The sequence below is a fragment of the Pongo pygmaeus genome, chromosome 7, assembly GCF_028885625.2.
Source record: "Pongo pygmaeus isolate AG05252 chromosome 7, NHGRI_mPonPyg2-v2.0_pri, whole genome shotgun sequence".
Taxonomy (NCBI): Eukaryota; Metazoa; Chordata; class Mammalia; order Primates; family Hominidae; genus Pongo; species Pongo pygmaeus.
The window spans coordinates 81,545,072-81,784,508 of NC_072380.2; the positions used below are offsets into that span (position 1 = coordinate 81,545,072).

A 239,437-nucleotide genomic window follows, 5' to 3' on the forward strand; every position below is an offset into this window, starting at 1 on the left:
AATTTCTATTTGAGTAATATGAAGGCTTATGTTCTCAACTGGAGCCAAAGAAACACCTATTACCATTGAGGTTTAGATAATTTTTTTTCAATTTTTTATAGGACCTACACAGAGTCCTTATCTGCAAAAAAATAAGATGTGAATTTTATAAAATGCATTTGCCACACAAATAAGGATTCATTTTAAAACACTAATCCATTTAAAGTGACACTACTTTTCCTTTCCTACATTAAATTTATTCTGAAAGTGTTAAATTAATAATAATTAAAAGTGTTTTAGTTAGAAATAACAACCATTTATGAGAAATGACAATAAAATAATACAAAGGATGTTGAAAGTATTCTACATATCCACAGAAATGAAGTCTCACTGAGGTAATCTTATTAGGAAACTATACACATCTTCAAATGATATATTGTGACATAGTTTTGTAACTATTGCTTTATGTGTATTCATTGTTCATTATGTGCTAAATGCTGAAACATGAATGATGAACAAATGAATGGATTGCCTCAGAGACCATGTGATATTTTTAATATCAAAAATGGTGATAAATATGTATTCTTCAAGAGTAATTTCAGAAATGACAAGACCATTAAAAGCAAACTCTAATGAATAATTAAGCTAATCAGGATTTGGTGAATGGTAGAGAAAAAAATGATTATTTGTTTAGCATCTACTATGTGCTTGCCACATAGTAAAACTGCTGGCTTCCAAGCCTCTTTTTCTGCCTAAAACCCCAAATTTAGTTTTTTTCCCCTTTCCCCTGCTAACTAAAACAAAGCAAAGTCAACCCCATTCCCAGATCCCAGGCTAGATCCTCATGAATCTAAGCCAATCAGTACACATGGAATTACCCTAGGAGCTCTTATTGGGTGAGAAGTGGGCATTTCATTTTGGCCCAATTAGATTGACAAAAAAGATTTCTATTCCCTGATCAGGAGATTTTTCTCTTCCTCTCTCTGAACACGAAAAAAGAGGCCTGTTTTTGCCCCTGTTTCTAGCAGTCTTTGACAGGCGGGTTTTCCTGAAGTCATGAGGGAAATCAGCCTGAGGTTAAAAGAATAAACACAGCTAATGGCAGGGTCCAGAGAATATCAGAGAAGCAGAGCTGGAGTCCTCATATACCATGGCTGGTGCCCACCAAATCTCTGAACTTCTTGATGTGAAGAATAATGCTTTTCCTATTTTTAAGCTAGTTTGAGTAGAGTTTTTCTTTCCCTTGAAAAAAGCATCTTAACTGAAAGAATAAGAACAATAACACTAATCATTTATTGAGAAATTACCGTTTGCCAGATACTGCAGCAAAAATTAAAATTCCTAACTCTCAATACAGCTCTGCTCTAATTTTCATTTAATTGATGAGGAAAATGCGTTTAAAGAAACTAAGTGTTTTACCTCAAAAATATATGTATATATATTTTACCAATTTTAAAGTAATTTAAAAAATATTTTAATACATATCTTTTTTAAAAAAATACTGAGGTATCTTATTCACAATATCTTGTTATCAGTGAGTGAATTATGATTAGAATCTGGGATCCTCTAGCTTTAAAACTTTTGCAAAGTACTTTACGCATCTTCATATTTGATGTTCACCACAGCCCTACAATGTGCTATCATCAACACCTTAGAAATAAAGCATCTGTGCAAGTTAGTAGTTAATTTGGCTGTTAATAATGGGAAACCAACTAGAGTGGTTTAACCATACAAATGTTTATTCTTACATATAAAGGAATTTTGTGCTACACAATTTTGTGCTAGTGAGGTGGCTTCACAAAATTATAACGAACCAAGCTCCTTCTATCATACTATTCCATCATCCTAATCCAAGGGCTACTACACACAAAGTCTCCTCATGGTTCATAATTGCTGCTGAAGTTCCAGTCATCAAGACCATACTCCAGTTAGTAAAGCAAAAGATACTTCTTCTAGATGAATTCACTTTCTTAGTCACATTGCCTCAGTTAGCTACAAGGGAGGCTGGAAAATTTGTTATTTTATTGTTGTCTTGCTGTTTCCAATAAAATTATGATTCTGTAACTAAGAATGAAAAATAAAATGAATATTGGTAAGATAGAAATCTTTGCCTTAGCATAAGAACCTTAAGGAAGTAACAAGACTTGCATAAGGTTATACAGCTAGGAAGGGTAGTGACTCAATATGTGAACTACAGCTGTAGAATTCCAAAACTCAAGTTCCTAATTTTTATGCTGCATTTCCTCCCTAAGTAGATGCATGAATTATAGAGCATAAAGAAACGGCACCAAATGATAAAACAAAAATTAAAAATGATGTTAGATATTCATCCGTGAGTTAAAAATTAAACTCATTACTTTAGAGTTATACTTTTAGTATGTGTAAAATTTACTGACATAAAATAAATGGTATATAGAAAAGTTAATCTATTATAATTGAAAGACAGCATTATCATTGATATGCTGGCTTCTGTAGATAAACAGGTATGCCCTGTAAGCACTACATTTACAAGCTTATCATCATTTTTTAAATTGTCAATTAATTTAGCCCTCTGTAGAATTATGCTATTCACCCTATATTCCTAACTCACAGAGCAGCATGAGTTAGATTCTTTATTCAAATGATGTATAAGCATTATTAAAATGTATTTCTGTTGTGATGAAGGAAAGGAAAATGCATGTGAGGACAGAATTAAAAGAGCGGAATACCTAGATTCCAGTCCCGACTTCACCCCCGGCTCACTCTGTGATCCTAAATGGAGGCAATTTGGGCCTCCATTTCTGCGTGTTTTTTTTTTTTTTTTTTGAAAGACAGCTGAGTTTCTTTTATTATAAAATTCCCAAGTCCTCATGTTCAATGAATATAAGATCTATACCTTAGCTTGTGGATAGGAAGAAGCAGGCAAAGACCTGAAGAGGAAAAAAAATAAAATTAAAAAATAAAATCCTAGGCTTTCTCTGCTCAAATTATGTTTTAACAGAACCTGTGGAAATAGACTGAAATAGACCATTCGGGCTCCCTGTGTGTTCTGGCATACATCTTTAACCTGGCATTTCTCTGCATGCAGAAGAGAAAATGGCCCTCTTTGCAAAACTATGTTTCGGAGTTCTGAATTTGATAGTCTTATTGATTGCAAGTAGAATTTATACAAGTTCTACTTATTATCTCATCTATGCCTAAAATTGAAGGAACCAATTCCAACTGGTAATCATATACTGGGAATTCATAAAAAACAAATTAGATAGCTCTACATTACAACTAATATTGAAAGAAGTCCAATACATATTGTTAAGTAAAATAAAATTAAGGTGCAGAACAGAGGGTATAGTCTAAAGACATTGCTATAAAAAAGTGTGTTTTTAAAAGTATATGTTAACTATAGTATATATTAAAAGTAAGTATATATTGTCTGGGCGGGGTGGCTCATGCCTGTAATCCCAGCACTTTGGGATGCCGAGGCGGGTGGATCACGAGGTCAGGATATCGAGACCATCCTAGCCAACGTGGTGAAACCCCATCTCTACTAAAACTACAAAAATTAGCTGGGCGTGGTGGCACGTGCCTGTGCTTCCAGCTACTCAGGAGGCTGAGGCAGGAGAATCACTTGAACTAAGGAGTCTCAGGTTGCAGTGAGCCAAGATCGCACCACAGCACTCAGACCTGGCCACAGAGCAAGACTCCGTCTCAAAAAGAAAAAAAAAAAAGGTAAGTTTATAAGAAAAAATAAAAGTGTGTGGCCGGGCGCGGTGGCTCACGCCTGTAATCCCAGCACTTTGGGAGGCCGAGGGGGGTGGATCACGAGGTCAGGAGATCGAGACCATCCTGGCTAACACGGTGAAACCCTGTCTCTATTAAAAAATACAAAAAATTAGCCGGGCATGGTGGCGGGCACCTGTAGTCCCATCTACTCGGGAAGCTGAGACAGGAGAATGGCATGAACCTGGGAGGCGGAGCTTGTAGTGAGCGGAGATCGTACCACTGTGCTCCAGCCTGAGAGACAGACAGACTCCGTCTCAAAAAAAAATAATAATAATAAAATAATTTTTAAAAAGCATGTGTATGTAAATACACACACACACTTTGCAATGTGTGCACATATTGTGTGTGTATATATGTTTCTGTTTCTTTTTCAGTTTCTAAATCTGCCAAATTTCCAATCTTGTTTAGCTTCTTGAACATAAACATAGATATTTTAAATTTAATTTCTGGTATCTACATGATCTAGATCCCCTCTACATTTGTTTCTATTATCTGTTCCTTTCCCCGGGCTTCTACTCACATGATCATATCTCCTTGTATGCCTCCCTTTTTTTGAATGCTGAAGATTATTTATAAAAAATTACGGTGCTAATATTAGGCTCTAGAGATTATAATCTTTGTCCCGAAATAATTATTTGCTTCAGGCAGACAGGTATGCTAGAGTCACTAGCAACCACAAATAACCTCAATCCAATCAAGAATTAGGATAATTTAAAGCTGGGTCTTCTCCCTGGCAGTGCTGATTGATTCTAAATTGATTGTCATTCCTAGAATGTAGTCATTTTGAATCCCACTCCAAAGCTTCAGGGAGTTACCATGTTTTCTTTTCCAACATGAAAAAGAAACACAAATAGATACATGGTCCAGAGGGACACAAACTGGAGTGCAATTTGGACTAAAATTTGTGTTCCTCTGGCCTATGTATCTATTGAAGCACACTTTCAGAATTGATGGCACCTCTAGGGATTGAAGTGTCTCCAGATGCCAAGTTCAATTCTATGGCATTTTTCTTCTCCAGGGTCTTGGCTGCACAATCTCTCACCATCTTGGCAGCTTTCCAATGCCTTAAGAGAATTTTCAAAATTTGTCCAGCTTCTATAGTTGTTTGGAGTGGGAGGGTTTGTCCAAGCCACCTAGCTTGCAATTTCCAGAAACAGAAATCTTATATATTTTTTTTAAAATACATATAAATCTCTGGGAGGATATATGAGAAAGTATATAAATGTGCTTACCTCTTGGGAGAAAGATAGAAATTTGGGTAAGGAAACTTTTCACTTTCAGCATACAACCTTTCATATACAGTTAGAATTTCTTTTTCTTGTAAGTATGCATTGCTTTTATTTTAAAAATCTAGTTTATAAAATTATTAAATAAAAGTTTAAAAAGAAAAATAATAAATAACAATAACTTGGTGACAATTATTTAATATTCACTACATGGAAGTATTATCGGAAGGCCTGCATAAACTACAGGTTGGAAGATAATGTCTGTCTGTTAATCTGATGTGCAATCTATATCACATAGCTAAAAAATACACTTCTGTGAAGGAAAAGAACACATGGAAAAAAATAAGTTAAAGAAGGCAAAAAGGAATCAGCAATATTAGCCATTGTATTTGAGATCTTAAAGTTTATTATTTATGTGTCCTGTTATTCACAATTAATAAACATAATGATCATCAATTGTTAGGCACTTAATATATGTAATAATATATATAGTGGTTTCTAATCACTAAGTTAACATTTTTAAACGAGAATATCTGTTTTCAGGGCAAAATATAAAGCATAGAGACTTTCCAAAATTAGTATGTGACTTAAAAGACATGCAAAAGTGCTCCCTATAAATATTAACTTGCTTATGCCACAAATATGTACTCAACACTATTTGACAGTCCTAATAGACCCAAGCATTCAGTCATTTGGCAAAACCAACAAAGACTGTGGCTTAAATGGGTCTGAATGATAGCGAGAACCATTGTTCTGCAGTTTCCCTCAGTTGTGATACCAGACCCTTGTGCAATAAGTACCACAGAAGGAAAATATTGACAAAAGAAAAAAATAGCAACATAAATTTTAAACTCAAGCTAATGGCATTTTCATTGTGAGCTGCAGGTTACATCCTAATTCAATGAAGCTATAACTTTGCAAATATTCGTTGTCTATTAACAAGTTTGAGCTAGAAATTGATTTCAAAATGGAAAAACATAGGGGCATGTGGAAGATGTCTAGTTTACAGTGATACACAGAACATTTACAAAAGATACGTGAACTACTCATATTTTGCTTCTCTGAACTGAACACTTCATTTATCCTTTTCAGCTCTATGAGTGAACAATTTGTTCCTTAGGGAAAAAAAAAAGTAAAGCTGAACGTTTTTGAAAAACCTTTCAAATCTCTACTCATATCCAGTTTATATTTCAGTTATACAATCCCATCTCAATACCCTGTAAGCCATAATTATCAAGTAAATCACATCACAGGCGCCTCCTATAAAAGAGAAAGGAAAGGGAAGAAAGGAAATGCATACATGTATGTGTCTATGTGTGTATATCTATGTACACCAAACCAAAGAAGAAAATGTAATAGTCATAATAACGTAGCTGATACTTTATAATTTTATAAATCCCCTTCTCCACTTGCTCCATGTTCCTTTATTGTAAATTATATTCCTTGTTCAGAATCAATCTTAATTGAGATTACCAGGACAGTGCACGATGTCAGAAGTTTGGCAAGCAGGGAAGGCAAGTGCGTATCTTAAACAAGTGTTTATTCCCGTGAATATAAGTCCTTCAGACAGAAGATATCTAATATTATTCACCTTCTGCTAGAGTATGCTGCCCTACTAAGGACCAGCTTTGATATTTGCTATTGATAGATTGTGCATTAATAAAAAGCAGTAGCTTGATCAACTGCAGTGATGAGAAAATTAGGTGTTAAGCCCCCATCCTTGCCACCATGGCTGCGTTGTTCATAAGCACATTAAGCAAGCTTTGAGGTAGCTATGACCTAGGCTGACAAACACCTGCAGAGCAGGCCATTTTGTGCACCAGACTGTTGAGAACCTCTTCTGTAAGATTTTATGTTGAATATTAATTTGGAACACAAATATTTGCCCATTTTAAGAAGACTATCACATTCCTCTTCCCCAAACTTTCTTTTCATCATTTCTGACTGTGTTATCTTCGAAGTCCCTAGCCATCTGACCAAACCACTGATCATTATCTAAGAATCAGTGGAGCTTCAGTACAAAAGTGAATTCTCTTTCCAGGCAAATGGATAAGCAGATACAACTCTCATTGCCCTTTACTTGGAAGATTTTGCTTTCTCAATAAACTTCAGCAGCAGGAAGGGGACTATAAGGCCACAGTTAGTCTATTTCCAGCGAGTGTTGGCAGATCATGGATGACTACTCAACTGCCCTTAGGAAACATCCCATGAGGAATGAGTATAGATTGAAAGAAGGCAGTGAAGGAGTAGGTGCGCTGGGCATTGTGAACCACCTGCTCTTTGAATAAATTTGTGCTTTCAGGGTCTGCTCTAGTCACGTGATGATGGAGTCCTGCCATCAAGCTCAGGTAACAGGGGGTTCACAATGGCTTTTGCATCTAAATCAAAAAATCTTTGCATTGATAGAATCATGCACTCTTCTATATCTTTCAATAACACTGTTTATACAAATATCTAAAAATGATAAGTGGTTGAATTTTGCACAGCTCACATAGCTTTGTCTATCATACAATCAGAACTTAGTATTCCACTAAAAATCATAGTTCTTTACCCATTAGTCTATAGCTTAGTGTATTAGTCTTATCTGCTTTTATTCAGCTGTAACATTCACTATCCAATATATTATTAGATTTTTAAAACAGTTCTCAGATGTAGGTTGATTTTATTTTCTCATTATTTATCTACACAGTTTATTTTCTATAGGTCATATACTTCACTGTTTATTATAAATTTATTTATTCTTATTCCAGTATTGATTCTCCTCCTTATCATGTTTTTTGTTGTTGTTGTTCTGTGAGATATTCTCAGCATATGCCAGTGTTGTTTTGGTGTTAAATACCCACAACGATTTTGATTCTATTTTTAGCAATTTGGCTACTTAAACAACACTTCCAGATTATGTAAAGCAACATTTTATCTTTCGCAACATACTTTGTGGATCTGACCTTAGTTCGTACTAACACTAAATCTAGGAGGTAAGGTGGGCAGAGAAGGTTTTCTTTCTTTCTTTCTTTCTCTTTCTTCTGTCTTTCTTTCTTTCTCTTTATTTTTACATTTTTTATATTAATAGGCTATTTTTAAAAACAGTTTTAGGTTTATAGAAACACTGAGCAGATAGTATAGACTTCCCATATTCCACTCTCCCTTACACAGTCTCCTATTATTAACACGTTGCATTAATGTGGTATGTTTGCTACAAATGATGAACCAATGTAGGCATGTTATTCTGACCTAAAGTCCATAATTTACATTTTTTTACTATTTGTACTCTTTAAGTTCCATGGCTTTTGACAAATGTATAATGTCATGTATCCACCCTACAGAATAATGCTGCCAACCTGAACCTCCCCTGGGCTTCACCTATTCATCCCTCTCCCTCCCCATTAACTCTGGCAGTCACTGATCTTTTTACTGGCTCTGTAGATTTTCCTTTTTCATAATGTCATATAGTTGGAATCATTCAGTATGCAGTCTTTCCATAATGACTTCTTTCACTGGCAATAGGCATTTAAGATTTCACTACATCTTTTCATGGTTTGGTAGCCAACTGATTTTTATAGCTAAATAATATTCCCTTGTATAGGTGTACCACAGTTTATCTACACATTGACCTACTGAGAGACATTTTGGTTGCTTCCAGTTTAGGGCAACTATTAATAAAGCTGCTATAAACATCTGTGTGCAGGTTTTTATGTGGATGTAAGTTTTCAACTCATTTGGGGAAATACCTAAAAGTGTGATTGGTAGATCATGTGGTAAGACAAAGTTAAACTTAGTAAAAAATAAATAAAAATAAAGGGTCCGGGAGCAGTGGCTCACACCTGTAATCCCAGCACTTTGGAAGGCCGAGGTGAGCGGATCACGAGGTCAAGAGATCGAGACCATCCTTGCCAACATGGTGAAACCCTGTCTCTACGAAATACACAAAAATTAGCTGGGCATAGTGGCCCACACCTGTAGTCCCAGCTGCTCGGGAGGCTGAGGCAGGAGAATTGCTTGAACCCGAGAGATGGAGGTTGCAGTGAGCCGAGATAGTGCCATCGCACTCCAGCCTAGTGACAGAGCGAGACTGTCTCACAAAAATAAATAAAATAAAATAAAATAAAATAATTTTTAAAACTGGCAAACTGTCTTCCAAATGGTTGAACAAGCAATGAATGAGAGTTTCTGTTGTTCCATAGCCTAAATAGCCTTTGTTGCTGTCAATGCTTTGGATTTTAGCCATTCTAATAGGTATGTATAGTGGTATCTCATTCTTGTCTTAACTTGCATTTCCCTGATGATTTGATCTTCAGCATCTTTTTTATGTTTAGTTGCCATATCCTCTTTTGTAAGGTGCCAGTTCAAATTTTATGCCAATTTCTTAATTGACTTTTTTATTTTCTTATTGATGAGTTTTAATAGTTCTTTGTATATTTTGAATACAATTTCTTTTTTATTTGTTTGTTTGTTTGTTTGTTACTTGAGACAGTCTTACTGTCACCCAGGCTGGAGTGCAGTGGCACAATCTTGGCTCACTGCGACCTCTGCCTCCCAGGTTCAAGCAATTCTCCTGCCTCAGCCTCCCAAGTAGCTGGGACTACAGGCACACGCCACCACACCGGCTAATTTTTTTTTTTTTTTTTCAGTATAGACGGGGTTTCGCTATGTTGGCCAGGCTGGTCTCAAACTCCTGACTTCATGATACTCCCGCTTCAGCCTCCCAAAGTGCTGAGATTACAGGCGTGAGCCACCGCGCCTGCATGAATACAAGTTCTTTATCAGATATGGGTTGCCAATATTTTCCCTCAATTTGTGACTGGTCTTTCCATTCTCTTAAATGTGCTTGATTTTTTTTTTTTTTTTTTTTTTTTTTTTTTTTAGATGGAGTTTTGCTCTTGTTGCCCAGGCTGAAGTGCAGTGGCACAATCTCGGCTCACTGCAACCTTCACCTCCCAGGTTCAAGTGATTCTATTGCCTCAGCCTCCTGAGTAGCTGGGATTACAGGTGCAAGCCCAGCTAATTTTTTGTATTTTTAGTAGAGGCAGGGTTTCATCATATTGGCCAGGCTGGTCTCAAAATCCTGACTTCAGGTAATCCACCCTCCTCGGCTTCCCAAAGTGCTAGGATTACAGGCGCAAGCCACTGCACCTGGCCATGCCCATTTAATTTTGTTTCTGTCACTTGCAAATGAAAGAATTCTGGCTAATAGATCTTTGTAGACTTTCATTAATATATAAAATCGATTTTAAAATTGTATCGGAACTTGACCATTGAAGATCATCTGTCAATCCAAGGATATGTATGTTGCTACCATTTAAGAGATTGTCATTAATTAGTGAGTCCTGTAGATAAGACCCACAAGGGATTAGCCTGAGTAAGCTATCCCTAACCTTCTGAACCTTTCATTCAGGCAGATTTAGCAATAAAAAAAAAAAAAAGAAAGAAAAAAACTTTATAGGAAATATATACTTTACAACACCTGAAGAAGTGTCTCCATTTTCTTTTCACAGTTCTGTTTCATTCTGGCAACTTATGACGAAGAACCTCTAAGTCTAAAAATTATAAAGAAAAAAATGGGGTAATGAAAATAATTAGATATAAATATTAATATTACTTATAGAATATTTTAAAACTCCAACAAACTAACGGCTCTCAATTTTCCATTTGCTTTTATGTTTATCAAAATGCAAAGGGACAAAGTTGTTGATATGTCATGTTGCATAATTGATTTATATATAGAAGTAATTCATGATAGTCAAAATTAAAATATTATGCCTTGATATAGCAGTGCTCATTACAGTAAAATCACTCTAGGTTATGGAAACATCTTTTCAATTTACAGTGTAAGGTTATTCCAACAACATAAAAATAGAATTTAATTGAGTTTGGGTAGAATTATTTCCAACATATGTGTGAGATGAATTCAAGATTGGGAGCAGGGGGTGTAAAACAATGTTTCTTCAAGGATGTTTTCCTTCTGGTCTAAATGGTAACAACATTAAACCTGCCCTCTGCAAATTGTGCCATCTGGTCCTCACCAGAAGAGTCCGTGACTATGTGGCTTTCATCGGTCCAAGGCAGGGCTGGTCTTCTCCCCTTCACGCTGATTTTCTGGTTTGAGGACCCGTGCTCTGAGGCGTATAAACTGCTTTACTTCCCCTATTAAGACGTTGACATGAATCCAAAGTGGTATTCCTGCAGTAGTGAAGAAAGGCTTCAAAACTGAAATGAACCACCCTTGCAGTTTAATGCTCTTGTCATGTAGAGTTTCTTCCTTTCTTTCCTTTCTTCTGTCCTGTTTTCCTTTCTTAATTTTTTTTTTAAATAAAGACTACAAACAGCAGGGGATATACAGACCTTGCAACCACTAGAAAATGAAATGTTTCCACAGCACTGAGATGCATTTAGTGCTAAGACGGAAATTTAGTTCCTTCTGTTCTTTTGTAAGGAGAAAGTCTTTTTTGAAACAAAAATGAAATAGAAATAATTTCAGGGTGATGGGATATCCCCAGCCTTCAGGTCATGCTGCTCTCTCATCATTTTTTAGGCTGCTTGGTGATAAAAGAAAACGAAAAAAAGAGAAAATTTCCTAATCAGAGTTTCATCAGCTGAGTGATCAACAAGAGAAAATGGCCACTTTTATATTCATTAAAGTAACTTTTCAAAGAGGAGAGATTTCAGAATTAGTGACACTGAGTGCATATTGCTAAATTTATTGTTGACCGTTACTTGAAACTTTTTGTTTGATCTTTCTTTGTTTTCTTCTGTGGTGTAGCTTCATTATATATATGTGGTTGCATCTTTCTTTTAAGTTCAGTCTGACAATTTAGTTTCCTTATGTTTCATTGTTCTGGGAATCACATTCAAAAGAAATTAAGAGGTTTTTTAAATTCAAAAAAAGCAATAAATCTTTCAACAAATAACATAAATTTTTAATTAAAAAATAGAAACAGCTACATGTATTATATGTATATAAAACATTTCTTTATTTGATCTTTCTCCAATGATAACAGTATTATAAGATGGTTACAATTAAAATAGTGTAATATAAAAAGGTAGAGGTGCAGAAATAATTTTGTGTATACTCCCCACCTCACCCCATCCATCTACCACCATCTCAGCCCGCTGAGTTAACCGATGTTGGCCCCCTTTGATATATCCTTTTATGCTGCTATGGTTACATATTCTTTATGCCATACATAGAGATTTGGAGGTAATACTTTAAGTGAAAAATAATCATATCATATGGGTTTTTTGCAAATTGTGTTATTTATTTTGAAAATATGTCATAGAAGATTTGTATGATGAATTTTTTTAACTTTTTATTACAGAAAATTTCAAATATATACAAAAGTAGGAAGACTTGTATAATTAACCCCCATGTACCCATCAACCAGCTTAAACAATGATCAACTAAAAGACAATATTTTTTGCGTCTTACCCTCCGTACTCAATTATTGTGACACAAATTTAGACATCATGCTACATCAATCATAAATATTTAAGGTGTACCTATTAATAGAAATGATGAATATTTTAGTACAACCATGATACTTTTTAACAATCTAAAAATTAATAGCCAGCCAGTATTCAAACGTCCAGTTTTCTCATAAATGAAGTCTTATGGTGCTACAGAATTTCTCACAATATGGATCTTTTTGGTCAGGAATAACTCACAGGTGGATTTGCATATATCTCCAGAATGCACATGTCTGCTGGTCTCTTTTTTTGTGATATTAGCAGCCATTGATAATCATTGCCTACTTCTATTAATTTATTAGTGGTTGCAAAATTGTAATGGTCTAATGATACAACTTTTTCTTGATTCATTACCTGGAATACTTCTATAAAAAGAAAAGGCCTTTAATCAACAAGTTTCTTACTCTGAGGAGGAGTTCATATAGGAAAGAGAGAACAAATGCTTAAATATTTCCCTTTGCTTGCCTCTTTTCAAAATAATGAATAAGATTTCTTATATCCTCCAAAAATATCCAATGATTTCTAAGTATAAATATAAATTTATGGATGGAAACATATTTGGTATGTCTCAATCCAGTGTGTTTATTATCTTTTATGATGTTTAAATGGTCATATCTTTTGCCACAGACTTTTGAGCCCATTTTTATAGCCTCTGATGGCTATTTTACCTTCTTAAAATAAGTTATGCCAGCTTTAGCATTTGACAAAATGCAACATCCTTACATGATTAAGAAGAAAAAAACTGAACAAATTAGGTATAAAAAGAATGCACTTCAACATAATGAAGAACATATATGCTGAACCCATAGCTAATATTACACTTAATGGTGAAAAGCAGAATGTTTTTTCTCTAAGAATAGGAACAAAATAAAGATTCCCACACTCACTGCTTCTATTGAATATAGTATTGGAAGTCCTAGCCAGAGCAATTAGGCAAAGAAAGAAGAAAGAGAGAGCATAACAATTAGAAAGAAGTAAAATTTTCTCTGCTTGCAGTTGATATGGTCTTATATCTAGAAAATCCTAAAGACTTCACCAAAAAAAAAACCTAAAACTGTCAAAACTAATAAACAAATTTAATAAAGTTGTAGGATGAGCTTTATTTGTATTGGTCAACAAAATCAATATACAAATCAGTTACATTTCTATACACTAACAACAAACTATCTGAAAAAGTAAATGAAGAAAACAAACAGAAAACCAAACGCCACATGTTCTCACTCATAAGTGGGAGTTGAACAATGAGAAGACAAGGACACAGGGAGGGGAACATCACACACCGGGGCCTGTCAGGTGGTGGGGGGTAAGGGGAGAGAGAGCATTAGAACAAATACCTAATGCATGCAGGGCTTAAAACCTAGATGACGGGTTGATAGGTGCAGCAAACCACCATGGCACATGTACATCTACGTAACAAACCTGCACGTTCAGCACATGTATCCCAGAACTTAAAATTAAAAAAAAAAAAAAAAAAAAAAGTTGATACGGGTAAAACTCAGAGAAAAAAAGAAGGGGAGAATCATGAGACCCATCCCAGCAGGGTGGGAATCATCAGATTATTATTAGGAAATGGAATGAGGTAAATGGAAATTTATTATGTAAAATAAAGGCCTTAATACAGTCTTAAAGGTTGAGTGGACCAAAGAGAGCCCCTGCTGGTCCCCCAGTATTAGAGTGACCCAAGCCAATTTTCTATATTTACCCCAGATTGGAGAAATTTTTTTTAAAAAAATCAGAAAGCAAAGTTACAATAAGGAAAAAAAAAAAAGGACAGGCCAGGCGCGGTGGCTCATGCCTGTAATCCCAGAACTTTGGGAGGCCGAGGTGGGCGGATCATGCGGTCAGGAGCTAGAGACCAGCCTGGCCAACATAGCAAAACACCATGTCTACTAAAAATACAAAACTTAGCTGGGCATAGTGGTGCATGCCTATAGTCCCAGCTACTTGGGAGGCTGAGGCAGGAGAATCGCTTGAACCTGGAAGGCAAATGTTGTGGTGAGCAGGGATTGCACCACTGCACTCCAACCTGAACAACACAGTGAGACTTCAGCAAAAAGAAAGAAAAGAAAAGAAAGGAAAAGAAAAGAAAAAGGATAAAATCCTTAGTAATAAATTAATCAAGGAAGTGAGGAGTCTGTACACTGAAAACCACAAAACATGAAGAAAAGAAATTTTAAAAGACCCAGAAAAATGAAAAGATATGCCATGTTCATGAATTGAAAGAATCAGTATTGTTAAAATAGCCATACTCCCTAAAGATATCTACACATTCAATGCAATCTCTATCAGAATTCCAATGTTATTTTTTGCAGAAACAGAGAAAAAACTCCTAAAATTCATGTGGAACCACAAAAGACCCCAAATAGCCAAAGCAGTCTTGAACAAAATGAACAAAGCTGAAGACGTTATTTATACTTAATGATTTCAAATTATAGTAGAAAGCTATAGTAATAAAAACAGCATGGTATTGGCATAAAAACAGACACATAGACCAATGGTACAGAATTGAGAGCCTGAAAATAAACCCACACATATACAGTCAACTAATGTTTGACAAGGGTGCCCAGAATACAAAATGAAGAAAAGACAACCTCTTCAATAAATAGTATTGGGAAAACTAGATATCCACATGCAAAATAATAAAACCAGGCCATTATGTTATGCCATACACAAAAAATCAACTCAAAATGGATTAAAGGCTTCAATGTAAGGTGTGACAAAAATAAAACTTCTAGAAGAAGACATAGGGGAAAAGTTCTTTGATTCATCTTAGCAATGGATTTTTAGATAAGACACCAAAAGCACAAGCTACAAATGCAGGAATAAACAAGTGGGATTATATCAAACCAGACAGCTTCTGAATAGCAAAGGAAACAACCAACAAAATGAAAAGACTCCAGCCTGGGCAACATGGCAACACCCTGTCTCTACTAAAAATACACAAAATTAGCCAGGCGTGGTGCATGCCTGTTGTCAGGTGCATGCCTGTAGTCTCAGCTACTGGGGAGGCTGAGGTGGGAGAATCACCTGAGCCTAGTGTGTTAGTCCATTTTCACACTGCTATAAAGTAATACCAAAGACTGGGTAATTTTTATGAAGAGATTTAATTGACTCACAGTTCCATATGCTAGGAGGCCTCAGAAAACTTACAATCATGGCAGAAGATGAAGGGAAAGCAAGCACTTTCTTCACAAGGCAACAAGAAAGAGAGAAAGAGTGCATGAAAGGGGAAGACCCCTACACTTATCAAACAAACAGATATCGTGAGAATTCACTCACTATCATGTGTACAGCATAGGAGAAACTGTCCCCATGATCTGATCACCTCCCACCAGTTTCCTCCCTTGACATGTTGGGATAATGGGGATTACAATTTGAGATGAGATTTGGGTGGGGACACAGAGCCAAACCTTATCATCTGGGAAGTCAAGAGTGCGGTGAGCTGTGATCACTCCACTTTACTCCAGCCTAGACAACAGGAGTGAGACCCTGTCTTTTAAAAAAAGAAAAAGAAAAAAAAAGAAAATACAACAGGATGGAAGAAAATATTTGCAAACTATACATCTGATAAGGGGTTAATATTCAAAATATATAAAGACCTCAAACAATTTCACAGTAAGAAAACAGATAACCTGATTAAAAAATGGGGAAAGGACTTAAAAAGACATTTCTCAAAAGAACACATGTGAATGAGCAACAGATATATGAACAGGTACTCAGTATCACTAACCATCAGGAAAATGCAAACCAAACAATAAGGATATATCATCTCACACGTGTTAGGATGACTAATATTAACAAAACAAAAGATAATAAGCTTTAATGAGGATATGAGAGAAAGGAAACCCTGATACACTGCTAGTGGGAATGTAAATTGGTACAGCCTTTAGGAAACAAAAACAGTAAGGAAGTTTCTCAAAATATTAAAAATGGAACTACCACCACTTCTGGGTATTTACTCAGAGGAACTTAAATCAGGATCTTGAAGAGATACCTGCATGCCCGTGTGTTTTGCAGCATGGACAGGATATGCAAACAACCTAAATTTCCACTGATGGACAAATGGATAAAGAAAATGTGGTATACACATAAAATGGAATATTATTATTCAGCCTTTAAAAAGAAGGAAATTGGCCAGGTGTGGTGGCTCACACTCGTAATCCTAGCACTTTGGGAGGCCGAGGCGGGTGGATCACCTGAGGTCAGGAGTTCAAGACCAGCCTGGCCAACATGGCGAAACCCCATTTCTACTAAAAAATACAAAAAAAAAATTAGCTAGACATGGTGGTGCATGCCTGTAATCCCAGCTACTCGGGAGGCTGAGGCAGGATAATCGCTTGAACCTGGAAGGTGGAGGTTGCAGTGAGCCGAGATCACACCATTGCACTCCAGCCTGGACAGCAAGAGGGAAAGTCTGTCTCAAGCTAAAAGAAAAAAAAGAGAGAGAGAGAGAGAAGGAAATCTTGCCATTTGCAACAGCATGGATGGACCTGGAGGACATTAAGCTAATTGAAATAAGCCAGGCACAGAAAGACAGATACTATATGTATGATCTCATTTATATGTGGAGTCCAAAATAGTCAAATTCATAGAAGCAGAGAGTAGAATGGTGGTTACCAGGGACTGAGATGAGGGAAAACTGGGGAGGTGATGGTCAAAGGGCACAAATTTTTATTTATGCAAGGTAAGTTCTTGCATATTGCTTATAGCTAACAATACTGAATTGTACACTTAAAATTTGCTGAGAGTATACCTTATGTTAAGTGTTCTCAACAAAGAAGAAAGCAATAACAAGAATAACAAAGGTGGCAAGAGGAAACTTTGGGAGTCAATTAATATATTTATGGCAGAATGGGCACGGTGGCTCACACCTGTGATCTTAGCACTTTGGGAGGCCGAGGCACGTGGATCACCTCAAGTCAGGTGCTCAAGACCAGCCTGGCCAATGTGAAACCCCATCTCTACTAAAAATACAAAAATTAGCTGGGCGTGGTGGCGGGCATCTGTAATCCCAGCTACTCAGGAGGCTGAGGCAGGAGAATTGCTTGAGACCAGGAGGTGGAGGTTGCAGTGAGCTGAATCATACCACTTCACTCCAGCCTGGGCAAAACAGCAAAACTCCATCTCAAAAAACAAACACAATATGTTAATAGCCTTGATGGTGATGATGGTTTCATGGGTGCATACTTATCCTCAAACTCATCTAGTTGTATACATTAAATGTGTACAGTTTTTCACATAATAAGCATTAAGTAAATGTAAACTAGTATTATTAATTTCAATGTGCTCTTCACACATTCCTACTATTGTGCTTTTTCTTTCAACATTAGAATTCTTAACTTTGCAAGTTTATATTTTTATTATATCCACCTCAATCCTTTCTCAGTCAAACTTAAATCTATACATATTTGTGCAAAGACTTTTGTCATAGAATTGTATTAAGTGCCTTATGGAATATACAATAATTATATCATGAAAAAGATGGTGGGTTGAACATCTCAATCTACTTTGATCCCTCCTGAAACTTCACTAAAATAAGAATAAAAAGATTTTCTTTAATGAACAAACCAACGAAACTGTAAAGAACAGGAAAGGAAGCAAGAAAAACAAGATTTCAGAAGCTGGAAAGCAGACAGACAAGTGAGTAGCAAATCAAAGGATTTATCAGAGAGAGATGTAATTTACACCAGAAAATATCCAGAGCTTCTGTCACCCCACCCTTCCATACGAAAAAGCAAGGAGGATCATCAGACATCTGAGGAAAAGCCGCTAACCTGACAGATAAAGACAAAACCAAACTAACAAGAGAATAACTCCATGGAAGCAGACAACAATGTAGGGAAAGAAACATTATTAAAAAGCAAAAACTATCAATGATATCCTCCAATAAATGAGAGAAAACATTGTAGCCGTGTAATGAGAATGGAACGCTCTTTAAAAAAGGATTCTGAAAACAAAAAGCATAGGTCTTAAGCTCTTGAAAATTAAAACTCTGTTTGCAGAAATTACATGTATTCTATAGAAGAGAAGAAAGATAGGCCTCACAGAAAGAAAACAAAAATGAAGGACATGGAAAATAAGAGTAAAAATACAAGAAAAAGAGAGAGGACGAGTCCAAGAGGCCCTAAAAGGGAGAGCCAACAAACGGAGAAGGATATCATCCACAAACATATTCAAGGGAATTTCAGAAAATTGAAGCATATGACTTCAAAGTACAGAATCCACTAAATGCCCCTCACAGCAGATAAAATAGATGCTACGAAATTTCAGATGACTGAGAAAAAAGAAAATCCTCAGATTTCTGCTGATCACTGAGAGATAAGAGCTTTTTGAGAGAAAAACAGATCACATGAAATGAACCATAAACCTGAATGGCTTCAGGCTTCCTAACAGCTACACTTAAAGCAGGATTACAGTGAAGCAATTCCTTTAAACTTCTGAAGGGAACATGTTTCATACCTAGAATTCCACCCCCCATCCAACTACAGATCAAGTCAGAAGGCCAAGGCAGACATTTCCAGACAAATAACATCTCCGAAATTTTACCTTGTTTTCAACCTATCTATGAAAACTACTGGAGGATACGTACCACAGAAATGAGAGAGTAACACAGGAAAAAGGAAGAATAAAATATAGTAAACAGGAGATGGCACACTGAAGAGACGAGGGAGGAATAATGAAGAAGAGAGACCAAGGATGGCAGCTGTGACCCGGCACACAAGCCAAGCAGGCCAGATGGGCCCAGCTCCAAGGGCTGTGATGGATATTTTTTCAAGAAGATGCAAACAGGAGAAGACCTGATCCATCAGAAGGTCTTCAGACTGTGATTCATGCCTCTTGCTGTCCCTTGTGCCACTGACTCCTCTAGATGTTCAGGTTATTAATTTCCCCATACCATGAAATTTAGACTGGCCTTGAAGTTGAATTATTGATAAAAGCAGAAACAAGGCAATTATTTTCTTCAGAGAAAACAAAACATACAGATTGGGAAAAGGAAGACTTACTTAATACAATGGCTCAGCTTTGAATAGCATATACAATTGTCATGTTATGGTAATATAAACACTGAATTCTGATGTAATCAAAACTATAGGACAATGTTGCAAGGATGAAGACATGGAAAGAGTGCACAGGTATGGTGACAATAGGAGGAAATAGAATTCAGTCTCTCACATCTGTAGAGGCAGATGGAATAACTCAGCTCAAAGTCAGAAACAGCAAGAAAATCATGGAATTTAGAGATATGGAGGTAAATTCTAAAATCACCTAAAGTAAATGAAAGTGTTTCCTGCCAAGAAGGGAAATCAGGGCGGGGCAGGGCAGAGAGGACTGGTATATTTCATAACATAACTTGTAAAACTATCTAGCTCTTTAAACTATATGTACATGTAATTGCAGTAAAAGTAAAGGAAAATTGAAATCACTTTTATGAAAATAGGATAACTAACCTGCGTTTTACAATTCTCTTTCCCAAATGAGATAAAGGGTACTTCTTCAAAGCTTATTTCCATAATTTATTTCTTTATCAACTTCTTTTATCATTGATGGAGCCTATCCTGTCTTCATTAAAGCAAAATTAGCATTAGTACAGTTCATTCATTTATTTATTCAATCAATAAATAGATATCAAGGCATCCTTGCCTTAAAGGAGCTCACCATACCTCAGGGGGAACATTAAATTACAAATCCCCAGCTGCCTGAGGAGAAGAATATCAAATGTCTCATGAGAGGACAGGACAGGGATAGATTTGCCTGGAAGTATCTCAGAAAGTTCCACAAAGGGATTTTAAAGACCTGAAAGAGGAGACTAGGTAGATTTTTATTTTACTTTGTACATTCTCAAGGTAATTCAGTAAAATGAATGTTAAAGAGTATATCTCTGTGCGGATCACTCTACTAAAGGCTATAGGAAACACGAAGATGAACGAGGATAAGGTCTTTACTGCTGGCCCAAAATATAAGAGAGTAAAGTAAGCACTAACATAAAAGTTCAGAGAGCTTCGGGAGAGTGGACACAGAGAGTTGTTCCAGAGAAGGGATCTGGAGTTTTGGGAAAGTGCAGTTTGAGAGGTGAGACCTGATTAAGTGTCTGTCTGTTCATTGGCTTCCAGAAGCAGCATACTTTATTTATCTGTTCACTCATAATACTTTCCTTCATTCAACTGCCATATATTAAGTGCCTACTCTGTACCAGACACTGGACTGGGTCTGAGTATACAAGGTGTACTTGAGCACAGGCAAAGGAAGACATCACAGAGCAAGTCCAAAGAAAGGAGACAAGCTGGCTGGGTTGGCGTACAGGAGGGAGTGGAAGTGAGGACACGAAGGGAGGAGAGGAGAGAGGTGGCAAGGAAAGATGAGTCATAAAAATCAAAGAAGGCAGGGATGACTACCCTTTATGTTTAATTTTTCCCAACTTTCTCTAACTCCTAAATTATTGCCTGCTTTTAGGAAATTTTAAAGCCCTTGCGGAAAAAATTCTTAAAATAAACCTGTGTAGAAGTTAGTTGGCTCCTCTGGGTTCCTTGGGTGGAATATAACCTGACAGCCTGAATGGTGCTGTCCCTTGGGGCCCTTGCCGGGTCCCAAGCCTGTGGGCCCTTATGTGATATCCCACCACTACCCAGCCTATGCCTTCACTCTCTAAGAGCAGAAATGGAGCAGCTCAGTGTTTTGGTGGTTCATTTGTGTGGTAGCATGTGTCGGTACTTCATTCTTTTAGTTTCTTCTTAAGCTGCTTTGTTGAGATATTAACTCATGTACCATATGATTCAACCATTTAAAGTGAAAAGCTTTTAAGTATACTCACAAAGTTGTACAGCCATGACCGCAATCAATTGTAGAACACTTTCCTTGCCCCAAAAAGAAACCTCATACCCATTGGCAGTAGTACTGTATTCCTTTTGTGGCCGAGTGCTATTCCCTTGCACGGATAGATCATATTTGGTCTATCCATCCATTTATTGATGAACATGTGGGTTGCTTCAACCTTTTGGCTATTGAGAATAGTGCTTCTGTGGACATTTGTTTGCAAGTTTCCCTGGAGACAGGAAGCAGACTGGCAGTTGCCAGGGACTTGAGAAATGGGTAGGGGGAGTGACTGACTTATTAAGTTCAGGGCTTCCTTTTGAGGTGATGACAAATGTTCTGAAATATAACTTTGGGATTGCACAGCATCGTGAACCTACTTAATGCCACTGAATCGTGTACTTTAAAATGGTTAAAATAGTAAATGTCATGTTTTGTGTATTTGCCATAATAATGCTCCCTTTTTCTTCTGTCAGAAGTCTCATTTCCTTTGCTCCCACTATCTCTCGCTTGCCCAGGCAGCTTCCTCTTCTCCGCCTTTAGTAAGGTCTTTAGTAAAGGCTGTACTCTCAGCAGCACTTGGGTGTCACTTAAAACTGTAGGGAGAAAGTGCCCAAAACAACTTGTTCTAACAGGAGAGTTTACCTGGTTGACATATTCTGCAGAAAATCCCCGTGGACAATTCAGCCATTCCCATCTCCATGTCTGAACTTCTTTCTTCACTTTGACTGCTGAAATCTTTACAGCTTCTATTAAAATTGCTTCTTAAATATAAATAGCTGCAATCTCATTCCAATTCATTCCATGATTTCAGGCTCCTAACATACACGCGCGCGCGCACACACACACACACACACACACACACATGGTGCTTAGAGCCTCACCTACTCTCCTTTCTCTTACTTGGGGAATATTATCTACAGGGCTCTGTGTGCTTCAAGGCCCACATATCTCTTCCTTGGGATGAACAAAGAGGCAGAGGCCCGACTGGCAAGATTCCTAAGGATGAGAGATTTCTCACATGTAGCCAGCAGAGGTTGAAGGAAGAGGTCCAAGTTACTTTGGTCATCAGGAGCTGACAGTGCCTCAGAGCTGGCACTGGGCTTGGGACTCCTCCCCACCCCACCACTATCTCCAGTTTTCTTGAGAAGAGTGACAGTAAAGGTAATCTGTTATCTCCCTATGTCTCAGTGTTTGCCTTTATCTGCTGACTGGGCGAGACTTCTTTAGTTTCTGAAGAAGTTTTGTGGTTGTTTTTCTTAGCCACAGCAGGCAAGGACTATGCCTAATAATTAGAACAAGCTAGTGATAAGAATTGCAGAAGAGTCTTTAGGAACTTAACATTAATGAGTAGATAGATGATTCTTAACTGTCTGCTACACTCATACAGGTAAAATCATGTGAAAGTGATTTTCATATCTATGGTAGTATTCCAAACAAAAGTAAATTCTGGCCAGGCACGGTGGCTCAAGCCTGTAAGCTCAACACTTTGGGAGGCCAAGGTAGGAGGATTCCCTAAGTCCAGGAGTTTAAGACCAGCCTGGGCAACATAGAGAGATCCCATCTCTACAAAAAAAAAAAAAAAAAAAATTAGCCAGATATGGTGGCACACGCCTGTAGTCCTAGCTACTCAGAGGGCTCAGGTGGGAGGATCACTTGAGCTTGGGGGGTCAAGGCTGCAGTGAGCCACGATTGTGCCACTGCACTCTAGCTTAGGCAACAAAGCAAAACCTTGCCTCAAAAAAAAAAGAAAAAAAAAAATCGGCCGGGCAAGGTGGCTCATGCCTGTAATCCCAGGACTTTGGGAGGCCGAGGCGGGCGGATCAGGAGGTCAGGAGACGGAGCTCATCCTGGCTAACACAGTGAAACCCCGTCTCTACTAAAAATACAAAAAATAAGCTGGACGTGGTGGCGGGCGCCTGTAGTCCCAGCTACTCAGGAGGCTGAGGCAGGAGAATGGCGTGAACCCGGGTGGCGGAGCTTGCAGTGAGCCGAGATCGCGCCACTGCACTACAGCCTGGGCAACGGAGCGAGACTCCATCTCAAAAAAAAAAAAAAAAAAAAAAAATCTAAAACAGAAATCTGAGGTGCTAGCATTTGATGTTTGTGTGTCTGCAAGAGAGAGAAAAGGTGACTACTGCTTATAAATTTACAGATTACTTGGGTTGTTTTTATTAGTAGAAAATTTTATCTTTAGAAATAGACAATAAAGTATTTTGACATTTTAAATTTAGTGAGGGCAGAGAGCGGTGTTCATGCCTGTAATCCTGGCACTTTGGGAGGCTGAGGAGAGCGGATCGCTTGAGGTCAGGAGTTTGAGACCAGCCTGGTCAACATGGTGAAACTCCATCTCTATTAAAAATACAAAAATTAGCCAAACGTGGTGGTGCGTGCCTGTAATCCCAGCTACTCGGGAGGCTGAGGTGAGAGGATAGCTTGAGCCTGAGAGACGGAGGTTGCAGTGAGCCGAGATTATGCAACTGCAATCCAGTCTGGTGACAGAGCAAGATAACTAACTAACTAACTAACTAAATAAATAAATAAATAAATACATTTAGTGAGGAGCAAATGTAAGCACTCAGAATCCTCAAAGCTGATTTATTTTTATTTATCTCTAGGGAAAACCTAAGAACGTATGACATGAATTTGCTTGGCTATTCACCTTAATTTTTGCAGTGAAAGTTTCGATTTGCCTCCTATCCTATTACAAAATTCAGATATTCTCTTTGTTTTGTCTTTATTTCCTAAGAAATTATTTCTTTTGTTCTTAATGGAAGATTCCAAAGATATATCTCCTGACTCAGTGTTGGCTTACAGACCCTTTTAGACAAGCTTGTTTTGTATCCAGGAAGTTCTTTAGATTCTCAACTAGAAGCCAAATGAGTCACCATTTTGTCTTCTGCATCTTTCAAATAGAATTTGTTTTTGAAATAATAGCTTTATTGAGATATAATCCACATATTGTATAATTCATCTTTTTAAAATGTACAGTTTAAAGGTATTTAGTATATTCACACAGTTGTGCAATTGTCATCACAATCAATTTTGGAATTTTGGAATATTTCATCACCCTCAAAAGAAACCTCATACCCATTAACAGTAACTCCTCACCTCCCCCTCCCCCAGTTCCTGGCAACTACTAATCTAGTTTCTGTCTCCATGGATTTGTCTATTCTAGATATTTTTCATAAATAGAATCACAATATTTGTTCTTTTGTGTCTTCTTTCACTTTTCACAATATTTTCAAGGTTCATCCATGTTGTAGCATATATCATCACTTCATTCCCTTCTATGGCCAATGAATACGGCATTGTATGGATATACCACATTTTATTTATCCATTCATTAGTTGATGGACATTTGGGTCATTTCTATCATTCAGTTATTATGCAAAGTGCTACTATGAACATATGTGTACGAGTTCTTGTGTGGATGTATGTTTTCATTTCTCTTGTGTTCACATAAACATTTTAACTTAATACAGACTAGACTTGAGCCTGAATGACTTGGGTAGGTGTGTCCATGCCTGGAAAGGAAGAGGAGAGAGAATCAAAGGAGAGCGATATCAGTAAGGAGACAGAACTAACTTCACTAATTCCCCAATTTGCAAACCCCTCTAAAATAACACCATCTGATATCATAACATTATAGAACCACAATTTTACATATGAGCAACTGAGAACCCAGAAAAGGTAAATAACTTGCTCAACAATTTGTTGAAAACCAACTGGACCAAGGGCCAATGGTTCCTATTTCTTAGTAAACTTCCTTTTGCACCACCTGCATTGCATTAGTACACACTGATATCCAGGTGGTGTCTAATTAGAAAAATTTAAGTTGCCAAGGATCCTATTTAAAAAAAAAAAAAAAAGTTGAGAATTGGCTAGGATTTTCTTCATTTCACCAGGAATAGAAATATCTCTGTTAATCAAAGCTAACTCTTATGGAGGTCTTAGTATGCACTATGTACTAAGCAGTGTTTTGCTTAAGCTGCCATATTTAATTTTGAAAAGCACCCCATTTTACAAATGAAGGAACCAGATTAAAAAAAAAAAAAGAAGAAGTCACACAGCTTTAATACATGATGAAGAAGCAAGTTGAAGCCAGAAGCATCAGATGCTATGAGATTTGGTTATGAAGTATTTTGCTGTGCTGATAGATACAGATAAACATACTTTGTCCTCTGTCTCCTTTCTTTGTCCTCCCACTCCCATTGTTGTTTTCATAGGTTATGACGGTTTTGTTTTTTTTTTTCTTGAGAAGGATTCTCACTCTGTCGCCTAGGCTGGAGAGCAGTGGCATGATCTCAGCTCACTGCAACCTCCGCTTCCTGGGTTCAAGTGATTCTCCTGCCTTGGCCTCCTGAGTAGCTGGGATTACAGGTGCCCACCACTATGCCCAGCTAATTTTTTGTGTTTTTAGTAGAGATGGGATTTCACCATGTTGGCCAGGCTGGTCTCAAACTCCTGGCCTCATGATTCACCCACCTTGGCCTCCCAAAGTGCTGGGATTACAAGAGTGAGCCACCACGCCCAGCCCACAGATTATGAGTTTTAGACAACCTACAAATCAGACATTTGTAAACTGGGAATGTTTATAAATTTATAATTGTCCTAAGCAAAAATATGAAATCATTCCATGTCTAAATAAAATCACATGTATCCTCCAAAATTGTCGACAAAAATGATATGTTCTTCATCTCAGGCCAGGATAACAAATGCTTTTTGAACTTAAATGCAAACTCCAGTCAGTTGTTAGTGGCTCCTAGAGTACTGTGTTGAAAATGATTCTAAAGCCTTGATCTAAATGATTCTAAAGCCTGAATGTTTTTAAAAATTATCACATCAAGGCCACACACTGCCCCACTGTCTGGTCCCACTGACTCACAAGCCACCACCCCACAGATTGGCTCGGCTCTGGCCTGTGTCATATCTGGTTCCCCCAGCCTTGCTGCTATAAAGAAAGTGCTTCAACAGCTCTGGCAGGAGGCTGGGCTCAACTGTATCAAAGTATCCCAGGGATCTTCAAACTTGAAACAATTCTGTCTGCAGAATGTTCCACATGACTTCCTGCTGACTGGGGTATCTTCGAGTACAAATCTCTCCAGACTCCAGAACATCTATTCCCTTTTGTGGTCAAATGGACCTTTCAAAGGTTTCCCAAACCACTTCTCATGAACCAGTGAATATTCAAAAGAGAGCTAGAAATTTGAAGCCTGTACAAAAACTTATCCCTATAACATATGTGCCATAATATACAAACTTCTACCTTTTCAGTCCTTCACATCTACCTCTTTGAATTTTCATGAATTTCTATTACACAAGGGTAATTATTTTATGTACACTGGCAGCAGCATACAAGCAAATATGTAGTATAAAAACAATTCTCACAATAAAGTGAGGGCAGCAGAATTTGGTTATGTGTACGTTCCTTTTTAATGACTTTTTTTTCATAGATATGTCCACTTGCTTTTTCACTTTAAAAAATAAGATTCTGAGACCAGGCATGGTGTAGCTCACCCCTGTAATCCCAGCATTTTAGGAGACTGAGGTAGGGAGATCGCTTGAGCTTAGGAGTTCAAGACCAGCCCGGGCAATTAGCAAAACCCCATCTCTACTAAAACAAATAAAAATGAATAAAATTTTTTTAAAAGTTGGGTGTGGTGGTGCATGCCTATAGTCCCTGTAGTCCTGACTACTTGGGAGACTAAGGCAGGAGAATCCCTTAAGCCTGAGAGATTGGGGCTGCAGTGAGCTATGATCGTGCCACTGCACAATAATATTAAAAAATAAGATCCTGGGCTGGGCATGGCAACCTGTAACACCTGGAGTAGTAGCCACTCTGGAGGCTGAGGCAGGGATATTACTTGAGCCCAGCCTGGGCAACATAGTGAGACAGCATCTCTAAAAAAAAACAAATAATAATAATAAGATTTTATTGATGCCTCATTTGGATCATATTATAGTTAAATAAGGAGAGGCAACAGAAAATCAAGGGTTGTAAATGCCCTCACTTTAATGTGAGAATTGTTATATTAGATAAGAATTACTTAAATAGTTGAGTAACTTCAATCTTGATAAGAGTGACTAATGTAAAGGAAAAATTTTTGGGCATAGCTTGGTAACCAAAGGAGTTCATGAGCTAGTATAGTAATCATATTTTCCAAATTTCAAATTGGAACATATGACCTTATAATAATTTTTAAAATGTATCAATTTATTGGTAGAAAGATACTTGGCAAAGATATTAAAATTAAATAGCATTCGAGGATGTTTTAAATAAATCACCTTTATAGATAAAATATAGAATTACAGTATATTTGCTGATAATTCTGGAAAATACAGTGTTGTTGATTTACATAACAATAAAAAAAAGAATTTGGAGTTGCTGGTCTCCGATTTCTCCAAAGAAAAGCTTTTACAGCTTGCCAGACCCAACGTCCTCCCTGAAATTCACTCACCTCCTTCTGCTTCTGTCTGAAATCTATATAAAAGAAGAACTTTTCTAGCCAGCTCGAAACACACATTTCTCTCCAGATTGAGCTAATGTTCTTAAGAGCAGACTGTCAGTCAGGTTCTGAGAGTTCAATTTCTAGAGGTACAAGGAAGCCACTTCCTATATTAGCTGTAATTTTAGGGTCATTCACATGGAGATTCTGGGCTCTCACCCGTTTGCTTGCCTGAAATCTACCCTTCTAATCATTTGCTTACTCTCCAGGGGCGGCTTAGTTTCATCTTGAGTATTCTCTGGTGAGTAGGCAATCTGCTATTTTCATGAGGGGTCTGGAAATTCTTCACTGGAGTATGAATTCCTCCAAATTCCAGGTTCATTGTCCTTGCTTGTGACCTTTAGCCCCAGTTGAAGACATTTCCCGCAGTCTTCTGCATTTAGCTTTAGGACCCTCTGCCAAGCCCAGTGCTACAAAGTCTTTTTGACTTGGGCATCCCTAGTCAGCTCTATCCCTGGATTAGTGTTTTTCTCTTTTTCCTATAATAAACATAGAAATGGGAGCCAGTATATTAGCTCAGTGAAATCTCAAGGTAAACCTACTATGCTTCCTTTATTGCCCATCAATAATCCTTTCATTTTGTCATGTTTTCTTGCCTTTTCGTACCCTGATAGTTATCTGTACTTAAAGGTTAAATCGAGCTTTTCCACTCCTTATTTTTTCCCCTTCTATTCTTTGATCCTACGTTGAAATCATAATGCTGGACTTGTGACGTCACTCTCAATTGTTTCCAGATGGTTTATCAGACTGATCAAAAAAGAAAGTGAAGCCAATATTTTAGTTAAAAAGTAGATCTTCAAACAGGGAGATGATTCAGAAAAAAAAATTGTGTAATAATAATGTTGAGAACACAAAACAACTATAGGTAAAGTAAATTGCCTTTTCTCTCTGTCCTAAAATAAAGTCTTTGATCAATTGTTCCAATGTATGAAAATTTGAACTCTAAAGAGACCAGGCAGCTTTCTAAACCCAAACATCAAAAGCTTTGCTTCCATTAGAAAAATTTAAACCCATGATACTTTGAATGGATTTGAAATTCTCTAAAATGAGCTCTAATAATAACCTTCACAAACAGAAAGAAAAAGAACAGTAGGTTATATGGCTTCGTGCTACCATTTTCTCTGGAACATTAGTTTTCCAAAGATGCCATTTTGGCTCGTACCAAATAAAAGGGCAAAGGTTACCAAATGCAAGCCTGGGGAAGCCAGGAGACAGAACAGCTATTGCAATGGAGGGGGAAATCCAAGCTGTCAGCTCTGAATGGATAGAAATTGCATGTGTGAAATTGACAACCAGCAGCAGCATGGTACCGTAAGAGGGGCCAGGAAATGAGCTCGACCGGGATTTCTGTTTACTGTATTAGAGCTGCGGTTTTGTAGAGTTTTATTTAAGATTCACAGATACAAATCTTCAGGTTTTTGACAACTTTAGTAATGTTCAGTGGCTGTTTGGAAAATAATCTAAACAAATAAAATATCAGAATGAGAATGGTAGAACTGGTACAGGGAAAAACATAAATAAAGGAAAAAAAATCAACCATCGTGCAACCTCCCAAGAGTCTCTGTTAACAAACTGTTGCATTTGCTTCTTCATACACACATTGTTATACAACATTGAAACCAATTTGTATATATAACTTTGATTTCTGTTTATTTAGTATTATGTCACAAATATTTTTCCATGTTATGAAAATGTTTTCATAACGATTGTGTTTATAGAGCATTCTGTCACATGAATATACAGACTTTAATTTACTTAACCATAATCAATTCAACTACTAACTCTTTCCCCCAATTTTTTGTCCCATTCCAGTATTTTTTCCACTGAGCAACTAGAGTGACCTTTCAAAAACTTGATCTTGTCACTCTCCTTTTTAAAACCATTCAACAACTTCCCTTTCTCTTAGAAAATATTACTGTCCTTAGCAGGCTCTTTGGAGCTTTATGTCCTTGCTACTTCAATGTGGTTATGTCCTTGGTATCACCTGGGAATTGGTTAGAAATATAGAATCTCTACCCCTCTCTGACCTACTGAATCAGAGTCTGCATTTTTACAAGATCACGGGTGATTTCTACCCAAGGCAAGGACTGAGAAGGTCTGCTCTTCACTCTTCATGCTCCTGTGTTGCCCCCACCAGCCTCACCAGCCTTCTTAATGCTTTTTAGGATCCAGCAGAGACCTAGCTTCAGTGCCTCACTCACCACGCCCCTTTCCTCCACAAAGCCTTGCCAAGTGTATGGACTAAATGTGTCTGTTCCTCCAAATTCACATGTTGAAACCCTATCCCTCAATGGAATGGTATTTGGAAATGGAGCACTTGGGAGCTAACTAGGCTTAGATTAGGTCAAGAGGCCAGGGTCCTCATGATGGAATTAGTGCCCTGTGAGAAGAGACACCAAAGGGTTCTCTCTCTCTCTTTCCCTTCCATATGAGGACATATTGATAAGGTGGCTGTCTACAAGCCAGGAAGAGAGTACTCTCACCAGAACCCAATTATGCTGGTCCCCTGATCTTCCAGCCTCTAGAACTGTTAGAAAATAAAGTTCTGTTGTGTAAGCCACCCATGCTACCAGATTTTGTTATGGCAGCCCAAGATGACAAATACAGCAGGTACGTATTATGCTCTCTGCCTGGAAAGGTCTTCTCAGGACTAGTCACCAAGTTAACTTCCAATTATCTTTCACAGTCCAGTTCAAAAAGGGAAGCGAGACTTCTCCCACTTCAGGTCTTCGATAAATACATATTCACCCAAAACCTTGTACGCAAATGTGTAAAGTGGGATGTCTCCCACTTCCCTTTTTGAGCTGGGCTCTGAAGGATAAGCCCAGTGGGAATATCCAGAATATATAAAGAACTTTTACAATTCAGCAAGCAACCCAATTTAAAAATGGGCAAGGACATGAATAGACATGTCTCCAAAGATAAATAAATGTTCTGGAACTAGATAGTAAAGCACATGAAAAGATGCTCAATGCCATTAGCTATCAAGGAAATGCAAATCAAAGCCACAGTGACATACCCTCTGGACCCCACAAGATGCCTACAATTTAAAAATAATAACTTTGGGAGGCCAAGGCAGGCAGATCACGAGGTCAGGAGATCGAGACCATCCTGGCTAACATGGTGAAACCCCGTCTCTACTAAAAATACAAAATTTAGCTGGGCATGGTGGTGGGCACCTGTAGTCCCAGCTACTTGGGAAGCTGAGGCAGGAGAATGGCGTGAACCCGGGGGCGGAGCTTGCAGTGAGCCAAGATCGCACCACTGCACTCCAGCCTGGGTGACAGAGCAAGACTCCACCTCAAAAAAAAAAATAATAATAATAATAATAATAAGCATTCATGAGGATATGGAGAAACTGGAACCCTGATACATTGCTTGTGGGAATATAAAATGATACAGCCATGGTGGAAAACAGTCTGATGGTTCTTCAACAAGTTAAAGATAAAACTGTTATATGATCCAACAATTCCTCTCCTGGGTAAGTGCCCAAGGGTAATATATGCCCCCACAAAACCTGTACACAAATGTATAGAACAATATTATTTATTATAGTCAGAAGGTAGAAAAAAATCCAATGCCCATCAACAGACAGATGGATAAACAAACTGTGGCATATCCACAGGATGGAATATTATTCAGTCATAAACAGAAATGAAATACTAATACATGCTACAGTGTGGATGAACCTTGAAACATTATCCTAAATGAAGTAAGCCAGACACAAATGACCACATATTCCATTCCATTTACATGAAATGTCCAGAATAGGTAAATTCATAGACACAGAAAGCAGATTAGTGCTTGCCAGGGGCTGTGGGGAGGGGAGAATGGGAAGTAAAATAGCTTTATAGGTTTGGGGTTATCTTTTGGGGTAATAAAAATGTTCTGGAACTAGATAGTGAAGATGGTTATACAACATAATGAATGTACTAAATGTCAATGAATTATACAATTTTAAATGGCTAAAATGATAAATTTTTTTATGCGTATGTGTATACTACAATTAAAAAAAGAAGAGAAGGAGAAGCAGAAGTAAAAGGAAAGAGAAACACACAGAAACAAAGAGATAAAGACAAAGAAACCAAGATAAAAGGGGACTCTCAGGCGGGCACAGTGGCTCATGCCTGTAATCCCAGCTATTTGGGAGGCTGAGGCAGGAGAATCGCTGGAACCTGGGAGGCAGAGGTTGCAGTGAACCGAGATCGTGCCACTGCACTCCAGCCTGGGCAACAAGAGCAAAACTTCACCCAGGAAAGAAAAGAGAAGAGAAGAGAAGAGAAGAAGAGAAGAGAAGAGAAGAGAAGAGAAGAGAAGAGAAGAGAAGAGAAGAGAAGAGAGAGAAGAGAGAGAAGAGAAAAGTGAAGCTTATTTATTGTGAGAACAAGCTACCCAGATTTTTTTTTTTTTTTTTTTTTTGGACAACTGTTAATACTTGATTATACAGGCAATCAGGTCTTCTAAAACTTTCCCGGACTCTTCCATGCCAAAAAGAAGTGCTTCTTCCAAACTAGTCCCTGGGCACGGACCTACTGTTTATATTCTTCCTCCCCAAGAAGCTTCCACTTTCCACACGCAATTTGTATGTTTAGTTCACACTTCGCTGCTGAGCTTGGAGATGGGAATTCTAATTCTTCTTGGATAATTCTACTGGAATAGCTCACCATCAATTCTTACTTAACATATTCACAATTCCTCCCCAAAAACAATCCCCATCTACCACTTTACTATTGTACCTGTTTCACCAGTTATCTTAATTTACAGAATCTGAAACCCAAGGAGTGTGAGTGAGTTTTTAAAGCCACATAGCCAGCTTAGTGCAGTCCCAACTCTGAAAGGTTGTAGTCATCTTTCACTCACTTCCTTCATCCAGGATCTCCCGTTAGTCACTAAATTGTGTTGATTTTTCCTTCAAATGGTCTTTGTATCCATCTGCACCCTTCCATCCCCACTGCCAACCCCCCAATTCAGGTTTTCAACACCTCATGCCTCAGTGCCTGTGGCAGCCTCCTGGCAGGCCTCTAAATCCATCCTGCACACAGGCCTCGGTAGCTTGCCTGAAACCACAGCATGTTTGCACAGAAAGGATTTGGGAGATCATCAAATCTGTTGCACTGAACAGAGAAAATGCCAGAGCCAACACAAACCTCTACGTGCTGCCTGGGTCCATGCTGATTCCCCAACTACTAAGATAGGGGAAAAGAAGCAATAAAGGATACATTTCAAGATAGTCATGACTCCTCACAGACTATCAGCAGGGCCAGCCTCATGCTTAAAGGACCAGCAAGGAGTACAGTTCTATAGAATCACACAACAGGGTGCCCAAAGACAACTCAAGAGTTGTGGTTTTAAGAGCTCTGCAAGGGGCTGGGTGCGGTGGCTCACACCTGTAATCTCAACATTTTTAGAGGCCGAGATGGGAGGATTACCTGAGCCCAGGAGTTCAAGACCAGCCTGGGCAACATGGTGAAACCCTGACTCTATCAAAAAAAAAAAATATATATATATATATATATATACAGGAGTGCACTACAGGTGGTGCACTCCTGTAGTCCCAGCTACTTGGGACCCTGAGGTGGGAGGATGAGCTAAGATCGTGCCACTGTACTCCAGCTTGGGTGACAGAACAAGACCCTGCCTCAAAAGAAAAAAAAGAAAAAGAGCTCTGCAATCTGGGTGCCATCTGCACTTCTCCCATCACATTGGGTCTGCAACATCAGAATGAAGTAAATATAGGAATTGCCTGAAAGTGAAGGCTCCCAGGATTACTTCTGGGGAATCTGGAAGCCACACTTCAATAGTATGTGGCTGCCTAGCGGAGGGTCCTTAAGTGTAGCAGAAGACGTTAAACTGGACCTCGAAGTGTTCTAACATCTTCATTTTACAGATGGGAAAACCAAGGCCCAGATATATAAAGTAACTCACCCAGGCTCACTCAAACAACTGGTAGCAGGCCTGAAATAGAACTAAGATTACCTGCTTCCCAAATTAGTGCACGTTTACCTTTCTATTATGCTCTATATCAGTCTCTCATAATTAAGGCAGTAGTCCCAATAGAGTAACAATTGAAAAATATCAAAGCAGCTCTATTATCCACAATGTTCTGTCTTCCACAAACTCCGCTCCTGCCAACCCCAGGGGTGAGATAACTGTCATAGGCTGCCACCTTTTTGATTTTATGACCCTCAGAAAGCCCCTTTGCAGGTGGGTATTCATTGCCATACACACTGAGGAGCCCAAAAGTGTAAGAGCTGCTCTGGCCCTCGAAGAGTTCACTGTCTTGAGGAGACAACGGTGTGTACAGATTCTGCCTCATTAAATACAATAATGGGGGTATGAATAAAATAAGCAGAAAAAAGAAAGGCACACTTGTTTGTGAGGGTGGAGAATATTCTCAGAAGTGGTATCTGAGCAGGATTTTCCAGGATAAATAGGAGTTCTACAGATAGGCAACAGGAAAGTGTGTATGTTCTGGAAACACGCCAGCATGTTAAACACTGGCCCTCACTCCCAGCTCCTGGAATCAGCCTAACTGGGGAACAGCGCTTGCTGCTCTCATCTTGAGCTCCTGCCCAGGAATGCCACTTCATTCAGTCTGTACTAAAATTCTGGTCCTTTTAGTCTTTACCCACCATTTCCAGGAAAGTGCTTAAAATCAAGTCAGCGAGAAGAAAGCTGCTGGCTTGACAGCCGTCATATACTAGTTAAGCAAATGCACACAGCTCTTCCAGATTCTGCAATGGTTTTCTGTTCTCTTGGCATGAAGTTGTTTTTTCTCTCCAGTCATCATGAACCCCCAAGTCCAATCCAAGCTTGTTACCAAGGCTCCATTTCCTCTCACCTAGCTGAGCTCTCTAGAGCATCATGACTCCTGGCCTCTTGCCAATCCACTTGAATTCTGAACTTTCTCTAATTAGTGGACCTCAAACTCTAATCTTTCTCTCCCTCTCTCTACCCTCGTCTCTCTCTCTGTCTCCCCTTTCCCTGCTTACCTCCCCATCTTGACATTTTTCATATGTCCTTTTCCTTGCTGCACATGGCCTTGTTCTGCAACAGGCCCAAGCTTTACAACCACAAATAGACCCAAATTTAGCTATTTGTAGTATCTACAAATTTTATTACATTCACTGACCTAGAGATACTCTGAAAGATTCAGAAAAAGATATTTGTTATTGAACTTAAACATCTGTCCTATTTCTAGCCCATGCTCCCTGTTGTGCACTAGAAATTATTATTTCTAATAAATCTTATAATCACAGTGTGAGTGGTGCAATTATATTGCATTACATATTTGTTGGTTACAAGCATAAATTTTCAAATGTAAACACATAATATATTCCACAAGGAAGTATTAGGTTATGGCAGTCTCTTTTTTTATTTTTTGAGTTTTGAGACAGAGTCTTGCTCTGTTGCCCAGACTGGATTACTGTGGCATAAATATAGCCCATTGCAGCCTCGAACTCCTGGACTCAAGTGATCCTCTCACCTCAGCCTCCTGAGTAACCGGCATCTTGATGACTTAGAGAGCTCAGCTAGGTGGGAGGAGATGTAGTCTTAGTTACAGGCTTGATTTGGACTTGGCAGTTCATGATGACTGGAGAGAAAAAATAATTTCATGCCAGGAGAACAGAAAACCATTGTAATTACAAGAGCAAGCCAGCATGACCTGCTAACTTTTTTAACTTTTTGCAAAGACTAGGTCTCACTGTGTTGCTGAGGCTGGTCTCAAACCCCTGGCCTCAAGCAATCCTCCTGTCTCAGTTTTCCAAAACTCTAGGATTACAGGTGAGCCACGGTACCTGGCTTTTTTTTTTTTTTTAATGTGCCAGAAACTTTTCCCCAACCTATCTTCCTCCCTCATCACCAGCAGGAGTCTGCAAAATCTGGTCCCCAGACACTACCACAGAGGTGAGAATTAAAGAAGAAAGCTAAGAGAGATGAGAAAGCACATTAATTTTCAGGTTATATACAAAGAGTTTGGAAACCGCCTGAATATTTATAAATTGAAAGTGCATTAATTTTCAAGGGTATACAGCAAGACTTTGGGAACTGACTGAATATTTATAAAGTATATTGCTAACATGAACTTTAGGCTAATTTATATTTTTAAATCTTGCATGAATAATATAGAAAACACAGAGTGTCCTAGTTACTTTGGATTCCTGGTGTCTAGAAACTATGAAAACCCTTTCCCAATGGCAGGATGTTATAAATGCGGTTATCTTTGAGACAAGTGTCAGAAGCCTGATTGATGTGTCCTGTAACTAAATTATGCAATACTAAATATGTCACAAGAAGCCTCAGAGTTTGTTCCCTTGCTTAGTGATAAGATCGATTCTAATTGGGGATAGGTAAAGATTTTATCTTCAGTCTTTCCACTCCCCTTCCTGCCTCGCCCACCATCCTTACCCTCTACCCTCCTTGCAGTGCCTCTTCCATGCTAGCTCCAATACCTTCATCATGAGTGAGGAATTTCTTCTCTGAGGAATAACGGGCAAGTATTTCTCATCTTTAAAACTACACCTATTAAACCAGCTAAATCTTCATCAGAAAAATCTCAGATAATAGACAGAAGTCAACCATGCTAAGCATTTGCTGTTAAGATCAGTTTTCTGTTAAGAACAGGCCTCCAAATTTCCACTTTATAACTCTCAGATCATATAGAATTCCAAGGTTGTTTTTTGTTTGTTTGTTTTTTGAAATGGAGTCTCACTCTGCCGCCCAGGCTGGAGTGCAGTGGTGCAATGTCAGCTCACTGCAACCTCTGCCTCCTGGGTTCAAGTGATTCTCATGCCTCAGCCTCCCAAGTAGCTGGGATTACAGGAATGCACTACCATGCTTGGCTAATTTTGTATTTTTAGTACAGACGGCGTTTCACTATGTTGGCCAGGCAGGTCTCGAACTCCTGACCTCAAGTGATCTACCCACCTAGGCCTCCCAGATTGCTGAGATTACAGGCATGAGCCACCGTACCCAGCCAGAATTCCAAGGTTTTCACAGCGATTCTCAGGGCTTCAAATTCAGAGACTTAAGAGTGTGGATGAGAAGAAGCACCAGAACAATTTCAAACACCAAATGTCACTTCATTAAAGACTGTCTAAGCAGTCTTTTTCTCTCTCCCCTAGAAGATTGGGCTTCTATTTTGAGTTTGATATTATATTGAATTCATTTTAATGAGGTTCAAACAGCCTTCATTAATATAGAGCCTGGTGTGTTTTTCTACTTAATTCTATATTTCTCTCCTGATTGATTTCCTGCCTTGCAGCCATGGCTACCTATGACAAAGGGACTCTGACTCTTTGAGCTAAGTATCTGATAATTGTGATTACATAATACACTAAAGAGTAGCTAACCGTAACATTTAAGCCAATAATAAAATACACTAAGTTGTCCTTCTAAAGATTTTGCTTTCCAAGGTTGCAAAATATAAATACTTGATTAATGTTTCTGTTGTAAAAGATGATCAGAAATAGGGATTTGGAAGCTTCTTCCTTTGTGAGCTCTCCACATGTGGGACATTTGGAACTTTATACCAGCAGATGCCCTGAGAGGGCTTTTCTCTAAAAATAAATGTCTCTTGAATTCAAGTCTACTGATTTATTTGATTTTAACTTACCTTCTCCAAAAAAAAGACCCTACATTTATTCACATGGCTCTTTCTAGAAAATATTTCATTCGGCTGGCACAGTGGCTCACACCTGCAATCCTAGCACTTTGGGAGGCTGAGGTGGGCGGATCACTTGAGGTCAGAAGTTAGAGACCAGCCTGGCCAATATAGCAAAACCCCTTCTCTACTAAAAATACAAAATTTAGCCTGGCATCTTAGCGCATGCCTGTAATCCCAGCTACTTGGGAGGCTGAGGCAGGAGAATCGCTTGAACCCTGGAGGCAGAGGTTGCAGTCAGCCGAAAGCGCCACTGCACTCCAGCCTGGGCTTGAGCAACTTTGTCTCTAAACAAACAACAAAAATTATGATTGACTTCATGCTTAAATGCTAAAGTATACTTTCCTAAGTCCATCGAGATATTTTAAAAATTGTGTCTCAGATATATTTTCTTTTGGAAAAGCAATTTTTAAAAAATTTGGTCAATAAAGGAGACTATGAAAAATGAAGTATTTACCCTAGGAAAATAAGCAACTTAAATTCATATCCTAGGTGATATTGGCAGGGTAATAAAAGTGGTAGGTAGAGTACCATATCTAAATTTTTTAACTTATTTCGACAAATCATTTACTTAAGGGGTCTCCTCTGTCGCCCAGGCTGGAGTGCAGTGGCGCCATCTAGTCGCACTTGCAACCTCCACCTCCCGGGTTCAAGTGATTCTCCTGCCTCAGCCTCCCGAGAGCTGGGATTACAGGCATGCGCCATCACGCCAGACTAAATTTTTTTTGTATTTTTAGTAGAGACGGGGTTTCACTGTGTTGGCCAGCGTGGTCCCCATCTTCTGACCTTGTGATCCACCCATCTCGGCCTCCCTAAGTGCCAGGATTAAAGGCGTGAGCCACCGCGCCCAGCAACAAATCATTTAAAAAATATTTCTGAGAAAAAAAAATTAAAGCTGTAGATAGTGTTTTTTTAAAATGATGTAACCGTTTATATTTACCCTTTGGCTACCGTTATTTTGTTTGTTTGTTTTGTTTTGTTTTTTCAGACGCAGTCTCGATCTGTTGCCCAGAGCCTCCCAGGTTCACGCCATTCTCCTGCCTCAGCCTCCCGAGTATCTGGGACTACAGGCGCCCGCCACCACGCCCGGCTAATTTTTTGTATTTTTAGTAGAGAATGGGTTTCACCGTGTTAGCCAGGATGGTCTCCATCTCCTGACCTCGTGATCCGCCCGCCTGGGCCTCCCAAAGTGCTGGGATTACAGGCGTGAAGCACCACGCCCGACCCTTTTTGACTACTTTTAAATCTAATTTCTAATCCCATAATTGAGTTCACAGTGGTTTAAACAGATATCGAACATATTTTGGGTATTAGAACTCATGATATTGTCCTGAGAAAGTAATGGAGGCCAACTTAAATTCCCTTGGGATTAATTAAAGGCGTTAGAAATGATTAAGACTGCCATGGGGATATTTGCCGTATTTTTAAAAATCAAATACATGTAACTAGTAGGCCCTGCAAAACATGCAGAGGCTTAGAGAAATGAAAGGCAACCAAGGCCCCAGTGTAGGGATCTCAAGGGTGAATAGGTGGACTTTCCTGTCTCAATGCTATGTAATATCACCTAAGCACCTGCTGGGTCTAAGCGTTCCAGTTTCACTGGGCTGGTGTGGTGCAGAAAAGAGACCCCTCCCATTGAATGCAAGACACAGATAGTTATAGGAAAATTCTTCTTTAGCGTTCACTTGTGTCTCTCATTTCAGAGTACAAACGGAGAGTTATTTCTACAGTTTGCAGAAATCTCTCCCTTTTACTGTATAATCATGCAAATAACATGAGGACAGTTAGGCTGTAGTAAAGTAATAGAGACTTTTGATGATGGTTTCACCACCTTAAAATTTTTATAAACAGGAATTAGAGGATTTAATAAAGGACACATTCATTAGTGAGATAAACTCTGAAGGTAGGAGTTCAATTTCGGGCTCGGCTTCTTGCCAGATGTTTGACCTTAAGTGAAGCATTTTATATTTCTAAACCTCAGTTCTCTTGTCTGTAAAATACAGATCCTATTAAGACCTTCCTTATTGGAGTATTGTGAATGTTAATGAAATTAACTTGGGTAAATACATTAAAAAGTCTCATTCATAGTGAGAGTTCCAAAATTATTAGCTATTATTATTTTTATTACGGTAAAAATTTGGAAGAAGAAACAGTTATTTTGGGGGGATATGCTGGGGAATAAATGGTCAAGAACAACAAACAATATCTTTATAATCCATTAAAAGCTATGCCAATGTTTGCAAGGTTTCCTTCAGGAGGAGAAAATTAATACACTTAAAAAATAAAATCCAAAAAGTTCTTTTAGAGAATAGATGTTTTAGATTAATTCTGTTTGTTTTCAAAATAGATAAGAACCATGGTAATGAACCTCAAAGGTGTATTGTCTTAGAGTTTCTGGCTTTAATATTGTAACTGATGACATTAAAGGCAATTAAACCATTAGTTAAAAATCTGCATTTATGCAAAGGAGAGGGGAAATAAACTACTTCAACTTTAGCTTCTGACATATTTACACTTGAAATCAAAGCTTTTGTTAAGTTAAACTAGAAAGAGCTGTTTAACATAAGAAAGAGTTAACACTCGCTTAGGGGTGCCCTTTTTTTTAAGTTTGTTGGAAAATACTTGACAAATCTGTCGGTAAAAGCAACTGCAAAAATATTGTCATTGCCCTTTTGACAGTCTGAAAAAATCATGTTTTTCAAAATAATAAGCAAACTACATTTTATAACTATCAAGAGAAAAATATCAGTTTTCTACTTTATAAAGTTGTTTTTTAGCGTATCCTAGTGTGTGATGACTGACTACCGTACCGACATTATTAATGTCAATACGTAGGATATCTTCCTAAAAGAATCTAACACAATCCAAGCTTCCATTTAGCTTGCAGAAATACATCGGCCTACTGAATAAGCAACCAGACATTGAGGCTGAAGTAAAGAACATCTTTATATCCATGGAAATGAACATTTTTTAAACATCTGTAAGCCCTGGTTTCTTGGTAAAGACAGTAATAGTAGTAAGTTTGAGTGGCCAGCTGTTTTCCATATGTTACTCAGAAACTTTTACACAAGTACTTACTTCCTGGTAGTGTTGAGTGAGTACTAGACCTACATTACCTTCCTTAAAATGAGAAAGGAAAGTATGTCAAGGGACTGTATTCTGCTTCTGAAGAGCTATGTACTTAGCAAGTAGTTTACTCAGAAATAAGAGCCTACAGCAAACTGATTTCAGAAGTTACTTAATCTTTTTAGACAGGCTGAACATGTCGTTCCAGAAGCAGCACGTGTAAATTCTCCCAAGACAAGCAACCCACTAACACTGGAAACTTTTGTTGAAGACCTATCATGTAAATGCGTTGTGCTAAATTCTAGAGAGAAAGGATGCAAAGATCATAAGACACAGTTTCTGCTCCCAAAAAGTTTTAAGGTTTTAAAATAAATTGGCTTTGATGCCTAAAAGAAAGAAACTTTTCCCTCTCCTCCTTTTCTTGCACTAACAGTTTTTTGTTTGTGTTTTTTAATAGTATTTCTTTTGCCCTTTGTATCCATCTTTCTATTATCTTCTGCTGTTAGTTCAACGATTATGATTTTGCTGCTAAAGTTTTTATTTCTTCAACCCCTCTGAGACTTAGCTTTACATTAAAAAATTTCAAATAAATGTCAGAAAAGCAGTGTTACTTTTTAAAACTCGACCCTGGTTGAGGAGCAATATGCCATTGTTAATTTCCCAAACATTAGGTAAATAAGTAGGGCGTGTTCCTGCCCTATATTCTAATTGTCTAGCAAGAAAAATTTTCAGTTCAGGATGAGATGTTTGTCTCTTCCAAAATCTATATAGCATTAATCTCATTGAGATACCCCAAAATCTCAAATCTGAAATATTGAAAAAAATACATAAAAATAAGAAAGGGAAGTGATGTGTCCCCTGGGATCTACTCTACTTTTTACAATAAAATGTGGCTATAAGAAAAAAAAAATCACATTATCTAATAATTATTAAGTAAAGCTCTGTTGTGTTTATTATTACATCTGCCTAACAATTCTCATGCCTTTTAAGTACTCTGATGGCTTAAAGAAGAATTACTACATAAAGACATAAAAAAGAAACACTGCATATCTAAAGGTATTTTGTGCATCTAAATTCACACTGACTTCTCAAATTATATAGCGCCAAGAAAACATAACTACTCCAGTTTAAGAGAGTCTTTGCCATTCTGAATATTGTTTCTAATAAAAGTACTTGCTATTATTGAGAGAAAGCTATAAGAGCTAATGGATTAAATCTTGGGGTATATTCCCAATTCCACCAATGACTGAGATGTCACCCTTATGCCTTCCTGGGCCTCACTTTGCTCCTCTCTAAAATAAAGAAATTTAATTTTGTCTATTATTCTTTCCAAAAGCAAAATTCTACTGCATTTCTGAGACATGTGTGATACTTATGGCTGCATTCAGTTTTCCACTTTCATTCATACTACTCACCTTAATCAGGGAATGTATTTATTACAAATTAAAGATAATTATTTGACTCATTAGGTTTAGGGTATATACATGTCAAATACCCTCAACCCTCCCTCCAGGTATATCAAACAAAACCTCGAGCTCCTACTGCTGAAATTCACATTTTCCTCTTACTTGATATCAATATGTTCTATTTTTATGTCTCATAAATTTAATTATCTGCTAAAATGAATGCTGAAGCCCAATGCCCCAAACACTAATTTCCACAAATACGGATTCAGAATAGGTTTCTAAAAATTTCACTATCCTATTTGTCACAATTCTATTGAATCTGTTATCTTTCATTAAATTATTCCGTGTGTGGGTCACTGTTTTGTCCTAAGTGATTTACCACCCAACCTTGCCCTCCTAAAATTATTTACAGTGCAACTGCACAACCCTTTTCAGCATGCTTTGGGCTTGTACTTCCTGGAGGGAAATTCACTTCAGTGACAAAACTATTCATCTGCGATGAACACTACCACTAGCTCCAGTGCCACCTCCCATGTAGCTATGCAGTCACTGCAAACATGAGCAAGCCTAATGCTTGCTGCACCGCATGTGAATTCATTTAACAAGCAGTAATTTCCCTCTTCTCTCTGAGAATGACTTGGTTCAATGTAAATAAAGGCCCTAAAGTTTAGCTGGAAGAGAATAAGAGAATATCGGAAGTTGTGTAGCCTGGAGTAATTTAGATGTGTAGGATGTTCCAAGTTACAAGATTTATTGTGTATCTACAGACACTTTATGATACAAATGGCAATGAGCTAATAGTTATACGTGCTTCTGGTGTCATGGAACTTTAGATGTCATCTGTCATTTATTTAAAGGACAAAACTGAAGGAAGTTAGGTTAGGTTTAGGAATCATCAAAAAAAGAGAAAGTGTCAGTATAAGGAGCATCACAGGTTCCTATATCCTATCAGTTATAATATACATTGGTGATCAGAATTTTTTCTTTTCTATTTCTAATATTTAGATTACAGATGAGCTCAGAAGCTAACCTCAGAAACTGTTTTAAGAATAAAACATTCCATCATTGCAATTGAGGGAATCTTATTTGCAATCATTATTTGCATGTTGGAAAAATGGTGGTAGCAGAGGTGATACAAAAAGGAGAAATCTAATGCTACCATTTTGACTTACTTTTACCAAGATTAAACATGGCCATCACAAAAGATTGGCTTCCTAAACTGTGGACATCTTCCCAGTTCTTATAAGCAAGGGATGGTTTACCTCAAAATAACACTGAATTAAAAGTGACTTGTGTCCAAAGAGCTAAAGGCAGCACAAATTATAACAGCCCATGGCTTGCTGAGTTCTCACAATTTCAAGCATTTGCCTAAGGCCTGCCCCACTCACTTCTTCCGTACTCACACTAACTGACTTCGGGGAATCCAGTATTGCCGGCCCCCACTGGCACGGTGGCACAGAGCAGCCTGCAACCACGAAGATGCCGGCAGATGCCCGTCACCTCCCTCCCCACCAAGTGTGTGGAGGGGCCAGCTCTCTCCGCCTCCCTGATCATTTGTTTACTGTGCTCAAGTTGGGATTCTTGGCCAATAGGCAGCTCAAGGGGGAAAGAACCACGATGTCTTAAGTGCATTAAATCTTCATATTAGCCCCCTGGCTTGGTAAACCTTTATGTTGGCTTTGTTCTCTTTTTTTCAAGCATGACAAACAAGTGGTTTTTCTTTTTCACTTTAATGATTCTTTAAACAAAAAGGGGTAGTTTAGGGCTTTCTCCGAGGCTGATAGGTGTTTCTGTTTAATGAGGTTTTTATTATACTGTATTGGCTTCCCTGAAAGGAAATTACGAGCAGCAAACAGCTGATAATAGAACAAGACGGGAAGAAACAATAACCAAGAGGGGGAAAAAATTAGTGTGGCAGCAGATGCACGCGTTGTATCTGGGGGATTAAATGCCACTTCCATTCTCCGTTGCCCACCATTGTGCAAGTAATAAAGTGAGCGTGGACACTTATGTGCCAGTTACGTTTGTGCAAAAGATATGGATATAGATATAGACTCAGCTAAACTGCCCTCTGTGGAGGAAGAAGGCTGGTGAGCTCAGTCTAGACAAAGATGAGTGAAGCTGAGAGTGCGGGGTTTACAAGGGCTGGTCGGTTACCATGGAAACTAATTGGAGCTAATAAGTAAAGGGACATTTTAACTGTGGGAACAGAATAGGAGGGGCTATTTTTCAATATCACCGTTACCTACAATTAATCTTTCATTTTAGGAGTGTCTTTACTTAATTCTTATGATGAAGCGCTTCACTCTGTGCACAATCTCGCCCTGCTCAATGTACTTGAAAATTCGGCATATCATCTTTTAGAATGTGCTGTATTTTAGGTTTAGATCTTTCAAGAGAGAATCAATTTCACTTTTTTTTTCTTAAAAAATAAACTGTTTGCAGATGGCAAGGAGAAAGGAAGGGAGGTAATGGAAAATTCTTAACTTCTAAACTGACACTCCGCTGAGCACTAAAGCAGGCTACAGAGAGAAGGGGAGCTGGGACCTTATCCTGCAGCACCAGCTTCAGGTTTTTGTTTGAGTTGATTTTCCCTAACAAAAGCATTTCAGAACAACAATGAAAAATGTGTCTTTGTGGACTCACTCTTACAATACTTTCCAAAGGTAGCATTTACAGCTACTGCAGAAGCAAGTATTAAGATCATAGCAAACAACCACATCTATTGCACCCTTGTATTTTTTATTTTAAAGCAACTATTAAATCGTGTAAATAGTTGAAGTTATCAATAAAAGAGAAGCAGGACTGAGTTTTAATGAAAAGATCTACACTTAATAATAGAATAAAATGTCAGTGTTAAAAAGCACTTTAAACAATAATGTAGGTCAGAACCAGGCCCATTTGGGAATGCCTAATAGATGGTGTGTTACAAGCACAGGGTTGATAAAGCTTCTTGATTCCACATCTGTACAGTTTCTTAGGTTTTACTTTTGTAACTCAATTTACAGTTTAAGAGAATGTGAACTACCTTAATAATGTCTCTGGGGTCTTCAAAATCTATGCAGTTGAGGTAATCCAGATTTCCAGACATGGGTCTGGTTGGATTAACCCCCCTCCCGCCAAAACAGGAAAAAAAAATACCTTACAATAATTGGCACTATTAAAAATTTTATGATGCCCAAGGGAAGTTAGAGCCCTGTTGTGCCACTTGCCATTGTTGAAAATGTTTGTGTTGATTATGTATCTGGACTTAGCTGATTAGGAGTAGTTTAGTGAATACACAATATATTGTGAAACAGACACCTCATAATCACTTCTGAGAAGCAATTGAGCAAATGAATCAGGACTCTAACTTCTGATTCTTTTTCTTCTCTCCTTCTTCTTTATAACCCAATTATAAGAAAAAAATGCACTGCAGAAAAATTAGTTTTCTAATTTTGTACTTCAGAAAATTGCACCAGGAATAATTTTTAAGTATCTTAATATAATACCACACACAAAAATTCTGGAAAAACACAAGCTAGTCAAATCAATGTTGCTAGAAACTGAAATAATTCTCCTTGTGATACGAGCATGCCACATATTAGATAACTATTTATAGTCTAAATTTTAAGGCATTAGGCAAGTTTAAGAGTTTTTTTGTTTTTTTTTTAAAACAATCCCCCTCCCAGTTCAAAGAAATACAAAAGGTGCAGTACTTAAACTGTTGGCTTCCCACAGACACTGTCAGGAAGTTGGTAGTACTTAAAATTCCTATTTTCTCTTTCAGTTTATCAAAATTCCTTAGATATCTGATGGAATTTTTGAAATTGTGAGATTTGTGGCAATTAATTGATTTCCAGATATCTTCTTAAAGTACTGTAACAAGTATAGCCATTTGCTGGTTCAGACTGCTGTCAAAGTACTTAGTTCTACTAAACAGTTCAGAAAACCAAAAAAAAAAAAAAAAAAAAAATGCACCTAAGAAGAAGATATTGAAATGACCAAAAATTGAAAACATTTCAAAGCAAAATTGTTAATGAGCTGTTTGAGCTATATGGACATTATAAGTGCAATTAACTAGAAGCCAATAAAAATAATCAATGACAGAGTGCAGCCCTCTGGTACCAAAGTGCTTTTACAAAGAGATGTCTGTGAAAGCAGCAAGTGATTAAAAAAGCCACCTTTATCTATGGGAGCGCGTGCTATTTTACATGAGTAGAAACGAAAATGATTTTCATTGACTATTTCTGAAGTTCGGCCTGTGGCAAACAGTGAAGAGCTGTGTGTGGGAATAGAGAAGTTTCTGCTCTTAGCTGTGCGCCCACCCCCTCCTTGCCAGGAATGTTGGAGGCAGCCACGATCTAATCAAAGGAAGGTAGGAGTTTAGATTTCAAAATGTAGATGTCACATTTCAGTGCCAACTACTCCTACATTAACCCTTTATCAGCAAGTCAAGATGAATCTTTTATCTCCTATGGAAGGGAAAACGTCTTGCTGAGAAGGTGGCCCTTCCATAGACGGGCAGTAAAAATTTTTAAGGTTTCTGTGCATCCCACTGAGGGTCCCCATCATCCCAGGGGGAGCACGAGGAGTTGTGAAAAGTAACACACAACTGGTCATCAGAATAATTCATTCCCTCCACCTTCTCTGTAGCACCTCCCACTTCTCCTCTTTTTATAGCAGTCCTTTCTCTCTGAAAATCTCAGGTTACTTGACTGGGAGTTCTCAGACCTCCAGTTTCAGCCCTGCCCTCAGCCTCCAATCCGTAAGAGACACCCAGCCCCAGCAATTGGATTGGGCAGCCCGTCTTGACACACCACTGTGCTGAGTGCTTGAGGACGTGTTTCAACAGATGGTTGGGGTTAGTGTGTGTCATCACATTCAAGTGGGGATTAAGAGAAGGAAGGCTGCCTTGCTGGAGCTGTGTGGTCTTCCCCAAGTGAGAGTCGCAGGCAATAGAACTACTTTGCTTTTGGAGGAAAAGGAGGAATTCATTTTCAGCAGACACAAGAAAAGCAGGTTTTTTTTCAGGTAAAGTAAAAGACATTGAATGCTTCTCTCCCCCTCTCTCTTTTAGCATAGTTTTGAATGGAATGCTAGCACGGCACACTTGTCAAAGCCAGTTGTTGCTGTCCTATCAATGCTGCTATTGTACAGCTGACAGATGACAGTGAGCATAGCTTGATGCTTGGCTGTCTTTGTAGAACTAACACTCCTCATGCCTTGCTTTTGAAGGTGTAGCTAAGAAAATATCTTTGGGAACCGCGTTTGTACCTTTTCATATCCCCGTTGTGTACTCAGAACAGGGGCTATAACTTGCTTGTAGAGGATAGATAAGGCTGAGAAAGGATTTATTTTAGCTTTCAAAATTAAAATTCACTTTCAAACTGTTGCATTTTACTGCTCAATTTATAAAGATTCTTTGAAGGGTCTATTACTGAGTTGCTGGCAGACGTGGAAATGCTTTCTTCACCGATTTGTGCAAGGTAGATTATATCTGATTTATGACAGAGCAAAGGGTGTTTTAAAATATTTTTGGAGATTGACTCTAAAGTTTGGAAACTCCTTCAGAGAAGGGGCTACCCTCTGAACAGCCGCTAGGTCGGCTTTAAAACAAAAATGCTTAGAGCTGGAAGAAAAGCAGAGAAGGAAGAAGGAGGAAAATGCTCTTTAACATAGCCCTCTTGCAGCTGCAGGGAAAGCAGATGGAGGTAATTGATTTGCAGATCTGTTTGTGAAAGTTTTACAAGTCGTGGAAAACTAAAGTAGCATCTCTGTAATGGATCATTAAGAGTCACTACATTTATAGGTTTTAGACTGGCTAAGTGAAGTGTTAATTAAACGTAAATAGATTTTCAGGTTTGGTTATAAACAGACACACAAAAAGGATTTAATTATAAACTAGTCATTGGAAATTAATAGTCATCTGGTGCCTGAGCAACATAAAATGAGTTGTCATCATATATGCGAGTAGCCGTAACGGCTCTACCAAAAGCACCCATCAAAATTGAATTGAACTATTTATAAATATAACAAGGGGGTTTATATGCTATGTTTAATTTGTAGTATAAAAAAAGGCCTTTCAATTCAGGCTCTATTTTCACAGGGATCAAAACATAAAATTTTTTATTTTCCAAATTTTCTAGCAAGATAGGTGAGCCAGTGAGACTTCTGCTACCCTAATATACTTGCCCTCCGATAGCAACATTCATATACCTGTGGTATGCAGAGATTCTGGCTCCTACTGGACTTTCACATTTGGCAGAGAAACCCAGCATTATCCTCACCCTTTGCAGGTGAGAGATTCTATGAATAATATTGTATATAAGCTGCTCTGAAATAAGAGCTGTTTGGTAGGTTGAATAACAGGATTTATGGCTAGTGCTTTGTGATTTTAGTATTCAATTGCATAAAGATGTCTGTAAAATTATGTTTCAAGTTGCATTATACATATTTTTGCAACCATGTGGTTAATTTTTTTAAATCCTTTTTTTAAAAAAGTTAAGATTAAAACAATATTTTAATATGGTCTTTAATTTGTATTCAGAATGTTCTCCAGTTATACTCTCAAACTTCTCCTTCAATGAGAAATTATCGTCATAAATACCCAGGCAGTTATTCTGACTGAGTATTATCTGATTCCCAATATTACATAACCAAAATAGATCCAAGTTCATAAGCTGAAGTCTTTTGGAATTCCAGTCATTCCATTTTGGCTTTACAATGGAAATGAGGTTTTAAAAAATAAAGACAGAAAGGCAAACTAATATCTCGTGTTGTATCAGGATTAGAACTACATGGACGGCATATAGCATGCATGGTGCTAACTACCAATGCCATTTTTCACTACCGCAGAAATATTTCACAAGAAAGTCAAGTGCCTCCTCAAAGATCGGATTTTCCTCCCTGATACGTGGCATGATGGCATCTAACAGAGGCAAGGTGCTATTTAGCAACGGGTGCCCCACCAGCATACATCCCTAATGTTGCAGATAGATCACAGGGCTGCCTGGACAGGACTTTGACAATATAGGACAATTCCCCTGAAAAAACAATTGTACACAGGATTAGGCAGGATGGAAACAAGAAAGGAAGCATGGAGAGATAATAAATTCACACCTTGAAACGGCAGCCGTATTTCTGTCCCCTTAGCAGGGTAATGTGAAGTTACTTCATGAACTGAAAGGGCTGGCTTAAAACACAGTGCCCACAGGGCAATCCCAGCTTCTTGTCAAAACCAAAATCCACTGTCCCAGATGGTAAACATGCAGAGACATATTTATGGTGACTTCTACATACCTCAGTTTGACATTTGGTTTCTTCCTGACAGCACTTGTGCTGGTAATACACATGAAGTTCCCATCAGCATTCCACCAGCTGTGAAAGTGTTTGAGCACACGGGATATCCCTTCCAGAGAAGCGAAAAATAACGGAGGTTGAGGAGATCCGAAATGTGCACTCGGTATGCATTAAGGTGACAGATCTTAGAGGTGAAAAGTGATCTGAAAGCTTGATTTGTGAAAGTGACAAAATTCATTTTTATGGTGGTGTGCAATACCAAAATACATTAGTCCAGGTATTGACTGAATTCATGGTAGATTATGAGTGGGAACCTCCATCAGGAAACTAGAACGGTTCTACTCTGTTTTCCTTCTAAGAAAATGTAAGTGACTCCATGCAGATTGTTGTAGCCATTTCCATCATAATAGTAGAGACAAGTGGCAACTGGGACATTTCCTATTTCCTTCCCTACTTATGTATCCATATTGGAAGGGTTAGAGGTTTGTTTCTTCTGTGTTTTATATTGAAAATGGGTTTATTCTTTAAAAATCCTAGGACCGGGCACAGTGGCTCACGCCTGTAATCCCAACATTTCGGGAGGCCGAGGCGGGTGGATCACCTGAGATCAGGAGTTCAAGTCCAGCCTGGTCAACACGGTGAAACCCCATCTCTACTAAAAATACAAAAATTAGCCAGGCATGGTGGTGGGCACCTGTAATCCCAGCTACTTAGGAGTCTGAGGCAGGAGAATTGCTTGAACCCGAAAGGCGGAGGTTGCAGTGAGCCGAGATCGCATCATTGCACTCCAGCCTGGGCGACAAGAGTGAAACTCCGTCTAAAAAACAAACAAAAAAAAAGCATGATTTATGATACTGAGCTATATATAGCATTGAGATTTCCCCAACCATCGCCACATAGATGAGGCCAACCAAAAGGTCAGCTCAGGACATCTGGTATTTTTTCCCCTGTGCAATATTTTTGTGTGGAGAGCATGAAGTAAATTTAAGGAGATTAAAATTTTTAAAACCAGACTCTAAATAGATGGTTACTTTTATCATTATTGACTTTGGGGAGAAGGAGGCTCATGTGTGAAATTAAGTCTATGATCATGTGGTAAATTCACCTTTTATTTAGGTTAGAACCATGAAAATTTTTGAAAGGAGATATCTTCTTGAAAAAATTTGTCCTGAAATATGTTTCCTATTTAAATTATTTTTAATCTATCTTAATATCCTGAGGAGGTGGGGAATTCGCCTGTTAGCCTTTTTTTCCTCTCTCATATTTCCCTCTCCCCTATAGCCAATCTGTCATCAAATTCTGTGAGTCCTTCCTTTAAAATATCTCCCACATGTGGCCCATAGCTACCATCCCAGTGCAATGATCATCTCACATGTGGGCCATTGCAACAGCCTCCTAAATGGTCCACTTGCCTCCATTTCCCGCTTTTGTCTACTACTGCAGACTCAGCTTCCTAAAATGTCACTTTCATCAAAGCACTTCTAGTCTGAAAATTACCACATGGACCCTTACTACCCACAAAATGAATTTCAGTCCTATTCTAATGTGCTGGCCTTCTGTTATTTGACCCGAACTTTTCAACCATTTCTCCCCGCCAAATCCCCACAACCTCAGAAGTCTACCCTTCCTTCCAGCTAAAGTGGGCAGCACAGCATCTCCACTTGCTAGACTTTTCTTTCAGCCCTAACCACTCTAGTTTTCTATCTTGTCTTTAAAATGAGTTTGTCATCATGTGCACGGTTCCTTCTAAGTCTACATTCACAAGCCTGTGTGTAAAATGCACCACTCAGTTCATCCTTATCACCTCTATATATTCATCTTTCAAAGTTTCAGCTTAAGTTCCACCTCCTTGGAGAAGCCTCCCTGACCGCTACCTCTTCCAGCAATGCTTTTCTTCCCTTCATGTTGACCACTGGTTATCTATGGATTGCACTTAAAACAATTGCTTTATTTTTTATTCTGCTCTATAGTTTGCTTGTTTATTCCTTGACTTCTCAGGTAGAGTGACAGAGACTGGCCTGGTCCACTTTAATGACCCACAGAAGACCCTAATAAGTGTGCTTACTAAACTCACCAGGACATTCGAACACTCAAGGCACTTTCCTCTCTAGAGTTACCCCACTTTAGAGCCATTCACTGGCTCCAGTAGCTTCCTCCCCACCCAGGACAGGAAACAAAAAAAAAAAAATGAAACTCAGTGGATTTTATTTGGGGGAAACTTAAGAAAAATGCCCCTAAGGCAGAAAGTGAAATAAATGCCCCAGATTAAGCTTGAGTATTATACGAAAAATCCCTATCAAGTTCAGCTTTAACTGTAGTAGAAATTACATGTATTGGCTGCCACTCTATCATAAAATCCCAAATATGGCTTTGGAGCAGGAGAGTACAGGCTCTGGGTTCAAACAGACCTGTGTTCTAATCCAGGGACCACCTCTCTAGCTGTGTGGCCTTGGACAGCGAACTGACCCATTCTGAGATTCAGCTCCTTCCTCTGTAAAATACAGATAGGAGTACTTATCTTGGGAACATTGTAAAGAAAACACATAAATCACCTAGCTCAGTGCATATCCAGTACTGTATGTTCAATAAATGGAAGTGAGAGAGGGTTGATTGGTGCATACATAGATCCAGACCTAGGATGCAGGAATGACAATCGTTCAGCTATGTCAGTCATTAATCCTATGTATTTACAATGTGCCTTCCTTTAGCATTTTCTTCTGCCACCAAAGGCAGGGGAATAAGGAAAGGAGGGAGAGAGCAAGGGAGAGAAATTGAGAGAGAGAGAGAGAGAGAAGGAGGGAGGTGCTCTTGGCATTTAGGGATTTGGAGCAACTGAGCTAATGGCTCTGTAGGGACAGTAGTGACAGTTAAATACACATTGAGGGAGGAATGAAGCGTGAAGCCCTGGGTCCCGCACCAAGGATAATAAAGAGCAGGCCCTGGGCCACCGTGCTGTGCTGTTGGGGAACAAAGGACCCTATCCCTGTACCCTAGCAGGGATTTGGATTCACTAAGGGTCATGTGCTTCTCTTCTTTCCTCCTGGCTCACCATCTAGAAAGAAATATTAATCAAAACTGGCAAAACATTGTAGAGAGTCAGATCGAGCTTCCAGAAGTAATTGATAAAGCAAGATACCATTTAGACTTCACCTTCAAACCAAATTTAACAAAAAAGCTGAAAGCAATCAGCTTGAGCCCCTTACCATTCTCAAACTCTGCACGCGTCATCAAACATTGAACCTTCTATTTGTGCCTTTTCCCTGGAAGGGCAGCTGACTGTGAAATTCTCTAACAAGACACTGAATGGCACTTAGCAAATATGTCCTTAGACATTGGATATTCAGTTCTAGCTTTCTGATCATCTGGTCTGCACCTGCCCTCAGCCAGGGAGAGGAAAGAAACTGGAACTGCCTGGGATGATGGGCAAGGCAGTATTTCTGGAGGTCCCTCCCTCTCCCTAGCAAACATCTATCACATTTTCAAAGAGAGGCATTAACAATTACATTCGACACCATCATCACCTGTAGCCGCTAAGCTAGTCTTCGTTGCCCTCTAAATATGTGGTCCAGGTACTCTTGCACAGTAGTGTATTAAACTTTTTAAATTTTAATTTAATTTAATTTTTTGAGACAATGTCTCACTCTCCCATCCGGGCTGGAGGGCAAATGCAAGATCATAGCTCACAGCAGCCTCCATCTTCTGGGCTCAAGCGATCCTCCTGCCTCAGCCTCATGAGTAGCTAGGACTGCCAGCATGCACCACCATACCCAGCTATTTTTTATTCTTAATTTTTTAGAGACTGGGTCTCACTATGGTGCCCAGGCTGATCTCAAACTCCCAGCCTCAAGTGGTCCTCCCACTTCAGCCTCCCAAAGTGCTGGTACTATACAGGTGTGAGCAACCACATCAGCCCTAAGCCACTTTTAATTAGAAAAAAAAATTCCTTCAAAGGTAAAATTTTTCTTGCGCTATTTTATTTTTGTTTTTGTTTACTACACAGGTACAAACCTGTAGGAAACTATGTCTACATTTTCTAAAATATGAATCTATGGGACTTGAACATGCTACTGCTTAACTGTTGTGGTGAGATTAATACTAAACCTCTGTGCTGAATAAATGAACAGACACATTGTGTTTCTCAATCAAAAGTTTTAATTGTAAAAGGTAGACTCTCTCAAAATAAATCTATAAATTTTGGGTCATACTAATCAAATTCTAAAATAAAGTTAGAAGGCTGGTGATGGGAGTGGTGTTTGGGAACTGGCAAGAGTCCACATGGCTCTTGTTGAATATAAACTAAAAAACATTCTAAAGCTGGATGGACAATCAATTCATGAGCAAGCCTAGACATTTTCATAAAACAGTATCCTTGTAAGATGGGGATTTTTCTTATTACATATCCAATCACATTATACCATAACAATTGAATTGTCTGTTCTTAAGCAACGGACTCTGATGTAGATTTCATCTACTGTCATGTAGTTTTCCTCTCGCTCTTCTTTGTTTTGCTCTATTCTTTTGTTGGCATTGACCAAATCTTCAGCTGAGCAACAAACTGCTGTAGCCAGATGCTAGTTCTGTTGCTAGAATTAACAGAAATTCTGAACTAATTTTTTATTTTGTCCTATGGTCTTTCCAATCAGTAAATAGGGTTACTAATACATGCAACTTTTTCCACTTCATAGTACGCAAAGAATTTCTGAGACAGGTTTGTTTCAAGAACTCAGGAAAATCTCCTTGTATTCCTTTGATGACAGAGACTCAAAGATTATTCAGTCTAAGTGTCCTCCCATTTTCCTGAACAACACTGGCACATTTAGCGCATTCTTAAAAACCAAAATGGAAATCTGAAATACAAAGAGTTCTGTTTATTGTCCAGTTTTTTTTGGTATGATGTTACAGGCATAATCTGCTATATTAATTTAAAGTAAAACTAAAGGTTACACAATTAAAAGATATTAGCTATACCAGAATTATGGTGGGAAAAGACTAGTTGCATTCCAATGTACATTATTGATCAGTTACTTTAGAAGTGTGCACCTCTAGATATTATCTTCAAACTCCTATCACAAATATGCCTTTGCTTCCCAATCACCTTTCTGTCATATAACATGTGTTCTGAATAGACTTCCTGCCAATTTAAAGTTTCACCCTTAACCTTCACCTGCCAATAATCAATCTTTTCCTGAATAGAATGTCCCTGTAAACGGATGTGCTTTACCGTGCATCCAGAAATTCTTGAAACCAGCTTTTAACTTTCATCTTATAAAAAGTGCATCCCAGAAAAGACAGGCCCCCTACAAATCATGTTCTCTTTTTTTCTTCTGAGAACTTTATGCTGGTAAAAGAAAAGAAAGTTTTCCGAATATAACAGATAAATAAAAGCATAGGACATGTAATATTTTTCACTTGGGATGCCTAGAGGCTTTACATGTGTTATCACATTCTTTTTCATATGTGATGTTTAGATTTAGTAAATGAGATTTATGATATGGACCCGATATCAAACAGATTAAATCTTTTTATTTTACTTTGTCTCAGTTTCCTTCTCTGTAAAATGGAGTTATGTTTATCACAAAAGGTTGTTATAAAGATTAAATGAGATAACTAAATAAGATGCTTAACACAGAATATAGAACAGAGAAACTGCACAAACACAAAACACAAAAGCTACATTTTTGTTCCAAGACAGCAAAAGAAATGGCTTGAGCTGAGGCTTGGTGATAAAGTGAGTATGTCCTTTTCAAATAAAAATAGCCCTTTTTAATCTAATGATCTGTATGACACAATTTGGAAATATAATGAAGATGGCCACTTGGCAAAGAAGAGAAAGAGGAAGAGGGAGGAAAAGAGGATAGAGGCAAAGAAGAAAAAAAAAGGAACGGAAGAGGAGGGGAAACACTGTGATCCTCTCTTGCCCCTGCTCTGTGCCTTGCTGTAATAAGCATTTCATGTCATAGTTAAGTCAGGCCAGATTCTAGAGTGTCCTAACACATCAGGTAGAGAGGTTGGACTTGATAGCTAAACAGATGCCTTAGGAAGTTCAAGCAGTAGGTTTTTAAGAATGAGGAGAGATTAAGGAAAAACGAGAGTGACAGTGAGTGAGCAGAGACAGAGAGAGAAAGAGAGAGGGGGATAACAAGACAATTGATCCCCAGAGTTCAAATAAATTTTTAAAAAAATGTTGTCTATTCCCATCGATGCAGTGGGAATAAGGAAAGGATGGGTGTAAGAAACATGGTGAAGAAATAAATAACAATAATACAACTTGGTGATTAGTCAAATAGAGGACAAAAGAGAGAAAAATACTGAGGTATCAAGCCCAGGACACAGGGAAATGGTGGCTCAATCTAAAGCTACTGAAAATGGAATTTCATTCGGCAACACAATACATTCCCAAAGTGACAATGGTCATTACGGAACAAATGTTTATCTGTTATCTGTGAACAGACTACACTCAATAGAACTTTATAATGCAAACATAGGTAAATATATGTGTATATCAATGTTTAATAATATATGTGCTGCCGAAGCAAGCACTCAATGTTTAATAATATAATTTAAATAGATACAATCTAATTTTCTGATCATTGGTGGGCATTAGACAGAATACACAACTGTGATTTTCATAAGGCATATGCCGCCCTAGATTAAAAAAAAAAAAAAAATCCCAGATTAAGAAAATGGTTGGCCAAGTAACAATCTAGCATTTCTGTAACTTTGGGGAAGTTATGGATATTCGAGTCAAAATACTCAACTACATCTGCATAACACCTATAATTCTCTTCTTTTGACTAAGACTGTTAGTGGAGAGGAACATAAAATTTAAAAAGTCTAGAGGCAAGAAGAGATGAAATATTTAAGTTGCCTATGCTCACAAACCTTCATATTCTACCTTGGGGGAGGCTGATTTACATCCTTTCACAGAATGTACCAATGACTTATTTACAAATGAAATACACATTCCCTTCTTCATCATCCTTAATTTTATGATTTGGGAAAGGTTTCCCCATTCCCCTGCTTTTCTTTCTATCCCCTCTTGTTTTGTCCTTTTTTGTTTTATTTGTTTCAACCATTTCCTCTTCAAAATAAGAGGGCCGTTCTCTAGTCAAGTCTTCCTACTAAATCAATGGGCAGTTTTCAGGACTAAGTATAGATTTCTTAGAAGTAGAAGATTGTGTTTGCCATTTCAAACTCTTGCATTATATGTTGGAGGCAGCATGACTGAAAGAATACAGAGCTTGAGTCAGCAAAATCTGGAACTGAAATGTAGCCCTGTTACTGAAAATTTGTGGGAATAGCATTGACTATGGAGACTTGACAGCATTTTCGTTCTTCAAAAGAGACTTGGGTCCCATTCAAGTTTTTAATGAAGACTTTGGCCTGTTCTATTTTACCCAGATGGGTTTTCTGAACCATATTCCCTAGTTCCCCTGCAAGAAACACCAGCCTAAGTATCAGCACCTGTAATCTATTTCTCACTCAGGGTTGCCAGACATGAGGGATTAATTGACATGAGCCAGTTTATATTTGGAAGCCATTAATGGCTAGCAACTGAATTGTTGAGACATCCAGTGCAATGAACCAGACAGAAAAGAATAATACACAAATGCCATAGTTAGATCAATAAACATCATCTTCAGCAAGCACAAACGTTGGGTTTAGCTGCCAAACTTAAAACTAGGTCTCTTCATCTAGTACCCACTTAGGTCAATGGGCCAGGGTCCTGGTATAGAGATTGGGGACTGAAACATGAGTTGATATTTCCAAACTTCTTAATTTTGGATTGTCTAAGTTCAGATTTCAAGATTCTACTCCTACATGTTACGCTTTTAGATCTGTCTTGGAGGTACAAAGACTTCTGGAATTGGAGAAGTTTGGTCCTTCTAAGAAGAGAAAAATGAATAAGTAGAGAAGTCAGAAAAAAGAATACAATGCAGTCAAAACATGTTCTGTCATACAGAGTCACTTTACCTTTTTGATGTAAAAATCAGGACAGAAAACAGAGGGAAAAATAAGCTATATGAAAAACTTTATGTATAGCAATTGTTATTCTCATTAGCCATTCTTCTACAAAAATAGCTGTCTATTCATCTAACATTCTGGTGAACTACTACAGTAGTCTCAGAAGTGAAATTAGAAGTGTTCCTACAATTGCTTCTACCATTGTCATAACCCCTTTGGAAGCTTAGAATACTCCACTTAACTTCCTCATCTGCTTCAGGCAAATCATATTTCGTGTTGGGCAAATAAAATTAAAATGTATATTTTATTATTTCCCTGGTAATTTTTCAAGTCTGAAAAAACAATTAAGCACACTATTAGCAATGAAATAAAATTTGCTGAATAATGACAGAAGTGTTGGAGCTAGGAAAAAGAGGCAGGGTGGTACAGTGGAAAGACATTAGAAATCTGGATTCTAGAACTTGGCTACTATTAATAGTGTGATTTTGAGCAAATTAGTTAACCTTTCAGGAGCATGCCATCATCTCTTTGCCTGCATTCTGCCATTCCCTTCACCTAGATGGCATTATTCTCCTTCTTTACTGGCAAACTCTGCTTTTCCTTTAAGACAAGCTTAAATAAATAAAGCATTCCCCTTTGTTTGTTTTTTTGAGAAAGTGTCTCTCTCTGTCACTCAGGCAAGGTGCAGTGGTATGATCATGGCTCATTGCAGTGTTGACCTCCTGGGCTTAATTGATCCTCCTACCTCAGCCTCCCAAGTAGCTGGGACCTCAATCACATACCAGCCTGGCTAAATTTTTCCTATTTTCTATAGACATGGGGTCTCCCTATGTTGCCCAACTGGTCTCCCAAATGTTGCTCAAACCCCTGGGCTAAAGCAGTCCCCTGCCACAGCATTCCAAAGTGCTGGGATTACAGGTGCAAGCCACTGTACCCAGCCTAAGCATTCTCCTTGAAACTAAAAAGAATGGTTGGAGGAAAGAGGAAGAACTTCAGTCCGGTTCTGCATCACCTCGTGCATCTGAAATAAGCTCTGTACCTTATCTCTTTGTTATCTCCACTCGTCTTACCTACTGCCATTAAACTCATCTTATTTCTACACTGTTTCATCATATCACTCTACTACTCTAAAACACCTGTCTCCCAATTTTCTGCAGCATCCAGTCTAAATAAAGGACCAGCAATTAAGAACCTCCATGATCTTTTCCACTATAACCATCCCACTCCCCCTATACAGTTTCTGCTCTTTCCTAAAGTGGTTCAACATGTCCTGAATTTACATCTTTACTTCTGCTACAAGGCACGTGCTCACACTGTTTTCTGGGCTAGGGCTGCCTCCCATCATGGTTCTGCATGTCCAAATTCCACCCATCCTTGAAAAGAAAGACTCAAGCCTCATTACCTCCATGGAACTTTCTTTTCCTAACTCTTCCAACCATCAATAATCTCTCTCTCATCTGTGCTCTTTTTCCACTTAAAATCTTGTCATATAATTTTAGCTCTTAATTATGTACAATTTTGCATTTATTCTTATTCTCATCATTTTTTTAAATTGCCTTCTCTCTCTTATATTTTGAGAAACAGTAAGACAAGTTGAGTTTTGAGCCTCTGCATCTATCAAGCATAGCTTCAAGGTGGTAGAGCCAGTACATCCTAAAGGCCTTCATTACGCATTCACAGTTAGAATGATCAAGGACTACTGGGATAGAACATTATATTTTAGTCATTGAGAATTTTAGGAAACTAATCAGCAGCACATTCACAACTAACCCGGGCATTCTTTTGACAATGTGGAAGGCACTATCTCATGCACTGATTCTCTGGCTCAGATTTTTTGTTTCCATCTTCTGCCCACATCACTCTCCAGGGCTGCATTTGCGCCAGCTGGATTCCATCCAGAAACAGATTCAAATAGACAATAGGCCAACTAGAATTCCCATCTTCCTTGATTAGATGTGAAATTGTATAGCTGGGTGTCACTCACATGCCAGCCACTCAGGATTCTATGTTATCAATTAATTTCTCTTGAGAGCTGAACTGAGGAGATTGTGACAATTCTGTTTTCAAGGACCTGTAAAATAACAGCTAGACCAGATTTTTATGGATAGTGCTAGATATATAGGCCTGTCCACTATCTGCCACATAGTATAAATTAAAACACCCTGTTAATTTCATAGTAAATCGTATTGGGTTTTTTTTTTTCTGCAGTGTGAATGGATTGTAAAAATTTTGTCTGGGAATGGCATCCTCATTTGTTGGACAATTAGCAACTGAGGTAAAAGGTTTTAAATTACTTAGAAGAAAGAAGAAATTTTTGCACACTGTCAAAACTACTGAATCTTATTTGTTGTTGTTGCTTCAATAACCTAGAATTTGCAGTGGATTTTCCAGGAAAGGATATCATAGAAACACAGAATGTTGGAGGCATACCTCCAACAATCTAAGCTAAATCTAAGCAGAATGTTGGAGGCATACCTTAGAGATCATCTAAGCAGAATCTCTCATTTTGCATCTGAGGAAACTGAGGACTGGGTTTGTTGGGAGACCTGCCTAAAATCACAAAGCTCATTCTTACAAGGCAGAGTTCTAAACTCAGGCTTTATCTTTTTAAAAAGTACGAGTCAGTAAATTCTACCAGGATGAAAATGAGTTCATGTGTCCACTTTACATCAGGACCCAACAAGGAAAAGAGATGAGTCCAGCTCCCTTTTCGACCATGAACTTTCTTGCTGAGGGCTACCGTGAGTAATCAGGCAGTGTAAGTGATGATTGGGGCTGGAACAAATACAAGAAAAAGCTTTTTTTTTCAGATGTACTCCTTATGGAAAATCTGTTCTAATTGAGATCACCAAGCACTGTTGCTATGGATGATCTGTGCAAATATGCAGCTTTATCATAGAGAAACTTCTTTGTAAAAGCATTTTTTAACATATGCTTAAAGAATACACTATCCACTGTTGACCATTTGCCTAAGTTTAAACACCTGAGTGAGGTAATTAGTGCTAGAACTCATGTCTTCTGGATCCCACTTCACTGCCCAATACTTCAAATGATTTCAAATATACCATATTTTGTCAATATTAGGGCTACCTATTGCATTAGAACAGTTGAATTGTCCCCTTAGTAATGTCACCTTACTGGGAAATAAACATTTGAATACTTCCTCAGGTACTGGAACTTTCCCAAGAGAAGTATATAAGCAATATTCTTCATAGCTTAATAAATTACATGACTGTATATGCAATTATGCATCTATATAATTTGCATTTGAAACTGATTTATTTGTAAAAGAAGTAGCAGTATTCATTAATAGATTATAAATGTATTTCCTAGTCATAACTTCCATTTTTTATTTTGTACTATAAGGAATAACAATTTAATAACTCAAAATAAAAAGATTAATTTAGAATATCCTAAGTATGATTTTGACTTTTTAAAAAAGTTTTGTTTTTAAGACATGTTCTAGATTTCCTTTTTGATGTTGTAAGTATCTCAAGAAAGCCATTATGATTTCCAGAGCAATGAAAGAAATATGTCATAGGAAAAAGAGCATTTTCGTTCATATTTTTAGGTTATTGGTCATACTTCAATCCACTGGAAAATGTAATTGCAAATCTGGTTAGAATTATAAAAATATCAGGCTTACCAGTATTACAACTTCTTATGAAAGTGTGAATTCTGTTGAGAATGTGAAGATAAAGTGGCAGAATAATTATCTTTTTTTATAGCTAAACTTTATAATAGTGAATGCTGTTGAAAAAGGGATTCTATGAAAGTTATTTTTTGATCCATAAGAATACTTTGTTCATACTATTTTCCTTTTCTTAAATTTCCAATTTTTATTTTAAGTTTAGGGATACATGAGCAGGTTGTGCAGGTTTGTTCCATAGGTAAATGTGTGCCATGGTGGTTTGCTGCACAGATCACCCCATCACCCAGGTATTAAGCCAAGCTTCCATTAGCTATTCTTCCTGATGCTTTTCCTCCTCCCAACCACTCACCGTATGACAGGCCCCAGTGTGTGTTGCTCCCTGCCATTGTGTCCATGTGTTCTCATCATTCAGCTCCCACTTATAAGTGAGAACATGCGGTATTTGGTTTTCTCTTCCTGAGTTAGTTTGCTAAGGATAATGGCCTCCAGCTCCATCCATGTCCCTGCAAAGGACATGATCTCTTTCTTTTTTATATTTATACTATTTTCAGCTAAGCCTATACATTAGACACTTCTATAAAACAATGCTTCCCTATTTCCTATTTGTATCTCAGTTGTTGTTTATAATGAAAATAAGGTATGCCATTTTCACTACTCAAAGAAAAGACCAGAAGAAATAAAGCTGAGCTCTTAACTAAACTCTTAACAGCTGTATTCTTGATCTTCCATCAAGTAGCAACTGCTCTTTAGTTTCTATCACCTTGCCTCAAACATGCTTATAACTTCCACCAAAAAGACCACATAAAATGGCAAACTGTTGAAATGAGAAAGAGCACCAACAAAAGATGTAAGTCCTTGCAGGAGGAATGCAACTCAAAAAGGATGACACAGAGGGTGAGGGCATCAGTCTCTTTTGCTCTCACCGCTGAGAAAAATTTGGCACTAAAGCTGGCTAGATAATGGGCTCTCTTCGTTTGCACTCTACTAACATTTGTAAATCCTCTGAAGTTTTAAGTAATTTGATTTTCCCCATAGTTTATGAAATATACAACCTTTAATTTTATATAACAATTTATACTTTTCAACATGCCTTTAAACATTTCATTTAGTTTTGACAACCTTATGGATCATGCTACATAACTAAGTACTTGTGCCCATTTTAAAGAAATAGAAACAGAGGCACATCTTAGGTGACACATACTGAAATATTAATGTATAGTGGTATAAGATCATGATGTGTGCAGTTTACTGTCAATAGTTCAAGAGAGGAATATATATATATACATAATTTTATAAAATCTCTGTTTGTATATATATAAAGAGAGGGGCGGGGGGGGGAATGAAATTGATAAGGCAAGACATTGGGGCAAGTGGTTAACCATAAATGAATATGGGTAACTGGTATGTAAGTGTCCTTTCTACTATTTTTCCAACTTTTCTGTAAGTTTGAAATTATTTTCAAATACAAATTTTTAAAAATTAATTAAGGAAAATTAAGTAATTTGTATAAATAAACAGCTGATTAGAGGCAAAGTGAACAACTAGGATCCAGGTCTCCTAACTATAATCTATTTCTGTAAACTGAAAGTAATTTCCACTTAAATTATAGTCAGCTCTTCATATCCACAGTTCCACATCAGTGGATTAAACCAACCTTGGATAGAAAAACTATTCAGGGGAAAAAATACAACAATAAAAAATTACAAATTTTAGAATACAGTATATTATATTTACATAGCACTTACCTTACATTGGGTATTATAAGTAATCTAGAGAGGATTTAAAGTATATCGGAAGATGTGTGTAGATTATATGCAAATATTATGTCATTATATATCAGGGACTTGAGCATCCCTGATTTTGGTATCTTGCAGTGGGGCTCTGGAATCAATTCTCCAAGGAGACCAAGGGAGCGAGGGAGACTGTATTTATAATCACAACCATATGTTTTGCCAGTCAGTCATCAATAATCAGTACCATAGCTCAGGAGAAACTCATAATGATTTATTAATAACCTTTATTTATACATCATACTACTTATTGCAAACTGTTTTCACTGACCTTATTTTATTTGGTCTTCATAATGCTTCCAATGAAGTGGATTGGACAGGCATTGTGGGACCCATTTTACAGACTAAGAAACAAGCTGTGAAGGTTACTTACACCATTAATGTTCACAGCTACTAAACGGCAGAGTTTAGAAGGATGCCAAGAGAGAATACTGGAAAGAGCACTGGTTCTGGAATTTAGGATTTAAATTCCAATATGCCTTCTTAGCATTCTAATGCCTTTTTATACTCCTACTGACCATACCTAAAACTTCTAGGGCTCATATTATATTTCGCAATAGAAAAGCAACGTTCTTGCCGGCACAGTGGCTCACGCCTCACCTGTAGTCCCAGCTAATCGAGAGGCTGAGGCAGGAGGATCACGTGAACCTTAGAGTTCCAGGCTGCAATGAGCTATGATTGTGTCCACTGCAACCCAGCCTGGGCAACAGAGCAAGACCCTGTCCCTAACAAAGCAAAAAACAAAAACATTCTCTTAAAGAACAAAACAAAATGACTGAGAAAGATGTCTGTTTTACTTACTAACATTATATATAACAGTAACAGCTAAGATTTATTAAATACATACTTACCATGTACAAGTAAGTGCTGTACATACATTATCTAATTTAATTTATGCAACATCTCCATGACGTAGAATTCTCCTGGTCCCAGTCTTACAAGCAAGGAAATAGGCTCTGAGAGTTTGACTGACTTGGCCAAGTTTACAGGCTTGCAGGGGCCAAGGTTGGATATGGACCCAGAAATCTGACTCCATACCCACTACCATTAACTAGTCCTTATTCCACATTTTCCTTTTTTTCCTTTAAGCTCAGTTGACTTTTTGACGAATGTCTTTTCCTCATATTTAGTAATTTTTAAATTCTGAAATTAAGATAACCCTTTCTAGAAACATAGTTTATATGGAAAAATATTTGCATGAAAAAATAGACCCTCCTTCTTATTTGCACCCTCTTGAAAGCAGGCACCACATCTTATATGCACCAACAGCAGCTCTGACACACATGGAACATTCAATAAATGTTTGTTAAATGAATGAATAATGTTCAGAGTTCTCTATTAAAAAGTTTTTACATGATCTAAATACTTAAAGACAAGACCTAAAAATTAAGTTGGCTCAATTCACCAAATCTCAACTTTATAGTAAAGCACACAGTTTTGGTCCCAGAAAAACAAATAAATGAAAGCAGAAAACAAATTTCACTTTTAAGAAATTTTTAATTCTGCCCTTGGAAAGTTGAACTGCTCTGTGGATGTTTGAACAAATGTGGCCTTTAACTATCTGGATAACCTTTTTTAGATTATAATCTATAGTCTGCATGACAAAAAGTGATGCCCAGGCTCACTAATGTCTGCATTTCATGATTTTCCTTTTGCTATAACCAGATAGAATTAAAAAAGGGGAAACAGTCAAGCAAGGACCATGGTCTCAGGAAAGGAGGAGAACCACCTCCAGGATATACAGCTTGCCTTCTTCCTCTTCTTCTTCTTCTTCTTCTTCCTCTTCTTCTTCTTCTTGTTCTTCTTCTTCTTGTTCTTCTTCTTCTTGTTTTCTTCCTCCATGGTCTCAGGAAAGGAGAAGAACCACCTCCAGGATATACAGCTTGCTTTCTTCTTCTTCTTCTTCTTCTTCTTCTTCTTCTCCTTCTCCTTCTCCTTCTCCTTCTTCTTCTTCCTCCTCCTCTTCTTCTTCTTCTTCTTCTTCCTCCTCTTCTTCTCCTTCTCCTTCTCCTTCTTCTTCTTCTCCTTCTTCTTCTTCTCCCTCTTCCTCTTCCTCTTCCTCTTCTTATTCTTCTTGTTCTTCTTCTTCTTCTTCTTTTCTTCCTCCTCCTCCTCCTCTTCGAGAGAGGGGTCACACCATGTTGCTCAGTCTGATCTGGAACTCCTGAGCTCAAGCTATTGTCCTGCCTCAGCCTCCTGAGTATCTGGGACTACAGGTGCATGTCACAGCACCCGGCTACAGCCAGCTTTCCAAGGTGCCTGTCACAGCTGCCCTCTGAGCAAGGACTCAGGAAGGGACCAGTTGGAGGGAAGATGGGAGCTCAGGAAAAGTGTCAGGATACACCTTGCAACCTCCTTCTTCTAACCCTTGCTTTCAGCCCTTCCTTTTGTGGTTTCTTCCCACTCCAAAATTTCCCATAATATTTATTTGCATAAATTTTCCCCAAAATAAGAATGACTAGGCATATTGAGAGGGCCACATTTACCTACCACCCTTCCCACTTTAGTAATAGCATCATTGTTCTACCCTGTGCATTCCAGTATAGCACACAGACATCTTAAGTGCAGAACTTAACTTTATTGCAACATAAGGAAATTTCGGGGTAAAAACTGCGTTCGCGAAATCAATCACACATGGGGCTCAGGTTACTCAGCCTGGCATGGTTCAAAGCCTTATAGCAATTCCTCGTAGGCACCGCCTGTTATCACTCCCTTGGCTGTCTGTCACCCTTGCCTCAGGCTCCAGCCTTAGCCTCAGCTTCTTCTTCCTAATGCACCTGCCAGCCCCAGACATGGGTACTTTCCAGATTCTGCAGAATGAGGCTTTTTCCTGTCTAAGTCTCAGCACATCCTTATCAGCATCTCACACAGACTGCAACCTCTGCAGTCGGCTTGTGTCCAGGGTCCTAGTCCCCACCACTGCTTCCTCTTTATACTCTCCGCCCAATGCCTGCTCCTGTGCGTTCCCACACTCCTGCCCTCTGGCATGTGCAGTTTCACATTTGTAATCTATGCCTCTACGTACTTACAAGAAGAGGAGGTGAAAAACTGGATTTGGCACATATTGAATTTCTTGGACCGTGTTCAATTTTTTCTGTGTCTGGAATCCACTGTTTTCTTGCAAAAACTTTCTTAAGATGTCAAACACCAACCCTAACACTCTGAGTTTACCTGCTTGAATGACTGCCTGTCCCTGGGGCTGAAGTCACAACACTCAGGTTATTTTATTATTAATGATTGTCAATCACCATCTTTTTGGGTCCCTGTTGTTTTGCCTTCATATAATTTAATATTTCTATTTAAACACAGAAACTTGGGCAACTGTCAGAGTCACTCCTCAGCTAATGCTCCCTGGAAAGGGCATATGCTTTTTGCTCACTCAAGGCAGATAATACTGAACAAGTGCTTAAGAACGTTCATGCCATAAAAGACTCTCAGAAAAGGAAGGAGAAACTGAATGATACTGAGTCCTTACACATGCAGGACACGGCTATTTCCTTTCAGATTTTGTAATTCCTATACTGGTCATTCTAGTTCTAAGTAAAGAAACGAGGCTTTAAAAAAAAAAAAAAAAATCACAAACCTGTAGAGCTAGGATTTGGACCCAAGTTAGTTTGTCTCCAAAAATTCATGTGTTCTCTCAAAAGAAAGTTCTATATAAATGCTAAACAGAAAAACCCAGTCATTAATTACATGGAGGCAGTTTACATTTTCCTGCAATTTACACCTTTTTTTTTCCAGACTAATTAAATTTCCTACGCTGGTAAACTGCTTCTTCCCACAGTTTACTAGAGTTTTTGGTAAAGAGCTAAAAGAAGGTTTGCTGTGAAGCTGGCGAGGAAGAGAAGACTGAGATTCCAATAAAAACTTGTTAACTGGCGTGCAACACCGTGCCTATTAAGAGTAGAACAACTCTCCTACAGAATACACAGCCGAAGTCTATACATTGCTTGTTAAGTACTGGCCCAAGTGCTCATGTCTCAGACTTGTCCCTTGGAGCCATGCCCAAGCCAGCCCTGAGAGGGTTGGAACAACTCCCCCGCCCCTGCAGAAAACACTACCGGTTATTTAGAATCTAGGGCATCACAATGAACATGCCTCAGTATTTTCATAAGGTATTACTACTGTTGTTCTGAAAAAGCAAGGCATGTGCGCACTTACTTAATATGTTCTTTGTTGATTTACACGTCCTTGATTTTTAAATAACTTCCAGAAATTCTTAGTGAATGGGAAAAGAATTTCTCAAATAAATATGTTATCTTTTCCTCCAACAGAATGCCAGATCACTTCTTGAAAGATCGTTTCCAGATTCTTCAGTTCAAACTGATTTTCACAAACTTGAATCTGCATGCCATAATTAGGAAGCTACTGTAGGCCAATTTATTCGGTTAATTTGCATCAGTCTAAATAATTTTTCCTGACAGATTACTTCCGTTCTAAGTACCAAGTACTTTTCAATCCTAGTCAGCTTATTGCTAAGGATAAATGATTTCACATTTCTCATAAAGATGCCTGTCATTAAGAATATTAACACAAATTCCTTCCCCTTGAATAGAAATGAGCTGTCATTTTAGCAATGTTGCTGTGTCAGCCTTTCTATTGTCAAACACAACAAATGATGGGAAAATCAATTTACTCTTTAGAATTAGTCAAGTGAGGAATCCTTTGAAGTGGAGGTGCAGAGTTTCGCCTGAATTCTATAATCACGTCACAGCGAGTACTGTATGTATGTTGGTAAAATGTTGTGAAATTTAATGAGGACTATTTGTTGCCATAAGACCTTCCAGACAGAATCTATCTCTGAAAAAGAATTCCCCACTCCTAAAATAGAGGTCTGATGAGCAACAGATGTGGTTTAAATGAACCCTTGTTCAACTGAACCAAGAATATATTGTGATCTGTATGAGGCACAATTCAGAAGAGAGGGGAGATGGCTACAGCACAGCCTCAGTGTTGAGTTTGGTTGTGGGGTTTAAACATATTTATTTATTTCATAAAGTTTCTCTCATAAGGCACAATGCAAATGAGCTTTTAATTAATACAATCTAATGTTTAGAGGATGGTCTTCATGCTGTTTATAAAACAAGTTACATTTTTATTTTGTACTCTAAGAACGTGTGTCGAAAAGCATGTCAGTGAGTAGCCATAACCTTCAGAGTGATCTGTGTCCTGGCAATGATTTGTAAGTCCCACAACTCAGTTTCTCCACCCATAAAGAGAAGATTAGATCGTTGTTCAAGAATGACAACTATTTAATATTTGGAAATGACTAAATAATGAAGTACCTGGATTCTATAGAAATGCCGAGGAGAAAAGAAGATTAATTTCAAACCGAAGTCTAGTGCAAACATGACCTTCCTATTGTAAATCTCATGAATAGGAAAAGAAATAACATCTAAAGCTTTGTTTCTAGGGCTGAGACTCTGGAAATATATTAATTTTAGGTTGTTTCTGATGGCAAAAAAAAAGATCTGTTTATTACAATCTCTTGCCTGTGGAGATGAGAAAAAATTCTTCCTGCTACATTTTACTGAAATAATGCAGTTAGCAAAGATTTAAATGACAAGAATAGAAGGGTCATCTTTTTGTCCGTTTGCCTCTAGGCAGGACTATAGTTAAGCCATCTCAGGAAAGAGAAGAGTGCTATTGCTCCCAAAACTCTCCAGGTGAGAATGATAAAAATTAAAAAGAGCAAGTGAGAAAACTCAGGGGCCCTGAAATTAATAAAGGTCAGTTCCAGCTCACATCGTTTCAGTTAAAATTTATTTCTATTTGGAAATAGCCTAACAGCAAAACTCCAACGGATGGGCTGTTTGGCACTAGTTCTCGGTGAAAATTCCATTTAGTATTACTACTAATGTCTGATCTTTTTTTATTCACCTCCTCTTTACCCTGTTGGTGAGGGAGGGAGTCCATCCTAGGGATCTGGGGATGGCCAAATACACGGCACACAACAGTGGACAGATGAGAGCAACAGCAGCGTAAGAGTCACATAAACTCACAGCCCACGGAAGGAGGATAACACATACCATGCAGGGCACACGGGGGTTGCACCGGGAACAGAGTGGACAAGCAGAGGCTGCTGCAGGAGGCAGTAGTAACAAGAGAATGCGGTGCCCTCAGGCTCCCCGGGGAAGGTGTAATTGGCTTGTTTGAATAATTGTGTGGGCTGGTAAGGAAGTAAAACCCATTAGGTTGAAGACCTGGTGGAGTGAGGCTGGCCCAGCTGACAGAGGAATGAGCCAGGTGGGCATCCTTTCTTGCTGGAGGCGACATATCTATGAAAGCAGGGGAGCTCACAGTTAGGCCTTGGGGGGTCCCGGTGAGGCTCCAAGATAATAAATACCAAGGTAACACGTGAGATTTTAGGCCTTACAAGCCGATCCTTACAAACTATACCGACTTATATGAGACTCATGTTCCTTTGACCACGCCTGATCTCTCTAAGGTCTTTTCCACACCTATTTTGTCTCACAGGAAAAGAGCCACTTTTGACTAGATTGATAAAATAGGAGTTTAAGCAATTTTTCTAGCAGGAGGACTCTCAGGCCAAGACCATGTAATTAGCTAAATGACTCATGCAGAAGTATCCTACACTCCTCCCTTTGGTTTGAATGAAAAGAGTAGGAGAGCCCTAAATCATCCAGACAAATTACATCTTTAACTCTTTACTTAATTTTAGTCTGTCACAAGGTAAATGTTGACAAACTTTAGACTTATAGCCAGACGGCTAAAAAAAAAAAAAAAAAAGTCTAGCTTGCCATTGTGGCTGTATTTCTGCCTTCCATTTTTCTTTTTTTCTCTTTTTTTTTTTTTTTTTGTTTTTTGAGACAGAGTCTTGCTCTGTTGCCCAGGCTGGAGTGCAGGGGGGCGATCTCGGCTCACTGCAAGCTCCACCTCCCGAGTTCATGCCATTCTCCTGCCTCAGCCTCCCGAGTAGCTGGGACTACAGGTGCCCGCCACCACGCCCAGCTAATTTTTTGTATTTTTAGTAGAGACGGAGTTTCACCGTGTTAGCCAGGATGGTCTCCATCTCCTGACCTTGTGATCAGGAGCATGAGCCACCACGCCCGGACCCCGCCTTCCATTTTTTAAGAATACTGTCGGGACACACACGCAGGTCAGGGAAATGTAGATTCTCTCATTTCCCCTGGTTTTTAGCAAATGTCCTTTATATAAAAGACAAAACTTGAGATGTTCAGGCTCTGTCTGAAACTACTGGCCTCTTGCATCCTTTAGATAAAGGACATTTGAAGTTAATGCTGGGCCTATTGTCCTTAGTTATACCACGTTGGACAAGGCATTTTATCTTCTGGATCCCAAATTCCATACTTTCCTTTTCTTTTTTTTTTTTTTTTTTGAGACAGGGTCTCACTCTGTTGCCCAGGCTGGAATGCAGTGGCACAATCTGGGCTCACTGCAACCTCTGCCTCCCAGGCTCAAGTGATCCTCCCACCTCAGCCTCCCAAGTAGCTGGGACTAGAGGTATGTGCCACCATACCTGGCTAATTTTTTTATTTTTTGCAGAGACGGGATTTCATCATGTTGTCCATGCTAGTCTCCAACTTCTGGGCTCAAGCGATCCACCCGCCTTGGCCTCCAAAGCGCTGGCGTTATAGGCGTGAGCCACCATGCATGGCTATACTCTTTAATGAGGAAGTTAAACAAGAGTTTTAAAATATTTTTTTTAGCAACAAAACCATTGTCTCAAAGTCTAAAGTCACTCTATAAAACAGATGGAAATAATATTTCTTCTTTTGAATCCAACTGAGTAAAGTCCAAGCCAGATTGCCTGGCCTCCCTCACATTCGTCCCCTTCCCACACACTGCCAAGGTTCCCGAAGTACCCCTTGAAAGCCTAAAGCTTCTTGGAACCCAGTTTGAAAACCACCAGATGAGATAATATCTCAGGTTTCTTCCAGCTTTCAGTAGAATAGAAAAATCATTGACTACGGAGTCAGACCTAGATTCAAATCCTAGTTCTGTCACTTTCTAAGCTGTATGACCAGACTCAATTTACCCATCTGTAAAACGAAAATAAAAATAGTTCTGCTAGGTTAAAAAGACATGTAAAGCATCTAGGCCAGTTCCCGAAACCCAGGAAGGATTCGTAAATAGTAGCTATAATAAAGGTTATGGTCCTCACCTGAGCATAACAAAATGAGAGATGATCCTACCCTTGAACTACAAATTTGCAGTAAGATCGCTGTCATTCCTGAAGCCGAATCCTCAGGAACTTGAGGCCAAAATTCTTTAAAACCTGAATTGGTTTTGATTGTTCCAAATTAGTGGAGGGGGAAAATTCTTCTAATTCACTGAACAATCTGTATGCGTGGAGAGCATGTACTGCATAGACACACCCCAAGTCTCTTAAATGACACCACGGTCGATCCAACTAGCACAGGTGGAATTTGAAGCATGTTACTTTTACCAAAAAATAACAGGGGAAATGTAATTAAGAACACTTTAATACAAAGCCACAAGAAATTCAGTATCTGACAGCTCATGTTCTATATTTCATCCCATATCATAAAACAATTCACCAGAGAGCAGTTGTTCATCTGCTGAGCTGCTGTTGTGATAGCACATATTATTTCAATAGTGGAGGAGTTCCTCCATAAAATCAGTCCCAGAAGCCAGTGATGTCTGAAAAATCTCACCTTTGGAGAATTGTCCTGGCATTCTGTAAAGGAAGTTCCACTTACAGGTCCTCTAATGTGCAGTAGCAAAGGATCAACAGATGCCAACATTCTTGTTCGCCTCATGAACTTACGTCCTAAAGTAAGCTGACTTGAGTGAAGTTTAGAGGCTCCCCTTCAAGTTTTAGAAAAGCTTTCTTTTTTAACTTATGCAAATTTACACACCCTCATGAACCTATTGCATATATCCGACAACCATCCATATTTTAGTACCACGTGCTGGCTCTCACCTATGCCCATATAGCTGGAGACAATGCAGGTAAGATCTGCTCAGCTGTCAGTTTCGTTCAATGAATACTCACTAAGCACCTGCTTTATGCAGGGCCCCGTCCTGGGCCACCAGGGAGAACAACGCAAGGTTCCAAACCTATGGAGACAGACAACGCATGCGGAATGACAACAGAGAAGCAGAGTCACAGGGAGAAAAGAGGGGAAATTGGGGAAGGCTTTTGTGGGGGAGGCGGGATTTGAACTGAGCCTTGAAGGAAGTGGGTGTGAGGATGGGGGTATGAGTAAAGATGGGAAATGGAGAATTGAAAGGCCGTCTTTAGAGAATGATTCACATTCTAATGTGCTGGGGAGTAGGTGAGGCGGGAGGGCGGGATGGGAAGTGGGAAATTAGTGTGGAGACAGAAATTGTGGGCTTTGAGTGCCAGGATGAGGAATTTCTTTGCGTGTTGGGAAGCAGTGGCAGGCGCAGGACAGGATAATAATAATTTAAAGAAAATATGAGTAGCAAGTTGTGGGAGGGGGGAGGGAAGCTTGGTGCTCAGAATAATCAGAACTTTCTCAGTGGACCCAGGCTCAGTGAAAAGAGCGCTCTGGTTCCGTTTATTGCTCCCACAGAGAGGAGAGGACAGACCCAGAGAGGTTTAAAATCAGAGGGGTCGACAGGGCACAGGGAACTCCTGGCCAACTATCCTTAGGAAAACAAGAGACCAGGAATAAAGAGAACCAGCAGAAGCACCTGGTCTGAGTCTAAGAAACATCAGTGTTTACTAAGCACTTGGTCTCTGGAACGCCTGGCTTTCCAAATACCACATCTTCCCATCCACTCCATCCTGCCACAGGCAGCTACTGTGTCGGGTGCTCAGGGAGCCGGAACCGCATGCCTGGAAACCCTGAGCCCCTGCCCGCCGCCGTCCAAGCCGGCCGGCTGCAGCGCAGTTTGTTTGCCGAGGTTTGCATGCACATATTGAGTTGCCCTTTTTTTTCCCCCAGTCCTTTCAGCCGTGTCCCGAAATTCACCCCTAGTGTAACTTCTGCCTCTGCTCCTCCTCTTCTTGGAACTGCCTTTTGTTTGTCTGGCAGCGTTGGTTCTATGGGGGTGTGTGATGATAATAATACGCGGGCTTATATAACCGTCTTCATCTTGCGAGCACTTCGCAGACCGTCGCTAATGAATCTTGGGGCCGGTGTCGGGCCGGGGCGGCTTGATCGGCAACTAGGAAACCCCAGGCGCAGAGGCCAGGAGCTAGGGCAGCGAGGATCAGAGGCCAGGCCTTCCCGGCTGCCGGCGCTCCTCGGAGGTCAGGGCAGATAAGGAACATGACTCTCCCCCTCCGGAGGAGGAAGGAAGTCCCGCTGCCACCTTATCTCTGCTCCTCTGCCTCCTCCCTGTTCCCAGAGCTTTTTCTCTAGAGAAGATTTTGAAGGCGGCTTTTGTAAGTATCGTGCTCTGCTTTTACTTTAAAAAGAAAGAAGACAAACTTTCCTTCCTATCCCTGTCCTTTTCGTATTATTTATTCATTATTCATCATATTATTATTCATTAGATTCTCAGATGATGGAAAGTATATTTCTGGCCAAAGTCTTCCACCCAAATTTGGTCCCTTGTAATGATAATAAGAGGGGAAAGAGGTTTCTGTTGATAATTAATTCACTTAACAAAATAGTACCCAGGCGAGGTGCTGAAATTGGCCACTTTCACAGCATTCTGGTGATGTCTGGCTGTTGATACACACCACACACACACACACAACACTACACACACACACACACACCCCTTTTTGCCCTTAAGAGGAGCCCTAGTTAGTCACCTGGCTTGTTAGACAAGGAGAAATGATGCCACTTCGGTCTTCAGTTTCTCTGCCTTGGGTACTCACAATTTCAATCCGTTGTAATTGTTGAAAGTTTCTTTTCACACTACGAAATAAATCCTATCTTTCAGTGCAGGCTTGAAACTTGCACTGGCTTGGGTAAACTGTACAAAACACTGTAGCTATAGTGGACATGTGAAATTTTATTAAATTTTTCACTGCATAACTGAAGGTTCTAATATTAAAGAAACATGGACACTAACTCTTTAAGCACAGGCAAAACTCAAAGCCCTGTTATCAAACTATGTGTCTGTAAAGAGTGCTGAATTAACAGAGTACCCTTCTCAGAGATTATGCTCACTGCTTTGAGAAACTGCTTTTCAAGAAGAGGTGAATTTAAAACTCTAGAATAACGTGAAGAAAGATACAACTTCTGAGTACTTAGCAACTATGACTTGCTATTTGAACAAACCAAAAAACAAAGGGTCTATTTTGGGCAATTGTACAATCTGCATTTATAAAACCATGATTATAACTTGGTATGCTATGAGATACAGAGATTTATTGTTTTAATAAGATTTCAGGTAAGAAAACTAAGAACTATAAATTGGTAGTAATGTAGAAAAGCAAGGCCTCTCACTTTTAATGCTGTAAGTGCTGTGATTCATTCATAAGGCTTTATCATCTTTACCTCTAGATAAATGGATGTGAAAACCATGTATAGTATGTATGTATATGTTAGTGTGTATATGTGTATTTATCTTAAATTCTTACATTTGTTGTACCTATCTAGTGCTCAGTATGTTATATGATAGTATAACATCCAAAATGGATCAAGTGAAGAAATTTATTTCACATTAACTTTCAGATTGCAATATTTATTCATTATTTATTAACACACATGGGAAATATAAAATTATGTCTTTTTTTAGATTCTCTTTAAATGATATTTTCCCTTAGAATTCTCTGTGGCTCCCATGAAATTCTAAGGTATAATTAAAGTCAAAAATAAGATTGGATTCTAGTTGCTTTTACCCCTAAATTTAAAAGTGATATTTCAACACTAAATTCTATACTTTACCTAATTTGATTACAAAGATGAATCACATAATCTCAGCATTAGCCTCAAAGGCAAACTCAATCATAATAGAAAGAACACAGGCTTTGATGAGATCTGGATTTGAGGCTTAGTTTGGTCAAACTGAATTAACTGAGCATTGTGACACACACCTGTAGTCCTAGCTACTCCGGGGACTGAGGCAAGAGGATCGCTTGAGCCTAGGAGGTGGAGGCTAGAGCGAGTTGTGTTTGTGCCACTGCACCTCAGCCTGGGTGACAAAGTGAGATCCTGTCTCAAAGAAAAAAAAAAGAGAGAGAAACTATTGTAGTGTTCCAGTGAGAACTGCTGGGGGCACTGAGCAGTGTAGGTGGACAATAGGGCACAGATTCCAGAAATATTTAGAAGGTAGAACATTCTTGACTCAGGACTGGATGAAGGGAATGGAGGAAAAGGAAACTTTTATAATATTAGTTTTGGGCCTGGGCAACTGGGTAGTTGTAATAGAATACCATAAAACAAGAGGAGGTACTGGTTTATAGAAGAAACTTGAGTTAGTTGGAGTAATATCAGGTTGAGATATCACTAAGAGGTTAGACTACAACACTGAGTAAAAATAAAAAGCAATTTTTTAAAGTATAAAATTATCATCTGGATGTGGTGGCATGTGTCTGTAGTCCCAGGTACTCAGGAGGCTGAAGCAGGAGGATCTCATGAGCCCAGAGGTTCAAGGCTATGGTGCACTATAATCAAGCTTGTGAATAGCCACTGCACTCCAGCCTGGGCAACGTAGTGAGACCCTGGCTCTTTAAAAAAAAATGCTAGATTTTTGTCTTTGAAATTATGAGGAGATACATAAAGACTGAGCTCTCCCTATTATGTTCTAATGCCCCCCAAGAAATGGTCACTATCTGGACTCAATGAAATCAGAGCTTTAATTTTGTGTCCCTGTTGCCAAATGAATTTTTTTCTCATTAACTTTTCAATAGGAAGCCCATGTCTAGGGCAGTCTTGCCAGTAGCTATGTGTACCCTCAAAGAGAGTAATTTTTACTTCTTCAGAGACTTCAGAAATGAGCAGAGACTATGAACTAGTAGAATACTTGTTCATAAAAAGCACATATGCATAAAGAAGTAATATTTATCAAAAACAAGCCCTTTCCTTAAAAGGGATATTTCACTTCTCTTGAATGAGGAACTCACTCAGAGACTAACACAAAGGAAGTAATTTCTTACCTGGTCATTATTTAGTCTACAATAATTTCATCCTTCTTTAGTGTGACCAGTAAATTCTTCCCATACTCTTGAACAGAGCATAATTGGAATGGAGAGGTGGGTAACATTTGCAAATTTTTCAAAGATGACAACTGGAAGAATTTTAACATTTTGAATGAATAGAAATCAATCTGATTAGCAGGCAGGAAGCTGTGACTTTTTAAATCTTGAGGTCTGATTACTTGATAACCCTGGTTTTCTTATACCCTTTCACCCTTTCTGTGCTCAGCACTTAATCTTCTAGGCAAAGCCTCTATCGGATTTCCTGGATTTCAGAGCTCTTACCCTACCTGAGCACTTCAGAGCAAATGCCATTTCTTATAAAAGGGGCTTAGCCCCAGACTTTATGGCTAGTCTTGCAAAGTGGTATAATATTTCTTTCTGGTAGGTGAACTGTATCAACACATTTAAAAACAGATTTAAAAAGTTATTTCCACCTCTAAATATAAAGAGCCTTACCACTTATTAGAAAGATAGCATTTGATAACAATCTGAATTTCTTCCACTTCTGATGGCTCACTTAATTCACCAAACTTTGGAAATCATCTTTGACTTTTGAAATGGTGAAAAACATTTCTATTTTTGCTAAAATGCTTTTGCCATAAAAAAGAAGTATCCCAAAAAGGAACCGTTAACATCTCAGCTATGCAAAATAATCACCAAATATATAATTTTGAATAAGATGACTGCATCATGGGAAAGTTCATTATTTAAGGAAGGAGCAAGATATATTTGGGGAAATTCCCATTAGCACAATTGAAGTATGAAGAATATACTGAGCTTCCATATATGGTGCTGGTCATTCCACATTTAGGTTACTCAAGCCATTTAAACTTGGCTTCATAAGCAAGTGCTACACCCTCACAATCTTTTTAGGTTAGCTGACATAATGATTTACTCCCAACTGGGTGCTGCCTGAGCCACTGTGCTTTGACCCTGCAGTGTTTGAAGAGTGGATAGTTTGCAGCTGTGAAGTTCCCCAGACACCTGAGTCCAAACTGTTGCTGGATTTTGCTTCTTTCTGTGCTCCATGGAAAGCTGGAAGCTCCTCAACTTTCCCTTGGGTTTGGCTTCCTGTTCACATGTTTTCTGGCCCCATGTCAACTGTGTATGAAGTAATAGTCCCACATGCGTGCACCATCCATGATGGCAAGATTTGTGTGGTTCAGCATAAGTTTTCTAATAAGCACACTTTGGACCTTCCAACAACCCTTTAAGAAAAGCAGTTTGGAACCAGTTATTACTATCCAAGGTGACGGAAGCTAAAACAGAATGTTCTTTTCTTTTTTTTTTTTTTTTTGAGACAGAGTCTTGATCTGTCACCCAGGCTGGATTGCCGTGGTACAATCTCAGCTCATTGCAACCTCTGTCTCCTGGATTCAAGCAATTCTCCTGCCTCAGCCTCCTGAGTAGCTGGGATTGCAGGCACCTGCCACCACGCCTGGCTAATTTTTGTATTTTTAGTAGAGACGGGGTTTCACCGTGTTGGTCAGGCTGGTCTCAAACTCCTGACCTCATGATCCACCCACCTCACCCTCCCAAAGTGCTGGGATTACAGGCATGAGCCACCAGGCCCGGCCCAGAATGTTCTTAAGCAACAAGACTAAAGCCACTTTTAAGAGACAATTAAAGGACAACTGCATAGGAAAAATGAACATTTACCTTACCCATCTGTCTAAATGTGTGTATGTGTAAAGTATATAAAAATGCCTCCAATTCACAGTTTAAAAATATCAGTTACTGTTTCAGCATTTTGCTACTGATGAATGGTGCTAGTGTTTTCCACTAAGGACTGTTATTTTAATGACATTTCTCTGCAGCAAAATTTGATGAGTTTACAAAGTTTCAGAGCCAGGAAATGCAGCTTGATTTCTGAACAACGGAGACAACCAAGAGAGTTAAGTTCAATCATCTAGTTGCTTTATAGCATGGATTCCTAAGTGCTAACCGCAGTAACACACTGACACACAGAGCAAAGCCAAACCAAACTCTCAAAGTACAGCTGTTAAACTATCAAGCTTAACTTCCCGACATATTCTCAACAGGTGAAGTTCTGGCACACACCCACACTTATTTGAAGATTGTAATGTCAAATTAATCGCCATATGTGCCAACATTTTATAGAATTTTAGAGTAAGAAGAGATATTGGAGGTCTTCCAGTTTTACCTTATCCTTTCATTATAGGAACAGAAAAACTGAGACTCATGAGTGCTCTCTCTCTCTGTCTCTCTCTCTCTCTCTACACACACACACACACACACACACACACACACACACACACACATCAGAGTTGTACTGAGTCATGACTTACAGAAAACATCGTAAGTCTGACTTAAGCAAAAGAAAGGGATGCAATGACCCACAGCTAGGCCACTGGTTTCCTGGTCCTTTCAAGTTTGTGTGGTCAGCTTCAGCACTGTGGGCTGACAATTTGTTATTGCTTGAGAAAACATTCAGTCTTGGAGTCTATATTTTTAACCAAAACTTGAATAAACCCTAAAACAAACCAAGGATCCATCGGTGACTCAGATCCTGACTGTCCTTTACAGTGAGGTTCAGCCACCTTCCAATAGTTACTGGGGCCACACTGTGATCCCATAAGATGGAGACAAAGCCCAAGACACAACCCTCACTCTGAGGGATCCTGAAACCTGACCAGAGAGATGAGACCATCCTGCATGCAGGCCATAGAGACGGTACTTGAGACTGTATAACTAAGTGCCACACTATGTGGCACAGGTTTTAAGTGTTATGAGTTCTAGTGACAGGGATTAATGAAAATCGAGGCTGTCAGAAAATGAGATTTTAGCTGATCCCAGAGGGGAGCTTAGAGTTTTAATATGTGGAGGAGAGAAAAGTGGACTTTTCCAGATAAAGAACAGAGGAGTGAAAGCAGGGAGAGACTGTTTATGGGTGGGACCCCAAAGAAGCTGGCCTCAGGAAACATTTCTCCACCCACACAATGGACCATGGAGCTGCAGTACAGACTTACATTATTTATTTTGAGACAGAGTCTTACTTTATTACCCAGGTTGGAGTGCAGTGGCACAATCCTGGCTTACTGCAGCCTTGACTTCCTGGGCTCAAGCCATCCTCCCACCTAAGCCTCCCTAGTAGCTGGGATCACAGGCATGTGCAACTGTGCCCAGCTAATTTTTGTATTTTTAGTAGAGACAGGGTTCCACAATGTTGCCCAGGCTGGTCTCGAACTCCTGACCTCAAGCAATCTGCCTGCCTCGGCCTCCCAAACTGCTGGGATTACAGGCATGAGCCACTGCAACGGGTCCCAGACTTACATTATTATCTACTAAAATGTTTCTGAAATGTGTACCCAAAAAGCTATGTATAAGTTGCCTTATGTTTGCATAGCTATAAATACACTTTAGCATAATTCTATTTATACTATTAAAATTTCAAAATAAGTCTCTAAGGATAAATGAAACCCATACACTGATAATACTCTAATTCATATTAATCCTCTTTGCCGGATTATGCTGTTTTGCTGAAACTAAAGAATAAATTTGTTTTAACTAAGTATTCATTAATAAAATTGGAAAAAATATTTTAACAAAAGGAATTTCTATTGCTTATTAAGTATTACACCTGTTTATAAGGAACTGTTACAAGATGGCACCTATAGAGAAGAAAGGATCCGGCAATCAGTCCTCTGGGGTGGAGATTTTGGAGCTGAGAACTGTGAGGGCCAAGTCATCCTATCACCCTTCTCTATTCTGGGGAACAAACAAACCTTCATACAACACAGCAGGAAGTATTTGACTCTCACGTGCATACACATATCAGCAGGAACTTAGGCTGCCTCTGTTCTTTTTTCAATAGCCCATAACAATTAAATTATTATATGATTATACCACACATTTTTATTATTTATTTTTTTAAAGACAGATTCTAGCTCTGTTTCCTAGACTGGAGAGCAGTGGTGTGATCACGGTTCACCGCAGCCTCAAACACCTGGGCTCAAGTAATCCTTACCGCCTCAGCCTCCCAAGTAGCTGGTACTACAGGTGTGCACCACCACGCCCAGCTAGTTTTTAAATTTTTTGGTTGAGATGAGGGTCCCACTGTGTTGCCCAGGCTGGTCTTGAACTCCTGGTCTCAAGCGATCCTCCCATCTCAGCTTCCCAAAGTGCCGGGATTACAGGCATGAGCCACCTCACCTGGCCTACACATTATCATTTTAATGATGAGAAATCAAAGTCTACATTTATAAAATTTAAGAAAATTCTGGTCTCATTTCATGAAAATATCTTTTGATTGCAAATATGCAATGAAGGTTGTATCTTTATTACTGGTCTAAAAAAAATCAATCCAAGTAATAATGATTGCCGATGTTTATTGAACCCTTATTTTGTGCTAGGTAGTCTTGCAAGTTTTTCACATGAATGTTTTCATGTAATCCTCACATCAACCCTATGGGGTAGGTACCATTTTAAATTCCCATTTGTCAGAGGAGAATACTGAGGCATAGAGAAATTAAGTAATGTGCTCAAGGCCACATAGCCAGTGAATGCCGTAGCCTGGTATTCCAGCATCTCATTCCAGACTCACCTGCCCGGTAGCATATTCAGAACAGTCTCAGAAAAGGTATTCTTTGACATCAGACTGTGCCAGCCTAACCATAGCCAGACACTTTTGACGTCACGTTCAGATGTAAACTTTCACTGTAGGAGATCATGAGGTGCATATACAATTATAAGCACAAACATGTATATGTCCTCTCAGAACGTATTTTACAAGTGGGCATCTGCATGATGCTTCTAATAATTTGTGATATCAGCACCATGGAGACAGGATGGAAAAGTTCTTCTAGAACTCCCGAAGCCCCAGGAGGAGAAGCACGGTGAAGCGAGTGATCTAGAGGCCTAATGGGTGAGGTGGGCCACATTGCAGAGGGTGGCATAAAACTAGCGGCGGCGGAGTTACACTGCTGTTTGGAGTGGAAAGAGGGGTGATGAGAGTCGTGTGGGGGGAAAGTGAATACTGCAGCACCAGGCCAGCTCCAAGGAGGCACTGCTGCAGCAATCTTGTGGTAGGAGTGATCCATCCAGAGCAAAGCAAAGGACCTGGGGCTTAACCTGACTCGCCAAGGCCAGCTCAGGATAAAAAGAGATTCCAGGCCTATGGAGGGAAAAAATCTGCACCCATTACCTCTGAGATCCCCCCTATGTATACCAAGGTACAACTGTAGTCACCAGTGGAGAAGTATGAAGACTTTAAATGAAATGCTTTATTAAACATTAATATTTACATGGGCATGATCAATATTTTTTAAATGTAAAGGAAATTCTGAGTTGTTAAATAAGAGGTCTCATTTCCCTATTCTATCTTATATTATGTTCTCTTTTATATCATATGCACGTTTACATACAATGTGTATATGTCAGAATGTTCATGGCAGCAAGATTGCTTTATCTGATACTTAAAACATTAAAATGGGTATTTCCTCGTATTCAAAGTGTTCAAATTTATTTTAATCACTTACATTTTTCAGCTGTCAAAAATGTGGAATATAAACAAGTTTTACCACTTGGAAATGCTTACTTTGCTGCTCATCAAATAATAGCTTGCTGCAACTTTAAAAGATTCCATGACTCAGCACATTTTCCTTTAAAATAGGTCTCCCAACCTGAAATTAGACAGCATTCAACCTTTAAACTTGGAACACTTTGTAAACTTTTAAAAGGAAACTCTTCTTTAATGGTTCTATGAAATCCAGTCAAAGAATGATATGAAATGAATCTAATGGAAAGTCTTTTCCTTGTTGGAGAAGCGGTCAAAATTGAAACTTCTACAAAAGGACCGAATCACCCACAATGCTTCAAAGACTCTTGCGAGTGATTGTAAGAAAATCGGTCTGGATGAAATTTAGAGAATATTGTTCCTAATGATCACCCCCTTTGAGGCTGTGAAAGGGCAACATCTGAAAGATGAGAGGAATTGCTGATAAAACATAACTGATGGCACTTTTGCTCTTTTCCATCGTAGGTGCTGACGGCCACCCACCATCATCTAAAGAAGATAAACTTGGCAAATGACATGCAGGTTCTTCAAGGCAGAATAATTGCAGAAAATCTTCAAAGGTACTCATCAAATTTTTATCTCTAGCTTAAACCAAGGACCACCTGGGCACTCTATGTCACTTGAAGAGGGGAACATTTCATGGTTGGGGAATTGTTAAAAAACTGGCAGAAACTGAAAAGTCAATGGTACTCTACCTTCCCATCACGTTCTCATTCTTGTTGACTGAGAGAGCTAAAAGGGGCCTTCCACGTGGTAGAGCCATGTCACGAAATCAGTCCTAAGAAATGTCAGAAGAACCATCTGAAAAATGGGAATCTAAACAATCATATGACTATTGACATATTATGAGCTGATCAGGAAGGAAGCTCAGGGGAACTAGGGGGCAGTGTGGTAGGCCCACCATGCACAGTCATCCACAACATACTCCACAGTGTCAGGAGTGAAAGCTGTACAGATATCTGATTTATTCACAGCTCGTCTTCACAGTTTCTTTCCTTGGCCAGATAAACATTAGTGCCAAGAGCTTTCAGGGAGCCAGGGAGAGTTGTGGCAACCCATCTTAGCAATTTCACCTTGGTGGCAAAAACATTTCTAGGGGTTGGGTTCATATGAGGGTACATCCCCATGAGGCTTTTTCAAATGTCAACTTAAAGAGTTGCTCCCCTTCACCCCTAACCTAACTAATGCAATGAAAACATTCAGCAGTTCCTCTCTATTTCATTAGTCACTCTTCAGAATCATTGCTATTTGCTTGATTTTTTTTTTTTCTTTTTTTGAAAGGGAGTCTCGCTCTGTTACCCAGGCTGGAGTGTAGTGGTATGATCTTGGCTCACTGCAACCTCCGCCTCCTGGGTTCAAGCAATTCTCCTCCCTCAGCCTCCCGAGTAGCTGGGATTACAGGCGCCTGCCACCACGCCCAGCTAATTTTTGTATTTTAGCAGAGATGGGGTTTCACCATGTTGGCCAGTCTGGTCTTGAACTCCTGACCTCAAGTGATCCGCCTACCTCAGCCTCCTAAAATGCCAGGATTATAGGCATGAGCCACCACTACCAGCCTGCTTGATTTTTATTCTAAGCCTTCCATTGGCCCAAGGTGGCTTGGAATAAGTCCTATAATCACCAAAACTTTCATGAACCTCACCCAAAAAGCAACGTCTTCAAGTCTGGCCCGAATTTCAGGTTTGCCTTTTGAGGGTTGTTTTATCCAGCTTCTCTTTCTAATACTTATGGAATTAAACATTTTTACCTTCATTCTACAAGTATTATGTGAAGAAAGTGAATGGTTCAAAGCGTATGGGAGACAGATTAGTTCTTTGACATAAAGTTATAAGCATCAGCAGTTTTTCTAGAATTCTTGGAGCTTTGTCTGAAGATGGCATGGGGTATTAATCCCCATGGCTGATTACAGCACTGTATCCGATGCTTGTCATAAACGAGCTGAATCCACAGTAAGAGAAGATAAGTTGAAAGTTAGGTCTCCTTACTTCAAAACTCTAACATGAGAAGGAAATATTCTAAAACAGTAACTTCAAAAGATAAATGTTTAATAATTCAATGAACAAGTTCATTGAATAACTAATCAGTTCAGTGAACAGAACTGGAACTTCTCAAGAGTTATTTATCTCTTGAATCAGCTTGTGAACATTTTCTTTGTGAAACTCTAGCCTGATGCATCAATTTTTATGTTGGAAAAAACGAGATTGGCCTTCAGTGCCATACCATTCAAAATTAACCGTAGAAGAGACTGGAAAACCCCTGATACTACAAGAGCACCCTTCATCTTCTGAAGAGGTCCCTAAGGACCTGATTTCTCAAAGTATCTTTCTTAGTTTCTCTTGTGCTATGAAGAAGCCACTTTTCTTTCTTTCTTTTTTTTTTTTTCAAAAAGAATAGAGTCTTCCTTAGTTGCCAGGCTGGAATGCAGTAGCACGATCTTGGCTCACTGCAACCTCCAACCCCCGGGTTCAAGCGATTCTCCTGCCTTAGCCTCCCAAGTAGCTGGAACTACAGACACGTGCCACCACGCCTGGCTAATTTTTGTATTTTTAGTAGAGACGGGGTTTCACCATGTTGGCCAGGATGGTCTCGATCTCTTGACCTCATGATCTGCCAGCTTCGGCCTCCCAAAGTGCTGGGATTACAGGCGTGAGCCACCACACCCATGAAAAGGCCACTTTTCTACAATGCCATGTTGTTTGTTATCTAGCTGGTAATCTTTCATGTTGCACTTCTCTCCCCCTAATGTGTGATTTCACCACTGTGTTGTGTCTTTTTCACTTCTCAGCATATCTTTATTATGGGAAAATACAAGTAAGTGTCTAGGCTGGGCACAGTGGCTCATGCCTATAGTCCCAGCACTTTAGGAGGCCGAGGTGGGTGGATCACCTGAGGTCAGTGGATCACCTGAGGTCAAGAGTTCGAGACCAGCCTGGCTAACATGGTGAAATCTAATCTCTACTAAAAATACAAAAAATTAGCTGGGCGTGGTGGTGAGCACCTGTAATCCCAGCTTATCAAGAGGCTAAGGCAGGAGAATTGTTTGAACCCGGGAGGCGGAGGTTGCAGTGAGCCAAGATTGTGCCATTGCACTCCAGCCTGGGCAACAGAGCAAGACTCCGTCTCTAAATAAATAAATAAATAAATAAATAAATAAATAAATAAAATAAGTCTCTAATGTTGGATCATTTAGATTCACTTGCTCAAATTTAACATACAGAACATTTTTCATGAAAATCTATGGATTCTATATGAGACCTGGCTTCAATCTACTTTTTTTTAATCTTGGGCCTGGAAAATTCAAATTTAATGTTTGGCTTCAGAGATCTCTGCCCCTTCTCATCCGACTCCAGGATTTGAACTGAATTAGATAAGCAGACAAGTCACTTCCCATCACTACCTCTGTATTTATATATCCACAATCCTCCTTCTAGTCAATTTTATGGAAAGAAATGGATTTTTTTGGGTATGTGCTTGGACAATCATGTTTATAAAATAGGGACCACTTTACTGGACCTTAGAGTTTCAAAATGCCGCCCTGTGCATTTTTGATTGCCTCTCTGCTCTTATCATTTGGGTATAAAGTTCTTTCATTTAATATTCAGAACTGCTTACCTGTAGCTCATTGAACTTGGCATCACCTCTAAATTACATAACCCAAGAGAAAGTACAAGGAAATACTATAAACAAATCTCAGAAGCTGCCCACGCATTTCCTGTCTTTCAGATTGCCAGATTGTCCCTTGTTCCAAGGAGAGATATGTTGTATTCACATATGAGAAGACACCAAAAGGACAATTAAATTTCACAGCTTGGGGGAGATTTTGAGGGTTCTTATCAAAAATGTTCACACCTGTGGAACAGATTGCTTTTGTGTATGTGTGTGAAGCCTGGTTTTCAGCTTAAAATACACCTGCCAAAATATGAACGGCCTTTATTGTACCTTCTGGACACTAATATTGCACTGTTGGACAAGGTTTGGTGCGCACAGATGGGATAACTTAGAACAGCAACTATGTTGTTTTTGAGAAAATTAAGACTTTTCCTAGCCTTGTTAATGCCTATTTGGGATGGAAAATTTTATAATAAGGATGGCTTAGCTGTGCCTGGCACTTTATTTTTAATATTATTTTAATTATTAAGTTAAATTTAGTATATTCATCTAAATGTAGGTGGTTTTTAAAATCGCCCATAGACTGTAACAGTAAACTAAACCTTTTCAAGGAATCAATATCAGATGTGGACCCTAAAACTTATCTTTGTCTTGCTTTAAGTGCATATTGGATACCAAGACAATGATAATTTGTCTTGCTGCAGAATATAGAGACCTATATTTGGGGGTGCTAAAAAGTAGACTCTTTTCCTTTGTGATCACCCTTACATATTTTGAAACATTTCTCATTGAAGAGCACAATTTATTACACAGAATATCAACTCATTTAAACTTAGGTATTTGTTGTAAAAACCATATAACAGTCGCTTAAGAGTTTTTTTTTTTTTTAAATCACACACTTAACCCAAATCAATTGGTCTTTTCTGTATAAATATATACTAAGTGGAATCATAGAAAATTGCTTCTATTTAACTATTGTTGGCCTACAAAAGCAGTGATTTCTTAGGGTACTATCTAATATTTTATAAAATTGGAAACATGGAGAATGTACAATGTTTATTGTTTTGTTTTCACCTACCTTTGTGTCAAAACGGTTCACATAATTTCTGCATTGTCTTTTTAGTTCTTTTAAATTTATGCATTGTGTTCCATTACATGGATGTGGGACATATAAGTTGCTCATGCTTTTTCTCTATAAGAGAGATAACACTAAACATACACACACACACACACACACACACACACACACACACACACAATCAATACCTTCCTTCACGTAGCCATTCTGTTTAGTTGCATTTTAATGATGGTTTTTAAATTGTCTTCTCCTGCACCATCCTCTTATCCCTTTGAGACTAATCACTTTCACATGTGAGACTTCAATACAAATCTAAGGGATAAGCAAATATTAGTATGTACAAGCACACAGATTTGCACCCATGTATGTACATAGCTAAATGGATCTGCTTAGACCACAGTCCTCAAAGCCAATGAGCTTATGTTTAAAGAAAATGCCAAACTCCAATTGGATGAGAAACATTGTGCCCATCAGGCTGTGCCATCTTTTGCAGGCTCCTCTCTCCTCCCATCTGACTGAGACCTGTCCCAGCAGATGGCTCTGTCAGTATGCTTTGGCTGCCAATAAAATTGTGCTTTGCCTGATAATGGTGAGGAAGCAAACTCCAGAGATGTTGACCAACCCAAGGAAAACTCTTTGCTCTTGCCATAATGATACATTCAGGCAGGAAGTTAAGAGAAAAATAGCTCTTCCCCTGGCAAGGAAAGGAGTTTAATTATGATGAGGGTGGGGACTGGGGGACATTCACAAGTGGATATTAAGGAAAAAGAATGGGATGATGTCATTCTTTACTGAGACAGTCACTGAAATGAAATCAGGTCATACCACAATGGTCTTGTTCTATGCTCAAAAGCGCAAGTTGGTATGAGACAATACTTTGCGGTGATGCTCTCAGGAAGGGCCTAAGGGGCCGTGCTCACATGAAACTATTTCCCTAAACACCTTGAAGACAGGTCAAGAAGTGCAGAATCATTCCATCCAGTGCTGAAATGGCCCACACTGGACCAACATTTGTTTCAGATCACCATGCCACAGTTCAGGATAGAAAAATGTCTGGATTCTTACAACACCATGAATTCAAAGAGGCAGAATATAGCTGTTCAATCTGGTATCAGGCCAGATGTTTTAAATTCATTCCTTTTTTGCAGGATAATTTTAAATGGCATACTGAAATTAACATGGAATATATTCCTCAGTGGAAGGTTTCAGAAAGTCACTTCCCAAGAAGAAATACTGCGTTGTATCATGGTAGAGAATTTGTAGGGCTGATTAATTCCACTTACAGAGGAAGCATTTGATCTATGTTGATCTTGAGTCCTTAGTTCCAATGGCAAATATTCAATTTTAGGTTCCTTTTCTCAATGGTGTCCTAATTTGACCGCATTTATCTGCTTAGATTTCACAAGAGTGCATCATAATTATAAATGAAGATTAGACTTTCTAAGAAGCCATTCCTGGAATAATTAGGTGGTGGGGTCAAATCCTGTTATTAAGATTCTGTCATTATTGCATTAAATAGGGCTTAAAACAAATAAGCCATTGGCTGAGGCCTTTTTTGAGGATATTTTTACTGCAGGAATATTTATAATAGGAGAATTGAAATACTATAGGCTTTTTACATTGGTATCTGCAGTTTAGAGAATTTGCAAAAAAAAATATTTTTTAGTAAGCCACTGGTCTTCAGGTGTACGTACATATTGAGATATGAGGTCCTTCTCTCTCTTGCAGATTACATGAAAATGTAAAAAAAAATGGATTACAGTGGAAATTCATATTTGTTTTATGATTTTGCTCTCAAATTATTCAAGAACCTTGTGTCATAATCTGGCATGTAGGGGAAGCTGAGATGTGTATGGGACAAATATATTTGAAGTCTGCTTTGGATTGTGGCCATCAGAATGAAAGAGGCGCATTTTGAAGGAGTCCTTTTTTGGCAGACACTAAAGTAAACCTCAGGGATTCCTGCTACCCTTATTTTTAAAAAGAAGGTAATTCAGCTATGGGGTTTTTGAGAGAAGATAATTATTATTATTATTTTTTTTTTTTTTGAGACGGAGTTTTGCTCTTGTTGCCCAGGCTGAAGTGCAATGGCACGATCTCAGCTCACATCAACCTCTGCCTCCTGGGTTCAAGCGATTCTCCTGCCTCAGCCTCCCGAATAGCTGGGATTATAGGCATGCGCCACCACGCCCAGCTAATTTTGTATTTTTAGTAGAGACGGGGTTTCTCCATGTTGATCAAGCTGGTCTCAAACTTCCAACTTCAGGTGAACCACTCACCTCGGCCTTCCAAAATGCTGGGGTTACAGGCGTGAGCCACCAGGCCCGGCCAGGTAATTATTTAAAAATAAAAAGTAACTAAAATATTTCCAAACAAATTGTCAGCACCATCAGAAGTTCTCAAGTTTCCAAGAAAGTGCTTAATATTCTTTTCTATTTGTTTATTAGTAGCCTTTAAAGAAATCTAAGTTCATTATCTGCAGTCAGTTGACACTAGCACTAAAAATACCGGTGGAATTTTAGGCAAATTCATTATTTACAAAGCAAATAAGTGAGTCCTGGTATCTGACAATGGGATTCACCATAAAATTAATTTTAAAATTACTGGGTTTTAAATTTTTATCCAAAAATGATTTGATGCATTTTTGCTTTAAAAACTGTATTTATTTATCACACGAAGTATAAATACCCCATGAGATTAAATCCATCCTGCCATATTCATGGGAGCCTGGTCTAGCCCGAGGTATGATGCCCAGCAGGACACCGTGGCCATAGGAGAAAGGTTAGCAGCCATTCAGAGCAGTTGGCGCTGTGCTGGAGGGGTTATAGGTATTGTGAGTATCTCTCTTCATGGTAAGTAGCCATAATATAATGAATCATAGGATTCTTCTCTCCAAAGAGAACTGTGCTGAGAGTCAAGATATCGACTCTGGTTTTAGTCATCTAATTTACTCTATAATTTCCTATAAAATTAGAATGTACTTGTCCCATTTCCCTCACTAGGATGTGGTAAAGACCAAGAACATAAAAGCACTTGTAGGGGGAGTAGACATATGAAGCCACTCAAACACAACCGATTGTTATTGTTGTAATATTTAAAGGATAAGGCATTACATGGTGATCATTAGTTCCCATCATAACTGTGCTATTCGCATCACCTTATTTCTCTCTCATTATTCTTTTAGTTTTATGTCTCTGCCTGCCAGTAAACTAATCCCAATGTGTATTTTTTAATGGTTGGCAAAAATTCAAAAATGTTCTTGAAAAGAAGGAAGGCCATAGAATTGCCAGGATTATAACTATGTATTCAGTGCCTTAAAAATAAAAAATAAAATAGAATGAAAAATCTTCACTGGCTTAAGCCTTGAAAATAAAAGTGAAAAATATAGCACATACTGTATTATATACTTGTTGTTGGAATTCAGCTAAGGGTTGACTTCAAATCATCTTTAGGATTAGAAAAAATTTCTATAATTAACTCACCTGGGACATGTGCTACTGCTTTTAATATTTGTTGATTGGCTCCTGTTGGGCACTAAAGTGACTGAAAAATTGTCATCATCTGGATTCCCCAAACAGCAGCCAGAGACAAAAATGACATCCCTCTGCTCACTGTCCATACCTGTCATGAGGCTGCCCTTCTCACAGGGAAATATTCAATTTTCTTTTCGCCTTTTCTACCCCCAAGCATTAACTTACGGAGGAATTTTTTCAAATGTCATATACAGTATCAGCTTAGTAGTTTGTAAGTGCTGAAATGTCCCTCCTGGGTAAAAGGAGAGGAATGTAGTTTACATTTCTCATTTGAAAGTCCATTTAGGTTAAAGAGCTTTCTGGTTGTGAAAATATTAAGACAGAGTTTGTATGACATGACTTGTGCATACATGTTTGAACAACTGTTCTAGTGATAGCCAACCTCTAAATGTGACAGACAATAATTCTGACTATCAAAACATTGATTTTTTTTCTCTGTAACTCATATAGACAGTAATACCATGTATGCACCTAGTTATAACTAGCTGAGCTATTGGCTTTTGTGGATGTCTGAAAATATACGCAGTAATATATGTCAGGGTAATGCAAGAAAGAGCCTTTCCTACCTTAGGGAGCCTTTAGGAGGTGTTCAGGAGTTATCACCCACAAAAGTGAACTTCTCTTCTCAAAATGGGAAGCTCTTTCTTGTCGTCCTAATTTAGAGAAACCCATGAGAGAAGTATGGTATAATGGTTAGGAGCACAGATTTGGGAGCCAGACTGCCAGGGTTTGAATTTCCACTCTGCCATTTGCTAACTGTAACTTAATTTCTTTATGCTTCAGTATCCTTATTGGAAAAATAGGGGCCAGTAATGCCATCAACTTCATTATGCTGTTCTGAAGATTAGATGGTTTCAAACGTATAAAGGGCCCATACAATGCTTAACAATTAGTAAAGTGCTTTATGCACAGTAACTATTTTTATTTACAGAAATTCAAAAATCCAGTAATTCACAAAGTAGAAAATAATGTTTTTGTGTTGGGTTTTTTGGTGGGTTTTTTTTTTTTTTTTTTTTTGAGACAAAGTCTCACTCTGTCACCCAGGCTACAGTGCAGTGGTGTGATCTTGGCTCACTGCAACCTCCGCCTCCTGGGTTCAAGTGATTCTCCTGCCTCAGCCTCCCAAGTAGCTGGGATTACAGGTGGGCACCACCATGCCTGGCTAATTTTTATATTTTTAGTAGAGATGGGGTTTTGCCATATTGGCCAGGCTGGTCTCGAACTCCTGACCTCAAGTGATCCACCCGCCTCAGACTCCCAAAGTGCTGGGATTACAGGCATGAACCACCATGCCCACCTGATAATAACGTTAGTCCATACCATCATTACACACACATACACACACACACACACACACATATTGTCAATGTATCAGGTATTCTGTAGAAACCTGTCTCAGGGCTCTGCACCTACCCTCTGGAAACCAGTGCTAGACAGGAGCAGGACCTATGTATGTGCCTCACACATAATAGTAATAACAATACCTTAAGCTTACATGCTTGAAATGTACATTTGCACACTTGTGACAGTTATTGAGAAAACTAAATTAAGCAATGAATGGGAAACTACTTTGGGAATATATTATCAGCATCTGTACAGATGGAAAACCTTTTTTAAACCAGTTTTTAATTTTCTAATTTTTGATTTCTCTTTGGATTTGTTTACCCTTTAGTTCAGATTTTTTTCTCCCATTCAATCATGATTTGACAAATATTTAATAATCATGAAAATCCAATAAAAAGATCCTCCTGATGGATACTTTTAAGATTCAATGGGTCCAGATTCTGAGCCCCAACCGGCTGGATATTTTTACTCTGGTCTAGCATCTCCCCTAGTACAGCATCACAGAGCTGCATGCTGAGCTCCACGAAAGAGTAAAATAGATCTGCCTCATCAAAACATCTGTTGAGACTTAATTTTTTAGAGCCATTTTTGGTTCCCAGTAAGATTGAGAAGAAAGTACGGAGATTTTCCATATACCCCTGTCCTCACACATGCATGGCCCCTCCATTCTCAACATCCACCACTAGGGTGGTGCATTTGTTACAACTGAGGAACCTACACCGACACATCATTGTTACCCAGAGTCCACAATTTACATTAGCGTTCACTCTTAGTGTTGTTTTTTCTATGGGTTTGGACAAATGTATAATAACATGTATTATCAGAACATTTTTTACTCTTTTGTTTGCAAGTTATATACATTCGATGACTTTTTTACAGCTACAACTATAATTAGCCATGCTATTTAAATGATCTAATTTTAAAGCTCCAGGTTAAACACTGTACAGAATAGCATCCTGCGCTTCTATTTTGCCATTATTAAGATTCCCTCATTGAAAGATGAAAATAAAATTCATACAGAATGATGAAAAAAAGCATCATGAAGAGAAGTTTCCTAAGTATTATGGAGATCTTTCACACAGCATAGAGCACTAATTCTGCTTGTATTTTATATTTTTGAAAAGGACACTTTTTATTTAAAATTCAAAATTCAAGTCACATATCAAATGTTGCCATAGGATCTCAAAGTAACAAACTTAGTGTTCAGTTTCTCTACTTCTCTTTCTTTGTCGTTAAGTATGTGAGAGTGCCAAGGGCTGGCAAGTCCCTGCTCCACCAAAGGGAGAGTAGAAAAAGTGCCTCATGAGTGAGTATTGTAGACCCCATCAGCCCACCAACATCTACCAAGTGGAAGTTAAAGGTGATCATCAGCATGGCCTGAAATGAACAACAGGGCAATGCTTCTTATATGTGCAGAATGCAGTTCAAATCTTTTCAAAGCCAGCCAAGGACCATCGGTATGAGGAAAGAAATATGGTATTGTAAAAAGACAATGGAGAGACTCCACCACTTACTAGCTTGTGAATCTGGGCAAGCCACATGTTCTTTTGGGTCCCAGATTGCCTTTCAGTAAAATGTAGATAACAGCATTTACCTCATAATATTGTTGTGAGGGACTCAAAGAGAAGCTGTGTGCAGAACGTCAAGCCTAGAGCCGGTTGGAGAGCATATAACCGAGAAGCATTCATTTTTCTCCTCACCTTGTCTTAGCATGAGTGTTCTTTCCTCCTTCACCTCCCCACTCTTAACTTGGCCCTAACATGTCTCATCTTGGCTAGGATCCCCAGGTTCCCTACACAACACTCCAGACTGCTCTTGCTTCCTCAGACATACCCTTCATGGGCAGAGCCCTGCAACTGACATAGGCCAGAATGCCCTTGTGCCACATTTATGAAAAGCTAAAATGTGATAACCTTTGTAAAGTATTCCTTGATTTCCTTATTATTATTAACATCCAGAATTTATTTATCCTCTTGACCTCTTATGGACTTTATACCTTAATTATGATTCATATTTGGTACCCTACTGTCATTTATATATCTGTGTTTCACATTAGATTCTGTTTTGCGACTAGGATATTATCTGTCTATTTATTATTAGATTTAGCACAGTACTTGCAGGTAGTTAAGTACACAATAAATGTTCGTTCTTAATTTAAAAAACAAAGTTGCAACTTAAATTTTAAAACACTGAGCTTTGTGAACTGCCAAAAAGAGGCATCCATGCTTTGACTTGGGCCAGTCCCCTTGTGGTAAATTTTTAAAATCAACTACATAATTTTTCTTTTATTTGCTTATGTGTTTGAATATCTAAAATACTCCTGTGGAAATAGACCCAGAAATAAATATTGAGACGAGCCTCTGGGCTGGCATCTGTCTTAGAGAGTTTAGTGAGAAATACAGCTACATAAAGAGCTGTTGTGAAAGGCAAGAACTCCATGGAATAATGAATGAATAATCCCCAAAGCTCTTTGCCATACACCAATGTCTCTTAAAAGTAGCATGTTACAAAGTATCACTGTGAAAGACCATCAGCCTTTGGTCATAGGAACACTACATAGACAACTTTAAGCCTAATGGTACAATCATTCATGGCTAGGAAATAACAAGATATAGGCAGCAGAAAAGCCACATTTCTGATCAGGTGCCTGAAATGAGGTGATTTAATTTGAACAAAGCACTTGTGAATCCCAGGGGTTGAAAAGGCTGCAGCCACCACCTGTTGTTTCATCAGCTGAACTGGACTGAAGGACAGCCTGCCCACGCCCTTGGTGTGGCCAGGGTTTCCAACTGGACTTCCATCATTTTAGCCATATTACAGAAAAGAAAAGAAAAGATTCCAACAGATGCTAATAGTTGAGAGACAAATAGTAACACACACTCTTAATAAGTTTTCTGTGAAAAGGATCTAAAACATATTTTTGTTGTTGTCTAAAAAGATAATGAAAAGTTAACAGTATAAGGGAAAGTTTCAGGAGGCCTGGGCTTTGTCCCAGCTGCATAACTAACTGGTTGTGTAACCTTGGTCAAGTCACTTAATCTTCGGGCCTCCATTTCTTATCTGTAACATGGAGGTGCTCACTTTCAGCACTGAGATTGCTGACTGAACTCTAAGATTATGCTTTTACTGTATTCTACCCCAGATTGTATCACCTTGTATTAGTCCATTCTCACATTGCTATAAAGAACTACCTGAGACTGGGTAATTTATAAAGAAAAGAGGTTTAATTGACCGACAGTTCTGCAGACTGTACAGGAAGCATGGATAGGGGAGGCCTCAGGAAACTTACAATCATGGCAGAAGGTGAAGGGGAAGCTGTCCTACATGGCTGGAGCAGGAGAAAGGGAGAGAGAAGGGGGAAGCGCTACACACTTTTACACAACCAGATCTCATGGGAACTCACTCATGGAACAACAAGGGGGAAATTCACCCCCATGATTTAATCAGCTCCCACCAGGTTCCACCTCCAACACTCAGGATCACAATTCAATATGAGATTTGGGTGGTGGTACAGAGTCAAGCCACATCATTCTTCCTCTGGCCACTCTCAAATCTCATGTCCTTCTCACATTTCAAAATATAACCATTCCTTCCCAGTAGCCCCCCAAAGTGGGGGAGTGGGAGGAGGCTGTTTCAACATTAACCAAAAGTCCAAGTCCAAAGTCTCATCTGAGACAAAGCAAGTCCCTTCTGCCTATGATCCTGTAAAATCAAAAACAAGTTAGTTACTTCCAAGATACAACCAGGGTACAGGTATTGGGTAAATGCTCATGTTCCAAAAGGGAGAAATCAGCCACAACAAAAGGATTACAAGCCCCATGCAAGTCTGAAACCCAGGAATGCAGTCATTAAATCTCAAAGCTCCAAAATAATCTCCTTTGATTTTATATCTCATATCCAGGCCACACTGCTGCAAGCAATGGGCTCCCAAGGCTTTGGGAAGTTCTGCCTCTGTGGTTCTGCAGGGTACAACCTCCTGGGCTGCTTTCACAGGCTAGCATTGAGGGCCTGTGGCTTTTGTAGGTGCAGAGTGCATGTGTTGGTGGATCTACCATTCTGGGGTCTGGAGGACAGTAGCCATCTTCTCACAGCTCCACTAGGCAATGCCCCTGTGGGAACTTTGTGTGGGGACTCCAATCCCACCTTTCCCCTCCATACTTCCCTAGTAGAGGCTCTCCACAAGGGCTCCACTCCTGCAGCAGACTTCTGCCTGGACATCCAGGCATGTCCATTCATCCTCTGTAATCTAGGTGGAAACTCCCATACCTCAACCCTTGTCTTCTGCACACCTGAAGGCCCAACACCATGTGGAAGCCACCAAGGCTTGGAGCTTGCATCCTCTGAAGCAACAGTCCAAGCTTTACCTTGGCCCCTGTTAGCCATGGCTGGAGTTGGAGCAGCTAGGATGTGGGGTGCCATGTCCCAGGGCTGCATAGAACAGTGGGGCCCTGGGCCTGGCCCACAAAACCATTTTTTCCTCCTAGGCCTCCAGGCCTGTGATTGGAGGGGCTGCCACAAAGGTCTCTGAAATGCCCTGGAGGCATTTTCCCCATCATCTTGGCTATTAACATTCAGCTCCTCCTTACTTATTCTGCAGCCTTGAATTCCTCCCCAGAAAATAGGTTTTTCTTTTCTACCACATGGTCAGACTGCAAATTTTCCAAACTTTTGTGCTGTGCTTCCCTTTTAAATATAAGTTCTAGTTTTGGGTTATTTCTTTGTTCATGCAAATGAATATATGCTTTTAGAAGCAGTCAGGCCATATCTTGAACACTTTGCTGCTTAGAAATTTCTTCTGCCAGATATCCTAAATCATCTCTCTCAAGTTCAAAGTTTCACAGATTTCTAGAGCAAGGGTGCAATGCCACCAGTCTCTTTGCTAAAGCATAGCAAGAGTGGCCTTTACTCCAGTTCTGAATAAGTTCCTCATCTCCATTTGAGACCACCTCAGCCTGGATTTAACTATCCATATCACTATCAGCATTTTGGTCACAACCATTCAACAAGTCTTCAGGAAGTTCCAAACTTTCACTAATTTTCCTGTCTTCTTCTGAGCCCTCCAAAACTATTTTAACCTCTGCCCATTACCCAGTTCCAAAGTTACTTCCACATGTTCAGGTATCTTTAAAGCCATGCCCCACTTCTCTGATACCAATTTTCTTTATTAGTTCATTCTCACATTGCTATAAAGAACTATCTGAGACTGAGTAGTTTATAAATAAAAGATATTTAATTGGCTCACAGCTCTGCAGGCTATACAGGAAGTATGGCTGGGGGAGGCCTCAGGAGACTTACAATCATGGCAGAATGGCAGAAGGTGAAGGGGAAGCTGGCATGTCCCACATTGCTGAAGCAGGAGGAAGGGAGAGTAAAGGGAGAAGTCCTACACACTTAAAAAAAAAAAAATCTTGTGAGAACTTACTGACTATTATGAGAACAACAAGAGGGAAATCCACCCCCATGATCAAATTACCTCCTACCAGGCCCCACCTCTAACATTCAGAATCACAATTCAACATAAGATTTGGGCGGGGTCAAAGAGTCAAACCATATCATACCTCTTGGATGAGAATTGTACCTTTTATCTAAGTTTTGTCAGGAAAATGATGCAATGAGAATAAAAAATGAAAGCACAAATAATTTTTACCTTATGTTTTCTTATTCAAGCTGACCCTAGATTTATTTCTCAACAACTGAGATAGAATATTTGTTGATACAGATGTTTCTAAATAGAGGCAAATCCCTTGTTACAAACAGGCAATGTTAAAGATGATAATTTGTAAATAAACTATCAGAGGTTCTATATTATAATATTACCTAGTAATATTATCATTGATATTATATGTTTTACAGATACATTAAAAAACAAATACCTTAACAAGCTTCCTAAAAACCTAAGCATAAAGTTTAAAGTTTTGGTGGGAAAAGACATTTCATGTGATAGTCTGCAATACCAAAAACATCTTCTCACCTGTGCTTATCTCTCCTTTACCGTGCTGTCTTAGTGCATTTTCTGCTTCCATAATAGGATACCATAGATTAAGTAATTTATAAAGAAAAAGGGTTTATTTGACTCATGATTCTGGAGGCTGGGAAGTCCAAGAGCATGGTGCCAGCATCTGGTGAAGGTCTTGTGCTGCATCATCCCATGGCAGAAGGGTGGAAGGGCAAGCAAGTGTGCAAGACATAGAAAGAATAGGGCAAAACTTCTTGCTTTAATAGGAGCCCACTCTCACGATAGCCAACACATTCTCACAGTAATGGCAATTGTCTGTTCATGAGGGCAGAACTCTCATGACCTAATCACCTCTTAAAGGTCCCACTTTGTAATACCATCACAATGGCAACTAAATTTCAACGTGAGTTTTGCATTTAAGCCATAGCACCTGCTTTCTCAGCTTTTGTAAGAAGAATAAAGATTCCTCTTTTCCTTTTAAGCTAATTCTGATGACATATTCCTGCTTGAAATTCTAATAAGACATAAATTTAGGAACCAGGAAGTAAGGGTTTTAGGGGAGATTAAAAGACTTGAGGTAGGGAAAAGATATAAGGTTTTATCATTTAAAAGGCAGGTAAATGGGTGCGGGCAAAATGAACATTAATAACATTGATGGAAGAGGCCCAGTAAGAGTTGAGGTTATCAGGTCCTGGGGACTTCAAATAGTAACTATGGGGTAAGTTAATTTTAAGATATGAATAGAAAATAAGAGAAAAAGTATCTAGTAAAAAAGAAGTCAATAGACAGCAAAGAGGAAATAGAAAACAGTTTCTCCATGTTTTCGTTTTTGTTTTCCTTGTGCATTTCTGCATCTTCCCTTTTCATTACCACAGACCACAATCATGCTAACACTGATGAAAGAGGAAGGTGGGAAACTGATAAATCCTCCAAGTGATTGGCAGAAGGAAGAGAAATAATAAATGCACAAATAAATCAAGAAAAGTTATATATTTTACATTTATCATAGGCGTATGGTTTGTATATTTTTGTTATAGAATTAATCACATTGCATTTATTAGGCTTTCAGTTAGTTGAACTTTTTGGATCTGGGAATTTATATTTTTTAACATATCTGCAAACTTTTAAGTCATTATTTCTTCAAATATTTTTCCACTACCGCCACCATCTTCTAGTACTCAAGTTACACTGTATGTCAGACTAGTTGATATTGAAATTGTTCCACTGAGACAGAATTCACTTTTTTATTAGCCTTTCATTTCAGATATTGTACTTTTCAGCTCTAGAAATTGTATTTGGTTCTTCTGAATAGTTTCCATTTATCTCTTCATTCTGTTCACCTTTTCGTTAATATGCTCTAGCATATTATGCTCGAGTAATAGCCACTTCAACGTTCTCATCTGCCAATTCCAACATCTCTGAGTCTTTTTCTCTTGACTAATTTTTCTCCTGGTTAGGCATCACATTTTCTGGCATTTTCACATGTCTAGTAATGCTTAATTGGCTACTGGAAATTACAAATATTACATTGTTGAATGCCTAGATTTTGTTTTCTTATTTTAAAGAATATTGAGTTTTGTTCTGGCAGGCAGTTAATTCACATGAGGATTAGTTGAGTTAGACCTTTTAAAACTTGTTTTTAAGTTGTGCTAGGTCAGATCTAGAATGACCTACCTCTCAGGCTCATTGAGTCCTACTCTTAAGGCTTGACATTTCTAAGTTTTCTGCTTATGTGTGTTCACATAAATGCCTCATGTGTGATCAATGAGTTCTTCCCACTATAGTTAGTCAGAACTTGAGGGCCGACTGGCTGTGTGAAATGTAAGTTATTCAAGGTACAGCCCCCAGTAATTGTTCTTTGGCCATCTTTGTAGTCTTACTCTACATATCTGTAGCTTAAATATTCAGCAAAGGACTTGAGGGGACCCCATACAGATTTCTGGAGCTCTTTCTCTTTATGTCTCTCTTCTCTCAAACTCTGTCCCATAAATTTCACCTCACTTCCTCAAACACACTCTATCCTCATCTCTGCTTAGATTCTCCTCTCTGTGCCATAGTCTAGAAAGTGTCTCTAATGGAGCATACATTACTTGTGTCCCTTCTCTTGGGGACCACAGCCTGTTCAAAGTCTGAGAGTTGCTTCATATGTCATTTGTCCAGTTTTCTGGCTGTTTATGGCAGGAGGACCAGTCTGGTACCAGTTATACCATCATAACTAGAAAAATAAGTCCCATCACATTTGTATTCAAACTTTGTTTCTATTTCTTTTCTCCCCATGAGGCAGTGAGACCCTTCAAGGCAATGAGACCCTTCAAGGCAGTGACAGGGCCTCATTCATCTCTGCATTCTCAATGTCTAACATATGAAGCATAGCATATATCAGGCATAATAAATATTGTTGAATGAAAGAATAATTGACCATTGTTAAACCAATCCATAATACTTATGGTATCTATATTTAAGTAATTTACATGAATATCTAAGTGCTTCTGTAACATGTGGGTTTTTTTTAAGCAACTGAGAATAATCTATTAAATGACTGAATATATGTAAGCTAGAGATCAATGCTAGAGTCAGGTTAGTTCTTTGCTAACCTTACGTAGCATTCCTTGTAGCTGTAAGATGCTAGTGTCCAGAAGCAAATATCATATGTGTTCAGGTATCTCTAGGACAATAATGACACCTTATTCTAGAATAAAAAGTAGTAGGGCTGTTTTCAGCATTCAGTCTATGAAGTTGGCAAATAGAGCATCCGCCTTCAGAGATTTCTGCCTCTACGCAAGCAAAAGGGTTAAAAACTTTCAGACTATAGTTTCATTTATGTTAGTCTTCTAAAGGACTATGGTGGCTTTTAATTTAAATAGCAAGATGCATTGAGTTGGTCTTTTAAAAATCTATGTAGCTATCTTCCTATAATTAAAAAGTAGACTCACAAAATAAGAATTACAGTCAGACTGCTATAAACTACAGAAATTGGGAAGGAAAGAAGTCTTGCATTTTCACATTAAAGGTTTCTTTCTGAAATCTTAATACAACATCTGTACAAGAGGTTTCGTATAAGAAATATCTGCATCTGGAAGAATGAAGTCTTAAAAATCTATGCTGCTTAAAATCTGTGGATATGGGCACATCTATAATTAGAATATCTTCACTTCGTTATTTAAAGAGTCCCTAAAATTCCAGTTACACACACACACACACACACACACACACACATCACTGTGTCTATTTCACAGGTCAACACAGGGATCACACAATATTGTTATTATCAATCACACAGTCTTTTAATACTTAATCTCTTTTGATCCACAGGATTCTTAAAATTCCCTTTTGTTCCTTTTTGACTATATTTCTGGTTTTTTTCCAATGAAAAGAAGACTTTTATAGGCTAAGAACTCAGCTGTGAATGAGATGTCAACTCTGTTGGTTCATTCTTCTAGTTACCTTCAGCAAGTCACCTTTTCATCTTTGTTCTTTGATTACACAACCTACCAGGTAGAAATAATAATTTGATCTCCACACAAGAGTTAAGAACTCCTGAAATTTTAATATAGGATAACAAAAAACTAGTGCATTATGAAGAGAAATTTTTCAAAGTAATGATTGTACTTGTTTAAAACTAAGCGAAATGACATTTAAAGAATAATGATTTAAGTTCATGGTCCCAAAACGATTTAAAACTAAAGGTTTTATTTCACTGTGTTTTTTTCCAACATTTCCCCCTTTGGTTTACATTTGCTAGTTAAGAATTTAAAGTGAGCCTTTGCCAAAGCCTTAGGTTCCACCTGGTTTGGGGTTGAAACCACATGAAGCCACTGAATTTTGCATAGTTTCCATTTGAAATGATTTATCAGCTTGGGTTCTCTTTCAGTGAGAGCCAGGTTTACATGAAACTTGGCCAAGTATTAGATGAACCTGCTCTGAGTTTTGATTTTATATCAGACCCTAAAATGAGGCCACTCACCTAATTCTGTCTTTCAAAAAGCTCTTCTTATAATGTCCCCAGAGTATACATAGTAGTTACTAGAGACTGAGGCACGGCAACACTTTCTTTCAGTATAAAGTGGGGGAAATTTTCTCAACTACTTGGAACCTATTCTAATTTGAAAACCAGACAGATTTAATAGAGGCTCTAGTGTCAAGCATAACACTTTAGGGAAAAATTTCTTTAGAAGTCTCAACAAAAGGGTTTTCAAGTAAATAGCTCAGAAAGACCAGGTTAATTCATTTTTTCCTTTATTTTTTCCTTTACTTATGCATTCATTAATTTAATAAATATTTTTTGGGCACCTACTACATGCCATGCCAAGCCCTGTTCTAGGCATGGGATACATTACTGCACAAAATAATTAGAGATCCCAACTTTTGTAGGTCTTACATTCTAATAGCAGGAGACAGACAATAAGACTAACCACAATATACGTAGTATATTAGAAAGCAGTAAGTGCTATGAAACAAAAGCAGAGCAAAATTAGAGATCAGGGTGGGTTGCAGTGTTAAATAGGATTTACAAGAAAAGACTCATTGAGATGGTAAGATTTGAACAAAGACTTGAAGAAGTGAGGAAGTAGCAACCAAATCTTGACGAAGAATGTTCTAGACAGAGAGAACAGCTAGAGCAAAGGCCCCAAGAGGAAAGTGTACCTATATATTACAGGAACCACCAGGGACTATTATGTCAGAAATGGAGCGAACAAATGGGAGAGTGGTAGGAAATGAAGTCAGGCAAGTCACAATAGGCTAACACATTACCTGGAGGCCATGGGAAAGATTTTGGCTATTTCTCCAGATGAAAAGGAAGCCACGGCAGGATTTTGTACAAAGGAAACATACATTCCAACTTACAAGAATATACAAGTTCAAAAGGCTCTATCTATCATGTTGTGGGTAGATGATAGATGGGCCAAGGTAAAAAAAAAAAAAAAGAAAAAAGAAAGAAACACTAAGAGGCCATTGAAAAAGATCAGTGCTTTGGGTTTGGTGATAGCAATAGAAGTAGCAAAAGTAGTCAGATGCTAGCTATTTTTTTGAAGATAGAGCCAACAGTATTGCCTAATCAATTGGATATTAAAAAGAGAGAAAGGAAGGAAGACAGAGAGAGAGATAGGGAGAGAGAGAGATGGATCATGGATGATTTTTTTTTTTTTTGAGAGCGCATCTCACTCTGTTGCTCAGGCTGGAGTGCAGTGGAATGATCTCAGCTCACTGCAACCTCCACCTCCTGGGTTCAAACAATTCTCCTGCCTCAGCCTCCTGAGTAGCTGGGACTACAGGTGCCCATGACCACACCTGGCTACTTTTTGCATTTTTAGTAGAGACGGGGTTTCACCATGTTGACCAGGCTGAACTCCTGACCTCAAGTGATCCACCCACCTCAGCCTCCCAAAGTGCTGAAATTATAGGCATGAGCCACTGTGCTCAGCCAAAGACGAATTCAAGATGCTGGCCCAAGCAACTAAAAGGACAGAGCTGCCATCAACAGAGATTAGAAAGGCTGCAGTTGAAAGAGTTTTGGGGAGACAGATAAAGAGTTCAGTTTCGGAAGTTGAGTTTGAGATGTCTATTAGACCTTCGAGTGGAAATATCATTAATTAGGCAGTTAGCTTGATGAGAGCCTGTATTTGGAAATAAAAGTTTGCATTTGGAAGTCATTAGCATAATATCAACAAGTATGTGAGTACAGACAGGGAAAAGCACTAAAGTCTAACCGCCGAAGTACTCCAGCATTCAAAAGTCAAAGAGAAGAGGAGAGAAGAGCTCCAGTAAAGTAGGATGAAGACAAACGGGTGGAGGAGTTTTGGGTGCCTTGGAAGCCAAATGAAGACAGTGTTTCAAGGAGGAGAATGTTATCAACTGCATGTGGCAGTATGGTGAGGATTGAAAACTGATCATTGGATTTATCTACTGGAGGTCATTGGTGACATGTATAAAAGCAACAATGGTGAAGTAGAGAGAGAGAAAGCCTGATTATTTAGGCAAAGATAAAAAACAAGAAATATGACAACTCTTTTAGGGAGTTTGCTACAAATGGAGCAGAGAGAAGGACAGTAGCTGATAAGAGAAGCACAGTAAAATATGTGTTTAAATAATGGAAGACATAACCGCCTGTTTATATGGTAACACGAGTGATATAATTTTGAGGAGAAGCATGATGATCTGGGTAAAAAAGAAGAGTATTGCTGGAGCTGTGGTTTTGAACAGAAGAGAAGAGGTGGAACCTGGCCCACAGGTGAAAGAATCAGCTTCAGACAGAGAGAATATGCAGAACCTATCTACTCCAACAGAAGAGAAGAACATACCTGTAGTGGAGTAGATGCTGGCAGGTGAACAGGCTGAGGAGTTGGGAGACCTGTGAAAGTTCTCCTCCAGTTGCTTCTATTTCCCCAGTGAAGTATAAACCAAGGATTTGAGTGAAGGTCAGGGAAGAGTGTGAGAAAGGATGAGGTGGTGCGAAACAGACATTTGAGAGAATGGAAGAGTCGTGGGATTAGGGCAATAAAGTATGATTGCGAGGCAGTATTAGGGCCTCTTTGAAGTTCATGGCACTGAACGTAACATGAGACCATTCAGAGGACTTCTATGTTCTTCTCCAGGCACGTAGAGTTGCACAGGGGCAGATACCAAGCAGCCAGAGAGCTGGATTTAACTCAGGTTGGGGGAAACCAAGCAAGAATGGCGAAGTGAGAGAGGAGGAAGGAGGTTGAGAATGTTTACAAAGGACTGATGATAATGACTGTCTGTGGAATTATAATTCACTACCCTCCCCTGATAAGGAGGGGAATTAAGACATCAAGGGCCGGTGAAGGAGTGAGAGGATCAAGGATTGAAGAGCCCTGCCGTGTCAAAGGATTGTTGGGGTTGGCATACTAAGAGCAATGATCAGAGAGTGGGATGCATGGAACCAAGATGATGGAGCGGGCAGTTACCAGTACTCATAAGGGCTAGGGTTGACTAGATTGGCCAGGGAGTGGCTTGGGGAGAGGAGGGGTGATCCAGAAAGGAAGAGGCAATGGTGCTGGTGCGCTCACATCCAAGAGCTTTGAAATCTTCAAAAATTCAGACAGGAAGAAATGACAGTGAAGCAGGAGCTAAAATCATTTAGAAATTAGGAACAATGTCCTAGGGTCAGTCAATAACTAGGGAAGTAGTAGGCTATGTAACATGATAAGATTAGAGATAAGAAAGCTAAGAGATTTAAGGTGGACAATAGAGAAGATGGAGGGAGGGAGAAAGGGAGAGAGAAAGAAAAGCAGGCTGGCAGGCTTTAAGAAAGATTTTGGCATGACACTGATTCAACGGTATGTTCATCCATTTTTGCCTTGCTATAAAGAAATACCTGAGGCTGGGTAAGTTACAAAGTAAAGAGGTTCAATTGGCTTACATTTCCTCAAGCTGTACAGGAAGCATGGTGCTGGCATATACTTCTGGTGAGGGCCTCAAGAGGCTTACAGTCATGGAGGAAAGCGAAGACGGAGCAAGCCCTTCACATGGTGAGAGAGGAAGCAAGAGAGTGAGTGGTGAGGTGCCATGCTCTTTTCAATGACCAGATCTTGCATGAGCTCAAAGCAAAAACTCACTCATTCCCATGAGGATGGCACCAAGTATTCATCAGGGATCTGCCCCCATGATCTAATCCCCTCCTACCACCCCCCACCTCCAACACAGAATCACATTTCAACATGAGACTTGGAGGGAGCAAAAATCCAAACTACATCAAATGGATACACTCACATTTGCATTGAATCTCCTAGAGTTATGTTATTCAAAGATAATATAGTTATAGACAAACCTGAATAAATCATTGCATTTTGTATGAAGTTACAGTTTGCCAAAATGAGATTCTTCCTCCATCGGAAACTATCAAGGGGCCCAATAACATGCTGCTTCTTTTTTTATAGTGAAATAAACAAGAAAATCCTTAGAAAGGTGCCAAAAGATACTACAGAAAAAGGAATCCAATTTACACGTAGATGGTCTAGGCTTACTTTATGACAATAACAAAGCAGTATTTTCTCTAGGAAAGAGAGCTTAAATCTCTGAAGGGCAGTGGATAGCTTTAGAACGTATAATACTGGCTTCATTACCCTTTTATGGTTTTGCATCTTCTCTTTACTTTGACAAAAGATCATTCAGAAGTGAACTTACTTCAATGATACCTACACAGACTTTATGCCTACACAAGTAATTCATAGTATTTCTCCTGGTGACAGGTCAGAGGAGATGATCAAATTTTTTTATTTTCCCTAGTTAAGCTATATTTCATTCTTGATGCCAGAGAAGTTTTTTTAATTTCCTGGGAATCAGGAATGGCACTTTTGGCAGGTTCTGCACCAATCTGAGCTCACAGACGCCCAGAAATTGCTCAATGGTACTAAGTCTCGTAAGTAATTCCAATTTTGTAGTGAAACAAATTCTATTTTCTTTTGGAATAAAATAGAGAAACAGGGCCAGGTTGAATTTCCCTGGAGTAATTTTCCTTTTCATGTTTATGAATTATGTCTTTGCCCATGGTGAGCAGTGGCAAGGATGACAGCAGGTGGCTCATTTTACAAATCAGTAAACCAGAGGAAACCTTGGTTTGCAAGGAAGTTGAGTGGGGAGAAAGAATATTCAAAAGGAAAAGAATATTAAGTAGAGGATTTCAAGGAATTAAGTTCTTGCTCGTTCTTTACTACAAATAGCAATATTATAAAAATTGCAATAAACCTCCCAGGTACCTAACACTATACAGAGTGGATTTCGTGGACTTCATCTGAAATGACAAATCTCAATAATTAATTCAACAAATTTCAATGCATGCCTTACATGTGCAGGATATTGTCTAGGCACTGAGGCTGTAATGGTGGGATGTGGCCCACAGGTTCCACTCTCAGGGAGCTTACATTCTCAGATGACCACAATCTGCCCCCGTGTGAGCTGAAGTTGTGACAGCAAGTGATAGGCACTGAAATTCCTGGTGTGATTATCGGAGACTGCATCTTTAGAGGTTGTTGGAGGAGGGATGAAGAGTCTTTAGTACTTGGAACAAATTTCTTGAAGCTCTTCAGTGTAGTAGGTTTTACACAAATTTGAGAATATAATATATCATCTGAAAATGATTAGAAGTTAATATATGAAAATGTGCAAGATCCTAAGCAGAATTGTAAAGTTTGGAAATACAAATTGCTCATGACCAAACACCTGGCTTCTGCAAGACCATGCCAGCTTAAGGACACTTTGTACTGTAGAAGTACATCTCAGGAATCTGCTCACTGACCAGTATCTTGAGTTCAACGAAATCCCTCTCCTAACCAGGCACAGAGCTCTTCTTCAGTTCCCTGTAAAGATAAAGGACTTCTCCCAAGGCTGTTAGCTGTGCTTTGATGCAAAAGAAAATTTAAATTTAAATTCTTTTTATTTAAATAAAGATCAGTCTATTCTTAAATTTTGTTTTATTAGTCAATCTGTTCAAATGATTGACTTTTTATTTTATTAGTCAATTTTTTAAAAATCTTCCATTTCAAAATATTTGTCTCCTAACGCTTATAGAAAAAGGCAGGCCAGGCGTGGTAGCTCGTGCCTATAATCCCAGCACTTTGGGAGCCCAAAGTTGGAGGATTGCTTAAGCCCAAGAATTCGAGACCAGCCTAGGCAACATAGTGAGACACTATCTCTACCAAAAAAAAAAAGAAAGAAAGAAAAGAAAAATTAGTCAGGCATAGTGGTGTGTGCCTGTAGTCCCAGCTACTTGGGAGGCTAAGATGGGAGGATCGCTTGAGCCCAGGAGGTTGAGGCTGCAGTGAGCTTTGTTTACACTACTGCACTCTGGCATGGAAGACAGAGTGAGACCCTATGTCAAGAAAGAAAAAGAAAAAGAAAGAAAGAAAGAAAGAAAGAAAAAGAAAGGAGGGAGGGAGGGAGGGAGGGAGGGAGGGAGGGAGGGAGGGAGGAAGGAAGGAAAGAAAGAGAGAAGAAAGAGATGAAAGAAAGAAAGAAAAGAAAAGAAAGAGAAAGAAAGAAAAGAAAGAAAAGAAAGAAAGAGGAAGGAAGGAAGGAGGAAGGGAAGGGAAGAAAGGAAGGAAGAGGCTACTTGAGTTTCACTCGGGTTACAGGATTAGCTTCAAGAGAAAGATAGCAAAAATAGCAATAGACTCTTCTAAGTGTCTAAAAGAGAGAATTAATCCAAAAGTACTTTAAACACTCTAAAAATGCAAATAATAAAATGTCTGTGTGAACAGTTCTTGTTTGACTTTGGCTAGTATCTTTTTCTTAAGCACTCCCTTCTGGTTTGCTGATAGCTCTCTATCTGCTTTGCCTAGGATGACATCCAAGGCAGGCAGAGTATACAAGGACTCTTCAGGACAGATAATTGCATGTGCAAAAGTAGCTTGGATTCAGAGCTTCATTTTAACAGTTCATAACCATATTATCAATCTGTAAATCGCATGTAAAGAGAAAAGATATCAAGAGAAAATAACAGGAAAAAAATAACGTTAGCTGACAGACTCTTCCCTACAAAGTCTTGTAGTAGAAACCAAAATAATACAAAAACCTGACAATAGCCATGTCATTGGGGGCAAGCGAAAAGACAAGGTAAATGACCAGTAGAGCCAGAGGAAAGAACTAGAGGTCAGGAAGCACAAAGGGCTCTGCAGAGAGGACGAAAGACTTCATTCCAGATGCTCAAAGACAGAGGATGGTGGTGTCAGCGGGGGATTCCTGGGCAGCTTAGGGACTAAGCAAGCACAGGGCTTTGGTTTACTTAAAATACCAGTTATGCGAAAAACAGAATTGCAGGTGTCTCCACAGGATGTATTTCTGCACAGGTTCCTAAGTAAATATAGAGGACAGATAGATAGAGTGAACAAAAAATAAACAACCATTATCCATACAGACTTAAAGACTTAAAAATGAATGAGATTTTCATTGTGTGGTTTCTACCCATTTAGTGTGGGTGAGTGTGTGTGTGTGTGTTTCTTTTTCTTTAGAATTGCAGGGAAAATGCATGATGAAAAATGATGTTTAAATAACCAAATTCCTATGTGTTTCACTGGCTGAGAGCAGAGAGACAAGGATGGAGGAAATGAGAAAGAGGGAATTTGTGAAGAGTTTGACTAAAAATTGTCCTCTTCCCTCCTCCAGTATAATGCATCAAACTAAAAGACCAATTTTGAGAGGATAAAGTTTAGGTTAAAAATGTGCTATATCCAGCCCGTTTCTTGCTTTCCCAGGAACTCTTTTATGTCCAACTGCACAGTCTGTATCTTCCTCTAATCCTTTTCAGTCTCCTTGCCCTTTGCCCCCACAGGACCTTTGGCACATTGCCTCTTGACCTCAAAAAATGAGGAGTTCAGAGTTTCAGGGAGATTTTGATGAAACCACCTGCTGTTCTTCTCTACCATTTTCCCCACCACTGAATTCAAATAAAACGGTAGAGGGTATAAATATGCTAATATTCTGAACCACACCAAATCCCCAACTCAGCAATTCCTGTGAGATAGGACGGTTGTAGGGATGGGTTTGAGTTAATAATTCTCCCACCACTACCCAAATAGGAATGGGAATGGAAGAGCTTGTAGACAGATGTGAATTCCAATCTCTGTCATATGGAAAAAGTGCAAAAATCCAAATTCTCAAAAGATTAATTGATTTAGTATTGTGCTTTGTAGTCGAGACAACTCTTGCTTTTCTCTTACAAAACTTGGTTTTATTTAATTATGTACTGGCAAACTCTGACTAGAAAACTGGAATATTTGGTTATCTAAAATTTCGCTTTTATAAATCCAACTTTTGGACATACAACTCTTAGAAGAAAGGGTCATACCAGTGTGTCCTGAGATAGGCCATCATTTAGCTTGGGGAATGAAATAAGACAAGCACAGCATGGCATTTAAGCTATCAGTCCTGATGAGACATATTCACAGTTGGTCAAAGCAGGGAAGAAAGCAGGCAAGATAGCTGAGGAACCACAGTGGGTTTGTTGTTGTTTTTTCAGGTAGTAGTTCCCTGTCTGTTTTAGGTTTCAAATTTAATTTGGAAAATGTTTTAGTTGACTAAATAAAAGACACATGAATTAATGGATCATAGAAAAAGACGGAACTATAGCAGAGTTAAAATGTTTGGGTTGTGAAAATAAATTAGTAATAAAAAAGGAAATGCTTATTAGGAACTACTTTCTATGTACCAGCTCTTCTCCTAAGTGTATTATATATACAAAGTTATTTAAACCTCAAAAAGTCTGTGAGGTTGATACTCTTACTCCAGCTTTACTAATAAGGAAACTGAGATCCGGAAAGTTTAACCTGTGCCAGGTGTCACAGCTAGCAAAGGGGCAGAGCTCCCATCAGACCCCAAAGCCTGTGTTTATTGTAAAACCATTATGTTAGGTGCCAAAACAATGCTTGGATATATGAAAGGGAAAAGAGGTGAGGTTCTTCTGAAAAAGCCATTAGGAAATTCCTTTGAACTATCACTGATGTAGCTCCTAAATTTCAGAACCCCTCTACTCTCTATTCTCATGAATCATCAACGGTTAGCACTATGCCTCTAACTACGAAACTGAATCGCACCTTCAGTTGTTTATGAAATTGCCCTTTTTTAGAAACTTTTTGCATTAATTATCTATTGTTGCATTTTAAAAAAACAAAATGTAAGAGACTTAATGATAAACATCAATTCTCTTACACAGTTTCTGTGAATCAGGAATGTGGGAGCGGCTTGGCTGGATGGTTCCAGTTCAAAATCTTTTATGAGTTTGCAGCCGAAGATACAGAGCAGGCCCTACATTCTTCTAAGGGACTCACTAGAGTAGGAGGCTCCTCTTCCAAGATGGCTCACTCACAAGGCTGGCAGGTTGGTGCTGGCTGCTAATGGGAGGCCCCAATTCCTTGCCATGTGGACCTCTCCATGGGGCTGCTTGAGTGTCCTCACCGCACGCATGGAAACTGAGAGCAGGTGATCTGAGAGAACAAAGCAGAACCTGCAAAGTTTATTAGGATCTAGCCTCAGAAATCACATTCTGTCATTCTGTAATCCCATCGGTTACCTAGGTCAGCCATATTCAGTGTGGGAGGGAGCTGCACAAAGGTTTGGATATCAGAAGGCGAGAACCACTGGAGAGTGTATTGGAGGCTGACTACCACATTTACTGTCAGTTTATTAATGATCCTTTTTGGTGACTTAGTCTCATTTTTCTGCTTTAGGGCAAGACCAACAGAGAGATGAAATAAATGCAGTAAATGCATTCAGTTATAATTGCAGTGGACAATCTGTCCTTGCATCTTCCCAGGAGAGCTAGAGCTTGAGGAGTCTTGCTGGACTCTCAACTCCAGTCATTCCATTGCCCTACTGCTTGCATCAAGTGTAGGATTTGTCACTAAATGTCAAGCTCACCAGGATACTCAAACATCAGGCTCTTTGAGCAAACAGAAAAAGTAACGTCTAGGGCTACCCTACATATTCATTCAGTTATCTGAAAAATATTTTTTAGATGCCCATTGATGGATAGAGCCATTGTCTATGTGGAATCTTAGGTATAATGTACCACTAGGAAGGCTCAGTCTGCTATTTGTAGAGATTCTTTGCTAAAATGAACTTTAGAGATAATTAAATATAGTCACCACTCCTTATTACAAATAAAAACATTGAAGTCCTCAGAAAACTAAAACTTGCTTTTGTTACTTGGTTATGCCTGTTCTGCTTTAACTTCTCTCATTGATGAAATCACCATCAAAACCACTGCCTAAAACAGGTTTTAGAGGTTCTCTATGGATTTCATTGCTTTTCCTCTACTGTAGTAACCAGATGAACTATTTGAATGAATTGTACCTCTTTCCAGAGTTCAGTCCAAGAGTCATAAGTTGTTTATGGACATCACTCTGGTCCTTCTGTCTTAGAAAGAGGAAAATCTAACTAAACCTCAATACTAGCATTGACCTATAACTAAGTAACCACTTTCTGTCTGGTTAGCCAACATGTCAAGTTAGACAACTGTCCTTTCCAGAGGGATTGAAGCTGTTGGTGTCCTGCACAAGTAGATGCTGAGAAGGGGTAAAATGGAACGAGATAAACAGGTACTTATTGAGGACCTACTGTGCTCCAGGCAGAATGCTAGCACTTTCACACCTGGGCCAACCCTTTAATTTCCAAAACGATGGCATGAGGTAGGAGGCATGTTGATTATCCCATTTTACAAAAGAGAAAACTGAGAAGGTAATTTGTCCAAGAATGGTTGGGGATCAAAAGGCATATTTGGGACGTAAATCCAGATCTGCCTGAGCCTGTATTCTGACCCACTAAGCTACCCAAACACCACTCTGAACTGACTTCTCAATGAACACGCCTAGCTCATGCCTGTGCTCTGTCTCCTCTCACTGTCCCTTGTTGCTTTGGAACACTGAGGTTTAAAAACTCTTTTAACTTTATGTTTGCATATATGTGTATATGTATAAATGAACAGTTTTCAAGTACATTGTTATCTCCTTAATAACAGTATCCCTTTTAAATTTCCCCTTCCCCACCCATAGGGTGGAGTACTATGCTCTGCCCACAATGAACTCTGAAGATAGTTTTTGTTCTTGTGACAGATTTTCAACCAAGCCACCACCCACCTCTCCTCCGCCTCAACTCACTAAGTGTTCTCTTCTGCTGGTGGAGAAAAAATACATCATTTTGTATTTTTTAATATCATGTCATTTCCTTCCAAACATGTGCTTCTGCAAAAAGTCTTTCTTAACTAGTCAATACATTTGTCTGCTTTAGAGTTGTGATTACAGTAATTAATGTGGAAGCTGAAAAGTCAGATTTATTATGACTGAGAGAAGTCTCTGCGGATAACCTGCATCTTCACTTAATTTCACCATAGAAGTATTTTTTATTCTGGAAATATTTTTTAAATGTAAGCACATTATAATCGATGCTGCTTCTTTGTCTTTCTCTGTAATTTCCAAGACGACCTTTTCCTCTTTGTTTCTGCTTGTAGTGGCTCCACAGCTCAGTATCAACATGGGAAAAAGAGGCACCTCTAAGCTGATTACATACACGGCCACCCCTCTAAGGGCGAAACTGCATTGCTGTCAGTCTTAGGAATTCACAGCCTTAACAGCAGCCATGGCTCTTCAGCAGAAGCCCTGAGGTTCAGTTGCCAGCTGATGACCTTTGATGGGATAATTTCTAGCTTTGCTAAGACTGCAAGAGGAACAAGTGAGGGGTTAGGAAGCAAGAGTTATTCGTGAAGCCACTGTGTCTTTATTCAAGAACGTTGAGAAACAAACCTTCATGGCTATTCTTCATTAAATAAAGTAGCATATCCATTTAAATTTCAAAATTGTTCAAGTCACTCATAAATCCTAAAACTTTATATTTTCATTTAAAAATCCTTTTTTGCCTGATGGCCTTGTAAGGAAACAAGTCATTCTATGTCTTAAAATAATTGTTTCCAGCCAAAATAGGCACATGAGAACATTTTAAACTTCATTGAACCTTGAAAGAATTTTCAATATTTGAGGAGAGAACCCTTCAATTCTTTTTTTTTTAAAGGAACTGGACAGCAATATGAATGTAACAGATCCATTAGCATTGTGAGAAACCTGTCACTAACCCCCCTTTTTATTCCCACAACACCACCAAGTACTTTGCTGGTTTTAATAACTGTTAGAAAGGTCTGCTGAAACACAGAAAGGAGCTAGTGTTTTCATGACCCTCTGAGAGAAGAGGACGCATTGCAAGATCTTTAAACTCATTCTACAGCAAGAGGATGAAAAAAGAATGTAAGAGGAAAGTGGACAACTACCTGTTTGACCTATACATATAATAGATTTGTTACTAATTAGAATCAATTTTGTTTTTTGTTGTTGTTTTTACCATTTTAAACTTTATTAAGTGTATGATTGTGTGATAAATCTCTAGAACTCTTTTATCTTGCAAAACTGGAACTCCACATTCATTGAACAGCAACTCCGCCCTTTCCCTCCCATCCTTCTATCCCTCCTGGAGTCCCTGGCAACCACCAATTTTACTTTCTTTCCTATGAATTTGACTATTCTAGATATCTCATATAAGTGAAATAATACAGTAAAATTATTAGAACCAATTTGGATACAAATAAGATTTAGATGTACAAATTGATTAATCTGGATGTACTAATATCAAGACAAACAAATGAAGACCAAGTGTGGCCACATGATCAAGAACACTTGCTTGGCTCTTACTGCCTCTAATAGTTTTCTGTATGCTCACTTTTGTGCAAAAGCTGTTTAAAATCCAGCTTACCGATACCTATTATCCTAGCAAGGACAGGGTCGTATTGGGCAGTGGAAAATGGTAAAAGCTAACTCTAAAGGCCCTTGGACTATTTGTTCCAAAAGCAAACAAGTTGGAAAGAATGTGGGTTTTTTGTACTTTAAGTTCCAGGGTACATGTGCAGGATGTGCAGGTTTGTTACACAGGTACACATGTGCCATGGTGGTTTACTGCGCCTATCCTCAATCACTTAGGTATTAAGCCCTGCAATGCATTAGCTGTTTAACCTGATGTTCTCCCTCCCCTCGGCCCCCTCCCCCAGTGGGCCCTGGTGTGTGTTGTTCCCCTTCCTGTGTCCAGGTGTTCTCATTGTTCAGCTCCCACTTATGAGTGAGAACATGTGGTATTTGGTTTTCTGTTCCTGCATTAGTTTGCTGAGGATAATGGCTTCCAGCTCCATCCATGTCCCTGCAAAGGACATGATCTCATTCCATTTTATGGCTGCATAGTATTCCATGGTGTATATGTACCATATTTTCTTTATCCAGTCTATCATTGCTGGGCATTTGGGTCAATTCCATGTCTTTGCTATTGTAAATAGTGCTGCAATAAACATACTCATGTATGTATCTATTGTAAATAGAATGATTTATATTCCTTTGGGTATATACCCCGTAATGGGATTGTTGGATCAAATGGTATTTCTGGTTCTAGAACTCTGAGGAATCAAAATGTGTGTTTTTTTTTTACCTCCATTGTGTCTCTATTGTAATATTAAAATCAAAGGCTTGTAGCGAATAGCCTAAAATCCCTCAAACAAAGTTAAAAGGCAAACAATAGTCTAGAAAAAAAATTTGCAATGTTCAGTGCTAAAGTCAACTATTTTTCCTGGCTTAAGGGAGTTTTATTCTTAGCAGTTATGATAATGACAAAAACCATGATATGGAATGGGAATGAGAAGGAAGCTGTCAATGGTTTGAGAAAATATTTTGCTAATGACTTCATTGAGAGTAACATAATGGAAGTTCATCCTGGGGGCTGAGTACTGTACATTCTGCATTACTGAACCCTGAAGTTTGCTTACTGAAAACACTTGCAGGAAGTAGCTACTAATTAAATAGGCATTCTCCAAGAATTGGATGAAAATTGAAAAATTCAGAAAGCATTTACAAATAATTTGTTTAAATGTCTTTAATATAATATTACATCTTTATAGTCAAATAGTTCTTTAAGAAATTCTTTAATTAAGATCACTACATTGTGCACGGTGAATATTTTCCTGGGTGAGTTAGTATTAACTCCGTCTTTAAGAGAATTATTTATATATCATAAGAAACGAGAATCTTATAGTGCATTTGAAGAGGCCAACTCTGAAGAATAAGGCTACATTTTTAGAAACATCACCAATCATTGAAGTTTTAGAATATATAAGAACAAGTATTCCTTCCAGGAAGGTAGGAATATTACATTTCTTCTACTTACATGTTTTATTACCAATTCACACTCCAACATTGGTGAAGTAAGCATGATCTTTCATGTATCACAGACTTCATTTCCTTGACAAATGAATTAATTATAATGCTTTATTCCACCACTTTTTTTGAGACAAGATAGCAGTATTTGAAGGCAATTTGAGAAGTTGGCAAGCTTACAAATTTAAGAGCTTATGAAATTTATGTGTTACATTGATACAATGACGTCATACATATTTTATAAGAACTGCCCTGAACATAGACGTCATCATTCATAATGAATTAATACTTAAAGGAAATATAAAAAAAAATTCAGCTAAGAGAGTATTGTTTTGATATGAAATAATATAAGACTTTATAAGGATTGTTGTTTAAAAGCAAGCAAGTTGTTTTTAAAATTAGAATTTTGCATGATATTAGAATGCTTTGGGTTGAAATAGAAACTTCAGCCTAAACTGTCCTAGGCAAGCAGCAAGACAATGTCTGGGCTCACAAATGATAATTCCAGAGAATAAGGAAAGTATGCTGCAGTTGGGGCTGTACTGGAGCTCCATTAAGGTCACCTGTTCTGTTTCCTTCCCTATCTCGCTTGGCTTTGCCTGCTGTGGAGAGCTCCGTATTTAGGCATGTTTAGGCCTTTGTGCTTACAATGTGGCTGCTCCAGCTACAGCTTCACGTCTTCACAGCCTGAAGTCAATGGCCAACAGGGCACTGACTTCCTCCACTGCTCAAACAACAAAACCTCTGAAGTGAGTCTCACTGGCCCTGAGTGACCTGGCGTTGGGCATTGATCAGTCTTTGAAACAATCACTCTTGCTGAGGGAAAGAGAAGAGAGATGCACTCCGGACAGTGTGCTCTATGGGAGAGAGGAAGGGGGTGCAACTATTCCTGGAAGTACAAGGGATAGCAAAGAGGAAAAAATTATTTCCTCAAAACAAAATCAGGGACAGTTACAAGAATAGGATGCAGCTCCCGGAAAGGAAAAGGGCAAATAGGGCCTCTAGCGTTAGGATGTAAGGAGTAAAGCTCTAACCTTTTTTGTGGATTAATATAAAATCTTAGATAAGATGAGGGTGCTAACTAAGGAGAGCCGGTGGGGAGCAGGTATTAGAAAATGTATGCCACCTACCAAGGAACAACACAACCACCCTCATCCAAAGCAAAGCCATAAGAGGCCGGGTGAGATGGCTCACGCCTATAATCCCAGCACTTTGGGAAGCCGAGGCAGGCAGATCATGAGGTCAGGAATTTGAGACCAGCCTGTCCAACATAGTGAAATCCCATCTCTACTAAAAATACAAAAAAATTAGCCAGGCCTACAATCCCAGCTACTCAGGAGGCTGAGGCAGGAGAATTGCTAGAACTCAGGAGGCAGAGGTTGCAGTGAGCCGAGATTGTACCATTGCACTCCAGCCCCAGCAAAATACGGGACTCCGACTCAAAAAAAAAAAAGCCATAAGATCCCTGCAAGCAATCACCAGCACCTCACTCTTTTTCATGGTGAATGTCACTTAGACAGTAGAAACTTTGATCAATTTAATTTGATCATGTACTCTTTATAGTATTTATGCCCAGGTATTTTGCACAAATCATTTCACTAGTCTTCATGATATTGCTGGTTAACAATACCACCCATTGTCTGTTTGGTATCAGTGAAGGCTCGTGTACCTGCTTACATGTGTAAATTCACCTGGCAGCTCCTAAGAAGGGCTTGTCTAGTTCTTATTCAAACAATGTGTAAAGGATCAGAAAGTGAATGTTGTTCCCTTTCATCAAACATGCCACAGAAATTAATTTTGTTTATATTTTGTGTAAACTCCATGATCCTGAGTATCATTAGCGAGTTAAATTAAAAATAGCTTATGTCTTACCACTACTACTACATATCAGAAGACATTTGGGCTTTCTTTGCAGCCTGTTGTTTGTGTTTATTAACATCTTTGATTGGCAAGACATTCTGCTTCTAGGTACATTGGTTGGAGGGATGGTCAGAGTGTAATCTATTGGCCACATTTCCCAGGCTAAAGTGGGCTGCATTTTAAAATAATCACTTAACAAACATAAAATTACTGAGGATGGAGCCCTGAAGCACAGACGCCTAAGAATATTTTCCTTTTTCTAGGAATCCTTGGTATGTTGATTCACTAATTTCTATTCACTTAGAGCAATGTGGCAGACATAGCTGCTATTTTTTAGGCCAGTGTGTCGAACTCACACTCTCATAAGCAAGACATGGAGTGGTAACTGCCAGGAAGTCTGGTGAGATCATCAAAAGCCATGTTCCTGCTCTTTACGGCCCTCCCAGGGAGGAAGCGTGGTGTCCTGCAGAAGGACCCAGGCACTTGACTGCCTGAGTTAAATGCCAGTCCCCTACCTACTAGTTGTAACCTTGGAAAAGCTATTCAACTTCTGTACTATGATGACTTCAGCTAAAATGGGGGAATGAGTCCTATCTCCTCAGTTTTGTAGGCAGTTAATGCATGGTTCCTTGCATATACTCTGTGCCCAGCAAACGTAAGCTTCTATCATTAGCACCTCTGACTCACTGCACAGCATTAGGAGCCTCTGTGCCCTGGAGAGAGAGTGAAACCCTCCAGCTGGGCTTTCAGAACACTCTATTTGTCTCTGCTGGTGGAAGGAGATTAGCTAGCAAAGGGATTTCTGGGCATCCCTGACAGCATCTGGTACACAGTAGGGCCTCTTAGAGGTTTGTTGAATGAATGCCAGGACCCTGGCTGAAAGGTGCTTCTCATCCCCAAGGTATCAGGCACTTTAGGAATAGTTTCCTACATTTCTTTTTAATAACCTCAACCCTGTCTTCTATGAAATAGAGTTCGATTGCCAGAAACTGTCATTAAATATGCATGACTCTGTTAAGAGATTTTTTTTTGAACAGCTTTTGGTTTCCAAGAGTATACCATATTAAATAGATATAAAAAGTCTTAATTCTAACCTCAGCATGAGTGTGGGCATCTTAGGGGTACCCCAAGAATGTGAATCATTCAAGGGGATTCGTCCTCATGACTAAGCCATCTTCTGACGCTAAAGTTCAGGTGTTTACCATTTTTACCACAAAGCAGGAAACAGAAACAGTTACTATCCTGCCACATGTCAGGGGACACTGAGGCTAATGTCTGCACGTTTGGAATGAGAGTGTGTGACATGCAGTGCTTTGCACAATACAGGATGACGGCAACTTTGACTTTCAACTTGTTGCTTTCTTCACCCATTTTCAAATTCCTCACAGACTGTCTTTTCAGGGCCCTTTTAACTGTGTGTCTGGAACTGAAACAGAAGAAAAAAGGAAAACAGAAAAATAAAAATAGAATAGAAAATTGAAAAAAAGTAATTTTCTCAAGTTGTATAACATTTCAAATACTTTTATACTTTTTTATACGTATACTTTTTTTTTTTTTCCAAGGAAAAAGCTACTCAGCCTGCTTTTTGTTTTGTTTGCTTATTGGTTTTTACATTTCTGTTGCCTTTTTTTCTTTTTGAGCCATTAAGCTCTTGCTCAGACACATGCTTCTCATCCTGTCCTTCTATGCAATGCCATGAACATTAAACCCTTCAGCAGCCGCGTTCATTTGCCTGCGGTCAGTGACTATCAATTTGGCTTGAGATTTCTAGGTTAAGTGCAGTAATGCACTAAGGCCGGGCCCCTTTCTGGAGATATCAGCCATCAGGAGTCTGCCCCAGGTAGTCCAGAAGTTGAGCTGGTCTGAAAGCACCTGTCTGGAAGGCGAGGGGGAGTACTTGGTAATGGTTTCTATGGAGAGGTGCTTGGAAGCAAAGTGCGGGGCAAAAATTAGACCATGAGAGAAAGTAGAAAGTCCTGTCATGTCAAACCTTGCAACACTATCGTCTTTTTTCTTTTTGCAAAGTTTAACTTATTTTCTTTTTTCTTTTTCTTTTTTTTGAAACGCAGTCTCCCTCTGTCACCCAGGCTGAAGTGCAATGGTGCAGTCTTGGCTCACTGCAACCTCTGCCTCCCAGGTTCAAGCGGTTCTCCTGCCTCGGCCTCCTGAGTAGCTGGGATTACAGGTGCCTGCCACCATGCCTGGCTAATTTTTGTATTTTTAGTGGAGATGGGGTTTCACCATGTTGGCCAAGCTGGTCTCGAACTGCTGACCTCATGATCTGCCCGCCTCGGCCTCCCAAAGTGCTGGAATTACAGGCATAAGCTACCGTGCCCAGCCTAACTCATTTCCAAAACAAAGTGATATACGCCAGGATTGAACCCTGTAGCTGGATCCCTTCTAGTGTCCAGGGCTGTCTTTGAAAAGACAACAGAGGTCCATCTGCCAGTGAATTCTTCCCACTGCTCAGACACTCGCCTCTGTCATTCGACCTGCTGGTAGGCTGAGGGGGCTGCCTCTGAGTGGAAATACCTTAGCCATTGTTCTTGGAAAGAACACCTTAAAAGCTGAGAAATGGCTTTTAGACTGATTGGGAATAAAGTTGGACTTCCACAACTTTTTACTTTTTTTTAGTCTACCAAATAAAAATGATCTTTTTGAGAAACCAGGGCTCTGTGAAAAAGGAAAGTCTTTTAAAGATGAAAGATCTCATGTTATTTGAAAAAGGCATTTAGATGTCCTAATATTTCTCAGATTATACTATGATGTGCAAATATGAAAAGATCGTGTGCTTGGCAATTGCTAACTAGATGTGTAGATATGATTGCAAACATCAAGGGATGAGGTAGCCAGTTCATTTTATTAAATATTTTACATTTGAGTTGAAGAAATACCCATAGAAGAGAACATTACCATCTAGACATCCATTCTTCTATTCCAAACTCAATGACTAAGCCCCTATGATGTGCCAAATTCCAGGTGGCCTCTAGAGGGAAAATAACTGTCCTAAGATAGAGATATGCACAGGGCATTCCTAGAGTCTCGGGGAGGGACAGGGAATTTCTAGGGAAGAGAAGTTAAGTGTGTTCATGGCAGTGGGAGTTGAAGGGAGGCTTCACTGAGGTCTGAACTTTCTTAGGGTATAAAAATTGTGTAACCATTTTGGTGGAAGTGGAGTTGGTTGGGCAGATAGCTGCAGGTTCATGAGCCCACTGGTGTTTTTAATAACAGAGCTGTTGTGGGGAACAGGGAAAAGACATGGCTAGGCCAGCACCTAAGAAGATTGGTCTGGTACCTGGGTGAATTTAAGGGTAATTTCAGGAGTAACAGACAGAAGGCAAAAAGACCATTAGAAGCCATTACCGTGATCTGGAAAAGTAATTATAAAGGCATGAACTTGGTAGTGATGAAAGGAATGGAGAAAAGGAGAGAGAATTGAGAAACCTTTTGATGATAAAATCAACAGGATAGGGGATAAATCAGATCTCATGAGTGGAGAAAGTACTGGGATAAATGGAAAGAGAGGATACATATGGCCACCAGATTCATCTCTCTATTCATAAAATGATAGTTGCACCACTGAATGAGATAAAGACACTAATAAGACCCTAAGTCACTTTTCCTCATAACACAATGACACGGATTATTTTCTATAAATAGAGACCAAAATACTAGAGTATCTAATATTTGTAAGGCACTTTTGCATTTATAAAAAGTTTCACTCATTTTAAGTCATTTGGTATAATTACAATGCTGAAAGACAGGCAGGGCTATTATATTTTATGGATGAGAAATTATGTTTCATAAAGGATATCTACTTCTCAAAATCACACAGCTAGTAAGTGGGAGAGCAGAAACTCAGATTCAGAACTCCCTTCCAAATCCATCCCTCCTTCCCTGTAGCAAGGCCAGTTCTTTTGGTGAGGAGCCGTCTCCCTGCCAGGACAGAGACAAGCTGTTTCTGCCTTGGTGACAGCGTTTCCTGCCTTCTTGCCCAGGTTTCTGTAACTACCACTGTGCTTTGGTGACCATGGTCAGGAGTGGATGTTCTTGCTGTAGGATTGTATTTTAGGGTTCCACTTGAGATATATATGTGTTATACCTTCTTGTCCTCTTGCCACATAAAATCCACAAATGGAAGACCGATGAAAAGTCCCTGGAGCAAATGTACTCTTTGTAATTTTCACAAGACCTGTCAAATTCTAGATGACTGCAGGCATTTCATTAAATGAAGTCAGTAGGGACTTACTAACGCCTCTGTTAACTTCACTCTAAACTAACCCAAATTAACCTGGATCTCAAAAATCTGGGGTTTCAATAAGAATTTCTAATCTTGAAAGCTTATAGCCTTTCTTATATGACACAGCTGAAAGATTCCTGAAAACAGAAATTTAGGAAAAGGGAAAGAAACAAGCAGAACATAAGTGTGGGTTTGGGAAAAGCATGATGGAGAATGGCGGAGCAGGAAGGTGGTGGGATTTACAGGGAAGAAAGGATAATGTCTCCAGCTCTATATATTAATTTCCCACTAAATTCAATCAGATGTCACAGATGGCATCCACATTACACAGAAATATGAGGGTAAAGCAAATTAATATGAAATGGCCCTGCTTGTGAGATTGGAGGACACCCCAACTAGTCTTAACCTAGGCAAAGGCAACATGGCACTTCCCCTGAGAAGTATGATGGCAGGTAAGCCGGCCAGTGTCGCTGAAGGAACATGAAAGAGCATCTAACCCCATCTGTGGCACAGCTAAAAGATTCAGAAAAACCGAGGCAGTGGAAATAGTGAAATGCTTTCTCACTTTTCATCCCATTTGTTTACCCTAGCATATGATTTGAGGATGAGGGACTGTAACAAATGCATCATATGTGAAAGAGAAGGAAGACAAAGTAGAAGTGAAAGATGTCCGCTTCTAACAGTGACATTTTTAAAGCAAGCACAGTAATCTCTGAACATGTATTTGAAAGTACAGATTTCTTGTTCAAATAGGGTACCACAGAACCACAGAACCCTAAAATGCTCACAGGTAGAAGAGCTTAGGAAGAATGTCTTTGTTTTCAAATATTTGTTAGGTAAAGGAAGCCATTAAATAAGATATGTGGGTATTGTGAGTGTATGACATATAGGTAAATAATTATGTTTGTTTTCTAGAGTGGTTACTACAAAACTTAACTTCTTAATTAAAAAAAGGAATAAAGATGGAAATGGTTTAAGCTCAGAGCTGTGAAGGCAACAATTTGTAGATCCATGAAAATATTTGATCTTCCATTCTTTCTCAACACTTCTTCATCCAAGCCATTGATGGGAAGGAACTGGAGAGGGAGTAGAAGAGGAGTATGAGGAAGGTGTGTCCTTACTTAAACTTGAGGCTTACCGACCTGGAATTATACATTTTCTTTACAGTGTTGTCATTCATTTAAAGGTCTGGAGGATAGGCAGGTCCCCTTTCCAGAGAGGCAGGTCTTCTTTCCAGAGAGCTGGCGACATACAGTTATATTCCATTCTTCTTCCCATACCTTCCTCATTGACATAACTTCTGGAGGTCATTACTGTAAGACCTTGAGAGTTCTGCATACGCTGAAGAATATTGGGGAGGGCTTCACAACGTTTAAATATGTGGTTATGATGGAGGCAGAAGAGATTTCTTCACAACATATGCAACTTACTCATCTGAGAAAATTCCTTAACCTGAGACAGAACTGGCTTCAGTGAAAACATTCACAGAACATGAAGGAAACTGCTTTGCACCAAGTGCAATGTGTGTCCCCAGTGTCGTCATGATGGAGTATTCTGTGGTGTAGCAGAAAAGTACGAGATATGGCTTCCTTCTCCACTTTGAGAAACAGTGATTTGGGCTTAGCCATTTCACCTCTCCGAATCTGTTTTGACCCCCGAGAAATGGGGATACCAACAGTGCTGCTGAGAGTTACTGGAGGATCCAAATTAGAACAAGTATGTGAAAGCTTTGTACAGTGTAAGTTTGATACAAATGATATTATCAATTATTTGAGGCCTCAGCATCCTCAATTTTAAAATAAGTTGAATATGATGACTTCTGAAGTCCATTCGTGATTCCTGAAAACAGAAATTTAGGAAAAGGGAAAGAAACAAGCAGAATGTAAGTGTGGGTTTGGGAGAAGCGTGATAGAAAATGACAGAGCAGGAGTGAAGAGGAAGGTGGTGAAATTAACAGGGAAGAAAGGATAATGTCTCTAGGTCTATATATTAATTTCCCGCTAAATTCAATCAAATGTCATAGATGGCATGCACATTACACAGAAAAATGGGGGTAAAGCAAATTAATATGAAATGGCTCCGCTTGTGAGACCAGAGGACACCCCAACTAGTCTTAACCTAGGCAAAAACAACATGGGACTTCCTGTGACACGAGTGACAAAATTCTATGAGTCTGGGGTTCTGTGAGATAGAGATTTAGCAACCATCCAATTAATGCTTCTTATTGATCAAATCAGACTATTTGTTTTTTTAATTACTCTAAAAACACCACTGTATACATTCCATACTTGCAAATATATAAATTAAGCCCCTGGTTTTGTTTTTGTTGTTGTTGTTGTTGTTTATTTTATTTTTTTTAAGTTCCAGGGTACAAGTGCAAGATATGCAGGTTTGTTACATAGGTAAAAGTGTGCCATGGTGGTTTGCTGCACCTGTCATCCATCGCCGAGGCGTTAAACCCAACATGCATTGGCTATTTTCCTTAATGCTCTTCCCAACCCCCACCCTCCCCTGACAGGCCTTAGTGTGTGCTGTTCCTCTCCCTGTATCTGTGTGTTCTCATTGCTCAGCTCCCACTTATAAGTGAGAACATGCAGTGTTTTGTTTTCTGTTCCTGCATTAGTTTGCTGAGGATAATGGCTTCCAGCTTCATCCATGTCCCTGCAGAGGACATGATCTTGTTCATTTTTATGGCTGCATAGTATTCCACAATGTATATGTACCACATTTCCTTTATCCAGTCTATCATTGATGGGCATTTGGGTTGATTCCATGTCTTTAGAAGCCCCTGATTTTTTTAATCATCTATGTTCAATACCTTTACATCTTTTTTTTTGACAAATAGCCACATCATTTAGGAATCCTTATAGCCCAATTGATTCTCTAGACTGTAGCATCCTAGCATCACTCTGTGTTGGCAGTGGGCCACAAATGGATGACAGATGTGTCAAGATGTGGACTACAGGTGTACCAAGATATCTACCTGCTCAGCCTCAGGATGACTGGGCAGGCCTGGGATGGCCAGAGCCCCTTGGACTGTGAGTGGCCTCATCTGCTTATCCCAGTGTGCTGTATATAATCAATGTTAGTATTTTCCATGACAGGAAACAATTTGAGGATCATAGTCTAAACTAATCAAGCTTATCAAATTATATCCATTTCATGCTAATTATGCATAAATTAAATTGGCTAAGGTATTTCGATTTACACATTCATGTTTTTCTTTCTAAACTTTGCTAGTTTATTAATAACTTTAGAGTTTAGTAATTACTATAAAATCAGTTTCACAAATCTAAGAATAGTGTGTTGTAATGTATTAATTTGAGTTTTTGGAATCCTAATTTGAGGTATAACTGAGACATTTATACAAAACAAATGTTTTGGTTTTTTGTTTTTTTGGTTTTTTTTTTTTTTTTTTTGAGATGGAGTCTCGTTCTGTCACCCAGGTTGGAGTGCAGTGCCACAATCTTGGCTCACTGCAACCTCCACCTCCCGGGTTCAGGTGATTCTCCTACCTCAGCCTCCTGAGTAGCTGGGATTACAGGCATGCGCCACCACACCCGGCTAATTTTTGTATTTTTAGTAGAGACGGAGTTTCACCATGTTGGTCAGGCTGGTCTCAAACTCCTGATCTCCTGATCCTCCTGCCTCGGCCTCCAAAAGTGCTGGGATTATAGGGGTGAGCCACCACACCTGGCCAAACAAATCACTTTTTATAATTCCTTTAAACCATAGAAACCTTGCTTCTTTAAAAAGAATTCTTGCTATTCAGTGAAGGTAGAATTCCTATTTTCAACTGAAAATAAAATTTATATTTGCACGAGTGAGAAAGGGAATGGGGAAAATGCCTGCAGATAAAGACAGATAATCAAGTTTTTCTTATGAATAAACATATGCCAACATTCCTGTGGAGTTGTTTTTAGTATCATCTTTGTATCCAATATTACAATTTTACATTTAGGTAAGAAAATATAGAATATTTTTAGCAATATTTTCTGAAAATACTGAAATTCTTGTTTTGGATATAAAATATGAAAATCCATCATTTGGGGGTTACCACTTAACCTCTTTCAGGAAAACTCAGGTAGAGTCCAGGTAGATTGCATGTATGAAGATTCTAGGCTTTTCATTGTTGTTGTTTTTTAAAGAAGCTAAAGAGCAATTCATGGCATAATACACTTGAATCCTAAAAAATTATAAAAAGATAAAGGAATCCTTTTTTTTTTCATTTCTATGGCTCATGAGAGATTCCTAATATTCTTTATTTGACCCAGAAACCTTAAACTGCCTTAAATATTAGTTAAGTAGAGTTTGGAGTATAATGTCTGTTGAGAGAATTTCTTGTTCCCGCTTGCCTCTATCAATTTCATAGCACTTACCATATTGTTATTGTTTGTCCTATTTCAAATATAAACCAAACTCTTCTGGTCTGACGTTAAAGGCCATGTTGTCCTAACATTTTAAATCTAGAATGGTTGTAGAATGAGAAAAAACAGTAGGGTTAGTTAGGAGATATAATTGGCTATTTGACTACACATAGCAAAAACCAAAATAGGGCCTTATTGACTAAAGGTTTTATTCTCTCAAGTAAAGAAAATTCAGAGTCAGGGCATCAAGACTGGGACATTAGCCACTAGGGACCTGGGCTTCTTTTCTCTCTTTACTACGTGATGGAGCATTCCATCTGTGAGAACTTCTCATGGTCCAAGAAGGCTGCAGAAACTCCAGTCATGACATATGACAAATGGGACACCCACACTCTTTTATTTCTTTTGTTTTGGGTTTTTTTGTTTTTTTTGTTTTGTTTTGTTTTTTGGCTTGTTTGTTTTTGTTTTTTCTTTGAGACAGAGTTTCTCTCTTTTCGCCCAGGCTGGAGTAAATGGCACAATCTTGGCTCACTGCAACCTCCACCTCCCAGGTTCAAGCGATTCTCCTGCCTCAGTCCCTGCCCAGCTGATGTTTTGTTTTGTTTGGTTTGGTTTTGTTTGGTCTTTTTAGTAGAGACAGGGTTTCACCATGTTGGCCAGGCTGGTCTCCAACTCCTGACCTCAGGTGATCCACCCACCTCGGCCTCCCAAAGTGCTGAGATTACAGGCGTGAACCACCATGTCCAGCCTCCACACTGTTTTATAGAACTGTCCCACACAATCCTTTCATTACATGTCACTGGAAAGAAATCAACCTTGTGGGCACATAGAGTTGCTAGGGCAACTAAGAAATATCACCTATAGCTGGCCACTGCAAATAAAATTGGGATCTTGTTGTAAATAAAGAAGACAATGAATGATGAGGTAGGCAATTAGCAGTTTGCACCACATCATTTAGGACTCTACAACAGCAAAAAGTTGAAAATGTAATTGTTTTCAAGAAATGGTAACAGAAATGAGATGAGTTCACAGTATGGAGAAAATAGACTGTTGCTATCAGACAAAATAAAGTTGTGCCTTATCATTATTGTATGGAAAACGATTTTGTCCTCTGCATTTATCCCCATGGTCAGGCAAAGCTATGATTCAAGCTGAGGTGAATTTCCAGGAATGCAGCACATTCTGCTGCCCTCTCCCCCGTGAGTCCTACCTAGAAAATTAGAAGCTTTCCAGCTGCTGTCCACAGGAAAGATGCTTAATTCCCATAAAGCAGTCCTTTTCTATTTAAAATTTTGAGTTTCATGTCAAGTACAAATGCATTTTCAGTAGTATAATCAATCTAACTTCCTAATCCGTTTTTGTAAAAAGACTGTTTAAAATGTTGAAATCAACGTATCTTCAAGGCTTTCCTTAAATTATTAATCCTCGGTGATTTAATCTGAGCTATTTTGTAGACATATTTTTACCAAAATATTGTTCTTCACATACTCTTTTAAAACATAAGAGTCTATTAAGAGTACTCTGAGCAACATCATAATGTTGCTAAAATTATTAGGAAGCAGCATTAACACTTTAACTCACTATATTCTCATTACTCGGGAAGTCATTACCTCTTTGTGTTTTTACTGGGTGGTGGGTTTGTGCAGAAAGAATAAGTAAACCTGAAACCAATATTCTAGTTGTGTGAGTTTTGTGAAAAGTAGCAATGAAAAGGTTTGAAACCAGTGCAAATACAGCTTTTCTTTGCTTGTCTGTACATTATATTAGCTTATATATTTTTGCCATCTATATCCATGAATGATTAAGTAGATAATTATAAAACAGCAGGATAAAAATGGAAAATAATTGATTTATGATGGAAAATAGCTACCAGCCTTGGAGTCAGAAGACATGAGTATAATTTCAGGTTATGCTTTCTCAAGCTACTGTGGCAGGAGGAGGTGGGGTGGGGTGGGGGAGGAATAATAACACCTGCTCTAATTTCCCATATAAGTTGTTGGGAAGAGCAAATTTGATTATTTATACCAAAATATTTTCCTGAACTGTGATGCCTTGTGAACACAGAAGGAATTATTTTATCCATGAAAGAGCAAATATCTTCCCCTGGGATTTGAGATATAAGAAACCACCTAAGCATAGGAAAAATCTGGTTCACAGTTCAATTATTATCAATGTAAGGTCAGGCTTTCAGAAGATAACTAAATATATGTTAGAGCAAAATGCTAGCTAGGAAATAGTTGGGCACTAACCAAGTTGGAAACTTTTGACTTTCATCTACCTTGACTGGTGAATATGGCTCTGTGGGGTTTGTTTTCATTTGAAAAACATGAGCGCTGCATGCCACTGTGTTGTTCAGAGTAATATCAACCCACAGAGAGTATCACACACACCCCAGGAAGCCCTGCGGCCTTTCAAAGTGTGCCGTCTGCTCTAGCTTTAGAGTGAAGGGAGTCGCCAACACATTTTGAAAGTGTATTGTACATAGCATAGCATATGACTTTCCATTCAAAGGCAGGACTCTTTTCTCATTATCTCAGTAGTGCCTGATGAAGTGCCTTATACAGGTGCTCAACAAAGGGTTGCTGAATCAAAATGTTTCTCGAAGTTAGAATAAATGGAATCGAACAAATTGCAGGTAGTGTTAATGCTTAGTCAAATATCTGGAAAAAAAATCTGTTAAATGTGGAAAATGGCAAAGCAGGAGTGCTTGGAAATTAAGCCAGCTCAATCTTCTCTAAGTTCATTTATCTAACACCCTCAACCAGCCAGCAAAAACAGGGAAACACAAGCAAAAGCAAGCGGAATTCTAATAAACCGATGATGCCCCCCTACACAAGCATTTGCCACCATGCCCATACACAAAGGACTTGAGAGAGACCCTCACGTCTTCATTCTTATTTTAAACATGGATCTCATGAGGTCTAACAAGCCACCTCCTGGTGTCTCCCTCACGTATTATTATAGAAGGGAGAAGGTGGGAGAATACTCTCCCTAGCACATTAGAAGACAAGTGTAAACATGCCAATGATAACTAGAAATGATCATTGATAGCAAAGGAGGTAAAAACAATGCTATGAAAAGCATCCATAAGGAATTTCAAACAGTGTCGGTCTGGTGTCATTTATGTATTAGGCAAACTGCTTTCCACATCCCAGTATCACTTAGAAAAAGTCAAAATCATAGCCTAGAGCACTTTAGATGTTAATTTTTTTTTTTTTTTTTTTTTTTTGAGACGGAGTCTCGCTCTGTCGCTCAAGCTAGAGTGTGCAGTGGCATGATCTCGGCTCACTGCATCCTCTGCCTCCCGGGTTCAAGCAAACCTCCCACCTCAGCCTCCCGAGTAGCTAGGATTACAGGCATGCACCACCATGCCTGGCTGATTTTTTTTTTTTTTTTTTTGTATTATTAGTAGAGACAGGGTTTCACCAAGTTGACCAGGCTGGTCTCAAACTCCTGACCTCAAGTTATCCACCCACCTCGGCCTCCCGAAATGCTGGGATTACAGGCATGAGCCACCGTGCCCAGACTTGGATGTTAATATTGAGGACCCAGAGCCAAAACAAAACAAAACAAAACAGTGACATCATCTGCAGTACTCTTTAAAGACCATGAAATGTATAATTAATTTTTGGAAGTGCATATGTTAGATTTTGTCACAATCCCCAATGATTGTCACCACCTCCCCACACACATACACACACACAAACCAGAGAAGTGAAGGGAATCAACATCCCCACCCAGGGCTCCCAGGAGAGCAGAACTTATACCCACCCCACCCTGGGCTTCACCCTATGGCTTGCTTTAGCCAATGGCAGGTCAGCAGGTGTGCCAGATACCCTGTGTAAGCAGATGTTTTGAACAGCACTCGCAGTTTCCATCAGCAATCCTGCTCCTGCCATGACAATGCCATGCCTCAGCCCAAGTCCTGGAGTGAGAAGAACCACAGCTTGGAGCAGCAGGGAGCCACTGCCCGCTCCATGAAACAGCAGAAAATAACCCCTGTTTTTGTTGTGAGCTTTAAGGGTTTCCTTGTGCAAATTCCGTGTGCTTTAAAATATTTTATTTTTATTTGCTTGTTTTAAGTTGGAACTTTTAAATAGTTCAAGTAAGGCAGCATGGAAATTCATGTATCTAGAGACCCTCTTTTCCCCTACTGTAATAGATAATTGAGGTATTACTGTGAATAGCCTCAGTTAAAATTGCACTTGAGATGGTGAGAAAACAGCCACAAGCAGCCAAATGCAATGTGTTAACTAGATTGTGCCTCCTGCACCCCACAAGCCAGGATGCCTGGCCTTGTCTCCTTGATGTTGGGGAGACAAGTCCTGCTGGGGGTGGGTTGGGAGGGGGATCTCAGAGGATAGAATTTTCATGGACTGGGGATATTGAAGATGATGTCACTCATTAAGGTGTGGGTTAAGGACAGCTTTCTGTTTCTGGAAAACCAAGCACCCCAGTACTAACTCGGAGCCTGAGAATGACCGACTGCGTGACTATGCACAAATTATTTCACCTTCTGCCTTGTCATCAAGGATTAATTAATCATTGCAAGTTGTCTCACGACTCCACAATGCTAAATACAAATAGAGGAGACCCTCGAATTCATGGAGCTGTGACTCGTGGTCTTGAATATTCATGTTTAACCACGCCAGTCCACTCTCTCACCCAGCAACGACTCTTTGTTTTACCGAGTTCTGAGGAGTCCCCTTCTGTTTGGAAGGTGAAAGGGGAGGCTGTACATGGTGTGTGGCTGCAATACTGATGGTCTGTTTTGTTCTCCTGGGGAGATACTGTAAGGCACAGTGGCAGATCCACCTGAAGCTCATTTTTGCCCCCTCAAAATTTCTCCCCATTAATTTTGCCAGTTTGAAATTCTCTAGGCATACAAGATCTTTTAGAGTGAAAATGCACTTCAAGAGAAAATACAAAAACAGAACACTTATGAAGAAAGACTTTGGTGTGGGGTCATCCCCGTTCTGCCCTTACTGTGTAATCTTGAACAGATCCCTGAACTTCCCTGAATCTCAGTTTCCTCATTTAAAAAAAAAAAAAAAAATGAGTGAAAATAGTTCCTACTTCATTGGTGTGTGGCTATGATAAAGTGAACTAATGACTGAAAGTTTTAATATTTGCACGTGCTCAATGGATATTAGCAAAAATTCTTTCTTCTTGATTACGAGTTGAGTGTCATCCACGTCTTGGAAATTATGGGAATTTGGAAACTCAGGAGAACAAAAAGAAAAAGGTGGAATGGTGAGGGACTTCTGGCAGTCAGGGGGCAGAATGGGGCTGTAGGATCTGAGGAATGAAGGAGGAGCTGGCGACAAAATGAGGGGGTGAGGGGAAAAGGGAGCAAAAAGAGAGAAGGAAAGAAGACCAGACGTGAACCCTTTCGGTTGTCCCCAGATCCCGGCACTAGTCCACGTGGTGCTGGAAATTACTCCCTGAAGTCAGGCAACTGGAAAACTAGGGCTCCAAAATTGTTTTCCCTTCTCAACTGGGTATCAGACCACGTGTCCTAATTTGGGGTTGCTGCGATAAGAATTGAGGTAGATAAAGTCGTTTGGAAAGTTGCAAACATGACCTTGGCCCAATTTCAGCCCACTGCACCTGGTCCCCATGAATCCTGCCCCACTTTTCCAGCTCACTTTGTGTGGCCGCATCCCTTTCCCTACTCTTCCACAGTGTAGGACGAAGGATTCAGCTCAGCATTCCCAGAAGCACCTAATGTCATAGTGTCTTTACTATCATGGTGATTTGATACATTTTTTGGATCATATTGTTTAATCGATTCGAAGTTTGTTTCCTACTGCAACTATATTCACCTGCCACTGTCTCAAAGAGGAGGCTATAGGTGATGAAAGGCCCACAGGGGGCGATTGGCAGATATGGCTGAACAGAATTGGTCAACTGAGTCAGGGCTTTATGAAAACAAAAGCCAAGTAACTCACTCTGCCTCCTTAATCTCTGGTAATAATTTACCTTAAGATGGAAATTTCAGCCTGGGAGTGGTGAACCTATCTTTAAGCTTAGCAGTTGTTTAATGAATGTAACAAACTCCAGCATTGCTCTGGCCCCTGTCAGAGTCCATTAGTTCACATATGTCAAGAATTTGAGCAACCTTATTCCTTCAGGCATGGAAAGAGAGTACGCAGAAAGAGATTTTAGCTGGTCATTTGAAAGCCACTCAAAAGAACACTTCTGGATACTTGTTGAAGGAGGTGAAGGCTCTCCCATGGAAAACTCCTTCAGTTGCTGATGCCTAGGATAGACTGTGTTGGCATGTTTGCCTTCTTGGCAACTCTGGGAAGGGTGCTGATTATTTTGATCAGCTACAAAATAATTGGCGGTATCAATAATCCTATCTTGTAAATGCTTAGCTGCTTCAGCCCATGCGAAGGTCTGAGGAGTCAGCCTTCATGGAAGAGACTTGCAACACCTGCTTGGCTGGGCTTCACTTTTCCTTTCATTAGTGCTAGTGGGTTGATCGCTGTACTCTAGACCAGTACCGTCAGCATCAGCATCACCTGGGAACTTGCTAGAAATGCAATTTTAAGGCTGGGCGCGGTGGCTCACGCCTGTAATCCCAGCACTTTGAGAGGCCAAGGCGGGTGGATCACCTGAGGCCAGGAGTTTGAGACCAGCCTGGCCAACATGCTGAAATCTCATCTCTCCTAAAAATACAAAAATTAACTGGACATGGTGGTACACACCTGTAATCCCAGCTACTCAGGAGGCTGAGGCAGGAGAATCACTTGAACCCACGAGGTGGAGGTTGCAGTGAGCTGAGATCACAACCACTGCACTCCAGCCTGGGCGACAAGAGTGAAACCACATCTCAAAAAAAAAAAGCAATTTTATAGGTCTCATCCCAGAATCAAAAATGCTGGAGTAATTAACAAGACCTCTAGGTGATTCTGATGAACCCCTACTCCATGTTATGAATTAAGTACTTGAGCCTAGAGCCTTTATTTAAGGGTTGTTCTTCTCTTGCGTAACTCTTTTAAAATGTCCAGTATTCTGAAGTTAGGAGCCAAGTGTGGTAAAGATGTTTCTTTTGGGAAGAAAAGCTTCCTCAAAATCTAATTGCTAGAAGGAAATCAATAAGTTGTCAAGGAATTTTAAAAAAATCAGTACTTAGATCATGACTCTAGCCTGGATCTTCATCTTTCTTGCCTGGCTTTATTCTCCAGTAAAACTAATTAGCAATTTAACTATGCAAATTTTGGAAGATTTCTGATTTGGGTTTAGTCCAAACATGAAAATAGTGGTACATAAGGACATGTTTCTTCGTGAATTTGGAAATCATTGATTTACAGTAGTCCAGTAGTCAAAATCCCTTTGAGCCAGATGGGCATTAAATATGCTGGCTTGCTATTTGTGTAACTACAGTTTTATAGGATTTATTGATCCAATACTTAACCAACCAATGGCCGCATGAAAAATAATCCCTTCCAACTCTCTCCCATAATTACCAGTAAATCACCACATAGGTATGTTTTATAAGAGAAGATTTAGGAGTTAGATAGAAACAATCTTGAATTATTTAAATCATTTGTTATGCAAAAAAATATAGAATTATTTTGTGTGGCTCAGAAGAATAGAGCATGACTAAGCATCTAGAAGAGAGGGGAAGGCAGATTTTTGTCCAATAAAAGGGAGAATTTCCTAATCTTAAATCTCACCCTAAACTAAACAGGTAGCCTAGTGAGTCCCTTGTTACCTACACAGGGATACTATTCACTGATGAGTGAGAAGTTCTATTCCTTAAAGGTTGATGGAGGCGAACTTTAAGATCCCTTTCAGACTCAGAGGTTCCACAAGGTGTTTTCCAGAACACCTCCTTCACATTAGCTCTCCAAAGTCAGGCTTGCTAACCTCCTTTCTCATATACGATCTCTTCCCTTAAGCCATATTCCAAGAAGAAAAAGCAGAAAGCAGATGGCCTGTGTGCCAGAGCATCATTTTTGATGATTTCGCAAAAACAGTTTATGATCATTTACATTTTTCCTTTCATGTGTACTTCAAGGATATGCTGTATGCAAGAGATCCTGATATGGAGGACCAGACGCATGTCAAATTCAAGCCTTTGTGTTTTCATCCCTGATTGAAACTAAAATACAATTATGAAACAGAAAGAAAGATCAGAGAGAACCAGCAAATTAACAAAACATCTAGAAGTCCACCAGGACTGGAGGCCTCAGTAAACTTTAGGAGCCCTGGTAAACTTTGCAGGCAGCCAGACTTAGTAGACTTCTATTAATGATGGCAACTATTAATATTTTGAAATTGACAAATGTTGTTCTATGACACATTTCATGTTTCACCATAGCGAGCCAAGGGAATGTTAGGCTTCAGATTCACAACTTTATAAAGCATTTTCCAAATAAACCAAGCTCCTCACTATAGTTGGAAATAGTTGCGGTGTTTGGCTAATCCACCCATCATTGAAAACTGTTTTAGTTCCCCCCAATTTTTATGCAAATTTTATATATACCCTAATCAAGAGAACATGAGTGCAGTCTTTATTTTTGTTTTTCTTTAATTAGTAAACATCATGTATCTTCCTTTCCATGCATGATGTTTTAGTAAGCTTGCAAATATTATTAAAGATTGCTTTTCTTTTTGAAGACTGAGATATTAAAATCAGCCCAACCCTGTTGCACTGTAATCTCTAATATCACATCAGGTTTTAATAAACCTCCTTTTTGCAGCACACATGTGCTTAAGACTTCATGGAAACCAAATCAGTAGAGAGAAGGGATTACTTTAGATGACTTTAAAATATGCATTGTTTGAAATGGCCTCTGGTGACCAGCTTTCATGAATGGCTGGCTTTACTTGTGGGGCCCATCATCTGGTTTAATTATATCAGCTCCTTTGTGTGACAAGTGCTGTTCTTGCGTATGCTGAGAAATGAAGGTTTAAAACAAAGTAATGAGTGAGAAAAAAAATTCTGGAAGTGGAACATCGTCAGGTGTTTGTACGGAAGAATTCTAAGGACTGGTCCACCTATAAACGTCTATTTATAAAGATGCTCCACAGTGACAATAAGTGTAAATTTGCCTTAAATGTCCATGGACCTAGATCATAATATGTGCCTTTTCAGGAAGATTTATTTTACGTATAAGATAAGTAACAGTTTAGGATGCTAATGTGCCTCTTAAAATTTTCATTCTATAAATTCTTATGCATAAAACTTCATAAAGGTTACTCTTTTGTAACATTAGAATAAAATGCTAAGTTTTTATTAGCTAAAGTATTTCCCAACTTCTGTCCAGCCAGTAAACTAACAGAGATGTCATAAAGTTTCAAGACACTACAGATTCATTATTTGAATCTATAAATGTTAGGAAAATTATGGTTTTAGAAATCTCCTGTTGTATCTCTTGAGTTGTTAGTCTTTCTAAAAAAAGAAAGAAAGAAAGAAAGAAATTGGCCAGTCACGGTGGCTCACACCTGTAATCCCAGCACTTTGGGAGGCCGAGGCAGGTGGATCACGAGGTCAGTAGATCGAGGCCATCCTGGCTAACATGGTGAAACCCCGTCTTTACTGAAAATACAGAAAATTAGCCGGGCATGGTGGCGTGCGCCTGTGGTCCCAGCTACTCGGGAGGCTAAGGTAGGAGAAGGGCGTGAACCTGGGAGACGGAGCTTGCGGTGAGCCGAGACTGCGCCACTGCACTCCAGCCTGGGCGACAGGGCGAGACTCCGTCTCAAAAAAAAAAAAAAAAATTCATACATAAACTAATCTGCATTTTAAAGTTTCTTTGAAAATGTCTCCAAGCAAAGGCATTGGCTTTAATAGGATATTTGATTTTTTAAAGGTTCTCCTGTAAATAATACATTTTGAAAAAAATACAGCTAATCTCCATAATTTGCCTTGAGCTGGGAGCTAGAATTGTCTTTTGCAATGCGAATGCCTCCTTCACACTGTTTCCCAGAGCTTTCTTTCCTGGTCCTCTCTCTGCCTCTGCGGGAGGCCAAGGGACGGAGGAAGGAACTTGTTTCCCCACTCTGCTGTGTTTAGCCCTGCAAAGAAGTCAGAGAGCATTATACTGGCAGTCAACTTGATGGCATAGGAAGTAGGCCAGTGGGCTGGGCGCGGTGGCTCACGCCTGTAATCCCAGCACTCTGGGAGGCCGGGACAGGCAGATCACTTGAGGTCAGGAGTTCGAGACCAGCCTGCCAACATGGTGAAAGCCCCTCTCTATTAAAAACATAAAAATTAGCCGGGCGTGGTGGTGCATACCTGTAATCCCAGCTACTTGGGAGGTTGAGAAAAGAGAATCACTTGAACCTGGGAGGCAGAGGTTGCAGTGAGCCAAGATCTCGCCACTGCACTCCAGCCTAGGCAACAGACAAGACACCCTCTCAAAAAAAAAAAAAAAAAGTATGCCAGTGGGCTTCTCTTGACTGCAGCTTCATTTATATAGTAAAGTCAGGTGTTCCTCTTCCTACATACGACTGCGAGATAGTATTTCGAGAAATGATTTTCAGATGGTATATTTATGTTTCGAAACCATTTCTTGTAGTACAAGATAGTGTTTCCAGAAATGCTTTCAAAACATAAATATACCATCTAATTGTCTTTTTAAAAATATTTACTTCAACTTAAATGTATCTCAAGAATTGTTGAACTTTAAAAATTTTTGCATTGCGCCAGATTATGTACATCAGGAAAACAGACTAAAACGAAACATGTATAAAAAATCCCCGAATCTGTCAAAAGTGTATTTTTAGTATCTAAGAATGATTGAACTTTATACTGTGAGGAAGATTATGTTTCTTCGTTACTTGAGATATGTGTCTGTGTGTGGGTACATATATTTATACACATATCTTAAGTATGTGTGTGGGCATATGCACGTGTATGCGTGTGTGTGTGTGTGGGTGTGGTATGTGCGTGTAGAGAAAGAGAAAGACATGGGGTACTAGTGAAATGTAATGTTTGTGGCATAGACATTAGTGCTCAGCAAACACTGGTCCACTAAATTTTCCAGTGGCCTTGCCGTTGAGTGGGGCCACATGACTAGTCTCATCCAATGAAATGTTAGAAGTGAACTGGGTCACTTCCAGGTTGAAGCCCTGAAAAGCTCCTGCAAAATTCTTGAGCTTATTCTTCCCTTGCTTCTTGGTCTAGTTATTGCAGCAACAGGACAACAGTGCCCCCATCAGTGTGCATCCATGCATGGCTGGGCAAAGCAGAGTTCTCTGCCATTCTATGTGTGACTTGCAGTATGAGTGACAAATATGCTTTTATCATATTTGGAATTTCTTTCTTATTGCAACAAACTACTTCTGCTGACTAATGCAATATCTCAAGGTACTTCAGTACAAATAAGCCATAAATATATAAAACCAAAGGCAAATTTAATGAAATTTAATGTAATAAACCATATATTTTAAGACCTAGCTAAGATGCCCAAGACAACATTCTAGTTCTTTTTAACAATATTGCTGCCCTTCCACCAAACCCACTTTATGTTTTTTCATCAACTTTTATTTTAAGTCCAGGGGTACATGTGCAGGATGTGCAGGTTTGTTACACAGGTAAACGTGTGTCATAGTGGCTTGCTGCACATGTCATCCCATTATCTAGGTATTAAGCCCAGCATATATTAGCTATTCTTCCTGATGCTCTCCCTCCCCCAACCCTGAAGACCCCCCAACAGGCCCCAGTGTGTGCTGTTCCCCCACATGGGTCCATGTGTTCTCATCATTCACCTCCCACTTATAAGTGAGAACATGTGCTGTTTGGTTTTCTGTTCCTACGTTAGTTTGCTGAGGATAATGGCTTCCAAGTTCATCCATGTCCCTGCAAAGGACGTGATCTTGTTCCTTTTTATGGCTGCATAGTATTTCATGCAAATCCACTTTACCTGAAGTTTCCAATGCCTCTTCTTTTGGAAATCCAGTTGTCTCTTTGTTCTCATTCTCTTGGATCTCACTGCCACCATTGAAACCATTGATCATTTGGACCACGACTGGTCACCAATGACCACTATTAGTACCTTTAGACACTTTGTAACATATGCTTCTGGAATATTGAGTTCTTCTGGTGGTTTTCATAATATCCAGATCACTTTGTTTTCCTTTGTCTTGTTAATTTCATCTGAAAGAAGCTGGACAAATTTTAATTTGGACTTTATGCATTCTCTAAAATGCCCTTCGGAAGCTTGTTTCAATATGGTTTTAGTTCCTGCTTTTATGAGGCAGAGTCTCAAAGGTACATTTCTCACTTCATCCTTCAAACTCTTCAACTCCATCTATTTTCTTCCTCCCTGAGAAGACAGAGAGAAAACCTAGAAAACTTAAGTTTATTTATTTCTATGTTTTGTAATGCAACAGATTATTGAAAAAATTCAATATATACATGAATTAAGCCAAAAAATAAAATCTGTCCCTCTCCCTCACTATACACCAGGGATAACCAGCACTCACCACTGTGTGAATAGATGAGCTTTGAAGATTCCTTCCAATTTCAAGATTTACAGTGTTGGGTGGCAGGAGGAGAAGAGAAAGAAAGATCTCATCATTTTGCCAAATATTTCCCCACAGGTGCTCCAGGTCACAGGCATACACTTTTCAGCTGTCATTGTTTGTTGGAAGAGGATTTATTATTGGAGGAGAATAAAAGTGTTACTACACCAGGAGGGGATGATTGTCTATCTTCTTTGCTTGGAGTTGTAATAAATTAGACCAGGAAACAGGCTTTCTGGAGATTAACAGTAGGTGAACTTGCCAGCTTTGGGGTTGTTAAAAGAAGAAATTAGCTTCTTCGTGGATTCACGTATCTTATAAAGAAGATAGCACATCCTGAAGGCTTACTCTAAAGAAAAGAAGTAATATCTGGGAGACTCAAAAGCCAAAATTAAGGGGAAAGGGCCATGTTGACTGATCCTAAGAACTGTATGTAGACAGCAATGTGGGATGGGAGGATGAGATGTGGGTACCAGCTTCTTGCTGGTGTAATTCTACTTTGCTTGCCTCTGACAATAATCTAAGTGTGTTCTGGCTAAATTCAGCTTCGCATAACTGCATAATCTCCCCTGCCCCTGCTGTTTCAACTGGTTATGGTGTCCCTTTTTTCTCTGGCCTAACTATAAAGTGCCATTGCTTTGTACTAGAAATAATTCTTTTGCCCCATCCTAGAGAGGTTTATTTCTGTGACGAGTGGGTTGTTCTGACCCTGTCCCTTGCATACTTCAGATGCGTGGGCATTCATTTGTAAAATTTTGTGTTATCCTTGGGTAATAAAAAACACAGAATTTTATCACTCATCAACAACTTTTATCTGAGACCAGGCATTTACAACTGAGGACAGTTTCAAGGCTTTAAGGAAAAAAAGTAAATGAGAAGCTTGTGACTAAGGCCAGACCTACAGCCTTAAATGTGAGAGTCTGGGCTTAACTATAGAACAAGGTACACTATAAGCCAGCAATTCTCAAACCCTTTGGTTGGTCTCAGTATCCCTTTATGTAATTAAAATTTATTGAAGACCCTTGCCCCAACAGTTTTTATGTGGATTATAATTATTAATACTTAGAAGTGAAAACTGAGAAAATTTTCAAATATTTGATTCTTTTGAAAATAATAAATCTATTATATGTTAACCTAAATGATGTATTTTAGAAAAAATAACTATACTTTCCAAACAAAAAAATTGTGAATAAAGTATGAATTCATTTTACATTTTTGCAAATCTCTTTAATGTTTATCTGAAAAGAAGGAAGTCGAATTCTTATTTCTGCTTCTACATTCAATCTGTTGAAATACACTGTTCTGGCTGAAGTACAGTTAATAAAATCCAGAATCACATGAATAAGTAGTTGGAAAGTAGAAGCATTTTAATAGCTTTTTCAGATACTTATAGATATTTTCTGATACTACAACAAAACTTGGCAAGTGATAATTCATTAAAGGTTAGTTGTCTTAAGAAATCTGAAGCCATATCAATGAACTTTTCATTCTGTTACAATAGAATCCAGTGGTCATGTTGTACTTCAAATGAATTTTTTATTCATGTAAGATTTTGTAGCACTGTGATTATTTGGGAAATTTGGTTCACTGAACTATGCGAATATTCTAAATATTGACTCATTTCATTTTACAATATCAAAAAATAACATTTGTTAACATCACTACCATTGTCATCAGAAAAAGTTTTACTTATTGGGGGGAGTCTGCCAAGTGTAGTATACAAGTTTTCCAGAATTCTAATTTTAACTTGAAAGGTAGATTTCTATCATTGGTAACAAACACTGTCAATTGTTTCACTTGAAATGATAGGCTCATTTCATTCATTATTTGAGAAAATGTCTGCCAAATATCCAAGTCCAAAAAATTCTTTTAAGTAAAAGTAGTGTTTCATTTTTTCTTTTTTTGTTTAAAGCCACTTTAGCTTGCAGCTCAGCCACCCTCATGCTTTTCCTCAAGACAGCCATCATACTCCCCCAGCCACCAAGGGACTTTGTATGAACCTCTTATCTCAGAAAACACAACAGTGAAAAGAAAAGATGTGTACTCAAGGTCAAGGTTTAATAAAATTAGTGGTTTTACTGCTTCATCTTAAGTGAAGCTGGTTTTTTTTGTTGTTGTTGTTTTTGTTTGTTTGTTTGTTTTTACTATATGTGAAGCTTTTATCATTCATTCTAAGACAAAAGCGGAAAGCGGTTCTACCTACCATTGCTCTTACGCCATCTGTAGAAATGTCAGCACAGTGAAGAAAGCAAATAATGTGTCAGTATTCTTATCAAAATAGTTCTGACCTCATGAACCTCCCAAAAGGGTCACAGGGTCCTCCAAACGTCCCAACCTATACTTTGGACATTGCTGCTGTGGACAAAAGCAAGGTGCTTTTGATATATGGGCCACCATCCCCTCTAGAGATCTAGCACCAAGCTGCCCAGCCAAAGGGGGGATTGGGGAAGACAGAGGTCCCCTTAAACCTTTGGGAGCAACAGGGCTTCAGTTTAGATTGGGGTATTGTGGAACAAACATATGTGACCTAAACTTTCTATCCAGTTGGCTGGACATCTTTCCAGTCTTTTTTTTTTTTTCTTTTACGTGTGACTTGAAACATTTAATGCCACTTTTATAGTTTGGCTTGACCGCCCTAAGCCACCCTAAACAAAGTCTTGTAAACTTTCCACACCAATTGACCATAACTACAACTGCTGTTTTCATTTTATGGCTTGGAGTAAAAGCAACTTATATCCTGGTCTTGATTGGTGAAGAATAGAACACTGTTCTTCATACTCACTCTGTATGTGTGAGAAAAACCTTTCTAAATTTCTTTCATTTTCTACACTTTCTCAAGACAAATTGTTAGTCTCTAAGGACTCTTGTTGCCCACCACAAAGTATCCAATTCAAACATTGCATCCTTGTCTCTTCTGTCAAGCTCCGCATTTTGTCTGTCAGGACTTTTTCCCCTTCTTTACTTCTTTTCCTTCTAGAGCTGGAAACCAGGCAGTAAGAGGATGACAGGCTTTAAAAGGTCATTTTTGAATACAGAATTGTCTGTGTGCAGTGTTTCTAGAGTGGCATGTTTTGTGTGTTTTAGTGAAGGAAGGTGAGATAGAGAGAGGACTCGTGCTGGCCAGACTAGTCAAAAAATTCAATTTTCTTGACCACTTAATGTATATCCTTGTAGGTATGAATTCCCTGAATTGAATGTTGGTGGTGGTGGGGAGAAGCTGACCAAAAGGTCCAAAGTTCTAGTGAGACAGGAGGAATAAACTAAAGATCTGTTGCCCAGCAAGGTGACCACAGTTAATAACAATGAATTAATTGTATGTTTCAAAAATGCTAACAGAATAGATTCTTAAATGTTCTCACTACAAAAAAAAATGATAAGCATGTGAGGAGATAGACATGTTAATTAGCTTGATATAATCATTCCACAATGTACACATATATCAAACCATCAAATTGAACCCTGTAAATATATACGATTATCATTTGTCAATAAAAATAAAAATTTTAATTAAAAAAATAAGATAAACTGTGGCAGAAAAAAATGTAGATCTTTTCTGCACTTTTCATTCACCAACAGGAAGTTCACTTCATAGGAAAAAACCACTCTCTCTTTTCCATATTAGGAAATGATTTTTGATGTAGTTTATACAAAGGTATCATTAAAGCTAATTTGCTTTTTCCTAAAGGAAGAAGTAAAGTAAATAAGATAAAGAAAAGAATAACTAGCAATGTTGATTGGGTTCCAGCAAAGGTTATCAGCATCTGAATTGTCAAGAACTTTCAGTTTCTTGTATTGCTGATTATTTAAACTCAAATGCCACTGTTTGTCTAATGCAGTGAGCCTGTAACTGTTCCTACCAGGTTGCTACCATCAGCAGAGGTTCGTTTACAGTATAGTGGATGCACAAAGGCCCTCTTCACAAACTCTCCCTTCACACACCTCTGCAGGCTTTGAGAGGTGAGCAAAGTTTTTGCTACTTAAAGAACCAACCTCTAAGAAATTTTTGTATTTAACTATTTAGCCTGACCCATGCTTTGTGAGAACAAGCCATTGTTTATCATTTTATTGCTTTAGTTTTCCTGTCCCTTCATGCCTGTCAAGTTTCTCACGATTTAAAACAAATGCACAGAAACCAAACAGTCAGTGCAGAATAATTGCAGGCTTTCAGTGTTCAGCATGCACAGCAATCACTGTGGAATCACCCTGAGTTATTAAGAAGAAAGCACCAAATCTTACATTAGTGACTTCTACAGAGCTGCGTTATCAATTGGAGCGGTCTTTTTTGTTGCAGATAATGTAGTCAGGACTGCCTGGCTGCAGACACTAGAGTTTTGTTTAAAAACCAATTTCTTCTAGTCTCTTTCTCTCTCTTGCAGTGTAATTACAGGCTGCAGAGTGAAAAGCATTAGAACTGTTTACAAAACAGCTCATAAAGTTTAAAATAGTGGGGATACGTGTGTGTGTTTGTGTAAAACAAAATAATGTGTACGGTAGGGGTAAACAATATCCAGTCTTTCTTCTTTCACTACCCCGTCACCCTCCAGAATTAAGGGCATGAAGTTGAGAGATGGAGCCCTTTCCTCCTGCTATGCGATGCTTACACTTAATTAGTTATGCCTACTTATCCAATGCCAGTTTATTGTTGCAGATCAAAATACAGATTCTCAGGTGTATGGGGACTGAGTGGCTGATGAAACAGACTGCTATCTAATTAATTTTAGGGCAACCTATATTCCCATAAAGTTGTTCCCTCATGACATATGAGAGAAAGATTTTATTTTTTTAATGAGCCCTTTGCTATCTTTCCAAGAGAAAAGCTTTCAGCAGGTTAGTGTTCCAAAGTGAGAGGGGCATTTTTCCAACCCTTTCAAAAGCCTCCTTCTGTGCAGCTTTGCAAAGATTTTGCAGCTCGCCCTTCTGGATTTTATTTATTTATTTTTTAATGTGGAAGGGTAGCCGCTAACTCCAGCCTTGGGGCCAATCAATCATTTTGCTTCACAGGTTGAAGATCTGCAACAAAGCGAAACCCCTGCGCTATCTATGCCTTACCGGTCTCACCAACAATAAGCCTGGTGACTGACAATCGAGAGGGGGCTCTGTCCACGTAGGTGCCAGCACAAGCTGAGGACACAAGTGGAACAGAGGAACCAGCCTTGCACGGAGGAAGCACCTTTTCCTTCTGGTGATTGATTGATGGGGGACAGTGAGGAGGTTTTCAGAGGCTGGAAAAAATTGTCCCAGTCACTTACTATGAAGTCTTTGTCAGCAGAAAAGGCTCTCCGGGGTAGAGAATGATATAATGCAGATGACAAATGACAGGTGTGTGTTTCGTTCTGCTTGCTAGGTACTCAGTATCACACGCAGGTGAGTCAGCACTCCCCAACACGCCCCTTGCGCCATCTGCTCCCCACATGCAAACACTCGTTCCCAATGCTCTGTGGTTTCCCTGGCACTGCTGGCTCTTCCTAATCGATCGTCAGCTCTGTTGGGGATGTGTAAAGTACTGTCAGAGTGTGAGCAGGGTGATACCTTACCACCCTTTTATGGAGTTGATTATGAAATGAAGATAGCATTTGAATCATTTGTTAGCAGTTCTGAAAGTTGTTTCCTTCTGTTCCTCCCTTTTGGAGCACAGAAGAAAAAAATATATGTAATATATACACATATAATATGCTGTTGCAAGAGACTACTTCAGATCGAAAATCTGTTTTTAAAATCATTGACTGATATTTCCTTTGTATTTTTTTCTCCCCCTTCCAGGACCCTATCTGCAGATGTTCTGAATACCTCTGAGAATACAGATTGATTATTCAAACAGGATACCTAATTCAAGGTATTAGCTCTTGTCAGAAAGCTTTTACATTTGAGCTCTGTGTTGGAAATTCTATTTTGGCAATGAATTGAAATAGGAAAAGTTGGAATGAGAATAAAGGAAAAAGTGAATTTGCAAAATAATCAAGTGCTTAAAAAACTACCCAGCACTTGTGAGGGTTTGCTATTTCTGACTCATGTGCAACCCTGTCTGTGCCAGCTTATGTGCCAATACTGACTTATTTGTAGCCCTTTCTCTGCAACTGTGCTTGGAGTTTGGATTTCATTTTAGTCTCACCGTCTCCGTTTTTCTCTGACTGCCCAGAACTCCAGAAATCAGGAGACGGAGACATTTTGTCAGTTTTGCAACATTGGACCAAATACAATGAAGTATTCTTGCTGTGCTCTGGTTTTGGCTGTCCTGGGCACAGAACTGCTGGGAAGCCTCTGTTCGACTGTTAGATCCCCGAGGTTCAGAGGACGGATACAGCAGGAACGAAAAAACATCCGACCCAACATTATTCTTGTGCTTACCGATGATCAAGATGTGGAGCTGGGTGAGACGCGGACTCTTCCTTTGTTAATCTCTTTTGTTCAGATGATTTATCGAGTCTCAGGATTATCAGTAGACATTTTGAGGTTTTGCACTTAATTATTGTACGTTAACCAACACCCTAGTTTATGCAATGAACTTGTATTGATCATAAGGCATTTGGTTTGTGTTTCAGCATTACTTTTCTGATGTTATGCTTTTGAAATGGTCGGGGAAGGGGCCTGGGGGAGTAGGACAATTGAGAAAGAGGATCAGCACTGAAGACTGTAGAAGTAAAGGATTGAAAGCCCTCAGTTAAGACATTGTAAAAATATTTGGGCAAAGTTGTTTCAAACAGTATGAGGATGTGACTGTAATTCTATGCAATAGATATGAATATAGACTGATACTAAAGGAACTTGCAGTGGTTAATATTATTAGAGTGGATTACTTATTCACAGTTTGTTATAGTAATTGTTAGGTATTTGAAAGTTGCAGTGTTCTACATGTCTTTTGGTAGAGAATTCACTTACTACTACCTTAGGTATGATGCTTTTTTATTTAGCTTGCCTAGGCTAATTGTAGAGCACCCAGAAAGCCTGCCAAAATCTAGTGATTCTAACTTACCTTCTGTATCATCTGATTGGGTTTCTTATCTTCTCACCGTCTTCAATGGTCCAGCCCTAGGGTCTTGTTCATAAGCCGAGGGCCAATTCTTCTAGTCCACCTAGTGCAAGGCAGATAGAAAGCTTGCCCCTAGAAGTTGTCACTACCACTCCTCATTTCCTTTCCTGAACCCAAATTCCTTGTTCTCAGGCATCACCCAGCTGTGCTTAGCCATCACATTCAACCTGACTGGTAGTTGAATCCTCTAGCAGAGCATGCTGGGCTTCTTTACCGAGCTCCTGCGGCTCAGGTTCTTGAGGATAAAACTCTCCATGCTGGCACTTGGTCTCCATGGAAGGGGACTTTGGTTTCCCACTTGAAACCAGACGGTGGGATCCCAGTAAAGTTAATTCTTTGGGTTCAGCTGGAAGCAAATGCGCTAAAAAGCCAGCAGAGGTCATTATTGCTGACGTTGGTTTGAGGAGTCAACCCAACTTTTTTTTTTTAACAAGGGTATTGATTTTTGGGCAACAGGCCAAAATGAAAGGTGTCACACATACATGAGTATGTATTTAGCACATATGATGTTAGTATGTATGTAAGTGGTGGTTTAAATTACTTACAGAGCAAGTAATTTTAGCTTTTTTAGACCCTTGTGGGTCCATTTCAAGTTAGTTTAGTGCCTAATGTGTTAATAGCACAGTCTCTGCATAAGGATTACAATGTTAAACACATCCTTGCCCTCTGCTTGACCTCACACCTGAACTCACCTCGCTTTTGCTACAGCTGAGATCTCTGGATCCTCTCATCTCTCCCAGTTTTTCCCTCACCGGTTTGTCACCTGGCCTGCCTGCCTCTCTTGGCCACCCTTCACTCAATTGCCAGAGTTATCTTTCAATTACCTCTCTGATCAGATCACTTCTCTGCTTAAGTCCCTTCTGTGGTTTCCCTTTGCCATGAGATTATGCCCTTCTCCTCTGTGGGCAAATGAGTTCTGAGCCATGTGGCCCCTGCCTGTCCCCAAGGCTGTTTCCCTTTCCCCCACTTTCACTCTGTGCTTCATAAACACAATTGCCATCTCCCCAAAAGTGTCTGGTGGCTTCATCCCCCTCGCCTCTATCCATGCCTTTGCACATCTCATCCTCTCTGGCTTTTCCTCTTTCTCCACCTGGAGAAACCCTGCCTGTTCTTCATAACCCAGTTCATGTCATGGGCTTGGTGTTCCCAAACCAAAACCACCCTCCCCTCCAGCAGCATTGATGGAACTTTTCTTTGCACACCGAGAACATGACTCCAGCATGGTGCTCATTCCACCATACCCTTCCGTGCCTGTCCCTTCCACTTGACCAAGATCAACCAGAGAGCAAGGGTGTGTTTTATGTTGCACTCCTCATGCACTCCTAGTGCCTGGGAATATAGTGGGCACTAAACTAACTTGAAATGGACCCATAAGGCTCTAAACAAGCTAAAATTCCCAGAAATAAATGTAAGTATTCATCATGATCTACCTCTTCAATATACAGCACTGTCTTTAAAATATATTAAGAAATTGCTCATAACTTTATTTTTTAACAGAATTCAAATTTTCAGCCTTGTCCTATAGTCCATTTATTCATCCAGTAAATACTTTCTGTGTAGTTACCAAGTATTGCCCTCCATTGGAGGCATGTGAATATCATGGTGAAGGGTTATAGACCAGGCTCAGTCCACCCAGATATTTCCTACATATTTGCCTTTAACTCCTTCCTTGATTTTCTAGCCAGATAACATGCTAAGAACTAGCTTATTGGCTGGGCATGGTGGCTCTCGCCTGTAATCCCAGCACTTCGGGAGGCCGAGGCAGGCAGATCACCTGAGGTCAGGAGTTCAAGACCAGCCTGGCCAACACAGTGAAACTTCGTCTGTACTAAAAGTACAAAAATTAGCCAGGCGTGGTGGCAGGCACCTGTAATCCCAGCTACTCAGGAGGCTGAGGCAGGAGAAGCACTTGACCCGTGAGGCAGAGGTTGCAGTGAGCCGAGATCACGCTATTGCACTCCAGCCTGGGCTACAGAGCGAGACTCCATTTCAAAACAAAAAAAGAACTAGCTTATTTAACCCTCACAGTAACTCTAGGAAGTAGTTACTATTCTCTCTTTGATTTAGGTATGAGAAAAATGAGGCTTAGAGAAGTCATGTAGCTTGTGGTGAGCAAGTAAATTGTGAAACCCAGACCTGTATTAGATCTGAGTCTCCACAGCTACGTATTTAACCACTATCCCTTCCGTTAATCAGCCATCTACAAATAATTATTAAGCACCTCCTAAAAACAATCTGCAAATGCATAATATTTTAGGTTCTGGGAGAGAGGGAACAGAAGCAAAAGATGGGCCACTGGCAAAAACAAAATGACTAGGAACCACAGTGAACTGTGGGTTGGAGGTCCAGAAAAGACCTCCTTTCTTGGCAGAAAAGTCATGCTCTTGGTAGTGGTTCCTGCTTGATGGAGACTTTTCCTCATTTTTCTGTAATGTGCTCATAATCCTTCTAGAACATCATTGCTCTAGATTTTGGGTGTTGGTTGTTTTGTTTTGTTTTGTTTTTTTACCATCTTAACCATTTTTAAGTGTACAGTTCAGTACTGTTAAGTACATTTACATTGGTGTGCAACCCATCTCCAGAACTCTTTTCATCTTACAAAAGTAAAACCCTATACCCATTAAAAAGCAACTCCCGTTTCTCTCTCCCTCAGTCCTGGCAACTATCATTCTACTTTCTGTCTCTGTGGATTTGACTACTCTATGTACCTCATATGGGTAAAATCATACAGCATTTATCTTTTTATGACTGGCTTATTTTACTTACCCTCATGTCCTCAAGGCTCATTCGTGTTGTAACATGTGTCAGAGTGTCCTTCCTTTTTAATGCTAAATAACTTTTCATTGCATATATGTACCACATTTTTTTAACCCATTCATCCACTGTTGGAAATTTGAGTTGCTTCCTCCTTTTCCCTATTGTGGATAATGCTGCTGTGAACGTGGGTGTACAAAGAGCTCTTCAAGACCTTGCTTTTAGTTATTTTGGAGCTATACCCAGAAGTGGAATTGCTGGATCATATGATACTTTTATTTTTATTATTTTGAGGAACCACCTTACTGTTCTCCATAGCAACTCACCATGTTACATTCCCTCCAACTGAGCACAAGTGTCGTAATTTTTCCACATCCATGCCCACACTTGTTATTTTCTGGTTTTGTTTTTAATAGTAGCCATCCTAATGGGCATGAAGTGGTATCTCATTGTCACTTTGATATGGTTAGGTTTTGTTTTGTTTTTTACTCCAGTGCAATTTTCTTTGCCAAGTGCTTTAATAAATCTTCACCTAATGCAAACCTTTTTGCACCTGTAATGCTGTAAGCAATTTTGGCTACTGTGCCTCCAAAAAGAAAGTAACAGACTTAGTAAAGACTTAGAAGAACAATTATGAAAATTCTTATAGAATACTTTTCTCATTGGGAAAGCATAAAGCAATCCTATCTGTTTATCTAGAAAGATGAAGGCTGAGAAGAGCTATAATCAAAGTTTATAAAATCGAGCCAGGGAGGAAAGTATTAGTTCCTTATGAGCAGGAGCCCTTCCCTTCACTTTCAGGACAAATAAACTATTACTCTGTAAAGGGAGTAAGACACATAAGGAATTCATTAATAAAAGTACTAGAACCTTGCATGTGGATAACACTTTATCTTTTTCCAAAGAACATTTTGTTCACATTATTGTGAATGAATACTGCCATCTCACGTGAGTTGGGTGGGTAGGACAAAGATCATCATTCCAGAAGGAAACAGCCTGTGGAAAGATGAAATGGCTTAACCATGGTCCCCTTACTTCTGAATTTGCTTTTCCCACAACTTAAGAAGTTGTTCACGTTGTGCCTATACCCGTAAGTACTTCAGGGTTTTAGGCTAGAATAATGGGTGGAAGATTTACAATTTTTTAAGCTAAGTAAACACGCACAGAAGTGATCAACATGAAGTTCAGGATAATGGCTACCACTGGGGAAAACGTGATGACCGAGAGCATCAGTACATTCACATTCTATTTCAAAATTGAAAAAATATATATCTGAAAGAATATAATCAAGTTAAGTTTTGTTAAAGCTAGGAGATGCATTATTTGTTCTGTTACACCCTACACTTGAAATATTTTATAAATCAGAAGGAAGAAAATAGAAAATGTTTGAGGGACTCCTCTAACTTTCTGAGCCTAGCATCAAAGAAATTGGGCTCTAAATCTTTCCCAAATGGCCTTTGGTGCCACTCTGAGAAACAAAATATTGAGCAGATTAGACCATTGATCTGACTCAATATGGCATTTCTTACATTCCTAGGAAATTGGCCTGACAGGAACATCTCAGTAACATTGACCCGATGTTTCTCTTAGATCATATGTAGAGGGAAGCTATGAGTACATGGAGATATTTTGTTTCTTTAAAGCAGAAGCCAGAATACAAGATATTCAGACCAGAGCTAGCCCACAGATGTATGTTGTTTGATGAGCATACGTTTCAGAATTAAGCCAATATTTTAAAATCATATTTTAAAACATATATAACATATAAAAAAATCAGATTCTGATGTTTCTTGAAAATTCAAAAAATGAAGGCTTATATTCCCATGAAGCAGTCATCACTTAGATGTTTGAAGGGGAGCTGCAGCTGCTCTCGGACATTGGGATCCCCCACTACTGTGTTGTCCCTCAATACTTATGCCAAGGTGCAGGTGCCATTTATCATTGACCATACTGCTGTTTTTCTTATAGTCAGGAAAAGCTCTATAAACCATGTCTCGATCAAAGGTAAAACAACGAAAAGACACAAAAACCCTCTGACTTTTCTTATACCTGGCTGCCTTCACTTGCCTACCTTATCTGTGTAGCCCTGTAGGCATGTTAACTTCCATTCCTGTAAGTAGCTTTTAATGGCCTTGTGCTCTTTTGGAGGGGCCAGGAGGAAATAATGAGTCTTAGTGATCTGGAAACATTCCAGACTAATTTATTATTTTCTCTTTTTTCCCTTCTTCTCCCAAATACCTTTTCCCCTTTTGGTTTTAGGTAAAAAAAAATCTTTTTTTCTTGCCAATTCCATAGTTTGGGTAGAAAAAAATACCATTTAATTTTGTTATTTTTTATATGCTTATGCTTTTAGAATTAGAATATTCAATAGATCATACAGGCATTTTAATAAAGGAAATGTCACTGTTTCATGTTTCATAGTTTACTATGAAAATAACTGTTGGCATGCAAAAATGGCAGGGAAGTATCTAATACAAACGACTTAAATATTTAAAGCATTAGTCTTACTTCATCATAAAAGAATGACATCAACAAACACCCCTCCACAATCAGTAAGAGAAGGGTTTGCTTGTTGTTGTCACTCTTCAAACCATGAATGCTGTAATCCACATGGAAGTATCTCTCTAGGAAGCCAGGTGTATATGAATCCCACGTCTGGGACTTCCGTAAGTGATAATGACAATATTTACTGTTGAATTTCTGGTTCTGTAAGCTTTTCTGGACAGGACAAACAGGTTTGATGAAATTTTTAATGTTTAGTAATACAAAATACTGCATACTCAAATGCTAAGATATATGTATCGGGAAAGGTAAAGCTTTGTTTTGAAGTTTAAACATGTCAATGAAGTAATTCAGGATCTCTGGGTGATTTTAGCAAAGTCATCCAAATTAGGGGGACATTTTCTCCGATCCTTTTTCATACAAATGATTTTTGTATGAAATCATTCTGTATGAAATGATTTTGGGAATCAAGTAGTTGGAGTATATAAAGTGATTTAAATTCCTCACTATGGTTCTGTCTAGCCACAACCTATCACATACTCCATCCAAAGCACTATTCCTGGAGCTTTGATTTTTAACTGTGCCAAAATTGCAAACATGGTGGATCTTGATGGATTCCTGAAGGGTGGCACTTCTCCCACTCCCAGCCACCGCTGACCTCTTCAGCATCCTGGTCCACAGCCGATGGCTATCACAGCATCCTCCATCCTGCAGGAGCAATGGAAGATGTTCTCAGTCCCAACCTGGAACTGGGGCACTGGGACAGTGTGCCTTGGCAGTCCTGTGGCCTAGACCTTCCCTCTCATCAAGCCAGCCCAGTCAGCAGTGCATGCACACCAGCTACGCAGACATAATCACGGTTGCTTCAGAGCATTTGTGTCTGTCTCCCACTTCACAGGACAACTTAAAATAACAATGAAGTTGGGCTTTTTGCTTGGGGTGAGGAGTCAGTGTGTGTAGAAAGGGGAAGAATTGATATTTGTATTTGAAAACCAATATCAACATTTTAAGTCTTACAGCATAGAAAAGGTAGTTGACCTCTGTTCTCTCCTCCAGCTTTTGCACTTCAGATGTATATTACAGAGAAGAAGATGGAAGAGGCAGGAGAAAATTTAACGTGATGGGGTTGAGATGAGCACATAGGGCAACCACAGCCACGTCGGCACACTCCTTGCAGGAAGTACTTGATGGCATCATGCCGTTTGCTCAGCAACAACCTTGTAAACTAGTCGGAGTGGGGAGTGCTATTAGAAGCTCCATTTTACAGATGAGAAACGCAAAGCAAAAGAGGATAAATGACTTGCTCAGGCTAATCTGTGGAAAAATCCAAATGTTTTCCCACATGTTCAAGTCTAGGGCTCTTTCCCTTCTCATTTTTATCCTCCTCACTCCTGCCTTGTGAATCTGATTATGAGTGTTCAGCTTTACAATTCATATCATTCCTATGAAATAATTGTTGTAATAACTGAGAATCAGCACCGTTTGCATTTCAGGCACCCAAGGCCTGGAACCTACAGAAGTGAAGAGCTTCAGCTTAAAACAAAACTGAGCCCTTCCACTTACCGGACAGACATTGTCCTGTCCACTGCTCTCAACAGCTGTGAATAAATAACTATGAGTTTTATTACAGAATCATTTTTGGTAAGGTTTGCCAATAAAAAAATCAATGGCACAATCACAGTGGGAATATATACAGGGTAAGGCAGTGTTATTGACTGACATTAATCATTGCAAAGCCATTAAAAGGTGCTCGATGCTTCCCTTACTGGTACACACTAACACAGTGGAGTGAAGAGATTCAGATTCCTGCACACCATCATCTGTCTCTACCCAGAGAATCCATAGAGATCAGAGGCAACAATTAACACCACCATGGCAGTCAGCAGCTAAAGACAGACAGATCCACAGCCCACTCATGCCTCATCTGTGCCTGAGCCACTGAGACCATTTCAGCCTTGAGGAGAGGGTAGGAGACAGGTGTTAATGTCAGTCAGTATCTCCTCTAAGAGGCGAGAAGAATCAAAAGATGAGATTGCAGAAAGAGAGACCTATCGCGACTGCAAGCAGACGTCAATTCTGTTTCTCATCTTGAAAATGTCAATGTCACAGCCAGCATTCAGCCTAGATAGAGCTCAAGAGCATGGTCTCTGGGCAGACTGCCTACGTTTACTTCGGGGTTCTGCTACTGAGGGTCTGTGTGGCCCTAGACGCAGCACGATTTAGCCTTCTGCACCTCCATTTCATTATCTGTGATATAGGAATAATAGCTACTAGCACCCACCACAAAGGATTATTGTCTGGACCAAATTAATTGCTCATGTGAAGCACTTAGAAGAGAGTAAGCAGAAAATCAATATTTCTTTTTCCTGTCTACAATATACCTTATAGTCTTGGCAGTGATCTAAGCCACCTAGATCACTCAAAATGAGGCACCCACTACGGTCTCTTCCAGCTCTAGGCTTCCCTGATTCTGTGTCCAACCTAGAATACTTCTCCAGGTGAGATTCACTGAGAGGCAGCTTCAGCTTCACCCAGGTTTTGTTAGAAACACAAATTCTCAGATCCCATCCTAGACTTACTAAACCAGTATCTTGGGGTGGGTACAGGATTCTAGGGCTTATTATGCCCTTCAGGTGATTTTTTAAAGTTGGACAAGCATTGTGTCAGAATCTCTTTGCTGAGAACCTTCAAGCCAGATTCCTACTTTTTGTTTTGTTTTTATGAGACAGAGTCTCGCTCTGTCCCCCAGACTGAAGTGCAGTGGGGCGATCTTGGATCACTGCAACCTCTGCCTCCCGGGTTCAAGCCATTCTCCTGCCTCAGCCTCCCAAGTAGCTGGGTCTACAGGCACATGCCATCATGCTGGCTAATTTTTGTATTTTCAGTAGGGACAGGGTTTTACCATGTTGGCCAGGCTGGTCTTGAATTCCACGCCTCATGTGATTTGCCCACCTTGGCCTCCCAAAGTGCCGGGATTACAGGCGTGAACCACTGAGCCCAGCCTGAGATTCCCACTTTCAAGGACGCCAGTGGTGGAGCTGTGCTGTTAACAGTGCCTGTGGGGATCCAGTGTTGTCTTGGTTCCCTTTGACGTGTGGACTGGTGGGAACCAGGGCATCTGGAGGGATTGCTTGGAATCCCTACACCATCAGCTCAGTTAGTTAAGAAAAGGATGATACTGAGAATGAGAGGAGAATCCTAGCTGGGGCACTCCCAGCAGTGATGAATTGGGATAAGTTTTAGCCCCTGTTTTTATATTATTTTGACTTTAAATCAGATTTCTACCTCTGTCCCATATTTGTAGTCTAAATGAGTCTGTAAACTAGAGATTACAGTGCTGTGATTCAGAACCTTGGATGATGGCCTCAGCTTCATTTTTCTTTTATTTGAATTCAGCTAAGACTCATAAAGGAAACTGGGAGCTTGTTCTTTGAAATAGACTACTGGACAATGAAAAGCCATCAAGAGGGTTTGCTGTTTTCCCCAAATTCAAGATACTCAGTAACTAACTACTGCAGAGATCTAAAGAGGAGCAATGAGACATGGTAGACATCTTCAGTGTCACCTTTCACTCTCTTTCCACTTCTACATCTCCATTCATCCAGTTATCTCCAGCATATTCCCCTTGTGTGATCAACCAACACAAATATAAAATGCAACATTTCTAAAATGGGGTTTTAAAATCTCCCATAAGGCATATTCCTTTTTAGTTACTTCTTCACCATCAGTGAAACTATTGGTTTCCAGTTTTCTTCTCACGGTGAAAACTTCAAGGTGTTAGCCAACTCCCAGCCTTCTCGTGCATCACCACATCACTTGGATCTTCTTCTTAGGGTCACTCTGTGTCAGAGGCATAGTCATCCGAGTTCTTCTTTCCTCAGGGCTAGACAGCTTCAGTGACCTCATCTGTATCCTTCGTGGACCAGCAGCGGTGTGCCCTCCTCAATCCACACACCACCACTGCAACAGCAACGCCTCTCGAGGGGATTGCAATCCACTGCAATCTGCAATCCACTGCAGCAGCAACACCTTACCAAAGACTTTTTTCTTAACATGCCATTCATGCCTTTGACACAGAACATAACTCTACCTTTGTTTTTTTTATTCTATCATATCCAGTATCTCTGCCCAGCCTTCAAGCTATTTGCTAAATCTGCTTTCCACATTTCATGAAGAGAATTCTCCATATTTCTCTTCATGCCAGGAAATCAATGTGTTGTTCTCATCACTCTACTTGTTTCTTCCCACCTCCAGAGCATCACACATGTCACTCGCTGCAATCCCCCAATGATATACTTCACCCATCCGACATTTACTTCCTCCTTTTTTTCCATCTGTCCTCATCTCTCATTTCAGAACTCTTATTAAGCCTTCAATCCAAGTTCCCTCTATTTTTATATGCCCTGCTACTGCTGTATTCACATTGTTACGTGTGCATTGCTTTGCAAATATCCCCAAGTGATTTTTCTATGTAGGTTCTCATCTAGAGAATTTATTACTGAAGACCAGAAGCAGAAAATTTCCCATTTCTTTTGTTTATGCTACACTTGGGAGATCAGCCCGGAATGCTGAGGTTGATAGAATGTTTTGCATGAAGTAGGCACTCACAACATGTTATTCACTGACTACAAAAGGTTGCTTGATGCCCTGAAGACAACCAGAAGAGAAAGAGCAGTTAGGATTGCTCCTAGCAGAGGCATATTTTAGGGAGCTCTAATGAGACCCAATTAGAAAGCCTCCTCCTGTTCTCATATGTGTCATGTGAACGGTAAAAGCTAGTATATGAAGACACGGGGCTAACTGTGGCTTTTTGGACTGTTGCATGCTTCTCTTCTGCCCTGAATGCTTGCCTGGTTTGCATTACGATTTCCTTCCTTGCTGGAAAACATAGACTTTCTTCCTTTCTTTGGAAGAAGTGGGACCTGTTGGAAATCTGAGGCTCCAAGATTCAAATGCAATGGGCTTGGCTGTAGTGCTCTGTAGTGCACTTCTTGACAAGTCTTGAAAAGACTATTGAATTCTGGCCTGTGCTTTTCTGCAGTGTTTGGATGTGTTTCAGCTGCAGTGTTTGGCTGGATAGAGTAATCGAAATAGTTTTTTTTTTTTTCCTTCCTCAGCAATCTTATGTTACCAGTTCATCCTTAAAGTTAAAATGGAATATTTTACAACCATGCAAATACTTTCGAGTGCAATCGAATTATAGCTCTTTCACAAGCAAACAACCTATCTTTAAAAATTGTGCATAAACAGGTCAAAATATAAATTGATGTTGTTATCCTAATAGAAAAACTGGCAAACATTTGGTGAGCTTGCTAGAGGATACCAACTTGCATTGAAGATCTTTTTTAATTATTATTAAACACAGGCATTTTGATGGGACTTAATAGGGAAGAAATTTTTTTTCTCTTTTCTTTCATATGATTAAAATGCTATAGTAGTAATCTACACTAGTAATCTAGTAGCAATGTCACTAGTAGACTGCATTTGTGCTGGGCTAGGGGTTTTGATGCTCCGTGTATCAGGCTATTGTTCTCTGGTAATCTTCAAAGGGCTGCTGGCCTTTGAATCTGCTCCATATCTAAAATTCTAGCTTTAATTATCAGATTAGCCTGCATATTTTTTTCTTCGTGATTACAGAGGGGAGAAGTGTGTTTATTATTCTGCAAAATACTTGAGATGGTAGGATCTCAAATGCTTAATTTTGTTGTAGAAACGAGAGCTGATCAAATTATAGACTCCTTCAAGCTAAGGAAAGGAAATGAATAAGTCAGGGAAACAGAGGCACTGAGGGGCACAATCGAAATGGGCGTTCATGTGCCGCACTTTGCTAAACAATGCTGGGACTGTGCCTTTCAGGGTCCCTGCAAGTCATGAACAAAACGAGAAAGATTATGGAACATGGCGGGGCCACCTTCATCAATGCCTTTGTGACTACACCCATGTGCTGCCCGTCACGGTCCTCCATGCTCACCGGGAAGTATGTGCACAATCACAATGTCTACACCAATAACGAGAACTGCTCTTCCCCCTCATGGCAGGCCATGCATGAGCCTCGGACTTTTGCTGTATATCTTAACAACACTGGCTACAGAACAGGTAAGGGATGACGTTTCTAGCCCATGAACCTCTCGTAATATGTCTTAGACTCAGGAAGAAGCGTTGTGTAATGAAATGCATGAAGTTCCAACAAATACCTAAAAAAGGATCAAGTGTTTTTAAACTGCTTGACATCTACCCCAGGGTCTGGGGCACAGTAAATGATCAAAATTATTTATTATTTATTAATTAATGAATAACTGATGGGTAAATCAATCACGTGTACCTTATTGATTCATGTATTTTTTCATTCATAATTAATAGGATTTGGAAAGTTTCTTTAGCTTGTGGTTGTTTTTAGGTCTCAAATGTTCACTTCTACCTTCCAGGAAAGGAAGGCATCCTAATTGCTACACCTCCTATTATTGTTTAACCTACACAGGGCAAGAAGAGGTTTTTGATTAATTGGTTTTTTGAAAATTGGGGACTTCTTTCAAGAGGGGTAGTGAACATCACGCCAATCTTTCTGAGAAAAAAGCAAGGTTCCTTCTGGTAATATTATCCCCAAGGCCCTATCCTCCCAGCATGTAGATGATGTCCTTGGGTTTTTTGTAGCATTTCTTCACGTAAGGACACAACATTGTTCATAGAAGGGCAACAGTGTAGACATGGGTTGTTGCTTGTTTTTATTTTTCCAGAATCACCTAGGCTTATTCATAAGAATCAAATATGTTATGATTAAAGCTTGTTCAAATGACTTTCAGGCCTACAGTTTCTCTATTTTGAAGATTTAAAAGTAAAGTAGTTCAGATAAATATTCTCCTGCATCTCTTTTAAAAGTGAAATTAATCTTTCCCACTGGACTCAGGAAATATATGGCCATTTGCTTCTTTGCAGAGCACCCTATGGGCACTTAATACTTGTTATTTATGGATGAAAATATTGATTGTGCATATGATAGCACTGTCACTCGCAGACAGCTCAACATCTCGACTCAAAGAAACAGCTCCTCCCGTGCATCTCAAGGGTGTTTTCTTATGCGTAGGAAAGAAACTAGGTTACAGAGAGGTTACAGAGAGTGCCTTATCTGAGTGTGTTTTCTCACATTAGTGATTTAAATTTATGGCACCTTTCATCTGAGGACTCTAAAGCATTTTGCAAATCCATCAAACATCCCTGTAGAGTTCATAGATGGCAAATGTACTTGGCTCTGTTTTATAACTGAGGTGGAGATTTCAAATATTGTGTGACCAGCTCAGAAACAGAATCAGAGGTGGTTCTCTAATACCTGGTTCCTGATTTTAACCGTCAAATTGTGTTTTGCTTACGGGAAGTGTTGTGTGAAACAGTGCCTTTCACCTCCCAGGTTCCCTGTAATGTAATCCCTAGTAGCAAACATGGAACTGGAACGATTGGGACTCTCACATATCCAGAGTGAAATGGATGACATTTGTCATAAGAAATAGAGATTGAGGGTGAGACAGGGCCCTGCCAAGACTTAGAGCAGTCAACTAGGGTTTGCTAATTTGTTTCAGGGCTAAATTAGGAAGGGCAAGAAAGAAGGGAATTCGATTTTGCCATTATCTCACCTAATTCCTACGGCAATCTTGAAAGAAAGGAATTTCCCATATTACTGATGAAAAAACCAAGACTCAGAAAGGCTAATTGTCTATGGTCGTGAGCTAGTCAGTGATGGAATGAACCCAGCACATCTGATTCCAAAGTCTTTCCTCTGTTCATTGTCTTATTTATTTATGTAATGATTCTATTCTGCCTCATTCCAAAACGCCTTCCAGAGATACAGACTTTAGAGGCTACAGACCCATAAGGACCCTGGCAAACAGAAACAAAGAGTAGAACTAGCTAAAGTCAAGGCAAAGATTGCTGTACAAACTGCTTGCTGTGGAGTTGTAGGGAAAGGTAGAATATTTAGAACTAAGCATCTAGATGGTAAGAGCAAAAATGGAAACACCATCCATTGTAAAGTTCACTCAGTCACTGGGATAAAAACAATTCAGTTGCCTCTAAGCATGTTTCCTGGTACTTGCTTCGGTTATACTGTGCTATATCCACCCTAAGAGGGATTGAGAAAGTTTAACTAAAACTCAAAGATGATTTAGTTCCATTTCCTTATTTTTAGAGGAGCAAATTTACACCCACAAGAATAAAGTGACTGAAGTGACAGATCTGATTGACATTCTAATGGGAAGAGTGGGCACCGGGACCTTCGTCTTCAGGGCTCTCTCCAGTGTGCTGATCAAACCTTAAGAACTGGGTCTGGGATGAAGCTGTGTACACACCAGAAGGCTTACCTATTACCTCAATGGACTGTCACTTTTTTGTGCAGCCCGAGGTGTTTGTTTCAGTCGATGTCTTCTCCAGGAAGAGTAGATTTGCTCCTGGAAACTAAGTCTGATTCTAAATCTTTTCCCCAGGGTTTAGACACTTAGGTAATAATACAATTTATAGTGAGTCATCCTCCAAAATAAAAGGAATTCTTTAAGGGAAATAAAGACTTTTCCAAAAACTTAGTTAACAGTAGGAAAAGGAGCCGGGTGTGGTGGCTCGTGCCGGTAATCCCAGCACTTTAGGAGGCCAAGGCTGGCGGATCACGAGGTCAGGAGATGGAGACCATCCTGGCTATCATGGTGAAACCCCGTCTCTACTAAATATAGAAAAAATTAGCCAGGCGTGGTGGCGGGCGCCTGTAGTCCCAGCTACTTGGGAGGCTGAGGCAGGAGAATGGCATGAACCTGGGAGGCGGAGCTTGCAGTGAGCCAAGATCGTGCCACTGCACTCCAGTCTGAGCGACAAAGCCAGACTCTGTCTCAAAAAAAGAAAAAAAAAACAACACAGTAGGAAAAGGATAATATGGGCTCAGGAAAACAAATCTAGATTTGCCTATTAGTAAATCAGAAAAAATAAAAATTAGGGCCGGGTGCAGTGGCTCACACCTGTAATCCCAGCACTTTGGGAGGCTGAGAGGGGCGGATCACCTGAGGTCAGGAGTTTGAGCCTGGCCAAAATAGCAAAACCCCATCTCTACTGAAAATACAGAAATTAACCAGGTGTGTTGGTGCATGCTTGTAATCCCAGCTACTCAGGAGGCTGAGGCAGGAGAATCACTTGAATCAAGGAGGCAGAGGTTGCAGTGAGCCCAGATCGCACCATTGCACTCCAGCCTGGGCAACAAAGCAAGATTCTGTCACAAAAAAAAAAAAAAAAAAAAAAAAAAAAGGGAAGACTGAAGTGGCAGTGATAGAGATCTCTATAATTTAAATTTATCCTTGATGGGAAAACATTACAGTATCTCAGACAATTAGGAAGTAAAAATGTCTTCATGACAATAGTTATTGATCCAACCATGGACAACAACCCATTTGAAAATACACAAGTAAGTACACACAAGTGGCAGCAATCTTAGAAAATTAAGAGAATTGGTGGAAAAACATTAAACCAATGTAATTATGAGACACTAAACTAGTAGGGAGAAAGTCAATGTGTAAAGATTTTATTTATTTCCTAATAATGAATTTATTATTTGGAACATTTAGCTACAAACCTAAGAAAAATAATGACAGAAACTGAAATATGTACTATACATAAATATCCATCTAGAGAGTACGTTTTATGTAGAATAACTCAGAGAAAACAAATTACTAAGGGGCTTATTTTGGGAGGCATCCAGAATCCATGGATTTAAATGAGTTGAATTAATCCAATATTATATTTACCATTGCATGACATGAGTTTTCTCTTTCAGAACTGAGGCATATTTTTGGACTGGCTATAGCCTAAATTTTTCTAACTTTACTCATGGAAAATATGAGTCTATGAGAGCTTGAATGTTCACGAAGGGGAAAATGCAGTAACATGTCGACTGCACTTCATATTCTGACAAATGAAATAGGAATGAGATTGGATTATATATCATAAAAATGAATATCCTGCCTGAAATCAGCTCCAAAAAAATTAACTTAAATTTATTATGAGGATAGCAACATTAATATAAAACCTAGCATAGGTTTTAAGGTAAAAATAATTATCCATGGTTGAGAGATAGCATTAAGTATTTAACAACAACAAAAAAAAACTGAAGCAAGATTGAAAACATCATGGAATCACATTCTACCTTGATTTGTTTTGAGGACTTGGACTGGCCAGTTTTCCAATCTGTATGATGCAGAGATTGGCCTAGAATGAGTCCTAAGTTTTCTTTCTTGTCCAAAGTTACAGTGTGTTATAACTTTATTATACTCATGGTAATTATAATATTGATTCATTTAACAATTGTGGTATTCAAATTATAATCCTAACACATGGTACATAAAATCACATATGAGTTAAATCTTAATCACATGAGTTCTACCTCATATCACTGATGTAGAAGGAACAGTATTTAATAGACATCCGCAATAAATATTTTTGTGAAGAATTCTTTTGTCATAAATCAAAATCATAGGCCTTAATTCTGAAAAAGAAAAATTATATCAAATAATGGTAAATACAATATTGGTTCAAAAATTTTTTTGTCTTTTTACGTTACAAAATTTATGTTACTTGTAGCAAGTATATTTATTCTCTAATATGAGATTTTTTAAATGTAGAGTTCACTTAAAGTAAGACAAACTAATATTCTTAATTTTATTATAATGTAGATTCTTGATACATACATAAACATGAGATATATCATTCATTTATTAAACCACAGTGTGCTTGGAACACACTAGACATTGGGATGAAGACATTTAAAGTAAGATTCCTGTCTTCACTAGACTTACAATCTAGTTGGGGAAACCAGACTTCTGTATACAAACTGACATTAATCATAATTTTAACTTGGTTCAAAATTATTTATATTTATAGTTACTAGCATGAAATCCGTCACCCTAAGTCTATCAATTACATGGATTAAAATCTCAATATATCTTTTGATACATTAAATAAGATTTGACTTTTCTGCGGCATCAGATCTTTGGGTTAGTTACTATTGCTGGCTTTAAAATAAATTCCTTGGCTTCAGATAGTTCCAGGAAATTTTTCTAAGCATTATGGAACAGGTTGTCCTAGACAGAAGTAGTGTGGCCTAAAGCCAACAATAATTACAATCAGGTCTTCTGATCTTTCTCCCTGCCTCCCAACCCCCACCACCTTCTTAAACAGCTATGAAGGGAAGTGCTTAATGGTATCCAAAAAAAGAGGATGGGTAAATGGCACGTTAGTTATGTATTCAGATAGTAGGAGTTGAATTGAATAGCCAATGCCGAAGGATAGAAAAACATTGAACTATACGTAACCTACATGTAGACATAATGGCAATAAGGGCAAGAAAGCTAAATTCACCTTAGGAAGGCAGAAAGAGATTTAATACATCTGGAGGAAAATAATTAGGCCAGATAATCAATTGCAGAGCGCCACCAGGAAACATCATGTTCAAAGAGGCCTGAGGTGATTACAAACGAGTCTCAATGTCATGAGGCAACAAAAAGGCCAGAGCAACTGGAGGCCAACAGTGCTGCACCCTGACACCTGAGGCCTCCATCAGCCTTGGAATGAGTGTGATGGGTTAGCGCACATCTGGAATACTGAGTACATTTCTTACGCTCCGTTAACACAGACACACCGAAAACCTGGAGGGAGTTCTGAATCAAATAACAAGGACTATTAAAAGACTTGAAGGAATAGTTTATAAGGGAAGGATTAAGTCAAAGGGGAATGCCATGGCAATGGGTAGAAAACAGTACAAAATATCCTACAAAGTAAAACAATGAGGAAAGGGCAGGAATGACTTGGGGAGAGGAAATAAAAAAACCCCAATAATGAAGTAACTTAAAGTGCAGAAAAAAAAATTAAAACTAATTAAGCAGAAAAATGTAAGCCAAATGGAGGAGTTTGTTGCCACAAAATAAATAGTAGTGGGGAAGAAAATATGTAACCTCCGAAGAGATATTTTCAAGTGCACAAGTGCAGAACTCTAGTGCGAGATTTCCTTACACTGCAGGATGGAAAATCATTTACAATAAGACAGGGCCAAAAGGATACTGATAATGGTGATGCTAAAAACAATATTATTTGTAGGAGCACTTAACAAGCCCTTGTTTTGTGCCAGGCACTGTTTTCAGTGCTTTACATATGTGTTGATGCATTTAATCCTCAAAATAATCCTGCCACCATTATTATTATCACCACAGTGGCTTTACAGAAGGGGAGTTGGGGGAGGGAGAAGTGAAGTAACTTGCATGTAGATGGATACCCTAGCAAGTAGCAGAGCCAGAATTTGAACGCAAGCAGGCTGGCTCTGGGGTTTATATTCTCAATCACTATGCTTTTTGCCTTTTTGAAGAAAAAAAAAAGGAAAGAAAAGTGGGATAAACCCGTAGGGATGAGGAGGAGGCCAAGGAAAGCACAGGGCCTGAGGCTGTTAAGTGCAAGCTTTTTGGAAACAATCCCTTTTGAACGTTAGTGGGGTGTGGCCTTGGTCTGCTGCCTGTGGCTCCAAGTCATGCTGCATTTTGTTGGAAAAGGAAAATCATCTTGTGGTTCCATGTGAAAAGGTCAGTTCGTCTCTAAGACAGGAATTCCTCATTAAAAGAATTCCAACTACACATAGTCAGCACAGAAGGAAATCCTGAGTCACCTGATGTGAGACCCTTTGACACTTTGCCCTACACTGATCAATGTACTCAGTGCTCCTGGCAGAATCCTTAAGCAGTGGGCACTTGGCTGACTGTAGACCTAATTGGTTCACTCATTCACAGAGTCAACAAATAAACATTCATTCAACAAACAAACATTGCCATGTTTCTCAGACTGGAGTCTAGACTCTTTTAAAAATAATGTAATAAGAAATAACAATTTTAGAAACTCTTAAGCTCTATTCTATGAAAATGTTTTGAAGGCCAAATCGGCTTTAAAAAATATGATAATTTGGCTGGGCGCAGCGGCTCATGCCTGTAATCCCAGCACTTTGGAAGGCCTAGGCAGATGGATCGATCATCTGAGGTCAGGAGTTCGAGACCAACCTGACCAGTATGGTGAAACCCCATCTCTACTTAAAAAAAAAAAAAATTAGCCGGGTGTAGTGGTGTGTGCCTGTAGTCCCAGCTACTTGGGAGTCTGAGACAGGAGAATCGATTGCTCGAACCCAAGAGGCAGAGGTTGCAGTGAGCCGAGATCACACCACTGTATTCTAGCCTGGGAAACAGGGTAAGACTCCATCTCAAAAAAATAAAAAAGATAATTCAAGCAAAATCACAAAATTTTTAAAGTCTAGACCTTGTAAAGTACCCAGAATACACTGGATTCATGAACCCAAATTCAAGAAACAAAAAGGATGGAGCCCTGAACAGTGTGCAAGGATGGAGAGTGCCTCAGAGATAAGGCAGAGGCAATGTTTGTCCTCAAAAAGCTTACAGTCTAGCGGGCATTCAGCTTCTATATGAACATGACTATACCACAATGGAGAAAGGGAAGATGACATTAAAACCACAAAGACAGTGTTGTGGAATTAAGACAGAGACTGTGAGTGAAATGGCATCTGTTCTGGCCTTGATATATAAAGAGGCAAATAAAGAGAATTGCACAAGCAAAAATAGAGAGGTGGGAACCAGAGAGCAAATAGAGGAAACATTAGCTGGAGAGAGGGACGATTAACAGAGAAATAGGAGATGGGGTTGGAAAGGGAAGGATTTTGTCCAAACTCAAGGTAGGCCTCTGAGGGCAAGCTAGCAGAGTACACTTGATTCTGCAGGCAAAGAGGGTTATCTGAGATTGCGAGAAGAGGGTGAAGTAACCAGAGCAGGTCCTTGGGAAGATTAACCAGTGGCAATCGGAGTGGAAAGACCCTCCAGCATGGCTGGGAAAGTCAGTGAAACCATGAGCATCTGTGAGGGGTGGCAAGTTACCAGGGACGGCAGGAGGGATTTGAGCACTATTTTCAAGGCAGACCTGATAGGAGGTGGCAACTGCCCAGCAAGGGGAGTGCAGGAGCAGGCGGAAGCAGAGGAGGCTCTGGAGGGCCAAGCACATTTCGTGGAGGGTGATTATGCCATTCAGAGGAATGGAGTAAAGCTGAAAGGGAAAACTGGTAATTCCATTTTAGGCAACAGCATTAGGAAGCAAGTAAAACATTCAGATGGAGGAATTCTACAGGTACAGGTGCTCCTTGACTTACGATGGGGTCACATCCCAATAAACCCATCATAAGTTGAAAATAAGGTAAGTCAAAAATGCATTTAATATACTGAACCTACCGAACACCAGAGCTTAGCTTAGCCCAGTCTAACTTAAATGTGCTCAGAACACTTATATTAGCCTACAGTTGGGCAAAATCATCGAACACAAAGCCAATAGGCTTGTAATAAAGTACTGAATATCTCATAGGATTGATTGAGTACTGTACTGAATGCATACCAATTTTACACCACTGTAAATGTGAAAATCTTCAACTGAACCATCGTAGGTCAGGGACCATCTGTAGTTGTATATCAAAGATAAAAGCAAGCTAAATAGCTATCCCATAGAGACACCAAAATTATGTACATTAAGTTTAAAATTCAGAATGTGTGTTTTAAGACCAATGTCAATAAAGTGCTGCAATTCTAGAATTCGTTTCTATTATCCCAAGCCAGTCTTCCAGGAAGTACTTTTTTATCATGGATGTAAGCGAGGGCACCTATAAAATCTGTTTAATGAAGCCAGGAATTGGCTTTGACATGGAAGGCATCTGGCAACAGCTTTATAACATCAGAAAAACTAAAACTTGCCTACATATGTATATGTATGTATAGGGGTGTGTGTGTGTGTGTGTGTGTACACACACATATATACATACACGCACACATGCTTATACCTATACAGACATATATAAAATAAAGTTTTCTCTAGCCCTTTCTACTTGAAGGGAAAGCTATGTGTGTGGCCAGAGTGACCAAACATTTAGGTTTACCCAGAATCGTGCTTGTTTATACCTGCTTTTCTGTAATTACAGCAATTACAAATAACATCCTCTTTCTCTCTCAAAAGTATTCCAGTACATTTATGACTACCATTCTGCTAGGTTGTAATGTATTTTTCACTTCAAGAACGAACCCATATTGTTCTTGGAATCCCAGCTTCTTCTTTTCTTCCGGTACCCCTCTCCTGTCGTCATCTTTTGCAGAAGACCAAATTTCTAGTCACCCTCTCAGAAAGACCCAATCAGCCCTGTGGCACAGTGGTCTTTCTTGGAAGTGACATGCCAAAGTTATAAATATGAAGGTCTTCCAGTGGCTTTTTTAGTGAACTGTGGTGTCTTTGTGACACATATACTTCTACTATACTACAATTGTATGAAAATTAGTAATCTATATAGTAACTCTATGTTGACAGAATTTTTATTATCAATAATAGATGTATACATTCATAAAATACACATAACATAAACACCCATTACATACTATACATGTGACATAAACCCTGACCATATCCCATAAAAATGGAGTTTACCATGGTTCCCTGGTTTGGAAAATTTGTACTTTCTGGATATGTAAAAACAAAAACAAGCTTTTCAATAGAGTTTTTATAATTCACAATTCTCAAATAGTAAGTTAGAAAACTTATCCAAAGACTGAACTTTCAGTTCTCCAACACCTGCCCGGTGGTTGCATTCCAAATCTCACGCTACTTCTCTAATTGTTCCATCAACTTAACAAAAGAGCATAGCCTGATTTTACTCCAGTAGGACCATAAGAAATAAATGCACCCAGAGTGCTGTGATCATTATGATGGTTTCATTGAGCTGTAATCCATGTACGTGGATACTACTTCTATTTATTTTTTAAAAATGTGTTTATGTCACTTTGCCAAAGGATTGGAGTATTACACTAATGTCATTTTGGCATTCACTATTACCTAGGGCAACTTTTGTTTTACCATCTCTTTTTCAAGTCATAATTTTATACTTATCCATTTATTTATGATTAATCATTTTACGTGAAAAAAATAATTCTTTTTTCCCACTGCAGCCTTTTTTGGAAAATACCTCAATGAATATAATGGCAGCTACATCCCCCCTGGGTGGCGAGAATGGCTTGGATTAATCAAGAATTCTCGCTTCTATAATTACACTGTTTGTCGCAATGGCATCAAAGAAAAGCATGGATTTGATTATGCAAAGGTAATTTTCAGGCACTTTTACACTGCATCAATTTACTTTGTGCATAATGGGGAAAAGCCATTTTCAGTGAGTTAAACTATCCACAAGATTGGCTTTCTATGTTCTCACAATGTTAGCATGAGAAATGTTAAGGTAATTTTAAACTCTAGGCAAGGAAAAGACACTCAAGGAACGCTGCCTTTGTATAGTGATTTCCCTCATTAGGATGAAAGGCAATCAGGCTTTGATGAAAGTATCATCAAGAAAATCAGAATTATCTGCTCTGTCTTATGATAATTTTTGTCCTCCCATTTCCCCTGGACTCAACCAAGGACTTGTCCACATAATCAAATGTTCATCTTGTACTGTTTTGCTTTTCATTGGGACAAAAGTATATTTTGTCTGTGGCTTCAGATTTAGGCACAAGCATAAGAGCAAATAAATATGATAATTAAAGTTTGAAAAACCACATTCCTTGCTTTTACTCCTGTCTGACCAAGCTTAGTATATGTGACAAGGACACCTGCCCTATCACAGCAAGCGTCCACAAAAGTCTCTAATGCTATCAATTCTAGGATTTTCAAATCAGTTCAGAGAAACTGAAATCAACATGTGCCATAGTTCTTTGACCAATGGGTTCTAGTTTTGACTTAAAAATTCACAAAGATTTTGTGATAGCTGACTTAAGTTTAAATTTTTTTCAAATCACAAGAATGAAGGGGAAAATATCTTTGAATTTAGCATGCTAATTTGCCTAAAATATCCCCTTCCCTTCCAGCCATACCCATCTCTTCCTCATTTATCTAAAAGAAGCCGAGAATCTGCTCCATCTAGCAACCTCTCCCAACAGGCTAGATCACTTGGTAGAAATCGGAAGGAGAGAACTTGATTTAATGTTGGCATATTGCTGTCTTTATGCTTGGCCTGATTTGAGCACAAGGGACTTGGTGGGAGATAAGATGTAAGTTCAGCTCCTTCATACCCTTCAGAAAACAATGAATGCAAATGAATTCATAAACATTCCTAATAGGCTTCCAAACTCATGAAAGTTAAAAGTTAGCAGAGACCTTGGAGGCAAATTTGACCAATGTCCTCATTTGCAAAGATGAGAAAAAAGCATTCGAGAGTGGCTCAACCACTCATCCTAGGTCATATCCCTGGCTGTGGATACAATCATTGCATGCAAATGGTGCAGACCACGTGCACTAATTGTCACGGCTCTCCTTTGCTGTCTGTAGGGATGCTTTTTCATGTTCCTTGTTCAAGTTATTAACCTTTCTTTCTCTGATGTCCTAAAGAGAGCAAAGTAATCAAGATTCTCTCCAAATACTAAATCAGCGTAACTTGTTCATTATCACAGCTGATTAAGTGTCAAAGACAACTGTGTCTGAAAAGAATATATATCTTTTTTTAGTGAGGAAAAGAATGAAACAGACACCCCCTTGGAAAAGGAAGGGGATAGCCTGTAGACTTGCCCTAACAATGACATGTGACACACACCATCCCTCTGATACTGCTTTTGCAGCTGTTCTGGTCCTTAAATCCACAACATGTGATTAGCCATGCCTGGAAGCCTTCAACATTTGCAAATATTGCCTAAACACTTTCTGAATAAAGTTTATACTGGAGCTCCAAGCCAATGACACACACTTAAAAGAAGCAGGTGGTTTAAGTTTTCATCTTTTCTTTCCTTTTCACTCCATTTCCTCCCTCCCTCTTACAGACCTGCATCAGCCCCCCTGACTGTGGGTTAAGTCATTTTATTAGCAAGTCAGGCTCTAATCCCAGCAGCTGTATTGCTTTAGTTGTGCAATTAACACAGTATAATCTGCAGGAAATCAACTGCTCCCTATTCAAGTGTTTCAAGTAAATTAACTGATCAAATGTTACAGCTTTTACCTGTGCTCCCGGATTTTGGCCATGGCTTTGATTACTGATTATTGTAATTCCCACAGGTGGATTTTTCATTTGAAGAAAATATCTTTTCTTGTGTTTGTGTATTCGTGGGCGTGTGTGTGTGTGCGTGTGTGTATGTGTGTGTGTGTGTTCTGCAACTGTAAATTTGAAGTGGGTGTGGGTGTTTCCTGCCCTTAAAGTAATTAAATTTTTTGCCAAGGAGTTACATCAATGAAACCTGAGACTGAAATATGTATCCGGTGTTTCATGTGTTCTAGTACTTTTATCGCCAGATTAATCATTATCTTGGGCAAGCACGACTTGACTTTTTTTTTCCCCATTGCTAAGTTGTGTATTACTTAAAATCCATTTTTCGCATGTTACCAAGCTAGCAACCCTAGAAAACAACTGGCAGCTGATTTTCTCCAGGGTTATCGAAAATGTTCAGCTGCCTTGGGAGGTGCAGCCTTCCTTCCTGCTGTAGACCTTACCACTTCGTGCAGTGAATTGCTTCTGAGGAAAGCAGTTACTCAAATGTGATCTGATGAATGTCACCTTTTGTAATTTTTGTTTTGTATCAAATGTATGTTTCAGGACTACTTCACAGACTTAATCACTAACGAGAGCATTAATTACTTCAAAATGTCTAAGAGAATGTATCCCCATAGGCCCGTTATGATGGTGATCAGCCATGCTGCGCCCCACGGCCCCGAGGACTCAGCCCCACAGTTTTCTAAACTGTACCCCAATGCTTCTCAACACATGTAAGTAACAAACTCAACTCTGCAACCTGCCGAAAATGCCTTTCCCTTTTCTCCTCACCCCACTCCTCTCCTTTACCCCGTTTCCTTCCATCCTGCGTATCCACAAGGCTTTCTTCATGAAAGGATAACTTAAGAGCAGACCACGGAACAGGCAGAGCCACTGAGCCTGAAAGAAAGCGCCTTATCTGGGTGGTTTGAGAAGGAATCAAATTTCCAGCATTTACAAGTAGCTAAATAGAAAGGAAGAGATGCACATAGAGTGAATGGGGGCAAGTTTTACGAGAGTTTCCTTTCGTTGTCTTAAATAATATTCGTGTGTCTGATCTAATAATAATGATGATCAAATAGTATGCTTTTCATAGATGCACAGTGGGGACCTCTGGTCTGGTTATAAAAACACGGATTTATTTTCCAGGCGAATACCGTAGCAGCTTTGCCGCAGATGTGCAATTAGAATTCCCGCAGAAGGCAGCTTGAGTGGCCTGCCCAAGAGGGCTTCTCAGGTCACAGCTTTAAAATAACCTGATTTTTTTTTTTTAAAGAGGCAGGAGTCTTGGAGATGGGGGGTGGGAAGGCACAAGGGAGAGGGCTGATGGCATGGGGGGATGAGACAGAACAAAATGCTGTCATGTGCCCACAATTCTCACCAGCCAAAGGTGGAAAAATCTGGATGCTTTGGCAGCAAACAACATGATTTTGTTGTTCACTCAGTTGACACCATTTCTTCCTAAGCTTTGCCATCAATATTCAGTCTTCCACACAGAGCAGTGGAGTTGGCTGTGTCTGCTGAAAGCCTGACCATTAGGGAGACAGGGAACAGAAAATTGGTGTCTGTTTCCTATATTGTGAAACCTCCAAAATTGGTTCTTAATCTATTTGTACTTAAATATCATCTCTTTTCATCCACACTGGTTATTAGCCAAGATTCCAGGCAGAAAGAACCTTATGAAAATTGATAAGTAACGATGCAGGCTCTCTAGTTGCTGGTCACTATACATCCCTAGAGAAGTTTTTATAAAATGTTCTTTTTTTTTTTTTTTGAGACAGAGTCTTGCTCTGTAACCCGGGCTGGAGTGCAGTGGTGCAATCTCGGCTCACTGCAACCTCCGCCTCCTGGGTTCAAACAATTCTCCCACCTCAGGCTTCTGAGGAGCTGGGACTACAGGCACACGCCACCACACCTGGCTAATTTTTTGTATTTTTAGTAGAGACTCAGTGCCACCATGTTGGCCAGGCTGGTCTCAAACTCCCCTGACCTCAAGTGATCCACCCACCTCTGCCTCCCAAAGTGCTGGGATTATAGGCATGAGCCACCGCACCCAGCCTTATAAAATATTTTTATTTGTACCTTAATGTAACTAATTGACTTATGACTCTTGGTCAGTGGTACACAGATCATCTCTATGATATCACGTGACTTAGACCAGAAAGAAGGAGGCCAGAGCTGACTCAGGACAAGAACTAACAATATGAAGCCAGGGTGGGTTACCTACTGAGCATGCCCAGTAACTCAGAGGATGGAAGTGTTTTAATGCACAAAATATCGTCAAAAAATCATGAAGGTTGCCCCAGCACCTGGGAATATAGCTGGGATAAGCCATTATGTTTTGGAGTCAACTCCATGGGTGGATATTTAAGCTTCTGAAGATCTTCCACTATATACAACTCTGCGAGTAAATTCATGAATGAAGCCCATGTGTGACAAGTGGCTCTCCATTATAGCTCACTTACAAATTTAGTAGCCAACTGATTCAATGAAAGGAAAAAGTCCTGCAGGCTTTTTCAATACCCCTGAACCCCTCTGTTCCCATTTCTGTTGAATCAGAAATCACTTTACCTTTCTTTATTGCGTTAGCAGAAACCCAGCCTAAGGTGACTTCCTATAACTGTAAACTTTACAGATGTTCCCCCAAGCTGGAGGAGAAGGGCTTGACAAAACAGAGTGTTTTATGGCTCCTTAAAAGTCAGCCTGCCTTTGAAGCTTTGAGGCAAGGTCCTAAGCCTGCAGGAAAATCAGCCTCAGGTCAAGAGGTTCTAAGAGCTCAGTTGCATGGATTCAATATTGCATGAGGGGAGGGGTCTGCAGAGTTCTCAGGGTCTCAGCAATAGCTTTTTGAAAAACATCTCTGTGCTGGCCGGGCGTGGTGGCTCACGCCTGTAATCCCAGCACTTTGGGAGGCTGAGGCGGGTGGATCACGAGGTCAAGAGATCAAGACCATCTTGGCTAACACAGTGAAACACTGTCTCTACTAAAAATACAAAAAAAAAAAAAAAAAAATTAGCCGGGCGTGGTGGTGGGTGCCTGTAGTCCCAGCTACTCGGGAGGCTGAGGCAGGAGAATGGCATGAACCTGGGAGGCGGAGCTTGCAGTGAGCCGAGATTGCACCACTGCACTCCAGCCTCCGCGACAAAGCAAGACTCTGTCTAAAAAAAAAAAAAAAGAAAAAAAAAAGAAAAACATCTCTGATTCCAGTAATTAAAAATTCTATTTCATTCCACCAATATTTATCAGTGCCACATGTGATACTATGCAGCCCAGCAGGGATACAGATAGGCGTGAGGAAGACACAGTTGCTAACATTTAAGGACTGATAAGCTAAGACAGGGGTTGGCACACTGGTACCCGGGGTTGGCACACTGGTACCCACAGTCCAAACCTAGCTTGCCACCAGTTTTTGTTAATAAAATTTTGTTGACACACAGCCATGCTCATTCATTTATGTATTGTCTGTGGCTGCTTTCACAATACAATAGCCAAGTCGAGTAGTTGTGTCAGATACCATACAGCCTGGAAATACTATCTTATCCTTGATAAAGTGACTTTGCCCCAACCTCTGCTCTAGGGGCAGGATGGGCAAGTGTCCCAATGGCATTATCACCAATAGGGCCAGAAGTGACAAGCACAGAGCAGACGTTCGCAGGGCTGTGGAGTGGGGAGGGAGAAGCCTTCATATCTTTGAAGGAAACCAGGAAAACTTCATGGACCAAGGTTTCAAAGTGGGCCTCAAAAGATGGGTAAAATTTCAGCAGATGATTGTATAGAGATTGGGTTTCAGGAAGAGAATATGGCAAGGACACATGGTCACTGTATAAGGGAGGCCATCTAAGATGTGTCCTAGAAATTGGAGAATGGGCTACAAAGAAAGCAGCACTAAGGAACAATTCTGCAGAGGGAAACTGTTGCAGAATATTGAGGGTGTCAGTGAGTTTGTATGTAACTGCAAGCAGAGAGTAACTGGAGGTCGGGTAGTAACAAAATAGGAGGTGGCTCAGACATTTCCACATGCAAATAGATTCAGTAGTTCCTTTTTAGTTCAAATGAACCATCTATTGCCCTTATTAGTGATTCTATAAAGTAAAATCTACACAGGGCAGAGGGTGGCCTTACAGGCTAACAAGTCTGGTTTCCTGCCTCAGCTGCCCTCACTAAGTCTAGGGGTGCTTTCTTTAATCTCTGGAAACCTCCACTGTCTCATCTGTAAAATGGAGATAATACTAACACCTTGATGTGATGTCATGAAGAGAAATTAAGAGAGGCAGAGTGTAGGTAAAGTCCCCACATAGAGCCTGGGACATACAAGCCACTTCACAAGTGTCAATTCTTATTGATCTTTTTTATTAAGAAACTACCAATATTCTATCATTCTGGACCTACAAAAAGGCAATTTCATATGGCTCAACTTAAGGTTTAGGGGAAGCAGTGAGAGAAATGACAACTTGATGCTTGTCCATTGTGACATGACAGACCTCTTGACAAGCTAAGACTCCCATTGTGATAAGCCTCTCGCACCTGGTCATTCCAATGGAACAGACAGGGTAAGGACCAACCTGGACTGTGTTATCTTTTCCAGGTGCAAGTATGTGCTATGGATAAGTGCCAGTTTGGAGAACTCCCTTAGCCACAGGAAATGAAAATTCATGTAGTTAGTTGAAGGATTCAGCTTCTCTTTGCTGCTAATCCTTGGGTTTTGTGCACCTAGAATGTGGTCTCCTGCAGGCCCCGAAAGCCTTGAATTCCCGGCATCTTTGTTGTGAAGGTCTCCCTGGCTGCTGCTGGAGGAAGGGGCTGGAAGGAGTGAGTGTGTGCACAGGTTCAGAGTTCAGTCTTCAGACAAAAGGAGTGAGATAAATTGAAGACAAGCTGCCGATGGTAGTGCATGGAACTACTCAGTGACCAGCTTCCTTAGCGAAAACATTAGCAATACATTCAGGCAAAGGGATGCAAGAAGTTAAGTACTTTGCAGAAGTATTTGGCAGGCCCTTCAAACACTGAGCAAGAAACCATAGGTTCTCCCCAGTTGCAGGGATGCAAGTAACGTGAACACTTTCCTTTCGGTCTTCTTCCTTGGTGGTCAGGCATCATCCGGATCGCTTTCATCTGGCATCAGGTTATAACTACCTGAACCTCTCAGACTGGGGTGAATATATCATCTTTCCAAGGTGTTTGCCGTTCCCAACAAAGAGAGGAAGCCAGTTCGCTATTGGCCTGTTAGCTTTACAAACTGATGGTAGAGCTTATGCTTACCAAGGAAGAGTGAAAGGGGATTATCGACCACTTGTTGACAGGGAAAATAGTTTAATCAAACTGTAACTCAGCTACTTATGGCCACTGAGAAATTTGAGAAAGCCTCTGTCATAATAACACACATAATAATCCTATTATTAGAAAGCCTTGTGCTCTGGCTAAGACTCTACTATACTTTTCAGTAACTTATTTCCCCAGAATCTCCATAGGGATGCAATTCCTTCACCCCTGCTTTAAGGTACTTCTCTCTCCTCGCCTCAGTGATGTCATGATATACACCTGTGGACAAAAGCCGTGACAGGGAATGAGATGCCATTTACATCCCTGGTGATTCTATAGGAAACTAAGGGACCTCCTTATCACCCTTCTATGAACTATGCCCCTGTCAACTTTAAAAATTTGTTGTTGTTATTCCAATTTTTTTTTTTTTGAGATGGAGTTTCACTCTTGTTGCCCAGGCTGGAGTGCAATGGCACAATCTCGGCTCACCACAACCTCTGCCTCCCGGGTTCCAACCATTCTCCTGCCTCAGCCTCCCGAGTAGCTGGAATTACAGGCATGTGCCACCACGCTCGGCTAATTTTGTATTTTTAGTGGAAACGGGTTTTCTCCATGTTGGTCAGGCTGGTCTTGAACTCCTGACCTTAGGTGATGCTCCTGCCTCAGGCTCCCAAAGTGCTGGGATTACAGGCATGAGCCAGCACACCCGGCCTGTTATTCCAATTTAACAGTTCTTTCTTCCCATACCTGTAAATGTGTGTGACTGTGTGTGTGTGCATGTACACTCACACACACACAAATACACAAGTTCAAGTGAAATCTAAACGCTTGGTAAAACAGTCCACGTGCACTAATTTGCAAAAGTTGTTGTGAGGGTAGAGCTTTTGAATAAACACAGGATGTCAAAGGAAAAACTCCCTCTGTGTAAGCCACAGGACAAGGATTTTGAAACACCTTTGTTATCTAAAGCTGGAAAGAAATGTCTTGCCTTAAAAGAATTTGCACATTCGTACCTCTTTCCACAAATACGTGAAAGGACGTGCTTTTGAAGATGAGAAAAGTTTAAATTCTACAAAAAAAAAAAATCTGATTTGGGCAGAACTCATTGCTCCCTTTTCTCTGTTTCTACCTTGTTCTTCTCTGGGCAGATCATTTACTATTATACTGTCAGCATTGGTGTTGCTTATTTACTTAGATCCCTGAAGTCGAGTTGTACAACTCCAGGGGGCACTCAAATAAAATATCATGTGAATGATGCCCTGGAATTTTGCAGGTAGCTTTGTCCTGAAGACAGGGACAAAAATGTTTCATCTCTTTACCTCCCAGTGCCTGGTGAACACGCCTTCGGACAAAGTAGTTGCACAATTCATTGTTGCTTAGCAAATGAACAAATATGTTCACCTCACTAAATAGCTAACATGAAAATATTTTAAAAATAGTATCAAGATATTTAAACAGTCGGTTTTATGAATTTAAAAGACACCTAGAGATACTATAATTCCATAGTTTTTTAGATTAAAAAACAAAGACCCAAAGTCTATATTTTTTAAATGAAGGCCCAAATGGTTTTGTGAAGGTCACGTGAATATTTAGGGACAAAAATAGAGCTGAAACTCAATTCTCTTGGCCCCAGGTGATCTTCTCACTCCACCAGACTTACTCAGTTCACATCACAGTCACAATTCAGATTAGAGCTATAAACAATTCTATCCATTTGCACAATTCTAACTGGTGTTTATAACTTCATTAAAAGACTCTGAATTATTTTTCTTATATACCTCTAATCAAGATCATTTGGTATTATCCTGCGTATGTTCAAATGTTACCTATCTACAGATATTTGAACTTAGGTGGGGAATATCTCCACAAAGTCCGTTAAGTAAGTTCAGTTTTAGCGAAAACTGAGATGGTGCAGCTTGAGAGATTAAGTGTAGAATTTCCAATGTAATGCTTTGAATGTGTACCTTAAATCTGTATCACTGGCCTATTCTGGGAATTGAAGTCTTATTTCATTTCTCAGAGAATGATGGTTCTGCTACCAGTAACTTTTAAGGGTTAGATCATTAGGGTTTTTTGTTTGAGACTAAATAAATGAAGAAAACACATGTTAGATACAAAACACTAGAAATATATTAATTTTCACTGAAGCGACACCAAAGGCCATTGGCATTAAAAATGAACTCCTAAGTTCTTTGCAATTCCCCAGGTATAGATTTAATATACAACACATGCATCTCTTGAAACTCTTTTCTTTGCTAGTAAGAATTATTCTCCTGAAATACCCACCTGTCAAAAAGAAAGGTAACATTATTGATTTTCAGAATTCTTATTTCTGTCGTGTCAGTAAGCAATACTGAAAAGAAAATCAAACACTCAGGAGAATTGGCATGATGGTGAAGGTTGAGCTTACAAGTACAGTGGACTCAAGTATCCATGATCCAGCGTACTGAGCAATAAATCCAAACGAGCAGTGACCACAGGAAAACAATAGGCAGGGAGGCCTCGCTGGGAAAAGCTAAACTTTTATATATGGAAATAGTCTGTGGAGGATTACAGGGATGTTTTCTTGGGGGTATAAGGTCTGGAGTGTGCAGTACCAGGTGAAGCCCTTATCTAACAGGCAACAGAAAGGTCTTCCCAGGTTAGGCACATGTGACTCTACCTCCAACACAGAATGTTTTTTTTAAGAAAGCAACAGAAATTTGAAAATGATAGTCTGGTCTTTTGTCCTCTCAATTTTAAAGCAAATAACCAGTATTGTGTTACCTACCTTTTCATGGATGCATCCAGTGTGCCTAAAAGGGACAGACTTTATTCTGTATTTGCAACAAAAGTAGACCCAGCAACTGATGGGAAGATACCTGATTGGGAAGCAGAAGCAGCTGGTATTTTAAATCAGGGTGAAAGCTAAGATTTTAGGACTTACTTTTGATAGGAAGAAAGGGATATATCAATTTTCCTTTTAATGAGTGGGATTTTTGAGGTACTTTGTGGGGCCTCTCGCTCAAGACTGTAGCCAGTGTGGTGTTGCAGGAGGGGCACTGATGGAGAGCTATCCCGGTGCATTATTTCTGAGCCACCTCTGTGCACTTTACTTCCTCATTTGTAACATGGGACTAATGTGCCCTGCTGAGTCCTCAGAGTTGCTGCAACAATCAAATGAGCTATTAAGGGATAAGCTCTTTTCCAGCTACCTGTGAGAATGGGTATGATATGGCCCCAGAATTTGCTCTCTAGAGCCACAGAAATCTCTTAACCCTTACAAGAACTCTTTAAAGTTGTTATCCCCATTATATAGATGAGGAAACTGAGACTTAGACAAAAAGTTGTCCAAGATCACATAATATTAAGGAACAGAGCTGGGATGAATATTTGAGTCTAATTCCAAAACATTCTGGAATAACTCAATATGTGGTTTTCCATTTCTCCCAAAAACAGTTACCTCCTTTTATCAGTGGCTTGTGTTCCAGCTGACAGCTCCAGGCCCTGTTTGAATAATTCGAAGGCAATCCTTAGTTAGGGAAGCAAGCTTTAATTATCACTGGGGAACAGAAGGCCGCATCTTCGAGGAATTTGGCAGACCTCAGCAGGGGGCAACCACAGGCCTTTGGCAAAAGATCACTTTTCAACAACATTGTCAATTCCAGTGACCCCCGACCTTCCACCTGCAGGTCCCTGAACAGCTGCTGTTCTGTGGGAAGCAGTGGCAGTCTGTCTTCCTTTAAAAGGCACATGCACACTCTGTCCCTGCTGCCTGCTGAGATCCCACCTGGGACCTCATCCCCAGAGCTGGGGGTCATCTCCCATATAGAGAAATCAAGAAAAATAAGGGAGGGGGGCAGGAGAGGACAGCTTTGACAACAGTCCCTGAACTTTCCCTTTTAATATAAGCCAGATTTAACATATGTCATTCTGTAAATCTGGGAGTCCAATTTGAGGCTTGTAATTTGCTGCAAGCTTCCCTGTTCCTCCAAGTGGGGTGGAGCTATGCCAAGCACATCAAGGTAACTGGTGGAAGATATAATTTCCCCACTGTGAGCCTGCATTTCAGTTCCCTATTGTAATTTTTATTTGTGTTGAGGTTTTGTGGTTTTAAAAAAGTCAACCAGATTTATTTTTAAATTAACCCAACCCAACATCAAAGGCAATAAGTAGAGGATGTTTAGGTATTATAAAGAAACCCTTTGTAATCTGTTATAGCTATATTCTTTTTCAGGGCACGTATCAGTAAATGGTTAGGGGCCTTTCACGACCAACTTTCTGTATTTCTCTGACCTCGAACTACCCCCATGGGCGAAAAACTCTTTTTGAGGGGATTTAGTAGCCCCTCTCTCCTCCTCCTCAACCCCTTAATCTAATCCTGTTTGTAACGCAACATGCTGCATGAAGAATAAGAAACATGGGCTGAAGTCCCTCCCCACTTCCCTTATGACTGTGGTTTACTTTTAGTTATGAAGAACTCTTTCAGGCCAAAAAAAAAAAAAAAAAAAAATGGGACCATTTGGTTCAGGAACCATTTACTTCGGTAGTCAGGAGAAAGTTTATATTGAAAGTTTATCTTAAGGATGACAGGTCATACCTGAAGGGTTTGTTTTGGAATACTATGGATTTTTTCCAACCCAAATAATTACATGAGAGTTACTTGTTTATTGGCTCATGGAGGAAATTCAAGTGCCTCTGTTCTAGGCATTTTAAGTGCTATGTATATATGGTGGTTGTTCCTCAAAACAGCTTTGGGTTTGTTTTTTGTTTTTTGTTGTTAGTGGTGGTTTTTTGAGATAGAGTCTCGCTCTGTTACCCAGGCTGGAGTGCAGTGGTGCGATCTTGGCTCACTGCACCTTCCACCTCTCTGGTTCAAGAGATTCTCCTGCCTCAGCCTCCTGAGTAGCTGGGATTACAGGCACCCACCACCATGCCCAGCTAATTTTTGTATTTTTAGTAGAGACGGGGTTTCACCGTGTTGGCCGGGCTGGTCTCGAACTCCTGACCTCAGGTGATTCACCCGCCTGGGCCTTCCAAAATGCTGGGATTACAGGCGTGAGCCACCATGGCTGGCCCAAAACAGCTTTTTAAGAAAAGTGCTATTAACCCCATTTACAGATGAGCACATTTGAGCCACACCCTCTTTTCCACGCTATAAATCTTGTCTCTTTCTTTAAACATGAGTTACTTATACTTCTGAGCATAACTGAGACACTTTTAGAGACAGTGTCTTCTAAGCTCAATGTTATATTATTTGTGCTGCTGTGCTTCTACTGGGTAACCAGCACCCATCCTGGTCACCAGGGTAACTTTGTCAACCAAGAAGGCCGAGGATCCCAAACCAGCATTTTCTACTATCAAAAGAGAGGTTCTGCAAATCCACCGGCAGGAGAGAATATACAATAGCAGGTGGCATTTATATGACCCAGTGTGCATGGCAGTGTCCCAGCGTATCACCATGAATCTCAGAAACTCTAGGCTTTCCCCATGGGAAATCCACACCACCACAGCACCAGTGGAGGACTTGGTCAAGACTCTTGAAATCAAAGAGCTCACAGTGACTGATTCTTTCCCTAGTTTTATAATATAAATAATGGCATGGGGTCACATTCAGCCGTCATTATCCACAACATTTCACTGATGGGATCCTCCTCAGACAGAGATTGGGTATCAGATTTCTCGGTCACATAAACTGTTGCTCATTCTGTGAGGCTGCCTATTTGTAAAGTTGTGGTTCCTATTAAAAGCAATCTCAGACGTAGGAAGCACCCCTCACTTCCCTTCTCATTCATTTTGTTAAAGCAAATGGGCTTTGGAATTCAGTCCTGTTTCTACCACTTACTAATGTTGTTAATTGCGAGGAGTTCCTTAACTTTGCCAAGCCTTGATTTTCTCTGCTGTAAAGGGGGAATAATAAACCTATTTTACAGAACAGCTGAGACAATTAGGTGAGTTAATGTATATAAAATGGTTTGCACAATACCCAACACATATTAAACTCTCACTCAGTTTTTAATATTAACCTCTATGTGCTTAATAACATTGAAGAAGAAGGTTCAAGTAGATTATAGTCTGTTAAAGAGTTCAAATATAAATAAATAATTCTCAGGGTGAGAATTGCCATAGCATAGATATGTAATGTGCCCATGGCAGGGCATGAGGTGGCAGCATCTAATGGTTGAGGGAGTTGGGTGAGACATCAAGAGAAGGTGACATATTTTTTTGAGTACCCAGTGGAAGGCATGGGATACCACGTGGATCTCTGCAGTAGATTAAATATAGACTTGAACTAACCTATCCTGGAACAATAGGACAATTTCCTTGTGGCTTACAGAAATTATTCCCTGCACCTATATTGATTTGTTTATTAAACGAATAGCTTTATTGGTAAACATGTATATTGCGGAAGTAGACTTGGTTATCATTCCCACAAGTCCAATTAAAGTAATGGTATCTATATAAAAAACTCATAAAAACTAGATATGTAAGTAATCAATAAAATACTCTTCCCAAGTATTCAGGAGAAAAAATGTGTTGAAATGATGATTCATCATTCCACATAACGTATTTATGACTACATTTAATAGCCTCATTAGCAATAAAATTTTTATGAGTTAACATCCTATAAGAATATTCGCTTGTACCTTACTGAGACTTTATCTGTAGATTTGTAGCATAACCATAATCATCTTGGTATGTTTCTTACACATTTTATTCAGTGAACCCAAATGAACTTCTAATTACATGTTCAGCTGCCAGTCATGGTTTTATATGTTTGAATATATATACCTTCAGAGGATATTTGCTGTTTGGAGTGGTGAAGACTTCATCTTATAAATGCAAACAGAAGATAGTTGGAAGAGGAAAATGTTTTAGCAGTGTCTCAAATGTCTCTCCTTAATGATTATTTCACAACCTCAAGATATTTTCCTAAAAGACTAAGTAAGAAATATATAGTAAGATTCCTTTCTGGATATTTTCAGAACTCCTAGTTATAACTATGCACCAAATATGGATAAACACTGGATTATGCAGTACACAGGACCAATGCTGCCCATCCACATGGAATTCACAAACATTCTACAGCGCAAAAGGCTCCAGACTTTGATGTCAGTGGATGATTCTGTGGAGAGGGTAAGCACATGAACTTACCTCAGTGTTAGTTTTTGGCCCAGCTTCCTTTGTGTAGACTTATTCTTGCCAATCCTGTTTGGTTTTTTCCCCTTCATTTTCCAGCATCGTTTTGAGAGAGAAAGAAAGAGAGAGAGTATGTGTTTAGTGGCTTAATCATCCCTCCCTTATCTTGTCCTCATTCCATCTACCTCTCCAGGGTTGGTTTCTTATGGAGCCAGTAAAAAAGAGGAGAGAAAAATCAAATCAGCATAGATCAGGGGCCACATCCTCAAAGGCAATAAAGAATGATGGAGCTTGTGCTGAACTTGAACTTTAAGTTAAGGGCCCCATCTAAAGGAACAGCAATTACTCAGCTCCAGCTAAATTTTGCCATGTAGAAATGTGGATCAAGTATCAGCAGGTCTTCTGACTTTTTTAAAGAAGCCAGAAACACAAAAAATTTTATTTGAAATTTTCTGAACTTTGAAACATAGTATAAGCCAAACAAGACGTGCCTCAGGCTGGATTTAACTGGATCAGGCTCAGAAGCAGCCTGTTTTTAACCCTTGGTAATTAGATATATGATGATAACTTTAACAATGGATTTTCAAAGTACGACCTATAAAGTTTGATGGTAGAGGTTGTTGTGTGGGGTGTTTTTGTTTTTGTTTTACCAAACAGGCTAACAAAAAGCCTATAAGTAGAATGTGCTAGATTCCAAAAAGTTACGTTTCAACTTTACCATTGGACCTTTCCCTCCCAGATTGTAAGCAAATAGAAAATGTGGATAATGTTATTGAAGCAACTCTTGCCTTTTAAAAATAACAGGGAAAAGATTTGGGGGCAATCGTGGCAACACTATTGAGCATCATCTTATACCAGCACAATTGATTCTGACTTGTTCCTGTGCTGTATTTCAGCTGTATAACATGCTCGTGGAGACGGGGGAGCTGGAGAACACTTACATCATTTACACTGCCGACCATGGTTACCATATTGGGCAGTTTGGACTGGTCAAGGGGAAATCCATGCCATATGACTTTGATATTCGTGTGCCTTTTTTTATGCGTGGTCCAAGTGTAGAACCAGGATCAATGTACGTATTTCTCTGTTTGCAACATTCAACTGTCGTACCTCATGTGTGTCTACGATAATTCAATTACCAGTCTCAGTGTCTGGTTTCCTTTCATCCAAAACAAAAAAGGATGTGTGTAGGTTGGTTAATTTCGAAGATGAAAACCTTTTCCTCCCTGCCACATCTTAAATTAGCTCAAGTATACTACTTAAAGAGAAAGGAAAAATAAGTGTATCAATGAATAATTCTCTCAAATTGACTGGAATCCATGTCTTTTTGGTCTGTGTGCACAGACAGGATGTGATCTTCTGGGATATCACCCTTCTTTGAATCAGAGATACGCTGTCATTTAAAAAAAAAACAAAACCCGACGCCATCCTTTTAGTGTTTAACTTTTAAAAATTATTCCAAAAGAAATGTTTTTAAAAGATAAATTTTTAAAAGCTAGCTTTTCTTTTAAAGGAAAAAGAGCTAAAGGACTAGGCTGCTATTTCTGTCACTGTAGGCAGGTCACTGCTTCTCTTTGCATCTCTATTTTCCCATCATGAAATGGCCTTGCCTATTTTCCCATCATAAAATGGCCTTGGCAATCATCTCAGGATGTTTTGAATAAAATGGGATTGCATCCATGAAAGAATTATGGAAAGACTAAAAGAAAAAGTGGAAGTAGAATCCAGAAGCTGGAATGGCCCTTAAAAAGCATCTAGCTTGGACCCCTGATGTAACAGTGAAGCTAGGCAGACAGCATCAGTGCCCATCTTAGATCCCTGATTCTGGAAGTGGTGGCAGTGGGGCCCAGAGCCCAGATGTTCTGAATCTCTCCCATGTACCTCATGTGCTGCTGCATCATACTACATCCTGGAGAGAGGGCAACTGAAGTAAGAAGGGTTTCTTTGAAGAACGTTATTGTGCTTCCTAAGATTATTAGAAACACCCTGGGAATTGTCAGATCTATATCTAGAAGGCTTTATATTTTAAGGACTAGATAGCATAGATTGAATTCAACTGTAAAAACTGTACATCCTTTTTTAAAATATTTTAAAGCCCTTGTTCAACGGAAAAGTTATGGACTATTGGATTTTAAACAAAAGTATGCTTGCTGCAAAAACCATGTATCAGGCTGCATCTTGCCTGGCGATGTGGTCAGAGCACAGGGGTGCAGGCATCTTTCCAGCCTGACCCTGGCAAGAGTCAGTTAATCTTGCTCAGTGCCATTGCTGTGATCACACACCCACCCTTGCCACACAACTACCCATGCCTAGGAGACCAGATGAGAGGGTGAGAAGAGTTGAAGGCCAATGAGTCACTGCTGTAGAAAAAGCAGCCCTAAGTGCCACCTTCCCCTGGCATTGGATCTCAGCCATCACCGTGTGCCCCTTTACAGAGTCCCACAGATCGTTCTCAACATTGACTTGGCCCCCACGATCCTGGATATTGCTGGGCTCGACACACCTCCTGATGTGGACGGCAAGTCTGTCCTCAAACTTCTGGACCCAGAAAAGCCAGGTAACAGGTGCGTCACTCTTCCTCCTCTCAGCCAGCCCCAAACACACTGAGCTCCAGCTGGTGCCCAGAGCCAGCCAGCAGCTGAAGACATGGAGGCAGAATATGCCTTGCCCACAAGGATCACCCCAAGCTGAGCATTTCTCAGCTGCTTGTGAATAGCATATTGATGGAGATGCAGTCATGGTCTGTGGGAAGTGAGAGGTGTTTCTTTAAATAAGCTGTTAGCACAGATCCATTTGGAAAAACGTCCAGATGCCAACAGTAAATATTATCATTTTGCTTTCAGGTTTCGAACAAACAAGAAGGCCAAAATTTGGCGTGATACATTCCTAGTGGAAAGAGGGTAATTATTGGTTCCTGGGGTGCTTCTGGGAACCAGTCCTAGTGGGCAGCTCTCCCTGCTGAGTATTTTTTTTCTCCTTATTTTTCTTTGCTAAGCATGCAGATTTCGTAAACCTAGTCACAAGATTGAATGGTTTGCTGCTTATTCTGTAGTGGTCAATAGAGTAATAATTGCTGGATCAGAATTGTAAAGAATAACCCTCAAGTTGGTTAATTGGTACAAAAACACAGTTAGATAGAAGTTACAGAATTTGATAGTATAGTTGGGACATTATCGTTAACAATAATTTATGTATATTTTAAAATAGCTAGAAGTGAAGAATTGCAATGTTCCCAACACAAGGAAAAGATAAATGAGATGATGAATATCCCAATTATCTTGATTTGATCATTACACATTGTAGACGGGCATCCATATATCACACGTACCCCCAAAATATGTATAATTGTGATATTTCAATTTTTAAAATACCAAAAAAGCAAGAGAAAGATGACTCCACATCCCCCAAAAAGAATAAATTCTCATAAGATTGGACCAAAGCCTTGATTATGGGTGTAGATTTACTGTTGCATTTCTCAGTGCTGGTTTCTAATCAGACCAGTGGATTAAGTTTCTCTGCCATCCTCCCCGTGTTCTTCTCTAAGCTGCCTCCAAGGCTTACCTGGCGCCCTTCTTCCTACTTCCTACTTCTTTTCCTTATGTGCCTTTCCTAGTTTTAAATAGATAAATGTATGCCATTGTAATTATTTCCATTGTCACTTCCGGGTTTCCCCTTTTGGTTCATTAATGCCCATTGCCTTGTTTTTCTCTGTACATAAATTAGGAGAGAGAAAATATTTATATAATTTTTTTAACAAAACGAACTTTGAGCATGTAAAATGAAACATGTCTGCCCAAATTTTGAAATTAATGCTTTTGGGAAGAACGAATCTTTTCCTGACCTCTCATCTTCATCCTACCCAATCTGTCATTTTCATAAAGGACTCATCAAATGTTGAACTCCTGTAGACAGAGCTTTAACATCTATTTCTTGCTGTTTAAAGAATGTGGAGTCATGTGACAGGGCAAAAAAAAAAAGGGGCAGGACTCAGGGACCGTAATTCAGATCACTTCTCACGTATGAAGCTTTTGTCTTTTTGTCGAAGCAAATTTCTACGTAAGAAGGAAGAATCCAGCAAGAATATCCAACAGTCAAATCACTTGCCCAAATACGAACGGGTCAAAGAACTGTGCCAGCAGGCCAGGTACCAGACAGCCTGTGAACAACCAGGGCAGGTGAGTGATGCAGGCTTTCTTTACCACCACTCATGTGCTTCTCCATCTCTAATTTAGAAAATTGTCCACATATAAAAGAATGTACATTTGTGTATAAATAAGCTTTTCCTAGTGGCCTTAAGGGCAAGCTGACTGAGACACCTCTCCGCGGACAGAATTACATAACTGGTTCAGGCTGGGCCTCCCCATTACTACTTGGGCTCCCTCCAGTTAAAAAAATGATGATCTCAGAGAAAGTTCTATGTCAAAAGACACTGCTTTCCGCTGAGGAGAAGATTCCTGTTATAGTCCCTGTTAACTAGTCACTGAAGAGTTGCCAAGAGGCTACTTAGTCAAAGCACAGGTACGTGCTGAGCCTCTTGGCAGTGAACCACCCCAAGAGACATGATGGGGCCTTCACCCTAGGCTAAAGTCAGATGTCGTCTTACCCCGAGTAGAGGACAGAGCCTGTGACCAAGCTTGAGGAATGAGAAGAGAAACCATATTCTGTTTGTTTATTGTTCCTACTTCTGCTCACAAAGATTCTGGCATCAAATATTTCATTAGAATAGATCCTCTTCATTAGTAGAAATATTACGATAGACCCCAGAGCTACCCAGAATACCAGTTATTATCAGTAAGAATAAAAGAAATACTGTGTGATGAATTAACATTGCTTTTAAAGAAAGTGAGTACATATGAATTTAAACCAGTTTAAAACCATTGATTTTAAATGCCCTTGATTGAAATGTATGCTAGCTAAAAGAAAATGCTGTGTCATGACAAGAGGAACTGAACTTTGGCCCCAATCATTGCAGCTGAGAACAAAATCAGAGGAAAGTGAAAAATACTAACACCTAGTGAGCATTTGTCTTACGTCAGGCACGGTACGCAGGATTTTGTAGCATGTACTCAATTTAATCCTTACATCTGTAGAGTGAGGTGGGCATTGGCATCTCCATTTTACAAATGGGCAGCTGGGATTCAAACAGGAGTTGTCTGATTCAAAAGCTCAGGCCACTTGCTGCCTTCCAAGGTAAGTTACAATAACCAGGTGAAGAGAAGTTCAAATCTTCTGTGAGTCTTTTTTAACTTAACTGATCTGTAGATATCCACACAATTCACCAACACCAGTTCAAGATGTCAGGCTCATGGAATGAGTAGGTAACAAAGTTATTATTAAAATGGCCCCACTCATTATACACTTATTATATGGTATCTAGCTTGTTGAATAGACATCCATAATAAACAACTTGATCCTTGTACCCTGCATTTCTTCATGTTGTCTTGTACACAGGATCCCTTTGAAATAGAAGAGGACAGGGAGGGAGAGCTGTTGAAGGAAGGGCTAAAACTAAGCCTTCACTGCATTCTAGTATATCTTAATTTTCAAGTGTTTAGTGGAGAAAAGCTGAGACCTATTCATTATATTTTAATTTGAAGTCTTCAAATCTTTCTTATGAAAGCTCCAAATATTATTATGAATAAAACCTCAGAATTGTTTTGTAGCTCTAAGATGATTTTTATGAGCTAGCCTCAATAGACTACTTTTATTCAGGAGTTGCAAATGTTCAGTGGTAAATATATCTCATGCAAATTGGTGATCTTGTTACTCTTTTAGCTCTAAGAGGTGAACATTATAGCCTTTTGGGAATAAGGTACACTGCCTACCTTTCAGTGTATAATTTTACAAACCTCTCCATATGGCTTGCCCTAAAATTTTAATATATGTCCTAAAGGGCAAATGTAGCGTAAACTAGATTATGGTACTTTGGCACAAGCTTTTCACTCATGAGCTAAATGCTAACTAAGTTACAAACTTAATTTTGCTTTTTCATATTTTTTGAACTTGTTTTGGCCCCCATGAAATGCTTTCATATCTGGAATTTTCTTCCACTTTTTCATTTCTCTGTGAATCAGTCTGAATTTAGATCCATTACGTGGATATATGAGAACGTCAGCAATGGTCTCTTTTAGAAAGGCCTGAATTCGTGGAACAAAGAATTAGGCTATGCCCTGATGGTGATTTCTTTCTGTAGAATTTCTTTACATTGGGCCTGAGTAAGCTTTAGAAGTGAAGACCTGGAGAGTATTTCTGATTGCCTCTAGCTTCAGTGTATCCACAGCACTAGTGAACTGTTACTCTCATCCCAAACCAGCAGGATCAGCATCCCTGAGAGTTTGTCAGAAATGCAAATTCTCTGGCTATTGTAGACCTTCTGAATCAGAACCCTTAGGGGTGAAGCCCAGCAATCTGTGTGTTAACAAGTCCTCCAGTTGACTCTGATGCTCCCTAAAGTTTGAGAAGCACTATTCTAACCCACGATTGTGTTTACTGGTAGCCCTCAAACCATAGCTTAGGAATCTAAGAACTTCAAGAAAATTTTGAGCCTGAATCTTTAAAGCAGTTATTGAATCTGTGGGTCAAACCTGATAGCTGTGTTGTGTGTTGTTGTTTTGTTTTGTTTGGGACAGGGTTTTACTCTGTCACCCAGGCTGGAGTGCAGTGGCATGATCATGGCTCACTGCAGCCTCGCCCTCCTGGGCTCAGGTGATCCTCCTACCTCAGCCTCCTGAGTAACTAGGACTACAGGCACACACCACCATGCTCAACTAATTTTTGTGCTTTTTTAGAGATGGGGTTTTGCCATGTTGCCCAGGCTGATCTGGAACTCCAGGACTCAAGTGATCCACCCACCTTGACCTCCCAAAGTGCTGGGATTACAGGAGTGAGCCTCCATGCCCAGGCAGCTCTGTTGTGTTCTATCGACTTTTTGTATCTTAGCCTTTTGCTCTTTCTTTCTGGCCACTTTGAAGATTGTCTTTTTTTGGTGACAGTATCCCTGACTTTAAAAAAGGAAGAAGAAAATTCAGAATAATGACACTGAATTGCTCAGGTTCGAGGTGGCAGAGGAGGCTAGAACTGACCTGCTTGGAATCTGCTCTCTCTCGATGTCCTTCCTGGCATGCACCCTGCTTCTGTTCCTCTTAACAAGGTGAATGGCCTTCATTCCAAGGCAACACAGTCAGGTTTCGACACTCCATGGGGTACAAAGGGAAAATCAGCATGACTAGCCCCATTCTCTTCACTCTTAATCCCAGAGATAGTGAATGCCTCCCTCCTACCACATCTTTGTTCCAGGTCACCTAAAGGTTGTTTGGTGGAGTCAATGTGGGTGCATGAGGTAAGTCAACAGAGGAAAGAGATCCAAAGGTTGGGGTTAGAATATTGGCCACCACCACTTTCTAGTTGTGTCTTCTCAAATAGGTCACTTACTTTCTCCTGAGTCTCAGGTTTTCTATCTCTAAAATGGACAAAATTAACCTCACCCTTGTGAGGATTAAGTGATATTATACATATAATGTACTAAAGTGAGACTGAGATTAATTTTCCCTAGTGTGCGCATATTGGGTGTTATTATTATTCCAAGCCATCTTACCTGCTGTTTTCATTCCCATGAAGCCAATAAGAATTAAAATGGGCTGAGGCCAGGCACGGTGGCTGATGTCTATAATCCCAACACTTTGGGAGCCCAAGGTGGGCAGATCATCTGAGGTCAGGAGTTTCAGACCAGCCTGGCCGACATAGTGAAACCCCATCTCTACTAAAAATACAAAATTAGCCAGGCGTGGTGGCGGGCACCTGTAATTCCAGCTACTTGGGAGGCTGAGACAGGGGAATCACTTGAACCCAGGAGGCAGAGGTTGCAGTGAGTCAAGATTGTACCATTGCACTCCAGCCTGGGCAAAAAGGGCGAAACTCCATCTCAAAATAAATAAATAAATTTAAAAAGAATAAAAATGGGCTGGAATCCCAGAGACTTGGCATCACTTCTTGACTATGTGAACACAATAACCAGCGGGGACTAATTAAGACAACATGGACATATGTGTTTGCATTACTTCCACGTTCCTGAATTAATATGAGACAGAGTGTGAATTCCCACCGCTCTCTCAGCTGGGCATTACACCCCCGGGCACGTTTATGTACAGACACTCCCCATCCCCCTACACCATCACACACATGCACATGTGCATACTGAGGGGCAAATCTCAACCTCTTTCTTAAAGCATGTTTGTTCCACAGAGAACAAAGAGCAGTGATGCTCGATGCTGGCGGTACATTAAACTTACCTGGGGCCGGGCACTGCAGCTTGTGGCTTACTCCTATAATCCCAGCACTTTGGGAGGCTGAGGCAGGAATTCTAAACCCCCTAAGCCCAGGAGTTCTAGACCAGTCTAGGCAAACTAGGGAGACACCATCTCCACACACAACAAAATAGCCAGGCATGGTGGTGTGTGCCTGCAGTACCAGCTACTCTACTCAGGAGGCTGAGGTGAGAGAATCGCTTGAGCCTGGGAAGTCGAGGCTGCAGTGAGCCATGATCGTGCCACTGCACCCCCGCCTGGGCGACTGAGTGAGACCCTGTCTCAGAAAAACAAAACTAAAATAACAGAAAATAAAAAATAAACTCACCTGGGTGGCACTTGATAAATGCTGATGCACACCCCAGACCAACCAGGTTAAAAATGTCTGGAAGTGAGGCCAAGGAATCTGTATTTTTTAACGAGGTTAAGAATCACAGGCCTAGAACCAGAGAATATCAAAGTTTGAAGGAATCTTAGAAATCTTCTAAGTTGAATGATGTCATTTTTCTGATAAGGAAATTTAGGTCCGGAAAAGTAAAGCTACAAACCCAAAGCCAAAACCTGCATCTCTTCACTTCACATTGAGTACTTTGTTCCCTGTAACATGCTGCCACTGCGAAATTGCGAGACAGATTTTCAGTTTGAAACTATGAATGGCAATTGCCACTCATGGTGGTTCTCAACCCTGACTGCACATTAGAATCATATGGGCAGCTTTAGAAATGCTTATGTTTAAATCCCAACCCAGGCAAGTTAAATCAGAACCTCTGGGTACTAGACCCAGGTACCAGTGTTTTTTCCAAGCTCCCCTGATGATTCCTATGTGCAGACAAGCTTGAGATCCACAAATGTCAAGTGAGCATTAATGGGTTGGTTTTTCTTCTTCTTCTAGGCATAGGTATTGACGTCTTAAATAGGAGCTACATAAAAGAGAAATTCCCTGGGCATCCAATTTTGAAATACACTTTACATATTATCTGGCATTTAAGTGGAAAAAAGCAGCCTGCTTTGTTTTGATAGGGCAAATATCACGTCCTTTTCATGAGTTGTTGAATTCCAGCATCTTTACAATTTAGTTTGCCTTTCTACTATTGGATCAATATAAAATCAAACATTTGTTTAAAAAACTGTGAGGACCCCTGCATCAAGCAAGCTGATGCTATTATAACGGAAATGGAATGTAGTTTGTTGAGTGGAAACTGGTTTAGCTCCAGAATGGATCTTTGTTTCTATACAAAACTTATCTCTCTGGCCATATATCCTTCTGATCCTTTGTGAACAGCTGCAGAGCATGAATAATAAGATATTTACCATCGAGATCCTCCTAGAATTGTTAGTTTTCCAGAAGCAGACAAACCTGTTTCCCAAAACTCACTGAACTCTGGTCAAAATGGCAGCATGGCTCGTAGACATCTTCCCCTGGCTAACCTGATTCCAGAGGGCACATCCAGAAGGATTGAGCTCCCAGTGCCATCCTCTTACTGAATTCTCCTCTGTGCGTGGGTCCATTGTGGACCACTCAGCCTTTAAACCTTGCTTCCTTCCCTCTTCAACCCACGCTGAAGCTCATGTATGAAGAGCTGTGCATCTAATTACATCTTTGGCTTCTATGCATTTGTTCTAAACAAGTCAAAAAAGACAAACATGAGAATAGGCATTTTACTCATAAACTGTATAATACAGCCCTATTCTGCTTAATTCGTACTGTGTCTTCTTTTCCATCATTTCCTAACAGCCCACCCTAGTCAGGTCCTCCTCTATGTTTCTTAAATGTTATATGCGAATCCCACTTTCTCACTTGCATGGATGTTGTTACTTCTCTCTTCTCACCTAAGGCTCACCTGAAGACTCATACTGCCTTCATACCATTCTCCTTTTCATCAGTATCCTGATCAAGGTGCTTTGGGATTACATCCTGGATATACTGCTTTCTTGGTATTTGACTACGTGCAAGTTTCTTAACCTAACTCCGCCTCAGTTTCTTCATCTGTAAAATGGGCATCATAATAGTTCTTGCCTCATAGGTTGTTGTAAATATTATATGAATTAAATGTATCAAGCATCTGGGACAATGTCTAGGACATAGAAAGCACTCAACAAATGCTGGTTGTCAATCATTGGCCAAGATCAGTTTACCAATTTCATTTTCTAGGAATTACAATAATCATACATCTTCCAACATTCCAGTGTTGACTTTTACAAGTGATTATCTAGATTAAAATCTATAATAGGTAACATTTCTCTCCTTCTGCTTCTCCCTTTCTGTTTTCCCTCCCCTCTCTTTCCCATCTCACACCATCTCAAAGAAAACAGGCCAGGAGATAAATCCTCCTGGCACAAGTAACATTATTTCATATTTGTGAGAGTAAATTTGACAATGACTTGAGCTAAGTAGCAGTTTGGACAAAGATGTGAATATGGTCTTTGTATATTCCCCAGTGTTAAGATAAATATTTTAAACACATGTCCACATGCAGGTAACTTTTTTATGATGTTCATGTTGGCATGAATAATAATCAGATTATCACAAAATTACTATACAGTTGTGACATTTCAGAAAACATGATTTGACCTGCATTATGACCAAATCCATGTCATAAGACATATGGTAACCAAGAACTAGTGTGTGTTTATGTATAAAATTAAGCTTTCACTGCAATGCACCTTTGAAAACGTTGTAGCCAATTTTTTACATTTTTCTTTTTATTTCAATAGTTTTCGGGATACAAGTGGTTTTTGGTTACATGGATAAATTCTTTAGTTAGATTTCTGAGATTTTAGTGCACCCATCACCCAAGCAGTATATACTGTACCCAGTTTGTAGTCTTTTATTCCTCACCTGCTTCCCAGGCTTCCCCTCCAAGTCCCCAAAGTTTATTATATCATTCTTATGCCTTTGCATCCTCATAGCTTAGCTCCCACTTTTAAGTGAGAAAATAAAATATTTGGTTTTCCATTCCTGAGTTACTTCACTTAGAATAATGGTCTCCAGCTCCATCCAAGTTGCCGCAAAATACATTATTTTGTTCCTTTTTATGCCTGAGTAGTATTCCATGGTGTATATATACCACATTTTCTTTATCCACTTGGTTGATGGGCATTTAGGCTGGGTTCCACATTTTTGTAATTGCTAATTGTGCTGCTGTAAACATGCCTACGCATGTGTCCTTTTCATATAATGACTTCTTTTCCTTTGGGTAAATACCCAGTAGGAGTAGGATTGCTGGATCGAATGGCAGTTCCATTCTTAGTTATTTAAGGAATCTCCATACTGTTTTCTGTAATGATTGCACTAATTTACATTCTCACCAGCAGTGCAAAAGTGTTCCTTTTTGCCACATTCACACCAACATCTATTGTTTTGTTTCGTTTTGTTTTGACTTTTTATTATAGCCATGCTTGCAGGAATAAGGTGGTATCTCATTGTGGTTTTAATTTGCATTTCCTTGATGAGTAGTGATGTTGAGTATTTTTTCATGCTTGTTGGCTGTTTGTGTATCTTCTTTTGAGAATTGTCTATTCATTTCTTTACCCTACGTTTTGATAGAATTATTTGTTTTTTTCTTGCTGATTTGTTTTAGTTCCTTTGTAGATTCTGGATATTAGTCCTTTGTTGGATGCATAGTTTGCGAATATTTTCTCCCACTCTGTGGGTTGTCTGTTTACTCTGCTGATTATTTCTTCTGCTGCGCAGAAGCTTTTTAGTTTAATTAGGTCTCATTCATTTATTTTTGGGTTTTTTATGTTTGCTTTTGGGGTCTTAGTCATGAGTTCTTTGCCTAAGCCAATGTCTAGAAGAGTTTTTCCAATGTTATCTTCTCAAACTGTTATAGTTTTGGGTCTTAGATGTAAGTCTTTGATCCATCTTGAGTTGATTTTTGTATAATGTGAGAGATAGGAATCCAGTTTCATTTTTCTACATGTGGCTTGCCAGTTTTCCCAGCACCATTTATTGAATAGGGTGTCCTTACCCCAATTTATGTTTTTGTTAGCTTTGTCGAAGATCAGTTGGTGGTAAGTATTTGGCTTTATTTCTGGGTTCTCTATTCTGTTCCATTCTATGTGCCTGTTTTTATGCCAGTACCATGCTGTTTTGGTAATTATAGGCTTGTAGTATAATTAGAAGTCAGGTAATGTGATGCCTACAGATATGGGTTTTTTTGCTTAATATTGTTTTGGTGTAGCCAATTTTTGGGGGTTTTTTTTTGTTTCTTACTCATGAAAATGGACATAAGTAGGCATAAGTAAGAACAGAGAACAACATCCTTAACCAATCTGAGAAATATTTGCAATTCAAAATGCAGAAATTATAATGATTATTTAGCGGATACTTCAGGAAGGAAAAGCAACCAGAGGTCATCTAATATTGCACTAAGTATTTCACATGGAAAACTGTTCTATGAGGTACATATTATGCCCATTTTAGATATGAAGAGACTGAAGCTCAGATGGGAAAATAACTTGACCAAAGTCACACAGCTAGAAGAATGACAAACCTGAGTTCAAACCAAGATCTGGGTGACTCAAAGCTTCTGTTTCTCTCACTAAATAATAATTATTTTGTACAGTTTACCACCAGAAAACATGAGCTTGCCCAGGATTGGATAAACCTTTTAAAGGCCAATTATAATACTGCTCTAGGTTCATATAGTACATCTTTCCCTTAGAACTTCAAAACACTCAATCTATTCTCATGACTATTCATGAAGCCAGGAGGAGCAGGTGTTATTTTATTGGATGTGGAATCCAGAAGAACAAAGAGATTCTGCAATTTGCTCAAAGCCATAGAGTTAGCAGCAAAACAAAAATTAAAATTAAGGTCTTTGAATCCCAACCCAATACTCATCTCCATTAAAAATGACTACCTCTTATCAAGTACACATTAGATCACATTCTTTAAGTAATAAACCGTGTGTGGGTGTATGTGTGTAATAATAATAATAGCAGCTGCTTTTGTTGAGTGCCTGCCACGTGCTGAGTTCTTCCCGTGTGTTATTGCTAATGCTCATGACTCTGCAAAGGCTAATGTGGCATAGCTTACTTGCTCAGGGCCACATAGCCGTGTGATAGAGCTGGTGTTCAAATCCAGGCTTTTTGAGCTTGCAAATCCGGACTTTTTCCTTTAAGCCACACTGATGAGTAAAAAACACCATTCCAAGTCCAAGACAGAATATAGGTAATATTCACTACTACGAAATCCTATTTCAGTAAACAACTTGTGACAGCACTCTGGGTTGTAGTGAGGATTAAATGAAAAATTCATAAAGAGTGCTCTAGAGCAGTACCTGCTATCAAGCGAGAGTTAAATAAATGATCATAATCATGGTAGTCAAGATGATGATGAATGAAATTGTTTGAAATGCATTTGACATATTTCTCATTAGATTTGATTCCACCAAACTAGCTGCACACTATTTGTATCCTCATAACAAAATTGCCAGCCTTCTCTTCTTCATCAGGTGTTATTTATATACAGGCAGATATAATCAATCTAAAACACTAACACATAATTACCTAACCGAGTGATTCTGTGCTGAGATAACTTCTGGGAATGACTCAGGAATATGAGACATGGCCCTTGCCCTTAATTCCAATTTGCAGCATAGTTGGAAAGGCTAAAAGAAAATTATAACAACTGAAGAAATTATTTAAATAGTTTTATCTAGCACCTCACTCATAGTTGGTGTGCAGAAATATTTGTGGAATGACTGTGTGCTAAATTATTGGCACAGACTGATAAATCAGACAGAAGGAGAACGGAAATAATGTAGTTGAAGAAAACAGGAAAAGAATTTGCAGAAGGAATGAACCATCAGTGAAGATGGAGACAATCAGATTTGGCAATTAACTGATTTACTGATAAACTTCAAGGGCATAGATAATAGCAAGACAGTGTGACAGCTGTGTTTCTGCAAGGGCACTTGTTGAACAAAGCTCATTTCTGAGGCTGACTCCACACATCCCATTAGCAGGTGTCTCACCTGAGCTCAGGCTTTCATCTGATTCCTGAAACTCTCCTGCAGTGCAAAAACCATCTCTTCTCATTATTTTGACTATTTAAATGGCTTGCTGCATGAGTTTCAGAGCAATTCTTTTAAAAATTCTCTTTTTCTGCCTCCCTCTATAAACTCTCTAAGATCGCCACTTTAGTTGCAGCTATTTCAAGGTTTTATTGTGCAGTCGTAAAAATTGTCATGATATCGAGTTCTAAAATGGCTGTGGCAATGTGTGGTAATTACATTTCATTAAAATTCCTGGTATGCTTGCCAGTAGGAAGATTTTCAAAGCCTCTAGTTAATTACTTTATCTAGCAGGGTCTATGACTTTTTCAAAGGGTCCATGGTAGAAAAAATAATTGACATTTTTGTTCATGGCTCTTGCTTTATCCAAGTATGTGTGTAGATATATGTATATATGTAGTATGTAGGGATATATGTTTATATGCACGTGTGTAGACATATGTGCATATATGTATGTATATTTGATTTCGTATGATACATCATCATAGCCAAGGACAGTGCCAGACATCCAGTGTGGTTAAATTCAAGTCTTCAGGAAGGAAACACCTTTTCCCTTCATCTCTATCCCATAGGAAACCAACAAGGAATTTGGCTAATGGGAAATTCAACTAGGATTCCAAATAGCCTAAGTCACTAAAACTTCGGCCTACACCTTTGTGTTCTACAGGAATCTACTTGTACCCTCAGCTCCTCCAGGGCAAAAACAAACAAAATAGGCAGAATTCTTTGAATGCATTATGATTATAAAAACCACAGGTTTTCACTATAGTCATGTGCTTTAAAAATTAGTATTTGTACTAAAGTTGATATAAATTGGATCCACAAAAAGACTTTAGGCCATTATTTTTCAAGAATATATATATATATATATATATATATTTTTTTTTGAGATGGAGTCTTGCTCTGTCACCCAGGCTGGAGTGCAGTGGCTCAATCTCGGCTCACTGCAAACTCTGCCTCTCGGGTTCAAGCCATTCTCCTGCCTCAGCCTCCTAAATAGCTGGGACTATAGGCATGTGCCGCCACCTGGCTAATTTTTGTTTGTTTGTTTTTTGTTTGTTTGTTTGTTTTTGGAAACAGAGTCTTGCTCTGTCACCCAGCCTGGAGTGCAGTGGCATGATCTCGGCTCATGGCAACCTCCGCCTCCCAGGTTCAAGCGATTCTCCTGCCTCAGCCTCCCAAGTAGCTGGGACTATAGGCTTGTGTCACCATGCCCAGCTAATTTTTGTATTTTTAGTAGAGATGGGGTTTCACCATGTTGTCCAGGCTGGTCTTGAACTCCTGTCTTCAGGCAATTCACCTGCCTCAGCCTCCCAAAGTGCTGAAATTACAGGCTTGAGCTACTGTGCCCGGCCTTTTTTTTTTTTTTCTCTCTCTATTTTCAGTAGAGATAGGGTTTTGCCACACTGGCCAGGCTAGTCTTGAACCCCTGACCTCAGACAATCCACCCTCCTTGGCCTCCCAAAGTGCTGGGATTACAGGCGTGAGCCACCACACCCGGCCTCAAGAATAAAATTAGCCATATTTTCCTGTCTGATAGAAGATGGAGCACCTCTTATGCTTCCACTTGGCTGTGGATTGTGAATTCACTAGCCGATTATTTTGCTTCTCTAGTCATTAAGCAGTCAACTCTTTGTTTTTAAATGCTAAAGGCAGAGATCATCCAGGTAGATGGATAAGCCTTAAACCATTTGGATTTAAGACAGATATACATACAGACAGACACTCAAATGCTACTAATTCCCAAACTTTGCGAAGTTATGAAAAGTTATTTATTTTGGCAACACTTTCCCCAGCAATAATTCTATATAGCATATAGTTATATGTTAATGGAGTTTTCTGTCAGTTTCTGAGCCCAGGCTGTAGTGCAGTGGCATGATGGCATGATCTCAGCTCACTGCAGCCCCGACCTCCTGGGCTCAAGTGATGCTCCCACCTCAGCCTCCCTCCAAGTAGCTGGGACCACAGGCATGTGCCAGCATGCTTAGCTATATATACCAAAGGCATGTGCCAGCATGCTTAGCTATATATGCTTTTTTTTTTTTTTTTGTAGAGACAGGGTTTCACCATGTTGCCCAGGCTGTTCTTGAACTCCTGGGCTCAAGCAATCTACCTGCCTTGGCCTCCTAAAGTACTGGGATTATAGGTATGAGCCACCACACCCAGCTCTGAGAACTTTTTTGATAACTTCATGGCACATCCTCAAGCTAATTGGATAGCCATGAATGCTATAACTGGGTCTGTGAGTGCCAGAAACCCAGGCCTGGAAACCACTGACCTCCACATTAAATGGCAGAATCATGAACAGGCCGCATGCAGTTTTCAGCTAAGCCAAAATTCTGTCACTTATCAACTAACTGTGGAGACAGCGCAAAGATAACAGGTTTCACTTAAATAAAGCACATAGTCCTGAAAGCATAGGTGCACTGATAGTATTCATCCATCCAACTGGAGTCATTTTCTGACCTGCTTACATCAGTACATTTCTAGACACAGCTTCCTTTGCGCACACCACCCCCACCAATTACACACATCCCTCTCAAAGACCCATGCATCTGAGCTACTTAGACTTAAATATATCCCTCCTGCCTTCCCCGTGGAATCCAGCTGCAAAACTGTCCAGTAAGCAGTTGCTAATGTAAAGCAGTGGCCTGAACTCCAACTGCACATTAGAATCATCTGGGGAGCTTCTGAAAGTCCCTGTGTCCAGCCAAATTTGAGAACCACTCATTTTACCTAACTTCCTGTGTTTAATTAAGTTGACTTCACAATTTTTAAGTTAAATCATCTCTAACTTAGTCCTTAGGCTGTTCTTGTTTGTGTTGCCTTTTTGCGGCTTTTAAGTAAAATCCACCCTCTGTATCCATGGGTTCTACATCTGTGGGTTCAACCAACTGCAGACTGAAAGAATGGAAAAAGAAAAGATGATTTCGTCTGTATTGAACCTGCATAAACTTTTTTTCCTGTGATTATTCCCTGAACAATACAGAATAACTACTAATTACATAGCATTTACATTATATTAGGTATTACAGGTAATGTAGAGATAAAGTATACAAGAGTATGTATGTAGGTTATATGGAAATACTACATTTTATATCAGGGGCTTGAGCATTCGTGGATTTGGGTTTCTGCAGGGCATCCTGGACCCAATTCTCAGTGGATGCTGAGGGATGACTCGTTAGTTGCCTGTCTGTCCCTTGAGCTCCTGCTTCTCTGGATGAAGATGTTAAACATTCAAGACATCCTAGCCAATCCACAAAAAAAGGTTGTACCCTGATATGGCTTGAAACAACCAAATTCAGTAGTACCAAGAGTATAGGGGGCTAAAGCAAAATCATAGAAGAAGTCCTGTATCTCTAGGATATGGGGATTATAAAGTAGAAACCAAAAAGCAGCTCTGATAATTCAACACATATTGAAGACATACAACTCCCTTAAGAGAAAACAAACCATGGCTCTGCATCTTGGTTCATCATGAATAATTGCATGTCATTTTGTACACGAGTGTCAGTTATCGGCAAAGCCATCTGGGACCTTTGGCCAAACTTTACCTTGCAGTAGGACACTTTGCAACCAAGATATCACTCCAAATATGGTACTGGTACAAGAGAGAGGCATGAGATCCTTTTAAATAATGCATGAAAGAACATCTTTTATTTAATAATTATTTATCTGAATACATTTGAAAATATACGTGGCACAAAAAAACATAATTTTACAGTGCAGATAGTATTGAGCTGTCCACAGTTTAGAAATGCACCCATTTAAAGAAGAGTTTCTCACTCTTTAAATAGATATGAACAAAAATAATAAAGGATAAAGAAAAGTTTCAGTAGATAATAGTACACAACTGATAGACCTATATGGAAAGGAAAAAAGACAAAAGTTTGATGACACTATATTTTAACTCTGTGACAACTGTGTCCAACTTAAAATTAAATATTCTTCCTGCCTCCCAAATTAATTTTGTAGGGAGAAGGGGGAAAATAAAATGTAAAAGAAGTTATTCAGTCTTTAAGTAAGATGTGGAGGATCCCAGGAAACGACCCCCAGGGTGAAGAGCTATTATTTCAGCCAGGTTGAGATTCAGTAAGTGCAAGGACCCTTAGTCCGGAGGCAGTGTCATATTTACTCGGATGTAAGCCTGCAGCATCTGTGGCAGGTGTATTAGAAGGCTCAGTCTAGAAAAGTCAGTGCAAGCTCCCCGTGTGTGTCTGTTGGGAAGTGAACTCTGTCTCACATAGCAGCATGCCCACTCTCTGCTGAGTGTGCAGTTGAAACTGCAGAGTTCCCTGATCCCTTTCACAGGATGTACAACAGGGGTGTGGCATGCCTGCTTGGTCACCACCACTGCTGAAACCCCTGATGAGAGGGGGAGCACGCAGATGGGCAGGTACAGGAACCAGGGCGAGTCCTTTGGGCTCCAGCCCTGCAGTAGTATCTAGGGGCGGGTGCCGACGGCCCCAGTGTTACAATGCCCTTTTAGCCTTGCCATCTGCAGACAGCTTGTTAACCAGTTCAATGGACCCTCTGCCTTTTGACAAGGGCAGAGGGCCAATATGACAGCTTTCCGTATCCCAAGCTCTTGCCTAGCTCCTGGAAGAATCAGGTCACGCACGGGCTTGAAGGATGAATGCAGGGTTTTACTGAGTGGTGGAGGTGGCTCTCAGTGGGACAGATGGGGAGCCAGAAGCGGGGATGGAGTGGGAAGATGATCTTCCCCAGTTTGGCTGCTGGATGGCTATACTCCTGTCTGACCATCCCTAGCCAAGCTCCTCTCAGTGTTCAGACGTTCCTCCTCTTCTGTCTTTCTCTGCCACCTTGTTCCACCATTCGTCTGCTTGTCTCCTCATCTCCTTGTCTGCTTCTGGAGCCTGGGTTTCAGGGTTTATATGGGCACAGGATAGGTGGCATGGCAGGCCAAAAACAACTTTTGGGCTGCAAAAACAGGAATCCCTGTCCCCATTTAGGGCTGTAGGTTCCCGGGCTTGAAGGTGAGGCCTTTGCCAGGAAACTACCTTCTTCTACCCAGTGTTTCCCTGTCTCCTGTCCATATCACAATGTTCTTAGAAGAATAAGAAAAGACACAAAAGAAAGCCTGACAAGTTTGCTAATGTCTGGGGTATATGAGAGTTGGCTCGCCCCGTGATGGGCTCCAATTAAACTCGTCTCTGTCTTCTTCATGTGCCGCTCTTCCCTGGCTCACATTAGAAATTCAGGAGCGGAGAACAAAGCAGCCAAGTTTGTTTTTCCAGAGCAGGAGGGGTCTGGTGAAAGCAGTCCTGACAGCTGCACCGTGTGTCTTGGTGAACTAACGGCTTTTACATGTTTCATTCAAGACTGTTTAGTCTGCGTGCTAAGGATTCATATATCAGTTTTTGGCTCTAGTGTCATTGAGGTAGTTTGATTTCCAATGATTTCGTTGTCATCTGTATTTGCCTACAGTGAAAGAAATAACTGAGAGTTGAGTTATTGCAGAGTCACTTAAAAGCTTGCCTTTCTTCACTCACTCTCCTTAATCATATTGCCAGTGCTTCTAAAAAAAAAAGAAAAAAGAAAAAAACTAAGGCAGCAGCTCTTAATAAATAACACCTGGAGCACAATCGGTAAACTGCTTTCACGTTGGCTTTTGCAGAAGTGGCAATGCATTGAGGATACATCTGGCAAGCTTCGAATTCACAAGTGTAAAGGACCCAGTGACCTACTCACAGTCCGGCAGAGCACGCGGAACCTCTACGCTCGCGGCTTCCATGACAAAGACAAAGAGTGCAGTTGTAGGGAGTCTGGTTACCGTGCCAGCAGAAGCCAAAGAAAGAGTCAACGGCAATTCTTGAGAAACCAGGGGACTCCAAGTAAGCCATGCTTTTGTGACCATCTCGATGGTGGCCTAGGCCTGTGGGAATAAACAATAGAGAGACGAAAGGGTTGCTCCTTCTACATTTTAGATATTATCAATGCATCATTTTTAGGCTAAAAGCACATCATTGATCTATTTAAAATAAGAAAGCTGCTAAGATTAATGTGACATTTTGCTTTGTAAACATTTTCACTTAAGCATAGAATGAAAATATAGTTCATAAAAGCACCAGATGCAAAACATATGCACACATAAAAGAGTTTATAAAATGGTTATCCCAAAAGGTAAAGGATATGGTTTAAGTCCATTTTATTTTATCGTAATGCCAACATCTTCTGATTTGTCTGCCTGAAGTTTCTTTTAAAAAATAGTAAATACAAGGTTTCAGTGTGTATGCATTTACTTTTAAGAGGAAAAGCATAAACACTTTTTTAAGGCTGTATTTTAATCTCTGTTTTAGGACAATATATATATGTTTTAATTCTGTCAAATCGTTGGATCTCGTTGACTGGCAGGGACAAACTAGTTGCAAGTTGCATTCAGTATGAAAAACACTTCCTAGCATTTTCTTAATAGCTGTAAGAAACCTGTGATTATATAAATGTGAAAATCCACGGGCTGACACCCTCCACGAAAGAATGAATCTAGTACCACCTAGTGGAGTAACATGGAAAATGACTCAATTTTTATGGTGATTTCTTTCTATACGGTTTGGAAAGAGGCAATTTAAGTAAATTAAATTCTATGTCAAAGATTTGGAAATCAAATCATACACTAGAACAATGGAAGCCCTGAGAACAGGCATTTTTATTGTAGACTCCACAATATGGGCTTTAGGGCCATTTGCCCTGATATTTCATCCAAAATTGTTAAGTGTTTTCCATGTGTATATGGACATTTGTTTCCACGTCAACAATTTTTAACAAATTTTAAAGGAATCCGTAAGGCAAAATACTAAGAATCTTTGATTTGGGAGACTTTTTTTCTTCCCTAAGAGAAAAATTCCAGGTCTAATAACTCACACGAAGATATCAAATTTCTGAAAATCAATAAGGCCAGGCGCGGTGACTCACACCTGTAATCCCATCACTTTGGGAGGCTGAGGCAGACAGATCATTTGAGGTCAGGGGTTCCAGACCAGCCTGACCAAACTGGTGAAACCCCATCTCTACTAAAATTACAAAAAAATTAGCTGGGCATGGTGGCACACGCCTGTAATCCCAGCTACTTCTCGGGAAGCTGAGGCAGGAGAATTGCTTGAACCTGAGATGCAGAGGTGGCAGTGAGCTGAGATCGCACCACTGCGCTCCAGCCTGGATGGCAGAGTGAGACTCCGTCTCAAAAAAAAAAAAAATTAATAAGGGACGAGGACCCCGACATGCTCTTTTATCAGAAGCTGATTAGCAACATTCAGTTTAGAAGAAGTAGGAGTGCCCTCTTCTCTTCCAGAAAGTTCGACCTTGTTTCCCAGGCACTGGGCATAAGGCACATTGATTTTTCAGTATTAGGCACAAACACAAGTCTAGGGCAGCTCTCTCAAACTGTATGGAATCTTGTGTATTTGAGAGCAAGAGTCGGTTTTCACCCTTTCTGCAAGGATGGAACTCATAAGCACTCTTATTGACCCCTTCTACTGTCACAGAGGTTGCTCCCTGATCTGGAAACTGCAGGATTCATCTGACAGGTGTCTCAGAAGCATGACAATTCTGATTCCGCAGCCAGTATGCCCCCCTTCTTTCTATGTTAGCAGCAGGCTAGAGAGATAAGGCCAGATGAATATGCCTCTACAGAGCTAAGAGCATCCAGTATTTGCACGTTAAAGTTCTTATCTGGTACACATGAGCTCTTGAAAAGGTTCCATAGTCACCAGAAAGCATGCTGCCCTCTCCCCATCCCTGCCCGCCCACCCCCTGCCTTAACCCTCCTCTGCCAAGTATAAAAGTGAGTTGGCTGATGAAAGCGTTAACAGAATTTAATTCCTCTTAGAGTAATCCTCTACTATTTGTACAAATAGAAGTTGTCTAGAGCATTTGCCTCTTTGAAAAAGCAGCCCAATGTAGTGGTAAGACCTCATAGTCTGAGAGATTATAGTCCTAGCTCCATAACCTTGCAAAATGTATGTGACATTCAAAACTTCAGTTTTCTCATCCATAAAATAAGGATGAACCTGTATTGACAATCTGATGTTTTTGTATGTAAGGGTTTTTATAATAATACCTGTTCAAGACTCCGGATTAGAGATAAATATGAAGTATATAATACATCGCAAAAGCTCAATAAAGGATAGTCATTATTACTAACACCATAATTGGGAATATGGTTTTATCCAAAAAAATAGCCTGAGCAGTTCACGTTGAAAACCAAATGTAGAAGTTCACAGCCTGCCATGAATAAAAAGGATCCTAGAAATCACCTGGACTAACCCCCTTACTTGACGGATGAAGGGCTGGAGGCCCAGAGAAGTGTGTCATCCATCACACTGCCAGGGAATGGCACTACCAGGACAACCTCTGCTACCGTGAATTGCAGGCACCACGATGCCACTCAGCAATGCAGCATGGACTGCTTTCTCCTCTCCAGGATCCCTTCTGGACCAGGTGATCACTTTCTTCCCTTGTAAGCTACATCAGGACATCCATAGTAATGTATCTTCCCTTACTTCTAGAGTACAAGCCCAGATTTGTCCATACTCGGCAGACACGTTCCTTGTCCGTCGAATTTGAAGGTGAAATATATGACATAAATCTGGAAGAAGAGGAATTGCAAGTGTTGCAACCAAGAAACATTGCTAAGCGTCATGATGAAGGCCACAAGGGGCCAAGAGATCTCCAGGCTTCCAGTGGTGGAAACAGGAGCGGGATGCTGGCAGATAGCAACGCCGTGGGCCCACCTACCACTGTCCGAGTGACACACAAGTAAGAAGGCTTTATTTGTTCACTAGGGTTGATTTTCAGAATTACCACCACAACACACCATATTATCACCATTTTGCACTTGGCAAAAAAGCAGTATCACTTGGCAATATGGTGCCTGAGGGCTGGCCTATGTAGCAACTGGGGGTTAAAGAAACAATGAGTCCACGCAATCATAGGCTTGGACACGTGCTTTGGGCTTGATTTCACATTAAGACTGATCAGCTAGGAACCCAGCCAGAGTAATTCACATTAAGGCTGATCAGCTAGGAATCCAGCCAGAGTAATTCCGCCACATCTTGACTTAGCAGGCATGGAGTTCATGAGCCTAAGCAGTTACCTTCGCAGGCATCTAGAAAACAGATGGAAACAATTTCAGAGGCTGGAAGTTCTTCCATATTACACGATCACTGTCACTTGGAGCAGTTGTGTAGTCACAGCCTCAGAAACGAAACACAGTCCAAGGGAGGACAGTGAGTCCCAGAAACACTTCCAGAAAGATGATGTAGGTTACGAATGGATGTAAGATGTACAAACATCTAACCAGTCCCGAATCACAGAGAGGGCCCTGGAAGTCAAGGAGACACGGAAGGGAGATGATTCCCTCATAGGTTTAATGAGCTCACTTTGTTCTTTGGCTCCTTCCAAAGTCTACTTACTCTCTTGATTAGGAAATGTTTTCTTTCTGAATTTATTAGCAAAATCTTTGTTTTCTCTCCCTAATTGTATCACTTTAAGGAGATGGGGCACTGTATGCTCTGCCAGGATTTTTATCTCTGAGGCTCTGGTCTCCTGGTGCCTGAAGTTGATAGAGTTATATACTAAGGGGTTTAGACCAGAATGCATTTCTCTTACATTATTGATTAACCCCATATCCCACCTGCTGTCTATCCCTGGGGTTGTTTCTTTACTTCAAAACTCAGTGGGGTACTTAAGGCACTCTCTTTTTAACAAAATGAGTGGAATGAATACTCCCCTTCTGAATCTGCTTTTCTTCAAACAAGCCATTTGCATTATGATGTGAAAGGTCCCTTTTGTTCTATGTCTATTTGAGCTTGAGTTTTTTGGTGGTATCCTTTTCATGGGAGTGTGAGTATTGAGAACTGCCTTGAAAAGTGATTGTAGGGATGATCTTAGTCACAGAGCTGTGACACCATCCACCCATGTGACATTTTGTCCTCACTGGTGGCTAGAACATATTCCCATTGATGCTGGTCTTGGATCAGCTCAACGGTTACTGCATGTATCAACATTAAGGATTTTGAGGATATAAAGTTCTCTTTGCTATCTTTAGTGTTTTCTACTATTAGAATATAAACCTATTTCACATGGTTTTGGTTTGTTTTGCAGGTGTTTTATTCTTCCCAATGACACTATCCATTGTGAGAGAGAACTGTACCAATCAGCCAGAGCATGGAAGGACCATAAGGCATACATTGACAAAGAGGTCAGCCATGGCTACGTGACTGTCAGATATATTCCAAACTCAAACTCGGCCTACCAGCCCTGCTGTGTCTGGTGGGACATACCATAGATACACATCATCTATAATTATGTGAAAAAATACAAAAAAAAGTTATTTGTCTTTCTCCAGTGATTTAATGATAGTCCTACTGAAAACAATATAGAGTATGAGAAGACACTGGGAACTGACTCAATGGTCTTTTGAAATCTCTGTGAGAAAATGATTCAGTTAAAAAAGAGGAATCTGCTAATGTTTATCTATAACACATGGGTTATAGACATATTCTATGCTCAGTTTGTTTCTATGTTAAGTATCATCTCAGATGAATAGCTATCATTACAGAACAGAGAAAACAAGGTGAAAAGAAAAGTACTTTGTAAAGAAAATCCTGATCTTAATATGTAATTGCTTGAAAACATGTTTTCCAGATTGAAGCTCTGCAAGATAAAATTAAGAATTTAAGAGAAGTGAGAGGACATCTGAAGAGAAGGAAGCCTGAGGAATGCAGCTGCAGTAAACAAAGGTGAGCTTGTTTCCATCCATGCTCCACTTTCCAAATTCATTTTCACACAAGCCAGAGGCATTAGCACTGGGCTCATTTTTCTCTTTTACCTATAGAATGTATTGCCATAGAGTATGATAACCTAAGCTATTTAAGTCAAAGTAAATATGCTTAAACTTAAGCAGAAAGTAAAAAGTCCCATTCAGCCAAAATACTTACAACATCACTGCCTTCCTTCTTTCTATTTTGCTTTCTTTTTATAAAATGAACACTTTGATCCAATGCAAGGCTACGAAGGCTCACTTTTTAATCTTCTCACCTGCAGCTATTACAATAAAGAGAAAGGTGTAAAAAAGCAAGAGAAATTAAAGAGCCATCTTCACCCATTCAAGTAAGTAACTTTCTGTTTTCCACATTTGCTGGGAGTCAATGACTGTCCACCTGGCCCTTCGAAGAGGCTGGAGGGACCCCTGTGTTCCCTGCAGTGCCGCTTCAGAACAAGTAGATCCATCTAGGAGGGCACCTAGCTCATGAAGTTGAAAGCAAAGCCCCACCTCACCAAGGGACTGTGGCAATGCTCTTGGCATCCTTCGTTGGGGAGCCATGCTGAACTCCACTGTCATTCTGTGGGTGCTCCCTACTTGGCAGATGGGACCAGTAACTAGATTTTACTCCACGCACTGCTTTCTGTGGAGAGTGCTTGAGGGTTATAGACTCTCTCAATGCAGTCGGTGTTCTATAGAGCAGCCTGGAATAGTGCTGAATTCTGAAAGTGGGAAGAAATAGAAATTGTTTTAAATAATAGCAAAATTTGCATGTGAAGGAGATTTAGTATTAAACTTAAACAAAGTTTAAGCCTTTTATATAAAAAAAAAATTTAAAAAATTCTAAAAAATAAAGGCTATCTAAACTTGTTTAGTAGAATTTGTCGAAGAATTTTTTAAACTTTTTAATACAAGCCATCTGGTTCAACTAACCTTTAACTCAATGGCTGATTGGTACTCGGCTGCCAAAAAAAATAAGCCATTTGTCCAAAGAGTATGGCTAGCAGGATCCTGTCATTCACATTAACATTTATTTCTATCGATGTTTCCATGCACATGAGGAGGAAAATGTTGGTCCTCTTAGGTTCAATAAGGTCCCAAGAAAGCTGTCACTGAATGCATTTACCTTCAGTATTCCTTTTTTGTTGTTTCTTTGAGACAGAGTCTCACTCTTTTGCCTAGGCTTTAGTGCGGTGGTGCAATCTTGGCTAACTACAACCTCCACCTCCTGGATTCAAGAGATCCTTGTGCCTCATCCTCCCTAGTAGCTGGGACTACAGGTGCACGCCACCACATCCAGCTGATTTTTATATTTTTAGCAGAGACAGGGTTTCACCGTGTTGCCCAAGCTGATCTCAAACTCGTGACCTCAAGTGATCCGTCCGCCTTAGCCTCCCAAAGTGTTGGGATTACAGGTGCAAGCCACTGTGCCCAGCCTGCCTTCACTATTCCTGATTCTATTTTAAGTCCCTCTATACAAAATGAAGGTCGTCCATTATCTCTTATCAAGCATCTAAATATTTGTGCAAGACTCACAGCAACAAGCCTATTTTTAATTGAGAAAGTGCCTTCTGAACACTCAAAATAATCCCTTCTCTTGGAACAGGGAGGCTGCTCAGGAAGTAGATAGCAAACTGCAACTTTTCAAGGAGAACCGTAGGAGGAAGAAGGAGAGGAAGGAGAAGAGACGGCAGAGGAAGGGGGAAGAGTGCAGCCTGCCTGGCCTCACTTGCTTCACGCATGACAACAACCACTGGCAGACAGCCCCGTTCTGGAACCGTAAGTTGCTTGTTCCAAATGCCACTTCCTGCCGCCATGCAGAGACAGCGACTCACAACTTAGATCAGAAATTCAGCATAAAACACGGAATCTACAAAGATTCAAGAGAAAGGCATCATATTCTACTCTATACTGGAAACTCAAATGATTTTGCCATATATGACTGTTTTCTTTAAATTTTTTCTGGCATTTTGTTTGGTAGTGCCAAGGTTCTCCCTGGCTTTTTCCTCCTGATGATGTTGTTTCACATAATACCCAGCACCTGGCACAGTTTTTACCCAGTAGAACTGTTCTATAGCTAAATAACGCAATGGATGAACATCCCATAAATGGATGAACAATTTTGCCCCAAACAGATTTTTTTCTGCTTTATTTCAAGTACATAAGTGTAATAAAAGGAAGTAAAAGAATAGTAAAAGCCTCTTAAATGCAGGGCCCATATTCTACTTATTCTCAGTCCACTTCAGGACCAGCACTAGACTTGTAGAATAATAGAGACTCTACAAAATTATTTGGTTTTACATTGAATTGCTAAGGATATGGAATAATAACATTTGTGCACTTTTAAAATTAGTGCTTATATTTTCTTTAGTGGGCTGTGCACATTATTCACTGAGGCCATATAGAAGTAATACCGTACATTCTTATAGTACATCCTCTGATTGAAGCTTACCAGCCTATAGAGTAGATGAAACACAAAATCTTCTAACTGAGAAGCTCACTAGAGACCACCCGGGCTACTGTTTCTCAAACTGGGATTTGGAGACTCCAAAGAATTGATAGACCATTCCTGGGGAGATCTAGGGCTTGTCCTAGGAGACTTTATGTTTTCCCTTTCCATTTTGGTGTTTCTTGATTTCAGGGTCCATGTTTGCATTTCTGTTTAAAATCACATCGAGGCCGAATGAACTCTTAAAGTCACAGCATTTAACTTTTAATATAGTTTCTGAAACTGTAGTGTGGGAATTCCTGAGGGTTATTCAAATCGCTGGGGACAGTAACTGGGGACACAACATTTAGCAAGACACTTTATTTTCTGTGCTCATAATATATTTGAACGGGGTACAGGTAGAAAAAAAGAAAGTAAATTAAATAAATAAAATAATTATGAGTTGTAGTAATGCTATGAAGGAAACAGTGATCAACATTTTTTTTGTTTGTTTTTTATTATTATTATACTTTAAGTTTTAGGGTACATGTGCACAAAGTGCAGGTTTGTTACATATGTATACATGTGCCATGTTGGTGTGCTGCACCCATTAACTCATCATTTAGCATTAGGTATATCTCTTAATGCTATCTTTGAGGTGAAATTTTGGCTGAAACCTAAAGGATGAAGAGAAGCGATCCCTGTGGGAGGGAGCGTGTTCCAGGCAGAGGGAACAGTGCAAGCAGAGGTCCTGAGGAAGTCTCGCCTTTGGTGTATCCAGGAATAGAAGCTCCTTGAAAGCTGAAGCATTGCAAAACACAAGGTTATAGTTGCTTATGGCAGAAGGAGGCCCTTCATACCTCTATCTGCTTTTTGTCATCTGAGTTGAGGCCATCCTGCCCAAGCCACCACCATTTCTTACCTCGGCCACTGCCAGACCTCCTCTGCAGCCTCCCAGGCTCCCCTCTGGCCCTCACCAGTCCATCCTGCTCAGAGGAGCTTGGGTGATCTTTTAATGACCCCTGCTTTTCTTAAGCTAAAGAGCAGAATCCCTTCACCTGACCCCAGAAGGCTGAGGCTGCAGTGAGCTGTGATCGTGCCGTCACACTCCAGCCTGGGCAATAGAGTGAGACCCTGTCTCAAAAATAAAATAAAATATAGCAAAATCCTTAACATATCCAACAAAACCCCATATGCTCCTATCCAATCCTACACTGGGACCATTGCCTCCTGTTCTTGCCTGCTTCAGCCACTCAGCTTCTCTTTATTCCATAAGCATTTCAAGCTCCCTCTCGCTATGGGGCCTTTGTACTTGTTTCCCCTGCCTGGAAGGCTCTTGCCCACAGCCCCGTGCCCAGCAAACAGTACTCACCCTTCAGACCTCAATTGCGGTGTCACTGCTCGTGGACACCCTCTCTGTGCCTCAGACTAGGGTCCGCCCATTTGATAAGCTCTATCAGCAAGCTCTGTTTTTCCCCCATGGGGCGTATCACATTTGTAATCATAGTTTTTTTGACGATTGTTTTTGCTTAACTGTTGTCCTTTCCACTAGACTGTGAGTTTCTCAAGATAAGAAACCATGTCTGTGTGATACTGTATTCCTGACCCAAAGGAATTGCTTAGTCAATTTTAGGTGAATAAATAAACAAACAAGCAAGCCACCCTGTCCAGATCAAATCAACTCATGTCAATTTAACAAAGCTTTGAGTGCCTGCCACTGGGTGTCACTGTGCTGGTGAGTGAGGAACGTGCCTGCCATCACTCTGCTCTTGTACACAGGAGCGAATTAGGAACTGATCCCATTCAATACCAAATTTGATGCTCCTTCTGATACACAATGTATTCTTGGTGCTCTGATATTCTAGGACAGTGGCTTCCAGAATTTTTTCCCAAAAAGCCACAGTAAAAAATGCACCTTATATCAGGATCCTGTATACATATGTGCACATATTCAAAAAAGTAATACTGTGTGTGCTATGCTTAAATATTTTTATCCATTTTCTATTACATATTTTAATAATATTATTGCTATATTCCTCATATTTGCTATGTCAATTTAAGCCCTTGGCACAGTAAGACTCAATAACATGAAAAAAAGAAGAAGAAAAGAAAAGTCAAATCCACCCAGGCACAAGATCCTCCAATGCAATGGTCTCTAAACATTTTTTTATTATGTACCCATATGAATTTTTAAAATAAACACACTGTCTATATTTCATTACACTACTATACAAATATACCTGTGTATTATGAAAATATACAAAATAAAAAGGCCAAGAACAGCGATTCATGCCTGTAATCCCAGCACTTTGGGAGGCCAAGGTCAGAGGATCAGTTGAGCCCAGGAGTTCAAGACCAGCCTGAGCAACATGGTGAAACCCTGTCCTACAAAAAATACAAAAATTAGCCAGGCTTGGTGGCGCCCGCCTGTAGTCCCAGCTACTCGAGAGGCTGAGGCACGAGGATCACTTGAGCATGGGAGGTGAAGGCTGCAGTGAGCCATGATTGTACTCCAGCCTGGGTGACAGAGTGAGACCCCATGTTAGAAAAAAAAAAAAGAAAAGAAAGAAAAAGGAAATACACAAAATAGAAATTTAAAGTTTGAGATAAAGGTTTAAAAAAGAGTTTTTAAAAATAGTTTTCATATTCTTTGGAGGTCCAAAACATTTTATTCTCACTTATTAAAGAATGCTTAAGGAAAACAAATCTCAGTGTCCCACTTAACAATGCAGTGAAACATTCAGTTTATGTTTCATGTGTTATCTTAATTGGTTTCATATGAAAGGTGACTCAGAAAGATTTTCTGTTTCCATAGATGTGCTTCACAGCATGCTGAGTCAATCAGGACATTCTTTTTTTTTTTTGAGATGGAGTTTCGCTCTTGTTGCCCAGGCTGGAGTGCAGTGGTGCGTTCTCAGCTCACTGTAACCTCCACCTCTTGGGTTCAAGTGATTCTCTTGCCTCAGCCTCCCGAGTAGCTGGGATTACAGGCGGCCACCACCACACCCAGCTAATTTTTTTGTATTTTTAGTAGAGTCAGGGTTTCCCCCTGTTGGCCAGGCTGACCTCACCTGAGATCACCTGACCTCAGGTGCTCCACCTGCCTTGACCTCCCAAAGTGCTGGGATTACAGGTGTGAGCTACCATGCCCAGCCAGGACATTCATTTATTTATTTATTTTCTTACTTTTATTTTTATTATATTTTAAGTTCTGGGGTATATGTGCAGAACGTGCAGTTTTGTTACATAGGAATACACGTGCCATGGTGGTTTGCTGCACCCATCAACCCGTCATCTACGTTAGGTATTTTTTAATGCCACCATTAACTAGGCAGTCATCTCTATTGAAATTACACTTTTAAATGTCTATCCTCCCTAAGATTGATCAATTGTTCTTGCAAATACAAAGGTATTGTATTTGTATATTTCATGAAACAAGTTTAAAACCCATTTAAACTATTAATTTGGAAGATTTCTACACAGATTAGAAAATCTGGGTTCCATGGTTTTTAATGTATGTAGATGTGAGATAAATGTTCATATATAAATAATATGTTATAAATAACATATTTAGAGATCTTTTAATGAAAAGTCATATAATGATGAAAGCGTTTTCAATCATCCATTTTTAAGATATTATCTTTTCTTTGCCTGTATTTGATCTAATCTGGTTCATTCAATTCAATTAAGGTTTTTGCCCCACAGCTACCCCTTCAGATTATTTCCTATAAGCTTTAGGTCTTTCTTTGAAATAAGCATAGGTAGTTTGTTATCTGATTTGTTTATATCAAATCTCAAGTATTAAGGCTTTTTAATGTTTTAATATAATTTAGAAGTTCTTTAGAATAGATGGTTTTCATTAGGTGACATTCCTAGAATTATTGTCATAAGTTATTATAAATGTGGTAACATATTTTACTTAAAAGGTGCACATCTATTACAAAGACTGTTTGCATTAAATAAAAGATCAGAAAGGATATGAAAAGTTTAAGAGTGTAAAAGTTGGCTGGGCACAGTGACTCGCACTTGTAATCCCAACACTTTGGGAAGCCGAGGCAGGTGGATCGCTTGAGCCCAGGAGTTCGAGACCAGCCTGGGCAACATGGTGAAACCCTATCTCTACAAAAAAATACAAAAATTATCCGGGCTTGCCTGCAGTCCCAGCTACTTGGGAGGCTGAGGTGGGAGGGTCACTTGAGCCCCAGTAGAGGAGGTTGCAGATCACGCCACTGGGCGACAGAGTGAGACCCTGTCTCGAAGAAAAAAAAAAAAAGAAGAGAGACGGAGAGAATACAAGTTTTAAGTTGGAGAACATAATGTGTAAAAAAATTTTTTTTTCTTTTTGAGATGGAGTCTCACTCTTGACTCCCAGGCTAGAGTGCAGTGGCACGATCTTGGCTCACTGCAACCTCCGCCTCCGGGGTTCAAGCGATTCTCCTGCCTCAGCTGGGATTACAGGCGCCCGCCACCATGCCTGGCTAATTTTTGTATTTTTAGTAGAGACGGGGTTTCGCCATGTTGGCCAGGATGGTCTCAAACTCCTGACCTCAGGTGATCTGCCCACTGCAGCATCTCAAAGTGCTGGGATTATAGGCGTAAGCCACCACACCCAACCGTGTAAAAATATTTAAATTAGCTAATCAACTAAAAACAAATCATTCCTGGAGGGAGAGAGGGGTGAATAGGCAGAACACAGGATTTTTAGAGCAGTGTAACTAGTCTGTGTGATACAACAATGGCAGATAAATGTCATCATGCATTGTCCAAACCCACAGGATGTGCAACACCAAGAGTGAACGCAAATGTAAACTATGAACTTTGAGTAACAAAAATGTGTCAATATAGGCTCATTGATTGTAACAAATGTGCCACCCTGGTGAGGGATGTCTATGGTGAGAGAGGTTATGAATCTGTGGGGACTGGGGTTATATGAGAATGCTCTGTACTTTTCACTCAAAACCACTCTAAAAAATAGTCTATTAAAATAATTTTTTTAAATCATTTCTCATTCATTGTTTAAAACATCTCTTTTAGCCTAAGGGGACAGATTTAGTGTGTCTGATACTACATAGAACAGCAGAGTCTAGTAATTAAGAGTAAACTCTTGGCCGGGCGTGGTGGCTCACGCCTGTAAGCACAACACTTTGAGAGACCGAGGCAGACAGATCGCTTGAGTGTCGGAGTTCGAGACCAGCCTAGGCAACGTGCCAAGACCCATCTCTACAAAAAATAAAATATTAGCCGGGTGTGATGGTGCATACCTGTAGTCCCAGCAACACAGGTGGCTGAAGTGACAGGACCACTTGAGCCTGGGAGGTCAAAGCTGCAGTAAGCCTTAATCATGCCACTGCACTCGAGCTTGGGCAACAGAGCAAGACACTGTCTCAAAAAAAAAAAAAAAAAAAGTAAACTCTGTAGCCAGACCCCAGTGTTACCAATTGTCAGCCATGTGACCTTGGACAAATTACTTAACATCTCTGTGCCTCAGGTTTTTCCATCTGCTAACATGAGGATGATAATAAGAACCTCTGTCTCAAGAAGTGGCTTTGAGGATTAAATGAGTTAAAGTACATAGTGCACAAGGAATGCTCATTACGTGTACCTATCCTATTAGATTGGGGCAAAAGCAATTGCAGTTTCAGACTGTGAATTTTAAATCATTATAACTGGGCTCAAACACATCTTTCTCAATCAAAATAGGAACCATTACACTCAACACATTTTCGCCACGAGAAATAAGCTTGTTTATTCCCATAGCATAAAAATTCGTGTTTCAGACCGGGTGCGATGGCTCACGCCTGTAATCCCAACACTTTGGGAGGCCGAGGTGGGCAGATCACGAGGTCAGGAGATCGAGACCATCCTGGCTAACATGGTGAAACCCCGTCTCTACTAAAAATACAAAAAATTAGCTGGGGGTGGTGGCGGGCGCCTGTAGTCCCAGCTGCTTGGGAGGCTGAGGCAGGAGAATGGTGTGAATCCGGGAGGCGGAGCTTGCAGTGAGCCGAGATCGCTCCACTGCACTCCAGCCTGGGCGACAAAGCGAGACTCCGTCTCAAGAAAAAAAAAAATTCTTGCTTCAGGATTCAATGAACTCTTGGAAAGCATTTTCTACGTTCTGCTGGTTGTGGAAGCGTTTTCCCTACAGAAAGTTGTCAAGATGCTTGAAGAAGTGGTAGTCAATTGGCGAGAGGTCAGGTGAATACAGCAGATGAGGCAAAACTTCGTAGCCCAATTTGTTCAACTTTTGAAGCATTGGTTGTGCGACATTCAGTCAGGCACTGTCATGGAGAAGAATTGGGCCCTTTCTGTTGACCAATGCCGGCTGCAGACATTGCAGTTTTTGATGCATCTCATTGATTTGCTGAACATACTTCTTAGATGTACTGGTTTGGCCAGGATTCAGAAAGCTGTAGTGGATCAAACCAGCAGCAGACCACCAAACGGTGACCGTGACCTTTTTTGGTGTGAATTTGGCTTTGGAGCTTCTTCTTGTTCCAGCCACTGAGCTGTTCATCGTATGTCACAATCTGATTAAGAAATGGTTCGTTGTTGTTGCATAGAATAAGAGAAGACAATACTTCAAAACGACGATATTTTTTATTTTCCTCTCAGCTCATAAGGCACCCACTTATTGAGCTTTTTCACCTTTCTGATTTGCTATGCCGAACGACCATAGAAGGGTCGATGTTGAGTTCTTCTGCAACTTCTCCTGTAGCTGTAAGAGGATCAGCTTCGATGATTGCTCTCAAGGTCATTGTCAACTTCCAATGGTCCACCACTACACTCCTCAACTTCAAGGCTTTCATCTCCTTTGCAAAACTTGTTGAACCACCACTCCACTGTATGTTCGTTAGCAGTTCCTGGGCCAAATGCTTTGTTAATGTTGTGAGTTGTCTCTGCTGCTTTACGATCCATTTTGAACTCGAATAAGAAAATCACTCAAATTTAGTTTTTATCTAACACCATTTCCATAGTCTAAAATTAACATAAAGAGCAAGTAATACATTACTAGCAAAAAACTAAATAAAGCAGGAAATGCCTATTAAAATGATGATTAATATAACCACATTTATTTAAGAATGTATTCCAATATCAAACAGCAAATTTCAACAATGCAAAAACCATAATTATGTTTGCACCAATCTAATAGTTGTTTTTAAAAAAATTTTGCTGGGCCAGGCACAGTGGCGCATGCCTGTAGTGCCAGCTACGTGGGAAGCTGAGAATCACTTGAGCCCAGGAGTTCTAGTCCAGCCTGGGTAACATAGAGAGACCCCCATCTCTTAAAAAAATACTTATTAGGCAGCACATTTCTGAAATTCAAGAAAGGTCAGCAAATTTGGAACATGTGCCCTTTTGTAAACAGAAGAGTGGATGAGTTGATTATAAATGGGACATCTCTTCTGCTTACATTCTACAAGTTAACCAGAGGGCTATGTGGTATAAAAGATGTTTGTGGTCACAGCCTAGCTCAGGCTAGAGTGTTGCAGACACCATCCCAAATCCTCCAGGCTGGGCTCAAGGCTTCTCTAAACCCTTCTTTGTTGCAAAATCCCATCTTTTCATGCTTCATTGGTGACATGTGGCCATCTGCCACATAGAACAAGTGAGAATACTAGTTCCATATCTTTATTAAATAACCATTTTTCTTTTGTAAAAAGAGAATAAATAGAAATTCTGATATTTTTCTTCTCATACTTCCCTCACTCACCCCTCTTTGGAAACCACTGCATAACGGAGCTAGGGGGAGGATAAACTAATGTGCCTGAAATTTTACCTTAGTCTTCAGCCTATAAGAGATCACTATCTTTTTTCCCATTTTCACCTAGTTTCACAGCAAATTTACATACGGGGGGAAAGGTATTATTATTCTTAACATGAAACCACAGTATTTATAAGAAAGAAATTGTGAACTTTAAAGTGTAAAGATAAGGGAACACTGGAATGGCAAGCCTGCCTAAGGTTTTTCACTCTTTTTGTTTTGTTGTGTTTTTCTTTTTTACCCAACAGTGGGATCTTTCTGTGCTTGCACGAGTTCTAACAATAACACCTACTGGTGTTTGCGTACAGTTAATGAGACGCATAATTTTCTTTTCTGTGAGTTTGCTACTGGCTTTTTGGAGTATTTTGATATGAATACAGATCCTTATCAGGTAAGACAATATATGTTCATTTTATGAAGGTTGTTGAAAATAGGATAACCAGACATAAGCTTAAATAGATTGTCCTGTCTTCATTCACAGCTCACAAATACAGTGCACACGGTAGAACGAGGCATTTTGAATCAGCTACACGTACAACTAATGGAGCTCAGAAGCTGTCAAGGATATAAGCAGTGCAACCCAAGACCTAAGAATCTTGATGTTGGTAAGGAAAAAAATACTATTTTTCTATTTTACCTGGAAAATTCTTTGTGTTACTGAGCTTTCTGCCTTGGAAACATTTAATTGTACAGAAACATATAGTTCAAGATACTTAGAGGAGACACTTTCCAAGCAATTCTAAATACAATTTGATCTCTAAGTTTAGCTCTGGTGTGCTAATGAAAAACTTAATCCACCAAAAGATTTGGTGAGCATTTCCTTCCAATATCTCCCACAGGTCTATTCTGTTAGTAAACCTTGATTCCTGATAGAAGCATCTGTTGGAAGATGAGATGAAAGTGTTGGGTATTTGTTTGTTATTGCTGTCAACAGTCTGAAGATATACTCTAAGTAAACCAGGATATTCTCTTTTTTTAAGAGAACTTTGATGGAAAGACACAACGCTTTATTTCTGCTGTCCCAGTTTGGAGTTCCCCCAGTTGGATCCCTGCCTATGACACTGAATTAGATTTCTTTTGCCAGTATTTTTCGTCTGAAACTAGAGATATTGGAGCAGTTCATTAACTTGGGATCTAAAAATATAAGAGGGTCTGAATGGAATCAGCCAGATGTTCCTTCCCAGCTCTGTGTGTTAAACTGGCTGATTTCTCCTTTGTTTCATGGAGATGCAGTTCTTTTCATTATCCGCCCCAGCTCTTTTCTGGTTAATGAAAATACTCATTTCCTCCTCATGATTTCTGCAGAAATGTAAATACCAGCTGTCCATACAAGGAAGGAGGAAGAACTAAAGTTGTCAAGGGCATGGACCTTGGCATGGCATGCCATCTCCAGATGGGTGAAGAGCTGGACTCACAGGCGTTTGGGTGCAGTTTGCAGGAGCTTTTTGTGGTGCCACTGGGTTTCCTCTGTGAGTCTGGTGCAGATCCAGTGTCATCAGCAGTAAAAGTGGGCAGCTTTCTGGGTCACATGCCTTGAAAGGGGTACGGATTCCCATCCCAGAATGATCAACATCACCACCTGTCATCTCCACCACTGTAGGGTCACAAAAGCTTTTGAGTTCTGGGAGTCCCCTAAGAAAATATAAATCCTCAGTTCTCAATCAACACCTCTCAATTAACACTTAGTGGAATCAGTTGTCAGTCAAGAGCAGACTGGACTTGCAAAATAGGTCTTTTGGTCACTGACCCCACTCAGCTCAAATCTTTTCAAATATCCTGCTTATCTGTTGACCTTTTCCTCAAATCTTACATAAAAAAAGAAAGAAAGAAAGAGAGAGAGAAAGAGAGAAAAGAGAGAAAGGGAGAAAGAGAGAGAGAGAGGGAGGGAGGGAGAGAGAGAGAGAGAAAGGAAGGAAGGAAGGAAGAAAGAAAGAGAGAAAGAAAGAAAGAAAGAAAGAAAGAAAGAAGAGAAGAGAAGAGAAGAGAAGAGAAAAGAAAAGAAAGAGAAAGAGCCTGCAAAGACTTGGAATCTCAACCAACCATTAGAGGCACTAGAAATATTATACCCAGATATTTCTCCCCAAAAGAACATAGGACTCTTATTGGTGGTGACATAACAACTCTACTTAGTGAAATCTGATCGAGTCCCTTAATGATGAAATGACACACTGGGTGGAGCCAGTTATGCTGTTTCACTTCAAGCCGTCCTCTTCACCTTCCAGACTATTCCTATGGGAGATGATTATTAGCCCGTTTTTTTCCAATGTTTTGTCTAAAAATAGCCAAAATTTAACTTTTCCTGAGAATTACGTGGACTTCTGGAAGTACCTTTCTCACTGCTTTTAAGTGGGCTCTCCTCCCTTTAACACCGACCCATTTTCTTCATATGAACTCTTATTTTTTTTTATCTTAAACCTTTTCATTCATAGCTTTCAATCTGCATTTTGAACCTAATAGGAAATCTCTGTTGGGCTTCAGCACTGTCTGTATTTAACACCATGTGTTTCTTTCTAGGATTTAGATGTTGTGCATGGAAAACTATATAGTGAATGGTTTTATAAGTTCTAAAGCTAACAGTAATTACTCTTGTATTTTCCTATATCAGGAAATAAAGATGGCGGAAGCTATGACCTACACAGGTATTCACACTTTTTTATTCTTCTCGGCAGCTTCTTCCCCAATAATTGCATGATCCAGTCATTTCAACTAATTTCTGTTTCTTACCATGTTGCACAGAGCACAGCTGGGGGTGCATGCTTGTTCTAACAGCATTCTCCACCATGTTTTGTCATTGATCACAGATCTGTCATTTTGCTTTTAAATCAGCTCACTGTCCCATCAAGATGTCCCAGAGCATTTACTCACTCCCATGCTTGTCTGCTTGTTGGATGATGCTTTTAAGCATGGAATGATGTGAAGGAAAAAAACAGAATGGCCTTTGCGAGCCCCGGGAAAGAGTGGGAGATTTATTTTCTTTGTGGTACTTACACACTGATTTGGTGGGGGAGCTTCATGAAAATGGGTTGGAGATTTTTATTAAATGTAGCATCAAAGGCACAAAATGACTAATGAGAATTTTAAGAGCACTCTAAGGCCGAAGTTGGAGGAAACAAGGAATTTCCTTGTTGATGTTCATTCATTAACTTTGGTGGCGAAAAGCAGCACCCCTAAGATTCTGAAAGCTCTGCAGAGAGGTGGTGAATAAAGAGAAGGTGCTGGGAGTTGGGGACAGAGTACCGGGAGTCAAGACACTAGTAAAGGGCCACACACAGTGGCTCATGCCTGTAATCCTAGCACTATGGGAGGCCAAGTGGGAGGATCGCTTGAGTCCAGGAGTTTGAGACTAGCTTGGGCAACAAAGTGAGATAAAAAAAATTTTTTAACTAGCCAGATGTGGTGATGCATACCTGTAGTCCCAGCTACTCAGCTACTCAAGAAGCTGAGGCAGGAGGATCTCTTGAGCCCAGGAGGTTGAGGCTGCAGTGAGCTATGATAGTGACACTGACCTCCAGCTTGAGGGACAGAGAGAGACCCTGTCTCTAAAAATTAATAAATAAATAAATAAATAAAGACAATAGTCTCAACATAGCACCAAGACAACACACAAACATTCCATAAACAACCCTCAGCCCTGTCATTTTATGCCCCTCCAACCTTCATCCATCCCTCACTGTGCTCTGGCACGCTCCTGGTGGCCGTGTCACTTGGTCATCTGGCAATATTCGCCATTGCTAATTTTCTACTCTAAGCACAGACCTCAGGCAGGTCTGCCACCTGAAGCAGCTGGGCACTGTCCTTACCGCCTCTGCTGAGACAAAACTGAGGCACGGACATTACCAGTACCCTAGTTAATGTATCCACTTGGGAGAAAAACATCCGTCAAAGAAATGTGAACTTAATTGGTGCCATCTATATTAATATCTTCTTTATATTAATATGTTCTTCATCTGTATTAATATCTTTAAAATTAATATACCAAAGAATGTTGCTGTTCCTGGCACCCTGTTTGGCCCCTCTAACTTCCAGAGCTATGGTCTCAGATGCTTCCTTTTAGAGAGTAGGTCATTAGTCCAACAAGAAGCCAAATGACAACAGATGAGGCAGATGAAAACAAAGGAAGCTGGACTTTTGGGTACATGTTATAGCCATTTATGTATGTCTTCTTTTTTCCATTTTCTCTTGTTCTTCATCTTGACTGTCCTCAATCTGCCCCACACCAACCCTGTGTCACTCCCAGCACACATAAGATAGAGCAGAAGACCCCACCCTTGAGCTGGTCTCCCCTGGGTATGGGCTGATGAGGTAACATCCCGCACACCAGGACGATCTTGCCTGCCTCCCATCAGTCACATTAAGACATTTCCAAAGTGTAATATTATAAATGGACCTACCTCTAAATATTGACTTTACAGTTATTTTATGAGGCACTCAATTTATAGCTATGGGATTTTCAGTCTAGTGTCATGAAAGAGATAAAAGGGTGTTCACAGATTCTTTAAGACATAAGGCTGGTCAGGGATGAGTCAGAGAGTCATTCTCCATGAAGTCACCCCTGGCCAACTTTGAAAGGAAGAATGTTTAACTGCACTTTGGGTGTAAATGACAAGCATCTGGGACCCTCCCCATCCCTGATCCCTGCCACCACCACTCAATGGGCCAGATAATCAATTGTTTCTGAGGTCATTTTCACACAATCTTGGCAACTTTAATTGTTGAAAGCATGCATGCAGGGGCAACATGGTGTTACCTGTTGCTTTTTTTTTCTTTCTAAGCTCCTTACCAGAGAGCAGATCTAAGGATACTTTATAACTCAAAATAACTGGCATTTTCAGACTTTGCCATTTCATAGTCCATAAGGCAAGCCATCTTTCAGTGGATATCCATGTGGCAGGCAGGAAATCTTGACATGGGTTTCTCAGAAAATATCTACCTAGTCACACCTGGGAATTCACTAAACACCCAAATGCAGTGTTTGATGTGGCCTTACCTGCTCCTTGTATCTTATTGGATTGAATGAGAACAGATGCAAAACAAGTATGTACAGAAATGCCAGGAAAACTACTGTCTTCCAATGGGGTTCAACAGTTGAAAGCCCTCCGTTGATGGAGCCACTTAGGAGGTTTCAGTGTCTTAATTCTTTCAGATTTTGTTAGTTTTAGAAAACTAATTTTAAAAAAAAAAACAAGTTCTTTATCATGAAATTTGATTACAAAAGACTTTGAAAGAAATGATAAGAACCATATCTGAAGAATTTGAAATTTGAAAATTCAACAGAGCATTTTCTTAAATGTATCTTGTACAAGATGAACTAAATAAATGTATTTAAACTGCCTTCTTTTTGGTGGATTTTCAAAAATTAATCTTCAGACTTATTTAGAGGGTTTTCATAAAGCAAGTTTTTTTCTGTTGCTGCTCAATTTCTTTCTTTTCTTTTTTATCTTTTCTTTTCTCTTCCTTTTGCTGTTCCCTGTGCATGAAGCAGGAGGGGCAGCTGAAATGCTTTGCATACTCACCCTGGTCATTTTCCAGTTAGGACAAGCTCAGAGGGAGAGCACAGCTCAGAAGGTGGCACTCATGACTCAGGAAATAATTTGTGGCTGATTTGAAAGCAATATCTTCTAAGCGTGTTGCAAAATAGAGAAAAATCAACAGGTTGAGGGGGTATTTATTTTTCCGACTGCATATGAAAGCTGATGCTGCTGCCCTTTGAGGGCCAAGAGGAGCTCCTGGCAGAAGTGGCCATGTGTCCTGTGGCTGTGTGGGGCAGGCGGTCAGTTCTGGGCAGCCTTCTCAGGGCTGCTTCCTGATCCTTTGCTTCAAGCCCTCTGGGCTGTTAGACCACACAGAGCTCCACCCTCGGCAGCCACGCTTTGACTACATTGCTTTCACTTATTTTGACTCATCTCCCTCATAGTGACAGTATGTGCCAAAGGTGGCTGTGGGTGATACAGCCATGTGTTAGTGCTGTACAGCACTGTGGTCATGGGGATGGACGCTGGAGCCCCTGACTAGTTTGAGTTCAAATCCCAGCCTCGCTGGTGGGCATGCTTAGAACAGACCCTGGCAGGGGCCAAGCCCCAATAAGTGGTAGACTCATTGGTAAAGGATAATGCTGAATGCAGGACATTTATATGGATGAAAGAGTATGGGAAAGGGAATTTCAGTGATGTGAATTCCAAAGCGTGTTAGTATATTTTATAAGAAAGACAAAAAGGTATTCATAAGCACCACCGATCTCCATCATCAGTCACAGGCAACCAAGAATTGAGCACTCTCCCAGCACCTTGGGAGGTGGAGGCGGGCGGATCACGAGGTCAGGAGATCGAGACCACCCTGGCTAACACAGTGAAACCCCGTCTCTACTAAAAATACAAAAAAAAGAAAAATTAGCCGGGAGTGGTGGCGGGAGCCTGTAGTCCCAGCTACTGGGGAGGCTGAGGCAGGAGAATGGCATGAACCTGGGAAGCGGAGCTTGCACTGAGCCGAGATCTTGCCACTGGACTCTAGCCTGGGTGACAGAGCGAGACTCCGTCTCAAAAAAAAAAAAAAAGAAAAGAATTGAGCACTCTCAAGTCCATCTTCTGAACTGCCTGAACCTCTTGAGATGAGAAGAACAAACCAAACCTTCGCTGTCCTGCTCTAGGTTACTCTAGTGGAGCTTCCCGGGTTCTCCTCTCTCTGTCACGTCTCAGGTGCTCCATCTTATTTTAAAGCTGTCTTACTAGTGCTGTTGGACTTTTCTGTTTCAGATGCTCAAACAAGAGATGGGGCAGGGGCAGGGTTTGGGGTCAAATGGGCTGGAGGTGAGATTGGCCCCCTAAGGTGTTGAGGAGACTTGGGGTGAAGGTCGTTAGGGTATAAGTCAGAGCCAGGGCTACTGCGTGCACAGAGGTGTGTCATGGAGCGGCCAGTGGGCACCAAAATCCAGCCAAAGCTTGGCCGTGAGAGCTGGGTAGTGGCAGGGGTGACAACAGTGGCCACCCTGGTAAGGTTAAGGTCAGACTTGGGTTAGTCTAAGCTGTCAGAGAGTGTTCATCATTTTTCTTACCTTTCCAATACTGACCCTATTCCAAAGGCCTTGTTTCTTGTGCCAGAGAAGAAACTATAGCACATGCAGAACTCCTTAAGATCCTCCCCAGACTGCGGAATGAAATGTATCTTTAATCAATTTCAATATATAGGGGGGGAAATGTGCCCTCATTCATCCGTGCAACAAATAAAGACAGAAAGAATCGAAACGACCACCTCTGTGCCAAACGCCACCTTCACAGGGAGTGCAGTCTGGTGTTAGAGTGCACGACGCAAAGTGCTTTGACCGGAAATATATGGCGTCATAAGAGCCAGGAGAGGGCCCCAACCCAACCCAGAGGAGTCAAAGGAAGCTTTCCAAGGAGTTGGCATTTATGCCGCATCCTGAAGGCAACAGTGCGGTGATCCAGACACAGGATGGAAAAGGAAGTCAGTCCAACCAGAAGGCAAGACTCGTGTGCGGACTTAAGATCAGTTCCGTGACGGTGCAAGGCAAGGAAAAGAGAAGGATGAGCTGAAAAGGCAACCAGGGCCTATTTTATGGAGCGTGTTATGTGGAGAATGATGATATGATTTATCTTCCAAACAGGGATGTTTTGACCATGGGGGAAGAGTACTAAAAATAGTTAATTATTTATATTAATTATTATTTATATTAATTATTTTTTATATTAATTCTATATAAATATTCTTATGTATTTGTTTACCAATGAACTAGTCAGTAGATCTATAAAACAGTTGTATTTAAAACTATTTTCTAGGCTAAAATATCAAACATTCTGGACAAATGCCAAACTGAACAGGGTACCAGTACAGCAGATACAAACTGGGACCATCCCAGGCAAACAAAAAATGTGGTCACCCTAGTTACATGCTACATCAAAGGATGTAATCTCTGTCCTAAAAGCAATAGGCAGATATTCAAGAGCATTAAACTGGGAGAAATAATATGAGAGGATTTGGGCTGATCAGATTAGGTGACATAAATAGTTATGAGAATAGTTTTGTGGGTCACATTGGTTTGTGGGTCAGTTCTGGCTCGATCACTTCCCAATTTGAGGACCACTTGCTAACAGTATTACAACACTTACTATGGTCCAGCGCTCTTCTGAATGCTTTCATGTATTAATGTATTTAACCCTCTCGATAACTTTGTAAGGTCAGTACTATTATTATCCTCATTTTTTTTTTTTTTTAAGATGGAGTCTCACACTGTCGCCCGGGCTGGAGTGCCGTGGTGCCATCTTGGCTCACTGCAACCTCCATCTCCCAGGTTCAAGCAATTCTTCTTGCCTCAGCCTCCCAAGTAGCTGGGCTTACAGGCACCTGCCACCACACCCAGCTTATTATCCCCATTTTACAGATGAGAAAATTAAGCCACAGAGTGACTAAATAACTTCCCCAAGATTATACAGCTGATAAATGGTAAAATTCAAACCTAGCGAGTCTGGTTCTAGCTGTGCTGTTAATCTCTACACTATACTGATTCTCTTGGACAATTTATTTAACTTCTTTTATTATGGCCGAATTTTCTCATCTTTAAAAAGGTGATAATACATATACATAATAATACACAAGGATTTCATGAGATATTACCTGAAAAGTAAGCCCTGAATTCATATTATTGTATGACTGATGTTTGATAATAAATTTGAATAGTGAGAGAAAAATTGTATCAAAGAGCCCTGGATTTTTTTTTTTTTTTTTTTTTTTTTGAGGTGGAGTCTTGCTCTGTCACCCAGGCTGGAGTGCAGTGACACAATCTTGGCTCACTGCAACCTCCACCTCCCGGATTTAAGCAATTCCCCTGCCTCAGCCTCCCTAGTAGCTGGGACTACAGGCACAGACCACCATGCCTGGCTCATTTTTGTATTTTTAGTAGAGATGGGGTTTCACCATGTTGGTCAGGCTGGTCTCGAACTCCTGCTCAAGTGATCCTCCCACCTCAGCCTCCCAAAGTGCTGAGATTACAGGCATGAGCCACCGTGCCTGGCTGAGCCCTGGAATTTTGAAGGACATTTATCTTCACATTAATGGATGACAAAATTGCAGTTTTTAATGTCAATGCTATATTAATAAAGAGGAAAAGTTATGTGCATTTACCAATAAGTAGATATAATTAGCCATTAACCACACACAAGGTAGTCATCTATAAATGACATACATATTTATTTCTATTTTTAGACTATCTTTAGGGTTGAACATTAATTGGCTTTCATTTGTAAAATAAATAGCTATTCCTGCAATTCATCCATAAAATTAGAAATTTATGGTCTTCTGGTTGCTCTGCCTGTGGAGTAGCCATTTTTTATTCCTTTGCTTTCTTAATAAACTTGCTTTCACCTTACAAAAAAAAAAGAAACGGCTAGGCACAGTGGCTCACGCTTGTAATCACAGCACTTTGGGAGGCCGAGGTGGGCAGATCACCTGAGATCAGGAGTTCGAGACCAGCCTGACCAACATGGAGAAACCCCGTCTCTACTAAAAATACAAAATTACCCGGACGTGGTGGTGCATGCCTGTAATCCCAGCTACTCGGGAGGCTGAGACAGGAGAATGGCTTGAACCTGGGAGGCGGAGGTTGCAGTGAGCCAAGATCGTGCCATTGCACTCCAGCCTGGGCAACAAGAGTGATACTCTGTCTCAAAAAAGAAAGAAATTTATGGTATTTTTACTATGGCCAATTCTGATTTTGGTGTCCTGCTAGTATCAAAAAGCCAATTTACAATTTGCTTTTGGATACTAGCAGGACACCAAAATCAGAACCTCTGAAATTTCAAAGCCTAAATCAAATTCCATTTCAAGCTAAAACATATTATGTTTCAAGTAGCATGAAAATCACCCAAGATGAATACCAGTTTGGTCCAAATATTGGAAACCCTGTGCCTTCAGAAAAAAAAACAAAGAGCTCAGCAAAACATGGAAGGGCTTACGAGAAAGGAGCAGATATATTAACGCAGATACTCTGTTCGGGCTCTTCCCATCGTGAAGTTTAAATTAGTACCGTTAGAAATGAGACTTGGAAGAGAATAGCTATATTAATTAAAATATCCTGCCAGATAGCAACAAGCAACAAACTACATATAATGCTTTATGATTTTCTGATTGACCCATTGCTTGCTTCTTGAAACTGTAGACACCTGGCCTGGTGAAATTCAATTTGCTACAGAGCACAGGTACCCAGAATCAGATATAGATGATGCCATAATGGAGGGGTTCACACAACCCAGGGGAACGGCTAGAGAGGCTCTGTGGAGGGGATGAGAGCTCCTCTTGAAGGCTGAGAGCTGACTGGGCTAATGAGGCAGGGAAGTACATTCTAGAAATAAATACAAACACTGAGGAAGGAGAGAGCCTGGTACTTTCAGGACATTGCACTTGTTCCTGTGGCTGGTACAGAGGTGATGTGCCAAAGGGGAAGAGAAAGAGGCCAGAGAAGCTGCAGAAGTCAGCCTGTGTCTGCAGAAACAATCCCTTCTGCTTCTTATGACACCATCAACACCTGTTAATTATAACACTGCTCCAGGTAGAGTTAAAATTCCATGCATGCATGATCTCTTAAGTTACCCGTCTGTGGAATATAGCATGATGTAATTATGTGGTTAAGTTTTTAAAAGTAAGTAAGTGTCATCCAGAAAGAAATGTGACTTGGCTTGCGACCTAGGTATGTTCTTGAATTTCTCTTAGTGGATTCACGGCTTTTCTGTTTCCGGGATTGGGGAATAATTATCTGTAACGTGAAATCATCTACATTTATTCTGAAAATTCACCTGTCAGAATAAGCCTATCTATACCTTTTCTCCCTGAATAAAGAGCTTCCAAATGACCCAAGAAAAAGGTTTCCTTTTTTGAGCTGAAGACAGGCAGAAACCAGGAGACACATGGAAAATTTAAGTTCTAATGTCGAATAAATTTAACTTTCTATTTTGATATAACTTTACATTTACAGAAAGGTTGCAAGAGTAATTTCAAGAACCGTTACCCCATTTGCTTTATTGTTTTTTCTTGTTCTTTCACTCACTTTCTCCACATACCTTTTTTTCTGAATCATTTGCAAGTAATTTGCAAACATCATTCCCCTTTATATATAAATGCTTTAGGAGGTATTTCCTAAGAACAAAAATATTATCTTACATAACTGTTATGCATTTATCAAAATCAAGCAATTTAACATTGTTACAAAGCAATTGTCAAATCCACATTTCATGTTCAAATGTTAACAATTGTCCCAATAATGCCATATTCATCATTTTTTGCTTTTCTGGCCTGGGATCCAATCCAGAATCACACATTGCAGGAAACTCACCTCTTTTTAGAGTATCCTTTTATCTGGAACAGTTCCCCAACTTCTCATTATCAGTCATAATATTTTAAAGAGTACATGCCAGTTGTCTTGTAAAATGTCCCTCTGTTGAGGTTTGTCTGATGTTTCATCAGGGTTGAACTGAAGCTGTCGATTTTCGTCAGGAATACCACATATTGTGCTCCCGGGATATCTTATCAGGAGCTGCATGACATCTTGGTGGTATTACCTTTGATTACTTGGCAAAGGTGGAGTTTGCTAGGTAAAGCCACTATAATTTTTTTCTTTTTTAATTAATAAGTAATTCATCTACTAGCTTTTAAGGATTCATTTCTGCCTGAATCATTTGCTGTTACAATGATGGCTGCAAATGATGATTTCTCCCACTCTGTAATTCCTCCTGCTTGCTTTTTTTTTTTTTTTTTTTTTTCTGAGACACGGTCTTGCTCTGTCACCCAGGCTGGAGTACAGTGGTGCAATCTTGGCTTACTGCAGCCTTGACCTCCCAGGCTCAAGGGATCCTGCCACCTCAGCCTCCCAAGTAGCTGGGATTACAAGCGCATGCCACCACACTCAGCTAGTTTTTTAAAATTTTTTTTGTAGAGACAAGGTCTCACTATATTGCCCAGGCTAGTCTCAAACTCCTGGGCTCAAGCGATTCTCCCATCTTTCAACCTCCCGAATTGCTGGGATTACAGTCATGAGCCACCGTGCCTGGGTCCTCCTGCATTTCTTAGGTAGTGATTGTACTGTAAAGAAGAGATTTCCCAGCCAGATATGGAGGCTCACACCTGTAATCCCAGCACTTTGGAAGGCCGAGGTGGGAGGAATACGTGCTTGAGCTCAGAAGTTCAAGACTGGCCTGAGCAGCATAGCAAGACCTTATCTCTACTAAAAATACAACATTTAAAAAATTAGCTGGGCATAGTCCCAGCACCTGTAGTCCCAGTTACTCAGAGGCAGAGCTTGCAGTGAGCTGAGATAGCACCACTACATTCCAACCTGGATGACAGAGCCAGACCCTGTTTCAAAAATCTGAAAGAAGAGATTTTCCTCCTCTCCCGTGTATTTATTTCTATCAGTATGGACTCAGATTCTCAGTTTATACCATGGATATTCTCTTGCTATCATTATTTATTTTGATGATGTGAAAGTGTCTTAGATTTGGCCACTGGTGTCCCTGCACCTGGGTTCCATGTACTTTTGAAGCATTCTCATCATTTTTTGACCACCTCATTGCTTTCTGGCCTAAAAGCATGTTCCAGGTTCATCTTGCATTTTTGCCACTCCACATCTGGAAACAGCCATTTCTCCAAAGGGCCCCAGTTTCTTTTAAAGGGGAATGGCATTTGAACACCAAGATCTGGGTCTGAGGTGTATAAAATTGCTGCTGAGGTGTCTTGGCATATAGATCCTTTTGATGGATAGAGCTAAGAGACACACTGGCATCTATCAACATCTATTCTTTTTTTTCTTTTTTCTTTTTTTTATTTTTTTTTTGAGACAGAGTTTTGCTCTGTCTCCCAAGCTGGAGTGCAGTGGCACGATCTTGGCTCACTGTAACCTCTACCTTCTGGGTTCAAGCGATTCTTCTGCCTCCCCTCCCGAGTAGCTGGGATTACAGGCACCTGCCACCATGCCCAGCTAATTTTTGTATTTTTAGTAGAGATGGGGTTTCACCACGTTGGCCAGGCTGGTCTTGAACTCCTGACCTCAGGTGATCCACCCACCTCGGCCTTCCAGAGTGCTAGGATTACAGGCATGAGCCACTGCACCCAGCCTCGACGTCTATTCTTGTACCTACAGATATGTAGAGATATGTCTAATTGAGTGACCTAATGCTTCCAATATAATGTTACCCTGCTCCTGATTTCAATTAAAATGCTTTTAGAGTTTCTGTATTAAATAAGAGGCAAGCTTTAGGACTGAGTTATATATACTTTTATCATATTAAGGAAATAGCCATCAGTTCTTTTTTTTAGTGCTTTTATCTTTAATGAACGTTGAATTTGTCAAAAAGCTTTTTTTAGCATCTATGAAGATGCTCAGATAATTATTCTCTTTAGATCTATTAAATTATTATTGTGTATTATATTAATAGATTTGGTAAGAATGAATCCTTTCATTCCTGAAATAAATTCCACTGGGTCATTGTGTGTTGCTTTCGTAATATTGAATTCTGTTCACTAATATTTTATTTAAGATTTTTGTATCGTATTTTTAAATGATACCAGTCTGTGATTTCATTTTTGTTTTTACTAGCATTATCTCTTAGACATTATATTAGTTTCTTATTACTGCTGTAATAAATTACCACTGTGCCTTTAAAACAACACAAATTTATTCTCTCGTGTTTCTAAGGATCAGAAATTCGAAATGAATCTTACTGGGCTGAAATCTTCTGGGGGCTCAAGGCGAGAATGTCCTTGCTTTTTCCAGTTTCTAAAGGCTGCCTGCACTCCTCATTCATGGTCTCTTCCGCCATCTTCAAATACAAAAATGTAGCCAATCTTCAAATCAGTCTCTCCCACAACCGGCACCTTCCTCTGTTTTCTGGGGTCACAGCTCCTTCTCTACCCCTCCTTCCTACCACCTCCCTTTCCTTTATAAGGACTCTTGAGATCCCACTGGCCCCACCTGGATGCTCCAGGATACTCCCCCGCCCCAATCTCAGGATCCATGACTTAGTCACATTCACAGAGTCCCTTTGGCCAGGTAAAGGAACTTGTCCATAGTTTCCAGGAATTTGGATGTGGACATCTTTGCCGGGTGGAGTCCACTATTCTGCCTATCGCAGCTATCAATGTTATCCTTGCTTCGTAAAAAGAGTTTGGAAGTTTTCTTGAGTTATCTGCTCTAGAACAGTCTATTAGGATTTGCTTTTCATTGAAGATTTGGTAAACTTCTCCTGTGAAAGTCTATAGACCTGATGCGTCTTTGCAGAGTGGTTCTTTGGGCTTGCTTTTTCTTCTATGGAAACTGTTCTATTTAAGCTTTCTATCTATATTGGGTTGTTAAATCAAGTTTAGCCTAAATCTGCCTCCTCACATATTTTAAGTTCAGCCTAAAGGTTTCTCTGTACATCGTGAACTATAACCTAGATAGAGTTGTATACAGACTGTAGCCTACTCTTGTGCCCATCACTGAGTTTTGGCCCATCAAAGGTGGCCAACTGCTCAAACTCTGTTCAAATAAGGCAAACGCTGAGCTGTAACCAATCTGGCTGCTTCTGTACTTCACTTTTGTTTTCTGTCCGTCGCTTTTCTTTTTCTGTCCATACATCTTCTTCCACCACGCAGCTGCGTTGGAGTCTCTGAGTGTACTCTGGCTTGGGAGGCTGCCAGATTTGCAAATCGTTCTTTGCTCAATTAAACTCTGTTAAACTTAATTCAGCTAAGGTTTTTCTTTTAACAGCGTCAATTTCGGCAAACTATTTTCCTGAGCAACTATGTTTCATCTAGGTTTTCAAATTTGTTCTCACCGAGGTCTGCAAAGTAGTCTCTTGTTTTTATTTATTTTTTTTTTTGAGATGGGGTTTCCCTCTGTCACCCAGGCTGGAGTATAGTAGCAATCATGGCTCACTGCAGCCTCAGCCTGCTGGGTTCCAGTGATCCTCCCACCTCAGCCTTCTGAGTAACTGGGACTACAGGCGTGCGCCACCACACTCAGCTAATTTTTTAATTTTTATTAGAGGTGAGTTCTTGCTGTGGTGCCCAGGCTGCTGTTAAACTCCTGGGCTCACGCAGTCCTCCCATCTCAGCCTCCCAGAGTGCTGGGATTACAGGCCTGAGCCACATCTCTTGTGTTTTTAATTTTGTATATTTCAATGATTTTTAAAATATTTACCAGTTTATTATAAAGGATATTATAAGAAATGCAAATAAATAGCCAGACAAAGAGGTATATAGGCTAAGGTCCAGACGGGTCCCAAACGCAGAAGCTTCTGTCCTTGAGTTCGAAGTGTGCTACCCTCACGGCATGTGGTTGCATTCACCAACTGGAAATCTCTCTGAACCCTGTTATCGTTTAAGGTTTTTAATGAGGTTCCATTACATAAGCATGATTGATTGCATCATTGGCCATTGGTAGTTAACTCAATCTCCAGGCCCCTGTCCGCTCCACAGAGGTCTGAGAGTCCCAACTCTCTAATCATGTGGAAGTCTTTCTGATGATCAGCCCAGCTCCCAACCTAGAGCTGTCTAGGGTACCCTAGCCATCTCCTCAGCATATGAAAGACACTCTTATCTCCCTGGAGATTGCAAGGGCATTAGGATCTCTGTGAAATGGGGGTAGACCAAATACATTTTTCTTATTATGCCCTAGTCCCCTGGCCATGAACCCCTTAGTGAGAAGATTATAAAAGTCAAAAGATGTTGGCACATTCCTAGAATTCCATTCAGCCATCAATAATTAGTCCAGTCTATCACTCTGTCATATGAAAATACCGCCTAGGGCAAGGCCATTCAGGTTTGCCAGCTTCTGTTGGATCTTGCCAGGAGTGGCTTAGCAATATATGACCTCACCCTTTTAGGAGTCTGGTATAATGGAGCTAAGAGACAATGTCATCTCCTGTTCTGAGCCTTTTTCAAGCTGTTAATGTAATATTGAATTTCTCTCATGACTCATGACATAACCCATTTCTTCATTCCTTCAGCCTCAGTTACTATTCCTCCATCTCTCCATTTATGACCAAAGTTTTCCACCTTTGGAAGAGACATTAGATTCAGCCACTGTGCTGCTCTAGACTTCAGTCAGCAATACTAGTCTAGTATTATCACTAGACTACCAATAATAGGCTAGCAAGTACCTCTTGCTCAGTCTGCTCCCATTCAAATAGAGTAAGTTTATATAGGTGTAGAACTAATGAGCTGTTTTTAACCACCAGGCAATATACCTGCATTCCCTGTTAACCCCAATTTTGCCAGATGGGGTGAAGGCACAACCTGCCCTATCAGGCCCTTAGGAATTCTTACATCGTTTTAAAGTATAATTAGGGTATTTTTTTGCTTAGGAAACATCCCTGCTTCCAACACCAGCAGTTGCATCTCTGCATCAGGTATAAAAAAGAAAGTTGAAGTGTTGTGCAGAAGACTTGCATCATCACACCAGCATCGTCTCCTGCCTCCTCTCTTCGTATCCCCCTGCAAAGCAGAGAAATCTGTCCAGTGGGGGACCCTCCTTTAACCCCTCATGTTGAGTGTGAAGGTGTGTAAGCCAGCCTTCAGTGCTTTTGTCTCCCCCCATTTTAGACAGCAAATGTTTCAATTGCCCATTCCTTCCTGTTCTTATGGAACTGTTACTCTAAGGATAGTGTGCACCATTATACGTCCATTTGATATGAGCTGTCTTTGCTCACTTTTGGACATTGTGGGCTATAAAATGTGTCCTTTCATCTGAAGAAATGTAACTTGGTGGTCCAAATTAGTACAGTATTTTCTGTTCCTATCCTGTAATAATATTTTAAGCATTTGCATTGCATTTAAGTAGATGCAATGCTTAAAATGGGTCTACAAAGCCCAGCCTGGGGTAAGTGTCTATTTCTGTTAAGACCCTGGTCTAGCCCCTCGGGGCTACTGGCATTGGTTGCTCCCATGTAATCCACTTAACAGCTATGTGTGGGGTGCCTACCCCAGGGGAATCTGCCCCATAGCCGTCTGCAGTCTCTGACTCTCTTTTTGGCATTATATGTCTGAGAGTGCAAGAGGAATAGGTCCAGACTTAGCCCATCTCTGCATGGCTGCACACCACCCCCTATACCCACTCATTTTATGAACCCCAGTGGCTACCACAAGGGAGCACACCAAAAGATCCACTTGATGGTTCCAGTAATACTCCAATACATATTCTTATTTATTCTTGCTCCCTTGGACTGATACCACCTATTGTGTTTCTATATATTTCTCATTGCATCTTCTATAATTTCTTCTTTATCAAGATAGTTGCTCTTTTGGTAATTGTCTTTGTACTTACACATTTTTAATGCCCTTAATCCCTGTTTTGTGTTTTTTCTTTTTGGGTATTTTTAATAGAGACGGGGTTTCACCATGTTGACCAGGCTGGTCTCGAACTCCTGACCTCAAGTGATTCACCCGCCTCATCCTCCCCAAACTACTGGGATTAGAGGCATGAGGCACCATGTCAGGCCTAAATCCCTGTTATCTTATTTATCTCATTAGACAGTTTCATTATCTCATTAGACAGTTTTTAATGGCCTTCTTTCACTCCCCACTATTATCTGAATCATACTGAATGAACTTATTCTCTTTGGTCTGTGCTCCCTCTCACATTTTCAGTTGCATTATTTCTAGCGTGTCATATAAAATGCATATATTATTTTTTCACACCTCTTCTACCTTTATTTTTATCCTAGATCTAATAAATCTATTAAATGTGTATCCTCTATATTTTTGCTTCAGTGTCCCCAGTGATTTCTTGGACAAACGAGTCACAGCCTCTGGAAGATTGCTGAAGAAGAGTTGATGTGCACAGTATCCCCTGCATTCTTATGAGTTTCAAACTGTTCCTTTATAGCCTTGATACTTGAAGGAGATCTGGACTGGATATGAGATGCTAGGTTCATATTTTAATTTCTGATTTCAGATGGCTTTTCCATCCTCAGATGCTTGATTGAGAACATTTAATTCACACAGCACTGGTGTGTTGTGGTTTTCTGCACTTTATAGTTTGTTTCGCCAGGGGCATTTTCTTAAAGTGGTTTTTTAAATTCTTGTTTTCCACTTTATTTTTGTTGTTGTTGTTGTTGTTTATTTTATTTTTTTAAGTTCTGGGATACATGTGCAGGATGTGCAGGTTTGTTACATAGGTAAATGTGTACTATGGTGGTTTGCTGCACCTATCAACCCATCACCTAGGTATTAAGCCCAGCATGCATTAGCTATTTTCCCTGATGCTCTCTTTCTCCCGACAACCCCACAACAGGCCCCAGTGTTAGATCGTTCCCCTTCCTGTGTCCGTGTGTTCTCAATGTTAAGCTCCCACTTATAAGTGAGAACATGCAGTGTTTGGTTTTCTGTTCTTGTGTTAGTTTGCTGAAGATAATGGCTTCCAGCTTCATCCATGTCCCTGCAAAGGAAATGATCTCATTCCTTTTTATGGCTGCATAGTATTCCATGGTATATAAGTACCACATTTTCTTTATCCAGTCTATCACTGATGGGCATTTGGGTTGATTCCACGTCTTTGCTATTGTGAATAGTGCTGCAGTGAACATACGCGTGCATGTCTTTATAATAGAATGATTTATATTCCTTCGAGTACATACCCAGTAATGGGATTGCTGGGTCAAATGGTATTTCTGGTTCTAAATCTTTGAGGAATCACCACACTGTCTTCCACAATGGTTGAACTAATTTACACTTCCACCAACAGTGTGAAAGCGTTCCTACTTCTCTGCAACCTTGCCAGCATCTGTTGTTTCTTGACATTTTAATAATCACCATTCTGACTGGCATGAGATGGTATCTCATTGTTCTACTTTCTTTTGTAGTAATTTGATATAGATTTAGGTTCTTTTATTTCATGGATTTATAGTATTTACGAGCCTCCTAGTTTAAGAGAATTCTTTTCTGTGAGTGTAACTAAGTATACTTCCTCTTTACCTTTTTATTTTATTATTATTTGGGAGTGAAAGTGAGAGAGGTTGTGTGTCTTCCAACTTTTCGTATCTCTTTTTCCTTGCAGGACCTGAGATTTCCCATCTTTTGCTTCCTCCTTGTTTTACCACCCAGTTTCCAATGGGTGTTTCTCCCTTCTCTCTTCCTTTGTGTCCTTTTCTGCCCAAAGCAATGCCTCCCAGACTGCTGCCTTGAATCGTGCACAGGCACAAGGCTGAGACTTAGGGGTCCCATCCTCACTGTCAGTGCTGTGGCTCACCAGGAATCTTTACAGTATTTTATGCAAAAGATTGACGTTCTTTCCACCAACAGCCTCCAATCAATCTTTGACTCCACTGACACTTCCCTCTTCTCTCTTCCATACTGTTTTCCCAGAGCTTGTGGCCACAGTGTGACATTCAGCTCTGCTGGGATTTGGTGTTAACTTTTTTTATTTACAGGTGATCTGAAGATTGTAGGATTCTCTATCTTCTAGCTACACTGAGGTTGTGGGTTTGGTTAGTTTTGCTTATTCTTCTTGCTGGTCTGTATGGCTTTATGGGTGGTCATTGCACTCATCTAGGCCACCTCTTTCCAAATGGTACTTAGGCACAACTAGAGAACACGTGTTATTTTCTGCAGGGCTACAGTCATCCTGGAGATGTAGAAAGATCTGAGAGAGAGAAAGCTGGTGCCTTCTTTGCATATGAGAAAGTCATTCAGTTATCTAAGGCACACATTTATCTAGGACATAGAACTTTCAGGGCAAAAACAACAATCAAAGAAATAAATCCAGGCATTTGATTTGAAGCGCTTAATTGCATTCAGATTTGCTTTTATACTGAGTGTTAGGGAATATAAAATAAAAATATCATCCTAAGCATTGCCTATTACATTCAAAGACTTTCAAATTTGTCATTCACCCAGCAACCTTATAAGTAGTAATGATTTTATCATACAACTATTTCTACACTTGGCAGATGAGGGAGCAAGACTCAGAGGGACTCACTCACATGCTTTTCTGGTTGCAAAGTTGATTTGAGTGGGGCCAGGAGTGAAACCCAAATCTCCTGGCTGAAAGGACTGTACCATTTTCAGCACTAACCATGCTTAGTCGTAGATGTTTTCACGAATGTGATCTTTTTTTTTCCCCCAATTTTCTGTTGTTTAATCACCTGTAACCTAAGGCCACTCTGTGATAAATGACTAGGGGAAAATGCTTTTGAGTGTCATACTTTTCATTGATTAACTCTGTAAAAACAATGTAAGTTGCTTGTCCAGATAAGTAGAAAGCCTTTTCTCCACTAATGATTCACCTTCTTCTCTCTTTTCACAGAGGACAGTTATGGGATGGATGGGAAGGTTAATCAGGCCCATCTCACTGCAGACATCAACTGGCAAGGCCTAGAGGAGATGCACAGTGTGAATGAAAACATCTATGAGTACAGACAAAACTACAGACTTAGTCTGGTGGACTGGACTAATTACTTGAAGGATGTAGATAGAGTATTTGCACTGCTGAAGAGTCACTATGAGCAAAATAAAACAAATAAGACTCAAACTGCTCAAAGTGACGGCTTCCTGGTTGTCTCTGCTGAGCGCGCTGTGTCAGTGGAGATGGCCTCTGCTGACTTAGATGAAGACCCAAGGCATACGGTTGGGAAAACACCTCATTTGACCTTGCCAGCCGACCTTCGAACCCTGCATTTGAACCGACCAACATTAAGTCCAGAGAGTAAACTTGAATGGAATAACGACATTCCAGAAGTTAATCGTTTGAATTCTGAACACTGGAGAAAAACTGAAAAATGGATGGGGCATGAAGGGACCAATCATCTGGAAACCGATTTCAGTGGCGATGGCATGACAGAGCTAGAGCTGAGGCCCAGCCCCAGGCTGCAGCCCATTCGCAGGCACCCGAAAGAACTTCCCCAGGATGGTGGTCCTGGAAAGGACATTTTTGAAGATCAGCTATATCTTCCTGCGCATTCCGATCCGCATTCAGTTCATCAAATGTTCACCATGGCCACCGCAGAACACCCAAGTAATTCCAGCATAGTGGGGAAGATGTTGACCAAGGTGGAGAAAAATCACGAAAATGAGAAGTCACAGCACCTAGAAGGCAGCGCCTCCTCTTCACTCTCCTCTGATTAGATGAAATTGTTACCTTACCCTAAATACAGTATTTCTTTTTAACTTTTTTATCTGTAAACTAATAAAGGTAATCATAGCCACCAACATTCCAAGCTACCCTGGGTACCTTTGTGCAGTAGAAGCTAGTGAGCATGTGGGCAAGCAGTGTGCACATGGAGACTCATCGTTATAATTTACTATCTGCCAAGAGTAGAAAGAAAGGCTGGGGATATTTGGGTTGGTTTGGTTTTGATTTTTTGCTTGTTTGTTTGTTTTGTACTAAAACAGTGTTATCTTTTGAATATCGTAGGGACATAAGTATATACATGTTATCAAATCAAGATGGCTAGAATGGTGCCTTTCTGAGTGTCTAAAACTTGACACCCCTGGTATATCTTTCAACACACTTCCACTGCCTGCGTAATGAAGTTTTGATTCATTTTTAACCACTGGAATTTTTCAATGTCGTCGTTTTCAGTTAGATGATTTTGCACTTTGAGATTAAAATGCCATGTCTATTTGATTAGTCTTATTTTTTTATTTTTACAGGCTTCTCAGTCTCACTGTTGGCTGTCATTGTGACAAAGTCAAATAAACCCCCCAGGACGACACACAGTATGGATCACATATTGTTTGACATTAAGCTTTTGCCAGAAAATGTTGCATGTGTTTTACCTCGACTTGCTAAAATCGATTAGCAGAAAGGCATGGCTAATAACATTGGTGGTGAAAATAAATAAATAAGTAAACAAAATGAAGATTGCCTGCTCTCTCTGTGCCTAGCCTCAAAGCGTTCATCATATATCATACCTTTAAGATTGCTATATTTTGGGTTATTTTCTTGACAGGAGAAAAAGATCTAAAGGCCTTTTATTTTCATCTTTATTTGGTTTTCTTGGCATGGCTAAGAAGCTTAAATGTTGACAAAATATGATTAGTTTTGAACTTAACACCAATAACTTCTCATGAATGTTCCACAATTTCAACATACCACAAGGGAAGTTAATTTCTTAACATTGTGTTCTATGATTATTTGTAAGGCCTTCACCAAGTTCTGATATATTTTAAAGACATAGTTCAAAATTGCTTTTGAAAATCTGTATTCTTGAAAATATTCTTGTTGTGTATTAGGTTTTTAAATACCAGCTAAAGGATTACCTCACTGAGTCATCACTACCCTTCTATTCAGCTTCCCAAGATGATGTGTTTTTGCTTACCCTAAGAGAGGTTTTCTTCTTATTTTTAGATAATTCAAGTGCTTAGATAAATTATGTTTTCTTTAAGTGTTTATGGTAAACTCTTTTAAAGAAAATTTAATATGTTATAGCTGAATCTTTTTGGTAACTTTAAATCTTTATCATAGACTCTGTACATATGTTCAAATTAGCTGCTTACCTGATGTGTGTATCATCGGTGGGATGACAGAACAAACATATTTATGATCATGAATGATGTGCTTTGTAAAAAGATTTCAAGTTATTAGGAAGCATACTCTGTTTTTTAATCATGTATAATATTCCATGATACTTTTATAGAACAATTCTGGCTTCAGGAAAGTCTAGAAGCAATATTTCTTCAAATAAAAGGTGTTTAAACTTTTTTCTGTTTCAGAGAAATGAACTTAACCAAGTTTTTGTGGTACACCCATTTCTTGCAAATAAAATTGAGTCCTGATCTCTATTTACATGATTGAATACTAACCAAACTTATAAAACAGAGCTGAAGTCAGTGTGTTATAGAACATTCTCAGATTAATGACTTCACCACAGATTTACCTCATTGCTGTCTTGAGGGAGGCAGCAGAGGCAGCGCCGAGGTATCTTTCCCGGAAGGCAACCTAGATGGTCACAAAGGGCCAGCACTTGGTTTAATGCTCTGATGTCACCGCCTTGAAATCCTTAATAATTTTTTAACAAGGGACCCCACATTTTCATTTTTCACGGGGGCCCTGCAAATTAGGTCTGGGCAGAACCAAAAATGGTTCTGGGCAGTAAAATGGAATTTTTCAAAACCAAGGGAACAGACCCACTGAAGGCAGTGTGGGTTCTTCAGGAACCACGAACTTGGGTGGAAACCTAAACACCCTTCAAGATCTCAAGTTTTCTGATACACAAATTCCATATGCTTCCTTCTGTCTATTCCAAATCTCCTGAAGAAATTTAGCCTTCAGGTTGAGGGGCTAAAAAATCTGTGAAATGTCCAGAGATCAGAAGGTTAAAAATAAAGAAGAAGAAAAAAAAAAAAAGAAAGCAAAGGGTCAGGGAACCTACCAATCCGACCCTTGGATAATTGAAGAAACCAAGTTTTCAAGAGAACATAGTCTAAGATAATAGCATTGTTGTCCAAAGGTGCATCTTGCTGCCTTGCTCCTTGTTCCTTTCTGTAAAATGTGCCTGAGTCAAATATTGCCATCCTGGAGAAAAATGCATTTTGGTTCTATTCAATAGCTGCATATGGAGTACCTACTATGTGGCAAGGACATGAGAGAGATTGCATGTCTCCCAGAGCTGTTTATCGGATCTTGAAAGGCCCTTAGAGATTGGCTGCCCAGCTAGCCTCATTTGATCTGCAAGGAAGCTGAGGCTCAGAAGAGCTGAGTCACTTCCCTAGACGTAAAAGTGGAAGAGATCTCTCAGAGGCCAGGCCTCTCCACTTTCTCCATTTAAATTCTATGCACATACACAAGTGTGTGGGGGGCACACAAGCACGAACCCCCCCCCACACACACACACACACTTACCGGAACAGGGAAGAGAGGGCATCGGGGGCCACATCTGCAAGGACTAGTGGAAAGAACTACGAACATGAAACTCAACAAGACCCAAGTTAACTTCAGATGCTACTTTTTTTACTATTTCTGTGCATTTGGAAAAGTCACACAAACCTCTCTAAAACAGCTTTCTCGACTGTAAAATAAGAGATTTGGGTCAAGGATGGCAAATACATAGCATATGTGACTTCTTTTCCC

The 239,437-nt window shown here is 39.7% G+C and overlaps 1 protein-coding gene and 1 long non-coding RNA gene across 26 annotated transcripts; one reads left to right on the top strand and one right to left on the bottom strand.

Moving 5' to 3' along the window:
- Positions 1 to 5,367: 5,367 nt before the first annotated feature.
- LOC129042471 (uncharacterized) lies at positions 5,368 to 28,371 on the bottom strand. Its single transcript, XR_008504137.2, has 4 exons — positions 27,945 to 28,371; positions 27,695 to 27,825; positions 10,426 to 10,498; positions 5,368 to 6,224 (listed from the first exon to the last, which is right to left on the bottom strand). It is a non-coding gene; the product is annotated as an uncharacterized LOC129042471 (long non-coding RNA).
- Positions 28,372 to 46,564: 18,193 nt separating this feature from the next.
- On the top strand, positions 46,565 to 238,068 carry SULF1 (sulfatase 1). 25 transcript variants are annotated; one of them, XM_063668854.1, is made up of 25 exons: positions 46,590 to 46,891; positions 49,191 to 49,322; positions 81,640 to 81,734; positions 141,195 to 141,291; positions 143,095 to 143,167; positions 143,471 to 143,702; positions 155,474 to 155,713; positions 165,658 to 165,809; positions 168,279 to 168,448; positions 179,939 to 180,089; positions 180,989 to 181,164; positions 182,528 to 182,656; positions 182,936 to 182,992; positions 184,138 to 184,267; positions 200,054 to 200,270; positions 202,941 to 203,190; positions 204,538 to 204,634; positions 205,081 to 205,175; positions 205,480 to 205,545; positions 206,805 to 206,977; positions 215,640 to 215,782; positions 215,873 to 215,996; positions 217,997 to 218,030; positions 226,858 to 226,985; positions 235,673 to 238,068. In XM_063668854.1, exons 6-25 carry the CDS (start codon positions 143,531 to 143,533, stop codon positions 236,488 to 236,490), a joined length of 3,522 nt encoding a protein of 1,173 aa, XP_063524924.1. In that variant the 5' UTR covers positions 46,590 to 46,891; positions 49,191 to 49,322; positions 81,640 to 81,734; positions 141,195 to 141,291; positions 143,095 to 143,167; positions 143,471 to 143,530; the 3' UTR covers positions 236,491 to 238,068. The 25 variants fall into 25 exon arrangements, 24 of the variants coding, with proteins under 24 accessions (XP_063524926.1, XP_063524925.1, XP_054354536.1 ...); XM_063668852.1 differs by lacking the exon at positions 141,195 to 141,291 and adding an exon at positions 142,336 to 142,516; XM_063668863.1 differs by lacking the exon at positions 226,858 to 226,985 and adding an exon at positions 142,336 to 142,516 and having other exon boundaries at positions 46,592 to 46,891.
- Positions 238,069 to 239,437: the final 1,369 nt, after the last annotated feature.

What these genes read in the sequence shown, in the direction of transcription:
- SULF1 (XM_063668856.1), top strand. Translation starts at nt 143,531, where the DNA reads ATGAAGTATTCTTGCTGTGCTCTGGTTTTGGCTGTCCTGGGCACAGAA. An exon ending in CCTGTGAACAACCAGGGCAG is followed by an intron (nt 184,268 to 200,053) that starts GTGAGTGATGCA and finishes TGGCTTTTGCAG; the next exon opens with AAGTGGCAATGCATTGAGGA. An exon ending in GCAAAGGTGGAGTTTGCTAG is followed by an intron (nt 226,986 to 235,672) that starts GTAAAGCCACTA and finishes CTCTTTTCACAG; the next exon opens with AGGACAGTTATGGGATGGAT.